Below are 272536 nucleotides of genomic sequence, written 5' to 3'. Positions count from 1 at the left end.
AGCTGATTTTCTCTCTTATGCTTTTTTATGTGGGAGAGTGGACCACCTGTGCCCGCTCTTGACAAGTCCTTCCCTAAACGCACTTTATGACCACAAATGTTGCATATGACAATGTGGGGATCAGATTCATCAACGGTAAAGTACTTCCAAACTGGGGCTTTCTTAGATGATTTTTTAACTGTTTTTTCAGTCTCAGGCACAACAATTTGGGAGAGGGTGCTTTCAGATGCAGGCTCAGCCTGTGGCTGCTGCCTCGTTTGAAAAAGCCTACCAGAGGAGCCACTGCTTCCACTAGGTCTCACGGTATGCTGATGCAGCCTCTGCGGCTCTGAATCATCTGAGCTGGCATCATCATGATGTTCAGGCGGGTCATAGTCCCTATCCAGATCATCGTCACTACATCCCTTATAAGAACCCAGCTCATCATCATCAGGATAATTGGGAGAAAGAAGGTTGGAAGAGCCCTCATCCTGGATGTTATGTTCTCCCATTGAGGACTGAGACTGATCGCGGGCATGGTACAAGTTGTCATCATGATCATCACCCGCCAATCCCTCATCGATAACATTCTGAGGTTCATTAAAAAAATTCTGGGCATCAGACTCTAGGTTTATGTCGGACTGCGAAAGAGCTTTGTCCACAAGGTCTGCAATATGTGCAGTATATGGAAGTGAAGGCTCATTTTGGATGTTGGTGGCAGATCTTTGAGCAGGCATGGGTGTGCTGCTGGTACTGCTGCTACTCTCCAGGGCCTGAAGATTGGGGGACTGAGAACCGCTATCTCTCGTCACAAACTCCACAATATCAGCCGCCTGGCTCTCCCTAATGGGGCGTCGTGGGCCCTTCATCATCATAGAATCGCGCGTAAGGTTGTAGACTTTTTTTGGAGTTACATCTTCACTCCTCACTGTGCCTGTTGAGGATTGGCCACTACCTCGCACTGATTGTCCACTACCAACTGACTGTCCCCTGCCAGTTTTGGACTGACCCCTGCCGGGTACAGTGCATCCCCTGCTTGGTGCAGAGCGTCCCCTTCCTGCTGTGAAATAGGGATGTACTTTTTGGGTTGCTGGTTCTTGATCACTGCCTGTCAAGGTGTCAAACAAACATCTTTTTGCAGTGGGTTCAATTCCTCGGCCACGGGCACGGCCTGCTCCACCTCTGCCAGACATTGTAGGGAATATGTTCAGCAAGTGCCAAACGTTATTGTTTTATTGAAATGTAGGGGAAAGTGACAAATGATAAACGTATAAAATAAAATAAAAATAAATCAAATTAAAATTTCAATGTAATGAGGGAGGAGAGGACTGGAGAGCTAGTCCAAATTATATATCAATTGCTTTTGGACAACGCACTTGAAATAAATCCCCCCACAAAAAAAATGAAAATAAAATTCAATCAAATCAAATAATTAAAATGATTAAAAAAAAACAAAAAAAACAAATACAATTCACTCTCAGCACACGATCCCTGAATCTAACTGATTTCACTCTATTACATATCACAGGCCCTCTCTTGTCTCTACAATCTACACGCTTTCACTGTAAAATCACAAGCCCTATAATCAGTTTTCCCTGCCTCTAACACTAAACAACAGAATTCTAACCCTAAACAAAGCCCTAACTACAATAATCAACTTCCTAACACAGGCTTACAATCACACAGATCAAAGATCTAAGAAAATGCAATAGAATTGCACTTAATATGGATGTGTAAAACTGTATCACTCTCTGTCTCACTCCTTCTCCTCAGAAAGTGAAAGCAACCCACAAAGAACACAGATCATGGCTGACAGCTTATATACTGAAGGGCGGGAGAAGATACTATTGGTTGCTTAGGATGTAGCTCCCAAACAAACTTGATAACTGATTGGCTACTCTTGGAGAAGGGGAGTTGTGCCTACGAAATTACGCGTAAAATTACGCGTAATTCGCCGTAAAATTACGCATACCTACGCTATTACGGTAGGCGGCGTAATTACAATACCGCTTTACGGCTTACGCGTACATACTTACGCGTAAGACGTAAATTACGCGTAGCACTTACACGTAAAATAACGGTAAATTACGGTGCGTAATTACGCGCATGCGTAATTTCGGCCCAGCACTGATTGTTTCTGCTCAGTGGCTGTCTATTAAGTGTCCCAGAGTTAAATACATTAACTATTGGCCTTTTTGTATCTCTCCCTTGCCCTCAGAAGTTGTATTCTGCCAGGAAAACTTTTATGGCTGTAATTTGCTTATCAGTGAGGTTTACTATATTTCTGAGAAGGTACCGACAAGACAGAAATAAAGAGTCCCAGACCTCACTAACATCAAAACTGTGGCCATCACATCTGTCGTCATGAAAACTTTTGAGTGTTCCTGTCCCTTCCTAAGGCCTCCACACTGGACCATCTGGACCCATTCCAGTTTGCATACAGAGCAAACAGGTTCACTGATAATGCCATCAATATTTGCCTGGAGTTCATCACTGACCACCTAGTATCCTAGACAGACTGGACTTGTATGCCAAGCTTCTTCTCCTGGACTTCAGCTCAGCCTTCAATATCATCTGCCCCTGGTTACTGAATGACTATCTAGTGGAGCTAGATAGACATCCAAAGTGTCCCCAATCTGGCGCAGTTGGTGAGCTTAAACGCGTTAAAGCGTAACCAAGAGCCCCTGTCACTGCTTTCCTGTTGTGTGCTGTAGCCCCTCTGTAATTATATAATTCTTATGGAGACTGGGGACCTCCAGGCTGCGTGCATGCTTTCCATAGTATTGCATATAATTTGGTTTGTGCTGCTCACCCCTTTGCATTTATTTATAATTTTCCCCTGTGAGCGTGCATGACCACGCCCACCTCTAGCACAGTTAAGCATATAAATGAGCGGAGCTCATATTTCATTCAGTAGCTAGTAGAAGGTGAGGTGTTTTTAATTTCCTTTCTCCCATTTAGTTGACCATTGGGCTTTTGGTATGGTTCCCACTAGAACGCTGATAAAAAAAACTAGCATTTTTGCCTGGTTAGAGTAGGACTCACCAGATTGGGGACACTTTGGCGCAGTTGGTGAGCTTAAACGCGTTAAAGCGTAACCAAGAGCCCCTGTCACTGCTTTCCTGTTGTGTGCTATAGCCCCTCTGTAATTATATAATTCTTATGGAGACTGGGGACCTCCAGGCTGTGTGCATGCTTTTCATAGTATTGCATATAATTTGGTTTGTGCTGCTCACCCCTTTGCATATATATATATATATATATATATATATATATATATATATATATATATATATATATATATATATATATATATATATATATATATATATAGTGTTTTAGATGTTGAAGCTAGGAAAATTACTGTAAAAGTAGGTATCCTGAATAATTTACTGCATTCTACTATATGTCACTACAGTGCCTCTTTAACCACTTTGAAACCCTTGCTACGCTTATCTACTCCCCACAGAACTTTACCTGGGGCTCAGGGGAGTAGATAGGCGTACTTGTGGTAAACAATGTGCTGTATGCCCAATAAGCTATCTGATTATGTATATAGGGTATCATTTTGACCGTGACAAGTGAGAGAATAGATTTTGTGGTGTTTGACAACTGAGGGATAAGTCATGTGATTTTTTTTACCGTAAAACTGAATGAAAAGCAATAAAACTGTTATTTTCATGTACTCTATACCCCCAAATAAATACTTGTAAAAACAACAAAAGTGACAGCATTGAAAAGAGAATACATAGTTACCCTAGGGACTTAGCTTTTAAAATATGTATGCCATGAGAGTGTATTACTGTTAATCATGAAGAAAAGGGCTTTTAATTACTGATAGAGTACAATGAGAAAACAAAAAACACAAACCAGAAACTAATTTATTTTCGCCATACATTGTACTAGGAACATTATTTAAATGTTGAGATAACCAGGACAAATTAGCAAATACAATGTGTGTGTTTTACCTATGGTAACATTGTTTATTTGAAAACTATAGTGGATGGAAATGGAGAAATAGTGTATTTTTTCTTTTTTTTTCTCATTTTTCCCTTTAAAATGCACAGATAATAACATAATTACTAAAAGCAAATATCCCCCTCACAAAGCATAATTTGTGGCAAAAAAACAAGATATAGATCATTTACATCTGATGAGTAGCAATAAAGTTATTGGTGAATGAATGGGAGGAGAGCTGAAATGTGAAAATTGCTCTGGTTTTTAAGCAAAAAACCCTGTGGTGCTGAAGTGGTTAAAGGGAACCCCAGGTGTGTATTTTAATTAGAAAAAAACAATGCTACCTGATCCAGTCGGGAGGCTGGCCGGATCAGGTAGCCGAAATCGCCGCCACTGTGCACCGCTCTGTGGCCTACTGCACTGAGTTTCATTATCATGACCCCTGGGGTCATGAAGCTGGAAGCGCTGCTCTGTGTGCGTCTCACACAGAGCAGCATGCAGGAAGGCAGGGGAGTGGCCGGGGAGAGGCAGAGCTGTCCAATGGCAGCTGGGGAAGCCTTCCAGGAATGCCCACAATGGGCGTTTAACAGGGAGTGCTTCTCCACCCCTACCCCCTCGAGACGTCGACATGCTGTATATCAACAATTTCGGGGGGGGGGGGGGGGGGGGGGGGGTGATAGCGCGACGCTGGGGGGAAGAGGGGCAAAGAGCAGCACAGGGGGACACAGAGGCATGTCCTGCAACAGGGAACATGCCTCTGTGTCCCATCTGCCCCTCCAGCGCTGCCTAGGGTACACTTTAAGTTTAATTTTTGCCTTTTTGTGTGGAAGCCTTTAGATGTATTTATTATGTTTTTACTACAAATATCATGACATACTGAAATGAGTTAAAATTTACTTTTTTACGTGTCCTTTGTGTGTATCATTGAAGACCTGCTAACATTATTTCCCGTAGGTGAAGCTCATGGTTGCAGTTTTTAATGTTTTCAAATTCGTACAAAATGAAAATGTTTATATTGGTCAGAAAGAAAAGAGAGTGAAATAATATGTGTGTTGTTAGCCAGGAAGTGGTATTTGTAGAGAACTTGCAATGGGAAATAAGCAGTAAGTGCCATAAGAGAATGGAAGGAAGCTAAACATTGCGCTGGAGTGGGACAGAAAGCAATACTCAGTGACAGGAAGTAATACACTGTGACAGGAAGCAATACTCAGTCACAGGAAGTAATACACAGTCACAGGAAGCAATACTCGGTGTCAGTGACAGGAAGTAATACACAGTGACAGGAAGCAATATGCTGTGACATGGAACAATAGACTATGACGGGAAACAATATACAGAGCAGAGAAGGGACAATAGTGGAATTATTATATTATTCAATTAACAATAAAATAAACCTTGCCAGCATGGCCTGGCATATCAATGACACATGCAAATACTCAAAATTCCAACAGGAAAGACTTTGTTATTACTGTACTCCAGTCAGAATGGCTTGTATCTTAAATGATCACTTATAATAATCCTGTTATATTGAAGTGACTCTACAAGTTCCACCCACATCCTGTGAAGTAAAGTAAACTTGTAAAACCGTTGTAAAATAATTGCTCTATATGTCTGGCTTTAATGCCACTTTTCTTTTGTATGAAATATATTTTATATATGACTTCAGTTGGAATTCTTAATAATCGCCCATCCCTTTCTTCCTCACTAAATGGCTCTCATTAGCTGTCAGAGACTCGGTCAGTTCGGTATCTTTATCTATTAAGCTGCCCATTAATGCTACAATTTTTACCGAAGGAACATATTTTCAATAAGATTATTCTGATTAAAAGAAAACATTGGATTTTAAAAAAACAACAACAGTTACTCACCTATGGAGAGGGAATGCTCTGGATCCTATAGAGCCTTCCAGGTCCTCACACGGTCCTCTCGTTCCAGTGTGCAGGGGGCTACTCCCGTTCCAGGTATTCGACCAGCTGGTTGAATGCACCTCCTTGAGCCCTCAGAAGCAGCTGTGTGCATTTGTGCATGAGCAGCATGGAGCCGCCCGTCTTCAGAAGCACTTGGGGACACAAGTGCTTCCGAAGCCTTCCCAGGGCTCCCAGATGCAGCAAATTCAACTGGGGACAGTGCTAGAATCAGGACACTGACAAGGACAGGGAAGGCTCTGTAGCACAGGTTTCAAGTTCCAGTCCTCGAAGGCCATCCATGCCAGTGCTTAGCAAGGACCGAGAAATGGAGAGATGTGTTCTACTTGATGAACCACACCTTTCCTGATTCAGCCCCATCAATAAATTTGAGCTGTGCCAAAAATGTGCGAGGACCTGGGCCCTTGAGGACTGGAGTTTAACATCCCTGCTCTATCTAGCAGTGTTCCCCAACCCTGTCCTCAAGGCCCACCAACAGTGTATGTTTTGTGGAAATCCACAGAGGTAGTTAATCAGCTCTGCTGAGACACTAATTACCTCACCTGTGAATGTTTGTGGTTTTCTGCAAAACATGCACTGTTGGTGGGCCTTGAGGATAGGGTTGGGGAACTCTGATCTATAGGACCCAGAGGCTTCTCTCTCTATAGGCAAGTAGGAGGAACAGAAGGGGATTCACTGGGGACAGAGGGGGACACATGGAGGACACCAATTGGGGGGAAACATCTGCAAGACACTCCTGAAACATGGACGCACCAGGTTAAGTATATATATTGTTTTCCTGGTTTTTGCCCTTGTCTTATAAGGTGGAAAATAGGTTTGTCGGGGAGGTTTGAAAGACTGATCTTTCTAGAGATGCTGTACACATGCAGAAGATCAGTTCCCGCAAAATGCTTTCATAGTCTGATTAACTTCCTTCTTTTTCACACATGCCTGTGCACATGAAAGTAAAGAAATATCTGCAGATCAGATCTCTTCTTCTTCTCTCTCTCTCTAATTCAGTTGTAATTAAGCAGCAGTGGTTTCCCATGATGCATCACTCCAGAATATGCAAATCATCTCTTTATGTCCCAGGAAGCAAGGCTGCACGTTTTACAGAGCCACTTGAATCAAACATACATACAGCTTGTTTCATACTTGTTGTTCCTCATCAGTGCATGGTATGGAGCGATTTGGCTCTATGGGATAGGGTTTAGACGGTGACCAGTACTAAGGAATGCCCAGAAAGCTCATGGTGACCCAGAACCACCTGGAAGCTACCATTTACTAAAATATTCTTCTTGTTAAGGTTGTTTCTGTTTCTCCAGCAGAGATCATAACAACTACAGGCCCGTGTCCCTGACGTCCGTTCTTGTGAAAACCCTGGAACGAGCAGTCCTACCCATCCTTAATTTCTCCACTACACCCCTTCTAGACCCCTACCAGTTTGCCTACAGGGCAAACAGGTCCACTGACGATGCCTTAAACATCTGTGTGGAGCACGTCTACGACCACTTTGACAGACCAGATACATAAGCCAGACTTAGTCTCCTGGACTCCAGCTCAGCTTTTAACACTATCTGCCCACACATTCTCTGGGAAAATCTAGCTGCACTTGGAGTGCACCCCAATCTACACCTCTGGATCATGGACTTTCTCACCAACAGATCCCAAGTCGTCAAGCTGGGAGACATTCACTCACAGGTAATGATAACAAACACAGGTGCACCTCAAGGCTGCATCCTGTCTCCACTGCTGTTCTCCCTTTACAGGAATAACTGCAGATCTGAGGCTGACTGTTAAGGTCATCAAGTTCGCTGACGACACCACCATTGTCAGCCTGATCACTAAGGACAATGTCCAGGAGTACTGTAAGCAGGTGGAGAGAATTTGCTATTGGTGCAAGGAGAACAGGCTGGTGCTTAATGCGGAAAAAAAGCGTCAAGCTCATCGTCGACTTCAGGAAGCCTGTTCCCATCCTACCTCCAATCTACATTGATGGTACGGAAGTGGCTGGAGTACCTTGCGCCCGTCTTCTGGGCACTACCATCTCCAGCGATCTCAGCTGGAAACTCAACATCACTGCCACCCATGCGGAAAGCCCAGCAGAGACTTTACTTCCTTTGCCAACTGAGGAAGTTTGGCATGTGCCAATCCCAATTCCTGGCTTGATTCAGTCACGCTTGGCGAATTAAACTATTCTGATTGTTGATAATATGGCTGTTTATTTCTAACCAGTGATAAGTACCCTCACCTTTGTTACTTACACTATTTTACCAGCAACTTCTTCCCTGGGCAGTGAGCACCTCCTATGCTCCAGAGTTTATATTGTAATTCATTTTATGTCCAGTCTGTAATTGTTTTACTTCAAATTTAAAATTAAAAGAAGATAAGTCATAAGTGATGAAACAACAGCACTGGCTGAAAAATTAAGATTCCTTTTTTTCATGAAGGTATCACTGTATTTACAGATTTATTGGAGTGACTTTTTTGTTGTGTGTCTTTTGCCCATATAAGTTTTCTTTTGGCATGCCAGACATTCATGTGAATGTAATTCTGCCCAAGTTCATACCACTTACATGCTAATTATACGCGGTCACGGTAATTTTTCAGCAATTGTAATTTTACGCAACTAAAATGTTATGGATCATAATAAGTACAAATAATACACCCTGCTGTAAAGCCACAGAAATTGGCCACAGTTATAGATTGTGTGATAATCTGTCCATGAAGCTAGGCATTACAGTATTATTATTTAGTATTTATATCGCTCCAACATTTACCACAGCGCTTTACAGAGTTTATTTGTCTTGTCACTTGAGTCCGGTTTCACACTGATAACTGGCATTAGCGACGAGGTAAAGGCACCTCAGTACATAAATGAAGTGCGGTTGTAGTAGACGAGCTGGAGGCACCTCAGTACATAAATGAAGTGCGGTTGTAGTAGATGAGGTGGAGGCACCTCAGTACATAAATGAAGTGCGGTTGTAGTAGACGAGCTGGAGGCACCTCAGTACATAAATGAAGTGCAGTTGTAGTAGACAAGCTGGAGGCACCTCAGTACATAAATGAAGTGCGGTTGTAGTAGACGAGCTGGAGGCACCTCAGTACATAAATGAAGTGCGGTTGTAGTAGATGAGGTGGAGGCACCTCAGCACATAAATGAAGTGCGGTTGTAGTAGACGAGCTGGAGGCACCTCAGCACATAAATGAAGTGCGGTTGTAGTAGATGAGGTGGAGGCACCTCAGTACATAAATGAAGTGCAGTTGAAGGAGACGAGCTGGAGGTACCTCAGTACATAAATGAAGTGCGGTTGTAGTAGACGAGCTGGAGGCACCTCAGTACATAAATGAAGGGCGGTTGTAGTAGACGAGCTGGAGGCACCTCAGCACATAAATGAAGTGCGGTTGTAGTAGACGAGCTGGAGGCACCTCAGTACATAAATGAAGTGCAGTTGTAGTAGACAAGCTGGAAGCACTTCAGTACATAAATGAAGTGCGGTTGTAGTAGATGAGGTGGAGGCACCTCAGCACATAAATGAAGTGCGTTGTAGTAGATGAGGTGGAGGCACCTCAGTACATAAATGAAGTGCAGTTGTAGTAGACGAGCTGGAGGCACCTCAGTACATAAATGAAGTGCGGTTGTAGTAGACGAGCTGGAGGCACCTCAGTACATAAATGAAGTGCGGTTGTAGTAGATGAGGTGGAGGCACCTCAGCACATAAATGAAGTGCGGTTGTAGTAGATGAGGTGGAGGCACCTCAGTACATAAATGAAGTGCGGTTGCAGTAGACTAGCTGGAGGCACCTCAGCACAGAAATGAAGTGCGGTTGTAGTAGATGAGGTGGAGGCACCTCAATACATAAATGAAGTGTGGTTGTGGTAGAACAGCTGGAAGCACCTCAGTAAATAAACGAAGTGCGGTTGTGGTAGACGAGCTAGAGGCACCTCAGCACAGAAATGAAGTGCAGTTGTAGTAGACGAGCTGGAGGCTCCTCAGCACATAAATGAAGTGTGGTTGTAGTAGACGAGCTGGAGGCACCTCAGCACAGAAATGAAGTGCGGTTGTAGTAGACGAGCTGGAGGCACCTCAGCCCAGAAATGAAGTGTGGTTGTAGTAGACTAGCTGGAGGCACCTCAGCACAGAAATGAAGTGCGGTTGTAGTAGACGAGGTGGAGGCACCTCAATACATAAATGAAGTGTGGTTGTGGTAGACAAGCTAGAGGCACCTCAGCACATAAACAAAGTGCGGTTGTAGTAGACAAGCTGGAGGATCCTCAGCACATAAGTGAATTGCAGTTGTAGTAGATGAGGTAGAGGCACCTCAGTACATAAATGAAGTGCGGTTGTAGTAGACGAGCTGGAGGCACCTCAGCACAGAAATGAAATGCAGTTGTAGTAGATGAGGTAGAGGCACCTCAGCACATAAACGAAGTGCGGTTGTAGTAGACGAGGTGGAGGCACCTCAGCACATAAATGAAGTGCGGTTGTAGTAGACAAGTGTAGTAGACAAGCTAGAGGCACCTCAGTACATAAATGAAGTGCGGTTGTAGTAGACAAGCTAGAGGCACCTCAGTACATAAATGAAGTGCGGTTGTAGTAGACTAGCTGGAGGCACCCCAGCACATAAATAAAGTGTGGTTGTAGTAGACAAGCTGGAGGAACCTCAGCACATAAGTGAAGTGCAGTTGTAGTAGATGAGGTAGAGGCACCTCAGCACATAAATGAAGTGCGGTTGTAGTAGACGAGCTGGAGGTACCTCAGCACAGAAATGAAGTGCAGTTGTAGTAGACGAGCTGGAGGCACCTCAGCACAGAAATGAAGTGCGGTTGTAGTAGACGAGCTGGAGGCACCTCAGCACAGAAATAAAGTGCGGTTGTAGTAGACGAGCTGGAGGCACCTCAGCACATAAATGAAGTGCGGTTGTAGTAGACAAGCTGGAGGAACCTCAGCACATAAACGAAGTGCAGTTGTAGTAGACTAGCTGGAGGCACCCCAGCACATAAATGAAGTGCGGTTGTAGTAGACTAGCTGGAGGCACCCCAGCACATAAATGAAGTGCGGTTGTAGTAGACAAGCTGGAGGAACCTCAGCACATAAACGAAGTGCGGTTGTAGTAGACGAGGTGGAGGCACCTCAGCACATGCATACTGAATACCACCCGTGTGCATGTCTCTAGTACAGAGCAGGACGTATTATTTGTAATCTTCATACCTCTCTGCCTGTCCAACAATGGGAGGCTTATCATATGTTTTTTCCACCCCTCCAGCAGGGACACGTGAGAGCTGATCATTGTTGTAGGGTGATCGCAGGTACACTGAAAAGGTGCTTCAGTTCTGTTTACTTGCATTGTTCCATACTGCATTATGTAGCTGCTTTCAAGGCGATATTATATTCAACTATAATTCATTTCCAAGCAGCAGCTGGTATGCCACTGTATTGTACTTTTACTAGCTAGAAACTGCCTGATACGGTTTACCTCCATTGTTCCATGACACTACTGGCTGGGCTCTAGCCTCCCCCATAAAACTACTTTTCTCGAGGTGGAGAATCTCCCAATGCACACGTAAGAGAACATAGTTCAAAAGACAATAAGATAAACATGTAGATGCTCCATCCAAACCCAAAATAAGATCCAAGGTTGTTCTTCCTGAGGCAACTGAGGAAGTTCGGTATGCTGTGGGCAGAGCCGGATTAAGGCTAAATGGGGCCCTAAGCAAAGTAACTGATTTGGCCCCCCCCATCATGTCGTAATAGAATCAGAAGATGCAGCTGCACAGCAACATGCCGCACACACCGGGGCAGCCGAGCTACTGGTTGCTATGGGCAACAGCCCGCTTTCCTCTGTGGGTGCACAATGCAGGAAATAGCAGCAGCAAAATGCAGAGTGAGATATGAATAGCTGGGACATTTGCACTCAGGGGCTGGGGCACCCCTGTGAAGAGGGCGCCAGATATCACAGCAGCAGCACTTTCCCCCTGCATCTACAGCCTGGCAATAGCAGAAAGCTCTGGAAACCACCAAACCGGAAGCCGTTCCCCAGACAGAATTACATAACCACTCCCACCACCGAACAACCGATTTCCTCCCAAACTAGACAGCCACCATGCAGCCTCCATCCCAGTGAATATGATAGTCCAGCAGAGAAGGGCAGCCGCAGTGGGGGAAAATGACAGCACCAGATGACTCACATTCACCTATTGCGATCCAAGCAATAGAGGTCCCATCATCCGGAGCCCAATTGTCTCCTCTAGAGTGCTGGCGCTCTCTTCCTACTACTATTACTACTTCCTACTTCCTGTCTGATCTGAGGCTGCACTGTAGAAGAGACAGATGGGTTTCAGATGACGGGATCTCTATCGCTTGGATCATGGATAGGTGAGTGTGCGTTTGCCATCTGTTGCTATCATTCTTGCTGCAGCTGTGGTTCTCTGTGGGAAGGGAGGAAGGAGTGGGCAGTGGCAGAGCGCACAGTAGCAGGAGGGGGACCTAGGAGGAGAGCCTGGCTCTGAAGACAATCAGCAGCGCAGGGCATCATTTGACAAGACAAGACAAATAACATTTGTATTGCGCTTTTCTCCTGGCAGACTCAAAGCGCCAGAGCTGCAGCCACTAGGACGCGCCCTATAGGCAGTAGCAGTGTTAGAGAGACTTGCCTAAGGTCTCCTACTGAATAGGTGCTGGCTTACTGAACAGGCAGAGCCGAGATTCAAACCCTGGTCTCCTGTGTCAGAGGCAGAGCCTTTAAAGGGACGCCGAGCAGTGCCTGTGGGTATGCCTTTAAGCATACCCACAACTAATTAATTACATCCTCACACCTACCAGCATGATGTTTGTAATTATATCCCCCTGGGTTCCTTATATTTCATTGCATTGTGCTGAATCGAGCTGCTGACTTTGGAGAAAAGTCGTCCTGTGTAATACAATGTAACTATGGAAAGATGCACATCATTTTGAAGCTCTCTTTCTCCTCTTTCCAATGATAGATAAACAGCCACCCTACGCCGTTTAGTTTTCGCTATTTTCGCAATCGAAATTGCCGCGGCTGTGATTTCAATCGCGGAAATAGCGAAAACTAAAAGGCATAGGGCGGCGATTTATATATCATTGGAAAGAAAAGAAAGAGAGCTTTAAAATGATATGCATCTTTCCATAGTTACTGCACTGCTCAGAGTCCCTTTAACCAGCCACCGCTGACAGGATGGTGAGGGCTGGTTTATGTGCTGATGGGGCCCCTTTGACTCTGAATGGGGGCCCCAAGCGACTGCTTTCGGTAATCCGGCCCTGGCTGTGGGAGCTGCTGGCCAGTTCCTACACGGACACCATCAAATCTATACTTTGCTCCTCCATCATCCTCTTGTATGACCAACAGGTACTAACTCCAAACAGTAACCAGTGCTGAGGAGAGGATTATCGGGTCACCACTGGACCTCCTCCACACGTCTAGACAGAGGACGAGGGCCAACAGGATCACGCACAACCCTACTCACCACAGCAGTCATTTTTTCAACCTCCTACTTCAGGACACCGCTATAGGACCATCCCCACTAAAAAACTTCAGGCACAGATACACCTTCCCCCCCCCCACCCCCCACCCAAGTTGTCCTCCTTAACCCAGGAACCTTTCACAACAAGACCTCCTAGCCTCCATCTCCTGCCCCTCCGGTATCCTTGCTGTACTGATACCTATGTCTCAATATCTGTAGGTCTGTCCTCTATGTTCGTTTTTCACAGTCTGTAAATTTGCACGATATTGAATGCTGGTGTATACCACAAACAATTCTGGGTGTGATAATGGTCATACTTGCAGAATAAATCTGATTGTTTGCATTACATGTTTTTGTGTGGGAACTGGCCCTTAGTATGACTTCTCTAACCACACCTTTCTAGCTAGTGTGGTCTTACCAAGATCCTAAAGAGGAACTCTGAAGGTCGACCTCTCACATCCCCCCCCCCCCCCCCCCCCCCCAAGTACAAATTCACTTCATTTACATGGCCTTAGCTATAAAGACTGCATGGTTTTCTCCCTGCCCCATGTCCATCATTTAGCCATACAGTAAGCCCCACATGACATAATCTTGCCCTGTAGATAGTCACTCATATGTTTAAGTTCACAGCTGGTAGCGGGGACAGGTGGAATCTCTTACTAAAATAAAATCCTACTCCCATAAGTTTAATGCTCTTGCACAATCAGACATAGGGTTAACATCCTGTGTTTACATTAACTGCTCTGCCAAGGCAGCCAACTGACACAGGGGAGAGATCAAATTACAACTTGTGATTAGTCACAGATGAGGGGGAATAAGACAGGCTAAACTCTCGAAAAACAGAAAGGGTACATTCCTATATGTTTTCCTACTGTTCTGTGCACAAGCTCAGGTCCACTTTAAGTGAGTGGAATATGGAGGCTGACATGTATTTTAACAATGCAGATTGTCTGGCTGTCCTGCTGAATAACTGCCTTTAATACTTTTAGCCATAGGCCCTGAACAAACAGAAGTCTGACTAGATTAGCCGAATGCTTGTTTCAGGTGTGTGATTCAGATACTATGGCAGCCGAAGAGCTCATCAAGAATGCCAGGCAATTGGTATTTTTTAACTACTTGCGGTCGACTCCTCGCCAATCGGCAGCCCCAGGACCACTCAATGCCAATCGGCGTGAAGTCCTGGGGCAGGGTTTTGCAGAACGTGCGCATCTCTGCTTGAATGACAGAACTCCGTGTAGCAGAGGCGATCGCCACTAGGAGACTGTTAGAAGGCGAAATAGCAGTCTATTTACAATGTACAGCACTGCGACCTAAGGCTGTGTCACTTGGCTGTCCCCTGGGGAGGCACAGGAGCGATGCCTATGAACGCCGATCGCTGTGATTGGCTGGCGGGGGGAGGGCCGGGAATAAAAATAAATTAAAAATAAGTAATATTTATTACAAAACCCCCCACAAATAAAAAAATAAAATAAAACATGCCGGCAGGGATCAGAGCCCATCAACAGAAAGCTCTGTTGGTGGGCAGAAAAGGTTAGGGGGGGGCGGGGAAATCACTTGTGTGATGAATTGTACAGCCATTAAAGCGGGCAAAGGAGGGAAGGAAATTAATATGGCAATTCAATAAAAATTATCTTTAAAAAAAAAAACATTAATATGGCAGCCTCCATAGCCCTCTCACTTCAGGTGTCCTTTAAGCTTTTATTCATTTGGCTTTGTGACTTTACCAAAAAATGTATCTGATTCACCCTATGCTATAGCCCCTAAACTCAAATAATGTGCTTACAGTAGTGATGGGAATTCCGGCTCTTCTTGGAGAATTGGCTCTTCTGAATCGGCTCCCATTAAAGAGCCGGCTCTTACGGCTCTCAATCGGCTCATTAAATATCACTGGACACCACTCAGAATCGGAGTAAAAGCCCCGCCCCCGTCTCCATGACAACTCCAGACTGCTTCGCTGACTGCCCCAATCCCTCCTGCTACTGCTCTGCCCCATACACACCTACAAGCTGCAACTACAGGACTACATCTCCCAGCATGCCTCAGCGCCCTTTATTACACAGCAAATCAGAGCTGTGTGGGGCGGCTGAGGCATCAGCTCTTTAAAAACTGAGAACCGGCTCTTGTCGTTCACAGCAAAGAGCCGGCTCTTAGAGCCGGCTCGTTCGCGAACGACCCACCACTAGCTTACAGTACAGGTTCAAAAGCACAATTCACTACCTTCATTGTTCCAGCAGGTGGGGCCCACACACAATTTTTACTCAGGTATCTGGCACCTGTTATCCAGGCAGCCCAGGAGAGAGAAGTGGCGCCTTAGTTCATACTGTGTGCTTTGTGCTGCACTGTGGAAAAAGGAATGACAGAGAACAGGTGCTTTCGCGTGTGCCCTTCCTCACAACCCTGCACATATTTCAGCTCAGAACATATGCAAAGGACACAATACAAATGCATGCAGCCTGACTGATGAAGCCCAGAGAGATCTCTATTAACCACTATAGGACTCAGCCTTTACCCCCCCTTAACCACTTGCCGACCGCACGCTTATACCGTGCGTCGGCAAAGTGGCAGCTGCAGGACCTGCAGGCTGATTAATCAGGAAGCAGCCGCTCGTGCGAGCGGATGCTTCCTGTCAATTCACGGCGGGGGGCTCCGTGAATAGCCTGCGGGCCGCCGATGGCGGCTCGCAGGCTAAATGTAAACACGCGGAAATAATCAGCTTTGTTTACATTGTACGGCGCTGCTGCGCAGCAGCGCCGTAAGTCAGATCGGCGATCCCCGGCCAATCAGCGGCCGGGGATCGCCGCCATGTGACAGGAGACAGCCTGTCACTGGCTGCACAGGACGGATAGCGTCCTGTGCATCCCGGCTTACCAGGGGGGGCCAGGTAGGAGAGGGAGGGGGAGGATTTCGCCACGGAGGGGGGCTTTGAGGTTCCCCCCCCCCCCCCCCGCAACACCCGGCAGGCAGGAGCGATCAGACCCCCCCAGCACATCATCCCCCTAGTGGGGAAAAAAGGGGGGCGATCTGGTCGCTCTGCCTGCACGCTGATCTGTGCTGGGGGCTGCAGAGCCCACCCAGCACAGATCAGCTACAACAGCGCTGGTCCTTAAGGGGGGGTAAAGGGTGGGTCCTCAAGTGGTTAAGGACCAGCGCTGAGGGCTCTTTCACATTAGGGCAGATTTTCTGCGTTTCAACGCAAAGGGTAAAGTTTGCGTTACCCAAGGTGAAATGAAAGTCCATAGACTTTCATTTTAGCTTTCACATATAACGCAGCCTTTTTGTGCGTTGCGTTACACTGCACCCAGGCGCAGTTTTTCGGCCGACGCTAGCTTTATGCGTTACAGTGTTAGTCAATGTAAAACGCACACTATGCGTGTTGTTAGGCCTCTTGCACACTGCAAGCAATTCAGATTCAGATTCCGCTTTTTAATCAGTTTTTACCTCCGATTCAGATTCAGATTTGCAGTGTGCAAGGAGCAAACTGCAAATCTGAATCTGAATCGGAAGTAAAAACAGATTAAAAAGCGGAATCTGAATCTGAATTGCTTGCAGTGTGCAAGAGGCCTTAATCCGTTAACGCAGGCAATCAGTCCCAGAATGCAATAGAGGAACAATGTAGAAAGTTGAAAACTAAAAGGAAAAAAAAATTACCTGTTTTTCTATGTGCTGTAACGCATTGAAAACGCACACTCACTGCAGTGCAACGCATATTAAAACGCATACAACAAAACGTAGGCTTTGAGCGTTCTCCAACGCACCCTGTGATGTGAAAGAGCCCTGATTTCTGAGATCTGTGCTGGGTGGGCTCTACAGCCCCCAGCACAGATCAAATCCCAGGCAGAGCGACCTGATCACCCCCCTTTTTTCCCCACTAGGGGGATGATGTGCTGGGGGGGTCTGATCGCTCCTGCATGCGTGTGGGTGGCGGGGGGGGGGCACCTCAAAGCCCCCTCCACCGCAGGATTCCCTCTCTCCCTCTTCTCCCTCCCTGCCCCGGAGATCGGAGGCTGCACAGGAACGGATCTGTCCTGTGCAGCCTCTCACAGGCTCCTGCCTGTCATGTGACAGCGATCCCCGGCCGCTGATTGGCCGGGGATCGCTGATCTAGTACAACGCTGCTACTGTTAACAGCGTTGTAAAAATGTAAACAAAGCGGATTATTTCCGCTTGTGTTTACATTTAGCCTGCGAGCCGCGATCGCAGGCTATTCACGGAGCCCCCCGCCGTGAATCGACAGGAAGCAGCCGCTCACGCGAGCGGCTGTTTCCTGATCAATTAGCCTGCAGCCGGCGACGCAGATGTGCGTCACTGGTCCTGCAGCTTCCACTTTGCCCACGCGCGTTATCAGTGCGCGGTCGGCAAGTGGTTAAAGGGAACCAGAGACGAAGCACCCTCATGTATTTTACCATAGAAATCAGTGGGAACATTAGAGAAAACATTTACTCTGCTCTCTGTTTCATCCTCACTGCTAAAAGTGTATGTTATCTAGCTGAGATAAGAATCCCGGACTGAGCATTGAGTCTGGCTTTGCTATAATGACTCAGCTATAATGATTCCTAAACAGAGCCAGCAGGGGGCAGGCTTGGACTTGAAAAGACACCAAAGAACACAGTCTCAGCTATAATCATTCTGTAGCAAAGCCAGCTGACTGCTCAGTCGGGATTCTTATCAGAGGTGATAACAGGCAAATTAAACAGAGAACAATGAAACAAAGAGCAGATTAGGTGTTTACTGTCATGTTCCCACTGATTTATAAGGTAAAATACAAGAGGATGCTTCATCTCTGGTTCTCTTTAAGGTGAAGAAACAGGATATGTGCTAATAGCTCAGATCCAGGAAACCTAGCTACAGATGCAATATGACCTCCCCAGATAGTAGCATAAGGAAGCTGTGTGTGCCCTCAGATATAAGTATTAGGAAGCCATGTGTGCATCCCGGATAGTAGCATTAGGTAGCTGTGTGTACCCCAAGATCATAGGTAAGTTTAGGAGGGGGAAGGGTGGGGGGAGGGTTACTGGTGCCCAAAATCCTCCCTTAGGCCCAGTTCACATCTGCATTATTTGCGTAACGTATACTGTACAAATGGAACGGATGGTAAAGGATCCAATGTTAACCTATTGGACCGTTCACATGCGTCCATTGGTACGGATACGTTCCGGTCCCTGGATTGAAAAATTGCAGCAGGCCCTAATTTTCTGGACCGTTCTGCCCAGCGGAACGGAACCGGACAAAAAAATGCTGCAGCATTGGGGCAATGGAAAACGGAACGTTTCTTTACACTAGTGAATAAACTGACTTTTCTACGGGGGATGGGGGGTGTGGGGACGCGAACCTGAGTGGCGGAAGGGTGCAGCAACCAGACGGGTCGGTGAGGGAGGGTAAAATACACACCTAATACTCCTTTGAAGCCGGCGGTATAGGCTTTCATCTTCTTCCGTGTCATGTGACTACATGACTTGTCATGTGACTAGTCACATGACGAGCTGTGTAGTCTCAGCGGAAGAAGAGGAAGCCTCTACCGCTGGCTGCAAAAGAGCATTAGGTATGTATTGCTGGCAAACTTGAGTGAAAAGTGATCCGATCGATCACTGATCAGATCCGTTTTCACTTTCTGTTTGCCAGTGTGCACACAGCCATCCAGATCCGGTGAAGCGGACACCATCCGCACGGCTCACAAACGCAGATGTGAACCGGGCCTCAGACCAGGACAGGGCAGTGCAGTGTCTGGGGACAAGCACATGTTAAGACACCAGAATGTCCCTATCTCTTTCTCCCACCCTCCTGTCACCTAAAATAATTCTATATTGGTATGAGATTGATGATATATGAACTGTCTCAGCCACCCTAGCTGAACTTGTGAACTAAGAATTTACGATACCTCTGGGTCAATCCTAATACCAGGCCTGTGAGCAATAAAGTAAACAAGGATCCTTATCTTACCCCATTTAGATGGTCTGTTTGTATTAAGGCATCTTCATGATGTATTTATGCTTAAAAAAAATATCTGTTTTTCCTTTTGATGTTGCATGTATATAAGCTGTCTGTACCGCCAGCTTGCAAACTAACAGGATGTAAACCTGACGAAGGCTGCAAGGCCGAAAGCTTGTTCATTCTTATTCATTTGTAGTTAGCCAATAAATGGTATCATCCTGATTTAAAACTTCTTGCTAAAATAATTCAACATTGTCTCATTTTAAATACTATTATGGCCTCAATTCACGGAGCATTATCAAACGTTTATCAACCGTTTGATAATTTACCTCAGGGGTAAAATCTCATTTTGAATTCGCTAAGGTGTTATAGATTTGTTGAACGTTTTATCGGTAAAACATTCGATAAATATATAACACCTTAGTGAATTTAAAATGAGATTTTACCCATGAGGTAAATTATCAAACGTTTGATAAAGTGTTTGATAATGCTCCGTGAATTGAGGCCTATGTGTTTATACAGCACGGACATCTTCTGCAGCACTTTACAGAGTACATAGTCATGTCACTGACTGTATTTGGAGGAGCTCACAATCTAATCCTAACAGTCAAAGTCTAATCTCATACCATATTATTAGGATGTATTTACAGTGGTTTGCAAAAGTATTCGGCCCCCTTGAAGTTTTCCACATTTTGTCATACTACTGCCACAAACATAAATCAATGTTATTGGAATTCCACGTGAAAGACCAATACAAAGTGGTGTACATGTGAGAAGTGGAACAAAAATCATACATGATTCCAAACATTTTTTACAAATAAATAACTGCAAAGTGGGGTGTGCGTAATTATTCAGCCCCCTTTGGTTTGAGTGCAGTCAGTTGCCCATAGACATTGCCTGATGAGTGCTAATGGCTAAATAGAGTGCACCTGTGTGTAATATAATGTCAGTACAAATACAGCTGCTCTGTGACGGCCTCAAAAGGTTGTCTAAGAGAATATTGGGGAGCAACAACACCATGAAGTCCAAGGAACACACCAGAGAGGTCAGGGATAAAGTTATTGAGAAATTTAACCACTTCCCGACCGCCGTATTGACAATTGGCGGCCGGGAAGTGGACCCCGCAAGGACCGCCGTATAGACAAATGGCGGCGGTCCTTGTAGGGGCATGGGCGGAGCGATCGCGTCATCCGTGACGCGATCCTCCGCTGGCGCCTGTCTCCGCTCACCCGCCGCAACATCTGCCGGCCATACGGAAGCGCCGGCGGGATGTTAACCCGACGATCGCCGCATACAAAGTGTATTATACAGGCTGCCTCCTGCCCTGGTGGTCCCAGTGTCCGAGGGACCACCAGGGCAGGCTGCAGCCACCCTATGTCGCACCCAAGCACACTGATTTCTCCCCCCCTGCCCCCGATCGCCCACAGCACCCCTCAGACCCCCCTGCCCACCCCCCAGACCCCTGTTTGCACCCAATCACCCCCCTAATCACCCATCAATCACTCCCTGTCACTATCTGTCAACGCTATTTTTTTTTACCCCCCCCCCCCCTCAGATTCTCCCCAGACCCCCCCCCCCCTGTGTACTGTATGCATCTATCCCCCCTGATCACCTGTCAATCACCCCCTGTCACTGCCACCCATCAATCAGCCCCTAACCTGCCCCTTGCGGGCAATCTGATCACCCACCCACACCGATAGATCGCCCACAGATCCGACATCAGATCACCACCCAAGCGCAGTGTTTACATCTATTCTCTCCTCTAAACACCCACTAATTACCCATCAATCATCCCCTATCACCACCTGTCACTGTTACCCATCAGATCAGACCCTAATCTGCCCCTTGCGGGCACCCAATCATTCGCCTACACGCTCAGATTGCCCTCAGACCCCCCCTTATCAATTCGCCAGGGCATTATTTACATCTGTCCTTCCCTGTAATAATCCACTGATCACCTGTCAATCACCCATCAATCACCCATCAATCACCCCCTGTCACTGCCACCCATCAATCACCCCCTGTCACTGCCACCCATCAATCAGCCCCTAACCTGCCCCTTGCGGGCAATCTGATCACCCATCCACACCAATAGATCGCCCGCAGATCCGACATCAGATCACCACCCAAGCGCAGTGTTTAGAGGAGAGAATAGATGTAAACACCCACTAATTACCCATGAATCACCCATGAATCACCCATCAATCACCCCCTATCACCACCTGTCACTGTTACCCATTAGATCAGACCCTAATCTGCCCCTTGCGGGCACCCAATCACCCGCCTACACGCTCAGATTGCCCTCAGACCCCCCCTTATCAATTCGCCAGGGCATTATTTACATCTGTCCTTCCCTGTAATAATCCACTGATCACCTGTCAATCACCCATCAATCACCCATCAATCACCCCCTGTCACTGCCACCCATCAATCACCCCCTGTCACTGCCACCCATCAATCAGCCCCTAACCTGCCCCTTGCGGGCAATCTGATCACCCACCCACACCAATAGATTGCCCGCAGATCCGACATCAGATCACCACCCAAGCACAGTGTTTACATCTATTGTCTCCTCTAAACACCCACTAATTACCGATCAATCACGCCCTATCACCACCTGTCACTGTTACCCATCAGATCAGACCCTAATCTGCCCCTTGCGGGCACCTAATCACCCGCCTACACGCTCAGATTGCCCTCAGACCCCCCCTTATCAATTCGCCAGGGCATTATTTACATCTGTCCTTCCCTGTAATAAACCACTGATCACCTATCAATCACCCCCTGTCACTGCCACCCATCAATCACCCCCTGTCACTGCCACCCATCAATCAGCCCCTAACCTGCCCCTTGCCCAATAAATCGCCCGCAGATCCGACATCAGATCACCTCCCAAGTGCAGTGTTTACATCTGTTCTCTCCTCCAAACACCCACTAATTACCCATCAATCACCCCCTGTCACTGCTACCCATCAGATTAGACCCCTATCTGCCCCTAGGGCACTCAATCACCCGCCCATACCCTCAGAACGCCCTCAGACCGCAGCCCTGATCACCTCGCCAGTGCATTGCTTGCATCTATTCCCCCCTCTAATCACACCTTGAGACACCCATCAATCACCTCCTGTCACCCCCTAGCACACCTACCCATCAGATCAGGCCCTAATTTGCCCCGTGTGGGCTCCTGATCACTCGGCCAAACCCTCAGATCCCCCTCAGACCCCCTTCCGATCACCTCCCCAATGCATTGATTGCATCTATTTTCCCCTCTAACCACCCCCTGAGACACCCATCAATCACCTCCTGTCACCCCCTAGCACTCCTATCCATCAGATCAGGCCCAATACAACCTGTCATCTAAAAGGCCACCCTGCTTATGACCGGTTCCACAAAATTCGCCCTGTCATAGACCACCTGTATCAAAATTTTCAGATGCTTATACCCCTGAACAGTCATTTTGAGACATTTGGTTTCCAGACTATTTACGGTTTTGGGCCCGTAAAATGCCAGGGCGGAATAGGAACCCCACAAACTGACCCCATTTTAGAAAAAAGACACCCCAATGTATTCTGTTAGGTGTATGACGAGTTCATAGAAGATTTTATTTTTTGTCAAAAGTTAGCGGAAATTGATTTTTTTTTTTTTTCACAAAGTGTCATTTTTCACTAACTTGTGACAAAAAATAAAATCTTCTATGAACTCGCCATACACCTAACGGAATACCTTGGGGTGTCTTTCTAAAATGGGGTCACTTGTGGGGTTCCTATACTGCCCTGGGATTTTAGGGGCCCTAAACCGTGAGGAGTAGTCTAGAAAACAAATGCCTCAAAATGACCTGTGATTAGGACGTTGGGCCCCTTAGCGCACCTAGGCTGCAAAAAAGTGTCACACATGTGGTATCGCCGTACTCAGGAGAAGTAGTATAATGTGTTTTGGGGTGTATTTTTACACATACCCATGCTGGGTGGGAGAAATCTCTCTGTAAATGGACAATTGTGTGTAAAAAAAATCAAACAATTGTCATTTACAGAGATATTTCTCCCACCCAGCATGGGTATGTGTAAAAATACACCCCAAAACACATTATACTACTTCTCCTGAGTACGGCGGTACCACATGTGGCACTTTTTTTCACCCTAAGTACAAGGGGCCCAAAGTCCAATGAGTACCTTTAGGATTTCACAGGTCATTTTGCGACATTGTTGGTTTCAAGACTACTCCTCACGGTTTAGGGCCCCTAAAATGCCAGGGCAGTATAGAAACCCCACAAATGATCCCATTCTAGAAAGAAGACACCCAAAGGTATTCCGTTAGGAGTATGGTGAGTTCATAGAAGATTTTATTTTTTGTCACAAGTTAGCGGAAAATGACACTTTGTGAAAAAAAAACAATTAAAATCAATTTCCGCTAACTTGTGACAAAAAAATAAAAACTTCTATGAACTCACCATACTCCTAACGGAATACCTTGGGGTGTCTTCTTTCTAAAATGGGGTCATTATTGGGGTTCCCATACTGCCCTGGCATTTTAGGGGCCCTAAACCGTGAGTAGTCTTGAAACAAAAATGACCTGTGAAATCCTAAAGGTACTTATTGGACTTTGGGCCCCTTAGCGCAGTTAGGCTGCAAAAAAGTGCTAATCATGTGGTATCGCCGTACTCGGGAGAAGTAGTATAATGTGTTTTGGGGTGTATTTTTACACATACCCATGCTGGGTGGGAGAAATACCTCTGTAAATGACAATCTTTTGATTTTTTTACACACAATTGTCCATTTACAGAGTTATTTCTCCCACCCAGCATGGGTATGTGTAAAAATACACCCCAAAACACATTGTACTACTTCTCCCGAGTACGGCGATACCACATGTGTGGCACTTTTTTGCACCCTAACTGCGCTAAGGGGCCCAAAGTCCAATGAGTACCTTTAGGATTTCACAGGTCATTTTGAGAAATTTTGTTTCAAGACTACTCCTCACGGTTTAGGGCCCCTAAAATGCCAGGACAGTATAGGAACCCCACAAATGACTCAATTTTAGAAAAAAGACACCCCAAGGTATTCTGTTAGTAGTACGGTGAGTTCATAGAAGATTTTATTTTTTGTCACAAGTTAGCGGAAATTGATTTTTATTGGTTTTTTTCACAAAGTGTCATTTTCCGCTAACTTGTGACAAAAAATAAAATCTTCTATGAACTCACCGTACTACTAACGGAATACCTTGGGGTGTCTTCTTTCTAAAATGGGGTCATTTGTGGGGTTCCTATACTGTCCTGGCATTTTAGGGGCCCTAAACCGTGAGGAGTAGTCTTGAAACGAAATTTCTCAAAATGACCTGTGAAATCCTAAAGGTACTCATTGGACTTTGGGCCCCTTAGCGCAGTTAGGGTGCAAAAAAGTGCCACACATGTGGTATCGCCGTACTCAGGAGAAGTAGTATAATGTGTTTTGGGGTGTATTTTTACACATACCTATGCTGAGTGGGAGAAAGATCTCTGTAAATGGACAATTGTGTGTAAAAAAAGTTAAAAAATTGTCATTTACAGAGATATTTCTCCCACCCAGCATGGGTATGTGTAAAAATACACCCCAAAACACATTATACTACTTCTCCTGAGTACGGCAATACCACATGTGTGGCACTTTTTTGCAGCCTAACTGCGCTAAGGGGCCCAAAGTCCAGTCAGCACCTTTAGGCTTTACATGGGTGCTTACAAATTAGCACCCCCCAAAATGCGAGGACAGTAAACACCCCACAAATGACCCAATTTTGGAAAGTAGACACTTCAAGGTATTCAGAGAGGGGCATGGTGAGTCCGTGGCAGATTTCATTTTTTTTTTGTCGCAAGTTAGAAGAAATGGAAACTTTTTTTTTTTTCGTCACAAAGTGTCATTTTCCGCTTACTTGTGACAAAAATTAATATCTTCTATGAACTCACTATGCCTCTCAGTGAATACTTTGGGATGTCTCCTTTCCAAAATGGGGTCATTTGGGGGGTATTTATACTATCCTGGAATTCTAGCCCCTCATGAAACATGACAGGGGGTCAGAAAAGTCAGAGATGCTTGAAAATGGGAAAATTCACTTTTTGCACCATAGTTTGTAAACGCTATAACTTTTACCCAAACCAATAAATATACACTGAATGTTTTTTTTTTAATCAAAAACATGTTTGTCCACATTTTTCGCGCTGCATGTATACAGAAATTTTACTTTATTTGAAAAATGTCAGCACAGAAAGTTAAAAAAATAATTTTTTTGCCAAAATTCATGGTCTTTTTTGATGAATATAATAAAAAGTAAAAATCGCAGGAGCAATCAAATAGCACCAAAAGAAAGCTTTATTAGTGACAAGAAAAGGAGCCAAAATTCATTTAGGTGGTAGGTTGTATGAGCGAGCAATAAACCGTGAAAGCTGCAGTGGTCTGAATGGAAAAAAAGTAGCCGGTCCTTAAGGGGGGTAAAGCCCACGGTCCTCAAGTGGTTAAAGCAGGCTTAGCCTACAAAAAGATTTCCAAAGCCTTGAACATCCCACGGAGCACTGTTCAAGTGATCATTCAGAAATGGAAGGAGTATGGCACAACTGTAAACCTACTAAGACAAGGCCGTCCACCTAAACTAACAGGCCGAACAAGGAGAGCGCTGATCAGAAATGCAGTCAAGTGGCCCATGGTGACTCTGGACGAGCTGCAGAGATCTACAGCTCAGGTGGGGGAATCTGTCCATAGGACAACTATTAGTTGTGCACTGTGCAAAAGTTGGCCTTTATGGAAGAGTGGCAAGAAGAAAGCCATTGTTAACAGAAAAGCATAAGAAGTCCCGATTGCAGATGGCCACAAGCCATGTGGGGGACAAAGCAAACATGTGGAAGAAGGTGCTCTGATCAGATGAGACCAAAATGCAACTTTTTGGCCAAAATGCATAACGCTATGTGTGGCGGAAAACTAACACTGCACATCACTCTGAACACACCATCTCCACTGTGAAATATGGTGGTGGCAGCATAATGCTCTGGGGGTGCTTCTCTTCAGCAGGGACAGGGAAGCTGGTCCAAGTTGATGGGAAGATGGGTGGAGCCAAATACAGGGCAATCTTGGAAGAAAACCTCTTGGAGTCTGCAAAAGACTTGAGACTGGGGCGGAGGTTCACCTTCCAGCAGGACAAAGACCCTAAACATAAAGCCAGGGCAACAATGGAATGGTTTAAAACAAAACATATCCATGTGTTAGAATGGCCCAGTCAAAGTCCAGATCTAAATCCAATCAAGAATTTGTGGCAAGATCTGAAAACTGCTGTTCACAAACTCTGTCCATCTAATCTGACTGAGCTGGAGCTGTTTTGCAAAGAAGAATGGACAAGGATTTCAGCCTCTAGATGTGCAAAGCTGGTAGAGACATACCCTAAAAGACTGGCAGCTGTAATTGCAGCAAAAGGTGGTTCTACAAAGTATTGACTCAGGGGGCTGAATAATTACGCACACCCCACTTTGCAGTTGTTTATTTGTAAAAATGTTTGGAATCATGTATGATTTTTGTTCCACTTCTCACATGTACAGCACTCTGTATTGGTCTTTCACGTGGAATTCCAATAAAATCGATTCAGATTTGTGGCAGTAATGTGACCAAATGTGGAAACTTTAAGGGGGCCGAATACTTTTGCAAGCCACTGTATATAGCACTGACATATCCTGGGTTTGCCCCTGCAGATATTAGTATTAGGAAGCCATGCGTGCACCCTGAATGGTGGCCAGAGGAGCCCCTAGTAGTAGGTACCCTGATGAGCTCCCCAGATAGCAGTACCGTGTTTCCCCAAATATAACACACTTCCTTCTATTTTCCCCCAAAAACGTGCTAGTGCTTATTCTCGGGCGGGGCTATATTTTCGGGAGGGGTAGACACTCTGTTAGTGTATGGGGAGGTGTGCAGTCTCTTACCGCACCTCCCTTTGTGGCTGCATCCCCCTCCATTCGCCTATAAACAGCTCCGGTATTCACCCTTTGACCCAGTCTCCACGACCGTGCTCACCTCTCTGTCATAATCAATGTGTGCCGGGGACGCATCAGCGCACGTGTGCACATGGATTATGATTGAGGGGAGCGCGGTCACAGAGCCTGTGTCAAAGGGCGGATTCCAGAGCCATTATAGGCGAATAGAGGGGGACGCAGCCACAAGGGAGGTGCGGTAAGAAACTGCACACCTCCCCATACACTAACAGTGTACAATTTACTGTAAGCTAGGGCTTATTTTCAGGGGAGTGCTTATATTTCAAGCATGCTTGAAATATAATCTAGGTCTTATTTTAGTGGAAACATGGTATTTAAGATGCTGTGCATGCTGCCGCCATGGGTGTCCCTAGATATTAGTATTAGGAAGCAAGAGGTGCTGCCATGTAGAGCGGCAAGAGGAGCCCCACCCCACCCACACACTAGCCACATGAATAGATATGCCACCCAAGGAATGAAGAGGGGGTGCTGCAGGAGGATTGGGTAGCTGGTGCATGGACAGGTAAGCTGCCTCTCTGCTCACCACTCTGCAGTTCAGGCAGATTGCCGTTGCTCTCTATGATATAGCGTAGTACGGATACATCTGCGCCAAATGGATAAAAGTATCTAAAAAGTTTAAAGCATGAGGAGGCAGTGGTGGACTTGCCTTATTGAAGCAGACACCAAAAATTACAATGGGTTTATTTACATTCCTCGGGGGACAATGAAACACGCTTCGCAGGTTGAACTCACTTCATAAGGCAATAACAATGGAGTAATAGCATATGTGGTCAGTAGAAGAGCCAGGCACCTCTTTGAATCTCCCCACCTGCCTATACAGTGGTTGCCTTTGAGATAACCCTGCTTTGTGAGTATAGATTATTACTCTATCATATTTCATTTCAATTACCAGTACATACTACTGGGGCTGCTCAAATCCGTATCCGGGAGAAACCTGGATAGTTGCTATCCGGATATCTCCCAGTAAACCTGTGCGAGCTGGGGGAGGGGGTGTCAAGCTTACCTGTCTGACGTCTTCTGCGGTCCATGCGGCGGTCACGTGACTACAAACACTTGTTGAAGGAGGAAGTGTTTGTAATCACGTGACCGCCACGTGGATGGCATCGTGGGAGGCGCCAGGGATGGACAAAGAAGACGTCAGACAGGTAAGCTTGACCCCCCGGGTTTTTCCCGGATCTGGATTTGAGCAGTCCTACATGCTACGCGATATTTGGCTATTTGTGTCCCTATTCTGTGGCTGTCCATGAGGCTGACTGTGGGTCCTCTTATTGCTGGACAAGCCCTCAAGGCCTCAGACAGCTGCTTCTGTTGCCTTGTGGGTAATCCAGCCCTGCATGTTCCCAGTAGTATGTGGAGAGGGGAGTTCTCAACTTGAAAGCAAGCATTGGGTGCTTATGCTTGGCTTGTATGGTCTTAAAGTGGATCCGAGATAAACTTTTACTCATTGCATAATTGTGTTCCTTACATATAGTTTATAGGGCATTCCTATCCTCAAGTCAAATATGGGAACTCAGTCTGGGCAGGAGGAGGTTACTAGACAGAGATTTCAGAGGCAGAGGGGAGGAGGCGAGGGGTGGAGATGCAGAGCAGCTTGCCTGTGTGTAATGTTTACAAGCAGAACATTGGCTGCTGTCATTGTATCACAGGAAGAAGTAATCATATTCTGTTGAAGCTGTTTGCAGCTAGATTTTCTGTGTAAACTATCTAAACTTTAGATAAGATATCGACAAGTTACTTGTTATAGTTGGTTTTTCATCTCAAATCCGCTTTAAGCCAGCTCTGGGAACATGGAACTAAGTTTTTCATAATAGGACAGAGCTCCTTTAAGCATAGTGGTCGCTCCCTGTTGAAACTATTGATTCTACTGCACACATTTAGTAAGATTGTACACTCAAGATTGCATTATTGATGGGCACCTTCAGAGGATGCGCTGGGCCTGCTCTCTTGAGCTGAAAGGAGAAGGCAGAGAAGCACACCACAGATGTACTGAGAGTTTAGGAGGAGCAGCAGAAAGTGTGAAGCCACAAATAGGTGTACACTGCATGTGACCTGATGAGTTCCAAGACAGACTTGTCAGGTAAAAGACAACAGAACTGATTGATTAAAGAGGCACAGTAGTAACAGTAGAATTATTTGAAAAGGAAGGCAGCGCCAGGCACCAGTGTCCAGGATTAGTTCATTATAGCTCTTAAGAGCTCGTTTCCACTTGTGCCGCATGCGTCAGAGACACGCGGCGGCACTTCAGGATCTGCGGTTAAGCATACAAATCCCATCAGCATCATGCATGGCTATGGGATTCGCAGCCTCCCGCACAACTTCGGATGGAAATGCCAGTCGAATCGATAGCGCAAGCAATTCAGCCAGTGGTGCTATTAATCCGTATAGCAGAGTTCCCCATGCAATTTGCCTGCGGGGAAACTGCGGATTCGGCGCAGAAACCGCACAAGTGGAAACGGGCCATGAGGAAACATTACATTGCAATGGGGGTGGGGTTTTAGCCTGGTAGCTGTTTCATGGGGTTCTCCCCACTTCTTCAGAGGCCAGAAGGCCAAACCGACCCACCGGGGAAATGTACTGTTCTCCTAAGAGCTGTAATAAAACTAATCTTGGACACTGGTGCCTGGCACTGCCTTCCTTTGTAAGTGGATCTAATTGTTCCTGCTGAGGAGCACAGCCTGTGGAGGTTTAAAAATCTGCAGGTGACTTTTGCCAGTGTGCACTGAGTGCTGTCCCTATTGCTATTTGTTCTTCCTATTGATGACATAGAAGAAGGCAGTGAAAAAAAAAAAAAGATACTCACTTTTATGGTAATTCTCCTGGTTTCAGCATCAGAAACGCACCCTATAGCTATAGATTGGTATGTAACCTCACCCTGCCAGTGATGCTTAGCCTAAGCAGCTGATAAGCTATGCACCCTTCTTCTCCCAGTGCACACTGAGAGGCTAAGTGTTTTATCTATTCAGCTCAGAACACCCAACCATTCCTCCCACATGTGCACCTTGCCAATTCTAATGATGCCACCACCATTGGTAAATCCTAAAGGATACCTGAAGTGACGTGACATGATGAGATAGACGTGTATGTACAGTGCCTAGCACACAAATAACTATACTGTGTTGTGTTCCTTTTTTTCTTTCTCTGCCTGAAAGAGTTAAATATCAGGTATGTAAGTGGCTGACTCAGACAGGAAGTGACTACAGTGTGACCCTCACTGATAAGAAAATCACATTAGTTGGTTGTCACGATATTCCACACTGTTACGGCCGAGTACCCGAACGATCAGTCTGAACAAGATTTTTAGCTTGCATAATCGATACATTCGACCAATTATTGGCCCCAAATATGTTGAAGCGTCGATTAGGCATGCTTGTTGCGACAGATTTCCATCCGTTTAGATGACATCCAATCGGATGGGCCACAATATTACTAGATGTATGACCAGGATAACACTTCAGGTAACGTCTCTTCACGAACCAGAACTGAACACGTATTTGACTTAACAAGGGTACATCGGAGTCATGGATGTCGCTGACAATTCTTTCTATTCTGCAGGTCATGGGAGTTTTCATCTCTCCTCTCCCCTGTCCACGAGTTTCACAAGTTCATCTAAGAATGATATACACACATATTTGTCCATGTGACAGCGTTTGGAAAAAGGTCTCTTTAAAAAGGCAAGTACTCTACTATAGCCGACTCGTCAGATAGTGTAGAAAAAGAATACTGAAGTGAAAATAAACAGATGAGAAACAATTGTATCAATCCTCCGCCTTCTCAAAATTACTTTTCTACATATCCCAGATATTTATTTGTATTTAAATCTACTTTCCGGTTTCCTTTTCTCTGCACAATGACAAATTCATTGAAGCCAGAGCAAAAATCAATGAACAAATGATCCTTTGCATCTCTTTCCTGCTCCCATAAGCCATTTTCTGCCAGGAAAGTTTTTATGGCTGTGATTCCTCATCTGTGAGGGTTACGCAGTGTTTCAACCAGGTCTGGACAGAAACAGTAATTTGCATACCTGATTAACTCTTTCAAGACAGAGAAAGACAAAAAGGAACACAGCATAGTTATTTGTGTTCTTGGCTCTGTACATATACGTCTATCTCATCATGTCACCTCGTATTCCTTTAAAGAGGAACTGTAACCAAGGATTGAACGTCATCGCCAATCAGTAGCGGATACCCCCTTTCCCATGAGAAATCTATTCCTTTTCCCAAACGGATCATCATGGACTCTGTATGGCTGATATTGTGGTGAAACCCCTCCCACAGTGTGATGTTAGCACCTAGGTACTAACACTACACTGTGGGAGTCTTATTGCATTGTGGCAAATAACAGCTGCTAAAAAAGCAGCATCTCCTTCCCCAGACATCACCTGTCAGCAATGAAGATGTCACCATGTGATAAATGTCAGAATGTAAATCAGGAGGAAAGGTTTTACAATGGGCAATCATTGACTAAATAATTTATAAATAATTATTGCAAAAATAAAGCACTTTTTTTCATTACATTATTTTCAAAGCAGTTCCTATTTAAAGTGAACTTCCAGACTAAAAATCGACTCAGCAGCACTGAAAAGGCTTGGTGTTTCTTTAACAGTTTTACAGCATCAGAACTTGGTTTCTCTTATACAAGCCTCATTTTTAGCTGCACAGTTTTCCCCTTATGCTGTGCAAAGCATGATGGGATTTCTGATGATGTTGTTCTCGTTCTGCTGTTTTGGTGCAATTTTTTTTTACATTTTGAATGTGACATTTGAAGCCTAGTGTGTGCTGCTGGGAGGGGTTATCAGGACACAAGACAGTTGGAACTGTGTCTCCTGCTCCCTGTCACCTCCTTTCAACCAAAAAGATGGCTGCCCCCATGACAAAGATGGCAGCCCCCATGAATCACAAACATTTGCCTGTTCTTTTAAATCAGGGTGGGTAAAAGATTATATTACCTATCTATTCTAATTAACATGACTAATGTAACTTAATGACAGTATGTTTGTTTAGGCTGAAGTTCCCCTTTAAGGATTGGCCATATAAGGAATCAATTTGATGAAGTAGGTCATTTCATCATACACTATAACATATTATGTAGTATTGCTATGTTTTAGTGCACAGCAGTTCATGCACCACATTACACACATTCCAAAAATATCACAAAAACAAAGAAAGTTTCTTTCAGTAACTACATTATTTTCTTTTTATTGAATTAGGCACTTTACATGGAGAATTCTGTACCGTTTATTTACAAAGTATAAAGCTACATGATATTTTTTTTTGTCATTTTATTATTTCTTTAAAAAAAAAAGACATTATGTCAAGAGTAATAAAATATACATAGTCGATTAATAAAAAATATCTAACCTTGTTCTATTTATTAAATGGAAAAACAAATCTGTGTATAAAAAACCCTCAGAAAGAATGTATAGCTTTAAAAAAATGCATTTTGGTCATGAAATATTTAAGACTGAGTGGAGTTGTGTGATAGAAAAACAGGCATCCAGTGGGTACAGAGTTATAGTGGTGGTACCCTATAGTACATACCAGACTATGCATGAATAGGGCTGGCAGTCTCAGCCACTGCGTCTGAATGCTTCTGCCAGGCAGGTATAATGCAGACATATCCTCCACATGACTGCCAGGCCTCCCCACACCTCACAATTACTGCAAACAGAGGCTGGCCCCTCCCATTTTAGTGGTTGCCATTGAAACTGCAGAATAGCACTAAGCTTATTAAATGACAGGCCACTTAAAGGACAACTGAAGTGAGAGGTATATGGAGGCTGCCATATTTATTTTCTTTTAAAGAGAGTCTGAAGGAAAAAAAAAAAGAGAAAAAAAAACATACTCACCTAAGGAGAGGGATGGCTCTGGGTCCTATACAGCCTTCCCGTTCCTCCTACGGTCCCTTCGTTCTAGCGATGTGTCCATGTTAGTCTCCAACCGATGGGTCAGAGACTTCTCCTGCCGCTGCAGAAGGTTTCGGCAATCTTCGGGAGCCCGAGTGTTCCCAGAGGCGGGCTTGCTCCGTACTGCCCATGCACGAGCAGACATTCCTCTCACACATGCGCAGTACAGAGCCGCTCATCTACGGGAGCACTCAGGTTCCCAAAGACTTTCAAAGCCTGGCGCAGCGGGGGATGGGCACAGGGGAGCTGCTGGAATGAGCAGACTGTTTTTGTCAGATCTGACAAGGTTAGTTGCATGCTTGTTTCTGGTGCTATTCCGGTACTCCTGAGCCTAATAGCCCAGCAGGGCTGCCAGGCAACTGGTATTGATTAAAATGAAATAAGTATGGCAACCTCCTTGCACCTCTTACTTCAGTTGCCCTTTAATAAAGTGCACCAGTCCTCCCAGCAAATGTGTTAGTGTGACAGTTTGTACTTGACTCCAGCCTTCAAACAATCTACACCTGGATTTCCAAAGATAAGGTATTCACTACATTAACCCCAGCCTGAACCATGGCAGTAAATGATGGGAGGAGAAAGAGGCCAGGACACTTTTTCAATAAAATCTCATCAATGTAATGCAACTATGGATTTTTAAAAGGACTGGGGGTGTCAGTAAGTATAAACAACATTACAAGAGCAACCTGTCACTAACACACTTCATCAGGTGGACTTGTCTCTACAATCATTATGTGTTAAGTATAGTTATTAATAATGTACCTAATTCATAAGAGGAGGGGTCACCTAAATGTAACCAAATAGCTTCTTATGTGTGTTCTTAGCAAGGGGTGAGCAGCCTATAGGCAAGATACTGGGATGTTACTCCCCAGATCCCCAACAGTAACTCACGGTAAACCTGTAGAACTCTTGTAGCAGAGAGCAGCCAATCACATACTGTGGCCATGACAACGCTGCCGTTAATTCTTCACTACAGGAGAGGCCACGGAGGGACACGAGACACAAATTTCTGTGCATGATTGCTGCACTACTGCTCAATGCTATGTAGCTGTTGAAGTCCTCACTGCTCCCTAACTTGCTCAATGGAATTTTAGGGCCCACTTTAGACTGACTTTAGCATTAACAAGCTGGAAGTACAGAAAACAGTTCAGAGCCTACCTACCATCTCTGTCATGCTGCACATCGACAAACTGATCGACTTTATTGGGCCATAAACTTCAGTGTGGTTTATCGAAAGTGGATTGACTAATAGCCCACACACTACAAGTGATAACCTATGTGACTTTTACAAATCGATCTGACCGATGTTGTGTCTCCATGCTCTGAATGCAAAAATTGATTCAGAGTCGATCGAATGATATGAGAACCATAGCAGATTTCTGTGCAATCGACCAATATCTTCCATCCTGCTCGATTGACTAAGCTGGTCAATTCAACATGATATCAACCACTTCTCATTGATTGGGAATTCTGGAACACTCTGTTCTCTTTCGATTCTATAAGATGATTGAATCGAATGGTCGATCGTACAGCCAAATCGCTAGATGTATAATCACCTCTACTCTACTGCTGTCCAACCCTCACAGCAGGCATTTTGTCATGCTTTAGACAAACTCCTGCTGACAGCCAAACAGCACAGACATGTGAAATCGCAGCCGGGAGACTTGGGCGCAGGGTACAGCCGATATATGGCTTATCCTGCTGCTGCACAAGTTCCCGGCGGCGGTAATTACTATTCTCTCTCCAGGTCCAGGTGGATAGTGAGGAATGATGTAATTCGGCTTTCAGGTATTGCTGGAGGCCAAATTACAGTGTTTTAAAAGTAACTTCAGCTCCATCTTCTGACGGCGACAAAGTTACTCACTAAGCGCCGCTATAGCTGTAATACCAATTACGGTCTATAGTGGCGCCAGGTGCACCCAAATCTCCTGCGCGCATACAGCTGCCCTGCAGTTGTCAGAGGAGGACTAACAGTCCAGTTGGGAAGCTGTAACCATACTAATCCCAAAACATCTAAACAGGACTTCACCATCACACCACCATTAGGCTTTTCATTGACAAACGGTTGAAAGTCAATTCAAGGGTTAATGACCAGGCTTGTGAAGGTTTGAATCTGCCCCCCAAAAAACTGATCAAGAGCATGGCCACCCACACAGACAGATCTAAATGTAGCTCTTCACTGCAGAAGCATTCAGACCCAGGGACTTGGAACGCCACAAGCCCCAAACCGCTTTTCATACCATTCCTATACACACTACAGTGCGTAACAACAAAGTGACATCTAGTGGCCACACTTCATACTGCAGAATCTAAGGGTGTAATGCATTGCTGATTCAAAAAAAAAATAAAAACTTTTTGAAGGGAACAATTCCCCCCGGCGTCTAAGGATGCAGGCAGTTACTAGGCTGTAATTAAGGCAGAAGAAATTATTACATTTGTAAGGCAGTGTTATAATCACACACAAATCATGATTCCGATATGTGCATATATATACGTATTTATACCATAGTATAAATAAGATAGAGTTTTTGTATATTAAAATCCTCCATTCTTGGTTCGGCAAAACGGATTTCCTTTCTTTATCTGTGTAATTGCAGTTGCCAGAAATAATTAAAAAACAAAAAGTTAATTTCTGCTATGTATACCCAGTACACAAAAAATATATATTTAAATATATATATGGCTACAGCCTAAATTATACAGTTTAAGTATTACAAACTTGGTAACACCAATGGTCGTCCCCGATAATCACGGGGTATTGTAAGCTACAACCTCAAGCTTGACCTTCCATCCCAAAATTTGTTGGATCTCTTTTGTTGATTGAAAGGTTGCCCAATTTTCATTTTATTTATTTTACTTACAGTCCCCTCCCGACCCCATTTAGAATTTATTCTCCAATGAGAAATACTACTTACTAACATTAGCAAGAAAGATCAAGGCTAATGTACAAGTTAATCTGAACAAAAAATATTTTTGTCCCCTTGTTTTGGAGAGAAATTGTCTTATATACAGATTATAAAAACTGTAATAAAATATAAAATTTGTCCTCTACAACTGGAGGTTATTTACTGCTAGCTAAGCGATCCATTGAAACAGGTGCATGTTGCCTCTTGAAGACCATTTTCATGGGTTAACAGTATCCATTGCCTTTTAGTGTTCTTTTATTTTTTTACATTTGACTGTCACAGTCATAAGATGGAGATTCTGTCAACCTGCTTACTGAAAAACAGTTAAAGGAACAATCCGTAGCAGTTTCAAGAGACAGTTTAGCTAATCATTTCATAATGCCATAAGGATCCTAATAAGATTAGTTTTTAATTAAAATAACAGCTTGGAATACTGCAAGCAACAATTTTCTTCCAATCCAACAAGGGCAAAAAAAAGGTTTTAAAGATCATTTTCCCCTACAGAGAAGCATTGCTTGATATACTCTCTCCAACACAGTCCAGGGAGATTGTAACTGCTTAAAAGATCATTAAAAAAAATTCTTAACATATTACACAAGTCCATTTTACGGCATATGGGTATCGCCCGAAAGTGAAGCAGCACAGGGCAGTGACGTTAGCTTTAACAAAGCAGGGTGACACCCTTCTCAAAACTGTAACATTTTTTTTCTTTGCAAATAATAGGGTTATAAAAGGAAACTAAATTGCAGTCTCTTTCCTTCAAAACAAAAATAAGGTCTGTACAAAAAGTTCTTAAAAATAAAAGAAATAAATTGGTCCCGTTGTGGATAAAAGTTTTTTTTTCTTCATGGTCCCGTCATAAAAACATTCTTATAAAATCGTTGAAGACTTCATATTTTGCTTTGTAGCGCACCAAACACTATCACTTGAAGAACAGGAAATAGTCATGAAAAAGTGGTAAGGAAAGTCAGAGGGGGAAAAAAGGTGAAGGCACTACAAAGTGATGGCAGGTCTTAAGTTGGTCAAGCAAACACCTGCATGTTGCTGGTTTGCTCTGGTAAGTGGGGCGTCGGCCCATGGGTGCCACCCACTATGACGGGGCTGGGGGTGGCGTCAGACCACTCTGACACAGAGTGGGGAGATGGACTGGACCACTGCTCTGGTGACTCTGGAGAGGGGGTCAGGTAAGGGTGCTCGCTGGGGATGTGAAGATAGTGTTTTGGGGTTTCTTCTTGAGAAGGTGCGAAGGTTTGCTGAGGAGGAGCGGTCACGGGTGGCGATGTCTGCATGTTGCTGTCGTTCGGTACGCTCTGCTGCTTAAAATAGCCTCCTTCTGTGGCGGTGAGAGCCTGAGCTGACCTCTCGCTTACATGTGGCATGCTCTGCTGTCTCAGGTGCACGGTGTTTGGAGCAACTGGACCCATCTGACATTGAGGATCCATGGTTATCTTGACGGGACTCTGCATCGCCATTTGGCTTTGCAGCATCATGACTTGCTGGGCGTGCAACTGGTGTAAATTGGGCACTGAGCCAGCAGGTGCTCCTGCCATCACGTTGCGTGCGGCATGTGAAGCGATAACCTGATTTTGCCATGTAAATGGTATGTTGGTGGAATTCAGCATGCCGAGATTTAACCCATTTACCACACAGCTTGGTGCACGCTGCATTGGTACTCTGCCTTGGAGGGCCATCATGGCATTCCCTTGGGCTTCTCCAATCTCGTTTAGACGAGCCAGTGAAACAGCAAAGGGCCCCTCCATAAGGCCATTCACTAGAGGGGTGGAGGGGACAGACAGGGAGCCAAGATGAAATGTGCCAGGGGCAGCCATGGCTGGAGAGGTGGGGTTATTACTGTAATTTCGTGGTGAATCCAGGCTATCAACAGGTGAAAGGGTAACTGAGCTCTCCAACAGTCCACCACTACCAGTTGGGCAGTCAAGCGACAGCTTCTTGTTTCTGTTTTTCGCTTCCTTTGCTTCTCCTCGGCTCAGGCTTGCTCCACCAGCCTTGGCACCTGCCCGGCGGCTTTTCTTGCCTTGTGGTGTCTGCTTCATGTTGCCCATGAAGCCGTTGGGAGGACAGAGCAGTGGTGACATGGTGTGCCCTCCCATTGTCCCTTGAGTACTTCTAACTGCATTATGCTCTTCCAGGAGCTGGACAATGTCATGGTGAAGCCTTTCCTGAGCTATGTCACGAGGCAGTCGGTCCATATGGTCAGTTATCTCACGGTTGGCATAGTGATCGAGAAGAACTTTGGCTGCCTCATAGCTGCCTTCTCGGGCGGCCAAGAACAATGGGGTCTCCTCCTGCAAGGCGAAGAGCAACAAAGGTTAATACATCTTACGCCTTTCCAGCACAAATGCAGCTCAGTTACGTTTACTAAGATCAACTGTGCCGAAACAAACGTTATAAAATACTGGCCAATCAGAGATTAGCTTTAGCAGCTTTAAAGGAAACCTGCTTCGAGAGGAAAATGGAAGGTGCCATCTGTATTCCCTTTTAAAAATCTTAGGTTACCATGCTGAACTTTTGGTTTCTGAGTAGCAGTATATGCGCTGCACACCTGCAACAAGCATGCAGCCATGGAAGTCATTCTCAGAGTTTTTGAGGCAAAAGATGAGCATGCTAACCAGGCAAGTGGCATTTTAAGGGAATAACTATGGCAACCTCCATATCCCTCATTACTGTAGTCAGGGCTCCCAAGTAAACAAAATAATCATAGTGCCCCCTGCACCCCCCACCCACGCAGGGAAGCTGTATAAGGATATTTACCGCCTCCGTGTCGAGTCTTTTCTTGCTCTCAGCAGCCACTCATTCTATGCTGCATACCTGTCTCCCAGTGCATGTCATGTGATGGGTAGCGGAGGATGGTAGCATAGGCCGTGTGGCTGTTGAGAAGTGGTGACTGGACATAGCATGAAACAGGTAATTATACAGCTCCCTGCTCTACTCTGCAAAGTGGGAGGGAGGAGTGGGACCCTGCTACAGCTTGTCTGACTACATTATCTCCACTGTTCATACTGCAGGAAGGTGGCACAGACCATCTCTCTGAGAAGACAGCAGCCTATAGCACAGACAGTCTGTTGTGCAGGAAGTGGCTTCAGTGGTGCAGGAAGTGGCCAGTGTCTGGGCTCCTGACCGGGTATTTTACAAATCATTTAACTGACATTAGCTAATCAAGGAGCTTAAAGAACAATAAAAACAAGTTCTGAAAGCAAAGTTCTACCTTGATCTAGGAAAACACTTACGTCTGAAGTGGGGCTTTAAACCAAAAAGGAAATATGTTTAAATGATCCCCAGCTGGCCGAGACTTAGGGAACCTTAACTGAGATGGATATGGCTGTTTCCTTTTAAACAATACCAGTTGCCTGGGTACCTAGTGCCCAGCACATACACACCTTGCTGTCTTGCATATCCTTGTTGGCTCCATTCTTCAGCAGAGCCAAGGCAGCCTCAATGTTGTTCACAGCAGCTGCCCAGTGCAGAGCAGATTTGCCTAGGGGACAGAAACAGAAGGAAACAGATGAGGCTTGTGCCAAAATGTTCCATCCGAAATAGATGGAGAACTGCAAGATCAAAGGTCAGAAGAAAGTAGCCATTCAGACTGGCTAGGGAGGACTTCATTGGGAACACTAACCAAGCTCGTCCACAGCATTGACATCAGCATGGCAGGTAATGAGCTCCTCCACCATCCCCTCTACGGCCAGTCTGGCGGCTAAGATGAGCGCAGTAGAGCCGTCACCCATACGAGCATCCAAGTCTGTGGAGCGGTTCCTTATTAGTATCTGTAGGGAAAGGTGGAATTAAATAAGGATATAATAAAGACACAAACTACTCCCAACCAAAAACCATTAAAAAAGATGAAATTCTCAGACAAAGGACATACCTGGAAAACCCCTTGAGCGTCAGAAGCCACGGCGGCGTGTAGCGGGGTACGTCCTGTGTGATCCTGAGCATTGGGATCTGCACCCGCATCTAGAAGTCTCTTGGCCGCATCTGCCCTGGCATATCGTGCAGCAAGATGAAGAGCTGTCTCGCCAGTACGGTCAGTCTGTGCTCCGAGAGATGCTCCTTGGCAGATTAGATCAGTAATCGTGGAGGCTTCCACTTCTTCCTCATCATCCTGAGACTCTGGCTCCAGCCCACCACCCAGGAAGGATGCCAACATGAGCGGGGTGAATCCATCTAGGTTAGCAACGGAATAGGAGAAGACAATTAGATATGTGTCTCTGCCGATAGCCAGGCTCTTAGAGAAAACAGATACCGTCCAAACGTCTGAATGCATTAGTGGCCCAAGACCCCAGCAACAATATAAAACTCTAATGCAGGGAGGCCAAACTGCACATAATAACTTCACAAACAACTGCCTAACTGCAGTTTTACCCACTGGATGTTAGGAATCAAGACACCAAAGAAAATATATACAAAAAACATAACTACGGCTACAAATTTTAATTTTTAACCCTGATGGTATCTTGGATGACTTTTTTCATGCAATAAAGCTTTTTTTTTGTAAACATTCTGCAAAATCAGAACACTGATGAAGGTTTAAGCAAAGATTTCCTTATAGTGTCCCAAAGATGCCAATAAAGAAAGATTTGATACTTACCCGGGGCTTCCTCCAGCCCTATAAGCACAGTTGAGTCCCTCGCCTTCCTCCAGCTATCGGACCTGGTAAGCTAGCTCAGCCACGTCAGTCCGGGTCTTCTGTGCATGTACGGCCCTACGCAGAAGAGCCTGATTGGAGCGGCTGAGCCAGTTACAAGGGCTGATTGCTGCTGAACGGCAGGACCGCAAGGGACTCAGCGGTGCTTATGGGGCTGGAGGAAGCCCCGGGTAAGTAACAAATCTTTCTTTATATGCGCCTCAGGTTTACTTTAAATGCTCACTGTAGGATAATACAAGGAAACATACTATAGTGTAATGGATAGGATCCTGGTTAAGGGCTCTGCCTCTGACACAGGAGACGTGGGTCAAATCTCAGCTCTTCCTGTTCAGCAAGCCAGCACCTATTGAGTGAGGAGTCCTTGGGCAAGACTCCCAAACACTGCCTCTGCCCACTGAGTGTGCCCTAGTGACTGCAGCTGCTTTGAGTCCATTAGGAGAAAAGCGCAATATAAATGTTGTCATCTTATTTTTTTTTTAAATACACCATAAAAAAAAAGTTAGTAAGTATTACTGTGTGCCAGTCATCCCAAAGCTGGTAAGGGTATCCAAGGAGTAGCCAGGCACTGTGGCTGCATGCAGAGTGGGCATCTTGGTACCGGGACAATGAAATCCCCAAGGAAGTGCATGTCTGCCCAGGTCCAAGCTGCACACATTTTCATGCAGGGGCATTGCTAGAATCCCAAGATATCCGGGTTTTTGGGCACTCCAGACAGAAAATGGGTGTGGCCATGCATCAGAATGTGGGTGTGGTCATGGGTGGAGCCAAATCTACATGAACTACATGAATCAAAAACCACCAGACGTAGGAACTCCTTCTTCCCTCAGGCAGTTCTTGTGTTAAATGCCAGCCCCCACTGCCCTTCACCTCCTAGACTGTACAGCTCCTAGCTGCCTACTCTACATGCTTGCCCCAGGTGTTGCTCCTCTCTCCTGCACAGTAGCATACACTATTGCAGTGATGGTAATGTGCTGTTGTCAATGTCTGTGAATGTGCTGTAAATGTTTCATGTCCTACTGTTTATCTGCTAATGTTGAGCACACTTGCCTAAGCCATGTGTATCGAAAGCAATTCCAGGTACGGCCCTGCCATACTTGGAGAATAAACTTTTCTCCTTCTTAACAGCGGTCTAAGTAGGCCTGCTCAGCAAAATGTTGGATGAAGCCCCCTCTCCATTAAAACAAAAGTGCAGCGTATCACATAAATAGGCAGTGTCACTTAAACATAACTAGGCAGAGTTACCTGGCTTCTGTGCTGCCTGGTCTGGATTTCTGCTGGATGGGCTGGCCTGCTGTCAGGTTATCTGGCAGTTCCCCCATAGCATTCCCTGACTGTCTAGTGGTCCCTCTCCCACAGGCGTCCCATTCAGGCACCACAATTCCCAGCACGCCCCTATAAAGGCATCACAGCACCCAGCATGGCACCACAGCACCCAATATGCCCACATAGAAGCACCTCAGCACCCAGCATACCCCCAATTGTTGCACCACAGCTCCCAGCATGCCCGCAATTGAGACACCACAGCTGACTGCCTGGGGAACATCCGGGCACCCCAGAATAGATCCGGGGCATGTGCCACTGATCTTTGGGGCTAGCAACGCCCCTGTTTTCATGCAAGGCAGAGCGAGACTTTGAGCCTCCCCATAGGCATCATTGTTATTGCCTATAGATGGAAATTTGGCACTCCATACATAATTCATATGGAGCACCAAAACCTGCCAGGGTCAGACGCAGTGACAGGGAGGTGTAAGCAGGGGAGGAAAGAGTTTGTTAAGGATTTGCACTAACTAAAGGTCATATAGGTTGATCATTACCAACATAGCACCAAAGATGAGCTAACAGTGGTTGAAGGAGAGCCTTTGGTGGGACTCTCTGGTTGAAAGGCCCCAGTACAGTCACAACCTCTGCATCACTTATTGCTACACCACTGTGTAAGAATTCTAGTTTTGGCTGTTACTTGTTAAAATTAAAAGAAAAAAAGTGTCCCCCTGTTGCTTCCTTACCTGGGCCTCTGGCATTGATGTCCATGCCGTCAGTCTCATAGTCACCCTGGGGTGGTGTGAGTGCCGTAGCTGGGGGAAGTCTAATGTCTGCAGCAGCTAAGTGGTGCTGAGTCCAAGGCCGGGGGTCAACAGGATCCTGGCGGCAGGGTGAAAGGTCCTCTGTCTGGAAAGCATGAAGGAAAAATGGCTTTATGCAGTGCTCAGAACACACTCTTCTGTTTGTATAAAATAGAAAGCATTTCCCCCCAGCTGCACTCTGCTGTGAACCAGTTTGGGGCAAACTAGAGTTTGCAGTGGAGCACTGACAGGAGTCAAAACCTCCTTGAGGGACCAGGTGAGACCAGGCCAATGGGCCATTTCCCACAGTGGACAACAGTGGACCACAAGGCATGCAGAATGGACCCTGTGCATTACTATGGAAAAGCATGGACCTGCTCGTACATGTCCATCTCAAGGTTACAGAGTGCAGCAAGATTATCTAAACAAGGGGTGCCCATTGGTTAGATCACGATCTACCGGTAGATCACAAAGGACTTGGTAGATTCAGACCGCACTACATTTCCCATTCTGTATATACAATTATGCTCATAAAATCGTACATAGGTAGATTATTTTGACTTGCTAATTTTAAAAAGTAGCTCACAAGCCGAAAAAGCGTGGGCACCTCTGATCTAAACACTGCAACAGCCCGCTATTCCAACAGTGTGGCAATGTAGTCAATTAGGGGTCTGTATCTGTTAAACAAATATCTCCCAAGTCAAAAGATATTTTCTTCTGTGAATAAATTACTAAATCTTCACACACACACACACAAAAAAAATATAATGCATGCATAAAGTGATTGGCTTATGAATAAAAAGTTGCCAAAGATCAAGCCATTCATATCTCAACTGTGCATCGTTTAGCACTATGGTGTGAGCTGTATCCACTTTAAGTAAAGTTGAGGTGGGGATAGCATTTGGTCTTTCACCATTTTGACAATTTTGTGTTATTCATACTGCTGTACATTTAGCATCCTACCTTATCTAAGTGAACATATGTGAACGTATTATTGAAGAAATTCCACATTGTGTAGTTATACATGCGATAAAAGACAACAACTCAAAAACTCTGAAGCATTTTGTGATGTAAACCACTTCCTCGGAGGCCCCACAAGCAGTTCAGTTCCTAAGGTAATACAGCAAAGTCCCAGTTATCCAGAACTCGGGAAACCGAAAGCCTCAACTACCCAGGAGATAACGGGGACTTTTTGGGGGGAGGGGAAGTGTTGGCAGCCTTAAAATGCTCCAGTGACATCCTGTAGCTCCTAGCGGCCATGCACAGCTCCCAGCATGTCACGTGACCCAACTCGGATCAGGTGACACCCTGGGAGCCTTACACAGAGTATGCTGGAAAGCCGCCAGGAGCTACAGGACATCGCTGGCGACTCTGTATTTAAGGTTGCTCAAGCAACCAGCAAGCACATGTATCCAGCATCAGGCGATACCCGCCGGTGCCGGAAACTGGGGACTCTGGTGTATTTATAATTTACACTAACCAACAAAGCGGCTTTTTAGTTCAGCTGTGTTTTAAAGGATACCCGAAGTGACATGTGACATGATGAGATAGACATGGGTATGTACAGTGCCTAGCACACAAATAACTATGCTGTGTTCCTTTTTTAATTTCTCTGCCGGAAAGAGTTAAATATCAGGTATGTAAGTGGTTGACTCAGTCCTGACTCAGACAGGAAGTGACTACAGTGTGACCCTCACTGATAAGAAATCCCAACTATAAAACACTTTCCTAGCAGAAAATGGCTTCTGAGAGTAAGAAAGAGGTAAAAAGGAATTTCTTATCAGTGAGGGTCACACTGTAGTCACTTCCTCTCTAAGTCAGGACTGAGTCAGCCACTTATATACCTGATATTTAACTCTTTCAGGCAGAGAAAGAAAAAAAAGGAACACAGCATAGTTATTTGTGTGCTAGGCACTGTACATACTCATGTCTATCTCATGTCACGTTACTTCGGGTATCCTTTAAACACAACCTAAGCGCCCTGGAGGAACACAGTACTAGTACTATAGGTTCCCCTGGATTTATCATGGTCATATAATAACAGTGGCACTTGAATGCATTCTCCAGTATTTACCTTCAGTCTCTTAGTCTCGGGACAGTCTGTCTCGGTCCAGTCTTCAGATGGATCTTCCATGAGACGCTCAGCTTTAGCGATGTTCCTGGAGAGAGAGGGACAGCATGAGCATGGTTACAGCTAAAGGGAAATGGACACACAGTGGTGAGACAACTGCCTTCTTACTTAAGACCGAGTGCATCCTGGCCCACTGGCTCCCGCCTGTCTCTCTCCTTCTTCAGTATGAATCCTTCAGGGAACCATAGAGTGCTATGGGCTCGCTTCCTGCGAGATACCAGGACCCCCAACACTGCCACCACCAACACCAGCAACAAAGCTACACCCACTAGAGGGAGCAGGTGAATCTCAGTGGGAGGTACAATCTTGTCACCTAGAGAGAAGCACAGAAAATATCACGTTGTTTTACTCACATTCACAACAAACTTTGCCTTCTCTTACGGTGAATACAAACAAGGGAACGTACTGCGCACAGACTTCAGTGGGTAAGGAAAATGCAGCCTCTCTACAGCTTCCAGAGCAGCCAGGTAATCCGCAGCGCTCTCCGTATCGGGGAAACACTCCGACGACTCTTTGTCAAGCTGCTTTTTACACAAACGATTGTCTATTTCCAAAGACACCTCAGACCTGCCAAGAGAAAAATCAGTTAATCATACATAGTTAGTTTGGTTGAAAAAAAGACATTTGTCCATATAGTCCAACCAGAATTTTTTTTTTAAAAAAACACCATCCTGAACCTGCAAACATCCCAGTTGATCCAGGGGAAGTTGAAAAACCTTACAAGGCCTGGGCCAATTAGCCTTAGAAGGGAAAAATTCCTTCTCGACTCCAGATGGCAGTCAGATAAATCCCTGGATCAACTCTCCTGGGAATTACCTAATAATTATAGCCATGGATGCCCTTAAATAGGAGCAAAGCATCCAAGCCCTCTTTAAATGCAGATATAGAGTTTGCCATAACTACTTCCTGAGGTAAGATATTCCTCTCACTGTGAAGGACCTCTTTCTAAATAGATGGCAAAAACGTTTTTCCTCCAAGTACCACTTTTTCCCCCTTTGTTTCTAATAGCTATAGGAGCTGCCATGCCCCCCCCCCCCCTTCCCATTTAGCTGCCTATTTGTGATCCACAGGGAAGGTGTGAAGATAGCATCTGTGACTTCTCTAAACTCTTTGAAGAACAGCGTCCTATCTCTCCCTGCTGATGAAAGCTTGTTTGTTTTCTAGTAATGTGTGCAATAAAATAATTATCTTTAGCTGCCTGAAATTTCTGAAGTCAGGCAGGTCTTGGAAGGTGGGTAATAAAGACCTCTGCTAAACCATTAAATGTAAAATAAAAGGTAAAATTGAGTTGTTGTTTTTTTTAAATAAAGAGCTATATTGTTGGCATGCATTTTTAAATGCGCTACTGCGATGCCCTGGGTGCTAAAAATGGTGCTTGGTTTACTTTAATGTGATTCTTTTCTATAGTAATGGTTATCTGGTAAGTTAAGAGTAACAGCTGAAAAACAAGTCACTTCTCCGCCTTATCAGCCACTTGTGTGTGTTCCCTCAGTCATTGCAAAGTGGATCACAGGTGGCTGTGATTCAAGCAATTCAGCCCGTCATCAGCCATAGAGGAATTAACTTAAGCCTTGTAAACACGTACAAGGCACGTCAGGTATGTCGCTAGCCTGCAGGCTAACAACGTGTTCTGTTCCTGTGCTCGGTGTAGAGTGGGAGGGACGTCACGCAAAGTGAAGAGAACAATGCTCTTGGTCGTCAGTTGGCCGAAGCAATCTGCCAGGTGGATCCGTGGCTGGGTAGCCTTCCATATCCCTCTCACCCCTTCCCTTTAACATTTTAAAAATCTGCATAGAGCAAGATGGCCACCCAAGGACATGGAGACAATACATTCTACGGCTCTGGCCAGCACAGTTAAATGGCAGCATACATTAGTGATGCAATGTTTAGGCGGTTAGAACATAGTGATAATAAGATCAAGTGAAGAAAAGTCTGGTAGGCACTTTTTTTTTTTTTATTCTTACGGGTTTCAATGCCTCACTTCCCCTATTTGTATACCCACCCGATGATGTCACTGTCCAGCTCTCTCTTTGCCCTCTGTTCTGCCGCTTGACTTCTCCTGTATGGTTTTATCATGTACTGCCCGTTCTTGTCCACCCGGAAGCGGAGGGAGGTGCGCAGGATGGCGCTGAGCCTCTGTAGGAAGGATTTACTCTCCTTCAGAAGCTGCTCAGGAGGTAGCAGAACCACGATGACCAGAACTCCATCGGCCAGCTGCTCTTTATCCTGACCGGCACAGTCCAGGCCATCCCAGCCACACTCTTCCGTGTTGCATCCTCGGTCGCAGAGGCCGTCTCCGTAGTGGTCCCGGCAGTACTGTTCATAGAATGGGCTGCAGCGAAACAAAAGCAGAGATTAGGACTTGTTGCATTATCCGTTCCTACAATCATCTGCAGGAGGCATCTGCTGCTAAGCGTCATCCTCAGTCCATACTTTTTCCATATTGTGCCTAGTTGCCTGTAAACTGTACCTGAAAATGGATACAGTGTAAAGCCTATCCAAACTCGTGATTTGGATTTTGATGAAAGTATCTAGGATGAGACACTAGGCCAGTTTTGCACTTGAGAATAGCGTAGGATGCGCTGCCCCCCTCATTGCAATGACAAAAAAGGGGTCATATGATTCTATCGGGAAGGGGGTGACTGGGTCATATGCATAGCGCCGCCCCCTCACAACCCCCCCCCCCCCTCCTCTCGCCCAGTGACGTAACCCCTTCTGCACAGGAAGTACGTCACTGGGATTCCCGGCTTCCCAGTGGTTTTTGCATTGTACCGCACCGCCAACCAATATACATTTTTGGTGTGGCATATTGACTTTTTTTCTGCATTTTCTTTTTGCTGGGTTATATCGTTTGAATGACGTTGCACACCACTTATCCTTGTCCCAGGGCTGTGGAGTCGGTACAAAAATCATCCGACTCCAACGTTTATGAAACCATCGACTCCAGGTACCCAAAATGGCTCCGACTCCTTAGTTTAATACTTACTAGGGCTGTGGATTTGGTACAAAAATCATCCGACTCCAACGTTTATGAAACCTCCAACTCCAGGTACCCAAAAAATTACTCCAACTCTGGAGCCCTGGCAGATCCTTTGCCACTGTTCCCTTATTTTATCATGCACCCTTCATCTTTCCATGAATCCATTCCTCTGATATCAACCTCCTCTTTTCAGCTCCACACCCTTTTGCACCAATACTATGCCTGATGCTGTTTTCCCACTTGTCTTACTGCACCACAAAACCGACAGTGAACGGATCCCGTTTTATAAACAGGAGCCGTTCACACTTGTCACGCTGCAACGGAAGCGGACCGCACTTCTGTGCCGCCCACAATAATCCTGGCAAGGCAGATGCATTACCCATATAGCCTATGGTTGAAAGGCATCTAACTCTGGCTTCAGCCAGACCACAGTGGAGCTGGTCTGGCGGCAGATGGTAACAAAGCCTGAGACCTCCCCACTAGTGTTATCACAGGCGCTCCAATTACTTACTTGCAGCCGTCTTCCGATCTCTCCCTGCAGTCGAAGTTGTCGTAGAGGCAGTCAGCCGTAGCACATTCTGGGTCACAGATCGAGTTGTTGAACAGACCACGGCACCATTGCAGGGGACAGCGCTTCCACGGGTCGCTCACGTTTAGGGTACAATCTCCGCCATCCCAGTTGCATTCTTTTGTGGAACATTCACGGTCACATTCCCCATTTCCAATCTTGTTGAGGCATTGCGGTGGGCCACACTCTGGGGCTTGTGTGGGGGCCACGTCACATCGTAGCCCGGTAAAGCCAGGCAGGCAGTCGCACATGTAGTATGGGAATTTGTCAGAGGTCATACAGCGACCTTTGTTATGACATGGCGAGTTGTAACAAGGTGATGGGGGATACATAGTGTCGTTCACAGTGCGACAGACGCCTCCAGGGGGGCAAGCGCAACGTGGGCCGAGTGACGAGAGCATACAGGTGGAGCCGGAGGGGCAAATAAAGTCTCGGCAGGAATTAAGGGGCCGTTCACAGGAAGGTCCGGCAAAACCCTACAAGACAATATAAAGTCTTACAAGATGGGAAATGAACAAGGACTTTGCGCAATTTTAAAGGCATAAGTACTTACGGCAGTGCAGCGGCAGGTGTAACCAAGAGGGGTGTTTACTGTCACGCGACAGACGCCGCCATTTTGACAAGGTCTGGATTCACATGTGTTGACCACACTTTGGCAGCGTCGACCTGAAATAACCAAACCAAAAAATAAAGTAATGCTCACTTACAGATTATCACATAGCCCTGCAAAAAGGCTGCTCCGCTAGCAGAATAGTGTACTGGTTAAGGGCTTTGCCTCTGAAACAGGAGACCAGGGTTCGTATCTCGGCTCTTCCCGACACCTATTCAGTAGGAGACCTTGGGAAAGACTCCCTGAAACAGCTACTGCTTATAGAGCGCATCCTAGTGGCTGCAGCTCTGGCGCTTTGAGTCCGCCAGGAGAAAAGCGCAATATAAATGTTTTGTGTCTTATCTTGTCTACTATGATAGAGAAAGCAGATTGTAAAGGCTTTTACCTAACTGTAACTTGTTTTTCCTGTGAAGAATACATCGGACTTACTGACTTAAAGGACACCTGAACTGAGAGAGCATTGGTTGCTGCCATGTTTATTTCCTTTTAAACCATATCAGTTCCCTGGCTATCATGCTGATCTCTTTGGCTGCAGAAGTATCTGGATCACACACCGGAAATAAGCATGCAGCTTGCAACTGAGGTCTGACGAGATTTAGTCGGAATTCAATCCAAAACTTTTAATCTGCATGTTTGTCCAGGGTCTATGGCTAAAAGAATTAGAGGATCGTCAGGACAGCCATGCAACTGGTATTGCTTGAAATGTAATAAATATGACAGTCTCCATATCCCTTTTAGTTCAGGTGTCCTTTAATAGTTCAGCTTTTAAATTGCTTTCTTGGAACAAGGATGCCGGTCAGTTATCTTGATAGTTTACTGGCTGCAAGCATGATTTAAAATATCCATATTGCTATTCTTAACAAGCTACCTGTAAAATGAACAATGCTTACACTACACACCATTATTGCAAGTTCCTAGTCATTTCTTAAAGTGGAATTTAACTCCCTAAACTCAAATCTAAAAACCTCCTCTTGGGTACATAAAAGATAATTTGAAAGCATCCCATGTGTAAAAACATTTATTTTCAATGCAGAGAACAGTATAAATTTTTACTGCTCTGCTAACTGGCAAATGTAATCATTACCAGCCAGGAGATGCTCTCTGCCAACCCTCCTTCTCTGCTGAAGTGATTTGTCGCTGTTGCCATGGTGCCTTTATTTGGCATTGAAGGAGAGGGAGCATGTTGAAAGAGACCAGACAGAGAGCATCTCCTGGCCGGCAATTATTGCATTTGCCGATTAGCAGAGCAGTACAAACTTGTACTGCTCTCTGTATTTAAAGTGGAACAGTAGAAACATTTTAAACATACTGTTTCACTTACCTGGGGCTTCTGCAAGCCCCCAGCAGCCGTCCTGTCCCAAGCCAGTCCTCCACAGGCCTCCGCTCTCCCGCCGCCGCTCCATTCCTCAACTTGTAAGTCAAGGCCAGCACAGCCCTGCCACGTGCATCTTTTCTTCACGATCCCCGCTGCAATAGCGCTACTGCAGAGTGGAACGCGAAGAAAAGATAGTCATGGCCAGAGAGGCAGGCGCAGTGACCGGCGGCGACACAGAAAGTAGCTGGCGGCGGGAAAACAGAGACTCGTGGAGGATGGGCGCGGGAGAGGACTCCAGAAGCCCCAGGTAAGTGAAACAGTGTGTTTAAAATGTATCTACAGTTCCGCTTTAAAGTAAACATTTTTACATAAGAAAAGCTCTCAAATGTTCATTTATAAACCTAAGAGTAGGTACTTACATTTTAGTTTAGGGAGCTTAATCCAACTTAAATAAATGCATATAATGATCAGAAAGGTTTCCCAGACGTCTGAAATTCTTGTACTGGACTCCTCTCTAAACTTTCACTGCAGTCTGCACCCCTCCGCTCCCTCCCAGTCACCCCTGGACTCACCGGTGTAGCCGTTCTTGCATATGCACTGATAGTCATTGGCCATCTGTATACAGTCGCGGGTATTGTGCTGCACACAAGGTCCAGACAGGCACTCATTGATGTCACCCTCGCACCTCTCACCAGTGTAGCCGGGAGGGCAGTTGCAGCGGTAGCCCCCAACCTTATCCACGCACGTTCCGTTGTTTAAACACTTCGGTTGTCCGGAAGCAGTAAGTGTGGAGCAGTCATCCTCGTTAATCTCACACAGTACTCCTGCATAACGGAAACGCAGGGATGAGAAAGGAGGAAGAGAGCAAAAACATCTCAACTGTTACATACACTAAGCAAAAATATAAACAATTTTGCATGAGCTGAACACAAAGATCTGAATCCTTCTACATACACAAAAGAGCCATTACTCAAATATTGTTCACAAATCTGTCTAAATTTGTGTTAGTGAGCACTTTTCCTTTGCCAAGGTAGTCCATCCCACCTCACGGGTGTGACGTATCAAGGTACTGATTAGACAGCATGAATATTGCACAAGTGTGTACTCACATCTAACTTAAGCCTGATTGTCGTTTAAACTGGTCATTTTAACGACTTGAAGTGCAAACAAGTCTTTCAGACGTCTTGTACACACTGACGAACAAAGCGGCTGATATCCTAATTTACATATTGTTTAACCAACTTGATAATGGACAATCGACTGGATAGAACAATGGACTAGATTAAACGACTGATCAACCCACTGTATTTTGAACGTCTAAGGTCCGTACACACGCCGGACTGCAGGCAACGACGGGTCCGTCGTCACCTCCCGCTGGGTGGGCGTTCCAGCGACAGTCCGGCGTGTGTACAGTCTGTCTGCAGACTGATACGGCTGTTTCTGAGCGATCTGCCTGGCGGATCGCTCAGAAACAGCCGTATCAGTCCGCCGACAGACTGTTCACTGTCTGCTGAAAACCGGTGACGACCCGTCGTTGCCTGCAGTCCAGCGTGTGTACGGACCTTTCGTTGCACAAACGACTAGAAGTCCTTTGTACACACGCACGGACCTGACAGTTGTTTGATCGGGCAAACCGGCTGTTATCAGTCGCTCGACTGCGCGTACTCGCGTCCAACTTGTCGTCCGAACGAAAAATCGAGCGGAAAATCAGGATGTGGGTATGTACCTTTAGATTGGACACAATAAAAGGCCACTCCGCAATGTGCAGTTTGATGTGTAATAAGGCAAACTAAAGGAGGGCAATCTCTCTTAACCTCCGGGCTAAGCTGCCGAGGAGAGTTTCTCAGGCCCTGGTGGGTCGATTTGCATAATCAGCCCCCCCCCACCCCCCTTGCACAGCCTGGCCTATCAGCGCCAGGCAGCGCTAAGGGGTGGGTCGGGACTCCCCCGTGCGCCATGACGTGGATGACATCATCCCGATCATCTCCAAGGCGACGGGGGAAGCCAAACATGAAATCCCGTTCTGAACGGGATTTCCTGTTTGCTCTGATCGCTGGAGGCGATCGGAAGGGGAAGGGGGATGCCGCTGCACAACGGCTATCATGTAGCTAGCGCTAGGCTAGCTACATTTAAAAAAAAAAAATATTTTCATTTGCTGCGCTGCCTCCTGGCGGTTTTAAGAGACCGCCAGGGAGGTTAAAGAGCATATCGGAATCATTGATTAGTTCAGCACAAACTTCATGGGCTCTAGATAGATTTTTATTATTATTTTCATAGCCCCTGATTGGACTGTTAAAGGATACCCGAGGTGACATGTGACATGATGAGATAGACATGGGTATGTACAGTGCCTAGCACACAAATAACTATGCTGTGTTCCGTCTTTCTTTCTCTGCCTAAAAGAGTTAAACATCAGGTATGTAAGTGGCAGTTGCTGTCTGGGTCAAGAATGAGTCAGACTACAGTGTGGCCCTCACTGTAAGAAATTATAACTATAAAACACTTTCCTAGCAGAAAATGGCTTCTGAGAGCAGGAAAGAGATAAAAAGGGTCAACAGTTCACAGATTTTAGCTCTGGCATACTTCAATGAATGTGTCATTGAGCAAAAACAGTAAAAACTTGAAAAGTAGATTTAAATATAAAATAAAACAGTGGAATATCTTAAAAAGTTATTTTTAGGAGAAGGAAGATAGATACAATTTTTTATTTCATTAGTTTATTTTCAACTCGGGTGTCCTTTAAATGGCTGTTGGGTTAATAAATAGTGCATTCTTACCTAGGGTGCCCGGCGGGCAGGAGCAGATGTAACGCCCAATCAGGTCTATGCAAGAGCCTCCATTCTGACATGGGTGAGAGTGGCACTCGTCTACGTTTATTTCACAGTTTGCTCCTTCGAATCCAGTGGGGCACTAAGGAAACAGTGGCAGAGAGGATATTAAACGACCGATCCATCATTACACCAGTTATAAGCACATCCCCATGACAGCAGGAAATTTAGGCGATGCCACATAAGTGACGTCAATGGAGGAAAAATAAATATTGTCCGCTGTGGCCGTCCGAAATGTAAAATACGGGTGTCGAGGACGCCAATTTCCCCCCATTGCTATTATTACTATGGCGCCTAAGGCGGAGCCTGAAAATTGGGGGGGTGCTACGGTGGATTGGTGGCAGTAAAGCTTGGCCCCGGGGTGGGTTGGTTAAGGTTAAGCATTGGTAGAGGGAGGGTTTAGGGTGAGAATAGGGTTGTGTTTAGCTGTGGTAAGATATCGGTATCGATTACCGATATTTTACTATCATCATTTGCACTGTAAGAGTAGAATATTGGTAAATTTACCGATATTCTACTATCAGCTTTTCTGGGTGCCCTTTTTTCATGTGCGCCATGCCCACGGTCTTCAGTCATACCCACCTCACAGACACGGCCACCGAGGTAGCTGTGGCAAGAACCTCCGTTGAGGCAGGGATCAGGTTCACACTGGTTGATGGGGGTCTCACAATAGCTTCCAGTGTAGCCCCCTCTGCAGAAACACTTGTGAGAGTTGCCGGCGTTCATACAGTTGCCGCCTGCATTGCAGAGCTGATCCAAGCGAACACCTAACGGCACAAAACAAGGAGTAAGTGAAGAGCAGAGTCCCAATACCTGGTCAGAACATGAGATACGGCTTGTATTGCACTGACGCACCTTTCCTGCTTGCTGCCACCTCACAAGAAACACGAGGGATGTCACAGTAAGTTCCCGTCCATCCGGACAGACACTCACAGCGGATGGATGGGCCGACCTGAGTACAACGTCCTCCATTCTGGCAGGGGGACCGGCGGCAGAGGTCCAGCAACGTCTGAAATAAAAAGGCAGTTGAGAGAGAACACAAAAAAATACAAAAGTTACCTAGGTTTCTCCAGAGCATTGTGCCTGTGCAGCAGCAAGGAGACTAATCGAAAAAATTTATTGGGGGGGGGGGGGGGGGGGGGGGGATACCCAGACAGAAGGAACCAGAAGAAAAGTTTGTTCAAAGCACTCAAACTTTATTTAAATACAACAAAAAAAAGTTCCATGCTCCCATTTTCAAGGCAGACAAATGTGCTGTATTATTCCAAATATAGTTAAAATTGATGTTCAATGCAAACGACATTAGTCTGTTTCGGACCTCAACAGGTCATTTATCAAGCTTTTAGACACTGGATGATATTGTTGCAAATGTAGTTCAGGATATAACTCTTAATGTGCCAGGAGTGTGGAAGACACCATGCCTGCAAAGGGGAACGGTGTAAGTAAGAGTAGAGTTGTCTAGAGCTGACCTAAAAAGAGAAACAAGCTAAATCTTCCAGCAATGTTCAGCAGGGGTCCCTAACCCCCAGTCCGCGCTGGTCCATGGGCCTGGCCTCTCTCTATTTTCTTCTAGCAGAGTAATGCGCAGCACAGTCTCAGCAGGTGGCGCTGTTCTCTCATTACAGCATCAGCTGTGCTGCTTCTTCCTCTGTAGGGCCCTAACACACATTGGGAGCTGTACATGAAGTACAGTATGTATCAGCACAGCTGATGCTGTAATGACAGTGCCACCTGCTAACACTGTGCGCTGCTCTGCTAGAATAAAATAAAGAGAAAGCGGCCAGTCCCACAGATCGGTGATTCGGCTGACTAGCTGAGGGCACCTCTGGCCATCTAAACTGGGGGGGGGGGGTTTGTACATATAACATTCGGCAATCAATACTGGGGAGGGGGGTTACATAACACTGGGGGCCTCATGTTGCTATCTAAAATGAGGAAGACTGGGAAGGATTACAGGAGAAGGGCGGCAGACTGAGTGGAACGGAAGGAGATGTAAGTATTAGCTCTTACTCCGCTACCCACTGCAGATTTGGTTTTTTTTTTACATCGGATATCCTTTAAATGTGAGCATTAACACTGCTACAAATGGGGAAAAAAAAAAATGAGTGCAGCATCTCTCACCTGGCATTGAGGTCCAATGTATCCACTTGGGCAAAGACAGCGATAGGACTCCACTTTGTCCACACACACTGCCCCATTCTGGCAGGGGCGGGAAGCACACTCGTCCACGTCATGCTGACAGTGAGAGCCTGTAAAGCCGGAGCCACAGAAGCAGCTGTAGGAGTCCACGCCATCCACGCAGGTGCCACCATTAAAACAGGAGCTGTGAGGGAAGATAGGAGTGTGCTGAGTACAGTGATGGCAGGCATGGCAGCCACAACACAGCACCAATATACAACTAGATAAACACGCTTATGTACACACAAGCTACTCAACCCTCATCCACGCTTATGTACACACAAGCTACTCAACCCTCATCCACGCTTATGTACACACAAGCTACTCAACCCTCATCCACGCTTATGTACACACAAGCTACTCAACCCTCATCCACGCTTATGTACACACAAGCTACTCAACCCTCATCCACGCTTATGTACACACAAGCTACTCAACCCTCATCCACGCTTATGTACACACAAGCTACTCAACCCTCATCCACGCTTATGTACACACAAGCTACTCAACCCTCATCCACGCTTATGTACACACAAGCTACTCAACCCTCATCCACGCTTATGTACACACAAGCTACTCAACCCTCATCCACGCTTATGTACACACAAGCTACTCAACCCTCATCCACACTTATGTACACACAAGCTACTCAACCCTCATCCACGCTTATGTACACACAAGCTACCACGTATCGCTAGAGTCTGAGGCTCAACCAGTGTACTAAAAGGTAGCCATACATCTAGCAATGACGGGCAAATTCAACCAAGAGACAAATCTCTCTCTGATCAAATCTGATTAGAGTGAGATCTGTCGGCTGCCCATACACCGCAGACCGATTCCCAATCAATTTCAGAATAAAATCTCTCGGTTATCGGCCAGAGTCCGCCACTTCCTTAATGTATAAGTGTACATGTACATGTGTGCATTTATACATCACCTGTCCTGTGTCACGGTGCCCACCGTCTTCCGAATCCGCCACTCTTCCATTAGCTGTATACACGCTGGCGGCCTGTCTACCGCTAATGGAAGAGCAGCGGATTTGGAAGACGATGCACACATGTATTTATACACTGGGTGAACAACGCCAAGGGTTTCATCACTCGTCCAGATTTCGCTCGCTCACATCTTGCAGTCCAAAAATGGTTGCATCATCGATCGGGCATGCACTTGGCGGCACAGATTTTCATCCGATTCAATAATAGTAATTACGGAATCGGCTGGTCGATCGGCTGCCAAGCCGCTAGATGTATGGCCACCTTAACTGCATAAAGTTCATATCTTTCCCCCATGTTTACACTATGATGGACATAGGACAATAGTCTCAGACAACCGAGAAGAGGCAAAATTACATTCAAACCTCATTTTCTACAAAAACTCTGAATGCGATAGTGATTGGTTTGAATGCGATTGCTCTAATCTTTTTTAGGATGTCTCCTCACAGCAATACGGTATATCATTATAAGGCTAGTTTCCAGCTAACACTTCTACATTGTATAAAAAAAGACAGCAAAGACTGCTAACCGTGAACGTGCAATGGTCAGTTGGGTTGAAAAAAATACATATGTCCATCAAGTAAAACTAGAAATAAGGTACGACATTAGCCCGCACCCTCACATGTATCAGCTGATCCAGAGGAAGGTGAAAAAATCCCTTAAAAGGCTTGGATCAACTAGCCCTAAAAGTGAAAAAACAAAACCCTTCCAGACTCCAGATGGTAATCAGATAAAATCACCGGATCAACACCACCACAGCATTAACCTACGTTCTGTAGCTGCATAGGGTGGTCCTATCTGAGGAAGGTACAGACTAACCAGCAAGCTCATGGTGACCCAGAACTCATTGGAGTGTGTAAGGGACTACAATGGTCCTAAAAGCCCCCTTAGGAAGTGAGGGTCCAGACCGTTTCGTCTCAGTGAAACCTAACCTGGTCCAGACGTTCCTACGCCCTAGGAATATAATAGCTGCTGAATTTATGGCAGCCAATCAGTTACGTTCTAAAGTATGATATAAGCAGAGTGGGGGTTTTACAAAGTAGGTCGACCCATACTTGAGATTTTAGAACTGCAAACTTCAGAAAGTTTCTGTCCACTAATAATCGCCCATAACTAAAATCGGAGTTTCAGTTGAGCTTTGTGTCTTCAGCAAGCCTACCTTTCTGTACAGTCCTGTATGTTTGTCTCACAGATGGGCCCAGTGTACCCCGGGGCACAAACGCACACGTAGCTGTTCACGAAATCTAAGCAGGTGGCGCCATTGCGACATGGGTTGCTCATGCATTCATTAATTTCATTGACACATCTCGGCCCAGTGAAGCCGGGCAGGCAGGTGCAGGAGAAGGAGTTCACGCCATCTTTACAGGAGCCGCCATTCAGGCAGGGATCTATATGGGGGAGAAATAATCCGAAGGAAAAGAAGGGTTATAGACTGGTCACATCGTCAACAGCTTTTGTGTATTTTCACAGTCATGTTCATTGTGTGACTCACTTGGCAAACAGTCATTAATATCCGTCTCACAGTTGTGACCTGTGTATCCTGGTTTACAGGCACAATTGTATCCTCCTGGAAGGTTGCTGCATTGTCCACCGTTCTGGCAAGGGCTCCTGTTACACTCGTTCACATCAATGTCACATGATTCACCTGCAGCAGCAAAAGAGGCTAGATTACCCAGAATCCTCTATAACACCTGCTGATCTTTCAGTATCTCTGTGACATGAACAGAGTATGAAGAAAAAAAAACACAACACGCCTGATCTAGAACATGACATCTTTGCTGCTCTTGAAGTGTTAAGGTCCATACTCACCTTGCGATTTTTCCGTCGATATTCCCGACGACCTGCAATTTTTTAAGCAAGGAATGGTCTTTTCCACGATCTTGTGACATGGGTAAATGCACACAATTACGCGAACGTCGCTAAGCGTTACGTGGCAATAACAGGCACTGCGGATCGGGTCTTTAAGATCCCTGACGACTCCCGCACAAAGTACCTCAATCGCTTGAAATCTCGTTCGGGCCCGACGTGTGACGTCGAGCATGCCCACCGGCTGGAAGATGAATCGGGGGAGTGCTCGTCATCAGGGAGACGTCGCTGGATCCATCTTCCTGCATCGCGAGTATGTAGCTTAATGAGCACAGAAAACATATCTAAATAAGATTTCAGTTTTTGACAGTTACCATCCCAGCCAGGAGGACATTTGCACGTGTAGCTCTCGTAATCTTGGGTCGGGGTGCAGATTCCACGGTTATGACAAGGCTCTGGACTGCAGGGGGCCAGTACGTTTTCACATGTCTCACCTTTAAACAGAAAAGTTATGCTGAAATGTACAACTTTGATAATGTATAGAGAATGCACTGCAAGCAGAAGAAAGCATCATTTTACTTGCCAACACAGCCCATGAGAGTCTAACCATTCCTCACAACCCTATCGTAAACTATAAATGTACCCCCTTACATTCAGAAACTCAAGGATGAGCTAAAGCCTTACCCCAGACATTTTTATTTTTTTTAAAGACACGAGGAAGCAGGAAACAAAAAAACACAAATGCGCACGTAGGAAGAGAGAGGTCTCCAGATCCTCCAGAGGCTTTCCACGTCCTTCTGGACACCAGCTCTACTTAAATGGTGACTGTGCACCTCTTCTTGCACGAGCACGGCCATACAGCACCTGCACAATAATATGGAGCATCTTGTGTACAAGCTGCTTTGGCTTATTGCGCAGGCAAGGTCGCACTTGCGCAGTCATGGAACGGCTGTGCTCGTACATTAAAGGGACCCTGAGCAGGTGATAAAAACCAAATTTACACTTACCTGGGGCTTCCTCCTGCCCACTGTAGGCCGAGAGGTCCCCTGGCGTCCTCCTGACTCCTTCCCTAGTCCCAGCTCCGGTTACAGGACGACTTCGGCCATCGCCAGGACTTCTTCTCGCTTCCGTGTATAGCGCCATTACGCTGGCCGGGTAAGCGTAATCACGCGGGCCTGAGAGTCCTGCTCATGCGCAGTTCTCTAAGATTGAACCGCGCATGCGCAGAACTCACACCAGCTGGCCTAATGGCGCTATACACTGAAGCGGGAAGAAGAATTGATGACTTCAGGCCGAAGTCGTCCTTTAACCAGAGCTGGGACCAGGGAAGGAGCCAGGACGACGCCGGGGGAGCTCACGGGCTAAGGTTGGCTGGAGGAAGCCCCAGGTAAGTGTAAATTTGTTTTTTATCACCTGCTCAGGGTCCCTTTAAGAAGCATAGCAACGATAACATATCCGAAAAGCTCTTGTTGGATGTGTCCCGGGGGTCTGCACATGGCAACCGTGGGTGACAGGAGGTCATGGGAAGTCTGTGGTAGATCCAGAGGCTTCCCTCTTCTTAGGTAAGTACTGTATGTAATTTTTATGAGGTACACTTTAAAATAATGTGTAAATGGAAAGAAATCTTGAGGTATTACTGCATCTGCATCCCCACTGGAAGAGCAGTCAGACTCCTCCCACCTAATCTCCTCTACCTGGAATATCCACAACACTTTCTGGCTTTAATATGAACATCTGTAGTCCAGTGGGCAGGAAATGAAGGGGAACAATACTAACTTGTCAGGGATTTTCATCTTTATTCACTCTACCAACATTATAATAATAATAATAATAATGATGATGATAATAATGATAAATGTGTATCTGTCTATAACCCTAGACGTTTCTTCCCCACTTCCTGTCTGGACAGGAAATGAGGCAAGTTCTCACGAGAATGGGGATGCAGGCCAACATCCTCTAGGGTTGGTATAAAAAAAAGCAGTTTATTCATGGAGATGTAGTTAGAGACACAACAAGCAAACTGGTCAGTGGTTGATTGAAAAAAAAAAAAACCTTGTTCTGAATTTATAGTAGACATTGCTAGAAGTAGTTCCTGCCAGAGCAGCCTTGAAAAATGAATACAAAGCAGCACTGCGACATACCGGTAGCTACAGTGGACTTCAGGAAGCTGTACTGGAATCTAAAGAAGCTTTTCTGAAACAAACAATTGATAGGAAAAGCCAATGTACACAAGTGTATGGTCTTATTGCTTTTCCTGACTGATCAGATACCTTGAGATCCTTTTGTGTGTAGCAGCCTTATATTACATTTATCAAGGTTTCTTATTCTAAAGCCTGACCAGCATGCTAAATGCAGCTGAAGATCTCCTATGGTGGCCTCCTCAGTCCAAACTACACACTATTCTTGGTGATTACCTGTATATGGCAGTGTACACAGGCAGCTGTATCCTGCAATCCCATCCACACATGTTCCTCCATTCAAGCAAGGTGCTGGGGCGCACTCATTAATATTGGTCTGACACAAATTGCCTGTATGAAAAGAAATCATGTGTTACACACCAAGCAGGAAGAGTGTGAGGTAAATATGCACCAGTCAGCTTGATTCCTCACCGCCCCTCCCTCCTTCAGACACACGCATCTTCATATAACTTATACTTAATAAGGCCCATGCAGGGACTTTACCTCTGAATCCCTCCCGACAATGGCAGACAGGTCCTCCAGGGCGGTCATAGCACGATCCACCATTCTGACATGTGCTAGCAGTACAAAGATCGCTGCTCCGTCTGTCACACAGTCTACCGGCCCAGCCCTGGTGACACTCACAAGCGTACCTGCAACAAGGATGTCCACCATTAGTTTGGCGTTAACGTGAACCTAAACCAAGTAAAATTATTTAAAATAAACACATGATGTACCTGCAAATTAATATTACATACTTACCTCACCAATTTCTAACAACAAATCCTTCCAATTTTGACAAGATTTTGTCAGAATCGCAATATCAGTTGCTGTCAGTTATAACTGAAAGGACAACTAATGTGCAAGGTAATGTCCATTTTTCCCTATGACTCAAGTCGCCGATATTACAGTTTAACAGTGTGCTGACCAGGAAGCTACTATGAGCTAATGGCCATTTTCAAAATGAAGGATGAAGAACTCCGTTGATCACATGCAGGATGCAGGAGAGGACGCAGGAGAGAAGGAGATTGATGACCAGACTACACGGGAGGTAAGTATGATGTATGTATGTATGTTTATTTTGACTTTACATTTTCAGTTCACGTTTGCTTTAAGCTACTTACAAACACTTTCAATACCCATTGCCCAGAAAGACCATCCTGGAAATATTCTCAGAATGATCTTTGTACAGACACTACTCAGCAGTCTGTTCTGTTCTAAGGAGAGGGGAGGGAGTATGATGAGCAAGAGGAACCTCGTTGTAGGAACTACACTAGAAGAACAATAGAGGTGAGTCATTTGTGAGTCAATATGAGCAACAACTCATTGTTAGACTATGATGGACATAGGACTATGGTAGGAATTAGATTGTAAGTCCCCACAAGGGACGTTTAGAGACAATACTAAATGTACTTGGCTACATGTACTTGGAATTGGTGCAAAAATAATCCAGCTCCTCAGTTTATGATTCTACTGACTTATGTTGGGGTTACACCATAAAATTTTCTGTTAGATTCTTGTGTTGAATGCATAATTAGATTATTTTCTGTAGATAATTGTCATTATCTCTGGTGCTTTGTCTTCTGTTTATCTCCTGCTGAGTAGAACAATGCCTAATTGCTCGGCAGATAGATCGTAAGATACATTTCCAACATGTTGAACTTCATCTATCTGGCAGGTAAATCTAACAGAAAATTGTATGGTGTAAACCCAGCATAGAGCCGCATCTACACGCGTAGATGCGGCGGCGATGTGGCGGCGATGTGGCTTATCAACCGAGCCGCTGGATAAGATCCGACAGGACGGATCTCCCCACCGCAGATTCCCTGCTCGTTCCCCGCGAGGGTCAATGGCAGGGAATCGAGTGGAAGATAAGCGGCGCCGGCGGGGACGAGCGGGGAATCGAATCCGGCGCACGCGTGGCGAGTGGGGACGCGGCGGGCACGTGCGGGGACGTGGAAGAGGCGATCCGGCGGCTAATCAAGCCGCCGGATCGCAGCCTCATCTACCCGTGTAGATGAGGCTTTAGACTCCTCTAATTTGCATACAACAATATTGTTGAATTGAAAGTATGTAACATAAAAGGCATTTCATCACTGCCAAAGCTTAGAAATTTTAAAGCTATATTAAGATGGCATCTGCCTTTGGGAACAAAAAGCTCATGGCCAAGAAACGGACACTCTACCCATTTCAGTCATCTCGCCTGTCATTACAAACATGAATGCCCCAGCTTGTTGTCTCTATAAAATGATTCACTAGAACCCCATATCAGCCGAGTCCCAGCGTGTAGCCCTGCCTCCTTGCTGAAAAAGGCCTCTACAAAGCAGCGCTATGCACCAGAACCCAGCTCATACGGGGTTCCAGCAAATCTTAACAAACAGGTAATGTTGGGAAATTCTAACTTTTAAGCATTCGTGTCTGTTTTTTACATACAACAGGGATGCATTTCAACTAAACTTAGGATATTGCTGTAGAGTCGCTGTTAAATAGAAATCAAACTAGTCCTTGGTAAGAGTACTTGTAGAAGGTGAAGACAGGAACAAAGAACATTGATCAGGCCCTTAGGTAATCCAACTGTGAATACAGCAAATAGTGATGTGCAGGTAGACAATTCTGCGTTTATTGTAGCAGCACTAATAATTTGTTTTTAGACTGGTTTCATTTTTGTGGACTAAGAGCTGCTATTACTGTATATACAAGTTATTTATGATGATCATTATCTGACAAAATAGAACATTTTATCATATTTTCTCTTCAGACTTCAGACATTATGACTGTAAAACCCCTTTGTATAGGGAAAATGACACCCCTACATGTCACATCAATACAGTATATAAATAGCACTATTAATATTAGTAGCAGTAGAGGTTTATACCGTGTAAGGCTCAGTTCACATGTGTGTTTTTCACGGAACCGGCCATACGGATCCAGCCATCATGATCAGGTAAAAACTATTAGTTTTTACAGCCAGTGTGCTGTAAAATGTCAGTTTTCTATTTGTTCTTATGCAGCTGCAAAACCTTCCGTTTCCGGTCCGCTGGGCAAAACAGTCCGGGAAATTAGGTCCTGCAGCATTTTTTTGTCTGTTGAGCGGAACGGAAAACGGACCCGTGTACAAGCAGATAGATGTGAACGGATCCATTGGTTTAGCATTGTATCCGTTCGCATAACGGTCCGTTTGTACAGTATTCGTTCCGCTCACCGCTAATGTATACCGGGCCTTAGCCATCAGTAAGAAGTTTTGAAGGCTTATTAGCCAAAAGTTTACTGTTTTTATTTTAAGTTATTCAATAAATGGTATCATCCTGATTCAAACGTCTCACTATTAATATTAACTTGCACTTTCTGACTCTGGCTAGAAAATAAGTCAAGTTAAATTAAGTTTGAAGAGTAAGAAAAACAACTAGGAATAACATAACATTAAGAATACCATACCCCATGAATATCCCCTTTTATGGACACTTAAAGTACTCACCCATCCCCGAGTTTGCGGCAGATTCCGTGGACACAGCCAGGAGAGCATAGCTGGATGGGGTTACACAGAGAGTCACGAGGAGCCCCGCCCTCAGGGCAGACACATCGGAAGCCATTCTGTGTCACCTCACACGTTCCTCCGGCTCGGCATGGGTTGGAGGCACATGGTGACACCTCTATATTACACAGAGGACCTGTAAGACAAATCATTAGAAGTCATCAACAAAATCACACTTCCTACTCCTCCAGTTACTCTCACAATACACACTTGAGCAACAGAGTTGGATAAGGAGATTCTAATAATTCTGAGGTGATGCAAATGTTATTCATCTTGAAAATTGACTAATCAAATGTAGCAGCTTTTTTGGGCGATCAACTTTAATGTGGTGGATCAAAATCTTCCATCCTCCTCGATCAACAAAATTTTTTGATTCAACATGATATTGGCTAGTTTTTGCTGGTTTGATCAAGCACACTGGGAAACACTCGACTCTCTTGATTCCATAAAATTGTCGATTGGTCGACTGTACAGCAAAATCGCTAGATGTATGACCATCTTTAGGTATAATCATCTCAGATGCTTCAACGCAAATACCCCAGACTTTATTGAAATTTTTGGGTTGATTACAGGACTGGTAGCCCTAGTTGATATGGAACTACATGTCCCAGCATGCAGTGCCAAGTAATTCTATAATGACAACCAGTGATTTAATATTAGGTATGCTGGAATGTCTAGTCCCACAACTTCTTGTTGCCAGTCTCTGATCCTGACCCCTTTATACTACCGCCTTTCCCTTCATTTCCTGCAAAGTTCTTTATTTTCCAAAACTGCTTCGCCATCTGCTCTCTATTAAAAAGGTCCTTCCTTCAGCCACTTGCTGACCATTTATGGTTCTCAAATCGGAGAGAGATATGTTGTACTTAGAGGAAAAAAAATAGATCATCCTCCGTGGATACAGAAATAGACTTAAGAAAACATAGTTTAGTAAAGTCCAGGAAAAGAGCACATAGTATGGAGGGACACAGAAATAGCCAGGGGAGGGTCAGCCAGCATCAGCTGTGTACACATGACAGCAGTGCACCTGGTGGACTATATGTGGAGACAGCTCCTCCCCAGCTGCTTCAGGAGGAGACCTGAGATTTCATAGGTGGCCTGCTACTGCTTCTGGAGAAAAATCAAGTTGCAACGGAGACCTATGACCATCCATAAACTGTTCTTGTCAGAAAACTCCTCGGTCAAATGGTCTTTGGTGTTAAGGATTGTTCTGTATACTAACAACTTCCTGTATCCAATTCTAGTGATAAGTCCGTTACTATTAACCTGTATATTTATATAGCGCTGACATCTTTCCCAGCACTTTACAAAGTACACAGGCATGTCAATGACGGTTTCTCAGAGAAGCTCACAATCTAATCCAGGCTTTCTCAACCAGGATTCCCTGGAACCCCAGGGTTCCTTGAGAGCTCTGTCTGCAGGGATTCCTTAGCATTTCCCCTATCGTGGGGGAAGTATAACAGAGCACATTATAATAGGTGGTACTTTAACAAGAAGCACTAAATTGGGGGGTCAGGAGATTAGTATGAGTGGCAGTGTAATAGGGGTAGTGAAAAACAGCCACACATACTTTAAAAGACCATGCCTCCTCCAAAATAAATGCAGGGGTTCCTGGAGATCAAAACATTTTTGCAGGGGTTCCTTGAGATCCCAAAGTTATTTGCAGGGTTCCTCCAGGGTAGAAAGGTTGAGAAAGGCTGATCTAATCCCTACCATAGTCAAATGTCCTACCATATTATTATTATTTATTTATATAGCACAGACATTCTTTTATAGCACTTCACAAGAGTAAATAGTCATGTCACTGACATTTCACAGAGGAGCTCACAATCTAATCCCTACCATAGTAATAGTCTAAAGTCCTACCATATTATTATGTATTTATAAAGCGCTGACATCTTCACAGCACCATACAGAGTACATGGTCTGTTTCTCAGAGGAGTTCAATCCCTGTATGTTCATACAGCTTTCTGATGCTCTAGGAATTGTTAAACTTGGTGTTATAGTTACAGCACTGACGTTTTTGTGCCTCTTTAAACTTTTTTCTTTGCAACTTATTTGCACTTGAATCTAAATAGTAGTACGAATTCTATATTGACTGAAATAAGTTTCTGGAATTAAATTTTTACAATCAACTGGCAATTGCTCACTTATCTGCTCCTCTGGATGAAGCTATCCATGCATGTGTGGGAAAACTAAACACAAGAAGAAATGGATCCAGCTGGCTCCTTGGTGTACAGAAGTCAGGTCAGCTCCACCATTTCCACAGACAAACAGGAAGTCTACCCGGGACACATCCTTAGCTTTGGAAAGAGTAGTAAACGCTTGGAGAATCTTCTGTCAAATTCATCACTCGATGTATGGCCATTAGATAGATCCCTCTCTGATCGACTCTGGTCAGAGGGATATATTGCCTGCCCACACACTGCACAGTGATTTCCAACAGATATCAGCCTGCTGGGCTACCCCCTACTGTACCATCCCCCCCATAGTGACCTCACAACATAAGCTAGTGTCACACGGAACAGGCACTCATGGTGACGGTGGACACTGGAGGAGGCCAGGAGTCGCACCGGCGGAGAGGTAAGACTAACACTGGGGTGGGAAAAGGAAACAGGACACTTCTACACTTGGGGGAGCGTGCAGTCTGTCAGTTGCCGCAATATTGTACGCCGTTACGGTTGCGCACTTGATCTAGCCCTCATGACTGAGATTTTGCCAGAATTCCCAATCAAATCCCTTCAACTGAAATGGTTCGAAAGATCGATCTAGTGGAAATGTAGCAGCACCTATTCTCTTCCAATTCAATAAAACTGGAAGGTCGATCGGCCCGCAATATTGAGTTTATAGGCACCTTTACGGTTGTCTTTGCTCCTGTTGGGTCTGGCTGATGGAACTGGAGGAGCAAGAACCAAGCCAAATTCCAAAATTTTACAGCTTAGTGACAAAAAGGAGATGAGGCAGAATCTTATGGAGACGCCTGTTCTAGGGTCAGTAGCCAAAAAGCAAGACTTCCCCTCCTTATTTTGGATAGATTTTGCCTAACACTTTTCCGTTTCTCTTGGACCTATGTGAGGAAGGAGACACAGACAGCTATAAAGAAAAGTCACTGATGTCCAAAACTATCCCCAATGCTAACAGAAACAAGACTTGGCTTGACTCCCTCTTAAATGTACTATTCACATTTGGCTGTGTTGTGTCACCTAAGTATAGACAGTGGCTCTAGTACATCTCTGTAGTGACAAAGTGTCAGCCGCAGTCCATTCTTTCATTGTACTGCCATCTGAATGACTGGCAGAGCTTCATTGGTCTAATTACAGGCACTTCCTGTACAGTGTACACTGGCAGAGGACCGAGGGGCTCAAGGAAGGCCTGATCTGAAACGGGAGAGGGAGGGGATGTGAAACATCATCATCTTCTGTACACTCCATTCTTTTTTTTTTTTTAATTGGAGAATTACCAGCTTAACATAAAAAATTTGACTTGTGCTTCACCAGTTCAACAAACACAGAATTGCAATTGACGTAAAACGTTTCAGGTTCAAAGACGAGACCATCTGCATTATAATTTCAGTCTATGATTGAGGCAAACGACTTAAAAACGAGTGTGGCAGTTAATGTATGTGCCACCATCTGTTTGCAGCTGGAGAGAGGATGACCAGTCCCCTGCTTCTACAAGCCTCTCATTGTGTAGAGATGGTCGTAAAATCAAATTACACCAGTCTGAGCATTCCTCAAATGTTTCAGACAACTTCAAAGTGTCCCTCTGGTCTCCCTAGCATTTAAAAAGAGCATGGACAGAACTGACAGGTCCTCCTTAAGCTGGCCATACAGACACACACAACATTCCACCATGAAAAGCTTATTTTCTGGATGGATGCCTAAATTAAGAATCTAGTGGCCCATACTCACAGGCTACAATTGTCGGCGCAACCACGTTGCACGTGCGTTGCCGTGACAGGTCGCCCGTGAGTATGGCGCGCGCGCGCCCCGAACCGTCGCTGCTGTCGCCAGGCGATTGGCGCGGTCAATTGCCTGGCGACAGTTGCCGCTGCAACTTCGCCGCAACTGTCGCTAGTCCGCGTGTGTATGCGGACTAGCGACAGCAACATAATAGCCGGTGCACTTAGTTTCCGGCGGCGACAGCTTCCGTCGCATCCCTAGTCCCTCTTCCGCGGTGTGTATGCGGAGGGACCTGGCGACGAGCTGTCGCCGAACTGTCGCGCACACGCTCCCGTGTGTTAGCGACAAGCTACAAAAGTAGCTTGTGAGTAGGGGCCATAAGTCTTTTAACAGAAGGGATACAGTGGTTAATTTGCATATATTCAGCAGTGATGCACTGGGAGACATCTCGGAACTCACTCCAACCTGATTTATCGCAAATTCTTTCTGTTTTAAGAAAGCAAACTTTTGTTTTTCAACAGATCATAAGGATATCCTACCGACTGATCACAATCGATTCATTTTCTCAGTGGAAATGAGTTCTGGGTCACCATGAGCTTGCTGGTTAGTCTGTATTTCTCAGTTGAAATGACTGTTGAATCAAATTTTCAGAACTAAAGTAAAATGGTATGATCAACCTTAAATAACACATCAGGGTATTCAAAACGGGAAACTTTAGCATCCCTTCCCTTAAATCGATCCTAAAAACGCTCAACTAGAATTGACCAAACACGATAAGTAAACCATTCACCGACACAATGATGTTCCTTCTCAAGATTGATGTGTTTTATTGATCAAATTTACTTGAGTTGTACTCGATATTTACTTTTGTTTACTTTGAATAAAAGAGAAAAGTAAACATTTAATTTAAAGAATCCAAGGCATTTAGCAATGTGGGAGTATACAGGTAAGCAAATAGGAGTCTATTGTATATATAATTATGCAGAGGGAAGGCTTCCAATGGTATAGGAAGAGAAAGCTGAAGTAAGAGAGAGAGATAAAAGGAAAGAAGGAAAGTAGAAGAGGTGAAGGAGAAATAATGGAGAGAGAAGGGGGAGGTTAAGAGGAAAGAAGGGAGGGGGTCCTACCAGAAGAGCTATGTCAACCAGAATTTGAGGTGTTACAGGTGGTTATGCTTTCACAAGAGGAATACACAGAATAATCATGTTAGACAGAGCCTAGAGTCCCTGTAATCCAACCAGACCGCCCACTGGATGATAAATTTGTCGTGTTATGGGCGGACATGAGCAGTTCCTCCATCCTTATATTTTCGTTAATCGCATCTATCAGCTTGGGGGGACAAGGAACATGCGTACCTTTCCAGTTTTTAGCAACAAAGTAAGGAACAGATGTAAGCAAATAGCGGGGGCGAGTCTTCTTAGCCGAGGCAATAGAGCTAGGTAGTATGGAAAGAAGAGTCATTTTCGGTGTACCCACCAGTTTGCATACAGTAGATACATGTGTTTGAACCAAGTGAAAGCAAGTTGCCATAATGGCTGGAGATCTACACATATCAGATATGGAGGTAGTCCCCAATACATTGACCGCATAGCCAACATAGATTAGACACATTGGGGAACCAGTTATGTACCTAGAGGGGAGTACGGAACCACCTGGTAATGAGCTTGTAATTCCATTCCTGAGCTTGGTTGGATAAAGAGGACTTGTGGGTAAGGATCAGAGACTTTGACCACTCTTGTTCTGTAATCTGTCTATTGAGATCAATTTCCCACTTAGAACATTAGTTTCAAAGGGATCCCCCGAGAGGTCAATTAAGATCTGATATATTAAAGAAAGAGTATGGTCAGGTCTCCGGGTTCCAGAGCACAAGTCCTAATAAGAAGTGAATCATCCATGAACTTGGGTTAGTGTAGGTAGTGATTTGACATAGGTATTTAGCTGTATATGCTGTAGCCAGTATTTTCCCCTTTTCCAGCATTACCAGTTCAGTACCCAACCTTGCCAATTCAGGAAGTGTATGTTTTATATGTCGGAGATGAGGCCACTGGTCACCACAGAACCAAAGGCAGGAAGCAACCTGGGAGGCAGGGGTGAAGGCTAGGTTATCAAAAAAAAGATGATAGCTGTCCAGGTATATAAGAGAGAATGGAAGTGGAGAGCACTGGGCACAGAGACACAGAGAGGGCACAGGGAGACAAAAGGTGCACAAAGACACAAGGGGGCACAGAGAGAGACACAGAGGGGGCACAGAGAGAGATAAAGAGGGCACAAAAAGACACACAGTGGGGACACAGACAAAGGGAGCACAGAGAGACACAAAAGGGGACACAGAGAGAGACACAAAAGGTGCACAAAGAGTTGGGGGACAGAGAGAGAGACACAGAGTGGAAACAAAGCTTGATTTGAAGGAAATTTAAAAAATGATTTCAACTTACCTTGGGCTTCTAGCAGCCCCCTGAAGTCTTCTTGTGCCCACGACGCCGCTCCAAGTTCCTCTGGCCAGCAGCGGCGACCCCTGCTACGCTGGCCTGCCACGTGCCTCCTCATCGTGCTTCTACTGGCTGGGAGCGTTTGCACATGCGCAGTTAGTGGACCTCGCTACTGCGCATGCGTAGAGTGCTCCCGGCCAGGAGAGCGCGATCAGAGTGCACGCGGCTCGAGGCCACACATGCACAGTAGCCCGCGACAGGCCAACTTGGTTTGGGTCACCGCTGCTGGCTGGAGGGACTTGGACAGCATCGTGGGCACCGGAGGACTCTAAGGGGCTGCAAAAAGACCCAGGTAAGTTACAATAATTTTATTGTTTGACTTAAGTGTCCCTTTACAAACAAGAAACATGAGAGACAGGTTGAGATAAGTGCTTCAGAAAACAGCACTGTAGCCGACCAAGCTTGGTGGGGGAGATAAGAGAAGCTCTTTTGCATAGATAAAACTGAAGTTCTTAACTTCTTAACTCTTCCTGTGCTGGAAACGATACGAGATTCAGATCTGTGCTACTAATGTTCCATTTCTTAGCTGTACTACACATACAAATCATTACATCAGAACTTTATTTTCATTTCAGATTCCCTATAAAATCAGATATACAGTATATACACCAACAGTAAGAACGGCACAGACACTAGATGACACTAGAGGACAGCAGGTTGTGCAATACAATAGCAACAGGCCTAAAGAACAAATAAATACACGTGATGACTATTCCCGTGAGCTGCCTCTATAGGATGGGAAATGCCTGTAGATATATGCCTGTCACCGGATCTGACCACAATAGATCAGGTCAAGCAACAGTCCTCTACAGAGCTTTCCGAACTTCATTCACTGGAAGCACCTTTTATGAGCACCATCTGTATTGCTTTCAATAGTGAATCTGATTCAAACTTTCATTCTCCAGCTGTCACTTTCTGCTGATGCCCTCAGCAGTTCAGCCACTGCTGAACAATATAGACACTGCCTGTGAAAGTCATCACTGGAGTAGGCAAGGTTAAATTTAACAGCCCTTTCCTACTGCTCTACATAAGCGCTGTGTGTCACCAGGCAGTAACCAGAGTCAGTTCTCACTGGAGGATGGGGTAGATTTATCAAAACCAGAGAGAGCCAAGGTGGAGCAAATCAGGTGCAAAAGTGGGGCAGATGCTCATCTGACTATACTGGGTGGGGGCATTACCCAATACAGGGGACATATCTGCCTATACTGTGGGGGCAGGGCTGGTGGGAGGGGAGTGCTGGGGGGGATGTTCTACCCAAAACTGGGGGCACATATGGCTATCTATACTTCTTGGCGATAGGGTTGGGTGGTGAGGGGGGGGGACTAATTTTGGGGGAACATCTAGCCATCTATCCTGGAGGGGACGGGGCTGGAGGGATGACCTACCTAATACTGGGTCAATTGCAAGACAGGTATAACAGAGGCGCCAAACAAGAATAAAATAATTAACATTTGTTTAAAAGGGGGAAGTTGGTGGACTCACTTGCCTAGGGTGGACAAGAACCGGACAATGAGAAGTTACTATACATTACAGTAACATTTATTAAAGGGAAGGTCCAAGCAAAAAAAAAAAATGAGTTTCACTTACCTGGGGCTTCTACCAGCCCCATGCAGCCATCCTGTGCCCTCGTAGTCACTCACTGCTGCTCCAGTCCCCCGCTGGCAGCTTTCTGACCTCGGAGGTCAGGGCCGCATTGCATACATTTTTACGCATTCCAGCTAGTGCAGGAACAAAAATGTATGCGTTGCACCACTAACGCGTAAAAATGTATATGTTAATGTTCCTGCACTAGCGGGAATGCGTAAAAATGTACGCAATGCGGCCCTGACCTCCGAGGTCAGAAAGCTGCCAGCGGGGGACTGGAGCAGCAGTGAGTGACTATGAGGGCACAGGATGGCTACATGGGGCTGGTAGAAGCCCCAGGTAAGTTAAACTCATTTTTTTTTTTTTTTTGCTTGGACCTTCCCTTTAAGAAGCTCCAAGTATGCAACGCGTTTCACGGGTCACTAGCCACTTCATCAGGCAATAGGTTTGGAGAACACAGTATTAGGTCTAGAACATGGCCAAGCGCCTCTGTTTGAAATACTACACCATATTGGGCTCTTGGTTTCTTTTTTGTCTTTTTCAAGCCTACCTAATACTGGGGTTACTTCTGGCTATCTATACTCCACTTGATGGATGGGTTGGGAGATGGTGAGGGGAAACCTACCTAATATAATGGGTGCACATCTGGCTATCTATACCAGAAAGCACGACCCTACCTAATAGGGGCAAATTTAGTTATCTATACTGGGCGGGGACGACCTATCTAATACTGGGGGCACGCAGGGAGTGTAATCTACCTAATAATGGGGGTACATCTGGCTACACTCCATCCACCTGCTCTTGGCCTGGTCTCTCTCATCTGTAAAGGGAACATGAAGCAAGAAGTATATGGTTGCTGCCATATTTGTTTCCTTGTATACAATACTAGTTGCCTGGCAGCCCTGCTAATCTATTTGGCTGCAACAGTGCCTAAATCACACCAAAAACAAGCATGCAGCTTAAAGGGATACTGTAGGGGGTCGGGGGAAAATGAGTTGAACATACCCGGGGCTTCTAATGGTCCCCCGCAGAAGTCCTGTGCCCGCGCAGCCAGTCACTGATGCTCTGGCCCCGCCTCTGGTTCACCTCTGGAATTTCAGACTTTAAAGTCTGAAAAACCACTGCGCCTGCGTTGCCGTGTCCTCGCATCTGCTGACCTCACCAGGAGCGTACTGCGCAGGCACAGACCATCCTGGGCCTGTGCAGTACGCTCCTGGTGACATCAGCAGGAGCGAGGACACGGCAACGCAGGCACAGTGGTTTTCAGACTTTAAAGTCTGAAATTCCAGAAGTGAACCGGAGGCGGGGCCGGAGCATCAGTGAACAGCTGCGCGGGCACAGGATGTCTGCGGGGGACCATTAGAAGCCCTGGGTAAGTTCAACTCATTTTCCCCCGACCCCCCTACAGTATCCCTTTAACTTGTTAGATCTGACAATAATGTCAGAAACAGCTGATCTGCTGCATGCTTATTCAGGCTCTATGGCTAAAAGTATTAGAGGCAGAGGATCAGCAGGATAGCCAGGCAACAGTTAATGCTTAAAAGAAAATAAATATGACAGCCTCCACATACTCTTGCTTCAGGTTCCTTTTATAAACCCATTCTAACGCACAAGTGAAAGTTAGCCAACCCCTGCACTATAGTGCGTGCATATAGAAGTGTTGTTAAGGACAATTAGCTGTTAAGATCCATCTGGAGGCAGGGATCAATATGAATGGTTGTACCATATATACTACAAAATATCTCAGCTCTAGAGAATTACTTGAAAACAAATATATCAGTTCGATTAGATACCTGTAAATCCTGGCTTGCAGACACATTCATACTTGTTGATTCCATCCTTACATTCTCCATAGTCACAAGGATTACTGGCACAGTCATCAAAATTGTACTCGCAGTGGGTACCTGAGATACAGGACAGGAAATTAGCAACATGGCATTTACTCTGTTATTCTCTTCATATGGTCTGCTGGCCAGATTCTGCAGTTTGGTCCCCGACTGCACACCTGTGGTAACAGGAAAATCAACTGCCAACTTTATTTTCTGTTCAAAAATTCCAGCTGACTGTCTGTTAGAGCGAGAGGCCCTGCATATCCGGTGGTGAAGCTAGATATTAAGAAGCCATATTATTATCTAACCAGCACCTGCCTGTGGCCATATTTAAAGGGACTCCGAGCAGTGCAGAAACTATGCTCTCTTTCTCCTCTTTCCAATGATATACAAACCGCTGCCCTACGCCTTTTAGTTTTCGCTATTTTCGCGATTGAAATTGCAGCGGCCACGATTTCAATCTTGAAAATAGAGAAAACTAAAAGGTGTAGGGCAACGATTTAGGTGTCGCCAGAAAAAGGAGAAAGAGAGCTTTAAAATGATATCCATCTTTCCAGTTACATTGTATTGCACAGGGCAACTTTTCCCTAAAGTCAGCAGCTCCATTCTGCTGAATGGAGCTGCTGACACTGGGGAAAGTGTCGTCCTGTGTAATACAAGTAACTATGGAAAGATGGATATCATTTTAAAGCTCTCTTTCTCCTCTTTCTGGCGACACCTAAATAGTCACCCTACGCCTTTTAGTTTTCTCTATTTTCGCGATTGAAATCGTGGCCGCTGCAATTTCAATCGCGAAAATAGCAAAAACTAAAAGGCGTAGGGCGGCAGTTTGTATATCATTGGAAAGAGGAGAAAGAGAGCTTTAAAATGATATGCATCTTTCCATAGTTTCTGCACTGCTCGGAGTCCCTTTAAAGATCTGCAGAGCCTCTGAAGGTCCCCATGGCCACATGGAAAGCAGACTATAGACTCAACCATTAACATCGTCCCTGTTCCCATTGGAGATGCTTGTGCTCTGCATTAGCTCAGAGGCCAGGCTATGATGTGAAAAGGAAACCTTGAAGTGATGATGCCAACATCAGAAGGGCGTGTCCGTCTTTATACAAGTGCCCCACGTGGTTGCCGGCGTATACGTGGGCATGTGTGTAACGTCACACAAGCCTTCACATTACCCTGGCAACCACGTGGGGGCGCGTGTATAAAGACGTAGCCAGCGGCGGACATGGACTGGTAAAGTATACTGCAGCGGGCAGGAACATTTTACATTAGTAGGGGGGACAGTGCCGGTGGTTGCGTCGCTCGTCCCAATATCACACACCGTTACAGCCACGCACCAGATCAAGGCCCTACATATTACAGCATGTCTGAAATTGGCCGTATCGTTGAGCAGGCATTCTCTTGTCGGCAGTCATTCGATTCAATAACTATTGAATTGAATGGTCGATCATCCGCCAAGTCGCCTGATGTATACCCACCTTTAGTTTCAAAGATGTATACCCACCTTTAAAGAGAACCCGAGGTGGGTTTGAAGAATCTTATCTGCATACAGAGGCTGGATCTGCCTATACAGCCCAGCCTCTGTTGCTATCCCAAACCCCCCAAAGGTCCCCCTCATAAATCACAGCCATGCTGCTGACAAACAGCTTGTCAGAGCTGGCTGTGTTTATCTCTATAGTGTCAGTCTGCTGCTCTCCCCGCCTCCTGCAGAACTCCAGTCCCCGCCTGCATCCCTTCCCTCCCTGCTGATTGGAGGGAAGGGACGGGGGCAGGGACCGGAGCTATGCAGGAGGCGGTAGAGCAGCTGAGACTGACACTACAGATGTAAACACAGCCTCACAGCACAGCTGTGATTTATGAGAGATTGCAGAGTGCAGGGGGACCTTAGTGGGGTTTGGGATAGCAACAGAGGCTGGGCTGTATAGGCAGATCCAGCCTCTGTATGCAGATAACATTTTTTAAACACACCTCGGGTTCTCTTTAAAAATTAATAACAGGTCCTCTTTAAAATGCAACTCCTTTTTTGTTAAGGGAAAAAAATAAATACACATGACTAATTGCTAAATTCCTCAGCAGAAGTTACTAGTGGATACTCAGACAATAGTAATCTATGCCAGATCTGGCACAATTGGACTTCTGAACATACATCTGGCTGGTTTGTTCTCCACAGGCAATAGAACATATCACTCTCCATAATGCACAGTGCAGAATATAAAAACCAAATCTGGGTCTCACCTGAAGTTCCTGGCTGGCAGTAGCACAGGTATTTGTTGACCAGGTCAATACACTTTCCTCCATGCAGACAGGGGTTACTGTGGCACTCATTTATCTGGTTCTCACATCGATAGCCAGTATAGCCAGGGTCACATGTGCAAGTGAAGCTAGCGATGCCATCACGGCATTTACCATGGTGACAAGGGTCTGGCGAGCATTCATCTATATTACGTTCACAGAGAGGTCCCTCAAAACCTGCAAGAGATGTGAGAATGTGAAAGGAGGAAAGAAGGTAGATAAGTGGTGGAAGAAAGCAGAAATAAGCAGAACATGCCAACAAGGAGGCGCAGAACAGCACAGGATGGCTTTGCATGAGCCAGGAGTTGGAGACAAGGCATGAAGGAGCTGAAGGCCAAGCATGGCGCTACAAGCCAAGTATGGCCGCCAAGGAACTCTGGCCTGGCAAAGCAGAAGATGAGGGAGCATGAAGCACAGCACACTGCACCAGCTAGGCCAGAGGGAGGAAGCGAGCTGCAGGCAGATGGAACAGGTGGAAATCTACAGACAAGACTTACCGCCCTGAATATATAAAGAGACATCCAGAGAGCGTGAGAAAGAACAGGAAACAGCATCAGAGACAGACCCAAGGAGCAAGGTTACCCTCAGCCAGATAACCTGGAGCGAAGAACTCACCCTCTGCACAGCGACACTCGTAGCCATTGGGTCTATCCACACACTTGGCTCCGTTCTTGCAGGGAGTGCTGGCACACTCATCGATGTCAATCTGGCACATGGTGCCCGTGAAACCTGAAGGATACATTATTAAAGCATCAGGCACCCCAACTTTATCTCCTCATGAGGAGTACAGTCACATTAGATCTCAAAACCGCAGCTTATCCCTCCTAGTCAAGCACCTATTCCGCTGCCCTACCTATTATGTCCCTCCTCTTTAGGTGTAAATTATTACTTCCTCAGGCATGTTATTGACCTGAGGAAGTGGGATTGTAGCCCACGAAACGCATTGTCTTTTTGTGCAGTAATTTTTTTCCCTCTTATACAAACCAGACCTTCATGTGAGGATAAGCGAACCTTTCCTCATTTCTCTTATTATCATTTCCTAGTCATCCACATATATTGGGCGCCTCTCACCCCCTGTATTGTGAAATTGCATGATCATGTATCTTATACCGTTTGCGTGTATAACCTTGTGCTATGTTGTATAACCATAGGCTACCTCTGTCTGTTTAACATCGTATGTATCCCTACTTATTGTCCAGTGCTGTATATTATGTTGGCACTTTATACTTACAATAAATAACAAAAAAAGGGCCCGAGCTCACTAGCACACTTCTGTCTGCTTTTCAGCAACACCTCAATGTTAGAGCCGCTGAAAAGCAGACACAAGTATGTTAGATCAATGCTAGCTATATTTTCTCATCGCCTTTTATAGCAAACCTGTTACCTTAGGCAAGGAAAAGTGAGGGCATTAGCTATATTTGGGGATTAATGAGAGATGAACAGGTCTAGACCATAGGGGAGGATCCTGCATATATCATCCAGCTGCAGCTATTCCTGTACTTCATGTGTCACTCATGATGATGACTGAGTGGGGGCACAGCCAGACATAATCTGCCTTCCTGTAACTTCTCTAACAATCAGGGCTGGCAAACACAACTAACGTATGGGTGCCTTATATGGAATTAAAATTAACTAAAAGTTTTTATTTGGACTATTTGGACATTTATACACTGAGGTAGAAGCATGGGGGGGTATCATCGTGTTTGTCACTTGTCCCGATATCGATCACCGTTATCGCCATGCACCGGATCAACCACGGTGGCCCAACATCTTGCAGCATGACCGACCGATATATGCAAACAATTTTAGCATGAAAATTGGTCACCTCTTCGATCGTACATGTTCTTGGCGGCACAGATTTTTATCAGATTTGATAATTATTGAATCGGATGGTCGATTGGCTGTTAAGTGTAGATATATTTGGCCACCTTAAAGAGGAACTCCAGTGAAAATAATGGAATAAAAAAAATGCTTCATTTTTACAATAATTATGTATAAATGATTTAGTCAGTGTTTTCCTGTTATAAAATCTTTCCTTTCCCTGATTTACATTCTGACATGTATTACATGGTGACATTTTTACTGTTGGGAGGGGATATAGCTGCTGCTTGCTTTTTTGGCAGTTGGAAACAGCTGTAAACAGCTATTTCCCACAATGCAACAAGGTTCACAGACAGGAAACTGCCAGAAGTACCACGTTACTCAGAGTTTCTTGTAGGAGGGGTTTCACAACAATATCAGTCATACAGCGGCCCCCTGATGGTCTGTTTGTGAAAAGGAATAGATTTCTCATGTGAAAGGGGGTATCAGCTACTGGTTGGGATAAAGTTCAATTCTTGGACCGAGTTTCTCTTTAAAGCCTCACTGCAAAGAATCCTAAGATTTAATCACATCAGTACTACATCTATGGGGAACTGGGTAACAATAGGTAATATGCAACTATTTACAGACTTATCACCATACATGAGTCCATTGCTTACCAGCGGGACAGCTGCAGGTAAATCCATTCACCATGTCCTTACAGACTCCTCCATTAACACAAGGACTGCTCTCACACTCATTTATGTTCAGCTCACAGAATGTACCAGTGAAGCCTGGGACGGGGAGAAAGCAAAACAATACAGAACATTAGGATGACAGATGCAGTCATAGAGAGAGGCACCATACTTTTTTAGCATAGAGCAACTCACCTGCCATGCAGATACAGGTGAACTCTCCTATTCGGTCCAGGCAGGTGGCATCGTTCTGGCAGGGAGTTGACAAGCACTCATTAACATCTGTTTCACATCGAGGGCCAGTGTAACCACGACCACACTGGCACTGGAAGGATCCCTGAGTGTTCACACAGCGGCCAAAGTGTTCACAGGGGTTGGCACCTGCATAGAAGGAGCAACTAATTAATACAATGATGGATTCTGTGATTTGAGAAGTGAAAAAGCCCCAGTAGTTATAACAGAGAAAAGCGGTTTGGTTTTTACTCAAGATGTATGCCAACTCTGGCACACATCATATCCTAGAGCATTTCCAAAAACTACAAGTCCCCTGGAGTGCTCCCTTCATGAAGTGGTTAGTGCCTACCAAGAGCATCCAAAGGAGGACAACTGGAGAACAAATGCGAGTGTAACCGGATGAGTGGAGAGAGCAAATGCTAGCAGTGTCCTGCAGTTTACTGCACATGGGGCTATGACGCCACAGACCGGTCAGACCACCATTGTTGACCTCTGTCCCTGGTGAAAGTTCCTACAATGAGAATTTGAGTGGAACAACTGGACCCAGGGCCGGTTTTAGACTTCTTGCTGCCAGAGGCAAACTTGTGAGGATGTGCCCCTCCGCCCCCAAATTTAAATGATCGCACAGCACCCGAAAATTTACACTGCATGTTATAGCTGTGGTGAGCCCCCCAAAAAACACTCCGCATAAGTAGGTAGCCAGGTATAGGTGCATCCATATTGGTAGCTAGGTACAGATGCCCCCAGTATAGGTTAGCCAAGTATAGTTGCCCCCAGTATAGGTTGGCAAGGCACTCTTCACTTCCTGTTGCTGCCCCAGACTTCTGCTGCCTGAGGAAGTCGCCTCGCTTGGCATCATGGGCAGACCAGGCATGACTGGACCACAGAGCAATGTAAAAAGGAGTACTGGTTTGATTAATCACTTTTCCTTTTAAAATATTGGGGCACATGCCCACCTACCTAAAGATTGTTGCAGATCATGTACATGAAATACAAACAGCTCACAACATATAAAGAAAAGGGCACCTCACAACTTATATAGAAGAAGAATGTAGCCTTGTTTGATGGAATTACCCAGAGGTCCTTACTGGGGGGCGGGTCTTACACAATATTACGGTAAGTAGTTTTAATGCTTGACTGCAATGTATATCATTTAAGCCACATTCATGCACAGCTTATGAAGGCCAATCCCCGTCTCAGCAGGGTCACTAGGAGGAAAGGTGGGTGGAGCACATTACCTATTGAACACTCATCCACATCCTGGTCGCAGGCACCTCCAGTGAAGCCAGGTGGACATGTGCAGATTGCTCGCCCATTCACTGGGTTGGTGTCGCACATGGCATCCTTGTGGCATGGATTGCTGACACAGGCATCCTCCAAATGACAAAGAAGACCTGGAAAAGAGGAGATGCAAAGAATATTTTAAATCAAGTCATCACAATTAACGGACTTAAACTTAACCTGAAAACTGGAAAGCGGTGGAGAGGCTCCTCTGACAAGTAGGATTTTATGTTTGCACAGCTGTTGCTCCTTGTTAGTGAAATTAACCTTTTACTGTGAAAACCTGCTTTGTCCAAAACTGCCTGAACATGCTGTGTCTCTCTAGTGTAAACATTTGGCAGAGGCAGAGATAACCCTTTGGTGTCTACAGCAGCTTTAACACCTTTCCCTTGAACGTAAGATCAGAAGATGAGGTAATTTCCAAAAAGCATGTGGAGAGAACAGCACATGTGCCAGGTTCTAATTGGTCCAGCTGGAACAATGAACTGGGGCTACAGCTGCAAGATGGGAAGGGGGCAGGAGGAGAGAGTAGGTGTCTGCATAGCTTATATATTATAGAGGTAAGTATACTTTTTCCAATTGTTTCTCCTCAGGTACACCTTAAAGGACAACTGAAGTGAGAAGGATATGGAGGCTGTCATATTTATTTCATTTTAAACAATACCAGTTTCCTGGCTATCCTGCTGATGTTCAGGTTCTAATATTTTAAGCCATAAACCCTGAACAAGCATGCAGGAGATCAGGTGTTTCAGGCACTGACAAGAGTAGCTGCATGCTTGTTTCTGGTGTGCGATTCAGACACTACTGATGCCAAATAGATCAGCAGGGCTGCCAGGCAACTGGTATTGTTTAAAAGGAAATACAAATGGCAGCCTCCATGTCCTTCTCACTACAGTTAAGTATGTAATACTCTATGCAGTTTGTAACCAGGAGGAGCTTAGTTCATGTTTGCTTTCAACTGCTTTTTCCAATTTTTGTGTAAACGTTCCTATGTAGAGGGAGAAACCAAAAAATATCTGAAAACGTTTATAATTTCCCCCCACAGTCTATAGTTTTATCAGAACTATCACTTTCTCTTCTAGCAGTTTACTGAACAGGAAGTCGTCTGCTCACGAAACTTATAACTAATATCACACCTTCTGATGTGTGAAGGTTAACACAAGTTTTATATAAAAACATCTCGTATTGAATGTTCAGTGACCTTTTGCAAAGAGCTCAGCCACACTTGTTAAAAAAAAACCAAAGGCAAACATTCTGAGCCATCTAGAAGCACTGAGAAGGTCCATAGCAGAGCCTGTGATCATTAAGGAAAAAATAGAAAGAATGCATTATTTCTAATTTTTACCAATTCCAGTTTAAAAATAAAAAGTGCTACTGTAGATAAAAAACACAAATTTTGTTTGGCTATTTTTACCACTTATCAAAAAACTTAAAGGGGAACTTCAGCCTAAACAAACATACTGTCATTAGGTTACATTAGTTATGTTAATTAGAATAGATAGGTAATATAATCTCTTACCCACCCTGTTTTAAAAGAACAGGAAAATGTTTGTGATTCATGGGGGCTGCCATCTTTGTCATGGGGGCAGCCATCTTTTTGGTTAAAGGAGGTGACAAGGAGCAGGAGACACAGTTCCAACTGTCCTGTGTCCTGATTACCCCTCCCAGCTGCACACACTAGGCTTCAAATGTCAAATTCAAAATGTAAAAAAAAAAAAAAAAAAATTGCACCAAAACAGCAGAACGAGAACAAAATCATCAAAAATCTCATCATGCTTTGCACAGCATAAGGGGAAAACTGCCCGGGCAGTTTTCTTCTGTGCAGCTAAAAATGAGGCTTGTATAGGAGCAACAAAGTTCTGATGCTGTGAAACTGTTAAATAAACACCAGGCCTTTTCAGTGCTGCTGAGTCGATTTTTAGTCTGGAGGTTCACTTTAAGATTATGTTCCTGTCACAGTTTATGGTGAAGATATTTGATTCTGAAATAATGCTACAAAGCGTATTTTTCACTATGAACTGAAAAAATAAAAGTATTTTTAATGGTAAAACTCAATCTAATTTGCTCAGTAAACATTACAGTATATTCCCGTTCACCAATTAGTGCTGCATCAGGTAGTGCCAGAAATGTGCACAGGAGCAATCCCAATCCTGCACTGCACTGCTTCTGCTACAAGATGTATATCTACTGACTCGTGGCTTAGATGAAGTCACAGAGGACATAGATAAACTGTAGTGGTTAAGGTGCTTGCAAGTAAATTTTTTAACATTTAGAAACCACATTTAATGTTTCCATCTACTCCTGTAGACCTTCGTACAGGCATGAAAAGCTCTTAAGTGCTTTATAACTTCTACTATATATGTGGACAGTTTCCAAGTTTGCTAGCAGATTAGCTCCCAACTTTAAAGCGGACCTGAACTCTTGCACAGCACACAAAAGTCTTCATTCTATAATATATTTATATAGTTGCTGAAGAAATTCACCACTCTGTCTTCTGTGGTTGTTTAGGCAGATAAATCTGTCTAATTAGTTCTTATCAGCAACTGAGAATAGACTGCAGGAGAGCTCTACTGAGGCAGTTCTCTAGATAGTAAACACTGAGGCTTAATGCTCTCAGTGCCTTCTGCAAATGTGAAACCAAGTAAAACTTCAGGATTTCCATACATTGTAATGAAGATATTTTTCCATAAAGGGGATCATGCTGTAAGTAATCTTTTAGAGCAGAGAGGAGGTTCTGGGTTTTGTTCCACTTTAAACCAAAATAAAGTTGTTGTCATGACCTGTGGCCAGTTTCAGTAAACCAGGGTATGTAGTTGCTATAAGTACAGCTCATCCTCCTCTTATTGGGTGGCATGATTCATCCTCCCAGCTGCTGGGTCAGTCCACCTGTGTGGGCATTTTCTGTTGTGACGAAAATACGTTTTCACTGGACAGAAAGCTGTCTGGACAACGTTACCCCTTCTCATCACCCATATGTGGCAGTCAGGGAGGAGCTGTGAGGAAGTGCTACCTAGTTAAAAGCACAAATCTTCTGACCCAGATCCCCACTTCCTTCTGCTGGTATGACAAACTCTTTATGGCCAGCACTGCAGCTGAGTAGATTCTGATAACAACAATTTGCAGTAACTACAGTTCTGGCAACAAAAAGTTATTCTTCTAGAAGCAGAGGGAGGAGCTGGACAGTGAGAACGCCCACTCTGTTGCCAGCTTTCAAGAGGGATCTCTGCGTAGACTTTTTCAAAGTAGTAATAGTATACTGTTCTATTCAGTCTTCCTAGCAAACGATCTGGGAGGGCGATTTGGGAGTTGAAGAATATATAATATTCCAAAGTAATTTCTGACAGATGCCTTCACTTACCAGTCTTGCCCATGGGACACTCGCAGTAGAAGGAGGCCACGCGGTCATGGCAGGTGGCACCATTGAAGCAGACAGCCGTGGCACAGTCATCAATGTTCTCACTGCAGCTCTCTCCTGTCCAGCCGTTAACACAGACGCATGTGTGTCCACCTTGAGTGTTGAAGCAGGTCCCACCATTATGGCAAGCATTGGGCTGGAGCTGGCACTCATCTACGTCTTCTGTACAGAACTGACCTGTAATGAGAAACCGTTGCTTTAATCCAACACATCTGACATGGATTCTTAGCAGTCTGGTTCTATGCACAGGAACCATTCCTCCCTTTAGTATAATGTATACAATAACACTGCTGGAGAGAAGGGCATGGTAGGACACATTCACTTCGGAGTCTACAATACTTCTTCCATCCAAGCAGTCCTCTATTATATCAGGGAGCACTCCCGTGGAGCTGAAACTGTCAATCAACTGAAAATGGGAGGGGGCAGAGGGGGAGTTCTGTCATGGAGAACTTAGTTTGAGCCATGACAACCTCGAACTATGCAGACAACGGCGACTAGAAGGACGAGACACACAGCCATTAAGTTGAAGCAGAACTCCAGCTTGAATACACATGTGAACTGTGTTACCTGACAAATAACTGTCATTTTGGCTCATCCACACTTGTGATTCACACACTTCTGCCGCACAACACAGCCAGAGAGTCAGGTTATTTGATTTTCCAGTTTGATTGGCCACACCCCCCTTTAGCACCTCCGATTTACCTTACTTGAGGGCACTCATCTGGGAGATGAAAGCCCAAAAGTGAGAGAAAACTGATGTCTAAGGTCTGTCTGTACACCATCCCCCAGCCTAGGAAGTAAGAAGTGCAGAGACTCACCTGTCCACTCAGGGGGGCACTGACAGTTGTAAGTGTTGACTCCGTCTACACAGGTGCCACCGTTCATACATTTGTGATCGGGACAATCATCCACATTGATCTCACAGTTTGGTCCTTCAAACCCTGCAAGACACAGAATGGAATGTCACATATGACAAAGCCATAAGCTGACAGGAAGGAACGGAACAGGATTTTACATAAGCAAGCCACAAACTGACAAGAAGGACAAAAGTCTGTTTCCACACAAGTCCATGCTTCTTCTCACCTGGCAGACACACACACTGGTAGGAATGGTCTCCTGTGGGGCGGCAGGTGCCCCCATTCTGGCACTGGGAAGGTGAACATGGCACATAGTTGGCTTCACAGTACTGGCCGGTGAAACTACTTGGACAACGGCAGCGGAAAGATCCAGGCATGTTAAAACATTGTCCTCCATTCTGGCAGAGACCAGGCGTTTTACATTCGTCAATATCCACTCGGCAGCTGCGCCCCTGGTAACCTGGCGGGCAGGTGCAATTGTAGCGACCATTCCAATTAGTACAGCGGGCCCCATTCTCGCACGGGTTGGAGGCACAGGCATCGATGAGAGAGCAATCCCGACCTGAAGAAGGACAAGACAAGCCCCAGATTAGCATGTTCTATCACCAGACCTCAACATTTCCAGATGTAGAAGAACCACCTACCTCTAAAACCTTTGGGACAGCTACAGTCATACTGGACAGTCCCTTCTCTGATAATGGCACTCTGGCAGGCTCCTCCGTTAACACAGGGTGTGGGCACACAAGGATCCTTAAACTGGCAGTAAGCTCCAATCCAGCCATTGGGACATCTGAAGGAAACATGAGAACTCATTGTAGAGGTTCCACATATCGCCATACTGCAATAACAATTCTGCCTCCCTAGAAGGAAACTTACAATTTTCACTTCCTCGCGAGCCAGAAGCAACACCCATAAAGGTGCAAACACATGAAATTTTGATTGGCCGATCACTGACCAACTTCATCACATCCATGTAGTATGAGGGTCCATTATGAATACTTTGAACAGATTGTGTAGGTAAGCTCCCGTCCTACATCAAATTGGTAAAATTGGCCAATCAAAATTTGATGTGTGTACTAGGCTTTTTTATGGTTGTACTAGGCTTAACACATCTCTTCAAGAGAGTGGGCAAAAACACAAATCATTCCTTTATGCGCTTTAGGGGTAGTGTCAGTGGTATGCTAATACCGAGATGCAGTTTTATGCTAAATAGGTGTAAGTTTCTGCATCTTTGAAAATGGTCAGTGAAACTCAGCAGCTGCTACATCTGATTAGTCCATTTTTAAGCTGCATAAAATTAACAAAATACGCATGAACTCGAAAAGATTAGTATCTCATCGACTATTCCTAATGTCCTTAAAGGGGAACTGTCACGAAAATCTTAAAATTTAAAAACACATACAAATAAGGAGTATGTTTCTTCCCGAGCCATAAATTACTTCTCTCCTATGTTGTTGGCATTTACAGTAAGTAGTAGAAATTTGACATAACCAACAGGTTTTGGGTTAGTCCATCTCTCCCATAGAGGAGTCTCAGCATGGCCTTTATTCTTTATAAAGACACTCCCTGAAAAAGATTTATACAAAGATGTTGGTCAGCTTCCCAGCTCACCGTACACTTTCTTGGCAGTTGAACGGAGCAACTGCCATTCACCAAGTGCATTTTGAAGATCAAGAAATCCCTGTGAACCCCCCATGAGGAGATGGGCTAATCCAAAACCTGTCGGTTCTGTCAGATTTCTTTTACCTACTGTAAGTGACAGCAACATAAGAAAAAAGTACCGGTAATTTATGGTTCATTTTACTCTGGAAGAAACATACTTTTTAATTGTATATGTTTACATATATTTTAAATTTTAAGATTTTCGCGACAAGAGGTCCTTTAAAGTGAATGGCAACCACTTAAAAAAATGAACCAGATAATTAACTATGGAAAGGGAGGCTCTGGGTCCTATAGAGCCTTCCAGCTGTGGAGTCGGGAGTCATTTTTGTACCAACTCCACTGGTAAGTATTAGACTGAGAGTCGGAGTAATTTTGGGTACCTGAAGTCGGAGTCGGTGGTTTCATAAACTCGGAGTCGGAGTATGATAATTTTTGTACCGACCCCACAGCCTTGTATGATATAGCAATGAATTGGTTGAGCCCTGTTTATTTTTTTATTTATTTTTTCATCTTTGAGCAACGGTCTGAGCACCTTTCCCACTTAATGGTAATAATGTTATCCAGGCCAAAATATGTGATGCAGCGCCAGTTAATAAGGGCACTATGCAGAAAAATTGTAAAATTTAAAATATGTGCAAACAGACAAATCAGAAGTATGTTTTTTCCAGAGTAAAATAAGCCATAAATTACTTTTCTCCTATGTTGCTGTCACTTACAGTAGGTAGTAGAAATCTGACAGAAGCGACAGGTTTTAGACTAGTCCATCTTTTCATAGGGGATTCTCAGCAAGGCTTTTATTCTTTATAAAGATATTCCCTAAAAAGATTTAAACAATGATACTGGCCAGCTTCTCTGCTCGCTACACAGTTTTTTTTGGCAGGTGGACAGAGCAACTGTCATTCACTAAGTGCTTTTGAAAATAAATAAATCCCTGATAATCCCCTATGAAGAGATAGACTAGTCCAAAACCTGTCACTTCTGTCAGATTTCTACAACCTACCGCAAGCATTATACTGAATACACGGTGCGTTCCCGCACTCTATTTCCCGCTCGATTCCCGTCGATTCGTTTATTTCCAACATGGAAATAAACAAATCGACAGGAATCGAGCTGGAAATAGAGTGCGGGAACGCACCGTGTGTATCCAGCATAAGTGACAGCAGCATGGGAGAAAAGTAATTTATGGCTCATTTTACTCTGGAAAAAACGTACTTATTTGTCTATGTTTGCACATATTTTAAATTTTAAAATTTTTCGGCATAGTGCCCCTTTAAAAAGGAACTGTAGTGAAAATAACATGATGAATAAAATTGTTTATTGTTTACAATACTCATTTATAGATTTAGTCAGTGTTTGCCCATTGTAAAATCTTTCCTTTCCCTGATATACATTCTGAAATGCATCCCTGGTGATGGCATCTTTAGTTCTGCCAGGTGATCTGTACGGAATGTTCCTTACTGAGACTTCTATGCACAGAGGAAGATATTGCTTGCTTGGCAGTTGGAAAAATCAATTTCCCACAATGCAATGAGGTTCACAGACAGCAAACTGTCAGGACTCACCCTGTGGGAGGGGTTTCACCACAGTATAAGCCACACAGAAACCCCTGATGATCTATTCGAGATAAGGTAAAGATTTCCTGTGGGAAAGAGGATATCAGCTACTGATTGGGATGAGGTTCAATCCCGGGTTAAAGTTCCACTTAAAACGTTACAGTGCATGTTTATAAACTGGACAGCACCATGGATTGGCCAGAAAGGTGTAAACCGACAAGACTGTATACTCTGTAAAGCGCAGTTGAAGATGACAGCGCTATATAAATGCTAAATATTAACTTTATACCTTTAAAGCCTTTGATAAGTAGGCCCCTAAGTCTCAGCATGCCCTGGTAAGCATTATGTCACACAGGCAGGTTTATAGGAATCTTGTCACCCGGGTTCCTACACAACAGTCTCAACTTGCTTTTAACACATGGGGAGAGACTTCATGCGGAGAAACTTGTTTTGATCTGCCCCTAACAAAGTGAAAATTATAAATACTAAGTGCTGTTTAGTAGGCAGATCCTAGGATGAGTAAAGGCTGACTAGCAGGGTGCAGTGGGTGGGCCGGCGGCTGCTCATCGTACCTCTTTGCTCACACTGTGGTTCTTGGCTTTCTCCCATTACTTACAGAACGCAACATTTTTTACTCAGCTGGAGAACGCAACATTCCGAGACGAGCAATGAGAAGCAAAACAGAAGGGAAGGAACAATTAAGGGCCAATTCAAAATTGCAACTTTAGGTGGAGGTTGGAATGTCAGCACTTACATAGAGGACTTGCAAAGAGCAAAGCTGCTGCAAAACCAAAAGGGAAACAATCGAGAGCCCCTGATAGTCAGAACCGGCTCGCTCATGAAGCAAGGGGAAACACTTGCATCAGGTGCAGAGATTACAGGGGCGGGATTCCTGTATTGTGTTTACACTTACAGCATGCAGTCAGAGTAGGAGGCGAGAGGAGAGCGAGTGAGGTCAAGAGGTCATCACTGGGGAAAAGCAGCTTGTTGTGCTATGTGAGGAGGGGGAGGCAGAAGAGCAGCAGTGTTTCATTTGACTTGTACAGCAGAAGGGAGGAGGTGGCACTGCTGTCCTGACTGAGGAGGAAAAAATGTACTAAAACTGTTTAAAAATAGTAGGAGCTATTTCTGGTCTAAGCTGATCCTTTTATTGCCTGAAGAAGCGGGTGAAAGCCTGCAAAACGCGTTGCCTTTTTTGGAGCTTTGTGATGGTCTGAATTATACTGAACCTTGACTGTTTAAATCTATATTGTGTGAGGTAAAACTGCTGCAGTTCCATCTCCACTGCAAACTGCCTCATACGAACCATAAGGTGGTAGAACAGATACATTTAAGAGAGGTTCAAAGCAAGCACTAGAGCAAAAAATATTGCTCTACTAGCCAGCACACAATAGTGAAAGGTCCTCAGGATTAGGGCAAGATTGCCTCTTCCTCCAGGGCCACTGAAAACGCTGATGCCTAGCATGGCGCCAACTCAAATCTCAAAGTCCAAGCATTTGTTAGTTTCCCATATAGCAAGCAGTAGAAACACACAAAAAGTACGATTAACTCAGTGTTTTAAACTGGTACCATCTTTCGCATTACAAACAATACAGCCCCAAACTTGGAATTCCTTGTTGGCCTAAACTATCAACAATAATATGCCCAACGTTGCATTCTACAACCACCGATCTATCATGCACTTTTATGGCTCAGTAGCCAAGGTCAGGTACCGTCCTATGAAAAAGGTACAAGAAGAAAAGCCAGAGGCTCCCTCCAACAACCAGGGATGAAGCCATTGGCTAAAATGTTATTTCAGCCATTGAAGCATTTGATAGCTGTATGTTCGGTAATATCGGCGCACAGTGAGTAACTTCGGCACTGTCAGAAGACAGAGCTTAAGTTACTTTTAAAGGGATACCAGTATGGTCCATACCAGGCCCAGTATGGTCTGTGTCTGCGCAGTACACTCCTGGTGACATCAGCGGGAGCGAGGACACGGCAACGCAGACGCAGTGGTTTTCTGACTTTAAAGTCAGAAATTCCAAAAGTGAACCGGAGGCGGGGCCGGAGCATTGGGGAGTGGCTGCGCCAACACAGGATGTCTGCGGGGGACCATTAGAAGCCCCTGGTAAGTTCAGCTCATTTTTCCCCGACCCCCCTACGGTATCCCTTTATCCGTCGTTTTTTGCTTCATGCATCCGAACAATGTTCACCTCCCATTCATTAGCCTATAACTTTATTACTACTTATCACAATGAACTGATCTATATCTTGTTTTTTCCGCCACCAATTAGGCTTTCTTTGGGGGGTACATTTTACTAAGAGCCACTTTACTGTAAATGCATTTTAAAAGGAAGAATAAGAAAAAAACGGAAACAAATTATTTCTCACTTTTCGGCAATTATAGTTTTAAAATAATACATGCCTCCATAATTAAAACCCACGTATTGTATATGCCCATTTGTCCCGGTTATTACACCATTTAAATGATGTCCCTATCACAATGTATGGCGACAATATTTTATTTGGAAATAAAAGTGCATTTTTTCCGTTTTGCATTCATCACTATTTACAAGCTTATAATAATAAAAAAAAAGAAATATTTCATCTTTACATAGATATTTAAAAAGTTTAGACCCTTAGGTAAATATTTGTGTTTTTTTTTTTTTATTGTAATGTTTTTTTGTTTTTTTTAATTAAACATTTTATGTGGGCATTTTTGGGAGGGTGGGATTGAAATTGTATTATTTTTTGGAAATATATGTGTATTTTTATTTTTATTTAACATTTAGATGTAGTTTACTTTTTGGCCACAAGATGGCAGCCATGAGTTGTTTACTGTGACGTCACTCTAAGCGTACCACGTACGCTTAGAGCGACATAGGAAGCAGAAAAAGCGTAGCTTCCGAGAGAAGCTGTCGCTTTTTCTGCGGGGGAGAGGAATCAGTGATCGGGCACCGTTGCCCGATTCACTGATTCACTGGCTAACAAACCGCCGGCCGGGAGTGCGCGTGCACGCGCGCGATCGGCCGCGTGGACGCGCAGGAGCGCACATGGCTTCCTGGACGTGAGTTTCACGTCCAGGAATGTCAAATAGCACACCTAAAATGAGAGGGATGTGGAGGCTGACATTTATTTCCTTTTAAACAATGCAAATGGCCTGGCTGTCCTGCTGAGCCTCTGCTTCTAAAGGAGCTTATACATCTCTCGACTTGGCAGCCAATCAAGCAGTCAATTCCATAATTATCAAACTGGATGAAAAATCGGCACCTCCAAAGAGCATGCCTGATCAACGATGTGACCAATTCTGGGCCGATATTAGTCGCATGTTTTATTAAGACACGCTGGTAAATCTCGGGCCAAAGTAGTTTGTGTGTGGCGTTAAAAGCATGCAATATTGGGGACGAGCGGTGAATGTAACGGAACCCCCAACGTTGCCCTCCCCCCCCCCCCCCAATGTAAATGTGCCCGCCACGTGTGCATTTATATTTTGCCTGTCTGCTGTCCCTGCCTGCGATGCCATCAGTCTTCTGCTTCCTACTACATTTGCACTCGCACGCCTCCGGTGTATAGCGCATGCGTAATCTCACACACGTGCCATGTGCTACAGTATATACTGGCGTGTGAGGTGCAAATGGCGGAAGCGGAAGATGGATGGGAACCGCGGCAGGTGACTGCAGACAGATAAACGGGGGCATCAACAGAGGGAATGGATACGGCCTCACGAGGCCAATTCCTGAGAGATGACATGCTGAAATCTATCAGGAATCTGCCTGCGGTGTATGGGCCTCTGACAGATCTCTCTGATCGGATTCCTGGTCGAATCTACCCATCATTGCTAGATGTACGGCCACCTTTATTCTTTTAGCCACAGACCCTGAACAAGAGATCAGCACGAATGCCAGATAACTGGTATCATTTAAAAGGAAATAAATATGGAAGCCAACATATGCTTTTCACTTCAGGTGTCCTTCAACAGAAATAACAATGACCAGCAGTTCCAGGACTCCGCTCTTCACTCTGTCAATGCACAATCACTGCAACTTTGGAAGTAACCTCAATTTTCTTAATCTAAAGAACTGTGGTACTAAGAATCCTATGTTCCGCAATCTACTGTGGAAAAAAACTCCAACTCCACAGCCCTGGAAAAAAAGCAACAGACGGACTAGCAACACTAACCACTTAACGACGATAGGCGTCGGCAGGTCGAAGTGGTGTTTCCTTGGAAACGTTCCATGTCAGTTCACGGAGGGTGTCTCCATGAATAGCCTTGCGAGCCTCCGATCGCGGCTCGCAGGCTAATTGTAAACACGCGGGGAAGAAATCCCCGCTGTTTACATCAATACGGAGCTGCTGCGTAGCAGCGCCGTAAAGGAGATCGGTGATCGCCGGCCTCTGATTGGCCGGGGATCGCCTGCATCTAATAGGCTAATGCCTATTAGAGGCGGTACAGGACGGATCTCCGTCCTGTGCCGCCCACATTCACTGCGAGAGGAGGAGCCCCCACGCTCGGCCACACAGCGGCGGCGATCAGACCCCCCCCAACAGGACATCCCCCTAGTGGGGAAAAAGGGGGGGGGGGGGGAAGTCTGATCGCCCTGCCTCAATCATGATCTGTGCTGCGGGATAGAGAGCCCACGCAGCACAGATCAAACAAAAATCCCCTGGTCCTTAAGTGGCTAATCTCCTATTCACATATAACCAACACTACACTACATTGATGAAGAGTTAACAATTTGCCTCATTATAAAATTATATTGTTCTCTGTAGTCACCGGTTTACTCTCTGTAAGCAGACAAAGAAAACAAAAAAGTGACTATCAGACATATAGGGCCTGAGGCTCCCAGGTCACAGACGCAAGGAGATTTAGATAACCATCACATTGGATGGATGGACAATTTCCTGCCGGGATGAAACACTAGAGAATAATTGTACAAATCCTGTATCCTGATAACCTGAACACTGGAATGACAAAAATGAGAAAATGAAAAAAGGCCAATACAGTAATCAAAGATGTATAAAGATGAACCACACCGGAACAAGGTCAGAAGGGCACATAAGTGTTCACATTGCGGAACGTAGACAAAGACTAAAGGAGTTCTACAAACAAAGAATCAGAAGTGGGGAAAATGGGTAAGTGTAAAATGTGTGAAAAAAGAAGGATTTGAGTAAACAGGAAAAAAGGAGCCTGGAGGGTGGGGGCGAGGAGAGCTAGACGAGAAACATCTGGGATGCGTTACGAGCTCGCAGTAACCCTTTCCTGGCTTCACGGTCAAGGCTTGGAAAGTTGTCTCATGGATGAATCCCAGGAAGCCCTACTGAATAATGAATTCCAAGAGACGGGATCTGCCAACTCGGTCCACGAAAGCCAAAAGGCCTAAATCTTCCTGCACAATGCCAAGAATTCTATGGGAAATCGGCAGAACGGGCCTGAGGAACACACATATACAGGATAATCTGCTGGTGCGGGAGTTGACATAATTTACTATTAAAATTACTATTCTGTTGAGTTAATATTTTCCTGGTGTTGGGTACTAAAAAAGTTATTGGAACGATTTCTAATATTGAGAGAAAGATTAAGTACTGTCTTATTTTACCAGGCAGGCAGAATCCAGTTTCAATTTCATAAGGACAAGAATAAAGTGTGTGTGTGTCTGTCATTATTTTTCCCCCCAATGGTTATATAGGTTGGCCAGTAAAGACACACAGATGAGTAGATGCCAATGTGGAAAGACTACAGGTCCATACCCACGCTGGACTGAACTCGGCCATGGCATACGATAACGACAGACATGGTCCAGAAGCAGGTGGTCAGACCAGTGTGTGTTGCCACATGACAATCGCTAAAGGTCTGGTATGTCAGATCTTCAGCAATGACCGACTCACGAGCACCGTAAGATGGCACTGTTCTCACCACTCCCCCGTCTGCTGGAAGATGCTCAGTCGCATGCGCTTGTAGTACCTAGCTCGCAGAGCAGCAGGTACGTCGTCAGCCATCTGCACAGTGCCGTTAGTGCTCTGTCCCCTGGCAGGGGTCGGTACATGAACCCTTGGTCAACAGAGTTCCAAAACACATCTGAAGAGTATGTTACTTAAAGTGGTCCAACACCCAGCATTTCAACTTTGCTTTAAAAGATTGCTTACAGCTTAGAAACTATTATGCCGGATTTTTTTTTTTAGCAGAAATTCACTAAGTGGATTAAACATGACATTTTAGTGTTGCGTTTAGCTAGAAATCCTCCTCTGTGCTGAGGTTATTAGATACAAATGTATCTATTTACAATGTAAATAAACAAACCCCTCTCTGAGAGAGCACTGAGGGCTTCCTAGACAGGCTTTTCAGAGGTCTATTTGCATTCCAAACAAAGATACATTTGTACCTAAACCTCAGCACGGATGCGGATTTCTAGCTAAATGCAAAACTAAAATGTCATGTTTAAACCATTCAGTGTATTTCTGCTTAAAAAAAAAATCTGGCATAATAGTTTCTAAGCTGTAAGCAATCTTTTAAAGCAAAGTTGTAATGCTGGGTAGACAGCTTTAAGGGTGTGTACAAATGTGCTGTTTTGATAGGCCAATTTTACCACTTTCATGCAGTATGACAGCTTATGACACAATCTGTTCATAGTATTCAAAATCTGTTGGCCCACATAATACAAGGAAGTGGTAAAACTTGCCAATCAAAACTAAATGATGTGTACGCACCTAGTAAATTCTCATTGGGCAAAAGAGAACTCACTGACTGAACAGAAAGGTGCAAATAAAGAAAATGCAAAAGTGGCGCAATAGTCCAGATGAACGAACCAATCAGGTTTAAGCTGGTTAATAAAACAAGGATTCTGATTGGTTGCTTTGGGAAACTGAATGACCGATGCTTCAATTATCTTTGCACCTGTCGTGTAGTAGTCACTATTCTATACATTAGAGCACACAAAAAACACTGAGGAACATTTATGAAGCCCGAAGGAGTCCCTTCCCTCTGCTATTACCACAGTCTATTGTTCTTTCTCTGGCAAGAATAGAGGCAAGAAATCAGATTGACTGCTACTGGCAAAGCCTTCATCTTTGCTTCTCGATTCCTGTTTACACATACATGCTTAAAACTGGAAGGTAAGAGTTAAAGAGTCATAATTACCAAAGAATGCACCCACTGCTACAAAAGTCTTCTAATTTAAAACTAGTAAGGGAGGGGAAAAAAAAGTGTGTCTGCTGGAGCCAAAGGAACGGCTGCCAAAACACAAAAACTGGAATAAAATGTGTGTGGGATCGAGACAAAGGATTACCCAGAATGCACCGCTAAAACCAAGACCAGAATGTCAGAGTTCCTAAAGAAGGAGCAGCAGAGAAGGAGGCTGGGGCGGGAGACAACAGAATACGCTGTAGGCACAGGCCAGACTGGCAAGGACAGGTGGATGTCAGGCCAGATGAAAACCAGATGTTCCGACTCAATTCCCAATTTCCCACGATCCCCTCTGTGGCCCCCCTTCGTGAGACAGCTGGACTTGAACTTAATCATCCAAAAGGGGGATAAATATTTGAGTTTCACCCCGTTCTCTGCACTTTCCTCTTCCAAAGGAACACAGACATCCGGAACGCTGAAGAGAGGGGAAAAAAAAAGCCTAGATAAATCATAAGTGATCCAGGATGCCTTGAAGCAGCACTGTCACTCTCAGCAAGGTCAGCCTGGGGCCTAGTGATGGCATGGTTGCAGCATAGCGTGGGCTGCTGTAATATGAGACATCCATGACAGTCACCCAGAAGACATCCAAGCTAAGCAAGGAAAATTACCCAATAAAGGCACTGTGAGAATGCGACTGTATCCGAGAGAAATCTTCCGTCTGATTACCAGCCTTTATTAAAGCTCAACTCCATGCAATTAAAGCAGTCCTCGGTGTACAAATACAACCCACACTACCAGCACAGGAAGCAGAAGTTATAATGGTAACAGGGAAAATAAGTACCTAAAAAAATAACAACTTGGGCCATAAAATCCAGATTTTGCTGGCTAGCCACGTCGCCTTTCTGAAAAAATTGCAGTTTCCTGCCTTTGCAAAGACTACTAAAGATGGTCAATGAAATACAAATAATAAGTTGATGCAGGATTATGCAAATTTATGCAGCTTGAAAATGGACCAATCAGATTTTACCTTAGCAGGATATGATTGGTTCATGTTCAAACTGCATAAATATGCATACAAAAATTTGCATAACGCTGCATCAACTCGAAATTATTAGCATCTCATTGACCATCCCCAAAGACTTAAGATTGTGTCATCTGTAGATGGGAGGAGCCTCATTGTGTGGCCCAAGCTGTAGTCTGCTTGTACCTGTGCCACTGAGCCAGCCTCTCACAGAGAGGTGAGGTGAAGATGCATAGTGCAGTGACAGCCACAGTAAGAGGCCAATCAGAGCTGCCATAGTGCTTCCCTGCTGCTTAATACACAAATCAGCTTTTGCTGACTTGAGTAAAAAAATAAATAACAACAACAACAACAAATAACATTTGTAAAGCGCTTTTCTCCCGTGGGACTCAGAGCGCATAAGCATGGCTCCGACCATCGTGGTACAGGGGAAGAATTTGATAAATCTGGAAATGCCAGGCTAAACAGGTGGCTTTTCAGTCTGGATTTGAATAGCTCCAGGGATGGTGCTGTCTTTACTGGGTGTGGTAGGGAGTTCCAAAGAGTAGGGGCAGCATGACAGAAGGCTCTGTCTCCAGATTTTTTGAGGTGCACTCTGGGAGTGACCAAGTTTATAGAACTTGCTGATCTGAGGTTGTGAGAGGTGTGGTGCAGCTTCAGCAAGTCCTTCATGTATCCAGGGCCCAGATTGTGCAGGGATTTGAATGTCAGCAGTCCAATCTTGAAGAGTATTCTCCATTCTACTGGTAGCCAGTGCAGTGAGCGAAGGATCGGTGTAATGTGACAGTGGCGAGGCTGGTTTGTTAGCAATCTGGCAGCAGCATTCTGCACTAATTGCAGGCGACGCAGGTCTTTTTTGGGGAGGCCAGCATAAAGGGCATTGCAGTAGTCCAGCCGTGATGTGATGAAGGCGTGGACTAGGGTTTGAAGATCCTCTGGGGGAATCAGATGTTTAATCTTTGCAATGTTCTTCAGATGAAAGAAGGAAGATTTAACTACAGATGAAATTTGGTTTCTGAAACTCAATTCCCCATCGATTAGTACGCCAAGGCTACGCACAAGGTTGGAGCTGTTTATGTCTGAATTCCCAATCCTGATTGGTGTTGCTTTAGGATAGAGCTGTTTTGATGGCGAGCACTGGCTTTGGACAAACAGGACCTCAGTTTTGTCAGCATTCAGTTTCAACCAGTTATCATTCATCCATGCCTGAAGCTCAGCTAAGCAAGAGTTTATTTTTGGGGTAGGGTCTGTTCCACCAGGTTTGAAGGACAGGTATAGCTGTGTGTCATCGGCGTAGCAGTGGTACGTCAGGCCATGTCGTTGGATAAGTGTACCGAGTGGCAACATGTAGATTGCAAACAGCAGAGGGGATAGGATTGATCCTTGTGGCACTCCGAATTGTAGAGGTGCAGGTTTGGACATTATAGGTCCTAGGGATACTCTCTGTGTTCTGTCAGTCAGGAATGATCTGAACCACTGGAGGACTGATCCACTGATGCCACAGTACTCCTGCAGTCTGTTAAGCAGGATTTCATGGTCAACTGTATCAAAAGCAGCTGAGAGATCCAACAGGATTAGGATGGAGCATTCCCCTCTGTCCCTTGCCATGAGCAGATCGTTGCAGACTTGGATGAGGGCTGTTTCACAGCTGTGGTGTTTCTTAAAGCCAGATTGTAGAGGGTCCAGGATGTTGTTTACTGACAGCCTGGTTTCAAGTTGCAGATAGACAGCCTTTTCAATAACTTTACCTAAGAAGGGGAGGTTGGAGACAGGTCTGTAGCTGCTCATAGCATCTGGATCCATGGAAGGTTTTTTGAGAAGGGGCTTGATGATTCCTTCTTTTAGAGAGGTAGGAAACCTCCCTGCTTGCAGAGAGCAATTTACTATTTTGTGAAATGCTGGACCAAGCAGGTCAGGGCATTTCAGCATATGTTTAGTTGGTCCAGGGTCCAGGTCGCAGGTTGTCTGGCGGAGACGACAGAGGGTGTCTGAGATCTCTTCCTCACTAATACTTTTGAAATCAGTCCAGGGTGTTAGGTTGTTTTTGCAGCTATTTCCATTAGTTGCATGAGTCTTGGGTGCTGTGGACTGAATGAGAGACCGAATAGAAGATACTTTGTCAGCAAAGTAGCAGGCAAATTTCTCACATAGCTCCTTTGAGGGAGTTATAGTGGGTTTTAGACAGGATGGATTACATAGTCTATCAACTGTTAATAAATAAAACTAAAACAGGGGGAATAGTCATAGAAAAGGTCATTCTGGCTCGGTTACACTTTGCAATTCACAGCGGAGGTTCACTTTAAAGAAGGGGAAAAACAATCATTGCACCATACTCCATTCTCAATAGGAATCCATTGGATAACGAAATGTAAAAATAGCCCTATTCACAGTATAGGGACTCATTGGGCATCACCATTTAGAGGCCTCCTCCCAGTCATGGAGAGGAATACCTGCACCACAGGCTACTGGTATAGCACCCATTAATCAGTACTGAGCAGGAGCTTGTCTCAGACCTCCTCATCTCAGTTACATGATACGATAGTGTCAAAGATAAATAATGCCTAAAATTGCTATAAGGAAATCAAACTGCACTCCATGCTGGTATCAGTGCAGGCCCATGTACTCCCCCCCCCCCCCCCCCCCTTTCCTCCCCCAGAGTGTCTAAGCCAACCGGTTCCTCAGGCTCGGAGCAATGAATTGTAAAGGTGTTGAAGTGAAAGGATCTGGTGGTGTCATACGCTGCAGAGATGCAGAGGTGGGGACTGAAATACATTTTTATGTACCAGCATCTTAGGGTGTCAGCTTTCAAGTCTACATATTAATTTCCCTACCCTGCTGTAGCTGCAGGTACGTCTTAAAGTGAAGCGCCACAGAACATGGAGTTAAAATGGCTTCACGGAAGGTATCTAGTATACTTCAGTCACCGCACGTTACATAAGACTGCTGTGTGATCCGTCTACCCAGACATTTCTGTATGCAAGAGAAAGCAGCAAAAGAGCTGTCCTGGCTTCCGCCAGAAGTTGGATATGACTAGCAGGAGGCCACCAAAGCTTGTTATAATCGAGGCTGGGCAAGTAACTACACATACTGTGTACTTACGTGTTCCGTTGCTATGGAGGGGGGAGGCAGTCCGTTGGCACAGTGCACAACAGAGCAGAGGGCGTAAGACGAAAAGGATAGGGTCTGCCTGCACTTGGCCAAGTCGATCCGCCAGTCCGGAGCGCTCTGTGAGGCAAAGGAATCGCCATACACACACTATATTCTCGGCAGGTGTACAAGGCTTAAGGCCACTAACCAATCAGATCGCAAGACACCCACGCTGACACTCATTTTGCAAACAAAATTTGTAATAAAAAATTCAGTTGCAAACCCAAGTTATTTGGCTCCCTTGCCCCTTCGGATTAGGACCCACTTAATGCTCTGTGTCTGGAGATTCTATCGCTGTCCTGTCATTGAGACCACCATACCTTTTGTGGGATACAACACAATATGGGATCAACACATTTTCTTTGTAAAAGATTATTTGGCAGCTGGGCTGTGAGTAGGAAGCGTTTGTTATTTGTTTTAGAATATAAATGGCAAGCTACCCCCCCCCCCCCCCCCCTTCACAGTATTCATAAGCTAAGATTCACTTGCAACTTTGAAATCTCTTATGAATTTTACAAGTGACTCTACAAAAGGTGTAGCAGCATCCCGGGACAGAGGTGCCCTAATTAGTCAGGATACATGATGTGTTTGTCTGAGTTGGCTGCTGTTCAGCTCTCCACCCCATTGTACCTCCCGCACCCTCAGCCACCAACCAGACCCGTCCAACCAGTTGTGGCTGACGCTCATTCCCACGACAGTCTGTTTTTAACTTGTCTCATACGGGTCTTTAAAAAAAGCTTTAAACTCTTGAGATTTGTCTGTAAGCATTTGCAAACATTGACTGTGTACTCAGATCATAGGCTGCTTCATTCAGATATATATACATATACACACACACACATACACAAAAGGGACTTTACTACTCAGTGTATAGACAGACATTAATGGCCCGGCTCCCACGCTCCCTCGCATGCATTGCAGGGAAAGAAACAACAATAGCTCACATGCAAGGGAAGCAGAAGAAAAAAAAAACATTACTTGAGATAAAATGTAGCACATTCACTAAACTGGCAAAAAATAAAATAAAAAGGGAATAATTGAAACTTTATGAATTCTTAGTTTACTGCAAAGGAGATGTTTACAGGAAGTTTTTCATCAAGGACTTGCAGAATCTTAAGGAGGTATAGATGCTAAAGACACTGACACACTATAGAAGGTGATCAGAGGTGTAGGAAGAAGACAACTGCCCATGCTTGCTAAAATTCTATGCAAAACAGACGTTTGCCGTCTTAAAACAGAAGGTATTTGTGATTATTCAGGTTGAAGTGAGCTCTGAGATGTCCCACAATGCATCACTGCTGAATATGCACTTACTCAATGCTCCTACCCTACATAAGGCTAGGCACTTACTCACTGCTCCTTCCCTACAAAGTGCTAGGCACTTACAGCTCCTACCATCATAGTACTAGGCACTTATTGCTCCTTTCCTACATAGTGCTAGGCACTTACAGCTCCTACCATCATAGTACTAGGCACTTATTGCTCCTTTCCTACATAGTGCTAGGCACTTGCTCACTGCATTTTCCCTACATACTGCTAGGCACTTACTCACTGCCCCTTCCATACAGTGCTAGGCACTAAACTCACTGCTCCTTCCTTACATAGTGCTAGCCACTTACAGCTCCTACTCTCATAGTGCTAGCCACTTACAGCTCCTACACTCATAGTGCTAGGCACTAACTTACTGCTCCTTTCCAACTTTCCTTAGGCAGCATAATGTCTAAGCAGCTAGCAATTACACCCTGCAGTGTCAGTTTGTACAATCTCCTCCTGTTTGAATGGGCTTTCTGTAAATCAAAGAGGATCTAGGACTTATTTGTTGTGGGAAAAGACATCCTTACAAGATTTCATTCATTACAAAAAAAAAAAAAAAAAGTCCAAACCGCTGCAAGCAACCCCACTAGCACCACAGCTGGAAATAGGCTGCATCTTACGCTCTTGCGTCTAGCAAAGGAAACGGCTGCTTGGAAGCATCTTGAAAGAAAACAGATGTATTGTAAGTGGGCTGTAACCTGTGTGAGACAATTATAAATTGCTTCCAGTGACCAGCAGGTTGAACACATTGCTGGACTTATGTAACTTGTGGAGTTTCAGAAGTCCACAGATGGATGCTATCCATTCGCTGCTCTACAAAAACTGGATGCAAAGCGAGGCAGATTTATCCCTAACAGGTGCAAGGAAAATTGGAGAAGAGGTTGGACAGTTGCCCAGAGTAGACTGGTTGCCCTGTGAAACTGTTGTATGCCCCTGCTTCGATATAAATCACAGACGAGGGGGGGGGGGGGGGGGGGCACCGCATTCACCACTGTGTAAGGTACTCTGATACCTTCTTTTTTTTTTTTTTTTTTTTCTTCAGAAGAAGAAGAGGTGTACAAGAAAATTCTATGGACCCCTGAAGTGAGGAAGATATGAGGGATGACATATTTTTTCTTTTAAACAATGCAAATTGCATGGCTGTCCTGCTGATCCTCTGCCTCTGATACTTTTAGCCATGGACCCTGAATAAGCATGTAGGATTAGCCATACTATGCCAGGGAGAAAACCGCATATATAAGTAGATAAATACTTGATCTACTTACATAACACATGCATTGTACTGTCCACGTGTTGATTTCAGAGAATTTTATATAGTAAATGAAGAGAATTCTGTTCCTGGTGGGAGCCATGTCTTTTGCCCACAGTTTGAGGCTAAATACTAATTCATTTCTTCCTTTAACTTTTTTTTTCTTTTCTCTTCCAATCTCTGAGTAACCTCAGCCTTGCTTGTAAACACTAGTGAGCAGAGGATCATGTTTCAGCTAAGCAGCTAGGCAGGGAAATAAAGGGAAGAGGAGGAATTTATTAAAGATAAAAAGAACCCCCAGCATGCAACTGAATGGCAATGGCTATTAAAGGGCCAATGCTCCTAAGGTATGTGATAACTCAGAACCATAACAGCTGAAAAAGTTTTGAAAGTTTTGAACGCAAGATTAGCATGTTTATCACTTAATACACTCAGACCAGTTCCTGTTGAAATTTGATTTTTATGGTGACAATCCCAACTTAAGTATGGCTGGACTTGCCACATGCTTGTTTCAGGTGTTTCAGACACTACTGATGCACGAAAAATCAACAGGACTGCCAGGAAACTGGTATTGTTTATTGGGATATAAATATGGCAGCCTCCATATCCATCTTACTTCGAATGTCCTTTGCACATAAGTGAAGTTGCTCAGACCAACCAATCAAATTTTAGTTGCTGAATAAAACATGCATTCTGATTGGATGAACAAATTCCTCAATTCACCTGCAGATCTCTTTCTGCTGGTCTTGCAAAAAATAATTATTAAAAAAAAAATTATTATTCTATTCTATTTCTTAAAGAGAACATGAGGGGAGAGTGATATGGAGGCTGCTATGTTTAGTTCCATTTAAGCAATACCAGTTGCCCGGCAGCCCTGCTGATCCTCTGCCTCTAATACTTTTAACCATAGACCCTGAACACGCATGCAGCATTACTGTCAGATCTGACAAGATTAACTGCATGCTTGTTTCTGGTGAGATTCAGAAACAACTGCAGTCAAATAGATCAGCAGTGCTGCCAGGCAAATAGTATTGCTTAAAAGCAAACAATGATGGCAGCCTCCATATCCCTCTCCCCTCAGGTTCACGTTAACAGTGAGAAAATAGCTTCCCAAAACATTTTAGGGTAAGCCGAGAAGGCCATGTTTACCCAACTCTGTCTCTAACCAATTAAACCTACAAGCAAGCTGTTCCAGTAAAGGTTAATCTTGTGAGCCGCAGAACTAGTCATTCTTATTAAGAAAGAGAGAGAAAAAAAAGCTGTCCTTTTTTTCCCTTTCAAAACACATGCCAGAAATTGTTTAATGCGGCTAGTGTTACAGAGGTGGAGCTCTGTATGGGCAGATAATGGCTGCATTCATGGGACATTGTGCCCAGCTCCACTCCTCCAGAAAAGCATTGTACTTTGGCTTTTGTGAGCCATCTTGTGACACGCTGCCTAGAAGTAGCGACACCATCTTGGTTTCTTGATGGGACGGATGATAAATGAGGGGCTCTGGCATAAAAAAGGGCTGGCGACAAAGGAAGACGTCTGCGCTGTGCTGCCCAAACAAAGTCCAGCTGTGAATTATTCAGCTGGAGGATACAAAGGCGGATATTCCCGTTGCTATGGGTTACTGCATCTTTTTAAAGTGCAGTGAAAATAATGAAAAACAAATGATTTTTATAATGATTATTTATAAATGATTTAGTCAGTGTTTGCCCATTGTAAAATCTTTCCTCTCCCCGATTTACCCATTCTGAAATGTGTCACATGGCGACATCTTTAATGCTGCCAGGTGATCTCTGTGGAAAGAGGATACATCTTTGGCAGTTGGAAACAGCTGTTATTTCCCACAATGCAACAAGGCTCCCACAGTGTGATGTCAGCACAGTGGTCCTGACATCACACTGTGGGAGGGGCTTCACCACTATATCAGCCATACAGAGCCCCCTGATAATCTGTTCGAGAAAAGGTAAACATTTCTCATGGGAAAGGGGGTATCAGCTGCTGATTGGGATGAAGTTCAATGCTTGGTTACAGTTCCTTTTTAACTCTTTTTGTGAATGGCTGCTTCACACTGGACTTGCTAGTGCTTCACACTGGACTTGCTAGTGCTTCACACTGGACTTGCTAGTGCTTCACACTGGACTTGCTAAGCTGTGAAGGTCACACAACGTTCCCAGCGTTAGAATGTTGCATGCAGACCCCTGGCTGTGGCGTTTGCAGTGTGTTTTGAATCACTGCACAGCTGTGGGATACAGAATACTCAGGATATGAAGTGAATACCTGCACTCAGGGCTTTTGTTCCATACACCTGTCAGGCGCTCCCTGGTACTCCATTCTCCTCCCCACACACACCCTAAGAATACAACCTGTTCTTCTCCCTCTCCTGAGCTCTGCCCTGCGGTGTGAGACAGACCAATCAGCAATTCTAAACACGAACAGAAAGAACAATGGGCACCTGTGCCAGCCAGCCACCCCCCTCCTCCTCTCGCTAATACTACCAGACTGTACTGAAAACCGGCACTTTCACTGCTATACAACGGGCCTTCTTAGCTTTATTACAGCACCAGGCAGAAACAACAAAACAGTTCAGCTGCTGATGTCAAAACTGTTCTATCTTTTTGAAGGCTTAAAAAGTCAAAAATAATATTTTCATCAAGGTAATAGCATACTGGTTAAGGGTACCACCTTTGACATGAAAGACCAGGGTTAGAATCCTGGCTAGGGTCAGTACCTTTTTATTCAGTAAGGAGTCAAGACTCTATAAAATTGCAGATGGCCTCTTGAGCGCTTTGAGTTAGAATACAAATGACTTGAAACATAAAGTACATTGTACATACATAGACATATGTATGCAGGGCTGTGGAGTCGGTCCAAAAATCCACTGACTCCGACTCCTCAGTTTAGGATTCCACCGACTCCGACTCCTCGACTTCGACTCCTCTAATTTGCATATTACAATTTTGTTGATTAAAAGTATGTAACATGAAATTCATCTCTTAACTGCCAACGCTTAGGAATTTTACAAGACAACTGAAGTGAGAAGGATATGTAGACTACTATATTTATTCCCTTTAGACTAAAACTAGTCCTTGGTAAGAGTACTTGTAAAAGGTACAAACCGGAACAAAGAACATCTATCAGGCCCTAGGCAATGTAAGTGTGGGTACATGTAAGAATGATGTGCAGGTACTCTGCAGGGGAATGAGGAGATTGTAAACAGACAACACCTCTGTGTTCAATGTGCACAGCATTCTCAGTGGATTCCCTGCAGCTCTGTGGGGAGTGCATATGTAGAGTATAGTACTACTGTGTAACAAAGTAAACCTGAGACAGATGAAATTAAAGTTTTATACATACCTTGGGCTTCCTCCAGCCGCCTTTAGGATAATCAGTCCCTCGTTGTCCTCCTCCACCACCTGGATCTTCTGCTATGAGTCCAGGTACTTGAGCCAGTCAAGCCTAGTGCGCATGCACACACTCCGCCGCCAGGAGCATACTACACCTGTGCAGCACTATTGCGCAGGTGCAGAATGTTCCTGGCTGTGGGAGCGGCATGCGGCCGGACAGCGCTGGCTGGCTGAATTACCAGGACTCATAGCAGAAGATCCGGGTGGTGGTGGACAGCGAGGGACTGATTAGCCTGAAGGGGGCTGGAGGAAGCCCCAGGTATGTATAAAACTTTACTTTTCATCCGTCTCAGTTACCCTTTAATTTGTAGTCACCAAACCAAATTTTAACAACATATCAAATTATTTGATTTCATCAGCAAAGGGAGTGCATACATTTGCATAAATCAGCATCAGTGCAGAATTATTTCCATCTCATTGACCATCTCTATTAGTGACACAGCTACACATCAGGCTTTATTCTTACAGCATAGATGTTATTTAGTATATATGAGATTCCTGTGTACACATCATATATACTGTACAGTCACAATCAGATATGTATATCTGACTTTAAAAATATGGGGACTGCTTTATTGAAGCAGCACAAGTAACTAATTTTGATAGGTTTATTTCATTTTTGTGGACTAAGCACAGCTATTACTGTATATATACTGTATATATACATTCTTTTTAATGACTGTTATCTGAGAAATAGAACATTTTATCATATTTTCTATTTTAATTACAGTTGCAAATTTATTAGGAGTCGGAGTCGGTGCATTTTTTCCCGACTCCGACTCCAGGCACCCAAAATTGCCCGACTCCACAGCCCTGTATGTATGTATAATGTACTTTATGTATCGAGTCTAGGGCCAATTTAGGGGGAAGCCAATTCAATTATCTGTTTTTGTGATGTGGGGGGAAATCGGAGTTCCTGGAGGAAACCCACACAGACACGGGGGAGAACATACAACCATACTCAATGCAGAAAGTGCCCTAGCTGGGATTCAAACCGGGAATCCAGTGCTGCAAGGCGAGAGTTCCCACCACTCCGCAACTGAGCGGTTAAAGTGGACCCAAATTAAAAATGCTAGATTTCAGAAATAAAATCTACAGTATTTTCTAACTTATAATAAATAGCAGCTTTTTTTCAGCTGCATGATGACAAATATACAATATTTTACATTTATTGGAGGAACCCCTCCTTTCCTTTCATATTACCGGGACAGAATTCGGTTGACTGGTGGAGGAGATAAAAACCAAAAACAAAAAACACAGGCTGCTACTGATGATGTCACAGGGGAGGTGAATTAAAAAAAATGTTTGGTTTGAGTCCGCTTTAAGTAAATTACTGGGTAACACTTGATTCCGAAGTACGGAACAGAGCCAGGTGTAAAGGTGTGCATACATTACTCTATTTCCTGTTCAATCAACTGTTGGATTTGATCATTCTATCGAATATATTTAGAATAGATTACATTCCATTCTGCTTAACCAATGTAAATTGGCCAATACCTGCCCAAATCCACAAAGATTTACTCGATTATGCAGGATGGAAAATATTTGTGGTAGATTGTGTAGTAATCGGCTAATGTTTACATGATTTCAATCGACACAGAATCGATTTTTTTATTTCAGAGCTTGGAGGCACAACATCATTCAGATCGACTGGTGAAAAATAATTGTATAGGATCTTACTTGTAGTGTGTGGGTTACTAGTCGATTTGCTTTCAATCGACCACACTGTTTTTGATCACCCAAGAAGACTGCTTAATCTTTCAATGGTAAACAGAGTAATGTATGGAAACCTTTACACTGCAAAACATTACGGTAGCACAGTATCTGGAGAGAAGTGGGTGGACCCTCACGAGCCAGAGTTCAGTTTTATTTTTTTTGTTTGTTTGATTTTTAACAAAAATTATTTTATTGAGGCACATTACAAAAACTGACAATCATCTCCATACAAAATGTCAGATAAATCAATTACGTTAAACATTAACAGAGATTAAAACCTAAGTTTAGTTTAAAGTGTAACCGTCAGGCATAAAATCAATGCTTTATTTTTATCTGGTAAAAAATTAATAAGGAGGCTAACCAGGCAATCCAAAAGTTAAAAATCACTGACTTTTCTTGTTGATAAATGATCATTCCCCAGTTTACTTGACTCTTTATTTGGTACATTGGCGCACAAAGGAAGTTGCAGGGCATGCTGGGTTGTCTTTTTTTTGCTTCTTTATTTCCCCTCAGATTTAACTAATGCAGCTTGATTGGCTGAAGCCCCTCTCCTCCTCGGTTTTCCCCTGCCACACCTCTGTTCCTCTCTGATTGTCCAATATTTCTTATGCTGAGACAATGCACATTATATTGCAGAGGTGGGTGGGAGTGCCTGAAGACTGGGAGGAGGGCAGGAAACGCATACACAGTCAGTCAGAGGCGAGTAAGGGAGGAAATGAAATCAGGATTGGCTTCAAGATAGACAGTTAAAATGGAGAATCCTAAGAAAGATTTTCTCTTTTTTTACTATAGAAAAATCACTTAAATCAAAACGTGGACAGTGCAATACACAGGTTATGTAAGTAGAGCAAGTATTTATCTACTTATAAATGTGTTTTTTTATGAGATAGTATGGCTGACAGCTCCTCTTTATAGGGGAACTTCAGCCTAAACAAACATACTGTCATTAAGTTACATTAGTTATGTTAATTAGAATAGATAGGTAATATAGTCTCTTACCCACCCTGTTTTAAAAGAACAGGCAAATGTTTGTGATTTCATGGGGTAGACATCTTTTTGGTTGAAAGGAGGTGACATGGAGCATGAGACACAGTTCCAACTGTCCTGTATCCTGATCACTCCTCCCAGCTGCGCGCGCTAGGCTTCAAATCTCAAATTGAAAATTAAAAAAAAAAAAAAGCACCAAAACAGCAGAACAAGAACATCAGAAATCCCATCATGCTTTGCACAGCATCAGGGAAAAATGCCAGGGCAGTTTTCTTCTGTGCAGCTAAAAATGAGGCTTGGGTAAGAAAAACAAAGTTCTGATGCTGTGAAACTGTTAAAAACACCAAGCCTTTTCAGTGCTGCAGAGTAGATTTTTAGTCTGGAGGTTCACTTTAAGGCAGGGCTGTGGAGTCAGAGTCGAGGAGTCGGGGCAATTTTGGGCACCCGGAGTCAGAGTCGTGGTTTCACAAACTGAGGAGTCTGAGTAGGGAGTCGGAGTCGCATGATTTTTGTACAAAATCCACAGCCCTGTTAAGTATTAGACTAAGAAATCGAAGTCGAGGAGTCGGAGTCTCATAATTTTGGGTACCCGGAGTCGGAGTCGTGGTTTCACAAACTGAGGAGTCGGAGTTGGAAGATTTTTGTACCGACTCCACAGCCCTGCTTTAAGGACTGACAGTATGCAGCAGCCTAGAGACTAAGCCCGTTCCCAGCCTGAAACAAATACAGGGCTACCTATTGGCTGCACACACAGTGCTGACTTCTAGATGGCATCAACTGAATGAAGAGAAGAAAAGCAGAGACTATGTGATAAGAACAATAATTTGTCAATACAGAAAAGTGGTTCCTTTATTACAATTGACAAGTAAAGGCGCATAAAGTTGTTCTTGCCTCTGTGGCACACCAGCTCACATATTCTATACTGTATATGATTTATTTTCATAACATAAAATGTAAATGCTACTAAATGTACCTTATGGTATTGATGTGGTTGTAGACCAGCTTTGCCATCATCACATGCTGCTATACGATATGTATAGGCATAGTACAAAACTCCCCCAACCAATATGTGTATGGTGCTATAATGTTGTAAACAGTACAGAGCTTGCCCCTCCCACATATGCTGCCACATGGTATAGATACAGTGTAGAAACTGGCCATGCCCTAAGAAGATGATATACGATATGGATACATACCATACCACAACATTGCATGGATACTTTACACAGGCCGTCACTTCCTCACATTCCACTGCCTATAAACTGCATGGACAATTCTTTCCCATCTCCGCTTCTCTCCCACATAATGTAAAAATAAAGCACATTTCACATTATAAACAAAAATAAATCACTTTTTGTTGAGACAGGCAAGAACGGCACGGGGAAATTTGGACGCACCAAGCACCGCCATAGGCCGGAATGTGAATTACGGCTATAGCGGTGCTCAGACAGTAATTTGGTCGCCGGTCAAAAGATGGAGCACGAAAATGGTTATAAAAACAGCTTAATTCGTCCGCCAGCAATAGTGGCCTGGAGGGGGAATAGTAACTAACACCGCTGGGACTTTTGCAGGAGCAGCGTGAACAGGTTTATTTTTTTGGCATTACCCTGCACCCAAATTCCTTAGCGCTGTTTTTGCATGTATGCACTTTTTGTCACTCGTTTTCTGATTTTGGGAAAATTCAGACTGGGAGTGACCTCAGCATTCTTGAGTTATAGTCTCCTGCTTGGTTTGTGGTTTACACAGCTCTGTTCATCAGATTAATCATAGGTAACTAGACACAGAAGATATGCCAAACACACAGGTGATTAAATAAAAAGTATTTAGCTAACCGATTAAGCCAGGTACACACGGTAGATGACACTCAGCTGAGGTGATCGTTCAGAACAGTCATGGGATGAGAGTCTAGCATGTGTACAAGTTTCCCCTAGCTTCACAGAGATTTGGCTGCTCTTTAGCATCAGGAACGCCTGACCGCATTGTTCCCCTCCTCACCCTGCCCACAGGACGCCAATCCACCATCCACGTCTACTCCTGTTTCCATAAAGACGGGCACATCCCTTGTCTGTAGAGCAATCATGCACTGCAGTGTCCCCCAAAACATCAAGCAAATTGCTGACTGGTGACACTGATTGAGTGTGTGTGGCTCAAGAGGTGTCTACTTCTCACCACCTGTGACTTGCTCCAAAAAAGTCTAGAGAAAGTAGAATGCAAGTCAGGCAGGAAGAGAGAGGACAGCTTAAACAATATTATAAAGTCTGGAGACAGTACAAATCTCCCTTCAGAAACTGGGCCAATTCCCTCCCTTCAGAAACTGGGCCACAGGACAGTCCTCCAACATAAGAGACCCCAAACACATCTCCAAGATGACAACTGCCTTGCTACGGAAACTTAGGGTAAAGGTGCTGGACTGGTCAAGCATGTTGCCAGACCTAAACCCTATTGAGCATATGTGGGGCATCCTCAAACAGAAGGTGGAGAGGCACTAGGTTATCAGCATCCGCCAGTTTCGTCATGGATGAGTGGAAGAAGATTACAGTGTGAACTCCAAGCCCGAGAGTTAAGACAGTGCTGGAAAATAATGGTGGGCATCCAAAATACTGAATCTTTGGGCAGAATTCTGACATTGTTCACTAAGGGGTGTGGAGTCGGTACAAAAATCATTCAACTCCATCTCCTCAGTTTATGAAACCACAACGGACTCCAGGTACCCAAAAATTGCTCTGACTCCACAGCCCTGGTTGTCAACGGTTTAGAAGTTAATGGCTGTGTGTTGGGTTACTTTGATGTGACACCAAATTTACAGTTCTGCAAGCTGTACACTGACTACTTTACATTGTATCAAAGTGGCATATCTTCAGTGTTGTCCCATGAAAAGATTTACAGGTAGTTCCCGGTTAATAAACAAAATAGGGACTGTTTGTTGGTTCTTAACCTGAATCTGTTCAGTCCGAACTCTGCGCCCTCCCTCTCCCTTGTACCTTCTTCTGTGCCTCCAGTGTCCCCCTCTGTGTCACCTCATACCTGCTTATAAAAGTTTAAAAGCCATGTTTTCTTTGAATGCTTTAAAATCGATCTTCTCAAAAACTACATGTCCAATCTAAAATTTATTTATTTTGACTTGTTCCCACAGAATCCATGCAGTTCGTATCGGTGGGTTGTTCGTAAGTCGGGGACTACCTGTAAAAGCAACCCAAAAGATGTCATCTCTTATGTTAGTAGAATTGCAAAGGGGAAGAGAAAGGAGTCACCCATATGACCCTTCTCTTCCCCTTTGTAATACTATTACTCAGACCATAGCACACCCCTAGTGTCGGAGTGCGGTGTACAATCAGTTTCTGTCAGTAGGAGGAATGAAAACACCTCTTCTAATGTAAGAAAATATGCTCACACAGGTGTAGCTAACATAATATCAGGTCCTGAAGGACATAATGAGCTAGTGAGAGTCCCCCATGCCATTCACTCACTCATCGCCACATTATAAACATGAATATCAGAGGCACTGCACATCTCTGTTGGTTTCATTTCAGCTGCAGCCTGATTAGGAGCGCCACCAATTTTTTGCTGGGCTTTGTTGATGAATATCAGACTGTCCTCTCCTCTCCTCACAGACTACTCGACACAGGCAGGGATGCACCGCATATCATGCCTAACACAGCCAATCAGAAGCATCCAGACTCCTGCCTGTGTATTGCAAAGTGTACAGACTGGGAAAATGTCATAAAACACTTCTAATTGCTGACAGGGATACAAAGGATTGGCCACTAAAAATTAACCCACTACACAATTAAACGCCACCCAAAGCTGCTATTTCAATGTGCTGCGTATCTGAGCAGCCAGGAGCGCTGCTGATTTTTAAATATTATAGAACAGGGATCCCTCCTCTCTCCACAATCGATATTCGAAACTGGTAAATAATTCCACCATCAGGAATTAAAGAGGAATTTTAACTAAGGATCGTGCTTCATTACAATCAGTAGCCATTACCCCCTTTGCCAGGAGAAATCTTTACCTTTTCTCAAATAGATCAGGGGGATTGTATGGCTTATATTGTGGTGAAACCCCTCCCACAGTGTGATGTCATGACCATGGTCCTGACAGTTTCCTGTATGCGGAGCTTGTTGCACTGTGGGAAAGAACAGATTTGTTTTCAACTGCCAAGCAAGCAATATCTCCCTCTGTGCATAGAACGCTCTGTAACGAACATTCCATACAGATTACCTGGCAGAACTAAAGAGGTCACCACCAGGGATAATTATCAGAATGTAAATCAGGGAGAGGAAAGATCTGACAATGGCCAAACACTGACTAAATATTCTGCAAATGAACATTGTAAAAATAAGCAACTTTCTTATGTTTTTTTTCCCCTACAGTTCCTCTAAGTCAGATCCAGTATTGGTATTGTGCAAACTATGCAGTAATCCCTGAGAGGGAGGAATGCACCTGCCCAGCAAATATGCTGTATTGGGTTTAATCTGGTCAACACAGTTCAGCAGGAAGAAAAAGGCTCTCAGAGGGGTCAAGCTGACAGAAATACATCACTGACTCAACTGGGTCAAAGTCCTGCAATGGGTCAGGCCAGCAGCATGGGGAGGGGACAACAGAATTCTTCTGAAGACAGCTGGATGGGCTGTGGGGCAGTGCAAACTAATGGTTAAAGGGACAGTGTGCTGGATCCATGCACATAAATACACTAATGTATTCTGAAACAAGCGTTTAAAGTACAGAGCCATGGCCCAAATCCAATGCAAGTGTATGAGATCACCTGTCTCCACCACTCCAAAAGGCAGATTTTTCACAAGGTGCACTGTGGGTAATGTGGGTGGTGCTGTGTTGGCATCAGTGGGGCAGTACTAAACCGGGCTGTGGAATCGGAGCAATTTTTGGTTACCTGGAGTCGGTGATTTCATAAACTGAGGCGTCTGAGTTGGATGAGTTTTGTACAGACTCCATAGCCCTTCCAGGGCTGTGGAGTCGGGAGTTGAGGAGTCCAAGTAATTTTGGGTACCTGGACTCCACAGCCCTGATACTGAGCGTATGTTTTGGAGATGTGGGAGGAAACCAATGTACGTAAATGTGCAGAAAATATATCTTCAAGCAAGTAATGTCCTGACTAAGATTTGAGCCTGGGATCCTAGCACAGCAAGGCAAGAGTGCAAGCCACTTATGCTGGGAATACACCATGCAATTTTCAATCATATAGATGGGCCGATCATTTCTGACAGGTCCGATCTTATTTTGAGCGGTTTTCTGATCCATTTTCTCAGGGTCTCGGAGTCTGAGTTGGAGTCAGAGTTTTTTAAAAAAAAGCGGAGTTGGATGATTTTTGTACCGACTCCACAGCCCTGGATTTTCTGACCACTTCTGTACAAATCAATCAAAGAAATCAGATCGGGCTTGTCGGAAAATTATCTATCGACCCATCCATCTGATGGAGAATTGCATGGTTTATTAACAAGCATTAGGTTGGAGCCCTAGCTAGGTTTAAATTGCAGTTTTCACAGTGAGGAGAACTTCACTCCATTCCTAAGGACAGGAACACAGGCCACAATAAACACTTCTATCTACACTGAGGAATGAGTATGAACCACTGTTTTCAAAGAGGACAGGAAGTGAAAGACGACTCTCCGTTTTGCAGTTTGCTCTGACATCTGTAGGAGATGCCACACAAGCATTTTCCTGAGAGGACAGTGTACACTGGCCACTGATTAACAGGCACAAAACTGTCGCTGAACCATTAACAAAAGCTCGGTGTTACCATCCAGACATAGGAAGCTTTGCCCTTCTAATGCTGGGAATACACGTTTAGTTTTTGCCTTCGTTTAAACCTTCGTTTCGATTGTGCCTTTTGTCCTTTTCGATCCCGAAATCGACCGTACGGTTAATATCACCACCCACGGTTTCAGGTTTTTTTTTCGATTCTGATGGTTTCGTTTTTCCAATGATCGAAGGCTGCAAAGAAACGAAACGTAGTACAGGGACGGACGGCATAAACGAATATATAATCGATCTGAACAGCCATCAAGCCTACCAATGGTTCGATGAGATGGATAAAGAGAGATAATATCAAACATGTTCGATCACTAGTCGTTCGTATTTGGGGTCTATTAATCGAAACTATAATGAGATTATGACTATTTTCACATACGTTTTCAACACTCGATTCGTTTACCGAACGAATCGAAGGCTAAAACGAAGGCAAAAACGAAACGTGTATTCCCAGCATAAGAGCTGTTGGAAATAAGACCTAGTAAAGTATGTACAGACCAGGCAACATAACAGATGACTTATTTACCTGGGCACAGAATCTACTGTAACCCATGTTTCTGCATTTCTGTATGTGCTCACCAATCACCTCTAGTATGGGCAGAGCTATCTCACTTTCCCCTTGCCAAGTTTACATTAGTAGCAATGGAAGGGAACATTATAAGCAATCCAAACAGACTAAAAGAATTCTTCAGAAATTCGGATCAATGAAACGATTGATAGAACAATCGTTCGTCATCAATTGGCACCATGAAGGTGCCCATTAATGAGCCAATTTCCCGAATGATTGACCATCCAATCCGATCATTGCGATTGATTTGGAAACAATGTGCACAGTAATGTTTTAGGTGTATTTGCAGTTAGCATTTACTGTGGCCTGCTATTATACAAAATGCACACTGACCTGAATTCATATCCAAATATATAGTACCTGGAGAAACCAGGAGAGACACTTGCAACACTTGCTTAACCACCCTGGCGTTCTGATTAAATCGCCAGGGTGGCTGCGGGAGGGTTTTTTTTAAATTAAAAAAAAACTATTTCATGCAGCCAACTGAAAGTTGGCTGCATGAAAGCCCACTAGAGGGCGCTCCGGAGGCGATCTTCCGATCGCCTCCGGCGCCCAGAATAAACAAGGAAGGCCGCAATGAGCGGCCTTCCTTGTTTTGCTTATATCGTCGCCATAGCGACGAGCGGAGCGACGTCATCGACGTCAGCCGACGTCCTGACGTCAGCCGCCTCCGATCCAGCCCTTAGCGCTGGCCGGAACTTTTTGTTCCGGCTACGCTGGGCTAAGGCGGCTGGGGGGACCCTCTTTCGCCGCTGCTCGCGGCGGATCGCCGCAGAGCGGCGGCGATCAGGCAGCACACGCGGCTGGCAAAGTGCCGGCTGCGTGTGCTGCTTTTTATTTGATGTAAATCGGCCCAGCAGGGCCTGAGCGGCAGCCTCCGGCGGTGTTGGACGAGCTAAGCTCGTCCAGACCGCTCAGGTGGTTAAAGGATATCCGAGGTGAAAATAAACGGATGAGAAAAACAATTGTATTCATCCTCCTACTAAAAATGACTTTTCTAGATACCCCAGAGTTTTATTTTATATATAAATCTATTTTTTACTGTTTCATTGTCTCTGCTCAATGACACCTTCACTGCAGTATGCCAGAGCTCAAATCATGAATTAGTGACCCTTTTTATCTTTCCTGCTCTCAAAAGCCATTTACTGACAGGAAAGTGTTTTATGGCTGTAATTACTTATCAGTGAGGGTTATGCTCTAGTCTGACACAGCCCCGACCCGTGCAGAAACTGTCACTTGCATACCTGATTAACTTTTTCAGGCAGAGAAATAAAAAAAAATAAAAAAAAAAACAGACTGCCTAGTTATTTGTGTGCTTTGCACTGTACATACCCATGTCTATCTCATCATGTCACATGTCACCTCGGGTATCCTTTAAACACACAGTATAAATCTTCTTTGCTCTTAAAAACCAGAGACCTTTCCTACTAAGTTATTTTACTCACACAGGCAATAGAACCTGGAACATCACACTCCCCTACAGACAGCACCTCTAACTTTAAGAGCCCATTTTTTAATATTTTATTTTCATTACTACGTATTTTAGTTTTGCATAGTGTGCTAAGTGGTGAGAAACTTTCAGGGTTTAAGTAATCTGTAACCCCACTGGAGAAATGACTCCCTACTTCCTTCCATGTGTTTTCTATGAAAACTTGCGACTCGAATACTAAAACTGTTGGCCCCTAAAACAGGAAATAGAGGACAGCAATACAAAATAGTGATTCTAAAGCCTGGTACACCCATACAATCCTTATTGGCTAATCTTACCACCTCCTTGTAGTAGATGTGCAGGTAAGCTCTCATACTGCACGGAAGTGGTAAAATTGGCCAATCAAGATTGGATGTGTGTATGTACCTGAACACACAAGTACTGTCCAGATGCATCGCTAGCCTACAGGCTAGCAATGTGCACTGTTGCTACAAAGTGAGGTAAGAACAACGTCCTCGACCGAGATGGCAGTCTTGATCTCTCCGATTTTTATTTGATTCAATGTTTATAGCAAATCTATTAAAACATTGGGCAGTGTATTGCCTTTTATTTCTCTTTTCTCCAGCTTGGACAGTAGCTCTCAACAAGAAGTCCCAGCATGCACTGCAAATACTTGGCGCACTCTGAATCTGTGACACATGTAGTTACTTACACACAAGAAGCTTCTCCATTGGAATACATGGTGCATCTCGCTCCATTCTGACATGGTCTGGAGGAATCCACACACTGGAAGCCTGTGGGTGACAAAATGAACTATACTTAGAACAGTGGCTCAATGCCAAGACACCTGCATACACAGCACTGCTCTCAATGATACCATTTATTTTTACATTTCATTTTACACAATCCACATACAGATCCTAAGACAAATTTGTCTTTAAAGTGTACCCAAGATGGCGGGGATTAAAAAAAAGAAAGAAAAAAAAGTGACATACTTAGGTAGAAGGAAGCCACTGAATAGTCCTCGCCCCCATGGTTGCCCCCCGATGGACCCTCAGAACATAGACAAGAGCTTGTAGGATATGTTATTGTGACCGCGCTCCTCTTCATGCAAGAGCGTTTCTGTACCGCGCCTGTGCAAGTACACCTGTGGCTGCATGAATACGTCCGGGCATGCACAAGCACACCTGTGCCTGCGCGAGTATGCATGTGAGAGTACACTTGTGGCTGTGTGAGTATGTCCGTGCCTGTGTGAGTACACCTGTGCGAGTACCCCCGCGCCTGTGAGAGTACACCTGCGGCTGCACGAGTACACCTGCGGCTGCACGAGTATGCCTGTGCCTGCGCAAGTACGCCCGTGCCTGCGTGGGTACAGCTGAGTGAGTACACCTGCGGCTGCATGAGTATGTCCGTGCCTGTGCGAGTACACCTGTGCGAGTACCCCCCGCGCCTGCACTAGTACACCTGTGCGAGTACCCCCGCGCCTGCACGAGTACCCCCGTGCCTGTGAGAGTACACTTGCGGCTGTGCGAGTATGTCTGTGCCTGCCCGAGTACGCCCGTGCCTGCGCAAGTACACCCGCGCCTGCATGGGTACAGCTGAGCGAGTACACCTGCGGCTGCGCGAGTATGTCTGGGCCTGCACAAGTATGAGTGCGAGTATGGCCGTGTCTGTGCGAATACCATGGTTGTGTGATCTGCTACCTTTTCTTCTTTGAATTGGGTTTCTATCATCTGAAGACTATTTAGCCTGCATATGTGAAAGTTAAAACCTCAGTCAGGATACCATTGCATAGAGTTTGTATATCCTCCCCGTGTTTGTGTGGGGTTCCTCCAACACCCCAAAAACATACTGTTAAATTTAAAAAAAAAAAGTAGCCTTAACCCATCAGATTGTGAAAACAGTGCAGATTAGATTGTGAGCTCCTCTGAGCAGCACTAAGTGACGTGACTATGTTCCTTGTAAAGAGCTCCGGAACATGTCGGCAATACATAAATACACACTAGCAATATGTAATAAATGCCAACTGCCTTCTCCGAAATGTATAAATGCAATCACAAATCACACTTCATACTGTGAACTAATGTTCTAAATATGTTGTATTTAAGAATAACCGAACGCTTTCACATGTATCTAATAACATTGTAAAACTCTACAGAAACGCTTCAAAAATAGATCAGATTACTGGTATAAGACATACAATAAAAAGATAAAACTGTGTCCTAATAATATATCATGAGGACTATCACCTCTGTAGCGTGGATGTACAGCTCTAGTGAACATGCGGTAACCTGTGCTGGGACAGGGTTAATGGGACGATCATATAATAGATGTATGTTTTCTTCCTTGTGTGTTGTTTTAGGGTGGGGAACCGTGGGAACGTCACACCTCCTTGGATTATTTACGGGGATACAAAAATTACGGGTGGGGTTTCGTTTTGTGGTTTGTGTTAACCTGAAATCCAAGACACATACCTGCTATTGAATCGGGACAAAGCCTGCGTCAGGCCTATTGTGATCCTATTAGACGGGGATGGCGTTACTCTATCCATAGGCTTTCTGACAGGGGTTGTGCTTTTCGGACCGACCTCAAAGATGTGCACAACAAAATCGTACTAACCTTACTCTAGCGGACATTCAACACCGCCTGCTCGATAACAACCCGCCAGGAAAACATTCCTGCAACACAACAGGACATTCTAAGCCACACGACAATGAAGCGTGGTAAACAACCTTCTGGTGGAAAGCTGGTTACTGGCCAACCTTTCTAGAGCAAATCCCATCATGAGGAAGATTAAAGCGCAACTCCACCCAGACAAAGAGTGGAAGACAGCTAGATCCTCACTCGGGTTTTTATGGAGGTCTGTGTCCCTATTACAAGATACCTTCCTGTTCTGAGGTAGACCCTTCATAACCATTGCAATAAAAACTGGAGCAACACTGGGGCAGAAATGAAGCAGGTGCCCACAAAGGGACAACTATCTCTCAGAGTAAAGTGCTGGGGAAGTTAACACAGAAATCATAAGGCACGGCATCCAGTTTAAATACCAACAGACAACTTAAAGTGAGAGGGATATGGAGGCTGACATATTTATTTCCATTTAAACAACACAGATTGCCTGGCAGTCCTGTGAGCCTCTGCCTCTAAAACTTTTTAGCCACAGCCTCAGAACAAGCATTCCAATCAGGTTTCTTTGACTTAAGTATGGGCTGGTGCACACCAAGAGCGCTACTGAGCGTTTTTAAAATCGACAGCGCTTCGAAAAGCGCTTGGCTAATGTATTTGAATGGGATGGAGCACACCAGAGCGATGTGCTTTTTCTCAAACGCAAATGCAGGACCTGCAGCATTTCTGCTGATTTCTGAGGTGATTCAGCCTCAATGTTAAGTATAACAAAGTGGAAAATCACTCTGAAAAGCACTAGATCAGAGCGATTTTCCAAGCGGTTTTTTTTTTGGGTACAGAAGATGTTCAGTCACAGCTCTACTGTAACAAAATATAAAAAATGCTACTCCAGAAATCGCTAGGCATGTTTAGAAAATCTCTCTACATATGCCTAGAATGAGAATCGCTCTTAAAAATCACTTCAAAAAGCGTTCAGCGTTTGAGAATACGCTAGGGCTTTTTGGTGTGCACTGAGCCTATGACTGGATTAGCTGCTTGCTTGTAGGTGTGTGATTTAGACACTACTGATGCCTGAAAGAGAAGCAGGACTATCTGGCAACTGGTATTGTTGAAATGGAAAATAATATGGTAGTCGCTATATCTCTCTCAGTTCAGATGTACTTTTAAATGATAAGTGTGCATGAAAAATTGTAATAAATGTGTACATATAATCAAATTATGCATGAACCAGAAAAACACCTAAAAATACAGAAACATTTAGAGCCATGAATACAGAATACCAAGTATAATACCAAAATACAAGACACAAAAAATAACATTTATATTGCGCTTTTCTCCTGGCAGACTCAGAGCGCCAGAGCTGCAGCCACTAGGGCGCGCTCTATAGGCAGTAGCAGTCTTAAGGAGTCTTGCCCAAATTCTCCCTGCTGAAGAGGTGCTGTCTTAGGGCTCTTTCACATTAGGGCAGACTTTGTGCGTTAACGCAAACGGAAGCCGTTTGCGTTAACCAAGATGAAAGTCCATAGACTTTCATTTTACCTTTCACACTCGAGGCTGTGTTTCGATGCGTTGCGGTTCCGACGCACCCGGGAGCAGTTTTTCCTCCAATGCACCCGCGAGCCGGCGTTTTCCGTCGGGTTTAATTACCAGCTACCGCCGCTGATTGCGTCGCACCGCAGATACCCGACGACACGCCGCAGGCAGACAACGCGTGCAGGAGAACGACTCCTGTTCACATTGACTGATGTGAAAGAGCCCTTACGGAACAGGAAGAGCTGAGATTTGAACCCAGGTCTCTCAGAGACTAATGCTTCATACACACTTGAGATAAAAGTCTTTGGAAAAGGCAAGATCACAGACCAATTTTATTCCATGTAGTATGAGAGCCATACTCTACACAGTCTATTCTATGGAGCTGAACTCCCCATCAAATAAAATCTTTGCAAGATGCTGCACACAAAGATGCCCGTACACATTCAAAAGATCATTATCTGCAAAAGATCTGTTCCTGCAAAAGATCCATTCCTGCAAAATGCATTCATAGTCTATGAGATCTGCAGATCATCATACACACCTTGTTTAACAGACTTCATCTGCATATCTGGCAATCATCTGCAGATCTGAAAATCCACTCTGGTGGATCGGATCTGCAGATGATCTGCAGATGATTGTCTGTTAAACAAGGTGTGTATGATGATCTGCAGATATCATAGACTATGAATGCATTTTGCAGGAATGGATCTTTTGCAGAAACAGATCTTTTGCAGATGCTGATCTGTTGCATGTGTGCAGCATCTTTGTGTGCAGCATCTTGCAAAGATTTTATTTGATGGGGAGTTCAGCTCCATAGAATAGACTGTGCAGAGTATGGCTCTCATACTACATGGAAGGGGGTAAAATTGGTCTGTGACCTTGCCTTTTCCAAAGACTTTTATCTCAAGTGTGTATGAAGTCCTTAACCAGTACACTATCCAGACAATGACTGAACAAAATGACTGAATGAATATTGCATCATGCTACCTGAATATAACCCTGAGGTAGGTAATAAAGTGCAGGAATAAGGTGCTAATGAGAGACTGCAAGTGGCATCCAACTGTAAAGGAGGGGACAGAAACTACGACAGCGCTCAGCAGAGAATGTACTATTTTAGAACAATGTCGAAACAATCACATACAATCAGTTTGAGAGACAAAAGTCTAGGGTGTGCACACAGCTTAAAGGGAACCTAAACTGAGAAGGATATGGATTTTTCCTTTTAAAATAATACCAGTTGCCAGACTCTCCTGTTGATCTTACGTCTCTAATACTTTCAGCTACCGCCCCTTAAAGAGACACTGAAGCGAGACTAAATCTCGCTTCAGGTCTTATATATAAAGCAGGGGCACGTGTGCCCCTGCTAAAACGCCGCATTCCCGCAGCTTAACGGGGTTCCCTTCACCCCCAACCCACCCCCCGCAAAAGTTGGTCGTAAAATGGTCGTAGGGAAAACTCTTCCTGGAGGCAGGGCTAACGGCTGCAGCCCTGCCTGCCAGCGCGTCTATCAGACGCGCATCGCCGCCTCTCCCCCGCCCCTCTCAGTGAAGGAAGACTGAGAGGGGCAGGGGAGAGGCGGAGATACGCGTCTGACAGACGCGCATGGGGCAGGGCTGCGGCGGTTAGCCCTGCCCCAACCAGGAAGCGCTTCCCCGCTGCACGGAGGGGGTTTGGGGGGACAGGGACCCCCGTTAAGCCGCGCTATAGCGGCGTTTTAGCAGGGGCACACATGCCCCTGCTAGCTATGAGGTCTGAAGCGAGATCTATTCTCGCTTCAGACTCTCTTTAACAAGCATGCACATCAGGTGCTCTGACTGAAGTCAGACTGGATTAGCTACTACTGCTTCAAAGAGATCAGCAGGAGGAGAGCCAGGCAACTGGTATTGTTTAGAAGGAAACATCCATATCCCTCTCAGGTTAGGTTCCCTTTAAAGGGTACTTGCAAAAATTAGTATTCATCTCCTTCATCCTGTATCAAAATAGCCACATGATATAAATAATCATTTTATCCAAACCAAATACTGTAACTGTTTCATGGTGACTAGAAGTTCAGTGATGTACAATGGATTCTAGAATGATCAGAGAATCTCAATTCACTAGTAGCCCCCATAGATATCTGAAATTATCCATCTCAACAGGTAAACTTGACAGAGTAGTTCTCCCCGCAGTCTCTAATAACATCTCTCCCAGCATGCCTCTGGGAGCTCGAAATATAACCATGTGATCATAATGTCAGCAACACAAACTTCAGTATCGTTTTATTTGTTTTTACTACAAAACATGGAGTTTAGGAGCCAATAGAAAGTTTTCAGGTGATGGTTTCATTGACAATCAAAGGTAAACTCAAAAATTAGGCATTAGCTGAATTTTTGAGCAGGTTGACCATTTGGCTCCTGGGAAGCCCCAGGAGGTAAAAAAAAAGAGCTATACTGGAATCTGATTCCTTTACACGCTTAGAGTTAGTTTTAGGCCCGTTTTAACCAGCCTTTACTGGTATATAGCTGAATGCTGATAACGCTCGACTGTATGTTCATATTTCCATGTATGGTTCCTTTTGCTTACGTGCCAAGAAGTTTTACAGAGTCCCATGGGTTTTCAGTGCCATCTCTTCCAGATGTAGCAACAGTCTGGGGTCTTATGGATCAGATTTTTCTGACTGACTGCAGTTGTGTGCTCTGGGATCGGGTCAGTGCTGGGGGTCTCATTTCCACCCATTCTACCTCCTATAAAGGTAAGCATGCAGGCTTGGGCCATCTGAGAAGACATGTTTATGGCAGGATTCTGCCCGGACATCTAACCAGAAATCTCCTTCCCACACCTAGCAACAGGCAGGAGGTGACCAACAGGATACGGAAACTAAAAACACGGGACTTCAGAATGGGGGTGATGAGGCAATTATTTACCATTTATTTATTTTTGTACTTTCTAGCCATTGTTTGGTGAAGCTTTCAATACAGGACCACTTTAAAAATATATATATTTTGATCCCCCAAAGTAATTTTATGTATAAGAAACTTCAAAATATTGTGCTTATGACAAAACTAAGTACAAGATTTGCCAGCAGGGCTGCTTACAGAGAAAGGGATCACCTATTTCACTTGGTTTCCTCCACCTGATGAGTCAAAATGCCTGTTCACTTTATTGATGGACAGGCCAATAACTGTGCACAGAAGTAATGTCAGTTAGGAGTCTTTATTACTGAGTCGAACCTCGAGTCAAAAGTTAAAGGACCACTACAGCAAAAATAGAACAGGTAAGCAGTTAAAATCTGGCAGAACAGTCAAGTTCTTTTAAAAAAAAAAAAAAAAATGTAAGAGCAGCTCCAGTGTTAAAAATGACCTTTCAGCTGGTTCTAAACGCACCAGAAATGATATCTATTGTGATGTAAAAAGATAAAAAAATCTAAATAAGATCAAATTTCTTTTTGTTAAATTAAAATCCCCTAAACTCCCCAAAGGCATTAAAAGGTTTTTAGGGGATTTTAATGTTGCTAATAAGGAAAGAATTTTGATTCTATTGACCGTTTTATTCTTTTGGCATCATTTACGAAGGCCTCGTTCACAATGCACGCGTTGCCGTCCGGATTTCGGCAACGCGTGCAGGAGGCCGACACGCACGACATCAGAAGTGCATAGACTGCACTGTCTGATGTTCACACTGCATGCGTTCCGCAAACTCATGCTGCACGCATTTTTTCCCCGAAACGTGCGGCTGACCCATTCACTACAGTGAATGGGCATCAGCCACGCAACGCATGCAAACGCAGATGGCGTGCGTTCAAATGCGTTGTGTTACATTCGCACGCGTTACGATCACACGGCCATCTGCGTTTGGTAATATGAACAGGGCCTAAGGAATATTGTGCAGAACACCAACACCTCAAGCAATGACCGCCTTTGACAGATGTGCTCATTCGGTTTCTCTACAGAGCATCTGGATGGGGCTTGCTCCAGGCAATTCGGCATTGCTGTTTGGCCGTCCATGTGAAAGAGCCCTTGGCTGTTAGGGGTGGAGTCAGATGGAGGAGACACCCATCAGAAGCCCTTGCGATACATGAAGAGCTGTCAGATGCTAAAAAGTGCCATTTCTGGCCATTTTGTTACATACAGTACACTGAACAGGTCTACAGAGGTAATAGAATATCAAGCGTATCACTGTAGTGGTCAAAGCATACAACCGGCATTATAGAAAACAGCAGATACATAGAAGTGCAAACTAGGTTTGAAAGCAAAAGCCCAAACTGATCCCAGTTTTGGTAACTTTCCCAATGTTCCTCCTCAGGATGGTTCAGCAATTCAGCTAGGGTCTCTGGGGACTACATCCAGATCATTATTAATGTCCACTCTCACGGCAGAACGGTGGCATAGTGATCAGCACTCTCGCCTTGCTTGGTTCAGATCCCAGCTTGGGCACTACCTGCCTGGAGTTTGTATGTTTTCCTCGTATCTGCGTTGGGAGGAAACTTCCTTTCCTCCCACAATCCAAAAAACATACAGATAAGTTAATTGGTTTTCCCCTAAAATTGGCCCTAGACTACAATGAACATACGACTATGGTGGGGATTAGATTGTAAGCACCTCTGGCAAGACTATATATTCTGTACAGTGATGCAGAAAAGGTCAGGGCTATATAAATGCTAAATAATAACAATAAAACCCAATGGCAAGATTTCATCTGTCAAAATGACAGATAAAGGATTGTTCCAATAAACCGTGTACAACTACCTTCGGCGACAGCTTCCGTCGCATTTGGGCAGAGACGTGTAGACAGCTGTCGCGGGGGCGGAGCTGTCGCGTGCGCGTTCCCTATGCGCTAGCGACCAGCCACTTTTGACCCCCATATGTATGTAATATTACTGCTCTGCTCAGGAGAGTGCCACAAAGCTCATCTGTACACTGTACTCCCAAACTGATCACAGCTTCAGGTGACACACACCTGAGTCCACATAGGTCTTCAATGAATTGTAGATAACAAAAACGAAAAAAGAAATCCCATAAACTGGCATTAAAGTCCCAACACATTATGTCTGAAACAAATGATTTTCTCTAACTTCCTGTGGCACGACTACGCCAGTGACTGAAAGCAGTGCAAGAAAGCATTACAATCTTTGTCAGAAGATTATTGGCCGTCTGTCTGGGTTTGAGGTGCTTCTTCACCATCTTAGGAGTCACCAGCAATCTCCTCTTGAGGTACAGAAAACATTAAAAGCCAAATAGAATAACTTCTCTCCATCTGATTCATTAAAAAAAAAATGGGGCTTTGGATGAGTTTTAAAGCAAGGTGACCCTATGAGGAAACCAACTGAAGAAAAACAAGGAAGTGAGGCCTGTTGAGAAAGTATGAGAGGAGGAAATAAATCTGACCATAAAGGCTGAGGTTTTGTATACATGAGGGGCTGAGAGAAACACAGTGTACACATGAGCTCAGAAACAGAAAGAGCTCAGAAACAGAAAAACAGAATAAACCTCTCCCGATAGGCTTTATTCAAAAACAAACATTTTCTGACTGAAAAAAAAACCCAAAAACGATGAAATGCAATTTTCTCATTATGTGTACAGCTCTCATATGTCTCACAAGTGATACTTTCATTAATCTGCAAAGAGAAAATTAATTCTGTCTCCTATTCTAAACCTCAAGGCCGCCGCCTCAAGATGGAGGGAAGAAAACGGTTAGATAAGAAGTGGTACAAGAAAGCAGAAGGCGGCTTACTGACCAGGACAATGAAGATTTCGAATAAAAATGCGTACACACTTCCAATTTTAATTAGCCAATGATTAGCCAATTTACTTTAACCACTTAACGACCAGCTAACGCCGATAGGAGGCGGCTGGTCGTTTGTGGTTTTACAGTTCCATGTCAGTTCACGGAGGGTGTCTCAGTGAATAGCCTGCGAGCCTCCGATCACGGCTCGCAGGCTAATTTTAAACACGCGGGGAAGAAATCCCCGCTGTTTACATCAATACGGCGCTGCCCGGCCCCTGATTGGCCAGGGATCGCCGCCGTGTGGTAGGCTGAAGCCTATCAGAGGCGGCGCAGGACGCATTGCCGTCCTGTGCCGCCCAGGGAGGGAGGGAAGAGAGGGAGGGAGGAATTGCGCTGCGGAGGGGGGCTTTGAGGAGCCCCCCCTGCCACACGGAGCGGCGACGATCAGACCCCTCCAGGAAGTTCTTCCCTCTAGTGGGGGAAAAAAAGGGGGGGGTAGTCTGATTGCCCTGCCTTGCACACGATCTGTGCTGCGGGCTGGAGAGCCCACGCAGCACAGATCAGAGAGAACAGCCCCGGTCCTTAAGTGGTTACTGTAGTAGGAGAGCTCCCTTGTACAATCTGTTCATAGTATGTTAAATCCGTTGGCCCTTATACTGCATGGAAGTGGTAAAACTGGCCAATCAAAACTGCATGTGTGTACCAGGCTTTAAAATCATCAAGCAGAAGACAGAAAGTGTATAACTTCAGTGGAGAGATTACGTATTATTACAAAAGTATCACAAACCTAAAAAAAAATAACTTGGGTCATAAAGATCTCATATGTTTTATCAAAAACACCAGCAAAAAATATTTAAAAAGCTGGCACTACTTTACAGAGCTCGACCTCAGACTGAAACCGCTATTTGCACCGGCATTCTTTTATTTCCAACGGTCCTTGACTCGGCCGCCCCTCCCTCCCATCCCCCTCCCTTTCTTTCACACCCCACTACAAGCCTCTTGCTTTCGCTTGTTCTTCAGTCCTCTTTCTCTCTCCCTCTTCCTAGTGTCAATTTTTTTTCTCATTTTTATTCTCACGGGTCTATAGCAAATGTCTACAGTTACCATTTTGTTGAGTTTTGTTGTTACCACCCCATTTATCTGACCGCACATTCATACTGATCTATTCATTTTCCCAAGACCTATTTAAGGACTGTTTTAATAATTAATGAACATGGGGTTTTATTTACCAAGGCTGGAAGGCATTTGAGAACTTACATAGATCTGCTAAAACATTAAAACTACCTGCCTAACATTGTTTAGGGCTGTGCTCCCAAACATGAACAAGAGCAGCCACACTGCCTCATAGTTACATAGTTATTTTGGTTGAAAAAAGACATACGTCCATCCAGTTCAACCAGTCATGGGCAGTAGCACAGACCAGTTTGGGCTTTGGTAAGAAAAGCCAAGCCCGAGCAGGTCCGTACTACTGCCCAGGCATGAGCCATTGACAAGAGCTTGTAGACAGTTTTTGGGAGGTCCCATCACTTTAACGGCCAGACGGAGGACGGGATAATCCAGAGGCTTCCTTCTACTGAAGTAACCATCCATTTGGAGCAGTGTGTTTTTGCTACAAGTACACTTTGAAGTCTTGCAAGCTGTGAGGTCTCCATGGATAGGACTGGTTTTCACAGCATATCCCACAAATGCTCGACTAGACTAAGGCCCCATACACACATCAGACCATAGTCTTTTGAAAATGAAAGCTCACAGACCAATCTTACCACCCTTCATGTAGTATGAGAGCCATACTCTACACAGTCTTTTCTATGGAGCTGAACTTCCCATCAGAAAAAACTCATTGCAAGATGCTGCACACACAGATGCTGTACAGACACAAAAGATCAGTATCTGCAAAAGATCTGTTCCTGCCAAAAATCCATTCCTGCAAATTGCAATGATAGTCTATGAGATCTGCAGATCATCATACACACATGATTTAACTGACATTCATCTGCAGATCAGAACCACCAGGATGGATTTTCAGATCTGCAGATGATTGCTTAATCTGCAGATGAATGTCAGTTAAATCATGTGTGTATGATGATCTGCAGATCTCATAGACTATCATTGCAATTTGCAGGAATGGATTTTTGGCAGGAACAGATCTTTTGCAGATACTGATCTTTTGTGTCTGTACAGCATCTGTGTGTGCAGCATCTTGCAAAGATTTTTTTCTGATGTGGAGTTCAGCTCCATAGAATAGACTGTGTAGAGTATGGCTCTCATACTACATGAAGGGTGGTAAGATTGGTCTGTGATCTTTCATTTTCCAAAGACTATAGTCTGATGTGTGTATGAGCCTTAAATCTAGGTAATTTTGGCGGGTTGAATCAATTATCTGACAGGTCCAATCTGATTTCCGGTCGTTTTTCTAATCAATTAGAAAATGGATCACTTCTGTACAAAATCAATCAGAAAAACTATTGGAAATCAGATCGGACCTGTTGGAAATTATTGATTTGACCTAGTGATCTGACTGGAAATTGCATGGTGTGTGCCAAGAATTAATAATTAAATCCAATTCATTATTACTTAGGCTCTCCGGCCTTTGTAAATCAACTTGTGCATATATTTGATTGTCATGGAAAAAAACCTTCAAAATTCAGAGTTAAAATAAAGTAAAGAAAATAAAACCCAACACACACACAAAAGGGGGGGGGACTGAATAGAAGCATGGGAAAATGAGGATGCACCATTCTAAACTTAGACGGCAGAACAAATATTTACCCGAACAAATTAACATCATAATCATACATTTCCGTCTTCGTAATAATCCCATTCACAATTACTATACAACTGCTGCAAATGTAATTATTCTTCTGGATTCAAAATGTTCCTGTAGTTTACAATGACAAGTCTAAACAATGAGAACATTGCTCCTTAAAGAGAATCTGTACTCTAAAATTCTTACAATAAAAAGCATACCATTCTATTCATTATATTCTCCTGGGCCCCTCTGTGCGGTTTCTGCCACTCCCTGCTGCAATCCTGGCTTGTAATTGCCAGTTTTAGGCAGTGTTTACAAACAAAAGACATGGCATGTGATAGGCTGAGAGGAGCTCAGTCTGACTCATACAGAGCCTGCAGGGGGCGTGGAGAGGGTGTGTATAGCTTCTGCCTATAACAAGCAGAGCAGCATGTCCTTGCCTGAGTGCCTGAGCCTGACAAAGCAGTCAGAGGAAAGAAGATTAGATTATATAACAGAGATAATGCAGCCACTGTGGAACTAGGAAAGGCTGCAGTAAGACAGACCACATTAGAACAGGTATAGGAACTTATAGGATAGAAGAAATAAGGCTGAAAATTTTGTTACAGAGTCTCTTTAATTCATGGCAAAAGCAATTTTACTGACCACTCAAAAAAGAAAAAAAATGATTTTGCAGCAGACCCCCAGCAGTTTCAGTCATTTCAAAATGGAAGTAATTAAACCATTAGCAAAAGCAGCTCCGAGGTTTTATTGCAACAGAGAACAGCGACATGAAAAAAGAAGCACAAACAAATCTGGGAAAATTGAGAGCACTACAGAAAATCTGAGGTAAAATAAAGATGGGGGCTACTTGGCAAGATTTTATTTGGGAAAGGGGAACAAAAAAAAAAAAAAAAAAAACATTTGGAGGCAACAGAGGCAGCATGGCCTGCTTTGTGAATTTAAGGGGGCGAAATGAAAGGAATAAAACGACGTGAATAAGACAATTCATGGCACTTTGTGTGGAGTCTGTTCTTCGCTTGCTCCCAGTGAGCTCTGACCTGTGACCTCAGGCTTCACACAAGGGACCGTCTGTGATGGCATTCTGAGACCGCAGTCTTCCACATGCCTTCACAGCTACAGGCTTGGCGGTCCAGTCAGGTAAAGGAGCCAATATCACATTTTTTGGGTGGACACAGTAGGTATAATTACAAAAGCCAGGAGGAAGAAAGAGGGGAGCTGTGGCACAAGCATGGCGAAGTCCAAACAAAAGAGGAGTATTCTGAGAGCGGGCCGAGAACAGAAGGCTGAGGGGGGAAGATTGTGAGAGGCAGTCTGGTGACGGCAAACAAAGGACTGAGTGAGCGCAAGAGGCCTGGAGGACTGAGGGGGAGAGGGATAGAATATGCAGGTGGAAGAGAGTCCACAAAACTGCAGACAACGCAAATAACAGGGCTAAAGAGGGGGAGTTTGAAAGAAAAAAAAGGCGAAATCACTATATCCAAAGATCGAAATAAAAGCTGTAGGCCAAAGTATGTAAAATTCATTTAGAGCACCAAGGAGCTAACTAAATCATGAAGGGCTCATTCACATACACAACGCAAGCAGGAATACGATTTCAAGCATACGTTTTCTGATGCACAGCATGGCGCTTTATGTTGTAGACGCAACACAATAGAACCCAATGGGAAATGGCGTGCGCTGCATGATAAAATGTTCTTGTACGCATTACATCAAAACGCACCAGAATGCTTTCTGTACTGTGAACAGACTCTCGTTACTATGCGTAACCTGGACATTAGTCTCTATTCACAAAACTTCTTATACATGACTTATTTATCACCACATTGATCAAAAATAACCTTTTAGCACATTTACAAGCAAAATAATGACTCAAAGTAAGTTTCTGATTAACTTCGTTTTAATATTACTTTTACATTCTTTGTGAATCATGCCCAGTATGTGGTGCATCAAAACTGACAGAAACTGCCACAAAATGTTGCTGGAAAAAAAAAAAAAAAGTCAACTTCTGATTGGCTACTGTGGGTTACAGCACCTCTCTGCATGAATATATAACATTTTATTGGAAATATTCAGGACCCAATGACAATTCTTGGAAATTAGGGACAGCTCACATGTATAGAGGTACAATCAGGGGCGGAGCCTACCCTGAAGCCACCTGAATCACATGATTCAGACAGCAAAATCTAGGGGTGGAGTTTGGACAAACAGTTTGGCCCACCTGGCGCCTGACTCCTCTCTGCTCTCCCGCCTGCCTTCCTCCAAAGTTTGCTTCAGGCAGCAGAAAGTCTAGAACCGGCCCTGAATACAATATTACTATGTACACATTTATAGGATGGCTGGTGGGGAGCTTACTGTACTCTATAAAACCAGTGCTAAGAAGGGGAATCATGTCCTTCACTGAAATTACTAGAAAGGTATTCAGCTAGCTGTGTGTAGCAAACCGCTCTCACCATAACCACAACTTACTTTCAGTTCTAATTAGCGCTTAAACACCATAACTGTAAATGGTGTCAGCAAGGCTTTAAAGAGGAACTCCAGTGAAAATAATGTAAAAAAAAAAAAAGTGCTTCATCTTTACAATAAATTATGTATAAATGATTTAGTCCTTGTTTGTCCATTGTAAACGTTTTCCTCTTCCTGATTTACATTCTGACATTTATCACAGGGTGACATTTTTACTGCTGGCAGGTGATGTCACTGGAAGAAGCTGCTGCATGCTTTTTTGGCAGTTGGAAACAGCAGTAAACAGTTATTTCCCTCAATGCAACAAGGTTCACAGACAGGAAACTGCCAGGACCATGGGCCTCACACTTTCCTGTGGGAGGGGTTTCGCCACAATATCAGCCATACAGAGCCCCCTGATGATCCGTTTGAGAAAAGGAATAGATATCTCATGTAAAAGGGGGTATCAGCTACTGATTGGGATGAAGTTCAATTCTTGGTCACGGTTTCTCTTTAACATAAACCAACTTTTACCTGACAACATTTACAGGCCTCCGAAGAACCTAGGGGAGGACAGTGACAGGTCCTCTTGCTATTCAGAATTCTACAGATCCCAACAGCAGCCCCATACTGTAACCCTCTACCTCTGGAGCTGGCTCTCCCTCTCTCTGTAAAATATTCCCCCCTCTCCTGGATCAGATTACAGCTGTCCATGAACTGTGCTTTCAGCACTTTTATATAATTGTTTTTTAAGCGCAGAAACGTGTGAGTAATAAAGATGCCTGTGTACAGGATGGAGAGTGCAGGGTGGTGCCCCACACAAAGGGGAAGTCAGGTTGTGCAAGCAGAGGATGATGGCAAAAGAGAAAGAGAACTCAAAGTGAACAAAACAAAAACTGAAACAAGTATGAAGAAACCTAAGCAGAAATGTAGAGATTTCCAGCTGAGGAAACGTAAAAAAATATATATTACAGAAAAAGTGACTCACTATACCACAGAACGTTTCCTCACAGCTCCCATTTTAGAACGTGCCCCAAATGGAGTTCTTGTTAGGGAAAAGCATTTAGTCTGGACGCTGGATCACTACAAGCTTAGAGCGGGAAATATGCACCAAACAAAACGGCTCTTGTTGCCAACGGCAACCTGTCAGTATCCCACTTCCTTCTTTGATATATTGGTGTGAAAATGAAAAATGGAATCTGACTAGTTGCTATAGGCAACAATGCTTGTTTGGAATTCTTACAAGTGTTCCGATTCCCTCTCATATCCCCCAAAATATCCTGACAGGTTGTTTATACTGGATAATGTCATCAGGATATACGGTTGGCTGTTGTGAATGTAGGCTCGATTGGTTGCTGCTCCACTTTTGCATCTGTTTTGCATGAGATTTTCTCCAATTCTGACAGGATATGTCTGGAGAATAGGTTTTGATCATTCTGTCCCAAAGCGTGTCAGGCAGTAGAGCTGATCAATGAAAAGATAATTTTCTATGACTGGATGCATATTTTGCTGCAATTTATATGCAGCAGGGCCACTGAAATGCAGTCTTTTAGACAGGCCACATTCAAAACTGCATACAAATTGCAACACAATTGCTCCTTCATTGATCATCTCTAAAGGTAGACATACATTTAGCAATTCTGATTCAATCTACAAAGCGATCAACTTTATTGGGGTGTCGACTTCAGTATTGGCTGATCAAAAGTTGATCGACTAGTGACCCACATACTACAAGCAATTCCAATAGGATTCACCTTCACTAATCAATCTCACTGATGTTGTGTCTCCAAGCTCTGAATGCAAAAATCGATTCAGAGTCGATCGAATGATGCGTAAACAGTAGCCGATTCCCGTGCGATCGACCAATATCGTGCATCCTGCTCGATCGATTAAGCTGGTCGATTCGACATGAAATCGGCCACTTTTCGTTAATTAGGAATTCTGGAACGCACTCGATTCTTTTTTGATTCGATAAAATGATCAAATCGAATGGTCGATAGTACAGCAAAATCGCTACATGAATGGGCACCTTTAGGGCTGGACCAGTTTTATACTAGTGTGATGCTACTAGGATCCTGATTTTGCCCATCGCAAAAGTCCTGAATGCTGCATTTTTTTTCGGCGTTTTCTCCTTGTGCTCCTAAAATCCAGTGAAAACCGCAGCAAAATCGCATTATAAAATCACAACAAAATCCCAAGACCCATTGGAGTGCTTTAGGTTGAGAGTTACGTTTTCGAGGCATAACTAATGATTCCTAAAGTTCTAGGCTAACAGATACCCAGTGTTCTTCCCAGACTCTTTTAGCTGGGTGCTCCACCTGGCTAGTTTTGGTGAGCACCCGGCTGTCATCAGCTCACCTCCTCCTATGCTGCAAGCAGAGGCCCTGCATTCTCATCTCGCCCAACCTGGCTAATTTTTCAAGCCACCCAGCCGGAAATAATTTCTGGGGAGAACACGGAAAACCTATGGTCGTAATTCCACTACCGCGACTATGACTTGCCAAAATTGGAACAATTTGATTCAGGGAATGCAGGGCTCAAAAACACACTCCCTAATAATCGCTCCAGAAATTGCTCTTAGTAGCAAAAACGCTCAAAAAAAAAAAGAAAAAAAAAAGAAAAAAGAAAAAAAAAAAAAAAAAGGCTAGCGATTTCTAGTGGGCCCAGCCCTTTAGCTTTGCTAAAACTACACAACTACACACATAGGAAGGGGCATATGTACTCAGGGTTTTTTCATACATTTGCTGGTCTTTCAAAAAACAAACTTCATTTATGAATTGCCCCCACACCTCCTACACAAAACCTTATTTGAACACGGTGATGGAGTTCTATCTCCCACACCGGCGATGTTTGCACAGAAAACACAGTCTGAAACTTTACTCAATCAAAACTGAAACATACACTTACACACTTCTATTGACACAGACATAAAAAGCTGTATTTTGTCAATATCATAATGATCGGGAGAACTGAAATCCTGTTACACCGTGGCTTTAAATCAAGCCGCTTCGAATAGCTGTGGTTTTAAAAGAAAAAAAAAAAAATGACATTTCTGCTTTTCTAATGATTTTGTGGGCTTGTGACCTGCAGCCTAAATACACTAAAAGAAAAAAAGTTTCTCTTTTTAAGAATTAACCATTTGAAGCATATTATACTTCTTTGCTGAACTTCCAGTAAAGAAAAAAGCAAGGGGGGGGGGGGGGGGGGTTTGGGGATTCTCATGCAGATTGCAGACCCTTCTGTGGCAGCAATCACTTCTTTAGGGAATTACGTTATAGCGGTCGCCATGGCGTTTGTCTCCTACAGCCTCCCTCTCTCCCTGCTCGACCTCTGCCGCCTCTCCTCTTGTAGATGCAGCATGTTAAAATAGTCCAGGCTCCATCTTGAGGGAACTTTTCTCCCCCTCTCTCCCACATCTCTTTCAATAGTTTCTTTTCTTTCCCCCTATACCCAAGGCCCTCATTAAAATGCCACAAAGGGGGGGAGAAGAGGGGCTTAAAAAAAAAAAAGCCATATATAAAAGCCATCCCCTACTCCCTGAAAATTGGACTCTTTCTCCCCCTCCTCCTGCTTTCCCAGACAAGCTTTTATAGGGGAGGGGGGACATTCCCATAGAAGGGGGACGTGTCTATTGTTCCCCATCAGACTAAGGAGGGCGGGCTGGAATTAATAAGGGAGTAAGCTCTCAGCATTTTAACTCAATGTCTCCCAGACGGATCCTGTCAGGAATGTGTGACTGCTGGGGTGTGGTTTAGGCAAATCAACTTGATGGAAATTTAGCAAATCCTTTCTTAAAAGGACAGCATTTTTTTTTTTTGGGGGGGGGGGTTCTTCCTTCTTGAAAAATGATACTTCTAATTGCAACACAGAGATGGGAAAGATGCACTGGGAAAGCTATTGGGGTCCCAGAGGATGGATGGCAGCAGACTGGCTACTCATTAGCATATGCCACTTTACATACGCATTTCTGAAGGCATTTGTTCTCAGGGATGATGTATATTTGTGCGTGTCGTGTTATGTGAATCGTGTTGGAAGGCGATGTACCGATATAATCCTGACTGTGCCCTGTTCGCTGAACTAAAATGGAATCTGTTCTTAGCTAGAACTCTGCTTCTCTGTACGTAATGAGCAACAATAAAGATTTATGTGCCATACTCATGTACGGCGACAGTTACTTGCTCCGATCAGGACTTGATTTCTCAGGTGGTACTTTGGTGCCGACTTCCGTACAAACATCACTAGCTTAGAGGCTAGCGATGCATCTGTTGCTACAATAGGCTGGTGGGGTGATCGGTGGGGTGGGTCGGTTCCCATGAGGCATTCACACTGTGATCACCACTTGCTCAGCTGTCTGATGACAGCGGAGCTCTGTTTGCTGCTCAGGACCTTATTTCATTGGCTCCTGACCCTGTGATCACCGTGAGCCAATGACAAGGATTGCAGCACAAATTCTGAAAAAAACAAAAAGGCTCTGGTCCTTAAGGGGCCAGAGCCACGCGGTCCCCAAAAAAATGTAACAGAGTATTTTTATTTATTTAAGTATTTATATAGCGCTGACATATTATGCAGCGCTGTACAGAGTATATTGTCTTGTCACTAACTGTCCCTCAGAGGAGCTCACAATCTAGTCCCTACCATAGTCATATGTCTACATCGTGTAGTGTATGTATCATAGTCTAGGGCCAATTTAGGGGGAAGTCAATTAACTTATCGGTATGTTTCGGGGATGTAGGAGGGAACTGGATTGGCCGGAGGAAACCCAGGTAGAATCAGGGAGAACATGCAAACTCCTTGCAGATGTTGACCTGGCTGGGATACGAATCGGGGGCCCAGCGGTGCAAGGCGAGAGCGCTATCCACTATGCACTGCATAGTTATGTATCTTGCTCAACCATTCAACTTTTGCCCTTCTATGCCAACCCTCTGTAAGCTGCCCAGAGGATCTGCTTCAAACCTGTAAATGTGCCTACACAATAACAATGTCATAGGGATCAGGCCTCAATCCCTCAAGCAAACATCAGGGCCACATGCTGAGCAGAAACATTGGGAGGGTACAGCCTGGCAACGCATTCTGTTGCTATCGAGGGGGATTGATTGAGCTGCAGGGCATGATGGGTTGGGCTTTCCCTGGCTAAGGTAAGGTGGTGGAAAAATGGGCTCCAGCACTCCAGATTTTTTGTCGACATAGACACACACTAGGTTCTAGGCTAGTTACATTTTAGCTGGTTGTAAGTTTAAATAATAATAAGTAAAGACTTGTGCAGGGGGCAGTTTGGAACTACCCAGGTAATACTGTACATCAGCTTAACAAAGAGGACCTGAACTCAGAACTTCCTCTCTGCTCTAAAAGATGAGCAACAGAATAAAAAAACTTTAAAGAAAAGTAGAAAACCATTTCTTTTTTTACAGCTGATACAAATCTGCAGTGTGTACTTTCTGTTTCCATGGAAGCAGAAAAAGGGTTAACATCATGTGTTTACAAATTAGCTGCTCTGCTGAGGCAGTCAGCTGACAGATCAAATTACAGTGATGATTAGTTACAGATGAGGGGGGATTAGACAAGCTAAACTCTCTAAATACATACAGGATGCATTTCTCTAGGTTTTCCTTCTGTCCTGAGCAATAGTTCAGGTCCACTTTAAAGTAAATATAGGGACAATCAACTGACTGTGCATCTATGGAAAATAATTACATCTCCAGTGGTAGAAATCCTTGATTCAGAAACATACATAAGCAGCTTGTAAAAAAAAAAAAAAAAAAAAAAAAAAAAAAAAAAAATAAACACCTCTAAGGCCAGAAACCCACTGGGAGCGCTTTGTAAGCGTGAGTGATTTGAAAAAGCTCTTGGTAATGCAATGCTATGGGGGATTTTTATAAAATCACATCACTCAAGTGGGATCACACCCATAGCATTGCATTAGCTAGAGCTTTTCAAATCACAATTGCTCAGAAAAGCGCTCCTAGTGGGTTTCTAGCCTAAAACACAATTCAAAAAATTGTAACCTAAAGGAAATAAAAAAATGCAGAATTCAATAGCCAGCTTTACAGGACTTGTGTGCCTACACTGCAAGATAGGAGCTAAACTAGGAAGAAAAATCCCCACAAACTGTGTACTGGCATCTCACAGCCTTACCACACAGCGAGATCTACAGAACTGTGGCTGTGGGAATGAAGCTGACATGATTTGATTGTGGTCAGGAGGGAGGAGGAGCAGCAGCAGAGGCCTGTGATAGGGGAATGGGGGTCAGTAGGTCACCTCAGGACAGGGACAAGGTACTCCATGGCACAGAAAGGGAGCTGTGAGGTGTAAAAGGTCAGCGGCAGGATAAAGTGAGGAAAGCCAGGACAGCAGCCATGACAGGATGAGGCAGAATGGATGAGGGCTTCACAAACAGAAACACAAATAAAGCATGAAACAAATAAGACACTTAAGATACCATGTCAACAAAAGAGACACAAAGGAGGAGAGCCTGCTCGTAAAACCTGGCAGCCTGCAACGCTGGTGGTAAACTCACCATTACCAGAAGCTCGTAAAAAGGCCACCAAAGTCTCCAAAAAGCTCGGGAGATGCTATGATAAAGAGGAAAGGATGAAAGAGAGCTTTGATCTGTGGCACCAATCAATCAAATGTCTTTATTAAAGCCCAGAATTGATCAAGGCAAATAACGCAATCATGCTGATTAGTACAGAAGGTGCTGAAGCATCTGGCGATGTTTGGGCAGATTCAACCAAGAGACAGCTCTCTCTGATCAAATCTGATGGGAGAGAGATCTGTTGGCTGCCCATTCACCTCAGGGTGATTTTCAATCGATTTCAGCAATCTTTCAGGAATCGACCTTGTGACCAGGGCTGTGGAGTCGGTACAAAAATCACCCGACTAAGACACCTCAGTCTTATGAAACCAACTCCAGGTACCCAAAATTGCTCCAATTTAGAGACGACTCCACAGCCCTGCTCGTGACGCCGCCTGTCCACCCAAAACTTTACCCCTCGTTTACTTTTGCTTTCATATGGACCTTTACAAATTGAAAAAGCCGTTGCGCAGCTTGGCCGGGTACCTAACCATACAGGCTTTAAGAGGCCCTGTAGTGACTTATACTAGAATGTAGTACATTAGGGCTGGTGCAGAGGGACGTCTGCGTGGCGTCGCGTCTGGGGGTGTTGCGGCGGCTGCGCGGTCAGGCTTTCAGTAGCCTTCGGTCGCGTTCCGATGCGGACGCGTTTTTTCCCCCCAGGGGAACATTAGCCGTCGCGGTTGGCCGCTCCCTGGAAGCTACATGTCGCTTCCAGGGGCAGCTCGAACGCTAACGAAAGTTGGGACCCGAACGCCGCGTTCGGGTAAAAGCGCGCAAAAGCTCGGTGTAAACGCTCCCATTCACTTGAATGGGAGCGTTTACCGCGACGTTCCGAACGCTTGCGGTAAACGCTCCGCAAGCGTCCGTCTGAACCAGCCCTAAGTCACAATACTCACTTTTACAGCAAGTTTCAGAGTTTCAGCATTAGAAACAATTTCTATATCTATATTTTGAATGTTGCCCTGCCCACCCAGTGATGCTTGGCCTAGGCTGAATAGCTATGTGGAATTCTCCCCTCCCCCACCCTTTTTATTACCATTTTTCAGGCATTTATTCAATCAAGACCAATTTGCTAATAATAAATAATCTGCCACCGAACTGACTTCTACAGACAGATCTGATTGGTCGGTGCCAGGCTGCTGTACTCTGCACTCATCCCCTGAATCATGCAGTTTCTGTACAGTGCTGTGTGCAATGAGCTGAGCGCACAAGATGGAAGCCCTCAGCTGCCTCGTGTCAGCAGGTGCAGCAGAAATGGAGTGGATCATTTTTTCTGCGCTCATTATGGAGCTCTTGCTCCATTAACAACAATTCAGGGCGGAGAGCTTACTAATGAGCTTCTATCTCTGAGTAAAAACTGTGACTCACTGTTCCATTCGTGCATAAATCAGAGGCTTGGAGTGTCATTAAAAGGGAGGGATTGCACAACTATAAAATGTGCAACGTCTGTGGCAGAACGTGACCTTGAACAAAAGACAGTGGGGCCAGTTTCGTAAGACAGGTGCAAAACAGAACTGGAGCAGAAGTGGAGCAGTTGCCCCAGGCAACCAAACCGATTTCATCTGTCAATGGAAAGTCTCATGAAATGTCGCTGGACTAAAAATTAAATATTGATCACATTGGTAACTTGTACTTCTAAATTTGTTTTTCATTCAAACATTATCAGCAAAAACTTTGAATAACCGTTCAGATTTTGGGTTTGGTCAGAATTCAGATTAATGTCTGCTATACACCAAGCAATTTCCCATCAGATTGAAGGGTCAAATTGATAATGTCCGACAGGGTCTGATCAGGTTTCTGATCAATTTTCCAATCGATTTTATACAGAAGTGGTGAAAAAATTGATCAGAAAATGACCAGAAATCTGATCAGACCTGTCAGAAATGATCTACTTGACAAGTTGATCTGACAGGAAATTGCATGGTTTGTGCCAGGCATAATTCCTAAGAATTAGTCAGAGAGGTAATCAGAAAAACAGATCGCTTGATTGACAGATCCAAAGATAATGGTTACACATTAGAAAACAATAGATTGTGCCAGGGAAAACATTGTTTATCTTTGTTGGCACAGAAAAGGGGTGTTTATTAGATAAGCAAGGGACAAACGCAAGGGACAAACGCATGGTACACACATTTCAAATACCACCTTAAATGACCACTATTACAAAAAAAATTGGCAGTTAAAATCTGACAGAACCGACAGGTTTTGGTCCAATCCATCTCCTCATGGGGGATTCTTCAGGGTTTTCTTTGTTTTCAACAGCATTTCCTGTACAGCAGTTTAACTGCTAAAATATTAAGATGCCAGCCAGCCTCCCTACTCACGTGCACACTATTTTGTCAGTTCGACTTTGCAACTGCTGTTCAGGAAATGCTGTTGAAAACAAAGAAAACCCAGAGAATCCCCCATGAGGAGATGGACTGGCCCAAAACCTGTCGGTTCAGTCAGATTTGAATTGCCTACCTTTTTGCGATAGTGATCCTTTAAAGCGATCCCAAGCTGAAGCTTGAGATCAAAATAAGATACTACCCTGAAAAGAGGGGCGTCTCGGGATCCTATTGAGGCTTCCGTTGGTGGTGCGATGTCCCCCGGTGCTGAGCGCGGCCCCCATTACATCGGGGCTACGCAGCTCCTCTTCCTGGATCATGGCCGCACAGTAGAGCAGAGTCCTCGGCTCCAGCTTACTGCGCATGTGCGGATGGACTCGCGTGGCCATGCTGCAAGACGAGGAGCAGCACAGCCCCGATATAAACGACAATGCCTTGTCGCTAATCTTGTGGGAGGCCACGACCAGTGATGACGGGGGACATCAGAGCACCGAAGGAAGCATCAATAGGATCCTTAAGTTGGCCATACACTGGCCCGATTTGGCGCCATTTCGACAGCAGATTCGATCACTGGGATCGAATCTGCTGCCAATCGTTCGCGCTACACGCCGAATTTCGATCCATTCCGTCCGATCCCGTCGATCGCGCCGTGCGGAAAATAACCGCCGATCGCCCGCGGGTAAAGAGCGCATCGCTAGCGGCGTTCGAGTGCCCGACGACCGACGCAATAGAGCTGCAATACATTACCCGCTCCGCCGGCGCAACTCCCGGGTCTCCGCTCTGGTCTCCGGCATGCTTCCCTTCTTCCTGTCCCGGCAAGAAGTTTAAACAGTAGAGGGTGCTCTACTATTTAAACTTCCCCCAGACAGGAAGAAGGGAAGCATGCCGGAGACCAGACCAGACCAGAGCAGAGAAGAAGAGCGGAGACCCGGGAGTCGCGCCGGCGGAGCAGGTGATGTATGCGGGGCGGGGAGCGGCGGCAGTACCACCACCACCACCACAGATTGTGAACGGTTTCAGGCTGAAATCGGTTCACAATCTGTTTGCAGTGAAGGTAGCCATACGATCCCTCTCTGATCAGATTCGATCAGATAGGGATCTGTCTGTTGGTCGAATCTGATGGCAAATCGACCAGTGTATGGCTACCTTAAGGCTTCCCTCTCTGTAGGCAAGTCCAGTATCTCAATTTGTACCCAAGCTTCAAATTGGGTACACTTTAAATCTGAAATACAGACGTATGGCTAAATATGAGACATACTCAATTGTTGATTGTCTTAATTCTACCAAGCTGAACTGGGGAACATAAAACAAAAAAAATCTGCCTATAGGCAGCAATAACTAAATGGCCAGGCATTTTCCATACACAAGGCCTATATGCATCCTCATCCCTGGCAGTTCAACTTCCCATGCGAGACTGGCCCTGAGGCCTCCTCATAAAGCACTGAACCAGCGCAAAATAAAAGGCCACACGTTTACAGCCTGCTTATCCATCAATCATTGCCAACATTTCTATTATTTCTCTGTGTTTATATGCCTGCGCTGCGATGGACTTTATACTCTCTCAACTAAAAAGTCAGTGCTAATAACGTAAGGGGAAAAAAATGTTTAATTGACAACCTACAAAGGTTCATTGTCTTGACAAATGGAGAATTCAGAGGCCTGTCAGTGGAGTCCGCAGGAATCTCTACAGCTGATGAAATGCAGGCATTCCTGTTTCCACACAGAGAGTGAAGAATCAAGCAAGCAATATTCATAAATACCTCTATGATCCTTAATAGCCGAGGGTCACATGACTGGCCGGAGCTCAGTGACACTGGATTTCCTCGCTGTATAGCGTGTGGGAATATAGCAACAGCCACACATTCTGATTGGTTCCCGGGAAACACATTTCCCATGATCCCCTGGGGTTGTGCTGTCACATGAGAAGGGTTGGAGATGATTGATGACTTGGCAGTGAGTTTTGTGAGCAGATGAAGAGTAAAGGGGCCACTTCTTGAAAACCATGCAGTTTGTGCTACCAATCAGACATGTGTCCTGGGCTTGTGCTGAACCAGACAGTACTAGTTCTGTGAGGGGGAGGGTTTACGGTGCACTGTAAAATATTTCTGTATATAGGACACCCATATTTATCTATTTATTTTTTTTAAGAGCAACTACATTGGCAGTCCTGTTATTCTTTGATAGATGGGGTCAGCCTTTAACCCTTCAGCTGACCAATAATAGCAGGATAATAACATGAATTAAAAGATTCATGGCCAGGCCCTCAGGGATAAAATATAGGTTCAACTAAAGTAAGCGGCAAGTCAGGGACCTGCAATTTCTGCCTGGATAGGTCTTCAGTAAACTTTAAGGAACCAGGACACATGGTGCGCTCCTAAAAGCATCATAATAACACAACGTTTTATTTTTTGATTAGTAGAAAGAACGTGAGCTGTAACAAGAGCAGTCGAGGGCCAAATCAAAAACAACCCTTTTCCGTGACAACCTTTTATTTATTGCCTCAAAAGATGGCAATTGTGTTGCAGTACCTTTTGTACCCGCTGCCTGGAGTGTCTTTTAGCTGGTCTATGCAACAATGGCTGCCCACAGATGGGCAGATGTCTCATCAATAGTAAAGGAAGAGCAGACATCTGCTTGGCACTGCTCAGGGCAGCCAGACCAAATCAACTTCTCTGCCAAACTCAGGAGATGCCGAGAGAACTTCTGCTGCTCTGGAGTCAAGATGAGGTACCGATCCGCCCCATGCCAAACCTAATGTAAGCCAATACTGCAAACATTGTGCTAAACCAAAATAAACAGCAGAACCTAAACATCCCTTCATTAACACTGTGACTTCCCGTCCACCAAAAGAACCTACAGCTGCTAGCTGGATTCCAAAGCATGGTCTGACTACTAACACTTATGTAGAGTCAGAGCGGGCCAGGAGCTTAATTTTTCATGCACTTAATAGAACATTATTTAGGTACATAGAAAAACCAGCTTTGTAAGCCAAAATTGCAGTTTTTGCTAAACAAAAAAAAAAATTTAAGAAAAATATGTGCTACATCACCCTAGCCATCATCCTCTCTCTGTGATCTATTGATGCCTGCTAACTTAGTCTAAAACACTACCTCCCTTTAATCACATGGGCATGTAGGAGGGAGGGTGACTGCTCTGTCAGAGAAAGCCACACCTCCTTGCTAACGGATAGCCTATCACAGGAACGTCGGCGACAGCTTCCGTCGCGCCGCTGGTCCCTCTTCCGCGTGTGTATGCGGAGGGACCTGGCGAGGAGCTGTCGCCGGCCTGTCTCCCACACGCTCACGTGTGCTGGCGACAGGCCCTAAAAGTCGCCCGTGAGTATGGGCCATTAGGAAACAGGCCCTTTTTCATAAAGTCTTCATGCAGACGTGGGTCCCTTGTAATAAGGGCTCAATCTGTGTGGAGGGTGCACACACACCGTTCCTCTGCAGTGCATGTGATAAAACAGTAGTGCATACTGTTGCATATACAAGGGAAAGCTGTGAGTTACTAGAACCAGTTTGGCCTGGAACCCACTAGAAGCGCTTTTGTAAGTGGAAGTGATTTGAAAAGCTCTTGCTAAGGCAATGCTATGGGGAAATTCAATAAAAAAAAAAAATCACATCACTCAAGTGGGATCACACCCACAGCATTACATTAGCAAGAGCTTTTCAAATTACAAAGCGCTTAGAAAAGAGCTTCTAGTGGGATCCGGGCCTTTCCCATTTCCATAGAATATCACTCTTCATTTGCCCTCACATAGCTCCAAACTGTCCCTCTTTCAGAGGCACAGCCCCTCTTTGGGAACCAAATCACTCTTGTTCCTCTTTCTTCCTCATGTGTCCCTCTTTCAGGACTGATGTGCAGGTCTCTGTTAATACATGTACAGTATTTTCTACTGAAAAATGTGTTTAACTGAGTCTAAACTTTATTCCCATCAATTAAACTGATATATTTCATATTTTCAAATGTTACAAATAAAGAAAAACCAATGACGATACATAGGATCAGTGTGCGTTGAATACTAAAACGTCATCTTTGGATTCTGAATTCTTTGTGATATGCCTGACGAGGTTTGTGGCTAGGGGTGTGGCAGAGGCATGTCTTAAAGTGAATGGGAACCGCATTTTAAAAAAAATGATGCAAATGCTTACCTAAGGAGAGGGAAGGCTCTGGATTGTATAGAGCCTTCTGTCTCCTCTATTGGTGCCCTCTATCCTGTGCTGGCTACCCCTCGTTTCAATCCCCCACCGAAAGTGTATTTGGAAGTCTTCGGGAGCCGTGTCCTCCCAAAGACGTGCAGCTCCATACTGCACAGGCGTGAGCGTGCAAGAGAGCGTGCTTGCGCAGGGGCAGTACAGGGCCGCCCTTCTTCAGGAGCACTCGAGCTCCCTGAAGACTTCTGAAGCCTCCTTTGGCCGGGTAAAGCAGTATTTGACTAAATTAGTCAAATACTGCTACCGGGCGAGCCAGCACTGGAACGAGGGGACCAGGAGAGGAGCCGGAAGGCTCTATACTATAGAGCCTATAGGACCCAGAGCCTTCCCTCTCCTTGGGTAAGTATCTGTCATTTTTTTAAATGCAGTTCCCATTCACTTTAAAGAGGAGCTGCCAACCATACTGTCTCAGAAAAGAACCCTACATATATAAGTAGATAAATACTTGCTCTGCTTACATAACATATGTATTGCACTGTCCACATTTTGGTTTTAGTGATTTTTCTGTAGTAAAAAAAAGAGAAAATCCTTCTTAGGATTCTTCATTTTAACTGTGTCTATCTTGAAGCCAATTGTGATGTTATTTCCTCCCTTACTCTCCTCTGCCCAATTGTTTATGCATTGCCCACCCTCCTCCCAGTCTTCAGGCACTCACACCCACCTTTTGCAATAGAAAGTGCATTGTCTCAGCATGAGAATTTTGGCCAGAGAGGAACAGAGGTGTGGGAGGGGAAAGCAAGGGGGAAAGAGGCTTCAGCCAATCAGGCTGCATTAGTCAAGTCTGAGAGCAAAGTAGAGAAGCAAAAAAAAAATAAAAAATAAAAAAAAAATTAAAATAAAAAAATACCCAGCATGCCCTGCAACTTCCTTTGTGTGGCAATGTACCAAATAATGGCCCATACTCATGGGCAACTTTTTGGCCTGTCGCCAGCACACGTGAGCGTGTGCACGACAGGCCGGCGACAGCTCGTCGCCAGGTCCCTCCGCATACACACGGCGGAGGGACCTGGCAACTGATGCAGCGGAAGCTGTCGCTGTTGCGCCTGCCCCCGCCGGAAGCCCAATGTATAACTTATCTTGTTGCTGTCGCTAGTCCGCGTACTCACGTGGACTAGCAAAAGTTGCGGCGGCGACTGTCGCCAGGCGATTGAGCGGTTCAATTGCCCGGCGACATCAGCGACGAGCGACATTTCGGGGTGCGCGCCCGGGCAACGCTGCATACTCACGGGCGACCTGTCGCTGCAACACTAGTGCGCCGCGTGTTGCGGCGACATTTGTAGCCCGTGAGTATGGGCCATAAGAGTCAGGTAAACTGGCGAATGATCATTAACACTTTTGGATTGCCTGATTAGCATCCTTATTACTTGTTTACCAGATAAAAATAAAGAACCGAATTCTGATTTTATTCCCGACAGTTCCAACTTAAGTGTCCACTTTCTTATCTCAAAAGTTGGGAGGTATGCCCTCATGAACCTACTGCCATGGTTTATTGGGCATGACATGGGCCTCTCCTTAGCTGGAGAACATACATGCTTCTGCAGATCTACCCTAGCTCTATTAAAATTCCTGTTTTAGGTAAAAGTCTGCAACCCTCTTCAGAGTCCAAAGAGACCGCAGCAAGGATTGCTGAAAGGATAGTGAATTAGAGCTTTGTGCATGAATGTAGGGGGCACAAAAAACTGACTTTCCCTACATAAGCACGTATTGTCAATATCTTTTGTCTTCTACACAAGAAGGAACACAGGTGACAACCAATCAGCTGGCTCAGGTAGTTCCTTAGTTGACTGCTCAGACCCTCAAATGCTGTAGGAAGTCTTCTGTTTCTCTCTCCCGCCTCCCCAAGACAGTATATGGAGCTTAGTAAAGCATGCATTGTCATTGGCTGGACCAACTGAACTCCAACATTTTCTGGTTCTCAAAAACAAAAAACATGCATTTATTTTTGGCAGGAGTTCAGGAAGGATTGTACAAATCACACTATCAACGAACAAACACTAACGGTCAGGCAAGAGCAATACAACTTGCCCGACCATTGAAGGGGAGTTTAATGACTTCAGGGGACAGACATTCATACCAGGTATATCACAAATAATTTTGGACAAGTAAAATCTAAGCTGTGTATTTAACGTTTTTCGCTGACAAACAAAACAAATTGCTCTAGATCAAAAGATTCAACCCCATGCTTGCAATACACAGATTTTCCTTTGCCATGAAGGAGCAGAGACGGCAATACACTTATAGATTGAGCATCAGATAAATTAGGAACAGATTTTCAACAGATTTTAGAATTAAATCTATTAAAGCGGAAAAATCGCGAAAATCTTAAACTTTAAAACACATACAAATAAGAGGTATGCTTCTTCCTGAGTAAAATGAGCCATTAATTACTTCTCTATGTTGCTGGCATTTACAGTAAGTAGTAGAAATCTGTCATTACTAACAAATTTTGGGCTAGTCCATTTCTTCATGAGGGATTCTCAGCATGGCTTTTATTCTTTATAAAGAAACTCCTTGAAAAGGATTTATACAAAGATGCTGACCAGCCTCCCTGCTCACCGTACACTTTATTGGGCAGTTGGACGGAGCAACTGCCATTTACTAAGTGCATTTTGAAAATAAAGAAATCCCTGGGAACCCCCATGAGGAGATGGACTAGTCCAAAACCTATCGGTTCTGTCAGATTTCTACTACCTATTATAAGTGACAGCAACATAGGAGAAAAGTAATTTATGGCTCATTTTACTCTGGAAGAAACGTACTTTTGAACTGTATACATTTACATATATTTTAAATTCTAAGATTTTCACGACAGAGGTTCTTTAAGGGATCTATCAAACCGTAGCATGCAACGCTATGGGCCATCTATCTGACGCCGCTCTCAACCTGCCTCCAACCGCCCAAGATTATTCTTCTGGTCCATTTACAATAGGCAAAACACTGACTAAATTTATAAATGTTGATCATAAAAAAACGGTTTTATTCATTATTTTAACTACAGCTCTTTAACATATTTCCTCAGTATTGGTTATTTGGGTAAAAGTTCATTTTGCTTCAGTGAGGAGCTCAGGTTGTGTGACAGCAGAGCAGAGGGAACACTTGTTTTGTATTCGCTGGGCACGCTCTGCTCCCAGAATGGGCCTGTATCCCTGTGTGAATGGGAATTGTTCTCTGCTGCTCAGCTGTAAAGCATCTCTCTGGCACCATCCAGGCCCCTGTATCCCGTCTCCTCCTCTGAATGGTGCCCTCGCCTCACAAAGAGCCATGAATGCTGCAGCACAGCTGCTGGGGAGACTACAAGTCTCAGCATAATCTGCCAGGTGTTGGAGGGAAGCACTTTGCCCCGACCTGCTAGCAGCTGTAGTTCTGGGAGAGGAAAGAGACGCCATATTGAGGCCTGCTGCCGGCACACGCGAACTAAAAGCATTTCCTCCGCTTAAAGGGAAACTCCAATTTTCTTGGGAAAGAAGCCACACCTTCACTTCAGAAAATGTTTTAAACTCTCCTCTCCCCCTTTCCATATGAACAGTGTATAGTCAATAAAACGTCTCCATAGCACGAGGTCCGCTCTGGGGCCCTCCGGCCCACACTGTTCATATGGAAAGGGGGAGAGGAGAGTTTAAAAAAAAAAAGTTCTAAGTTGGTTAAATACGAAAAACGAATACAATCTGACATTTGTATGTGAATACAGTGAGAGAGAGGAACTATTTAGACTTGAATATTTTTGTGGAAAACGATTTGGTAAAGACTAGGACATTTTTAAAGACAGTTGATACTAATAGTTACATTTATTTGGATAGCTGTCACCTGCTAAAATGGTTAATCAACATTCCAAAAAAATCAATTTACACGCATTAGAAGGAACTGCACGGAATTGGCAGACTATTAAAACCAGGTGGAAATATCGAAGGATCGATTAATTGAGAAAAAAAATATGATGTACATGAACTGGAGCAGACAGTAGAAGTAGTAAAAAAACGACACACTAAAAGATCTTTTAGTAGAAAAAGCGAAGAGTGTTGAAACTCCGCTCTTGTGTATTAAGCTGCAGTATAATCACCAGACTAAACAAATTAGGAATATAGTAGATAAATACTGGCACATTTTACAGCAGGATAAGACCTTTGATGGTATCCTGATGGATAGACCAAGATTTGTTTTTAAAAGAGCCACAAACATTAAGAATATGATTGCACCTACTGTGTTACATCAAGAAAAAGGAGAAAGAAAAAGGATTTTTTTAAGAGATGCGGATTCTGCAATCCATGTAGGAATACAAAATATGCAGCACCCTTTGTGAACTTTAGATCTTCAGCTGCAGAAGAAGAATTTGACATAATGAGTAGAATGAATTATACAACGACTGGTGTTATAGAATGTGGCTGTAAAAAGCAGTTTGTGGGGATAACTGTGCTATAAAGGATTGGAGAGCATAATAATATTAAGAAGAGAAGCAAAAAACACCCTTTGAGCAAGCACTTCACAGAACATCATGGAGGTAGCTTGCAAACTTTAACATTTTGTGCAATTCAGGCAGTGGAAAAAGAATGGAGAGGAGGAGATTACATTAAGAAAATATCCAGAGCTGAAACATACTGGATAAGGTGTTGAACAGTTTAGCCCCAAAGGGTTTGAACTCTGATGTAGAGCTATGTGCTTTTGAATGAACAAAAGAATGAGGTGAATTGATCTATATTTGAGCAGACAGCGGGTAAAAAATGAATGAATGAACAGTGAGTAGAGCCGTGGGAAGGAACAAGAGGGGAGGGCGGAGTTGAGGCAAAGTGTAAAAGGACGAGAGACCCAATGAGAGCCAGCTCTGATGAAGGTAGGCGGGTCTACTGAAACGCATAAGCGGATTGGATTGGCTTACAGAACACTATACCAAAACTTTTGTGGTAGTGTTCTGTGGACTGATGAAACAAAATTAGAACGGTTTGGGCCCATGGATCAACGCTATGTTTGGAGGAGGAAGAACCAGGCCTATGAAGAAAAGAACACCTTGCCTACTGTGAAGCATGGCGGGGTGTCAATCATGCTTTGGAGCCGTTTTGCTTCTGCAGGTACAGGAAAGCTTCAGCATGTGCAAGGTACCACGAATTCTCTTCAGTACCAGGAGATATTACATGAAAATGTGATGCAGTCCGTCACAAACCTGAGGCTTGGGAGACGTTGGACCTTTCAACAGGACAATGATCCCAAGCATACCTCCAAGTTCACTAGAGCATGGTTGCAGATTAAAGGCTAGAACATTTTGGAGTGACCATCGCAGTCACCAGACTTAAATCCGATTGAGAACCTCTGGTGGGACTAAAGCTACATACACACAAGAGTTACAACTGTCGCTGCAACCGCGTGGCATGCGCATGTTGCAGCGACAGATCCCCCGTGTGTATGCCGTGCGCGCCACGAACCGTCGCTAGTCTGAGCTGTCGCGGGGCGATTGACTTGGTCAATCGCCAGCAACAGCTGTCGCCGCAACTGTCGCTAGTCCGCCGTGTGTATGCGGACTAGCGACAGAAACTCCATACACAATGTATGTAGTTTCCGGCGGGAGTGAGGAACCTTCCGTGACAGCTTCCGCCGCGTCTCTGCCTTTGGGCAGAGACGTGTAGACAGCTGTCGCACAGGCGGAGCTGTCGCCGGGCTGTCGCGCGCGCCACCCCTATGCGCTAGCGACTAGTCACTTTTGTTCCTTGTGTGTATGTAGCTTTAAAGAAAGCAGTTGCAGCACGCAAGCCTAAGGATATGACTGAACTGGAGGCTTTTGCCCATGAAGAATAAGCTAAGATACCCGTAGATGGCTGCAAGACACTTGTGTCAAGCTATGCTTCACGTATAAAAGCTGTTATAACTGGAAGGATGATGTACTAAGTACTAAGTACTAAGAATGAATGTCACTTGGGGGTTGAATAAAACTGATAATGATGTGAGCACAGAAAAGACATTTGTGGTTATTTCATTATAAATGTTATGTTATATTTGTCTGACTTACAAATGCCTCTGATTTAATTGTAAACAAGATGAATGAAATTATCAAAATCAATATCAAACTGACCAAAACACTCAATTTCAGTGGGGGTTGAATAATTTTGAACACACCTGTAGTAAGGTAATTTCAGCTGACTGCAATGACACAAAAAGGCTAGAGTCTCTTTAAAGTGGACCTGCACGGGACAGAAGTAAAACAGAGAATTGCACCATGTATGTATCCAGAGAGTTTAGCCTGTCTGATTCCCCCTCATCTACTTTATCTAATCACAAGTTGCTATTTGATCCCTCAGCTGTGTCAGCTGACTGCCACGGCAGATGAGCTCATTTTAAAGCACAGGATGTTAACAATATGTCTGCTTCCATGATAGCAGGAAATAGACACACTGCAAATGTATTGCAGGATTTGTATCATCTGTAACATCAAAATGATTTCTTTAGAGAGAACCTGAGGAGTAATATAGAAATCTTAATAGGACCTAGAGACATGTCATGTGCACAATGACATACCACTGTGTCCTATCGCCGCTGCCGTCCCCACTGAAAATATCGCCAGGCTAGCGACAATCTGCTTGTTGGTAGCCTGCTTTACTTACCTGAGGCTTGTCAATCAGCCTCCTCCATTACAGGCTTCCCCCGCCCCTCTGCTAGATTCCTCCAATTGGAAGCCCAGCCGCGACCCAGGAGTACTAGCGACAGGCTAGCGACAAGTTGACTGTCGCTAGCCAGGCAATATTTTCAGGGGGGACAGAAGGGCGCGGGGGGGGGGGGGGGGGGGATCTGGCAGCGCCGATAGAATGACACAGAGGCATGTCATTGTGCACATGACATGCCTCTGGATCCTATTAAGATTTCAATATTTCGCCTCAGGTTCTCTCTAAAGATTATTATGCTGTTATTTATCTTTTAGAGCAGAGAAACAGTTCTGAGTTCTAAATAAAGTTGCTCAATTTTCACAGATCCTCTGCTTCTGAGTGACGCAAGTGTGACAGTGACCGTCTTGCATGACAGATGGGGGGGTGGGGGGGTGGAATTGTACAGAATAGTCCCGAAGCTTCAAGACTTTCATGCATTAATCTGATAGTTTGTTCTGATTGAATATTTCCCTTGAATGGAGAAAACAGGATGTAGAGTTTTATAGGAAGCGGCGATAAGTAGCATAAAGGCCTCAAGCCTGTCACACTCCTTGATCACTGATAAGATTTCACCTGCGGACACAGGCAAGCTGAATGAGATAGTTTTACACTGGAGAATTTGCATTACAGCCTGGGGTAGAGAAGGGTCTTGCTTTTACTATTCAGAAAGGGCTCGAATTACCATCAAAGAGCAAGACTGCTCACAGTGTGACATGCTAAGCACTGGAAAACTATCTAGCTTACAGCCACTCTGTTTGGAGACTGAAAAAATAAAACTGTCAATAGGCTGCATGCTAGATTTATCTTGACACATTTCCCAGACTGAACTGTTCACATCACTCAGTGCGTCCCTGAAGGTCAAGTAAGCAAGAACTGACCCCCCACCCCCATGTGATGGTCTCTGCACCAATACAGAGGCCAGAGCAGGGGGTGACCAACTAATATGGAATTCAGCCAATCGGCATTGTTGTAGGAATATCAATTCCACCAACAATGCTGAAAAAAAAAAATCTCAAGTTAGGTTTCAAGTGTGATTTTTATAGGACGCCTGACGTATGAGGGATATGGAGGATTAGATTCTTCTGACTGAAGGCTGCATGCTTGTTTCAAGTGTGTGATTCAGATACTACTGATGCCTGAAAGATTAGCAGGACTTCCAGGCAACTGGTATTGTTTAAAAGGAAAAAAGTATGGGCGTCTCCATATCCCTCTCAGTTCAGGAGTCTACTTGCTACCTGGCTTCTAAGATTTTTTGAGCCGCAGTATCCACAGTGATGCAGTCCCTGGATTAAATCTGGGCCAGGACACTATCTGCACGGAGTTTATGCTGCAATTAAGTATTTTATACACCATTTTGACAGTATAATCCAGGGAATCCCCCATAAGGAGATGAACTAGTCCAAAACCTGTCAGAGTTGTTAAATTTATTGTAAGAGACAACCCCATAGAGGGAGAAAAAAAGAAATATATAATTTATTTTACTCTGGAGAAAATGTACATTTTATACAACTGCAGTTGCAGTTGGTCCTTTAACACCGTTATTTTTTCAGTCTCACTACAGAGTCCCTTTAAATAACTTGTCTTAAAATAACTTACTGTAAATGACACTGATCAATAACAGCAATGTACTGTACTGCTATTACTGATTTTGCTGCGGTTATGAAATACATGCTCATCACTGCCAGCTTTTTATATTTATAGGACCACTCCAGCGGAAAAAATAGTGAATTGACAGGTTTTGAACTAGTCCATCTTCTCATGGGGGATCCTCCTCGTTTTAAAAAAAAAAAAAAAAAAGCATTTTCTGAACAGCAGTTTAACTGCCAAAATAGTAAGGTACCACCAGCCAGCCTCCCTAATCACTTGCATACTCATTTTGTCAGTTTAGACTTAGCAATTGCCATTCAGGTAATATTTTTGAAAACAAATAAACCCCTGAGAATCTTCCATGAGGAGATGGACTAGTCCAAAACTTGTTTGTTCTGTTTTAACTGCTTACTTTTTTTGCTGCAGTGGGCTTTTTTAAATAAAAGGAGTTAATAGCAACTGTTAGTAGCACTTCAATGGAAGCCAAACAGAAGAAAGTGCTGGGAGTTCAGTTACAGGTGCAATGTGGGCAGTATCAAAGCGCATATCAGCACACACTGCAGATTACTATCAGCATACGCAAAGTGTGGTGTAACACAGCACACTGTACATATTGGGGTTGGCCTATCTGTATTTTGTTTAAAGATGTAAAATAAATAAGCCACGTATATTGTCTTGCTGATCAGGAGCCAATTTTGAGCAAACGTGTTAACACGCTAAAGGAACAATAACTTGGAGTTAGATTAGCTTAATTAAAGAGACCATAAAATCTACAACAGACATGGTACGCAGGGAGTTCTTCTAAAAAGTTATGACTTCTGCTGCGGTTTCAGTTTAGCTCATCCTCAGACTCTCCTGCGCTTAGCCCCGCCCCCTTGCAGTGCAGTGGCAATTCTGCGCCGTATCCATTGATACAGAGTGGAATGGCACTTGTCTTCAAGGGGGCGGAGCTAAGTGCAGGAAGTGCACAGGGGGTCTCAGAGTAGGAGTTAGACTGAAAACACTGCCTAAGTCATAACTTTTTAGAAGAAGAACGCTATGCATACCATGTGTCTATTTTAGACTTTTTGGTACCCCCCCCCCCCCCAATGATGCTTTAAAAGAATGGAGGGACAGCCAAGTGAAGCCCAATTCATTCACTATAGCCAATCACCAAGGCCGGAATAAAACACCCAGTGTGACCAAACTGCAAATACGCAATGGCACCTAAAACAAAATTAAAATCGCTGACACCAAAATGAAATACCTTATCTAACAAGACATCAGCTTTAACCCAAGTGAACTCTTGCAAGACATAACACTCCATCTGCGATATCAGAGGGCAGGAAACAAGCCCTGTGCTACAGAAGGTCTCAGCAAATATACTGTGGTCTACTTGACTACTCAGCTGGTTTTTACACAAATAGATGATTTTGCTAAATCTCATATTTAAGATAACTTTTCAACCATCACAGTTCACAAGCAAAATCATAGAAAGAGCAAAAGGTGAGAGGCAGGAGATGGTTAGACAGAGCTAGTATGGCTTAGGTGTCCCACCGGGAAACCTCACAGGGATGTTCTGTTAATGTCTGAAAAGGGTTTTTGGGAGAGTGTTTGAAGGTTTCCAAGCTCAGAGTGTGACGGACAGGCTGTGGGAAAGAGTTCCACAGAAGAGGTGATGCTTGTGCGAAGTCCTGGTTGAGCGTAAGTAAAGGAAGTGACCAAGCAGGTCAGAGCAGGGGGTGGCCAAACTAATATGGAATTCAGCCAAATGGCGAGGAGTCAGCGTGGTGGAGCAGAAAATTGTGGTCAGCCACTGCCCAGCTATCTGGTGGTGGGGGGAGGCTACTTATATTGAAGCCATGGGGAAGGAGGGTACTGGAAAGGCTACCTATTGGCCAATAATAGCAATTTAAATCCTTTCTCCCACCAATGCCTCCTGCTTTTCCCCTCCCATATGCATTTATACTTACCTGGGGCTTTCTCCAGCTCCACCTACTCTGTGGGCTCCCTCGTCACCCTCCCAGTTGGCTCCGTTGTTCTGTAGTCATGGGAAAACATTGCAAATGGTCATCTGCGATCGTTTCACAAACGTTTGTTTGCAGCAGCCGCCGCCAATGCATCTGCCTGGTGTTACTTGAAAAATGTCTTGTGATAAAAGTGGTACCCGTGTCCTTCCCAGGCTCTTTTAGCCGGGTGCTGCACCCGGCTAGTTTTGGTGAGCACCCGGCTGTCATCAGCTCACTTCCTCCTCCTCCTCCTCCTCTGTAAGCAGAATTGTGCAGAAAAGCGCGGACCCTGTATTTTCTTATCTTACCCCAACCGTCTACTTTTCCATGCCCCCTGGCTACTATTATATGCCACCTGGCTGGCAATAATTTCTGGGGAGAACACTGTGGTACAATATGTGAAAAGGATGAAAAGCCCTGAGCTAGAGGACAAGAGGGTCTCCTGAGAGAAGCGAAGGTTCCAGGTGGGATGGTAAACTATGTACGGTATGCCAGAGGTATATAGAAACCAGAACATTCACTTATTACAGCTAGATGACCAAACTGGCCACAACAGCAGTGGATTGAGAAGCACAATTACAAATACATGTTCATCTAAGCCCTGCCACAAATGTGAGCAAAAGTGGCAGAACATACGACAAATACAATTAAATAAAAAGCTTAGGAGGCCACCATTTGTATTAACAAAGCTCTGTTCCTAAAAAGATAAAATGTGAATATTGCTTCATTGGGCTGCATCTCTGGGTCTACTCTTTGCTTTGACATGCCATTATTGTTTCAGATCTAGTTATGCATCTTTTCATTATACGTTCAGGCTCTGTTGCTCAGGTTACAAGCAAGCGTTCAATAAAAAAAAATCCCAGGACAGGGCAAACCATGAATAATCAAAAAATATGGTACAACCCGACAAGTAGACATTGTGCATTAAGAGTCCTCTCAGTCATTACAGCGGGCAGTAAAGACTGATGGGAGACCCTATCGGAGGCCTTGAAGAGTTGCCAGGACAACCAGTGCAGGAGGAGAGCTGTGACTGGACTGAATAAAAGTCTATGCTGGGCGGCCATGCTGCATCAGTGGACTTGGCACTGGGAAACAAGATGGATTCCAGCCAAAGTGCTTGAATACATCAACTTTCTTTCTTTGTGGCTAAAAAGGGAGAACTTCAGCACAATTTCACATAAAACACTTTTTCCTCAGGCATATTGTGATCCATGACAGAGGCGACAGCCCACAGGGGGCTTTTGGGGGGCCCCCACACTCTTGGAGAAATTAGTAATTGAAAGATAGAAAGAGATCGCCTGTTCCCGCCAGCAGCCAGCTTAGGATACAAGCCAGCTGCTCCGTGGCATATTTAAGACCTCTTTTACACAAAAACGTGCTTATATAAAACGAAGATGCTTAACTGGCAAAATACAAATTAATGGCATAGAGTTGCCACTGAACCTCAATTTACAATCACTCTTAAGAGAATATTATAAACACTGTATAACACAGACCGGAGATCTAGCAATTAAAGTCTACAGGGTGGAAATGCTAGTCTGTGAAGCCCAATATAATATCTAGTGACGCAGACACATCACTAAATAAGGGGGTAAGGTGAGTGGCGGTCATAGCCACGCCTCCTCTAAGAGGACACATGATGGGAGGCTGAAGGGTGGAAGCATGTACCACACCCCCTACCTCTTAGGAGGTAGTAAAAGGAGTTTGTCTAGCAACAAGGCACCCAAGTATTACTATTATTCCGGACAGATGTAGTACCAGCATCTTCCCGCAGCACTGTACAACTACCCACATACTGTCTTCATTCAGAACACATACTTATTCAAATTTATCTCCACACAAAGCATGTTTTTTCAGATTTGTACGGTGGGTACCAGTTGGCCTAAATCAGCCAATGATTTCTTGCGCCTCTCAGAAACTCAGATGACACCGGCAAAACTGAAGGTGTCATACATATTTGCTCATAGCTGCTATTTCTTAAAGGTCCACTAGGAAAAAGGAAGCAATTACAATTTGACAGAACCAATAGGTTTTGAACTAATTAATTTCCTCATTGGAGATTTCACAGGGTTTTCTTCGATTTCAAAAGCATTTCTTGAATGGCAGTTTAACAACAAAATATTAAGATACCAGCCACACTCCCTACTCACTTGCACACTATTTTGTCAGTTAAGGTGGCCATACACTGGTCGATTTGCCATCAGATTCGACCGACAGATAGATCCCTATCTGATCGAATCTGATCAGAGAGGGATCGTACGGCCACCTTTACTGCAAACAGATTGTGAACCGATTTCAGCCTGAAACCGTTACAATCTGTTGTGGTGGTGCTGCCGCCGCTCCCCCCGCCCGCATACATTACCTGCTCCGCCGGCGCGACTCCAGTCCCCAGGTCACCGCTGCTCTGTCTCCGCTATGGTCTCCGGCCCCGGCATGCTTTACTTCTTCCTGCCCAGCAGGAAGTTCAAACAGTAGAGCGCCCTCTACTGTTTAAACTTCCTGCCGGGCAGGAGGAACTGAAGCATGCCGGAGACCAGCGCGGACACGGAGCAGCGGTGACCGGAGGTAGTCGCGCCGGCGGAGCAGGTAATGTATTGCCGCTCTATTGCGTCGGTCGCCGGGCACTCGAACGCCGCTAGCGACGCGCTCCCTACCCGCGGGCGACCGACGGTAATTTTCTGCGCGGAGCGATCGGACGAAATGGATCGAAATTCGGCGTGTAGCGCGAACGATTGGCAGCAGATTCGATCCCAGTGCTCGAATCTGCTGTCGAAACGGCGGCAAATCGGGCCAGTGTATGGCCAGCTTAAGACTTCGAAACTGCCATTCTATCTGGCAGGTAAATCTTACAGAAGATTGTATGGTGTGTACTAGGCATAAGTGGCTTATCTCTCCACTCCAATTCCTGAGAACTAAAACAAGCCAAAATGTGTTATCAGTTCACCTTTACTACCAAAAGTGCGAGTGCTGTTTATGATTGCCCATTGCCATTTATTGCATTAGAGCACGCTCACAAGCTGACAAGGGCCGCAAACCTCTGATCTGTTATATTAGACGGATTAATGGAAGGAAGTTCTGCTTTTTTAATGTGCATATTATATACCTGTCAATCAAAGCCCTGTATAGCATATGTATAAAGAGAAAATAAAGTATATTACTCTTTTATTGTGTTTGCTCGTTGAAAGGGGAAGTACCGTTGCACAACCCTGTCATCAACATTTTCCCCTCTTCTCTGTCGCTAAGGTTTTGGCTTCCACAGCACCAATAGTTTTCTCTCCATTTCTGTACTTGAAGGCAGAAGTTCATTACTTTGGATAATTCAAGGATGCCTGAACTGAGAAGGATATGGAGGCTGCCATATTTATTTACTTTAAAGGGAACCTGAACTCTAAAAAGAAAATGAGTTTTACTTACCTGGGGCATCTACCAGCCCCCTGCAGCCATCCTGTGCCCTTGCAGTCACTCATGGCTCCTCTGGTCCCCCGCTGTCAGCTAGTTTTTTGCCGACTGGGAGTTGGACGTTTTTACAAATCCCTGCTGGCGCAGGAAGCTATTGCAGACATCAACAAGTACATTTTTACGCGTTACGGGTGTAATGCGTAAAATTTTACGCATTACACCCGTAGCGCGTAAAAATGTACTTGTTGAGGTCTGCAATAGCTTCCTGCACCAGCGGGAATGCGTAAAAACGTACACATGGCGGCCGACCGACTCCCAGTCGGCAAAAAACAAAACTAGCTGGCAGCCAACAGGATGGCTGCAGAGGGCTGGTAGATGCCCCAGGTAAGTAAAACTCATTTTCTTTTTTGAGTTAAGGTTCCCTTTAAAACAATAGCAGTTGCCTGGCTATCCTGTTGCTCCTCTGTCTCTAATGCTGGGGATACACGGTACGTTTTGTACCGTGTATCGAGCCGCACAATAGATTTCAGCGTGGCCGGATCGATTCCCGCTTTTTCTTTTGTCCTGCCCGCTGGTATCAAGAGTGGAATCGATCCGGCGGGTCATCGGACACGTCGGATATTATCAATCGAGCCATGCGGCTCTGATAATAAAAAAAACTCACCATGTATGCCCAGCATTACATATTTAACCATAGACCCTGAACAAGCAAGCAGTAGATCAGATGTATCTGACCTTGTCAAATCTGTCTGATTAGCCGCATGCTTGTTTCAGGTGTGTGATTCAGACACTACTGCAGTCAAAGAGATCATCAGGACAGCCAGGCAACTGATATTTGAATTATTTCTTCCTCTTCCATAATATTATTGGGATTAGATTGTGAGCTCCCCTGTGGGACAGTAAGTGATAATATGTACTCTGTACTGCGCTGTGGAAGATGTCGGCGCTATATAAATACATAATAGTTTCCGGCTAGCCTGCACCCAAACTTGCTGGAATCCTCAGATGACATCTCTGCAAGCTGTTAAAGGCAAACAATTAATGAGGAGCTCAAACAAAGCATTACAACGCATAAGAAATTCCAACAACCCACAGTGGTGATCTGCGAATTCCTCACTATGCATACATCAACCCTCCTCCAAGAACAGGAAGCTCGCTCACAGAGGCACTTTGTCTGAGGTAACCGCCATTTTGACTTAATGGAGGAACTGAACATGCCTGCTGGGGGGCGGAGGGGTTATGCATGCTTGCATGCTATTTGTTATTATTTAGTATTTATATAGCGCCAACATCTTCCGCAGCGTTGTACAGAGTATACGGTCTTGTCACTTAACTGTCCCTCAGAGCTAACAATCTAATCCTACCATAGTCATATGGCTATGTAGGTATTGTGTAGGACCTAGGTTCTCAGCATGTGGTACGCGTACCACGGTGGGTACTTCTGATGGTTCCAGGGGGTACTCTGCTTCATAAACTTTACCAAGAACAACAAATTTAGAGTTTTAGAAAACTATAAATCTTATTTAAACAATACCAAATTAGTATTTTAGCTAATTCAAAGCAATAGTACATTTTTGGCAATTGTTTAGAACCAAATTACCATGTACTACGATTAAGTACATATTTGTCAAGGGGTACTTGTGATAATGTTTACTATGGCAGCGGGTCCTTGGTGAGTTCAGGGTTTTAAAAAGGGGTACATACCAATAAAATGTTGAGAAACACTGTAGTTCATGTATCCTAGTCTAGGGCCAATTTAGGGGGAAGCCAATTACCTTATCTGTATGGTTTTGGGATGTGGGATGAAACTGGAGTGCCTGGAGGAATCCCACACAGACACGGGGAGAACATACAAACTCCGTAAAGATAGTGCCCTGGCTGGGATTCTAACTGGAAACCCAGCACTGCAAGGCGAGAGTGCTAACCACTATGCCACTGTTCTGCCCATCATTTCTACTAGGCATTGTCCCATCTTCATACTGCCATGCAAGTGCCCAATGTAGAAGTCCAACTTGCCCCTGCCGCTCTCTCTCACGTGACCGCATGCGTTGCCTGCCTCCTCACCACATGACCACTCTGTACATTGCTGCAGAAGGCATAACTGAAGGACCTATAGTTGCTCGTTATTGGTACGATTTTTAGCAAACTATCTTGTGTTTGAAAAGATAATTTAGATTAAAAAGAATAGATAATATTTAATAGATTTTCAGCATTAAAGAATCTAAGCCATTCACAATATTAAAACCAGTTACAATCACATCAATGAAAAAAATATCTGTGATGCCGAACAACTGCTCTTTTACAGAAATAATCAATAATGAGAGCTTTAAAAAAAAAAAAAAAAAAAAAGAAGGACAACTACCGCAAAAACACTGTCCTGTCCAGAGATAGAGCGGTACTGCTCTTCAATAAACACATTTTGAATGTTTAGTAACAGCTGGGAGGTCCTCATACAATACTCACTAATAAACATCAGATAAGAGAACCTCCACTGACTTCCTCTTTACCCAGAAATTCAATGTAAAGCTGGTCATCCTTTTTAAACTATTCAATTAGTAAGGGCTCTTTCACATTAGGGCAGATTTTCTGCGTTTCAACGCAAAGGATAAAGTTTGCGTTACCCAAGGTGAAATGAAAGTCCATAGACTTTCATTTTAGCTTTCACATATAACGCAGCCTTTTTGTGCGTTGCGTTCCACTGCACCCAGGCGCAGTTTTTCGGCCAACGCTAGCTTTATGCGTTACAATGTTAGTCAATGTAAAACGCACACTATGCGCGTTTTTAATCCGTTAACGCAGGCAATCAGTCCCAGAATGCAACAGAGGAACAATGTAGAAAGTTGACAACTAAAAGAAAAAAAAATTACCTGCGTTTTTCTATGTGCAGTAACGCATTGAAAACGGATTAAAAACGCACACTCACTGCAGTGCAACGCATATCAAAACGCAGTAAAAGGCATACAACAAAACGTATGCTTTGAGCGTTCTCCAACGCAAGCTCTGATGTGAAAGAGCCCTTAGTGCAAGCTGGTGAAGAGCAATGCTAGACATTTTTGGGAGGTAATAGATGGAAATAGCTATCAACTATAAAAGGTATTCTAGTTGGCATTTGTGCCCATTTAGAAGATATCCCTGCCTTCTTACAGGGCTGTGGAGTCGGTGCAAAAATCATCCGACTCCAGGTATTAAAAACTGATCCAAGTCCACAGCCCTGCACTTTTATCCACAGTAATCAGGACAGAAAATCTCCTTAAAGTGAGTATTGCTTAAAAGGAAATAAATATAGCAGCCTCCATATCACTCTCATCTCGGGTTCACGTATTTATTTATTGTATTTATAAAGCGCCAACATATTACGCAGCGCTGGTTCACTTAACGAGGCAAAGACAGGAATAGCCCATATACACGCTGGACTGATGTTGCATCGTCCGATGGGAATCTTGACGCAAACCCTCGAGCAACATTGCAGAGCTGAGGCTGTACAGATGTATAGTTAGCCTGCAGGCTAACTACCTGTTCTGTTGCAATGCAGGGGATAGAGGGTTTGTGCAACGTCAATAGTTTGCGTGGCGACTTTAATCTAGTATGTGTACAGACCTTTACCCAAAGTGGACACAGACAGCAATAAAAACAATGTGAAAGAGCTTCAAAAGGATCGCGCCCAGGATGCAATGTTTGCATCAATTTTTCCCACGACAAACGGTTGTTTTCATGAAATCGTGTAACATCGTTTAACTACACTTAGTTAAACGATGTTTAGTGATGTGCGGTGATCGAGACCTTTAAGACGGATCCCATCACGGACTATCGTGCCGAACCCCATAGACTTACGCTAATTAGTGCGATCGTTCAAAATCTTGTTCACGCTCATCATTTGTTCCCATAGTACGCAATTGTGGAAGGTGGATTGGGGAACGCTAATTCGTTGCATCTCTCATCACCGCGGACCCCAGAGAGTAAGCAGCTTAAAGGGAACCCGAGGTGAGTGGGATATGGAGGCTGACATATTTATTTCCTTTTAAACAATGCCAGTTGCCCGACAGCCCTGTTGATCTTCTGGCATAAGTATTGAGTCAAAACCCTGGAACAAGCATATGGCTAATCCATTAAAACCAGTTGAGTCAGAGTCAGCTGAGTCAGAGTACCTGATCTGCTGCATGCTTGTTCAGGGTCTATGCCTAAAAGTATTAGAGAGACATAGGATCAGGAGGATAGCCAGGCATAAAAGGAAATAAATATGGCAGCCACCATATCCCTCTCACCTCAGCTTCCCTGCTCAGTCCAAATAAATGAATAATAGGTTTTAGCTGGAGTACCATCATAAAAAAACTGGCAGATAAGAGAGTCAACACAGCCTCTGCTGCGAAACAAAACTGCTCTCATGTATCTGGCATATGAAATCCATCTATTACTGTGGGAAACAGCTTTTTCAAATATACACACACATGCTAGCATTGCCATGAATTGGCCCAGCTTCAACTATGTGAAATTAGATGCACTGATGTCAGTCGCCTGGGAGCTACAATTCTCCCTCGAACAGTCCACTTCCTGAGTACGTTCCAAGCATCCCTTCCCTCGAGAAACAGATACAGTTAAAGGAGAACTCAGAAACACTGAAAAACTGGGGATTTTTTCTTAAAGCAGTAAATAGATTAACTCTTCCACCTCCCTTCCTTGCAACGGGGAGCAACTAACATGAAATTCAGCAACCAACGCCCTGAGAAAAACTGTGTGTCTGTGCAAGCCCCTCATCTACATCACGCTGACAGCACATTGCGGGTGTGGATCAATGTCATTTTTTTTAACACCTAATTCACACATAATTCACACCGCTTAGCTGTGCTGTGAAGCAGGGACACTGGCCACAAAGCACCAGGGTTTCCTTTTTTTAAATTATTTTACTCAAGGGCTTGATCACACACTGGGAGCCATGCCCAGAGACGCACACCATTCAGCACGGTATACTGAAGACACCAGTTTACATCAGGGCGGTGGGCAAATACATATGCTGGACCTAAGAGGAATCCCTACTGGGAGATTGCCATTTAAAAATGTACCAGACACAATGAGCACTAGTGATTGCTATCACTTGTATGGTGTTGGAACCTTATAGGTAATCACCACAAGGGATCAGCTGAGTTACCGTTCTACCCCACCTAACATTATGCTAAATTAACCTAATACACAGTGACCCTCAAATGACACCAACATGTTTCGCCTCGCAAATGGAGGCTTCGTCATGGGATGAATTGAGTGCAAATGTACAATGCAATAGACACATATTCAATTGATCACAATGGTAACATCTTTGGCCAGAGGTACACCCAATATTAATATTTAAAGAAAAAGTAGTAAATTGCAATCTCCCAGTAGGGATACCTTGTGTGCTTATACAATCATTTAGAATAATTGTATTGACATATGCTAGACCAACAGACCTATTTTGTTTACACTGAATGATTTGTAACCATACAAGGGGCCGTAACGAGGGTTGTGCATTACTTGCTTCTGAGCGGGCTCTAAAGATTGGTTCATAAAATGGGTGTTGCCCATCAGGATCAAGCTGGATCCTGCAGGCGAAACGGAGATGCACAAACGCTGTACAGATGCGTTCCATGGCTACAGCTGAGGGACCAGTCCGTTGCTGAAGAGAAGAGAAGGGATGACAGTGGAGCGGATGAAGGAGTAGATTCCTGAAAGTGGGATGATGCGGGTATGCCCTGCCTCACACGAGTGTCAGCGGCGTATCTCTGCCTCTCCCCGCCCCTCTCAGTGAAGGTAGACTGAGAGGGGCGGGGGAGAGGCTGCGATCCGGGCTGACAGACACGCTGAGAGGCAGAGCTGCGGCTCATAGCTCTGCCTCTCACAGAAGCGATGCCCGGATTGCCCCTTGGGGAGTTTGGGGGGGTGGGGGGGGATTTAGCGGCGGTTTAGTTAGGGCTAAGATATTAAACATATTTGTTAAATAAAAATAATTTTTTTTAAAACTTCAGTCTCTTTAAGCCATCACAAATGATTGTTTAAGTTGTATGTACCCTCAAGTTGACAAACAGGTTGACTGGTCAATAGCTCTAAATATAGCATTCTTTTTAAGGACAACTAAACATCTTCAGCAACATTTTACAAAGCACATTGCCATTGTGGGCAGTACGGTGGTATAGTGGTTAGCGCCTTGCAACGCTGGGTCCCCGGTTCGAATCTCAGCCAGGTCAACATGTGCAAGGAGTTTGTATGTTCTCCCCGTGTCTGCGTGGTTTCCCCCGGTATTCCGATTTCCTCATACACTACTACACAATACATTCATAGACCTATGACAATGGTAGGGACTAGATTGTGAGCTCCTCTGAGGGATAGTTAGTAACTAGACTATATACTCTGTACAGTGCTGCGGAAGATGTCGGTGCTATATAAATACTAAATAATAATAATATTATTAATAATAATAACAATAATAATAATAATCTCATTGGCTGCCACAGCCATTGCCTACGGTCAGCTTTGAGGAGAATCTGTTGGCTTGTCAGTACATTTTCAAGGAAAGGAAGAAACAGGGAGTGTCCAGGGATACCCCCACAAGCACAGAGACAACACACAAACCCCATTCCCCTTGCTCAAGTCTTGGACCCTAGTGCTTCAAGTCTAGCTTGCCAACTACTACACCACAGCAGCAACCATCATTGTTAATACAGCTGGAGGTGTAAATACCTTCCCAAAATAACTTTTTAATGTATCTATGGCAGGACGGAGCTAAAAAATAAATAAAAAGCCCCTTTTCAAAAACAAGGAAAACCAGAAATTCTTATTTAGATTAACTAGAACAATTACGGTAATATTTGTTAAACAACATCGGGATTTGTCTTTTGATAAGATAGAAAATCAACCTACAACCTCCAGACAACTAACATTTATTTTTCTGCGTAGCTGATATGAGTGACTCTGCCCTACCATCATTGTTTGCCTTATTACACAAGTGCGATGGAATCCTGTCTATACAGTCATTCCGTACACAATACTATGTTGTTGTTTCTAAACTGCAGGTCTGCAGACCACTAGAGGCCTACAGGCAAACTTCTGCCACCCCAATGACTCAGACACGGGACAAAATAATTGGTTCATAAATCAACCACTGCGAGTTTCATTTTATAAAAAGGTTTGTTATAACTTTCTGTTATTCCCAAAATAAGATGAACCTTAATGTTATGAACAAAACAATTTTTTAACTATGAAGGCATTGTGTACTTAACCACAAATATTCAACATGGCCTGATGTCCAGAGTTCCATGGATGAGGCGCAGCACGGAAGCAGTCAGGGAAGGGTGAGCATTTATAACTTGGGAAGAGAGAATTCCTGGAATACAGGGCCAGTTTTATATAAAATGGGGCCCTGGCAAGAAAGGATCAGGAGGCCACTTAAGTTAAGTACCCACTGGCAGATCACAGCCAAATGGATTGGGGATCTCTGCTGAACGATCGTTCTCTGATCCATTTGGCCAAATCTGCAAGTGCGTTGGCCACGGATCATGTAAGTGATCATATATAGGATTGTTGCAAAACCAACAAAAGCCAATAAGGATTAGAATGATACTCAACGATTCAATTCAAAATGACGGTGGTTCAAAAACAAACCATCACAGTGTGTGTCGTGAGCCAACGTAAAATGATTTTCCTTTAAACGATGTTGAGCGATATTGCAAAAAAACTGTTCATTGCGCAAAATCGTTTGGAATAAAAATTGCTTAGTAGGTACATTTTAGCCTATGTATTGCAAGTCAGAGCTGTCCAAATGGTGGCCCGGAGCCTTTGCTGTGGCCCGTCTGTTTACTGTGTCACTCCCCCTCCTCGTCACCCAAAAGCCAGGATGTTGCTGCTCTACCCCCTCCAATACTCTTGGGGGTTGGCCCTCCACATCCATGAAGTTGGACAGAACAGGGCTGTGGAGTCGGAACAGAAATCATCTGACTCCAACTCCTCAGTTTATGAAACCACCAACTCCGACTCCAGTTACCCAAAATTACTCAGACTCCTTCATTTCGATTGCACAGCCCTGGACAGAATTCTACTAAGCTGTGAGTTTTGGACTGCTGTAATCCTGGATGTGTGTGCTCTTATAGAGCTCACGTCCTTAGCCAAATGCCCAGCTAACTCCTATGATATATACTAGAGGTGAGAAATAAAATTGGATGTGTGTACCATGCTTTATAAACCTAATTTTTATACTTATGCAGAGCAGAGTCCCAGTATCTTTATACTGAAGACCTGACCAAAAAAAAAAAAAAAAAAGTTTCAAGCTGAAAGTGGTACTGAGAACACGACTGCTCTTCTGAGCCTAAATACAGACCAGTAAATCCACAAAGCAAACGTCCAAAGTTCGATTGCAATGCAACAAATTTAGTGTCATCTGGCAGATTTGACATAAGCATCTAGAAGTTACAGGTGGCTCTCCAAGCCAACAGATAATCATCTGAATATCAAACAACTCGAGCATTTCAGATATAAGGAAGTGTATTATTATTTCTGCTATTATTATGATTGTTTATGGTGCTGACATCTGTGGCCCGTTTTACAAAAGCAGCTAAAGGTGGTGAATTGTATGCCTGTCAGCTGCTGCCATGCACAGGCCGAGTGCATGCTAGTGCTTGACACGGGCAGTGAGCAGGTTCTTTACCGCCATGCAACGCCACCATGTGTCAAACATGACATGCGGTGTTACCAAATGGAGCCAATTGCAGCTTAATTGCGCATGTACCTAGCAGCGATTCTGCCAAGTGTGACCCCGGCCTTACGCAGAGTACATAGTCATATCACTAATTGTGCCAGGGCTGTGGAGTCAGAGTCGAGATGTCAGAGGTGGCGGTTTAATAAAACTGAGGAGTCGGGAGTTGGATGATTTTTGTACCGACTCCAAAGCCCTAGATTGTCCTCAGAGGACATTCCTACTAGAGTTATAATCTAATACTCCTAATCTACAATCCCTGCAATAGTCTACTGCCAATTTCACAAAGAAAAAAAAAAAAAAATCTAACCCATCAATATGTATTTTAACATGCAAACTCCTTGCAGACAGCGTCCTGAGTTGAAGTCAACCCTTAAAACCTAGGACTCAAATGCTGCAAGGCAAGAGTGCTAACCTGTACGCCACGACGATGCCCTCCTTGCATAAGGTCTACCAAGCGACAAAATCTGGAATACGGCTTGGTGAATAGCTGAGGGACATTCTCTGACCCAGCTGTCTAGATATCACAATTTACTCAGACCATTACATTTGCCCATTTTCCCTGCTTTCAACTCATCACTATTAAGAACTTGTTGTCCAATATATCTCTCCCTTTGACAGGTGACAATTTGATAATCACATTTCCTTCACCAGTCGATTGTTTTAAAGTGGATCCAAGATAAATTTTTACTCATTGCATAATTGTGTTCCTTTCATAAAATTTATAGGGCATTCCTCAAGCCAAATACTTTTGTTATGTTTTAATACAGTTTTTCCCTATAAACTAAACAAGCCTCGCCCACAGCTTTTCCAGAGTGCCAAGGCACTCAGTCCCAGGTAGCAAGGGCTTATGGGAGCTCAGTCTGGGCAGGAGGAGGTTACTAGCCAGAGATTTCAGAGGCAGAGGGGAGGAGGGAGGAGGAGAGGGGATTGAATTTGTCACAGGCTGAGGGCTGGAGATGCTATCAGCTTGCCTGTGTGTAATGTGAAAAACAGAACATGGCTGCCCTCATTGTACCACAGAAATAAATGATCAAACTGTCGCAGCTGTTTGCAGCTAGATTTGCTGTGTAAACTATCGAAACTTTAGGTAAGATATATAGACAAGTTACTTGCTATAGTTAGCTTTTCACCTCGGATCCGCTTTAAGGCAAATTATCCATGCTGGTCTGAACTCGGCCGTGGCAGACGATAGCAACTGCCGAGGCCATGAATCGGGGACCAGCGTGTGTACAGCGGCTGCACGATTATCGCTAAATATCAGACATGCCCGATATCCAAGGCTTGCGCAATCGCATTGTTCACGTAGCTCCCCCACACAACAGAAGCCGCTTGTGCTCGTCATCCTTCCGACCCCCTTCCCCTCCATAATAACAGACGCATCTCCTGCCAGAGGCTAATGACACGTCTGCACAGCGTCTTTGGTGCTTAGTCACCCTACAGGTACCGGTACACGATCCCCTGGGTGACAGACATCCAGCAGACTGCACCAGGTAAGTATGGGCCTTAAAAATTGAGGCTTATCGGTGTATTGTCACCCTATAAACCTCTACAAACATACACAGGGTGAGAAATTTAGTAAAATATTAAGCTTTAACCTGAAAGTAAATTTTGGATGCACCTTGGCCAAATCATTTCTCCCTCCCCATTCAATGCAGTTCACTGGCACGCTTCATAGGTCCAGAGGCTTTCAGCAGCATGTTTTCCTCAGACAGACTCTACCGTAGAGCGCAGATAGCAGAACAACCGCTATTTAGGGCCCTTCTACACTCCGTGCGCTTCCATGAAGTAGCTGTAGCGCATGCATTTGCCGATCGCAAGGGCAATGTAATTCTAATACTTGCGGTGGCTTGCAGAGTGTAGCGTGATGTCTTTTTAACCCAGTCGCAAATAGCCTCTGCTGCATTTTTCCTGCGTTTGCGACTGGGAGCGCATGCAAATAAAAAGAGCAAACGGGGAGTGATTTATTTTACATCCTCCCATTTAAAAAACTTCCCACAACTTTTTTTATTTCCCTCGCCGGTAATTGTAGTCACGCCGCAATCACACACTCCGATCAAACCCATAATCGCGTCAAGACGCACATTTTGAAACTAATGAAAATCGCACTGCGATTTTCAGTGTGGGAGGGCTTCAACACCGATTTGTAATAGGCAACACCAAAGGAGCCCCCTAATCATAATATCGATACAGATGTGCCTCCGCCTCAAATGCTGACTGGATTCCTGTCTGCCAATCAGAGGCGTTCACAACGTAACCATTATGAACAATGTCTGCTGACAGGTTGCTATGGCTATATTTTGCATGTTTGAATAAACATCATCCGTTCCGTAAAATGACAATATGTGGGAAAAGCTAACTGAGTGGTAACTTGCAGAGTTCAGTTTACATAGGCAGACCCAGGAGCACAGAGAAGGGGATACCAGTATGTTTTCCTCAGATTACAAATGACTTGTTCAGATATAGGTCTACTTAGGCAAACGCAGGACTGATAAGTGCAATGTATGTAAACAGACCAACAACAGATAAGAACCTCCAAAGGAAAATAATCCTACATGTGAACAGGAGATCTACACGCCATCCTCTCCTAATTGGTATAGAATGAACTTTTTTAATCTAGAGGTATGTACTGTACAGGCGCCAGATTTTCCCCATTGCCGACAACAATCTTTTGTGATAGGTCACACGAAAACCTAGCATTAATATCCGTATCTGTCCCGTGACATCAGCGACGGATCTGCCATGACAGATCTAATGGGCGCTATCTTTACCTCTGTCCCCCCACTCCCCGAGAAGAATAAGCACTATACTCAACACAACAAGGGTGAATTAGAGTTAACTGGCTGCACTAGGTCATTTTTCCCAACACTTTATCAAGGTCCATTAAATCGAATGTTAAAGTGGACCTGAACTCTTGCACAGGATAGAAAGAAAACAGATAAATGCACCCTGTATGTATTTAGAGAGTTTAGCCTGTTTAATTCTCCCTCATCTGTGAGTAATCAGAAGTGTAATTTGATCTCCCCCTGCGTCAGGAACCATTCACACTAGGAAGATTAGTGGGCAATTCCCGCTTATCGCAAATCGATATCGTTTTTAAAGTGCTAGCACAATTGTAACTAAATGGCAGTGCTCTCACTGCTGCGATTGCCGCCGAACCGGGGCATTTTGCGATTAGCGACAATCACAAAACGTGTCACCTGCAGCATTTTTTTTGCGATTCTGGAGCAATCGCGATACAGGGCTTAAAGTGCTGATCGCGATCGTCAGGAATCGCGAGAATGTGCAGTGATTTTACCATGCTAATCGCAGTAAAATCACCTGTGCAAGTGTGAATGGGCCCTCAGGAAATCTCGGCCGTCCTCAGCAGAGCAGATCATTTGTAAACACAGGAGGTTAACCCTATGTCTCCTTCCATGAAAGCAGGAAGTAGACACACTGCAGATTTATTGCGGGATTTGTATCAGCTGAAACAAAGATATTTTTTTCTATAAAGGTTATTATGCTGTTGCTTATCTTTTAGAGATGAGAGGAAGTTCTGGAGTTCAGGTCCGCTTTAATGTCACCGCACTGAACAGTACTAATTATGCCAATTAACTTATCTGTATGTTTTTGGGATGTGGGAGGAAACCGGAGTGTCCGGAGGGAACCCAGACAGACACAGGGAGAGCATAAAAACTCCATGCAGATAGTGCCTGGGCGGGGATACGAACTGGGGCTAACCACTACGCCACCATGCTGTCCAGTTCAGTAAATGCTTTTGAAAATAAAGAAAGCCCTGAGAATTTCCCATGAGGAGATGGACTACTGTCTATTATTAGGCCCCGTTCACACTGCATGTGTTTCCAGCCGTGTTTTGGAAACGCGTGCGGGAGGCCGACACGCACGACATCAGACATTGCATAGAGTGCACTGTCTGATGTTCACACTGCATGCGTTCCGGACCTGTGCGGTTCGGGAACGCATGCTGCACGCATTTTTTGCAAAAACACGTGGCTGTCCCATTCACTTTTCAGTGATGGGATCAGCCACGCAACGCACACAAACGCGGATGGCGTGCGTTCGCATGCGTTGCGTTGCGTATGTAGCCTACTATAACTGACAGTGAAATAGTAAAGGTGGCCATACACTGGTCGATTTGCCATCAGATTCGACCAACAGATAGATCCCTCTCTGATCGAATCTGATCAGAGAGGGATCGTATGGCTGCCTTTACTGCAAACAGATTGTGAATCGATTTCAGCATGAAATCGATTCAATTTGTGAAGCTGCCGCCGCCCCCTGCATACATTACCTGATCCGGCCGGCGCGTATCCACGCTGTCTCTTCTCCGCTGGGTTCCGGACCGGTAGGCTTCACTTCTTTCTGTCCGGGGAAGTTTAAACAGTAAAGGGTGCTCTACTGTTTAAACTTCCTGCCAGGACAGGAAGTTCAGTGAAGCTGCAGCTCTGGAGCCCAGCGGAGAAGAGACAGCGGTGACCGGGAGGACTCGCGCCGGCCGGAGCAGGTAATGTATTATTGCCGCTGTATTGCGTCGGTCGTCGGACATTCGAACGCCTCTATTGACGTACTCTTGACCCGTTGGCGATCGAGCAAAATCTTCTGCACGGACGGCTCGACGGGAATCGACGGGAACGATTGACTGTAGACGGAAATCAATCGTTTGCATTTGCGCAATGATTTCACAGCAGATTCGAGCACAGTGATCGAATCTGCTGTACATCGGTGGGAAATCGTTAGTTGTATGGGCCCCTTAAGAAAGTAATGAATAGCGCGTTTTACTCTGCAACAAATGTACATTCTATCACTTGCATTTAAAATTTCACAATTTTTCACAATAGTGGTCCTTTAACACGCATCAAGGCAGGACAAACTAATGCAAAATTCAAGAGTAAAGCTGGGTACACACCAAATAAAAGGCTTTGAAAAATTAAAGATCATCTGCAGATAATCTTAGTAAAAATGTTTACAAAAGACCTCCAGAGATGGACAAGACACAGAACATTTATATTGCGCCACTAGGATGCGCTAGATAAGCAGTAGCAGTGTTAGGGAGTCTTGCCCAAGATCTCCTCCCTAAATAAGTGCAAACTTACTGAACAGGAAGAGCCGAGATTTGAACCCTGGTCTCCTGTATCTGAAGCAGAGCCCTTTACCAGGACAAGTAGTCCCTCGACTTACGAATGACCCGCCGATACAAAAGGCATGGATTATGTGTTTTTATGGGAACTAGTCAAAAAAAAAAAACATTTCAAATTGAACTTGTAGTTTTTGAAGAAATAGATTTAAAAAAAATTTTAAAGAAAAAATGGCTTTTAAACTTGTACAAAAAGGTACATAAGGGAGAGGTGTCACAGAGAGGGACACTGGAGTCACAGGTGAGCACAGAGGAGGTACAGGGGACAGAGATGGCACAATACTCTGACTTAAGAACAGATTCAGGCTAAGAACGAACCTACAGTCCCTATCTCGTTCGTTAACTGGGGGACTACCTGTACACTATCCAGCCACTTAGCGAAGAACTGATCATTTGCATCTTTAGAACAATCCATCTTTCAAACCTTCCTGACGAACCTCTGCGGTAGATTGGTTTGTAATCTTCCAAAGACTAATCTCATGTGTGTAGCCAGGTTTAGGCAGGGCTGTGGAGTCGGTACAAAAATCCACCGACTCAGACTCCTCAGTTTAGGATTCCACCGACTCAGACTCCTCTAATTTGCATATTACAATCTTGTTGATTGAAAGTATGTAACATGAAATTCGTCTCTTAACTGCCAGGCTTAGGAATTTTAAAAGACAACTGAAGTAAGGATATGGAGACTGCCATATTTATTCCCTTTAGTCATAGACTAAAACTAGTCCTTGGTAAGAGTACTTGTGAAAAGGTACAGACCGGAACAAAGAACATCTATCAGGCCCTAGGCAATGTAACTGTGGGTACATGTAAGAGTGATGTGCTGGTACTCTGCAGGGGAACAGGGAGCTTCTTCCTCTATAATGGCCCATACTCACAGGTCGCCCGTGAGTATGAGGCGTTGCACGGGCGCGTACCCCGAACCGTCGCTGATGTCGCCAGGCGATTGGTGTGGTCAATCGCCTGGCGACAGTTGCTGCCGCAACTAGCAGGAAATACATTGAGCTTCCGGCGGGGGGAGGAACAACAGCGACAGCTTCCGCCGCATCAGTTGCCAGGTCCCTCCGCCGTGTATATGTGGAGGGACCTGGCGACGAGCTGTCGCCGGCCTGTAGCGCACACGCTCCCGTGTGCTAGCGACAGGCCAGAAATGTTGCCCGTGAGTATGGGGCATTACACATTCTTCATGCACAATCTGAACCAGGTTTATGGGTGATAGACAACACCTCTGTGTTCAATGTGCACATCATTCTCAGTGGATTCCCTGCAGCTCTGTGGGGAGTGCATATGTAGAGTATAGTACTACTGCGTAACAAAGTAAGCCTGAGAAAGATGAAATTAAAGTTTTATACATACCTGGGGCTTCCTCCAGCCCCCTTCAGGCTAATCAGTCCCTCGCTGTCCTCCTCCGCCACCTGGATCTTCTGCTATGAGTCCAGGTACTTAAGCCAGTCGAGCGTAGTGCGCATGCACACACTCCGCCGCCGGGAGTGTACTACACCTGTGCAGCACTATTGTGCAGGTGCAGAACGCTCCTGGCTGTGGAAGCGGCATGCGGCCGGACTGCGCTGACTGGCTGAATTACCAGGACTCATAGCAGAAGATCCAGGTGGTGGAGGTGGACAGCGAGGGACGGATTAGCCTGAAGGGGGCTGGAAGAAGCCCCAGGTATGTATAAAACTTTTCTTTTCATCCTTCTCAGGTACCATTTAATTCGTAGTCACCAAACCAAATTTTAACAACATATCAAATTATTTGATTTCATGAGCAAAGAGTACATTTGCATAAATCAGAATCAATGCAGAATTATTTCCATCTCATTGACCATCTCTATTAGTGACACGGCTACACATCAGGCTTTATACTTACAGCATAGATGTTATTTAATATATATAAGATATTGCTGTGTACACATCATATATTCTGTACAGTCACAATCAGATGTGTATATCTGACCTTAAAAATACGGGACCTGCTTTATTGAAGCAGCACAAGTAACTAATTTTGATTGGTTTATTTCATTTTTGTGGACTAAGCACAGCTATTACTGTATGTATAAATTATTTATGATGACTATCATCTGATAAATAGAACATTTTATCATATTTTCTATTTTAATTATAGTTTAAATTCATTAGGAGTCGGAGCGTTTTTTCCCGACTCCAGGCACCCAAAATTGCCCCGACTCCACGACTCCGACTCCACAGCCCTGGGTTTAGGAAGATTTTTTTTTTTATAGAACCAGTGCTCCACTGATAGCTAAAACACTCAATTAGAAGCTAGCTGTAGATTTTAGCCTTGACTGCCTGCACCCAGGGATGGAGCCCAGACATGTATACATCCGATCACACTAAACTGTGTAAAGAGATTAGCAGGGACCTGCAAGACAGAGACTGGAAAAGTGATAGTGACAGCGCGCAAAAGTGTGCAATGTGTGGAGGGGCTGGGAAATAAAAGAGTGGGGGAGGAAAGAGAAAGTGAGAAAGAAAAGTGACAATAAGTAAGAGGGAGGCCAGAGAGAGACAGAGGGGGAGCTGCTGGATGCATACTGATGCAGGCAGGCTGTGTGTACATAGAGGGGGTGTATGAATATACAAGGACCCACAACCACAGACATAGCAAACTCAGCCTAGAAGGTCAGGGGGCCAGGAGACCAGACTGGCCATAGGAAGGATTACACAGAGCCAGTCTGAGCAGACACTGACATTATGTGAGATGAGACCTCAGACACTGCCTGCAGACATTCCAACATTACCCCAGCTAGTGAGACACACACACACACACACACACACACACACACACACACACACACACACACACACACACACACACACACATGCAGTGACACAGCTAGCAGCAAACACAGAGCAGCCACCGCTGGGGACGCGCGCACAGAGCAGCCACCGCTGGGGACGCGCGCACAGAGCAGCCACCGCTGGGGACGCGCGCACAGAGCAGCCACCGCTGGGGACGCGCGCACAGAGCAGCCACCGCTGGGGACGCGCGCACAGAGCAGCCACCGCTGGGGACGCGCGCAGAGTGCCCTACATAATCCAACCCACTGTCACCACACTCCATCACACCATATCCCACAAGGCCTCTGCACTAATGCTAAAGACCGTGACAGGTGAAAACTCGAAATAAAAATAAATATAAATAAAAACACTGGATAATCGTTCGTTTTTCTTAATCAAAAAAAAAAACGGGAAAAATCTAAAGTTTTTATTGTACCGTGTATGGGTACCATTAGTGACTAACCCACTAAGGAGCCACTGCTAATGTTCTCAACTGCAGTTGCTAAGGACTATGGCCCGGTGCACACCAAAACCCGCTAGCAGAGCCGCAAAATGCTAGCAGGTTTTGAAACGCTTTTTCTTATTTTTCTGTAGCGTTTCAGCTAGCATTTTGCGGTTTTGTGTAGCGGTTTTGGTGTAGTAGATTTCATACATTGTTACAGTAAAGCTGTTACTGAACAGCTTCTGTAACAAAAACGCCAGCAAAACCGCTCTGAACTGCCGTTTTTCAGAGCGGTTTGCGTTTTTCCTATACTTTACATTGGAGGCAGAAACGCCTCCGCAATCCAAAAAAATGCCTCACCCCGGGAGTATGCGTTTCAGCAAAACGCCTCCCGCTCTGGTGTGAACCACCCCATTGAAAAACATTGACCAAGCGTATCTGCGGCTGCAAAAACGCCAAAAAACCAGCTCGGTGTGCACCAGCCCTATGACATGCAACAGCAACAAGTTTCTGCAGCTGCGGTGTGCAATACTTGTTCAGCAACTTCACCAGACAACATTAGTAGCTCTGTTTAGACCCATCAACTATGTTTCCTGTGTGACATGGCCCTAAAGGCAAAGCTATTATGAACCTAAGAATGATTGAAATATAAAAATGGCCCACAATGCAGCACACTAATGACTTTTACAGCAAGCTGAGCCTCACAAACATTTCATCCATAACGATTTTCCATATGCCACTGAGAAACTCATTAGACAACCAGACAGCTTCTGTTATTCCTACATTCCATTTAATGCGCAGAGGTCTACCTCTTCTGCCAAGCTCCACCGGAGATCATTTATCAAGACTGGTGCAAAGAAGCCTGGGACAGAAGTAAAGTATGAGCTTTGAGCAATCAATTCTGCTTCTGATGTTAGATGAAAGAAGGATTTTGATTGGTTCTTCTAAAGCAGCTACTCTACTTTTAGTCCAGTCAACCTGAACCTGTCTTATTAAATCACTCCCAAAATATCTAGTGTTCACCTGTCAACCTTGTCCATCTCGAGCTTAGGTCCAACGGAAAATCAATCTTTATGAGAGAAATACAAGGTCTGTCCCATCACACTGCACATATTAGTGGTGTCTGCCAAGAACCTGTAAGCACTAGGTCACCACCAGAACAAGCCACGAATGACCAGACCTGGAAACCACCTCATGACTGTGAATACACATGCACTACTAGTGTCGGCTGTCAGGGACAAGCTCAATCCTGCAGGTGACACTGCTGCACACGTGTGATTCTGGTATAACAGAACAGCGCATACTGTTGCTATGGGGAGGGGGAGGAAAGATGACCGCATACGATGGGGCAGAGGAAAGAAATGGATCACAGAGAGCACTGTTCAGACTGATTGTCAGATCACAGATAGGGGATTTACATTGCAGCAATAAATAATTCTTAGGATCCCACTGGTGTGGTGTTTGGAGGGCAGAGAAAGCGCAGGTCCAGCTGGCACTAGCCACAGCTTGCATCTTTTTCCCCAGCCGGGTGGCATTAAAAAGTAGCCAAGTGGGGCAAGCGCCCGATTGCCAACATGCTAATGGCGTACATTGGGAGAAACCTGTACACTTAGAAAAGGAGACAAAATTGCCCTTCAACTATCATTCTAGGACCTAGAGATCTAGAATCTAGGTGACCCAAGTTGTAAGCATCTCTGGACCTGGATACTAATGTCCAATACACTGCAGGGGGGTTATATACGGGTTTATACCTCTTGAAGACCTGATCACTTTGATTGACACTACCACTGATCCGCCCAGCATATCTGATACAATACACATCTGATTGATTTTTTTTTGCAATTTTAGTATTTTAACCACTTCACCATTGAGGGGTTTTACCCCCTGAGCACCAGAGCAATTTTCACCTTTCAGCGCTCCTTCCATTCATTCGTCTATAACTTTATCATTACTTATCGCAATGAAATGAACTATATCTTGTTTTGTCCGCCACCAATTAGGCTTTCTTTAGGTGGGACATTATGCCAAGAATTATTTTTTTCTAAATGTGTTTTAATGGGAAAATAGGAAAAATGTGGGGGAAAAAATAATTATTTTTCAGTTTTCGGCCATTATAGTTTTTAAATAATGCATGCTACTGTAATTAAAACCCATGAAATGTATTTGCCCTTTTGTCCCGGTTATAAAACCATTTAAATTATGTCCCTATCACAATGTTTGGCGCCAATATTTTATTTGGAAATAAAGGTGCATTTTTTTCATTTTTGCGTCCATCCCTAATTACAAGCCCATAGTTTATAAAGTAACAGTGTTATACCCTCTTGACATAAATATTTAAAAAGTTCAGTCCCTAAGGTAACTTGTTATGTATTTTTTTTAATTGTAAATTTTTTAATTTTTTTTTAATTACAAAAAAAAAAAAAAAAAAAATGGGGAGTGTGGGAGGTAATGAGTTAATTTTATGTGTAAAAGTCATTTATTTGTATGTGAAAAATGTGTAGGGTGTAGTTTACTATTTGGCCACAAGAGGGCCACAGTAACTTTTTGTTTTAATGCGACCTCCAAGCTTCCTTCCGGAAGCTTGGAGGAAGTATAAGGAGGCTGGACACGTGAGTTTTTTCTCACAATGATCGCGCTGCCCATAGGAGAGCAGCGGATCATTGCGGGGCTTAGATCAACGAACGGGAATGGATTTTCCTGTTCATTGATCTCTGGGCGAGCGGGCGGCGGCGTGTTTACTAGCGGCGGGCGGCGTGTTTACGAGCAGGAGCGTGGACAGTGTCGGGAACGCGGAAAGTACGTATTTCTCTGTTCCTCGTTGTTAAAGGATGGAAAAAGGGGCGGAGAAATACGTACGCGCGGGGGTAAAGTGGTTAAGAATGACTGACTGTGGCAGTAAATTTCCAACATGTGATTGGGGGAACAAATGGCTACAGAGCATTGTAGTGCATCAAGCGGTGCAACAGTGGCATCAGTCTCATCAATGCCTGCTCTAATCTGATTTGAGATGGAGTGGATGGAGCAGGCACATTGATTCATATGATAAACTGCTAGTTCGGTTGAATATCAATGGCTAGCCTTATGCTAGGTACACACGATACGTTTTTGCGTTCGATAGATACATTTCCGTCATGTCGGATATTACTTTTGATCGTTTTACCACTCGATTTCTCATAGAAGTGAATGGAAATCGATAAGAAAAGATGAGAATCGAGTGGGAAAACGAATCGAAAATCAATCGAATGGAAAATCGACCAAAAATAAAACGCATTGTGTGTACCTAGCATAAGATCCACAGCCTTCATTCCATTAAGGAGATAATGACATGTACAGCACATAGTCACAGTTATGATTATTTTCAAATAGTAACAGTAGAGCATTGTACCATGTAAGCCATCTGTAAAAGCAAGACGTTTTGAAGAAAATGAGTGAGCTATCCGCTAATAAGCCTTCTTCAAACTATAGAAGGCTTATCACCCAAAAGCTTACTCTTTTTCTTTCAAGTTAGCCAATAAATGGTATCATCCCGATTCAAAACTTCTTGATTCTATTCAAATAGTGCAAGGTGGCACATAACCACCAAATGCACATATACAATGTGCAGAAGGTATCTGCGATAATTCAGCTTTAAGTAGGAAACTGTTCCCATGATGCATCACTCCCAAACATGCAAATCATCTCTATGCCCCTGAAAAAAAGGATGCACATCCATAACTGCTGGTGTCTGTCTAGTGAGCCTAAAAGTAATAATTTTTACAGAGCCACACCAATCCAACATGCATACACCCCGTTACAGACTTTCTGATCCTCATCAGTGCGTGACATGGATTGATAGGGCTCTATGGAATAGCGTACGAGAGGAAACGGCGTGGGAGACTTGGGCACAGGATACAGCCGGTATACGGCTTATCCTGCTGCTGCACAAGTTCACGGCCGCGTTAATTACTATTCCCCTCCAGGACGCCATGGATGGTGGGGAATGAAATAATTTTGCTTCCTGCGATTTCTGGAGGCCGAATTATAGTTTTATAAGTAACTTCAGCTCTGTCTTCTGACGGCGCCGAAGTTACTCACTGTGCGCCGCTATAGCCGTAATTCCTATTACGGTCTCTGCGCCCAAGTCTCCTGCGCTGGATTGGAAGTGTTCGTATGAGATAGGGCTTAAAGCCTCATCTACACACATAGATGAGGCTCGATTAGCCGCCGGATCGCCTCTTCCGCGTCCCCGATCGCCGCGCCGGATTCGATCTCCCGCCATCGCCGCTTATCTTCTGCTCGATTCCCTGCCATTGTCCCCTCGCGGGGAACGAGCAGGGAATCGGCGGTGGGGAGATCCGTCCTGTCGGATCTTATCAATCGAGCAGCATCAGCGGCTCGATTGATAAGCCACATCGCCGCCTCAACTACCCGTGTAGGCTCATCACTGGTAGATGAGGCGGCGATGTGGCTTATCAATCGAGCCGATAATGCGGCTCGATTGATAAGAAATGACAGGACGGATCTCCCCACCGCTGATTCCCTGCTCGTTCCCCGCGAGGGGACAATGGCAGGGAATCGAGCGGAAGATAAGCGGCGCCGGCGGGGAATCAAATCCGGCGAGTACGCGGAAGAGGCGATCCTACGCGTGTAGATGAGGCTTTAGACCAGTACTAATAATACCCAGATAGCTCACGGTGACCCAGAACCACATAACTACTTCTCAATCTGATTGGGGAGCGATCAACTGTAATTCTAATCAAGCCACTATCGATGTAAATCCGGCTTGCTTAATAGCCATCTAAATTTTTAATAAAGTACCAGCAAGAAGGTTAAAAAAAATGCAGGTGTACAGAACTGAGCCAGAACACAGGCAGCACAGTGAGAAGGAGACGGTGGTGAGCTTGAGGTATGCAGGATCCAGAGGGCACTTGGGGGGAGGGGGGGGGGAGGGTCAGAGTTGGCCACTTGGCAATGGAGAGCGCAGCGCGAGTGAGCGCAGGCAAGAGCAGCTGGATAGCGTGGAAAGTGGGGGGTGCAGCGATAATGTGGCACACACAAAATGGGGAGGAACACCAAGGAAAGAAGAAATTTTGAGTCCAGAGAGAAAACAGGGTCAGAAAGAAGGCAGAGACACATGGGCAAGAGAGACAAGTATCAAGCAGCTGAGAGGGAAGACAGAGGGGGGGGTGAAGAGAGCTGCGGGAGGTAGCAGACAGATTTGAGGGGGCAGTTTGAGAAGCGTCTAACCCCCCCCCCCCCTCTTTCCCCCCTTATTGCAATTGTTATCACACAAGAAAAGTTTCTCTCATTCTCTCACTACACTGTGCCCTCCTCCTCCCCCTCTCCTTCCCTGTGCCCTGAGGGAGGGAGCCAGAGAGAGAGAGCAGGGGGAGGAGGGGGCAGAGAGGAGAGGGGGATGGGTGGGAAAATTTGGAAAAAGGGATTATTAGAAAAGGGGGGGGGTGGAGGGGGGAGCAGCACAGCTCCAACTAAGAAGTAACCTCATGCATACTGACACAAAGCAGATCACACACACATAGTAACGGGTTTCTGCTCCCTTGTCACACACACAAGAACCACATCTGAAACTCATGAAAACTGGAAAGACCAGGCACATCTACTAAAAAAAATGATTTCACCCAGGCAGCAATATGCAGCATGCTAATGAATGGATTGCTGTGATTTACACTAGGACGCCTCAAAGAAAGCCCCTAATTGTACGGCCTCAACAAAAGGCAATAAACATCCACTAGAATAAGCATTTAAATTAGTGTACGCAATTACCCAAACAGAATGCATCTTACACGCTCCTTTAATGTTTTTAGCTCCAGTGGATTAGGCATTTGCAGACAAACCTTTGTTTTTAGAAAGCAAGGCAAAAACTCAAGAGTAGTACAGTAAAAAGCTTCCCAAACAGCAGATGAATGTTAACGACCAGTCAATGTATTCTGTAGGTAGCGAAAGTATTAAGGCCCATACACACGTCGGATTTCTGTGAACGACGGGTCGTTTGAACGTCCCATCGTTCGCCCGCTAAATCGGGCGTGCGTACAGACTGTCGTTCGCTTGATAAGAGTGAGTTTGAGCGATCCGCCGGGCGGACAAACAAAAGATCGTTTCAATAGCCTGTAGGACGTCACCGGACTACCAAGTTTATTCCTCAAGGTGCCCATTAACGGGCGATTTGTATTAGCAGAAAATAAAGCTTGGATGTCCCAAATCAACTGTGAACAATTCTAAATGGTGATTTTTCCTTCAACGACAATTCAGTTACCCACAAACTGTTTTTTAGTTTTGTTTGTTTTTTATTATAAAATCGGTTGTTAAGGATAAGGGTCGTACCCATGATGCGATTATCCTCACTTTTTTTTACGATCAGCGATACTTTGAGCCGTGAGCGATCGTTTCCACGATCTTGCTATGTGGGTACAGGCACGCGATCACTTGAACATCGTTTAGCATCATGCAGCAATAACGACAGTCACGGCGGATAAGATCTTTAAAGAGACTCCGTAACAAAAATTGCATCCTGTTTTTTATCATCCTACAAGTTCCAAAAGCTATTCTAATGTGCTCTGGCTTACTGCAGCACGTTCTACTATCACCATCTCTGTAATAAATCAACTTATCTCTCTCTTGTCAGACTTGTCAGACTGTGTCTGGAAGGCTGCCAAGTTCTTCAGTGTTGTGGTTCTGTGATGCATCTCCCCCCTCCAGGCCCCTCTCTGCACACTGCCTGTGTGATATTTAGATTAGGGCAGCTTCTCTCTTATCTTTTACAAGCTGGATAAATCCTCCTCTGAGCTGGCTGGGCTTTCACATACTGAGGAAATACATACAGGCAGAGCTGTCTGCACTCTGCAGGAAGAAACAGCCTGACACTTCAGTGCATGAGAGATGCAGGGGGAAAGAAACACACAAATGATCTCTTGAGATTCAAAAGGAAGGGTGTATACAGCCTGCTTGTGTATGGATGTATTTTCTATGTGTGGACATACTGTACATCAACCTACTTCCTGTTTTGGTGGCCATTTTGTTTGTTTATAAACAAACTTTTTAAAACTGTTTTTAACCACTTTTAATGCGGCGAGGAACGGCGAAATTGTGACAGAGGGTAATAGGAGATGTCCCCTAACGCACTGGTATGTTTACTTTTGTGCGATTTTAACAATACAGATTTTCTTTAAGAGCCTTGACGACGCACAAAGTACTGTGATTTCTTGACTTCCCGTTGTCGTTCGTCATGCAACGTCGCGAGTACTGCCCACAGGAGGATGGATCGTGGAATTGCTCTTCATGAGGGAGCCATCGCTGGATTCATCTTCTTTTGTCGGGTGGCGATTATTGCGCTTAAGAAGTATACAGTAGATTGGCTCGTTGATGGTGAAATAATCAGTGCATTGCGACATTTTATTTCCGATCGCATTTATCTAAACACTATTTTTTTGCTGAAAATTGTACTGTTAGTAGGCACCTTAATGTGCAACACATCGCTGTCGATCAAATTAGTCAATGTCTCTTGAGGTCATTGATTCTAAATGTCTTGCTGTACATCAACAAATTGAACCCCCAGTCAAACAATTCGCAATGGCGCCACAAATTTAGACTCTGCTACTTTTCTGCGGGCAATTGATGATGGAAGCACCACCTCCTCAGCAGTCAGACAATACACACGTCAATAATGGAACGATCGTGGATTCCAAAATGTAACCTTAGATGACCATCCTCTGTGTATGGGCAACTTAACTCACAGCACCCAATCAGATCCCGTTTCAGCAATCTGCAGGAAAGGCGGATACTGATTGGATCCTACAGGGGTTACACCCTGCAATGACTGCATAACACCCTACTGATCCTAAAATTAGATTAGCAATAATTTACATCTGCAATTACCACAACTATGCTGCGTTTCTAGTTTATGAGGCAACTTGCATTGCTCATTCCCTCACAGCGCCTTTCCCATTAGAAAGCTGAGACACAGATTAAATGTACACCAATACAAATTCGTTTTCAGGCTTTGTATTAAAAAAAAACATTTTAAAACACCCTAGCAACCATTAAAAAAAGAAAAAGAAAATCCCTCTCATCTTGCATTCCACGAGTGGCATTAAAACTCAAGTATACAAACCTTTCACCACGTAGCAATAAAAACTGGCCCAAAGAGGATCCTGTGAAAACCCATCAAGTCACTGGCATTCTTAATCTATTAAACTCTTAGCGCTGAATACACAAAGCCAGACAGCTAACTTTAATCTCACAGCCAAGTTTACAAATAAAAAGTGACATGAAACACTGATACGATGTATGCAACTCCGTAATTAAAGAGTGAATAATCACAGAGCAAGAGGAAACTCAGTCTGGAATAGTTTTACACCGAATTTAGATACTGCAATTTTCTCACTCCGGTGCCCCCCCCCCCCCCCCCCCCAATCTGGTTAACCCCAAATATGCCATGGCGATCCCATAAAGCTTAGAGCAAGTGGCTGTCTCTGTCCTAGCAGACTGGGGGGAGGAGGAAAGTCTGTGATTGCTTATTCAGGAGTCAAATACCTTCATAGGTTGCCATGTACAATGATGCCTATAGGTGGGGTTATTCCAGTGACCTCTCTCAGGCTGTAAACCTCCCCCTCTACACTCCATCTTGGTAAGAAGAGACATTTCTTAAACAAAACAAAACCTTATCAGACCCATTTCCTTTTGTTCCCTGAAACTTTTCTACACTCTGCAGTGATCCTGTAACTTTTTTTCCATGAATAAAAAAGTTGTGAACTGAAGATTTCTGAAACAAGAGATATTATCTTTAGATGGTCTGCATGTCTCATGTCAAAGCAATGTGTCACTCCTGACATAGGTGAACAGTGAACATACTAATAAACTGGGTCAGAAAATGAAGAGAAGTAGGAGACTCTCCACTCTTAAGGTACAGCCTTTTGACGGCTGAAATGATAGTGTACAATGTACAATAATTTTAGCTGTCTGTTTAGGCATCTCCCAACTTTGGCATTCAAACTAATTCATGCAATTAGCCGGGTCAAATATTTTCAGCCAATTGTTTTGTCTTTGTGGGGCTGCGGAGTGCCTCCTCCTTCTTCTTCCCCACCCCTCTCCATACAGCAAAACATAATCCATCTGAACAGTGTAGACTGTCACTAGACACCATCACAAGCCATAGTTTTGCACAACAGATAGCCACAGTGCAAACGTACCTAAAGTCTACCACATCTAAGACGAAGAGAACTACAAAGAAGTGTGGGCCTTAGTCTACTTGAGGTGACCCAGTGGGAAACCTCATAGGGAAAATCTGCAAACGTGATTGGTTGGCGTTTCAACAGTTACAGCACCCGCTACAACTTTAAAGTGTTGGATAGGTTGTAATAATAACTACCCCCAAACCATTCGGCCAAATACTACGCTTCAAGTTGTAGAGGGTGCTGCGATTGCTGATTTGTAGAATAGCGCCGAAAACTGAACATTAGCTGCACAGGTTATCATTATGCCCCTGTATCTTGGAAGGGGCACTGTGGTTTGCCAAACAAAAGAACAGAAAAGCTAAGGAAAAATGTATTGTTTCACAAATCTAACTTCACTTTCTTATGTGTTAGAGTGTGAAAGAGATTTAACACTTTTTTTAAGTGCAGTTTTTCTGTGAAATCTGGACCAGAAGTGAAGCAGAGCAGAGCTTCTGACATAAGTGACAATGAACAGGGAACCACATTTAATCCTATACAGATCACCTTGACAAAAATCCCAGTATAAACATGGTTAATATATCTATGAGAAGAGCGGCCCTGTGCAGTCCCTAATGACTTCCTGCACTGCTGGACATCTATACAGAGCTGCCTAATCTCAGCACTTTGTCATGTGTGGGAATTACACACCATCACACACAATGCATGTCTGAGAGATCATCACACACCATCATATATACACAAACACTGTTATGTATGGAAGATCCCACACACTATCTATGGTAGATCATACAGAAACTATAGTATGGCCCATATGCAATTCACTTTTTCTCCTATATGGTATTTTCACATTATAAACAAAAATGCCTTTTAAACCACCAGCAAGCAAGAAAATACACCCAATAAGTTTGATAGTACTTTTTCTACCACTGTTGGTACTTTTTCAGATTGCAAAATACTGGGCGCTACTTTAAGGGACAGCAGCAGGAAACCTCATAGCGGACAGGTCTCCAACCACAGCACCCTCTTACAGCACAAAGCAGTTGTGACTGCCCAAATAGTGTGGGCAAAAGATGAGGAATTACCTCCTAGGAGAAAACTCCACACAATAGTGTGTGGGAGATCACTCAGGCACACAAAAATACAAATCACCTCCTAGGAGAAAAAGGAAATTGCACATGGCATGGGTATATTATATATATATATATATATATATATATATATATATATATATATATATATATATATATATATATATATATATATATATACACACATATATATATATACATACACACACACACATACATACATACATATTATATGGATGGGAGATATACACCAACATATAAACACTATGCATGGGAGATCACACACTCTATAAGGTCCAGCTACAGTCCTGAAGAGTTACACAAGCTAGAGTGACACCAGATAACTTACACTGCCTTCATCACAAGAACAAAACTTTTTGAAAAATTTTTTTTTTGAATTAAGCTATTTTTAAGAAATAACTGCACAATACTTATAAAATAAAGTTAACTAAAGAGTTGAAAGTGATTTATTCCCCCCTTCAGCAGAGTGATCAGGCCAGATTCCATCATGCATGAGACACGCAGGCTAGCCACAGTGAAGCAGCACATGATGTGTATACGTGTATAGCAGCAGAGCCCTCCCGCCTGTGCCAGGCACAGCACTCACCGTGCGCCCCTCCACCGCGGCTCAGCAGTACTGCAGTCACCCAGATAACTCCGCATATCCCCGGCCGCCACATTATTGTATCCTCCACCGGGGAGCCCTCCACACCCGGAGCTCTTCACTATCCGGCAGACTGAGCCACACTGGTCTGCGGGGCGGGCGGAGAATGCGAGCGGGTTTCGGCTACGCCCCCCCACAGATGATACAGCCAGTCAAGGGGTGAAGCTAGAGGGTCTGAACACGCCCCTCCGTCTAGCAGCTCTCTTCTCTCACACACACAGTGGAATAATGCGAGGGGAGGACAGCTCTGTGTACATTGCAATACAATGCTCTGCTATGCTAATGCTTCTCTTCTCTAAATCTGTCTTCCCATCATCACCAAACGCATTGTCCCCGCCTCCAGACATAACTTCTACCTTGTCATCCATATGTTCCTCCCCTACTCAAACATTCCACCTCCTGCATAAAGATGTGCCAGTACTGATTTATTATCTTTTTTTTCATGTATTTTGCAATCATATAGTAATATGCAGAATGCAATGTAGACAACAAGCACAATTCCAGGAAAATATTTTACTTTAAAGAGTAACTGTTAGCCCCCAAATTGAAATTTAAATCTCTATTGCAATGTTTTATTTAGTATTTAAGTGAGCCAAAAAGCCAATGCTGAACTTAAAAATCAATCTAATTTTTTTACTATGTAATCTTTTCCCCCAGCTCCGACGCAAAGCCGCATATCAGATACTGCTTAGCATGCAGAGCATGCCTATGTCTGGCCGACCCCCCTCTCCCCCCCAGGACCAGGTGCCAATATATTCTCCCCACCAAACAGCTGACCGCTCTGACACGGAGAGAGAGCGGGAGCACTTCCAGCGCCGCCACCGCAGAGCAGCCGCCGCCGAGTCACATGTGAGAGAATCACATGTGAGAGAGATGCACGGCGGCGGCTGCTCTGCGGTGGCGGCGCTGGAAGTGCTCCCGCTCTCTCTCCGTGTCAGAGCGGTCAGCTGTTTGTGGTGCGAATATATCGGCACCTGGTCCTGGGGGGGAGAGGGGGGTCGGCCAGACATAGGCATGCTCTGCATGCTAAGCAGTATCTGATATGCGGCTTTGCGTCCGGAGCTGGGGGAAAAGATTACATAGTAAAAAAATTAGATTGATTTTTAAGTTCAGCATTGGCTTTTTGGCTCACTTAAATACTAAATAAAACATTGCAATAGAGATTTAAATTTCAATTTGGGGGCTAACAGTTACTCTTTAATAGTGAAGAGGGTTAATAAACACTTTGGCAAAAACTAAATGTTGAATGTACTGTATACAAAAACAGACAATTGTTTTTTTTAGAGGAACAGCATCCGTCTTTTATTCTTCATCAATATCAGTCTCCTTAATTGCAGTCATATGAATATGGATAAATACAAAGAATCCAATCACAGAACCAAACAATGCCACATGTTTCACGGCCAAGAGCCGCTTCCTCAGAGGCACACAAATATGTTTATATCTGTTAAGAATACATAATGCATACAGAAATATGTCAGTACACATCTATCCTCAATCAGATGCTTGCACATAATAGGAATAGTGGTAATCCCTGGGACAGCGCATGCAGAGTAGCCCGCAACTCATCAGGGTCACGGACTCAGTAGTATAGCTTAGGAGCTCTGGGTCCCAGCGTGAGCTTTACACTGGGCCCCCTCAAGCGCTCTATACATAACAATTGATATTGAGCAGCAAACCTGCCAAGGACAGCTGCAATGTCAGAGAGGTGTAGGCTGGAGAGGTGAACAGCAGGGGCGTAACAATAGGGGCTGCAAGCCTTGCAGATGCGGGGGGTCCGCTCAGGGCCATCTTGGGGGCCAGGAGGGGTCGCAGCATGAGGGGAGAGCACTGGCCACACATCAGCAGGGAGGGGGGTCACTCCCCCCCTACCTCGGGCTCTCCCCTCAGTGCTCCCCCTTCAGCATCAATCAGTGGCAGCAGGTGGCGGGCAAGAAGGAACACATACCTTCATGCGTTCCACGCACCAGAGGTTCCACTCTCTAAGTGTCTAATGCTAGCTACTTCCTGTTTAAACAGGAAGTAGCGTGAGGTAATTCGAGATCGGACCTCTGCGGTGGATGAGGATATGCCTGTGTTCCTGCCCGCCGCCTGCTGCCACTGATTGATGCTGGATGGGAAGCACTGAGGGGAGAGCCCGAGATGAGAGAGGAAGGGGAGTGTCCCTCCTCCCCGCCGATGTGTGGCCAATGCTTTCCCCTCATGCTGCGACCCCTCCTGCCCCCAAAACGGCCCTGAGCGGGCCCCGGGGGGGCATCCAAATTTTTGCAGGGGGGCCCAGTGATTTCTAGTTATGCCCCTGGTGAACAGCCAACTAATTGTTACAACTAATCAAAACTCATACAGAGGTGATCACTAGTGTTGGGCGAACACCTGGATGTTCGGGAAAGTTCGCCGAACATGGCCGCAATGTTCGGCATGTTCGGGCCGAACCCCGAACTCCCCGAACATCCCGCTTTTAGGGGCCCTATGGGGTCGCAGGCATAAGGGGTGAGCATGCCCCGATCGTGGGGGGGGTCGGAAATTCCCCCCACCCCCTCTGCTAGCGCTCCCCCCTCTGCCCGCTTCCCCATACAAAAATTTCAAGAAGTACCTGTGTCCGGTGGTAGTGGGTGGCTGCCTGGCTGGCAGTGGGCGGCACTATGAAGTGACTGACTGAGGAGGAGGAGTCCGGAGAGTGACGCTTTGAGGGAGGCCGGGCAGTGGGCGGATCAGCAGTAGTACGGTACTACTGCTGAACCGCCCGCTGCCCGGCCTCCCTCAACGCGTCACTCTCCGGACTCCTCCTCCTCAGTCAGTCACTTCATAGTGCCGCCCACTGCCAGCCGGGCAGCCACCCACTACCACCGGACACAGGTACTTCTTGAAATTTTTGTATGGGGAAGCGGGCAGAGGGGGGAGCGCTAGCGGAGGGGGTGGGGGGAATTTCCGACCCCCCCCGCGATCGGGGCATGCTCCCCCCTTATGCCTGCGACCCCATAGGGGGGCAGTATTCGGCCGAACAGGGCCCTGTTCGGCCGAACAGGGGCCCTGTTCGGCCCTGTTCGGCGGCCATTAGAAGTTCGGGTCGAACCCGAACTTAAAAGGCCGAACACCATCAGGTGTTCGGCCGAACTCGAACATCACCCGAACAGGGTGATGTTCTGCAGAACCCGAACAGTGGCGAACACTGTTCGCCCAACACTAGTGATCACTACCAGCATAGCACTAATAAAGAGCTATTTAAAGAGAAACTCCAACCTAGAATTGAACTTTATCCCAATCAGTAGCTGATGCCCCCTTTTACATGAGAAATACAATGCTTTTCACAAACAGACCATCAGGGGGCGCTGTATGACTGATTTTGTGCTGAAAACCCCTCCCACAAGAAGCTCTGAGTACCGCGGTACTCTGGGCAAACTGCCACAATGTAACAATGTTCACAGACAGGAATTAGCTGTTTACAGCTGTCTCTAACAGCCAAAACAGCTAGGAGCAGACCATCAGGGGGCGCTGTATGACTGATTTTGTGCTGAAAACCCCTCCCACAAGAAGCTCTGAGTACCGCGGTACCCCCTTCTTTTAGAGGTAAGCCCTTTTTATGTATGTTTTATCCAGCTTACATTATCCATTGCACGCATCACATTTTAGGGCGCCTCCTCCCTCCCAGTAATGATCTTGTATTGCATTTTAGATAAGACGAATAAAGGGTTCAGGGACGTAGCAATAGGGAGTGCAGAGGTAGCGACCGCATCGGGGCCCTTGGCCTAGAGGGGCCCACCCCTCAAACACAGTATTAGCTCTTTATTGCTCCTGTGCTCATAATAATCACTTCTATAGATGCTTTGAATAGTAGTAATCATTAACAAACTGTTCCCCATCCCCTTCTTGCACCTCTGACACTGTAGTTGCCATTGGCAGGTTTAGGTGCACCGTATCAATTGTTATGTATAGAGTGCTTGGGGGGGCCCATTGTAAAACTTGCATCGGGGCCCACAGCTCCTTAGCTACGCCACTGAAAGGGTTGCTTACTACTATGGCTAGGAATAGAAAGATGAATGAATATCTAATAAGCGAAAACAAAAACTAGATCCGGGGATTTTTACAAGGAGCCTATATGGATATAAATACTGATGTGTAATATATACTGTAATAGTAAACTCTGCACCTTTATTTCACAGACAGTAGATGAGAGTTTACAGTGACACTTTAGTGGGTCACCGAATACCTATCTGCCAACTATATCAACTGTATGCTCAACTACCAGTTTCGCTATCCCCTCCCCACTGCCTGGCCTCAGTATTTATATATTTATATAATTGGGAAAGTCCTTTCTAACGGAAAAAAGTGTTTATAGTCCCACAATGGGTGGTCCACCACACTCAGACTTGACAGCAGATACTATGAGGACTTATATTTCTTGTAGAAACCACAAAAACAATTTAATTTACTTTTATTGATACAAAAATACATGATCCTTTTCTGAATAGAATTTCATCCAATAATTCAATTTTCACAGGTATCACAATGGCATAAAAAGTTCTTCATCAGGCCCTTGTGACAAAGCTTCTCATAGGTCCAATCTAGAACAAAGCCACAAAAGTTAAAATGCAAAATATGCACAGAAGAAGGGGCGTACGACCAAACCTTGGAAACACGGTTTTGCCCCTCCTAAAACTATCCACAGAGGCCCTGCTGGACCCGCTCCAGTTTGCATACAGAGCGAATAGGTCCACTGACGACGCCATAAACATCTGCTTGGAGCTCCTCTATAAATTGCAAAATATACTTTTTCTTTTAATATACCAAAAAGTGCAGAAATTTGTATACAGAATATTCACTCACATAGTAAAGTGCATATAATTGATAGAGAAGGCATTTTTGGTTTCCTGAGTTTTTCTGCTCTATAACCTGGATATATAATAGTGCTTGTCGTGGTGATTGTGGTTGACCTACAGGGATTTTTTCTGTTTTTATTCTCCCATATAAAATATAACTGGAGCTCGTCTATGAACACCTGGATAGACCAGACTCATACGCCAGGATCCTCCTACTTGACTTTAGCTCGGCGTTTAACACCATCAGCCCCCAAATTCTACAAGAGAACCTTGCTGCCCTAGGGGTCCACCCTACCTTACGCCAGTGGATTACAGACTTCCTAAGTGGCAGATCCCATACTAGCAAGCTGGACACTATCATCTATCAACCAAGGACCACCAACACAGGGGCCCCTCAATGCTGTGTCCCGTTGCCATTCTTATTCTCCCTATATAAGAACAACTGTAGGTCCACGTTGAACACTGTCAATTTCAAAGTCATCAAGTGACACCACCGTAGTTGGCCTCATCTCTGGAAATTATGAGCAGGCATACCGTGACCAGGTTGACAGAATTTGCCACTGGTGTAGAGAGAACGGCCTGGTTCTCAACACCATAAAAACCGTAGAGATGATTGTTGACTTTAGAAGACATGCTCCCAACCCCCCTCCAATCTGCATTGATGGAATTGAAGTGGAAAGATTTCCCTGTGCACGCCTCCTAGGCACTACAATCTCCAAAGACCTAGCTTGGTAAGCTAACACGATCTCCACCCAGAGAAAAGCCCAACAGAGGCTATTTTTCCTACGCCAATTGAAGAAGTTCGGTATGGTCCGGGTACTTCTGACAAGTTTCTACTCTGCCAGTATTGAATCTGTCCTCTGCTCCTCCATCCTGGTCTGGTTAGGTACACTGGCTCCTCCGACCAGCTATACACACAAACTACAGAGGGTCATAAGATCCACGGGAAAAAATCATTGGGAAATCACTTCCCTCTCTGGACCAAATCTTTAACTCCAGACTGCGCTACAGAGCTCTGAGGATCGCCAATGATCCATCTCACCCAGGCTTCCACTTCTTCAGTAGTCTTCCCTTGGACCAGAGATACTGGTCCATCTACACAAGGACTCAAAAGACACAGCTTCTTCCCCTCAGCTGTCTACTCTTTGAATTCTATGAACTCTGTTTATCTGCTCCGTCTGCCACCTACAAGTGGCAGTCGCTAGCACAAGTGTAAATCGACTGCACTGCTGCACATTTTACATAAACTTTTTTTTAAATTTGCATTTGAACTCTGTGTTAATGTTCTTTTAAAACGTCTCTGTATTTGTATTATTTGTTTTGTATGTCCAGTTCCACACTAGCCCTGTACCTGCCAAACCCAATTCCGTGTACGACCCAGTTGTGCTTGGCGAAATAAAGTTTTCTGATTCTGAGACATCAACTCCAGGCTGGAAGCACCGTGCTGCTACATGAGGAGTGCAAAACGAGTGAGTGTGGCAAGCATGCTGGAAGATATCGGTCTGACGTGGTTAATTGGATTCACGGCTGTAATGGCAGTTAATATCACGACGACTGACAAACCCGACGGATGGCACGTGCCTGGCTACCCTTAAGTGTAAGTATGTGCCCAGTCCCCCCCCCCCCCCTTCCCAATGCCCATGCAATGTAAAATCTCACCTGTCCTGCTGCCGTGACTCTCAACCTCGTCCACCATCTCCCCATGTGGCACCAGCACATGGTGGTGTTCGATGTGACAGCAAACATGAGGGTGACAGGAGGAGGTCAGGAGTAACGGCAGCAGGACAAGTGGGATTTTACACCGTACGGACACCAGGAGGAAATTTACATCTGGGGGGGCGGTCAGGCAGGTGGCGGAGGCCTCGCCGCTAGGCCAGTTCCTGATAGATTTCATGCTGAAATTTATTTTGAATCGGCCTGCGGTGAATGGGCAGCCAACAGACTTTTCTCTGATCAGATTTGATCAGCCAGAGATCTGTCTCTTAATCGATCTGCCCATACATCGCTAGATTATATTGTGAGCTCTTCTGAGGGATGGTTATGCTACATACTCACCTCGCGATGCAGGGAGAGGGATACAGCAACGTCTCACCTAATGACGAGCCAACGGAGTACCTGGCTAATATAGAGCCTATGGAAAACACTGGCGCCCCCTGTCAGAGCCCGTTTCCCCTCTAAAAAGAGCATCCTTTCTCCTCGCATACATGTGTGATGTTTACTTGAAATTATTAGGCTTGTGATATTGCAGAAGTTACTTCTTTGGAAATATCTCTTCGTAATCCCTCTCTGTCCTCTTTACTAACACTAAGCTGAGGGTGCCCTACATATATAAATTAAGTAGTCATGTTCCCCAGATAACACAGAATAAATCTGATTTTAGGTCTGGGTGACGGTGAGGCACGGGGGGCAGGCATGGTGCACAGCCCTGGGGAAGGTATAGCAGCATAGCACAGGAGCAGGCATAGTGCCCACGGCATGAGCCATGCCTGTACTTCTCTAAATACGCCTCTGCAATGAGCACTCCACTGATCCATCTCCCGGCAGGCAGGTATGCGTGATGTTACATGACGGGCGCAACGAGACTTCAAGACATTGTGGTACTTTGTGTGTGAGCTGTCGAGGATCTACCCGATCCGAACAGCCATGTCCGTCGCTTGACCATTACTACCGCTGGGACGTGAGCCTCACGTCCGCAGCAGCAGCTGCTACAGCCACGCTAGTCACGTCCCTGCAGTTTGGGGTGGTGTGCGGGCAATTGTGCGGGCAAATGCCGCGATGATTGCGATGTTGCCGGCAACAGGGGGGGATTGGCTGCAGACAAAAGTCTCCTGAGCTAATCCGTACATGTCCGCCCAAAAACAGTGTTCATTCTGAAATAGAGCCGCCGCGCTTCCTCCCATCACCGATTTTCGCCACTTACCGCTGCCGATCATTAGATTTATGAATGGGAACAAAGTTCCCATTCATTACTCCCCCCGCAGGCCATTGATGCCTGCGTCACTTCCTTAGTTACAATGTAGCATCACATTGCTTCCTATAGCATACTTATTGCACACTATTAGGAAGCGCTCAGCGGGGACATCTTGTGGCCAAATTGTAAAATTACACCTACTGACTTTAGGCAATAAAATTTTTTAATATGTATGTCAAGAGGACATATTATTATTAAATATGGGCTATATATTAGTAATGGATTTAAAATGGTGAAAAATACCCGCGGGCTGAAATGGTTAAGCATGCGCGATCGCCGCGGGGGGGCAACACCATTTAACATGCTTATGTTAAACGATGCCCAGCACTGGGTAACATCACCGCAAGTATCGCCCGGTGGGTACTTGCCGTTAGAGACATGACTGATTTGACGCAGTCGGTGAAGCACTGTGGAAAATGTAAGAACTGTAAATAAACAATAACAAATAACATTATCAGTCAGCGATGGCCCCGGCTCCAGCCACTTCCTGCTGCAGTTATGTTAGAGCTCTCTGGGGTCAGAATAGCGGTTAGGGCTGGTGTGGAGAGCAGGGAGGTTGGATTAATGTTTAAACCGCCTTTAAAGGCTTTGTTTCTGTGGTGTGTATAGCTCTTCAGTCACAGAATAGGTCAGCAATCTGTTTAAACATTAAACTCACAATCTCCACTTTTTAATTGCCAGGCCCACTTGCCAACTGTCCACAGCGTTCAGAGACATTGCTGGGCTTGGAGCATTTTTGCCTGAATTTCAGTACTGTCTGCACTGCAGCGATCAGCATCCCCTTGTGCTGTGTAAGCTGAGTTTTTATGTACTGACGACTGATCTGTGTACTTTGCAGTTGTGTACCTGGAATGTCTTTCCAAATGTTTGTTAAAGTGCTAGACTATCACAGCTGAGCTCTGCAGGGGAAAGGAATACACTGCAGCCAGTCCTTGTTTTCCATCTGGGCTCTCGGGCAGGATAGTACTTTTTTATTTATTTATTTTTTTAATCTCACACAATCAGATAGCACTGATACTTTTTATTGCTAGGAGTTTATTTATGTAAACATTTATACAGCACTGACACATTTTCCACAGTACTTTATAAAATAATACCAATATAATCACATCACTCACTGTTCTTGAAAAGGGCTCTGATTGTCCTGCAAAATTGGGCAACTCAGGAGTTTGCCAGCAGGACTTCCTCCAGCCCCCTATAGCCTGTGAGGCCCTTCGGCATCTTCCGTTTTCCCACTAGTGGGTCCTCTAGCTGCATGACCCGCCTGGGAGTTGTGTGCAACTGCGCATGCATGGCCTGTCTGTGCGCCTATCTCGATCACATGCCCATCACCGTGAGCGCTTTGCGCATGTGCGGCTATTCTTTCGAGAGACGCACATGCGCAGAATGCTCCTGCGACAGGCGCGTGATCGAGACAGGCAAACGGACAGGCTGCGAATTGACAATTGCACACGACTCCTGGCCAGGTTGCGCGGGAACGGGAAAAAAGGGCGCAGGCAGCTAGTGGACAAAAAGGGCGCAGCCATTCACTCCCATAGTAAATAAGGTTTAATGGGCGCCGAGCAGGAAAAAAGGGCGCCGGAGATAAATAACGTTTTATAAACGGCGCCCGGAGCTTTTTAATGTTTTATAACTGTGCTTGTGGTGATTTACGTTTACAAAATGCACCCGTGACAAATAACGTTTATAAAAATACTAAACATATTTATCCTATTTATAACTAAAACTTTATTTAACATTTTATCCTTTACTGTTTGTAAAACATTATTATTCACAAAATAAAGCAATCAGTACGTAACGTAAATTGCAATATATTTTTTACAGTCACTATTTGTAAAACATTACCATCCACATAATAAAGCAAACACTAAGGGGGGTCTTAGGTTTAGGCACCACCAGGGGGGTCTTAGGGTTAGGCACCACCAGGGGGGTGGTTAGGGTTAGGCACCACCAGGGGGGTCTTAGGGTTAGGCACCACCAGGAGGGTCTTAGGGTTAGGCACCACCAGGAGGGTCTTAGGGTTAGGCACCACCAGGGGGGTCTTAGGGTTAGGCACCACCAGGGGGGTCTTAGGTTTAGGCACCACCAGGGGGGTCTTAGGTTTAGGCACCACCAGGGGAGTCTTAGGTTTAGGCACAATCAGGGGGGGGTCTAGGGATTAGGGATAGGTACAGGGAGGGTTCTGTGTGAGAGTAGGGTTAGGTATAGTTACAGTACAATATACACCACCAGGGGGTGGTTAGGGTTAGGCACAACCAGGGGGGTCTTAGGTTTAGGCACCACCAGGGGGGTCTTAGGTTTAGGCACCACCAGGGGAGTGGTTAGGGTTAGGCACCACCAGGGGGGTCTAGGGGTTAGGGATAGGTACAGGGAGGGTTCTGTGTGAGAGTAGGGTTAGGTATAGTTTTATTAACATTTTTGTAATACAAAATAATTTTTTTACAACACTTTTTAGGAACCTACTTATATATATATACTGTATATATATCATCATTATAAACAATATTTTCAGATTTTATTATAAGAAGAAACGATAAATGAAGATTATTCACAATAAGATACAATTATAACGATTAAACTTATATTAATGATTTTTTAACAAACTTAATTATAAGTTTCACTTTTTAAAGTGGGAAGATTAACGATTTAACAATTGCCGATTTCATACACATTATTTAATGATTTATAAATTTGTAAATTGTTAATTGTAAATTTTTCTATAAACGATATTTACACCCCGCACCCTTTTTGTCCAGGTGCCCTTTTTGTACGTACGCGGTTGCGCAGCTAACAGAGCCGCCAGTGGGAGCACGGAGGGGACCAAGAAGACACCAAGGGACCTCACAGGCTACCGGGTGGGAAGGAGGGGGGGGAGGATGCCCCAAGTAAGTTCAGTATTCCATTTTTGACATCTGTTGAGGGTTCCTTTAAGTGACATGTAATAAGGCTGTTTTCTTTTCTTTTTTTTTATTTCCTCTCAATGTAGGTTTAAGAATCCAGGATTGTAAATGACAGTTTCTACCCCCCTTGAAAAACATTGCATGACCCTCCCTCTCAGAAACAGAGGTCCTGCGCCAAAAAGATCGAGATGAGAATACACAGCCAAGTGTGTCATTTTAGATCAGGCCTTTGGGTGCTGCATTTGCTCCTGCTTCCATCTTCTGAGAGTGCTGGGAAGTCCATTCATGAAAATGGTGTGCTCCCAGTGCCTCAATGGGTAAAATAAACATTTCCCATGCTTTTGGACACTGTGTGGAATGTACACAACCATGGGATATTCCTAACTTTCTTATATATATAAATTACTAGCTAGCTATAAGAAGGGGGCTAAAGAAGGGGTTGGTATGTTTTGGTCTTAACAGTGCAGATGTGCATTCATGAGGAAATATTTTCCCATGGTTCTGAATAATGGATGAGAAGTATGCTAATTGGGATATGCCTAAGTAACACATTTTAGTTAATATGGGTAATGGGACAAGGATGAGATATGAGGGGGAACGATCATTGCATGTCCTGCATGTAGAATTTTCAGTTGGATTTTTCCATCACAGGCTGAATGACCAGCCGTTCTGTAAATTTCCTTCTCTCAGTTTTCCTCTCTAAAGTACATCGATACTCACCAAACCAGCCGCCACCCACCCAGTCTGCTGTTATCTTTCTAGCAAATGACATTAATGTTATTATTGTTCATTTATACAGTTTTGACAATTTCCGTGAAGCGTCATAGTTTAACCACTACACTACGGAGGGGTTTTCCCCCTTATGGACCAGAGTGATTTTCACTTTTCAGCGGTCCTCCCCTTCATTTGACAATAACTTTATCACTATTTATCACAACAAAATTATCTATGTCTTGTTTTTTTTCGGTACCAATTAGGCTTTCTTTGGGTGGTACATTTTGCTAAGAATTATTTTATTCTAAATGCATTTTAAGGGGAATAATAGGAAAAAAAAATAGAAAAAAAAACATTATTTCTCAGTTTTCAGCCATTATAGTTTTAAAATAATACATGCTACTGTAATTAAAAGTCACATATTTTATTTGCCCATTTGTCCTGGTTATTACACTATTTAAATTAAGTCCCTATCACGATGTATGGCACCAATATTTTATTTGGAATTAAAAGTGCATTTTTTTAGTTTTGCGTCCATTACTATTTACAAGCCCATATTTTCAAAAATAACAGTAATATACCCTCTTGATATACACATTAATAAGTTCAGTCCCTAAGGTAACTATCTATTTTTTTTATTGTCATTTTTTTTAATACAAAAGTTTTATTTGGGTATTTTGGGAGAGTGTGGAGTTAATTTTAAACTATGTGTTCTTTTTATTAAACTAAATGTATTTAGATGTAATTTTACTATTTGTCCACAAGCTGTCCTCACTAATTTTCTCCCTGCCGCGTACTAACAGTACGCAAACAGGAAGTAGTGCGTTCATGGGTAATTAATCTCATTGATGCCAGCGATCATTGACAAGGGGAATTACAGTAGATCATTGAATGGGATCGGTCTCGGAAGCGAGTGGCAGCGGGAGGCATATATCTACGCCCCCAGGACGGGAACAGTCTTCCCGCAATGCGTAGATATACTGCCGCAATTGCAGCAAGTGGTTAAAGAGTACCCCCTTCCCTGGCCATGGCAGAGTAGTCAAGAGCGGAGCTTGTTGGAGCAGTTGCTCACCTCTCGGTGCAGTGATGTCTCTTCAGCAACATTGCAGTGTATCACCCACCAGCGGCAACTCTCATTACATGACGCAACGCATCTGTAGGGAGATCCTGGCGCCGAGGAGTAACTTCTAGAAATGATGTGTTAGGCCCCTTTCACACTATTAAAATTGTGTTGCGATGCTATGCAATCGCAACACAACATTGTCATAAAAACACATTGTTCGGTATTGTTTTGGTGTGACCATACAGCGAGGCATACAGTACAATGAGACTATGGGCTTGATTCACTAACCAGCGCTAAATATTAGCACCGGAGTGAAAAGCCACTTAGTGCCCCTAAAGTAGCTTTGCGCGCACTAACTGCCGTGCAAAGCTACTTCGCGCATAACTCCGCTCAGTGCGCGCACAGCGCGGTTAGCCAGTAATAGTGCGAGGTGCGACGATAACGTCGCACCCGCTGCCCTGTAAACGTCGCACTTGATGCGCCGAAAACGGCGTATCGGGTGCCCCCCAAACGGCGCATCGATACACTGCTTCAGGTAATACCGACGCGCTGCGCGTGCACTGAGCGGGGCTTTGCGCGATGTATGGGCGCAAACCACTTAACTCCGTGGTTTGTGCCCACGAGCTCTTAGGACTCACTAACCGGCTTATCGCCGGTTAGTGAATCAGGCTATATGCTTCACTGCCACTGTAAACACACTGCCACTGTAAACACGACCTACCACACCGCAATCAGTGTGACAGCCCCATAGGAATATCATCTCACCTTGTAATGCGATGATATTGTCTGTTGCAATGCAACAGATACAGTGTGAAAGGATCCTAAATGGGAACCGTCCATAATGACAATGTATGGGCAGACTGACCAAGAGACAGATCTCTCTCTGATTGAATCTGATTTTGGCATGAAATCTTTTCTGGGAATCGCCCTAGTGACACTGACTCATCGACTTACTGCCCCGGCACTCTCCACCCTAGAGTAAATTGTGCCCCCCCCCACCACCACCACCGGTGCCCCATGCATGAATACTTTACCTGTCGGTGTCTGCCGCCTCTGACCACTTTCTCACATACACACTCCCATGTGCAATATGACGACAGCCATGTGGGGAGCAAGTATGGGAGGACAGCACCGGGGGTTCAGTTTACACTGGTGGACATCACCCGGGGTTCAGTCAAAGCTAGTCCCAATATCGCACGCTGTTGTTGCCATGCACCTGATCGATCATGTCGGCCCCAACATCTTGCAATAGACAATGACCAACTTTGTCATAATTTTTTTTTATTACATTATTTTCACTGGAGTTCCTCTTTAAGACCGCAGTTGCACTACATATGAATAAAGGTACGTTGACAACAGAGGATATTACACTGAAAACAGATATGAAGCAGTTATAAGGCGTACGTTAAAAAAGGGCGCCGGGAAAAAAGGGCGCAGGGTTTTAAAAGATAATCATGAATAACGTTTAAAAAAAATTGTGTTATATTTCGTTTAAAAATAATGTTTTATAAAGTTATAAATCATTAAATAATGTGTATAAAATCGGCAATTTTAAAAACGTTAATCTTCCCTGTTTAAAAATTGAAATTTATAATAACGTTTTATAAAACATTAATAAGAATTTTACTAAAGCTATACCTAACCCTACTCTCACACAGAACCCTCCCTGTACCTATCCCTAACCCCTAGACCCCCCTGTTGGTGCCTAACCCTAAGACCCCCCTGTTGGTGCCTAACCCTAAGACCCCCCTGTTGGTGCCTAACCCTAAGACCCCCCTGGTGGTGCCTAAACCTAAGACCCCCCTGTTGGTGCCTAACCCTAAGACCCCCCTGTTGGTGCCTAACCCTAAGACCCCCCTGTTGGTGCCTAACCCTAAGACCCCCCTGTTGGTGCCTAAACCTAAGGCCCCCCTGTGATAAACATTAATAAAGTTTTAAAAAAATATGGTGCGGTTTTTCGTTTAAAAATGCAAAAAAAAAAAAAATTGTACGGTTTTTCGTTTAAAAGTAATGTTTTAAAAAATATTGTACTGTTTTTCGTTTAAAAATAATGTTTTAAAAATTATAAATCATTAAATAATGTGTAATCATGAGAAACAGTTATAAAACATTAAAAGTCTCCGGGCGCCGCTTTTAAAACGTTATTTTTCTCCGGCGCCCTTTTTTCCTGTTGGGCGCCGATTTAAACGATATTTATTATGGGAGTGAATGGCGGCGCCCTTTTTGTCCACCTGCCTCATGCGCCCAAATTTCCTGCTTCCGTTATAAGATAGCAACATCTATAACACTTTCACCGTTTGGCGAGAGGTTCGCTTAACTGGTTCCATACCAGCAATCTCTGTCGCCTTATGCTGGGAATACACGGTTCGTTTCTGCCATATGTTTCGCCTCTCAATCGTTTTTGCCGCTCAATTCTGCAGTGGATTCTCTTATCTTCCGCTCGTTTTTCTTATCTTTTTCCATTCACTTCTATCAGAAATTGAGCGGCGAAAGAATCGAAAGGGAGATCAGACATGTCAGAAATTATCTATTGAACCATCTAATCACCTAAAAAATGAACCGTGTATTCCCAGCATAAAGGACCAGAGACTGCTAGTACCACATAGCGGGGCTTACAGACGAATCGCCGCACAGACCCGCCGCTTTTGCCGGTTACACCGCTCACCCATCACCGTAGGCCCCTTGCATCCGCTGTCCTTATGACAGTCACATTCATTGGCTTTTCATTGACTTTTGACCCTGTCATCAATGTAAGCCAATGGGATTGGCTCACAGTGATCATGTGGTCAGGAGCCAATGAAATCGGCTACTGACCGGCTCACAGAGCTCTGCCGTCATACTGAGGGCAGGGATAGTGAGCTGCGGTGGAGGCAAAGCGGCGCGATCAGCGGGAGCACCGAGAACAGAACACACGGCGGCAATGTTGAAATCTACATCCTGTCAGAAAGAAGCGGCCACAAACTAAATGTAGATTTCAACTAGCGCAGGCCAGAAAAGGTAAAAGGATACCTCTTTGGTCACATGGGTCTCCTTCCAGCTCCTAGAAGTCTGTTAGATCCGACGTCATAGTTCCGCATGCACATGCACACCTTTTTGTGATCGCGCTTTTTTTGCCAGGAGAGCTCTACTCTTGCGCAGTTCAGAGAGCGAAATCATGAGAGGCCTGCAGCCTGCCCGTGCATGCACAGAAGATCATGTCCTGACAACAGGTTGCAATCTTACGGAGAGGAGACCAGAGGCCTGCCTCTGAGCGGAACCGTACTGTGGAACCTAACAGACTTCTAAGAAGCCCCACTGTGAGTAAAACTTTACTAAATTCCCTGATGTATCATTTCAATATTTCTCACTGGTCCTCTTAGAAGGCGGTCTGAGTAATGATAAAGCTGTTTGCCTGTATGCTGTGTAATAATGATAAAAATAATACTGCCCTGTGCCATCTACTGGCTTTCACGTGCCCTAATCCCCCCATAACGTCCTCCAGGAGCGCCTTATTGCCCCCCTGCCCAGTTCACACAGTGTTTTCTCATCAGCAGACTCGGTTCCCAGGCATCTGCGCATCACTTCCCAAAACAGAATTTTCCATTCCCAAAACATATTGTAAGCGTGTCGCGCTGACTTCCTGCACAATCTATACGCAGCTCCCAGCACACATGGGAGAGAGGCGTATTAATAGCTGTCTGTTAGAGCTGAATGCAAGCTTCACTAAAAAGCAAAATATTGTTCCAGGTCTCATTCATGCTGCATATGTTTTCCACTGTACATTGTATGGCTTCCCTTACATTCATATCAGTGGTGCTGGGGCTCTGTACATCATACATGTCACTGGGGCAGAGCAAAAGATGTGTCCTGCTTCAGCTTGTACAGGCGGTCCGGTCCCCTATTCACAGACAGGTTGCATTCCAGGAGATTGTTTGTAACTGGAGTCCTGTGTTAGGCTCTTTTCCCAATTATTACAAAAAATACATTTTTTGAAGTCCCGCACAGCGCAGAAGGAAGATCCTAATTTAAAAAATTGGATCCGCTTCCATTTAACCTCCCTGGCGGTTTATTTATTTTGCCAGGGAGGCTGCAATGTGGTTTTTTTTAAATTAAAAAAAAAATATTTCATGCAGCCAACTGAAAGTTGGCTGCATGAAAGCCCACTAGAGGGCGCTCCGGAAGCGTACTTTCGATCGCCTCCGGCAATCGAAAGTAACAAGATAGGCCGCAATGAGCGGCCTATCTTGTTTCGCTTTCCTCGTCGCCATGGCGACGAGCGGAGTGACGTCATGGACGTCAGTCGACGTCCTGACGTCAGAGCCGCCCGATCCAGCCCCTAGCGCCGGCCGGAACTGTTTGTTCCGGCTGCGCTGGGCTCGGGCGGCTGGGGGGACCCTCTTTCGCCGCTGCACGCGGCGGATCGCCGCGGAGCGGCGGTGATCGGGCAGCACACGCGGCTGGCAAAGTGCCGGCTGCGTGGGCTGCTTTTTTCAGAATGGAAATCGGCCCAGCAGGGCCTGAGCGGCGACCTCCGGCGGCATACCCCGAGCTCAGCTCGGGATTACCGCCAAGGAGGTTAAAGGAGTCATCAGTCAATGGTCCGGGGTCCTCGCCGGTGCAGTGTACTGCGCAGGCACAGAACTACTGCACCTGCGCAGTACAACATGGACAACATGGACTTGATTGACAGCGGCGCAGGCACACTAGAGGAGTTCAGCTTTTGTGACGCTGACTGCAAGTGGGACTGCGGCGTGGGACATGTCAGCTGCAAGGGGCTGGAGCAGGTATGTAAACCTGGTCCTACGAGGGCCGATATCCTCACACATTTTTGATACAGCTCAAATGAATTGATAGGTCTGAATCAGGAAAGGTGTGGTCCATCAGGTAGAAGACATTCCTCTCTAACTCAGTCCATCCTAAACACTGGCATGGATCTGGCCCTCCAGGCCTGGAGTTCGATACATGTGGGCTGGAGGAAGCCTCGGGTAAGTAGAATGGGGGGGAGGTTTTTTTGACTGATGACTCTGATGACTGATGGATCTGTTTGCTGCGTTGCAGGAAGCAGAGAGCAGGGTCCGAACTTTCTGCATTTTTCTGGAGAGGCTGGATAAACATAAGCAATGAAAGCCTACTAGGTTGGTCGCTGCATCTCTTTTAGTCCACTTCAATTGCCACTGCCACGCAAATACGTGTTCCCTGGTTCCGCTGCTACTGACTCGTCTGCTTGGTCCCGGAAAAGCACAGGGATCTCCCTGCATAGCTCCCAACTATCCCTCTTTTTGGAGGGACAGTCCCTCTTTGGGAGACCTGTGCCTCTGTCCCGCTTTCCTCCATTTGTCCCTTCTTTCTATGTAAATATATATATTTCTCTACTAAAAAATGTGTTTGATTGACTCTAAACTTTACTCCCATCCTTTAAATTGATATATTACTAATTTTAAATTGTTAATATGAAGGAAAATAACCCAGGATAGAAAGAACCAGTGTGGTTTGAATTATAAAACAACATATTTTATATATATTTATATATATTTTATATTTTTCTTATGAAATCTTTATGGTATGTGTGACTAGGGATGTGACGGGGGCGTCATCAGGGGTGTGTCATGGGAGTGGCTTAAGTGTCCCTCTTTCTCATCTCAAAAAGTTGGGAGGTATGCCAATGGGTTGCAAAAGACCAATGGGAATCCTCCAAAACAAGAAGGATTCTCGTCGATTCATAATAATAATAACTCCTGTCAGACTCAAAGTGCTTGCGAGGCAGCCACTCAGTAGGCAGTAAGCAGTGCTAGGGAGTCTTGCTCAAAGAATTCCTTACTGAATAGGTGCTGGCTTACTGAATAGGAAGAGCCGGAATCTGAACCCAGGTCTCCTACATCAGAGGCAGAGCCCTTAACCAGTACACTATCCAGCTGGATTCATGGTGAACCAATGAAAACTCTCCCTGTTGCTAGGGAGAATGGGGATTATCCAGTGGCTTCCCACATCCTCCGTGAGACACAGATCCGGCACTGGTAAACTCTGAAAGTTTACGGCCGCGCTCCCTTCCGTGATGCATTACACCTGCATAATACCACTGAATCACTCAGGTGGAAAAAGCCGAACCAAAATCGGCTCAGTGGTACTGCGCAGTCGTGAGGCGTCCTACACCTGTGCAGCGCGGCCACGCTCATTCACAGATAGGAGTGTGGCCATGTGCACTCTTCCACAAGAGGTTCGGGGGGGGGGGGGGGGTGTTTCCCATAGGTGGATCGGTGGAGGCAAGGGGGACGGGGTGGCCTTTGGATTATCCAGAGTCTTTCCTCTACTGAGGTAAGTACCCATTTGGGGCACTTTTTTCCCTTCAGGTACACTTTAAGAGCCCCCAATCTTATATAGCGCCCATTCAAGGGGGTGTTGCCATTTCTTTGTCAAGCGACATACTTAATAAAGCGCAGCATCCTGTCTGAAATGGCTAAGCTATGTCAGTAGCATTATTGCGTGAAGACTGTCATCCATACGTGGTTCTACTGCCATCCTTGTGTACAGTGGCGTAACTATAACTCATGGGGTCCCTTAGAACAACTTTAATGGGCCCTTTCAATGTTCAAACCCCTTCCCTTGCCTGCCTTGGGTGCCCTTCACTAGAGATGGCCCAGCCTTGGAGAACTCATGGAGAAGCACATGATCAGTTTGATCAGCTGATAGATTTGTAAGCCTCTGATTTGCTGAGATGACTTCCTGGTTTTAACACATGATCATGACCAGCAAATCAGAGGCTTACAAATCTATCAGCTGATCAAACTGATCATGTGCTTCTCCATGAGTTCCCCAAGGCTGGGCAATCTCTACCCTTCACAGCCTTGGGGCCCATCTCAAAAGGGTCATAAAACAAGTGTGGCCATCATGATCTTCACACCCATAACAAGTGTAGCCACAAAAACACCTGACCTGAAGTATAGTCCCCTGTATTAGAGGAAGGGAAGGTTAGTTGTTGGGACCCCCCACAGCTCTGGGCCCCCCTGTGTTAGCAGGTGCTGCTCCCCTCTAGTTACATCCCTGCTTGTGTGCAACCATTGTAGAATACATTAGCATTTACTAGGAAAGTATAATTCTTCAGTTTGTTTGTAAAGTAGACCTGTGTTTGCTTAGTGCTGCTTCAACCATCAGCATGTGTAATAACCAGGCAAGAAGCTGTAGTGCATCCACATAGCTGTAACCAGGGACGGATCTAGGGGGGCAGGCGGGTCTCTTTCCCCAGGCGCAGTTTCTTGAATTCTTAAAAAGGCGGCAAAATGAATGGCAGTTTAGGCGCCAAAACTTGACCTTTAGGCGCGAAAACCTGACCTTGCCCCAGGCGCAACTTGGTCTAGATCCGTCCCTAGCTGTCACAATGCCCTGGATCCAGGGCCGTTTCTTGGGCAGTGCAGGCAGGGCAACCGCAAGTAGAAGAAGGGGGGCGCAGGCAGAAGGACATAACTGCTAGGGAGCTGGTGATGCTCGGTGCAGCCAAATGGAAGAAGAAGATTACAAGCTCAATCACCTACCTTGACTCCTCCTAGGCTGCCTGTGTTCAACGTCAAGTCATCATCACGTCACCACCGTGTGATGACACCTGATGTCCTGTAGCGGTACTGCAGGCTGTCAGTGCGCGGCGCCCATGGAGGAGTCGGTTTTCCGGGCTCTCTTCACCGGTGTGTTTTCCTGGTCCCTGCTTCCTCCTGTATGAGCGGCTGGTCACTAGTAAGTAGGCAGATCTACTTGTGACCTGTGGCTGTGTGACTGTCCCTAAAGAGTAAGGGTTCGCAAGTCCACGGGGGAGGGGGGGGGGCACAATTTTTACAGCCTGGCCCTGGGTGCAATTTAGCCTAGAAACTGCCCTGCCTGGATCCAGTCAGTAAATCCTTGCCACTTTCGACACTAGCCCTGCCTGTTCCCGCATGCATTAAATAGAGGCACAAGGAAAAATGGGAGCGGGCTGAAGCCTATATAAGTCTAATACTGTCATGAATTGGGTGCCAAATGAAAACGAGAAAATATTTACAATGGTAATGTCAATACTAAAACATTAGCGACAAGCAGAATGTTGCTAGCCTGGTGATCTTTTAAAGGGATGCAGAGCGTTGGGGGGGGGGGGGGGGGGGATGGGTGTTGGAGCTGGCAGCAGCGATACAGTGACCCAGAGGCATGTCTTTGTGCACACGACATGCCTCTGGGGCCTATTAGGATTGCAGTTTGCCACCTCAGGTTCTCTTTAAAAAGAAATAAATATGGCAGCCTACATATCTCTCTGACTTTAGGTGTCCTTTAAACTTTCCCCTCTCTTGCATGTGTTTCTCCCTGCTGCTGAGGAGGCAGGAAGCAGGGCAGCGGCTTCCTGTCTATCGCCGTTACTATGGGAACCGCTTTCTCCTGCTTACTGCCTCCTCACAGACAGCAGCCGGGAGACACACTGCTGGGAATCAGTTACACACGCAGGGGAGGGGAATATAAGGAAGCAGCCGCTGGCTAAGGTAATAGAAGCGGCGGCCGTGTGGACGGGCGGGAAGGCAAAAGGACAGTCCTGCGGCCCAATTGCAAATGTCCCACAAACCAGCAGTGGGCCGCGGACCGGTGGTTGGGGACCCCCGCTTCAAAGGATATACGAACTGGAGGAGTGGAAGATGATTTTACTTACCTGGGGCTTTTTCCAGCCCTTAGCAATGTATCAGAACCCTTTCTGCTGTTGTGCTGCCCTCCACAGTGCTGCTGTCCCCTCCGAAAGAACCCCAACCACAGCTGTGGTTGTGAGTTATTACGCATGCATGGCCACATCCATGCGCCTCTCTCGATCGCACTCCCGTGGCCTGTAGCGTTCTAATGAGAGAGGCACATGGACACATGAGCCCGGTCGGAGTTCTTTTGCGATGGAAAGTGTAACCCTGGAAGGCAGCGGAACTACAGCAAGGGAGGGACCAGATTGACTGCTAGAGGCTGGAAGACGCCCTGGGTAAGTCAATGTAATCAGCCCACCCTCAGCTCAGCTATCCTTTAAAATCCAAATCTATGTACATGTACTTGGCTTTGCAGCAGAATAGAAGCAAGAATTTTTCAGGATGATACCATTTATTGGCTAACTAAGATATGCTGTGAGTTTTAATATCTTGATAATATACAGGAATAAAGTCTGAAGAAGACTTATAAGCCGAAAGCTTACTTTTTATTTACCTCTAAGTTAGCCAACAAATGATATCATCCTGCTTCAAAACTTCTTGCTTTTACACAGTACAACACTCTACTGCTTCTACCAGCATAATAAAAACAATTAACTTTTTAAAGCAGGAATTACATTCTCTCAGGTAACCCTGCAATAGGATTATGTTCGTGGCCAGGTCTGAGTACGAGTGACGGCTCCTGCCGTGGCGGTTTAGCTGCGGACCTTTCTCTGTGGCGAGAGGACACTGGCTCCCCACACCTCCATGCCGGTTCCTGGACACTGGAGAGATTCCAGGATGTGAGAGCTTCCCTGTACCGAACAAATCAACACGGAAACCAGTGGGATAGAGATAGGATTATTTGCTATGCACTCATGCCCTGTGTAAATATGAAGTAGTAGCACTTTTCAGGCTGGACAGCCAGGGGTGTAGGCAAACTATTCAATGCCCTACTTCAGGCAGGAATGTCTCCCTGGCCCTCTTCTTCACACACTCCTGGCAGAGCTTGTTTTATTCATCAGGCATTTTCTGCTGCACAGGTTTTTCCAGAGCTTCAAGATTTCATCTTTTAAAAAAAATCTCTGTTTGAGCTCCACCCCTTCGCACTGTGAGCAGCACCATGATGCCAGCCAAGCAGCAGTAGCCTACTGCTAACTCCTTTAACTGGGCTGCCTCAGGTCATGAGGGCAAGTTTTTGAAATAGACTTCTCCAGGCACAGATTTACCTCACAGCAGCCTATAGCCACAGATGTCCTGGAACCTTAGACTTTGCCCTCCAGGAACCTACAAACACCCACCCAACCACACCGCAAGTGTGCTGGCTGTCACTTTTCCCTTACTTTCTTTGCCCATCATAGGTAGCTACAGGTGCCCCTTAGTATTAGGTAGCCAGACGTACCCTCAACAGAGTTGCCCCCAAGTATTAAGTAGCTAAAGCAACCTCAATATTAAGGAGCTGACTGAAGGGAGCTCTTGTCAGTTGAATGCCAAGAGCAGGTTGAGTAATCTCTTATTTACTATCTCATCAGGACTCTGCATAGGGAAGGATAAAGGGAGACACTCGGGGATGGGAGTGGAGCTCCTTTCCATCATCAGGCACCTGTAGGCACGTGCCTACAGTGCCTTATGGTAAATCTGGCACTGCCGAGGATGAGTGCATCCCTACTGGACATGTGCGAGTCTGGACATGAGTAGTTCCTACAAGTGTCCCTTAGGATTAGGTAGCTAGAGGAATCTCAGTACTAAATAGCTAGAGATGCTCCCAAGTATTGGGTAGCTAGAGGAATCTCAGTATTAAGTAGCTAGAGGTGCCCCTGACTGAAGGGAGATCTTGTCAGTGGAATGCCGAGAGCTGTGTGAGTAACGTCTCATTTACACTCTCATCAGGACTGCATAGGGAAGGAGGGAGAGAGGCACTCAGGGAGGGGAGTGAGCCACCTTCCCATCATCAGGCGCCTGTAGGCTCGGGCCTACAGTGTCTTATGGAAAATCCAGCCCTGGATTTCTCAGCTGTAGAATACTCGTTTGACTGTGGAGATCAGATGTCCGCCAGCTTCAGGGATGTGTGACTATAGATAGCGGGGAGTCCTAGTGGAACAAGGGGTCTATCAAACCTCTGATTCAAAAGTCCAAAACATGTAGATAATTCCCATACAGGACTCTACCCTCAAAGGATATATATCCAACAGGGTCACCATCAGGAATTTTGGAGCCCCTCACACATCATCAGGCCTGGTCCCTCCCCTCCCTGGCCCACCCACTGGCTACTGTTCCCGCCATCTTCCAGGTTAGCCAGTATAGGTGTGGTAGTACAGGTTAGCCAGTATAGGTGTCGCAGTACAGGTTAGCCAGTATAGGTGCCGCAGTACAGGTTAGCCAGTATAGGTGCCGCAGTACAGGTTAGCCAGTTTAGGTGCCGCAGTACAGGTTAGCCAGTATAGGTGCCGCAGTACAGGTTAGCCAGTATAGGTGCCGCAGTACAGGTTAGCCAGTATAGGTGCCGCAGTATAGGTTAGCCAGTATAGGTGCCGCAGTACAGGTTAGCCAGTATAGGTACCGCAGTACAGGTTAGCCAGTATAGGTGTCACAGTACAGGTTAGCCAGTATAGGTACCGCCGTACAGGTTAGCCAGTATAGGTGTCGCAGTACAGGTTAGCCAGTATAGGTGCCGCAGTACAGGTTAGCCAGTATAGCTGTTGCAGTACAGGTTAGCCAGTATAGGTGCCGCAGTACAGGTTAGCCAGTATAGGTGTCGCAGTACAGGTTAGCCAGTATAGGTGTGGTAGTACAGGTTAGCCAGTATAGGTGCCGCAGTACAGGTTAGCCAGTATAGGTGCCGCAGTACAGGTTAGCCAGTATAGGTGCCGCAGTATAGGTGCCGCAGTACAGGTTAGCCAGTATAGGTGCCGCAGTATAGATTAGCCAGTATAGGTGCCGCAGTACAGGTTAGCCAGTATAGGTTCCGCAGTACAGGTTAGCCAGTATAGGTGCCGCAGTACAGGTTAGCCAGTATAGTTACCGCAGTACAGGTTAGCCAGTATAGGTGTCGCAGTACAGGTTAGCCAGTATAGGTACCGCCGTACAGGTTAGCCAGTATAGGTGTCGCAGTACAGGTTAGCCAGTATAGGTGCCGCAGTACAGGTTAGCCAGTATAGCTGTTGCAGTACAGGTTAGCCAGTATAGGTGCCGCAGTACAGGTTAGCCAGTATAGGTGTCGCAGTACAGGTTAGCCAGTATAGGTGCCCCGTACAGGTTAGCCAGTATAGGTGCCGCAGTACAGGTTAGCCAGTATAGGTACCGCCATACAGGTTAGCCAGTATAGGTGTCGCAGTACAGGTTAGCCAGTATAGGTGCCGCAGTACAGGTTAGTCAGTATAGGTGTTGCAGTACAGGTTAGCCAGTATAGGTACCGCCGTACAGGTTAGCCAGTATAGGTGTCGCAGTACAGGTTAGCCAGTATAGGTGCCGCAGTACAGGTTAGCCAGTATAGGTGTCGCAGTACAGGTTAGCCAGTATAGGTGCCCCGTACAGGTTAGCCAGTATAGGTGCCCCGTACAGGTTAGCCAGTATAGGTGTCACAGTACAAGTTAGCCAGTTTAGGTTCCACAGTACAGGATTAAACCCCCTACCCCCACAGCGGTGCCCCCCTCCCCATTCACAGCGATTACTCATCGTGCCTTTTGCCCTCGCAGATCACACTACCAGTTCCGGTCCTCTCTGTCTACAGTACCAGGGTGCAGCTTGATGACATCATCAAGCCGTGCGCCCTGGTACCGTGGGCAGAGGAGACCGGAACTGGTGGTGCAATCTGCATGGCTGAGAGGCACGGTGAGTAACAGCACCGGCTACCCTCTATCGCTGTGAAGGGAGGGAAGGGGGGGCGCTGCAGGAGGGAGGAGGTTAATAAAAGTAGTTTTGATGAGCACTTGATTGTCAAAGCTGGAATCGTAATTTTGATTTTTAAAGTGGACCCAAACTCAGAACCTCCTCTCTGCTCTAAAAGATACACAACAGCATAATAACCTTTAAACAAAAAACATTTCTTTGTTACACCTGATACAAATCCTAAAATAAATCTGTAGTGTGTCTTCTTCCTGATTCAGGGAAGCAGACATATCGTTAACCTCCAGTGGTTTCAAATGACCTTATCTGCCATCTCTGCCATAGGCAGTCATGTGATGTGACACAGGGGAGAGATCAGATTACAACTTGTGATTAGACACAAATGAGGGGGTATTAAACAGGCTAAACTCTCAAAATACATACAGCGTGCATTTTTCTATGTATTTCTTCAGTCCTGTGCAAGAGTTCAGGTCCACTTTAAACGCGTTGTTGGGGGGGTTCACTCTACTGTTAGTTATCCCTGATATTCAACTTCTTTCTATTGCTATGCATTCAATAGCGGTGATACAGAATAAAAAACAGCTGTTTTTGTATCCGCTCTGATAAAATATTTCAATTTTGGTCTCATCTGACCAAAACTTCTTTTTCCAGTCTTCAAGATGAGACTTATATCAATGTTGCCAATCTTGTGAAGTGGCTTTTTTCTTGCAACCTTCCCATCCATACTACATTTCTGAAGCACTTGTGATACCGTTGCTATGTACACACTATGAACACTCTTTGCCTTAAAGTCCTGTAGCTGCCTAAAGGTGCCCATACACTCGTCAGATTGGCAGCAGATAGATAAGAAATGCATCTGATGATCTATCTGATGCGTTTTTAGATCATTTTTTACCAGGATAGAATTCCAATAGATTTCAGTTTTAAATCTATTGAAATTCGATCTGATGGCATTTTTTTGCCATCAGATTTCCATTAAGGCCAATGCAAACTGATAAGCAATCTCATTAGATCGACCTAAATTTTCCATCCTGCCAGTTCGATGGAAATCCATCGAAATCGATCAAAATCGGCCATCGATCGGTCGATTGGCCAACCGATTTGCAAACGATCAATCGATCGATCAATCGGGATCGATCGGTCGGCCAGAAAATCGGCTGAGTGTATGGGCCCCTTAAGAGTTGCCATAGGTGTTTGGTAGCTTCTCTGACCACTGTCCTCCTTGCTCTTCCTTCCAGTTTGAAGAAAGGGCTTTATTTAGGAAAGGGTCCAGTAGTACCACCAAACATTTTCCACTTTTTTAGTATACACTTTACTGTGTCCTTAGGGATTAATAAAGCCTTGGGTATTTTTTTTTTCCTTGACTAGTGCCTATCCATAACTTAATCACGGCACCTATTCACAGTACTTTGCCACCCATAGTTGATTGTTTACTTTCAGTTGTACTACCAAAAGTGCCAGAAATAGCTGCTTTCATATTAAATTGACCAAAATGATTACAGCTGATCACAGGTGGAAGCCAATCAGCTTGATGTGCAGTTGAGAAAGTGATTAGTTATGTCTGACTTTATTATTATTATAAGTATTATAAGTATTTTAGGAATCAGTGATCCGTTATCCCTCTCAGTGATTCGGTTTTGCTTCTGTTCTACAGTATGTACTGTTGCTAATATATCTTTCACTCAGCTGTTTTACGTTGCATTGAATAAATACATCTGAACGTTGTGTGTGTGTGTGTGTGTGTGTGTGTGTGTGTGTGTGTGTGTGTGTGTCTTCATTTCAAGCTGAAAAGCAACAAAATGTAAATACTTTGAAGGGGTTGATTCTTGTCTTTACCCATGTATGGCACCTACAAGCATGAGTTGATAATTGCAGCAAGAACCAATTTCATGACCAAGTGAGAAGACAGTCGCTGGTTTTTCATAGTTATTAATTATTATTCATGGATTTATAAATATAAGGTTATAGACAAGGATAATAGGGGTGACAGACAACACAATACAGGTAAGCACCAAGCACTCTTAATAAGCAGTAAGATACACAATGCCAGATCATACACTGGAGTAGTAGTCTCAATTAGAGATGGGCCGAACCTCCGATTTTAGGTTCGCAAACCCCGTTCGCGAACCTTCGCGGAAGGTTCGGTTCGCGGAAAAGTTCGCAAACCGCAATAGACTTTAATGGGGATGCGAACTTTGAAAAATAGAAAAAATTATGCTGGCCACAAAAGTGATGGAAAACATGTTTCAAGGGGTCTAACACCTGGAGGGGGGCATGGCGGAGTGGGATACATGCCCAAAGTCCCGGGGAAAAATCTGGATGTGACGCAAAGCAGCGTTTTAAAGGGAAGGTTCGGGGAGGGCTGTAAAAAAATAAAAATAAAAATCCACTTACCTGGGGCTTCCTCCAGCCCGTGGCAGGCAGGAGGTGCCCTCGCCGCCGCTCCGCAGGCTCCCGGTGGCCTCCGGTGGCCGACCCGACCTGGCCAGGCCGGCTGCCAGGTCGGGCTCTTCTGCGCTCCAAATGCCGGCACTTCTGCGTCCCACGTGGACGCGCTGACGTCATCGGACGTCCGCCGGGCTGTACTGCGCAGGCGCAGTAGTTCTGCGCCTGCGCAGTACAGCCCGGCGGACGTCCGATGACGTCAGCGCGTCCGCGTGGGACGCAGAAGTGCCGGCATTTGGAGCGCAGAAGAGCCCGACCTGGCAGCCGGCCTGGCCAGGTCGGGTCGGCCACCGGAGGCCACCGGGAGCCTGCGGAGCGGCGGCGAGGGCACCTCCTGCCTGCCACGGGCTGGAGGAAGCCCCAGGTAAGTGGATTTTTATTTTTATTTTTTTACAGCCCTCCCCGAACCTTCCCTTTAAGGGCAGAAATCACATTGAATGCTAAATTGCAGGCCTAATGTGCTTTCAAACATCTTGCATGTGTATACATCAATCAGGGAGTGTAATTAGAGTTCTGCTTCACACTGACACACCAAACTCACTGTGTAACGCACCGCAAACAGCTGTTTGCGTAGTGACGGCCGTGCTGGACTGGTGCGCACCGTGGCGAGAGTGTAGGGGGTGGCGGTTTTTAAGCCTATATGGTCGCCGGGCTGTGGTAGCTCAATGATAGAACAACAGTGACTGTCCAGCTGATCAAATTTGGTCTGACCACAATGAAGCAATGACCTTATTATCTTCTTGTATGTAGGTAAGTATAGATAGGAGTCCCAGTATAGGTAGGTAGGCATAGGTAGGTGTCCCAGTAGTTAGCTAGGCATATGTAGGAGTCCCAGTATAGGTAGGTAGGCATAGGTAGGAGTCCCAGTATAGGTAGGTAGGCATAGGTAGGTGCCTCAGTAGTTAGCTAGGCATAAGTAGGAGACCCAGTATAGGTAGGTAGGCATAGGTAGGTGTCCCAGTAGTTAGCTAGGCATAGGTAGGAGACCCAGTATAGGTAGGTAGGCATAGGTAGGAGTCCCAGTATAGGTAGGTAGGCATAGGTAGGTGTCTCAGTAGTTAGCTAGGCATAGGTAGGAGACCCAGTATAGGTAGGTAGGCATAGGTAGGAGTCCCAGTATAGGTAGGTAGGCATAGGTAGGTGTCTCAGTAGTTAGCTAGGCATAGGTAGGAGACCCAGTATAGGTAGGTAGGCATAGGTAGGTGTCCCAGTAGTTAGCTAGGCATAGGTAGGAGACCCAGTATAGGTAGGTAGGCATAGGTAGGTGTCCCAGTAGTTAGCTTGGCATAGGTAGGAGACCCAGTATAGGTATATAGGCATAAGTAGGAGTCCCAGTATAGTTAGGTAGGCATAGGTAGGTCCCCTAGTATAGGTAGGTGTCCCCGTATAGGTAAGTAGGTGCCCCAGTAGTTAGGTAGGCATAGGTAGGTGTCCCAGTATAGATAGTTAGGCAGGGCCTGGCTGGCACAGTAATAACAATTACCAAGGTCCAGCTGCAACAGATAGGGCTGTATAATGTCAGTGTCAGTGAGCAACACACACAAAAAAAAAACATATCAGGAAAACATTAGCTCTCAAAAGAGCTGTTGAGGGGTGCTATTTTAGCAATAACAATCAGCCAGGAGCAAGCCAAGAGCCTAACTAATCTTTCCCTAGGAGAAAAAATCTGCAGCAGCTCTCCCTAGTCTGTCTAGCAGGCACACGAGTGAGTGTCATGGCCAGCGAGCCTGCCTTATATAAGGGGTGGGGTGGGGCTCCAGGGCTTAGTGTAGCCTGAATGGCTACAATGTGCCTGCTGACTGTGATGTAGAGGGTCAAAGTTGATCCTCATAGTGCATTATGGGGCGAATCGAACTTTCGCAAAAGTTTGCCTGGTCCAGGCGAACGCGAACCACCAAAGTTCGCCTGGAACCGTTCGCCGGCGAACCGTTCGGCCCATCTCTAGTCTCAATAATACAAGTTCATGTTATTCTGTGAGCAGGGTGCATGATCAGGTTCGATACACAAGGAGGGAGGGCGCTGCAAAAAGCGTACAATCTAAGGGGGAGGGGGACCGCATCGAGAGGTTCTCAGCAGAGAGAGTTAGGGCAGCATCGAGGTGGGGTAGGCCTTCTTTAAGAGGCAAGTTCTGAGGACCTGTATATTTCCAAAGCTTAACCTCTTGAGGACTGCAGGGCTAAACCCCCCTAGTGACCAGGCAATTTTTAGTTTAAAAGGCCACTGCAGCTTTAAGGCCAAGCTGCAGGGCCGCACAACATAGCACACGAGTGATTCCCCCCCCCCCTTTTCTCCCCACCAACAGAGCTCTCTGTTGGTGGGGTCTGATCGCTCCCCCCCTGTTTATTTTTTTTTTAATAAATATTTATGTTGCTGCTTTTTTTTCAAAAAACCCTCTTCCTTTAAATCCCCTCCCTCCCTCCGTCCCTCCCTCCCCCCCAGCCGGCCAATCACGCAATCGGCTGTCATAGGCTTCTGCCTATGAGAGCCGATCGCTCTCTTGTCCCCCATGGGGACAGCCGTGTCACACGGCTGTCCCCAGTGCAGCGCTGCTGCTCATCGCAGCGCTGCACGTAGTATATAGACGGCGTGATCGCCGTCTAACAGTCTCCCGAGCGGCAGTAGCCGCTCGGAGACTGAAGGCGGAGCTCCGCTCCGCCCACCAAGCAGGAGATGCGCGCGCATCCTGCGCGCGATCTCCTGCAAATGCAAGCCCCAGGACTTTCCGCCAATCGGCGTTAGGCGGTCCTGGGGCTGCCGCCGCGGCCACGCCTACTGGCGTGTAGCCGTCGGCAAGTGGTTAAAGAGACACTGAAGCCAGGCTAAATTCCCTTTTTTAACTTGTATTTATGTTCATCACTATAACCCAAGCTAATACGCCACTATCCCGCTGCAAAACGAGGGGTAAATATCCCCCAAATCCCCTCTGTTCAGTCTGGGGAGCGCTTCCTGAATGAGGCAGAGCTAATGGCTGTAGTTCTGCCTCTCAGTGCGTCAATTCCGGCTGATCGCCGCCTCTCCCCGCCCCTCTCAATCTGCCTTCACAGAGAGGGGCGGGGAGAGGCGGAGATCCGTACGCCGATTGACGCGCATGGAGGCAGAACTGCAGCCGTAAGCTCTGCCTCCATGAACAGCAAAATCCAAGACCAAGAAAGTCGTGGATTTTGCAGGGAGGATTTGGGGGGTATTAACCCTTGGTTTTGCTGCGGGATAGCGGCGATTTAGCTTGGGTTATAGTTATGAACATAAATACAAGTTTAAAAAGGGAATTTAGCCTGGCTTCAGTGTCTCTTTAAGTTGGCCACCAACGCAAAGCTCCCAATTGTCCCTCTTTTGGAGGGACAATACCTCTTTAGGAGCCCTGTCCCTCTTTCCTCCTCATTTGTCCCTCTTTCAGGACTTTGTCCTTCTTTCTATGTAAATATTTACTGTATATATTTCTACCAAAAAATGTGTTTGATCGACTCTAAACTTTATTCCCGTCCTTTAAATTGATATATTACTAATTTTAAAATCTTAATATGAAGGAAAATGAACCAAGATAAAATGGACCAATGTGGTTTGAATTATACAGAGAACATATTTTTCGTATGACATCTTTACGCTATGCGTGTGTCGTGTGTGTGATTATGGGTGTGGCAGGGGCGTGGCTTAAGTGTCCCTTTTTCTCATCTCAAAAAGTTGGGAGGTATGACTAACAATATAAATCCCGCAGATGATCGATCGTTTCTGATCAGAAATGAATGCTCATGCCCACTAATGGCCAAAAATCAGTTTTTTGGATCAATCCCATCAATCTGATCGGATTGGTTAGTGGGTACTCTCTGTACTAAAGCACTGTCTACGGTGTTTTTTTAGTTGATGTGTGTGAACAGATGGGCATTCCATAGCAACAATGCATGTGTTTTTACGTATGCAGCAGGCGTTGCGTTATGCTAATGTTATGGCTTGCGCGTAATTCAATAAGGTATAGCACGACAGTGTCCCAAAGACCCACTCTGATCATTTGTGTAATTGCGCCGCTAATGACCTCTGTATGGCACTTGTGTAATGCTGTGCAAAATGGAAGGTGCATTTTTGTCACTATGTGATGCTTTTTAGGCAGAGGAAGCTCAAGTTTGTCCACCACACCTATAATTCCATGAAATGGCTGAGGAGCAAGCTAGCAAATCTTGTTCCCCTCTGGGTGGGAAATATGAACGTCCTAGAAAAAGTAAAAACACTGATAAACTGTTTACTCTCTGCAATTTCAATATTTATAGATGACAGAGGAATTTGGCATCTGACTCGTATACCTCAATACATTTAGGTATTCAGTAGAACAGTTTCCCACCATCCCAGCACAATGTCTATTCTTGAGACTGGTAGAGCTCGAGTTGAAGCACAAACACACCTACACAGAGCAGTCATTAGTCTTTTAATACTCCTGACAGGAGCTAGATTGTGTTATTTGCCAGGGAGGTGGTCAAACAACTGAAAGCAATTTACAGGCACTTACTACAATGGATGGAGACTTTCATTGTATGCTCAAATATCATTAAACACTAGCCTTTAAAGTCAAATTCCAATCTAGTCAAAGAAAAAAATAGCAAACTCCCCTTAAAGAAAACCTGAAGTTAGAAAATTCACTTCAGGTTTGATGCTTCCAGTGATGTCCTCCAGTGTAGCTATTTGACTCACTGGCTCTCTGGAACTACTCGTGTTTCTGAGTTTTTCAGAGGAATCAAGGATGAGTGCATCCCTACTGGACATGTGCGAGTCTGGACATTAGTAGCTCCTGAAGAGCTCTTCAACCCCAAAGGACTATCATTGCATTTGTGTGTCACAATGGACAAAGTGTGAAAGGACCCTAACGTTGTACCTACTCACCTTTCTGAAAGGAATCTGATACCATCCAGAGGCAAAAACACAATGGACATTGACAGCCTAATATAGTGCAGTACTTAGTGGGTATTCGGTCAAGGAGTTAGAAGTAAAGGATGCACTCACAAAGCCTGGTTGCCCCAGTTGACAACCACTGTAAGTGCACGTCGCGAAAAGCTGTCCCCACTTAAGTATGTAGATAGGTGTGGAGTTGGTTGCTCTCCAAAGAACAAAACAGATTCTGTATACAAGGTTAAAGAGTACCTCCGGTAAAAAGACAGAGCCTGTCCAAATTATTATTATTATTGTATTTATAAAACACCAACATATGATTCAGTGCTGGACAATAAAGAGGGATACATACAATGTTAACATGGGGTGTCAGACGAGGTTATACAACATACAACATAACACAAGGTTAAAGATATAAACAGGGCGTGATCATGCGATTTTAGAATTCAAGTCCATGTAAGTCCATGGGAAGGGTGCCATTGGTGGGGTTGCAAGATCAAGAAGGACACACCTATCAAAGGCTTACAATCTAAAGGATGGGGGGGGGGTTATCAGGATAAAATACCTACCTATTCAGAGGTCATCCCTCCAGGCAGGTGATCGCTGTGCCCCCTCAATAATGCGTACATGGCAATTAAAAAAAAATCCGCAGAGGCTCTGGCCATGGCCATCTGTGTATCCGCAGCCTGCCCAGTCTCGGAAGTCACAACATAATTGGTGGCTGCTGAGCTGGGGTTGGGCAGTGGCAATGCAGGCAGAGGTTTCTGAAGAGCTTCGTCAGTCTTCAGAAACATGGCTGCTACTGCTTTCCCAAGGAGGAAGGTGGACCGTCACCTGAGACCCGATGACTTTGGAACTAGGGCCGGTTCTAGCTACAATAAGGCCCTGGGGTGAAAGTAACTTATGGGGCCCCCCTAGCAATGCTCCCCCCTTCTTCCCCCCCCCTCACAGCGTCCGAGCTGACTCCCGGGACCCATCCCACCGCATTCCCAGTCACATAAAATCATTAGGTGTCCATCGTATGTCCCCAAGAGCATTGTTGGGTACCCCATTATTCCCCTCCTCCTTTACCTTACAAATCCAGAGTGTACACACATTTAGGTCCTATCATATCCAAGCAGGACACAGGAGGTAGCACCTTGCTCTACACTCTGGACTTCTCCTCACACTGCCTCTCTTCCTCCTTCCCTGCAGGCATGTATGGGGTCATGGTAGCTGGAGGGGAAGGGACACACACCTTGGGAGCCCCTACAGGTTCTGGGGCCCTGGGGCAATTTTCCCCTTTGCCTCTATGGAAGCCCTGGTTAGATCAGGTAAATATTTAAGACTGAGACCCTCCCCCCCCCCCCGTGTGTCATCATTAAGATAGAGCGTGTCATGACAGGCTGCTTAGTTTTTACCGGAGGTGCTCTATAACAATCAGAAAATTCTGTCCTCCTAAAAGAGGTAGACAAAGAACTGTACATGCCAGAAGAGCCCAAAAGTAATAAAACATCTAAAACAAAGTTTGAAAAGTATTGAAAGTAATTGCTTACCTCCAAAGCAACTACTGGCATAAGTCAAAATAATGGTATTTAGTACATGGTCAACTCGTTCACTTACTCGGGTCAATAAGGTGTCTGGAGGCCAGTTGGTAGTAGCGTGTGATAAAATGGAGAATTATTACAATAATAATACAATACAATAATAATACAATAACATTTCTATAGCACTTTTCTAGCGCTTAGCAGAAATGAGATGTAATGTCTGGAGCAGCCTTAGAGAGCAGCAGCACCAGTCTGGGCGTGCTTAGTTTTTCAGTATTATTAGATATACAGAATGATGTGTCTATGCAAGACAACCACTGAGAGTTGTAGACAGTAGCAAACAAAATGTACAGTATTATGTCCTTCTAGAGAGATTATTAGTAGATCCTCACTCTAGGCTGCTAGAAATCTCTTGGTTATGTGGGTTATTACATAGAACATAAAAAGAACAAAGGATGAGGGTTTTACAGGTCAGGGCCGGGACAAGTTCCACACCAACAGAGGCTCAGCTGCCCAAGTGTGCCCCTCCCCCCACCAACGGCCACAACTATTCGTGCCCCCAGTATAGGTAGCCAGGTATAGATGCCCCCAGTATAGGTAGCTACTAGCTAGGTATAGGTTCCCCAAGTTTAGGTAGCCAGGTATGGGTGCCCCCCAGTATAAGTAGCCAAGTATAGGTTTCCCCAGTATAGCTAGCCAGGTATACGTCCCCCCAGTATAAGTAGCCAAGTAAAGGTGCCCCCAGTATAGATAGTAAGGTTTAGGCTTCCCCAGTATAGCTAGTAAGGTTTGAGTGCCCCCAATATAGGTAGCCAGGTATTGGTACCCTCAGTATACAAAGCCAGATATAAGTGCCCCTGGAAAAGCTAGCCAATTATAGCTGCCCCTAGTATAGGTAGCCAGGTATGGGTGCCTCCAGTAAAGCTAATCAGTTATGGGTGCCTCTAGTATAAAAAGCCAAGTATAGGTACCCCCTGTATAGGTAGCCAGGTATGGTGGGCACACATTAGCCATCCTGACTTGTGCTCAGAGGCTGGAGCCTCCCCAGCCTCTGTGTCGGCCCAGCCCTGTTAAAGGTCCAAAGTGAAACTGCAACAGCAGGATTAGTAAAAATTAGCCTTTGTTTTGCGGCCTTAGAACAGACAACATGTTGAGATTTCAGTAGTTGTACTGTTGGTGGGCCTTCAGGAAAGGGTTGGGAACTCTGTTGTACATCACTGTAAAGTAAACCTGTATGGATAAAAAGAATAAATGTTTAATAGAAGTATGCCTCCTGGACCCCCTCCCCCACCATTCCCGCACAGGCTCTCTCTGAACATATCTGACAAGAACTTCTTGTATATATTATCATGGTTGCACTCCCCTCCATGAAAGAGCACATCCGTGCTCCACATGCTAAAATACAGCATCTATTTTTCTTCCTACTTTGAGTGTCACATGGTCACACCTGATTGACCTGCCTACCAGCTAAATTTGGCAAGGAGAGGAAGCAAGCTGTACTACTCTGGCCAGCACATTTGGTCTAAGAACAAGACATTCTGTCCAGTTCTTTGCTTCCATACATTGTTTATATTCACTTGTCATCCTGACCATTAAAATGTACTTGCTTCAGTTTTTGGTTTAGTTGTGCTTTAAACCACGAGGATTAGCCATACTATGCCAGAGAAGAAAACGCATATATACGTAGATAAATACAGTATATTCTGGCATATAAGACTACTTTTTAACCCTTGAAAATCATCTGAAAAGTCAGGGGTTGTCTTATACACCGGGTGTCATTGATGCCGGGTGATACACCCTATCCTGTTACTGACAAGCGCACATGTGTGAGATCTGAGAGGCAGAGAAGGAGGTAAATTGGATACAAAGGTGGGCCAGAAGGGTGAAAGAGGCGTGTTTTATGGGCACAGCGCAATCTATTCTTCCATACCGCTCTGATAAACAGGGAGACAGGGAGAGCTGACCAATCCAGCCAGTCAATCGCCTATATACTGGGTACCACATACAGGACAGCACCAGTATCTGTTCATACATAGAACCAGTATATGATTTTTAAAAAATTTTTATTTAGTGTGCGTGGGAAGAGGGGTAGTCTTATACGACGAGTATATCCCAAACTCTGTATTTTAACTGGAAAAGTTGGCGGGTTGTCTTATACGCCAGAATATACGGTACTTGATCTACTTACATAACACATGTATTGTACTGTCCACGTTTTGATTTCAGTTTATATTATACAGTAAATGAAGAGAATTCTGTTCCTGATGGGAACCTTGTTTTTTGCCCACAGTAGGCTAAATCCTGATGTCATTTCTGCCCTTTACTTTTTTTCTTTTCTCCTCCAATCGCTGAATCACCTTAGCCTTGCTTGTAAACACAAGTGAGCAGAGGATCATGTTTCAGATAGGAAGCTAGGCAGGGAAATACATGGAAGAGGAGGAATATATTATAGACTAGCTGGACGCCCGGCGTTGCCTGGGTATGTATTTGGTTGGTGTTTGCCCCTCCCCCTTTTCCAAACCCTAACACACAATTACTTAATTACTTAATGACCAAGTTTTTGAGCTTTGCGGTCTTTGGCATCAATAATTTGCATTGAAATAAAATAAATCTGATTGGCTGTGGCTCCACCCCTTTTCTGAATTTGAAGCCACATCACCCAATGGCCAAGTGTACCAGGTACAGGTGATTAACAGTGCAAGAGGCTTGTGCCATTAACAGTGCAAGAATGGCAGCAATTAAATATTCCCCTTCAAAATCAATAGGTGGATTTTGATTGGCTTTTGTACGCTCCACCCACCTTTCTGAATATTAATCCCAGTCACCCAGTGACCAACTGTGCAAAGTTTGAGAACCCTACCATTAACAGTGTAAGAATGGCTGCAGTTTACATTTTCCCAATGAAATTTGTATTTTTCTCCACCCACCGATTTCCTGACATTGTTCGGGTATGTATTTGGCTGGTGTTGGTGCGCTTTGCAGTCTTTGGCATCAATAATTTGCATTGAGATTAAACAAATCTGATTGGCTGTTTGTGGCTCCACCCCTTTGTCTAAATTTGAACCCCAATCACCCAATGACCAACTGTTCGGATATGTACCAGGTTTAAGGTTTGTGCCATTAACAGTGCAAGAATGGCAGCAATTACATATTCCCCTTGAAAATCAATAGGTGAATTTTGATTGTCTTTTGTAGGCTCCACCCACTTTTCTGCATATGAATCCCAGTCACCCAGTGACCAATTGTGCAAAGTTTGAGAACCCTACCATTAACAGTGTAAGAATGGCTGCAGTTTACATTTTCTCAGTGAAATGTGTATTTGTCTCCGCCCACTGATGACCCGGTATTGCCCGATTATGTATTTGGCTGGTGTTGGCTGCGCCCACTTTTCCTAACCCTAAGGCCACATACACACATCAGACCATGGTCTTTTGAAAATGAAAGATCACAAACCAATTTTACCCCCTTCCATGTAGTATGAGAGCCATACCTTCACAGTCTTTTCTATGGAGCTGAACTCCCCATCAGAAAAAAATCTTTGCAGGATGCTGCACACCCAGATGCTGTACAGACACAAAAGATCAGTATCTGCAAAATATCTGTTCCTGCCAAAGATCCGTTCCTGCAAATTGCATTCATAATCTATGAGATCTGCAGATCATCATACACACCTCGTTTAACTGACATTCATCTGCAGATCTGAAAATCCATCCTGGTGGATCTGATCTGCAGATGAATGTCTGTTAAACAAGGTGTGTATGATGTCTACAGCATCTTTGTGTGCAGCATCTTGCAAAGATTTCTGTCTGATGGGGAGTTCAGCTCCATAGAATAGACTGTGTAGGTATGGCTCTCATACTACATGGAAGGGGGTAAAATTGGTCTGTGATCTTTCATTTTTCAAAAACCATGGTCTGATGTGTGTATGAGCCTTTACACACAATTACTCAATTACTCAATGACCAAGTTTGTGAGCTTTGCGGTTTTTAGCATCCATAACCTGCATTAAAATGAAACAAATAAGATTGTCTGTTTGTGGCTCCACCCCCTTTTATCAATTTAAACCCCAGTCACCCAATGATCAACTGTACCAGGTTTAAGGCTTGTGCCATTAACAGTGCAAGAATGGCAGCAATTAAATATTCCCCTGAAAAATCAATAGGCTCATTTTGATTGGCTTTTATAGACTCCACCCACCTTTCTGAATATTAATCCCAGTCACCCAGTGACCAACTGTGCAAAGTTTGAGAACCCTACCATTAACAGTGTAAGAATGGCTGCAGTTTACATTTTCTCAGTGAAATTTGTATTTGTCTCCGCCCCCTTTTTGGTTATGGGGATAAAAAGTATCCTATACTTTATTCCAGGTAATGTGCTATGTGTGTGCCAAATTTCATTCACATCCATTCAGCCATTTTTGCGTGATCGAGTAACAAACATCCAAACATACGACTTTCCCATTTATTATATTAGTAGGATAAAAAAGAACCCCCAGCATGCAACAGTTTGGCAGTGGCACTGACTACTAAAGGGCCAATGCTCCTTAAAGGGGAACTGACGTAAGAGGTATACAGAGGCTGCCATATTTATTTCCTTTTAATCAATACCAGTTGCCTGGCAGCCCTGCTGGTCTATTTCTCTGCAGTAGTATCTGAATGAAACCAGAAACAAGCATGCAGCTAGTCTTGTCAGAGTCTGAACCACTGAAACACCTGATCTGCTGCATGCTTGTTCAGGGGCTATGGCTAATAGTATTAGAGGCAGAGGATCAGCAGGGCTGCCAGGCAACTGGTATTGCTTAAAAGGAAATAAACATGACAGCCTCCATATACCTCTCTCTTCAGTCCCCCTTTAAATATCTGATAACTCCAAACCATAACAGCAGAAAATGTTTTGAAAGTTTTGAATGCAGGATTAGCATCTTTATCACTTAATACAATCAGACCAGTTGCTGTTGAAATTTGATTTTTATGGGGACAATCCCGCTTTAAAGCAACAGGGACAGCCAGATTATCCAAGGAAAAATACACATACATAAGTAGATAAATACTTCTTCTACTCTTCTACCACTGAATTTTATATAGTAAATAAAGAAGAAAAAACTGTTCCAGGCATTTTCCATCCTTACTGCCTCTGACTGAAGCCAATCCTGATGTAATTTCCTCCCTTACTCTTTTTTCTCTCCTAGAAACAGCACTGTCATATCTAGCTTACTTTGTAAACACATGTGAGCTGAGCATAGATCATATTTTAGCAGCTTCTGCAGAGCGGTGAGGTGTATTACCCTCCCCAGCTTCAGCCTGTCACACTGAACTGCCCTCAGCCAATAAGTAAGGAACAGGAATGTGGGAGGGGAGATAACAAGCTTCCCTCTCCCCAACAATGTACCACAATGGAGCCAGGCTGACTGAGATAAGATTTATTACAGCAGAAACATTTCTGATTATATTGGAATGCTTGCAATGCATATTGCATGTAGACTATATAATAAACACTGAGCAGTGGGTAAATGGAATTTGATTTTGTGGCTAACAATCCCCCTTTAAAGTGGACCTGAACTCTTGCACAGCACACGATAAAAAGTCTTTATTCCACAAATAGTTGCTGAAGAGTTCACTTTTCTGCCTTCTGTGTTTCAAAGATTAGATCAACTTGTCTAATTAACTCTTATCAGCAACTGTGAATAGACTGCAGGAGAGTTCCGCCTAGGCAGCTCTGGCATACAGTGAACACTGAGGCTTAACTCTTTTTGTGCTCCCTGCATAAGTGAAGCCTAGTACAACTTCAGGCTTTTCTAGGATTTCCATCAACTCTAATAAAGATTTTTTTCCCATAAAGGTTATCATGCTGTGGCTGATCTTTTAGAGCAGAGAGGAGGTTCTGGGTTTAGTTCCACTTTAAGTGCAGTTACCCCCTTATAACATATCTCCGTCGCTAATCATTATTGGGGTCCTCCCCATGCTGGGATTACTTCTGCTGCTCTCCTTTTTGAAGTGTAATAATAGGTGCGTTATCATAAAAATGTCAGATGTAGAGAATGGTGCTGGGTAACATAAATTATTACAATACTTGTATGTTTAGACAGTGCTTCTGCAAATATCCAGCAGTAAAATTGAAGTCTTTGGCCTGACTTTCAGTCTGGTTAGGACTGGAATAAGCCCTCGGGCATATCACATGCTGCATAAATCTATTTTTCTGACAGTGCAGATTGGAACCTTGCCAAGTCATTACTCTCTGTCTCGCTCCCCCTGTCACCTTAAAAATATCATTACCTGGAAAGACAGGACCTACCTGGTCATTTAATACATTTTTACATTTCTAAACTGGAAGTTGCAAGTTGCCCATTTGAGAAAAGTATAATTTATAGAGACTCTGTAACAAAATTTTCAGCCTTATTTCTTCTATCCTATAATTTCCTATACCTGTTCTAATGTGGTCTGTCTTACTGCAGCCTTTCCTAGTCGCACAGTGGCTGTATTATCTCTGTTATATAATCTAATCTTCTTTCCTCTGACAGCTTTGTCGGCTCAGGCACTCAGGCAGGAATCTGCTGCTCTGCTGTGATAGGATATAAGCTATACACACCCTCTCCACTCCCCCTGCAGGCTCTGTGTGAGTCACAGACAGAGCTTCTCTGAGCCCATCACAAGCTTTTAGCAGCCATGGCTTTGTTTGTAAACACTGCCTAAAAGTGGCAGTTACAAGCCAGGATCGTAGCAGGGAGTGGCAGAAACAGCACAGAGGGGCCCAGGAGAACATAATGAATAGAATGGTATGCTTTTTATTGTAAGATTTTTAGAGTACAGATTCTCTTTAATAACAGAGTTAGGCGACAGGCAGCCTAATGGGCCAATCAAAGTGCTGGGATCACGTCGTAGAAAGCCCCTGGACCCAACAGGGCTCATGGCTGGATTAAAGGAGCAGTCAAACCATCAATAAATACAAGAGCACCAGTTCCATTGGCAGCCGTACATGCCCACGTCATGACACGACCACCGCCATGGTTCAGTGATGAGGTGGTATGCTTAGGATCATGAGCAGTTCCTTTCCTTCTCCATACTCTTCTCTTCCCATCACTCTGGGATTAGTTGATCTTGGTCTCATCTGTCCATAAGATGTTGTTCCAGAACTGTGAAGGTTTTTTAGATGTCGTTTGGCAAACTCTAATTTGGCCTTCCTATCTTTGAGGCTCACCAACGGTTTACATCTTGTAGTGAACCGTCTGTATTCACTCTGGTGAAGGCTTCTCTTGATTGTTGACTTTGAAAGAAGAAGCAGAATGAATTTAGAAGTGTTTTGGGAAATATTATCTGCTCATATTCAGCCAAATGCTTCAGAACTCATTGGACGGCTCTTCACAGTGCAGATGGACAATGAATGGACCCAAAGCATACTGCAAAAGCAACCAAAGCGTTTTTGAAGGGAAAGAAGTGGAATGTTATGCAATAGCCAAGACAATCGCCTGACCTAAATCTGATCAAGCATTGATTTCACTTGCTGAAGACAAAACTGAAGGGAGAATGCCCTAAGAACAAACAGGAACTGAAGACAGTTGCAGTGGAGGCCTGGCAGAGCATCACCGGGGATGAAACCCAGCTTCTGGTGATGTCTATGCGTTCCAGACTTCAGGCTGTACTTGTCTGCAAAGGATTTGCAACCAAGTATTAAAAAGTGAAAGTTTGATTTATGATTATTATTCTGTCTCATTCAACAAGTGGGAGGCACATACACAAACTGTGGTAATTCCTACACCGTTCACCCGATTTGGATGTAAATCAAATTAAAGCAGACAGCCTGCAGTTAAAGCACATCATGTTTGTTTCATTTCAAATCCATTGTGGTTGTGTATAGAGCCAAATATTTATTGACCTGACAGTATAAGTGCTTCAGAAAATAGCATAGTCAGAGAGCTCAGAGAAGCTTTTTTTGCATAAATAGAAACCAAAGTTCCTTAAAGTGGATCCGAGGTGAACTTTTACACATTGCATAATTGTGTTCCTTTCCTATTGTTTATAGGGCATTCCTCAAGCCAAATACTTTTTTGTTTTTGTTTTAATACTCTAATTTCCCTATAAACTAAAGAAGCCATGCCCACAGGTTTTTAGAGAGCCAAGGCACTTTCAGACAGTAGCAAGGGCTCATGGGAGCTCAGTCTGGGCAGGAGGAGGGGGAGGTGTTACCAGGGCCGGGCCGAGGCATAGGCTGGAGAGGCTCCAGCCTCAGGGCGCAGCTGTCATTCCTAATTGTGTATGAAGCAGAAAGAAATAAGAAAAGGGGATACATAGCAGTGACTGCAAGCCAGATAACTAGATATTAAGGTGTTGGGGAGGTTGTGGGCCCTGTGGCCCTCTTAGTCTAATAGCAATCCGTGTGTGACAGCTGAGGTGGGAGGGATGGAGGGGCGCACTTTGGTGTCTCAGCCTTGGGTGCTAGAGGACCTTGTCCCTGCTCTGGGTGTTACTAGCCATTGATTTCAGAGGAGAGGGGATTAGGCTGATGGCTCAAGATACAGATAAGCCTGCCTCTGTGTAATGTTTACAAACAACATGGCTGCTGTCATTGTATCACAGGAATAAATAATCATGTTCTATTAAAACTGTTTGCAGCTAGATTTGCTGTGTAAACTATCTAAACTTTAGATAAGATATATAGACAAGTTACTTGTTATAGTTAGTTTTTCATCTCGGATCCGCTTTAACTCATGTGCTTCACATAAACTTATGATATACAGGTAGTCCTGTTAACGAACGAGATAGGGACTGTAGGCTCGTTCTTAACCTGAATCTGTCCTTAAGTCGAGACAGTGTCCGGATTGCGGTGCTTTAAATGTTTTTAAGTACTTTTACATTGATATAAAGACGCCATATGTGTGTGGGGAGGTGAGCAGATACATACCGCACACCTCCCATACCCTGGCGTCACCCTCTGCCTCTACAAAACACCTCCGTATCATTACACAGATCCGCGTCTGACCCGGATACTGTACTGCGCTGCGCATGCGCAGTATGCCGTGTCACCTCCCGGCCTGCGTCAGAGGACACGGATCTAAATCACCGCAATCCGGCGCTCGCGGTGACGTCATTGACGGGGCAGAGCTATCGGCGGGCTATTCGTATCGGCGGGGCGTTCGTAAAGCGGGCGTCCATAATCTGAGGACTACCTGTAATTAATTGTATTTTCACTTCAGATTCCCTTCTAAGAGGAACTTTAACCAAGGATTAAAGAGAGCCCAAGGTGGGCTAAAAATATAAAAGTAAAAAAAAGTAGGGCTAAGCAGATCAGGTAGCCTCAAAAACCGCCTGCTCCCGTGGGCCGCAATAGCCCACTTACACTTGAGTGACCCCTGGGTTACGACGCTGCACTGAGAGACTGTGTTGTCTCTCATAGCGCGCAGGGAGGTGGGGGAGTGGCAGGTTGCGTGGCCAGGGGAGAGAGCTGCCCAATGGCAGCTCAGGAAACCCTGTAGGAACAGGGAATTCCTCCTCACTCTGTTTACTTCCGAGTTAGCGACAAATCGTGTCGCTAAACTCGGGAGGCTATAGCGCGGCGGTGGGGAGGCAGAGAGCGGAGGTTGAGGGACAAAGAGCCATGTCATTAGGCAGAGAACATGGCTTGTGTCCCATCTGCCCCCTGAAGATCCACCTCGGATTCTCTTTAACCACTTGCCGACCAGTGGATTTTACACTGATCGGTGCTGCGTGGGCTCTACAGCCCGCAGCACCGATCAGGAGTCCAGCAGGGCGATCAGACTACCCCCCTTTTTTCCCCACTAGGGGGATGTCCTGCTGGGGGGGTCTGATCGCCGCCGGCCATCTGCGTTTTGCGGGGGGGGGGCTTCTCAAAGCCCCCCTCCGCAGCCATTTCTGCCCTCACGCTCCTTACCTCCCTCCCTCCCTCTCTCCGTAATGCGCAGGACGGAGTTCCGTCCTGCGCATTGAAGGATAGGCTTCAGCCTATCATATGCCGGCGATCCCCGGCCACTCAGAGGCCGGGGATCGCCGATCTGCCTTAAGGCGCTGCTGCGCAGCAGCGCCGTATGATGTAAACAGCGGGGATTTCTTCCCCGCCTGTTTACATTTTGCCGGAGAGCTGCGATCGGCGGCTCTCCAGCTGTTCACGGAGACACCCTCCGTGAACTGACATGGAAAGGCCGCTCGATCGAGCGGCCGTTTCCATGGTAACCCGCAGACGACCAGTTTACGCCAATCGGCGTTAGCTGGTCGTCAAGAGGTTAAAGAGAACCCGAGGTGGTTTCTAAGAATGATATCCGCACACAGAGGCTGTGTCTGCCTATACAGCCCAGCCTCTGTTGCTATGTAGTGTCCCCCCAGGCCTCCCCTGCGCTCTGCTATGCCCCCATAAATTACAGACGCGATGTCGACACGCAGCGGGCTGTGTTTACCGTTGTAGTGTCACTATCGCCGATCCCCCCGCCTCTTACATAGCTCCGGTCCCCGCCCGCGTCCCTTCCCTCCAATCAGCGGGGAGGGAAGGGACGCAGGTGGGGACCGGAGCTATGTAGGAGGCGGGAGGAGCGGCGAGAGTGACATTGCATAGGTAAACACAGCCCGCTGCGTGTCGACATTGCGGCTGTGATTTATGGGGGCATAGCAGAGCGCAGGGGAGGCCTGGGGGGACACTACATAGCAACAGAGGCTGGGCTGTATAGGCAGACACAGCCTCTGTGTGCGGATATCATTCTCAGAAACCACCTCGGGTTCTCTTTAAACTTCATCCCAATCAGTAGCTGATAACCCCTTTCACATGAGAAATCTTTACCTTTTCTCAAATATATCATCAGGTGGGGTCTGTATGGCTGATATTGTAGTAAAACCCCTCCCACAGTGTGATGTCAGTTTCCTGTCTGTGAACCTCCTTGCATAGTTGGAAATGACAACTTTTTCCATCTTCCAAGCAAGCAATTTCTCTGTGAATAGAACTCTCAGTTATGAACATTCCGTACAAATCACTGTGCAGAACTAAAGATGTCACCACCAGTGATACATTTCAGAATGTAAGCCTGGCCCGGATGGCATGCATCCTCGGGTCCTAAGGGAATTAAGTTCAGTTATAGATAAACCCCTTTATCTTATCTTTTGTGACTCTCTTTCAACTGGCAGAGTCCCAGTGGATTGGCGTACAGCCCACGTTTTCCCATTATTTAAAAAGGGCAAAAAATCAGATCCTGGAAATTATAGACCTGTAAGCTTAACATCAGTTGTATGCAAACTATTTGAGGGGTTACTAAGAGATACTATACATGACTTCATAGTAGAAAATAATCTGATTTCTCAGCATCAACATGGGTTTACTAAAGTCAGGTCCTGTTTGACTAACATGCTCAGCTTTTATGAGGTAGTGAATGCTAATATGGATATTGGGAATGCTGTAGATGTGATATACTTGGACTTTGCAAAGGCCTTCGACACTGTTCCCCACAAAAGTCTGGTGCAAAATTTGAGGATGCAAGGACTGGGGAAGAGTCTGTGTGCATGGATAGGGAACTGGCTAATGGACAGAAAACAAAGAGTTGTGGTCAATGGATCATACTCAAAATGGGAGACTGTTAGCAGTGGGGTACCACAGGGGTCTGTTCTGGGTCCAGAGCTCTTCAATTTATTTATTAATGACCTAGTAGATGCAGTAGTGAGCAATGTTGCTATTTTTGCAGATGATACAAAATTGTGCAGAATCATCAACTCTCAGGAAGATAGTGTCATATTGCAACAGGATCTGGATAAGATGGCTATATAGGCACATACATGGCAGATAAAATTCAATGTTGAAAAATGTAAAGTCATGCATTTTGGTCGTACCAATGGTCTAGCACCATACAAATTAAATGGGATACAGTTGGGGACATCAAACTTGGAGAAGGACTTAGGAGTACTCATCGACAACAAGTTAAATAATCGTACTGAATGCCAAGCCGCTGCAGCTAAAGCTAACAAACTTTTGGGATGTATTAAAAGGAAAATAAAAACTTGAGATGCTAGCATAATATTGCCTCTGTTCAACTCTCTAGTAAGGCCACATCTGGAATATGGAATTCAGTTCTGGGCACCACATTACAAAAAAGATATTGCAGTTTTAGAGCAGGTGCAGAGACGAGCAACAAATTTGATACGTGGGATGGAAGGTCTCGCTTACCAAGAAAGGTTAGATAAACTGGGTTTATTTAGTCTAGAGAAAAGACGCCTTAGAGGGGATCTAATTAACATGTATAAATACATCAGAGGGCAATATAATAGCTTGGCGGATGCACTTTTTGTCCCTAGGCCTTCTCAAAGGACTAGAGGACATGATCTGCGCATGGAGGAAAAACGTTTTAGCCATTTATTTAGGAAAGGGTTCTTTACAGTAAGAGTGATTAAGATGTGGAATGCATTGAAGTCGTTATGGCAAACTCTATACCTGCATTTAAAGGGGGCTTAGGTGCTTTCCTTGCGTTGAAAGACATCCATGGCTACAATTACTAGGTAATGCCTAATGATGTTGATCCAGGGATTTTATCTGAATGCCATCTGGAGTCGGGAAGGAATTTTTCCCTTTTGGGGCTAATTGGACCATGCCTTGTAAGGGTTTTTTCGGCTTCCTCTGGATCAACAGGGATATGTGAGGGAGCAGGCTGGTGTTGTACTTTATACTGGTTGAACTAGATGGACGTATGTCTTTTTTCAACCAAAATAACTAGGTAACTATGTAAGGTAAAGGAAAGTTTTTACAATGGGCAAAAATAATCTATACAATTTCGCTACAGCTCCTCTTGTGGGAGAACGCTGCATATGTGCGATGGGAGGTAGAGTGGACACATGCTAGGTCATGACACCTGGAGGTAGATGGTGGCCCAAATGTTTAGGGGAAAACTAATATGGCTGCAGCCCAATGGAGGAATCACTAAAGTAAACAACTTGTTTTGTTACTTCAAGACTCATTAGGGGTTATTTCACAAGACAGTTTGTTTACTTTGAGCGGGCTTTTTGGATGAATTTTAAGTCTCCCGGAGACAATACAGGTACACTTTGTTATGCATTGTGCTGCAAATCTGCACAATGCCTTCCCTGCAACAGAGGCAGCTTGGAGCACTTTTACTCTAAATTATGTCATTCAATTAAGTATTGTTTTTAGGCGCTCAGCATTGTGCTCCCCATCATTAGCGCAGAATATGGATAATTAAGGCCCCCATTGTATGTAAACTGCGCGGTTCACTCCCACATTATTCCACTGACGGCTCCCGGCCCCCATTGTTTTGTGTTGTCTTGTTGTTAACATTCAAATTGAGACAGGCCAGGGAAAGGCTTACAAATGAAGGCTGAACCCTGCATAGGTCAGTGGAGGAGATGCATAATTAGCAGCTGCCTCTGATTTCCCAGCTTTCAAGGACCAGGCTGACAAAGCTGAATAGGCCATGTTTCAGGCTAGTAACTCCTTCAGCGCCAGGCTGCTGACCTAGATGAGTTTGTAGAAGTCCTGAGTAGTGGCTGAAAGTGTGAGGCTGGGAGCACACTTGTCTGTGCGGGAAAACCAGGAGGTTAATGCCATGTCAGCAGAATATCCAAGCAGCTCACAGTGACCCAGAACCACTACGAAAATATAGGGGACTGACAGAGAGCGAAAAACCCTCCTACTAAAAAGTCCTTTATACTTTCCTAGTGGTTTTGGGTCATCCCAAGCTGCTTGGTTACTCTGTTGTACAGGTCCAAGCCCTATCCCATAGAGCCATATCAATCCCTGCCATGCACTGATGAGAACTAAAAGTACGAAACAGGCTGCCTGCATGTTGGGTTGGTTTGGCTCTGTAAAATTTAAAGCTATAGGCTTGCTATACACCAGCGGTTCTGGATGCTAGCCTGGCTATAGGGGCATAAAGCCTGGCTATAGGGGCATATAGAGATAATTTGCCAATTCAGTAGTGGTGCATTGTGGGTAACCGCAGAGGCTCACTTAAAGCTGAATTCCTTCTGTTTTAAGAAGGTAAACCACTCTAAGCATTGCTTTTTAGTAGGAGGGCTTTTCAGTCCCTTTTGGCCCCCTATACTTTCCTAGTTGTTTTAGGTCACCCAAGCCTCTTGGGTATTCTGTTCTACTATTTGTCTTCTTCAAACAGAAGGTATTTGTGATAATTCAGGTGTAAATGAGCAACTTGGGCAGCACAGTGACATAGAAGTCAGCACTCTTGCCTTGCACAGCTCGGTCCCCAGTTTCAAATCCTGTTTGTATGTTCTTCCTGTGTCAGCGTGTTTCCTCCAGGCACTCTGTTTTCCACATCCCCAAAATATGCAGATAAGGTAAATGACTTCTCCATAAATTTGCCCTAGACTAGAATACATACACTACACGATACATACATAGACATAGGACTATGGTAGGGATTAGATTTTGAGCCCCTCTGAAGGAAAGTTAAGTGACGGTATAATCTGTACAGCGCTGCAGAAGATTTCAGCGCTATATAAATACTAAAACAATAATAATAACGTTGGCTTCCCATGATGCTCCTGAATACAGCCCCGGGCCGCCCATGAGGCGGGGTGAGGTGGGTTTCTCAGGTGGCGGAAGTGGGGGGGGGTGCCCACCTGGCCAAGGGGGGGCGCCACGCTGGATGGGGTAGCAGCCAGGAAGGGGAGAAGTGGGCACAGTGGTGAGGAGGGGGGTCAGACTCCCCCCCTCACCTGGGTCCCTTTCCAGCTATGAGCGCAGCGTGTGTCAGGCAGCAGGCCTGTCAGGATCTGGGTCACTTCCTGTACTTGCGTAAGTACAGTGGGAGGCATTGCAGGAAGTGACAAGCGGTGGTATGTAGCCCTGGAACACGGAAGGAATAGATGAGTAATTACTTTCTCGCCTGCTGTCTGACACACGCTGTGCTCATAGCTGGAGGGGGAGAGCGGACGGGGGCGCAGGTGAACGGGGGTCCGATCCCCCTCCCCACCGTTGTGCCCGCTGCCCCCCTTCCTGGCTGCTACCCCCTCTAGGCTACCTATACGGGGGGCAATTATACTACCGATCGGGAAGGGGGGGGGGTGTCATCCTCACAAGTTTTCCTCAGGTGGCAAAAGGTCTAGAACCGGCCCTGTCTGAATATACAGTTGCAAATTAATTTTTATGCCCTTGAAACCAGGCACATGCCCAGAACTGCTGGTGTATAGCAAGCCTATAGCTTGCACGTTATACAGAGCCACACTAATCCAACATGTAGACAGCCTGTTTCAGACTTTCTGGTCCTCTCCTCATCAGTGCATGGCAGAGATTGATATGGCTCTATGGGATGGGGTTTGGACCAGTACAACAAAATACGTTTTTGCATTTTCTATGCGGCATGCATTTTTGGTTTTGCGTTTTTTGTGTGCATTTGCATCTCTCATGAGTTTTACATGCTGGTAAAATGCTGGAAAAAGATAGAAATATAAGAAGAAGATGACATAACAAAATACAGAGGAGAAGGAAGAAGTATACAGAACAAGAAAGAGGAGTTCAGATGAAACTAGAAGAGTAAAGAAGAGAAAAAATACTAAATGTGTTACTTTTAGTTAATTTAACCCTCCTGGCGGTCTATTAAAAACCGCCAGGGGGCAGCGCAGCCGTTTTTTGATTTTTTTTTTAATCATGTAGCGAGCCCAGGGCTCGCTACATGATAGCCGCTGTGCAGCGGCATCCCCCTACCCTCTTCGATCGCCTCAGGCGATCAGCGATCAGGAAATCCCGTTCAAAGAACGGAATTTCCGGGAGGGCTTCCCCCGTCGCTATGGACGTTGTGACGTCTAAGGGAGTCGCCATCCACCCCTCAGTGCTGCCTGGCGCTGATAGGCCAGGCAGCGCACGGGGTCTAGGGGGGGGGGGTGTCTGTGGCGCGGCGGATAGCGGCGAATCGGCGCAGGGCAGCGGCGATCGGAGTGCTCACACAGCTAGCAAAGTGCTAGCTGCGTGCAGCAAAAAAAAATTGCGCAAATCGGCCCAGCAGGGCCTGAGAAAACCTCCTGCGCGGCTTACCCCGAACCGCCAGGAAGGTTAAAGATGAACCCTTTCCAAGTATTGGACAATCAGTAGCTGATAATCCCTTTCCCACAAGAAATCTTTACCTTTTCTCGAATAGATCATCAGGGATGTCTGTATTGCTGATATTAAACCCCTCCCACAGTGTGATGTCAGGACCCAGGCCCTGACAGTTTCCTGCCTGTGAACAGGGCCGGCGCTACCATAGGAAAAAATAGGCCATTGCCAAAGGGCCCCAGAGCCTGTAGGGGCCCCCAAGGTGTCCCTCCCCATCTTAACTGTTGCTCCCCAGGGACTCTGCAGAGTCTGTTAAGTTGGGAGGAGATTGGGGGAGGGTCAGCAGCCAGCTCAGGGGCCCAGGAGGGAAATTTGGCTGCAACAAAGGGCCTCTAATGATGCTTTTTGGTCAGGGGTGTCTGTTGGGGGGCCCCCAGGCTAATTTTTCCCTAGGGCCCAATTGTTACTTGAACCGGCCATACCTGTGAACCTCGTTGCTGGTGGAAAAATGGCTTCTTCTAACTGCTAAGCGAGCAGTAGCTCCCTCTGTGCATATGTATATCTACTTTTTACAATTTGCATATCACATCACTTGTGATAAGAATTCTTCAATAAAGTTGGCAATACTACATCCAGATTGTTTTCTTTTAACATTATCATGGTTTCTCCTTGTTTTAATTCAACCTATGTTTTCCATTTCGAGGTGAATTGGGCATTTTTTTGCTGTCTGAAGTGAAAATAAGAATGTAAATGTAAACTTTTGACCTGATAAGCCCTGGAAATGGGGAGAAAATACAAAGCAGTTCATCAAAATGCATGTAAAATGCCCATAAAATGGGTGGGTTATTAAATGCTCAGGCATGAATGGGAGGCCAGTGCCCCCTTTCCAGAGACTCGATCAGCAGGTGTTCAGCAGTCATTTCAGAGCAGCCAACTAGTAGTTCTACCACTTTTTTTTTTTATAGATTGACTCTTTTTTAACGTACAGTATGTTTTTTGCTTTAGTTAGGTTTACTTTACAGCTGCTTTTTAGATATTGTTTTCAATGGCATTTTAACACATTTGCTCTGTTCTCATTGGTAAAAACAGAGCAGAGGATCCAACTTCCATGTAAGCACACCTGAAAATACATTGAAAAGCACAGATACCCATTGGGGGTAAAACCTATATTTGAGTTTACCTAAAGGGTGAAGCGATGGCCATACACTTACCTAAATTCTTCTTCGATAACTGTCCGATTTGATCATTTGATCGAATGTGCTAGAAATCGATTCCACAAATGATTTTCAATTGACTAATTTGGTCAGTCCCACGGGATGGAAAATGTTGGTCGATCAGCGGCAGGTTAGGAGCGCTTTACTAGCGGTGTCCGATTCGACACCCAACGAAGCTACTCTTACTTGACCACAGCACCATTCCGGTCTCTTCTTTCCCCGCTGGCTGTATCTTCCTCTCTTCACTTCTGAGTCCCGGGGTGCCTGTGGGACATAACATATTCTAGAGGCCAAATACTAGAAGCCTATAGTGGTCATGTGAGGTATGTGCCACGGTGCCCCTAGTGTTTGACCTCTGCATTACGTCACACGTGTGCAATGATGGATTCATACTGTATAAAAAGAGGACATAGGGAAAGCCTGGTCCTTTTGGTAGGTGAGAGATGGTACAGCGAAAGCGAGAGACGGGACAGACAGAGAAAGGGGGTCTGTATGGCTGATATTGTGGTGAAACCCCTCCCACAGTGTGATGTCATGACTATGGTCCTGACAGTTTGCGGTCTGTGAGCCGTGTTGCATTGTGGGAAATAACTGCTTTTTTTCAACTGCCAAGCAAGCAATATCTGTGCATAGAAATCTCAGTAATGAACATCCCATACAGATCACCTGGCAGAAATAAAGATCACATTCTGAAATTTATCACTGATGGTGACCATCAGTGATACATTTCAGAATGTGATTTAGAGGAAACATTTTACAATGGGCAACAATGGGCAAACACTAACTAAATAATTTATAAATTAGTATTGTAAACAATAAGCAATTTTATTAATTGTTATTTTCAAAATACAGCTGCACACAGATAATCCTATGATCCAAAAGCTTTTCTTCCCCCACAGGAAGTGCAAATTAGACAGGAAGCAACTCCAAATATATTTCCTTCAACTAGAGGTCGTCCAATTCTCTCCTCTGTGAGAAAGCACCACCACACCCCAAGCAGTGGGCACTCACTGTTAAGTAATGACCCTCAGCTTAATGGGTCTACAGTGCCTAGAAGAGGGCCTGCCATGCTGAGTTACTCCTCAGTGGTCAAGTCACACTGGGAGGTGCAATGTGCAATATGTACATGGGTATGTCATGCTTAAAGCAAGCATCTAGTAAATCGTGCCTCCTCATAATATACTTACATGTCCCACACTAACAGCGCCACTCACTACCGCCGGCCTGGGGTCTCTGTCGGTGCAGAGGCCGACCTCGAGGTCATCCTCACTGTGCCTGCATGAAGCATCGCTGTCAATCAATTCTACGTTGTCTGCGGTATACTGCACAGTACGCTGCGGACATCATGGGCATGATTGACAGCGGCGCTTCACGCAGCCGCAGTAAGGAGGACCTCGAGGTCGGCCTCTGCACCGGCAGGGAACCCGGGCCGCGCCTTTAAATTGTTTTAGACCATTATATATTCCATGATATATTTCAGAGCTTGGTAAAGTGTTCTTCTGGTGATAAAAGTATTTAAATTGCCAATTACTTGCAAGATTGCCTCCAGCAGGGAAGAATCCAAAGCTCCATAAAGACCTCTAGGCATGTCAGTAATTGTACCTCTCCTTGCAGCCACTCATTACAGTGAGCTGAAGTGAACTGGGGATAGAGGAGGCGCGACAAATAAACAAGATTAAGGACACATTTCCAGCAGGTAGCTCTTCCTGTGCCTCCAGGCCAGGGCCTCAGATAAGAAGCTGACAGATCCAAGTGAGAATCCTCTTCAGGGAATCAATAATTTCAACACAGAAGTGAGGATAAATGTATCCTGTGGGCACAAAATAGAGAGGTTAGCGTGAGGCAGCAAAGATGGAAGCCGTGTCCAGAGGCCATCACCAGAAACTGTGGGGAATGGGAAGATGAAAGGCAAGCTACAAATAGTTATAAACAAGAACAGATAAATCAAATTAAGCACGGAGTCCTGCCCAGAATCTGTTTCTGTCAAAACTGACAATTGCCTTATTCTTGTATGTTTGTTCTGAAGGGCAGGTTGGGAATTTTATCAGGGATTACAGATAATGATAGTACATCATTGGGGTAAAGTAGGTCATGAATCGGGTAATTTTTTATAATTAATAAGTCAATGGACAACTGTAAGGAGAAGGATATGAAGGCTTCCATATTTATTTCCTTTAAAACAATACCAGTTGCCTGGCTATACTTCTGATCCTCTGCCTCTAATACTGTTAGCCATAGCCCCTGAACATGCATGCAGCAGATCAGGTGTTTCTGACATTATTGTCAGATCTAACAAGATTAGCTAAAAGTTTGTTTCTACAGTTATTCAAACACTACTGCAGCCAATGAGATCAGTAGGGCTGCCAGGCAACTGGTATTGTTTAACAGGAAATAAATATGGCAGCCTCCATATTCTTTTCACTTCAGTTGTCCTTTTAAGTTTATTCACAAAGACAACACATGAACATCATAAAACTGGTGAAACAACGAACATTGCCATCAACAATAATCATTTCATATCAGGGGCGGCGCCAGGGGGGTGCAAGGGGGTGCTCGAGCACCCCCTAGAATTGTCCAAGCACCCCCAAAGCACCCCCTGGAGTGAACTGACTTCAGGCGTCTAAAAGACGCCAAGTCAGTTCACAGCGGCAGCCCGAAGCAGCAGAGCAGGGCTACGGTAAGATGGCCGCCCGGAGCCCTGTTCTGCAGACTTCGAGTCTGCAGTGCATGGCTTCGGGCGGCCATTTTCCCGTAGCCCTGCTCTCTGCATGCAGGCAGGAAGTCTCGTCGTGACGTCGGGAAGGAAGAGGATCGTGGGCGCGCGGGCGCTGCGCGCCACAATGAGGTCGGGACTCGGGACAGGAGGTCGGGAAAGAAGGTCTTCTGGCTGTAGGTGAGTAAATGGGTTTTTCTTTTCTTTTTCAGGTGATGCTGATTGTGCATATTGGGGTCATATCTGCTACGGATTGTGCATATTGGGGTCATATCTGCTACGGATTGTGCATATTGGGGTCATATCTGCTACGGATTGTGCATATTGGGGTCATATCTGCTACGGATTGTGCATATTGGGGTCATATCTGCTACGGATTGTGCATATTGGGGTCATATCTGCTACGGATTGTGCATATTGGGGTCATATCTGCTACGGATTATGCATATTGGGGTCATTTCTGCTACCGATTGTGCATATTGGGGTCATTTCTGCTACCGATTGTGCATATTGGGGTCATTTCTGCTACCGATTGTGCATATTGGGGTCATTTCTGCTACCGATTGTGCATATTGGGGTCATTTCTGCTACCGATTGTGCATATTGGGGTCATATCTGCTACGGATTGTGCATATTGGGGTCATATCTGCTACGGATTGTGCATATTGGGGTCATATCTGCTACCGATTGTGCATATTGGGGTCATATCTGCTACCGATTGTGCATATTGGGGTCATATCTGCTACCGATTGTGCATATTGGGGTCATATCTGCTACCGATTGTGCATATTGGGGTCATATCTGCTACCGATTGTGCATATTGGGGTCATATCTGCTACCGATTGTGTATATTGGGGTCATATCTGCTACCGATTGTGCATATTGGGGTCATATCTGCTACCGATTGTGCATATTGGGGTCATATCTGCTACCGATTGTGCATATTGGGGTCATATCTGCTACCGATTGTGCATATTGGAGCCATATCTGATAACGATTGTGCATATTGGGGTCATTGGACGTTTTTTGTTAAAATCTGCTCACATTACGTGTATTTTCTTGAGAAAACCTGCACAATTATGTGAATTTTCTGGGAAAAGGGTCACCAAAACTTGGGCCCTCTGTCTTTGCGTTGCACTTTTAAAGAGAACCCGAGGTGAGAATAATATTGAGGCTGCCATATTTATCTCCCTTTAAGTAATACCAGTTGCCTGGCTGCCGTGCTGGTCCTCTGCCTCTTATTCTTTCAACCATAGACCCTGAACAAGCATGCAGCAGGTCAGGGGTTTCTGACAATATTGTCAGAACTGACAAGATTAGCTGCATGGCTTGTTTCTGGTGTAATTCAGTTCACTACTACAGCCAAATAGATCAGCAGGGCTGCCAGGCAACTAGTATTGTTTAAAAGGAAATAAATATGGCAGCCACCATATCACTCTCACCCTGGGTTCACTTTAAATTACAGTTAGCCCCGCCCTCATCCGGTCATGACCACGCCCATTTTTTCGCCGCGGCGCGCTTCGCGCGCCGCAGGTTGTAGCCACACCCATTTTTTGCCGCAGGTCGTCAGCTCCCCCGCAAATTGGTCCAGCACCTGATAGCACCCCCTAAAAAAATTTCCTGGAGCCGCCACTGTTTCATATGAACGTATGTCAAGATAGAAGATAGACTAGAACCTCAATTTTTGAGTGCTTCAGCTCTCAGTTGCTTCAGTCACTCCTAGTGGAGGAATATACCCCTAGATATCGATAAATTATCACAATATTAGTAACATTAATGATAGTTTGCAGCCGAGGTAGGAGCATTACTCAACGGGTTTCGTGAACCCAAACACAGATATTGTTCACTTCCTCTGGATCAGAATGCTAGCTTAAAGTAAACCTGAGATGGACAATTAAAAAGATTTTATAGAGGAGGGGCCGCGCATGCGCAGAAGAGATGACTGGCATCACTGAGCCAGATTACCAGGACCGATACCAGGCGAGCAGAGACACTTGGGAGGATGACGAGGGACGCATCGGTGCTCATGGGGTTGGAGGAAGCCCCGGGCAAGCATAAAATCTTTTTATTTGCCCATCTCAGGTACACTTTAACAGGACCCTGAGCAGTCAAAGAAAAAAAATGAAACTGGTATTTACCTGGGGCTTCCGACAGCCAACAGTAGGCCGCGAGGTCCCCCGGCATCCTCCTGGCTCCTCTCCCAGTCCCGGCGGCTCGGTTACCGGCGACTTTCCTGCTGAAGGGTGTCTGGTTCTACCTGATTAGGGACGCTCCACGTCATCACACCGTGACAGTTGGGCGCCTGTGCGGTTTTCTAACTGTGAACCGAGCATGTGCAGGACTTTCACGCCAGCCGGCGTGATGACTTGGAGCGTCCCCATTCAGGAAGAACCGGCCGACCTCCTGCACGAAAGTCGCAGGTAACAGCGCCGCCAGCAGGACTGGGAGAGGAGCCAGGAGGACGGCGGGGGACCTCGCGGCCTACGGTGGGCTGGTAAGTACCAGTTTCATTTTTTTTAACAGGTCAGGGTCCCTTTAAGGAACTCATTAGGCAAACTTGTTTCCAGAATTGGGGGAGGTGTACTGAAGGAACAGCTGCGGTCATAGGGGGCATTTAAACCCCAGGAAATAGATGTTGGATGAGGGTAAGAAAGAAAAAAAGTAATTGATTTATTCTTGAAATGGCATATATTACATACAGTATTTCTAAATTAGCATCAGGGAGTTTTTCTGTTTAGGAGATCTTTTCCATTGATAGCATTGGATAAAACGTAATTTTCCAGCACTGAAGAAATTGCATGGGCATCGTGATTATCAAAGAAGAAGGAGAAGGTCCGGACTTGTCCAATAAAACTGTTTATTGCTGGAGGTATCCAGAAGTCCACAAAGTCACAGCTGACATGTTTTGGACATCTAGTCCAGACCTTAATCATAGCTGACTGCTATGACTAAGGACTAGATGAGCAAAACATGTCAGCTGTGACTTTGTGGACTTCTGGATACCTCCAGCAATAAACAGTTTTATTGGACAAGTCCGGACCTTCTCCTTCTTCTTTGATGTCAAGTGGGTTTGCTGCCCCTACCAGCAATGTTCAGAGACTGTGTGAGGAAGAGCGGTACCCACATCTTTCTCACAGATCCATGATTATCTCTGTAATCTTGGACACCTTTCCCACTGCAGCAATCAGAGGTGATGCGATTTTTCTCACTGCCCAGTTGACGAGTTAGATGCAGTTTTCCTAAGTTTACATAAGGTTGTAGTCTATGGGAGGGCACAAAAATCGCAAAGCAGATGCTGGACAATGTGATTTGCCTGTGATTTACCTATGCTGCACAAAGCCCCGCCCCTCATTTCCAGAAAATTGCAACCATGCCAAACATACCGACAACTGCACGAAAAACATATTTGGGTGGATTTTTTTTGTATTTCAAACATATAAGGCCTGATGCACAAAATGACTGTAAAGCTGCCATGCGTGACATGACGTATCTTGTTCTCCTTAAGTTATAATGACATCACCAGTATTTTATGCCTCGCTGTCTGAGACCATGTGTGCGCTGACTTTTGGCACTTAGCCCCACCCCCTACAGACGAGTGCCGTGGGGCTTCTATAGCACTCTCTATCTCTGATACAGAGAGCACCACTCATCTTGGAGGGGGTAGGGCTAAGTGGCAGGCGTCATTACACATGACGTCTCACAGGGTGACAAAAAACACTGGTAAAGTCATAACTTTTTAGGAGAACAAGATACATGCCATGTTTATTTTAGACTTTATAGTACACATTTTACTGAAGTCCTTTTATGTATCAATTTACATAATTTGTTTTACCTTCGTACTCTTGAAAAATAATATATTATATATTCATTGAAGGGTATTATTTATATGAATTTTTGTGCTAAAGTAATCAAGAAAAAGATTTGCTGCAAGAGTTTTTTGGCCTTTTTTTTTTGTTGCCTTCCCCTCTCATTCCCATAGCTAGTGCACCATTAAAGGGGAACTGAAGTAAGAAGTATACGGAGGCTGCCATATTTATTTTCTTTTAATCTATACCAGTTGCCTGGCAGCCCTGCTGGTCGATTTCTCTGCAGTAGTATCTGAATAACATCAGAAACAAGCATGCAGCTAGTCTTGTCAGATCTGACTTTAAAGTCTGAAACACCTGATCTGCTGCATGCTTGTTCACGGGCTATGGCTGAAAGTATTAGAGGCAGAGGATCAGCAGGGCTGCCAGGCAACTGGTATTGCTTCAAAGGAAATAAACATGGCAGCCTCCATATACCTCTCTTCAGTTGTCCTTTAACATTATATTACAGGTTCAATGGGCAAAAGCCCAAAGAGCTAACACCAACATCCCATATGAAATACAGTCACAGGCCATGTGCATTCTAACCCTAACTACCGTAAGTCAAAATTGTCCAAACCAAGATAATCTAGAGATCTGCTTCACAGTTTTTATTTTTTTGCTTTTCTTTGATAAATGATATATGTAATGGTTAAAGCGGACCCAAACCAAACATTTTCTTATTTCAAAATATTTAGTTGCAGCACTCTGACACATACAAAGATAAATAAACACTCCTTCAAGCCTATGAGCATTTCAGTGCATGCTTTTCACCCTTCTCTTTTCATAACTAGGGTTATATAGGTGGCAGCCATTAGCAATTCTCTCCTTTGACAGACACCACCTACTCCACCAGTTTGTCGGATTCTGTCCAGGCAATATGAAAGGAAGGGAAGGGGTTCCTCCAATAAATGTAAAAATATTTAATATTTGTCATCATGCAGCTGAAAAAATGCTTCTATTTATTATTATAATTTAGAAAATAGATTTTATTTCTGAAATCTTGTATTTTTAATTTGGGTCCACTTTAAGGGCTTTGTTTCTGACACAGGAGTCCTGGGTTCGAATCTCGGCTCTGCCTGTTCAGTAAGCCAGCACCTATTCAGTAGGAGACCTTAGGCAAGTCTCCCTAACACTGCTACTGCCTATAGAGCGCGTCCTAGTGGCTGCAGCTCTGGCGCTTTGAGTCCGCCAGGAGAAAAGCGCGATATAAGTGTTCTGTGTTTGTTTGTCTGTGTTTAAAATGAATTACGCTATCTCAGACACAGACCGTGCAAAGAGAGTTACCGCAAATCTAAAGCTACTTTGAAGGAATAGTGCATGGGCCATACCATTGGTTAGAAAACAAGTGGTAGCAAGGATGGCATTGTGTGTGGGCAACAGTTGTCAGTTTAGCTAGCATTGCCGGTGTTGTTCCTCTCCATTTGCTGGTAGTTTGTTGTCCAGCAGTGCTTTAAAAGTGTACTGGTTAAGGGCTCTGCCTCTGACACAGGATACTTGGGTACCAGCACCTATTCATCAAGGTGTCCTTGGGCTGGCTAGACTCCCTAACACTGCTATAGCCAATAGAGCACACCCTAGTGGTTGCAGCTCTGGTGCTTTGAGTCCACCATGAGAAAGGGTGATATAAATGTTATTTATCTTGTCTTGTTTATATTACTAGAAGTTACTCAGGGCCCGTTCACACTGCACGCGTTTCCAGCCGCGTTTTGGAAACGCGTGCAGGTGGCCAAAACGCACGACATCAGACATTGCATAGAGTGCAATGTCTGATGTTCACACTGCATGCGTTCCGGACCTGTGCGGTCCGGGGACGCATGCTGCACGCAGATTTTGCAAAAACGCGTGGCTGTCCCATTCACTTTCAGTGATGGGGTCAGCCACGCAACGCACACAAACGCGGATGGCCATGCGTTCGTACGCGTTGCGGTCCGCACGCGTTTCCGCACGCATGGCCATCCGCATTTCTGATCTGAACGGGCCCTAAGAGAGCAGTCTGTCACAGTACCTAGTTTCCCTTCTGGGATGTGCTTCTGGCTGCACCTTCAAGGTCATTGTATTCTTCCTAGACAGGATGTATCATACAGCTCATTACTGTAAGCAGTGTAATTGTTTTATGTAGTCAAATATAAAATAGCATTTACTTTATGACTTTGTAACCAGCTTCGCACTCTGTATTGCCAAGAAAGCATTTGCTGCAACTGTAAGTATGGTTTTAAAGCCCTTTGTGTTATATAAAATGCTACATACCGAAGAGGGGGCTGCACACCGAAGGGGAGGGGTGCCTAGCGGCAGAAAAATGATAAATACGGTCTTGTACACTACTCTAACATGTGGTGCCCATAATGCTTTGAAGGAATTTGTATTGTTCATTGCATTTTTGTTATGTTCAAAAAATAAGCTATTCTAATTGAGAAAAAAAGAAAAGGAAAAAAAACTCTCCTTTTTTCCCCACTTTAAAAAAAAACAACACTCTGGGGAGGGTGTGTGAAGATTAAATGGTTTATACAGTACAATAGTGAGCGGGGAATAACTAGACAGTAAGGCCCGGTTCACATTAGCGTGAAAAAGCGGACCGATGCAAACGGATCCAATGTTAACCCATGGAACCGTTCACATGCGTCTGTTCGTATGGATCCATTGTGTACATTACGCTGAACACAACTTTGTTGCAACACCAATGTTTCCCACCAATGAGCCCAGCGGACTGTAAACAGAAGATGAAGCCCTGTATTGGGACACACTAGTGAAGAAACAGACCGTTCTAAGGGCTAAACCACTGGGGGGTGGGGGTCTGGGGGGATGTGGGGACGCTCCACTGGGAGTGGGGTTCGGGGGGGGGGATGTGGGGACTGGGGACGCTAAACTGTACCTGAGCAGCACAATAAGTTTAAAGAGGCGTCCTGGTGTTATAAAATCGTTTAAAAACAGTTTAAAATCGAAAGGAAATTGAGGTAGCTTACCAACGTAATGAAAAATCCTTGTAATGACAAAATATTTTATTAGCAGTAGCACAGGCAGCGTGTTTCACGGGTCTGTGCCCGCTTCCTCAGGTCAATGACAGCGCCAAACTAATATGAAAGTTCACCGTAGAGAGGCTCCCTCCCAGTCTACGGGGTGGAGACAGGACACACGTGGCTTGTACCATGGCGGAAGACTGTCCCCTTTCTTCTTCAAGGAGAGGGACCACTTCCAGGTCCACAGTGACCACCCCGAGTGGAGTCGGTTTATTGTCTCCACCTGCTTCCTGTGGTCGATTGCCCCCCTGCAACCCACCTTTGAGAGTAGTATTGTACTATTTTTCATAATCACATTTGATTTCAACATATTGCACTATTGGGCTCCCGTTTTTGTCTCCTGTGCCTTTCTTCTAGAGGGTGCCCAGACACCCACACCCCACCATGTAGGCAGGTGAGGGAGGGAGGGTTTCTTACCAGGCTTCTGTCTTCTTCCCCTATTGTGTCCCACGTTGCGTCATGTGACTATTAAACTTCCTCTTTCAGGTTGAAGGAGGAATTGTGGTAGTCATGTGACGCGACGTGAGACGCAAGGAGGAAGGCAGAAGCCTGGCAAGTCAACCCTGGCGGATCTGGTGAAGCTGAAAACTGGATCCGCATTACCGGATCCGTTTAGCTTTAAAATCCAATGTGAACCAGGCCTAAATAATAAAGAGTCTTGACAACAGAGCTGTAGTGTTGCAGTGTTGGCCACGAAGAGTTAATGTCTCACAGCAGCACAGAAGAGGTAGGCCGGTGTAGCTCTCCACTCCCAGCAGCTCCCTAACTACTTTATGCAGGTGTGGGTGGGATAAGGGAGGAGTTTGTACAGTTCACAGGCTGCAATCAAGACCGGATTTATATTTTTGCACTCCTAGGCCAACATTGTTTTTGCTTTCAATTCATTCACAGCAGCGCCTCTCCCACTCCACATGTAGCGCCCTCATCCATGTGTGGTATCCATGTACAGAAGGTTCCTGCTTTCAGGAGAGCTCCTCTTTTCTATACTGTATGTTTCTATATGCTCCCCTTTTTCATTTGCAAGCCTTCTCTTCCATTTTTAGCAACACTTTTTCTATGTCTAGCCGCCCCCTGGGAAGCAGCCGCCCAGGGCTCGGGGCTTCGCGGTCTTTCCAGAAATCCAGCCCTGGCTGGGATTCAAAAGACACAAATGCAGAGCCATATAAATAAGTAGCAGCCCATGACCATGGAAGTAAAAAGTAGAACTATTCAAAAACACAGACATCTATGGTCTTTCAAAACATAAATGCCATATACACGCAAAAAATGGTATGCAAAAACAGTACAAATTTATTAGGGACGTATCCCTTTCAAACAATTAAAACTGGCTGCGGCAGGTGGACAATAGGTGCAGTCAAAAAATGATATTGAATCAAACAAAACATAAATGAATATACCACACTGACAGTGTCTGAGTGATAAGTTATCGTTTCAAGATGGGTGGTGACCATGGCGGCCATTGTGAAGTCAGCCATTTTGAATCCAACTTTTGGGTTTTTTTAATTGGAAGAGGGTCCTGTGTGACATCAAACTTATTGGGAATCTCACAAGAAAAACAATGGTGTGCTTGGTTTTAACGTAACTTTATTATTTCTTAAAGAGAATCTGTATTGTTAAAATCGCACAAAAGTAAACATACCAGTGCGTTAGGGGACATCTCCTATTACCCTCTGTCACAATTTCGCCGCTCCTCGCCGCATTAAAAGTGGTTAAAAACAGTTTTATAAAGTTTGTTTATAAACAAACAAAATGGCCACCAAAACAGGAAGTAGGTTGATGTACAGTATGTCCACACATAGAAAATACATTCATACACAAGCAGGCTGTATACACCCTTCCTTTTGAATCTCAAGAGATCATTTGTGTGTTTCTTTCCCCCTGCAGATATCTTCCACTGAAGTGTCAGGCTGTTTCTTCCTGCAGAGTGCAGACAGCTCTGCCTGTATGTAATTCCTCAGTATGTGAAAGCCCAGCCAGCTCAGAGGAGGATTTATCCAGCTTGTAAAAGATAAGAGAGAAGAGAGAAGCTGCCCTAATCTAAGTAATACACAGGCAGTGTGCAGAGAGGGGCCTGGAGGGGGGAGATACATCACAGAACCACAACACTGAAGAACTTGGCAGCCTTCCAGACACAGGCTGACAAGTCTGACAAGAGAGAGATAAGTTGATTTATTACAGAGATGGTGATAGTAGAACGTGCTGCAGTAAGCCAGAACACATTAGAATAGCTTTTGGAACTTGTAGGATGATAAAAAACAGGATGCAATTTTTGTTACGGAGTCTCTTTAAGTTATTTACAAGTCTCTAACCACTTATAAAATGTGTTCAATGTGCTGCCCATTGTGTTGGATTGTCAATGCAACCCTCTTCTCCCACTCTTCACACTCTGATAGCAACACCGCAGGAGAAATGCTAGCACAGGCTTCCAGTATCCGTAGTTTCAGGTGCTGCACGTCTCGTATCTTCACAGCATAGACAATTGCCTTCAGATGTCCCCAAAGAAAAAAGTCTAAGGGGGTTAGATTGGGAGACCTTGTGGTCTAACAGCAACCGTACATTAATCTAAAGGCTGGCCACAGAGTAGTCCTAGCAAAAAAAGATCACTGCGATACGTGTGAGCCAGGGCGCTGCGGTGGGCGGGCAGTGTGTGGTCTTGACCTCGGTAAGTGGTGGCTGTGATCTTTCTTGCTAGGACTACTCTGTGGTTGATATTATTATGTCATGAGCGATCTTGTATCATTTATGTGAGTAGCCAGCATTTAGATTCATGTACGGTTGCTGTTATTGATAACTTATCAGTCAGACACTGCCAGTGTGGTATACTGTATTCATTTGTGTTTTGTTTGATTCAAAATCATTTTTTGACTGCACCTATTGTCCACCTGCCGCAGCAGGGTTTAATTGTTTTTAAAGGGATACGTCCCTAATAAATTTGTACTGTTTTTGCATACCATTTGCATGTATCTGGCAATTTTTGTTTTGAAGGATCATGGATGTCTGTGTTTTTGAATAGTACTGGCTGCGATTTAGTCTAACCAAGCAGCATCTGGAATTCTCACAGGAAGCCAGTTTTGCAATCCCAACCAGTCAGGTGATGAAAATAATAATAATCCTGCAGAAAGAGTTTATGTGCCAGGCATAAAACTCTGCGCATTGCAAATGATTTATTCCACACAACTCCCACTGAGAAAAATCATGAGCCTGAAGCATCTTTCTGGATTAAATGCCTTTGCTCAGATGCCATAATCCAAACAAAAGGCCCATTGTTTTAGGGTGAACCTGCCCTCAGAGAAATATGCCATTGCCTCTCTCTGAAAGTACCAGTTATTTGGATTCCATAGTGATTCGTTCTGTGCAACATACACAAGTCGCTTACCTGGAACAAGTATAACGATTAGGAAACTCAGAGGAAAAACCTGCTCTGCGTATTTGTTCCAGGCCAGTGAGTAAGAAAGCATTGCGGGCAGATGATAGGCCTTGCAGCCAGGAACCAGCATCTTTTAGGAGGCCTCTATTATTTTCTCACGCCAGGTTAGACATGAGACAGGCTTAACCTTTGTCGCTTGCTGCCTCAGGCTGCCTGCTGTTTAGAGCTCATCCTCCTACAATGGGGACATTTCAGCTCTCTGAACTGGCCCTGCGGTGATGACACAACCAGCAGTTGAGGAGGAGATTGCACTGGAAGTGTTGTTGATAGTTATGCAACAATGCAGGTGCAGCACTAGAACTAAAAATGTAAATGGTTAGCAGTGTAAAAGATGTCAGGAATACGTGTTCAATAGAATCTGGACTTGTTAGCCTTCTGGCTGTGAATCAAAATCAGGGCAATTACCAAAGGAATGCGTGAGCCTCCCAATATTACTATCAATGTTGTTTCATATATAAAGTGACAACAAATGGCAGAGCACTGAACATTTAAAGGATACCCGAAGTGTCATGTGACAGCATGCGCTAGACATGGGTATGTACAGTGCCTAGCACACAAATAACTATGATGTGTTCCTTTTTTTCTTTCTCTGTCTGAAAGAGTTAAATATCAGGTATGTAAGTGGCTGACTCAGTCCTGACTCAGGCAGGAAGTGACTACAGTGTGACCCTCACTGATAAGAAATTCCAACTATAAAACACTTTCCTAGCAGAAAATGGCTTCTGAGAGTAAGAAGGAGATAAAAAGTGGAATTTCTTATCAGTGAGGGTCACACTGTAGTCACTTCCTGTCTGAGTCAGGACTGAGTCAGCCACTTACATACCTGATATTTAACTCTTTCAGGCAGAGAAAGAAAAAAAGGAACACAGCATAGTTATTTGTGTGCTAGGCACTGTGCATACCCATGTCTATCTCATCATGTCACTTCGGGTATCCTTTAACCACTTAAGGACTGCAGTCATAAAACCCCACACTTTTCTTCCATTCAGACCACTGCAGCTTTAACGGTTTATTGCTCGGTCATACAACCTATCACCTAAATGAATTTTACCTCCTTTTTTTTATCCCTAATACAGCTTTCTTTTGGTGCTATTTGATTGCTGCTGCGATTCTTAGTTTTTATTATATTCATCAAAAAAGACGAATTTTGTAAAAAAAATGACTTTTTTAACTTTCTGTGATAAAATTTGTCAAATAAAGTAAAATTTCTGTATACATTTTTGTCCAAATGTATTGTGCTACATGTCTTTGATAAAAAAAAAAAAACCCATTCAGTGTATATTTATTGGTTTGGGTAAAAGTTATAGCGTTTAAAAACTATGGTGCAAAAAGTGAATTTTTTCCATTTTGAAGCATCTCTGACTTTTCTGAGCACCTGTCAGGTTTCATGAGGTGCTAGAATTCCAGGATAGTATAAATACCCCCCAAATGACCCCATTTTGGAAAGAAGACATCCCAAAGTATTCACTAAGAGGCATGGTGAGTCCGTGTTACCGACACGCTCTTGATCGACCACAACGGCCCGACATCTTGCAGCATGTCCAATCGATACATGCAACCAATTTTGGCCTAAAATTAGTTGCATCGCCGATCGGGAATGCACTTGGCGGCACCGATTTTCATCCGATTCAATAATAATTATGGAATGGGATGGTCGATCGGCTGCCAAGTCGAGAGATGTATGGCCACCTTAAATGTCCATCCCAGAAGCTCACAGTCTAATTGTGAGAAAACGCGGAGAAGCCGCCGCGTGTACTGACAGCAAGGAGGCTGATTCCGCGTCCAACATGGCGGTCTGCACGCGGAAGCGTGCATCTAGTGACATGGCAGAACGCAGCAGCATGTACTGACAGAAAGGCGGCTGGTTCCGCGTCCAGCGCGGCGGTTTGCACGCAGCAGCGTGCAGCTAGTGTGGCTGAGCCTGTTAGTTCACACAGGTTTAGGAATACGTGCGCGGGCGCTGAAAGGCAGAACTTTTATGATGGCCAAGGAGGGATCAGCTGACCAGGCCGGTCAGCTGACCTCAGAGCTGGTAACGATTGGTTGATCACTTCAGGGTGGTGCCAGAGAGCACTGCTCTATATATGGTTACTGCTGGCCACTCTCAAATTGTCTGCCGTTGCGATCACTACGTGGAAGCACTCAGACCTTAGTCAGATCCAACAGTGTGTTTGAACCAGGAGGACCTGGGAATTCACACTGAGCCAGATTACTTGTGTTATCATTCTGTTATACTTCAGACTAGTTCCAGGGTGTAGAGACCACGGACCTCACACCCAAGACTAGGGAACTTGTATTATCATTCTGTTATACTTCAGACTCGTTCCAGGGTGTAGAGACCACGGACCTTACACCCAAGACTAGGGAACTTGTATCATCATTCTGTTATACATCAGACTAGTTCCAGGGTGTAGAGACCACGGACCTCACACCCAAGACTAGGCATTGTTTGATATTTGTTATGACCTGTTGCTTTCCTGACTATCCCTCTGCTTTCTGATCCGGTACCTCGCATATTTGATATCACGTTGCCAAACCCTGCCTGACTTGGATACCGAATCAGCCTTCTGTCTTTATACTTTGTCTGTGTGTTGCCGACCTGGCTTGCCCGACCACGAGAGCTATCTCTCTCCACTTAAGAGATAGTCTCCAAGAACAGTCAGGGACATCCACCTTCAGGTGTCACTCACTCTCTGGTCCTTCCTACCTTCAGCCTGACTCCACCCCTTGGAGAGTCTCAGGCTGCTGGAAGGTTTCTGTACTCTCCATAGCAGTGTCTTCTGTACTGCTTAGGGTCACCTGTTCATCAGGTGGGTTGCTCAAAGTTATACTGTTACACCAAACACTCAATATATATATCTAGAGGTGTCCAGAGGTTAGCACTATATCTGTATTATTGGTGATTCTGCAGATCATCCATAATCAGGTATAGATCTGTATTCTTGGTGATACTGCAGATCACCAAAAATCAGATTCTCTCTGCGTGCAGACACCGATCGTTACACTAATGTCATAGATGATGACTACCATAGCTATATGTCCATCATAGTCTGGGGCCAGTTTTAGGTGGAAGCCAATTGACTTGTCTAGCAATTGGTAGATGGAGGCGCCAAAAAGTATAAAACAATCAAAAACAGTTTAATAAGGAGATGTAGAGTTGGCTTACAAAGCAGCCGAAAACAGCCAAGATTGAAGAGTCATTACACAGACCCTACTTTGTGCAATAAACTCTTGCATCCCAATCCATTTTTATTGGCTGTTTTTGGCTGGTTTGAGATCCACGGGAGAGGAAAGCCAAGTATACCTCTCCCTTTTAAACTGTTTTTAATTGTTTTATACGTTTTGGACGCCTCCATCTACCAACTGTTACTTATTACACCTCTGGAGGTTGTATTTTTAGCATATCTCTTGTTCCTGGGACCTACCTATCTATCGGGAGTGCGACCTTTGAGGATCCTAGCAAGCCCGAACATGGCCGGGAATTCCTTCATAAGCCTTATTGGTGGTTGCAGTTCTTTTGCAAACTGAAATTTGTGAGTCCCTATCCTTACATTAATTATTATGGTTTTAATATAATGTATTATTGGCTCCTGGTATTCTGTCACCCTTGTGTTTTCTCACTCCACAGATTGCCTTGCCCCACCCCTCTACAATTAACTGATGTGTATGTTATTGGGATGCAGGAGGAAACCAGAGTGCCCTGAAGAAACCCATGACCAGCATATTGAGGAAATAAGGTTCTGCCAATATTATGAATTGTATTGCCATTATTAGGACGTTTCTTTATGGTAAGAGTTGTTATAATGTGGAATATTTTACAGCAGGATGTAACGTATGTTTCAGAATATAAGACGCATTTCTCTTCCCCATAAAAGGGGGGGGGGGAAGTGGGTGTGTCGTATATTCCGGTAAAATGTTGTGCAGAGTGCTCAGGAAAGTTCTTACCTGATCCTGCCACCATGCTCCTCTCCCCCTCACTCCGGTCCTGCTGATAGATAAACCAGGTATGTGCTATGCTCCAAGTCTACTCGCATACTCTGTACATGGCAGGGCAAGGGGTGGCACTCTAGAAGGCACAGGCATGCCTTCTGGGGAATATGCCCAGACGCTGGTGCCTCTCAGGCCTTTGCCTCTGCCTGGGCCTGCTTCTGGAAAGTCCACTTTTGTTGAGAAAAACTCAGTAATTTCATTTCAACTTTCTATATTGCAAGGATTAACAATAAACCCTATTTCATCTTTATTTGTTTTTGTATGCGTGTAAAAGTCCGTCATTCCTCTATGCTTCTACAGTAACAGAAACTAGCAGATAGAATAGAGTTTCCTGACAGTCAGTGGACTAGTACAGGTGTTATATGCCGCAAAAGCTTCTGCTCTGTGTAACTAATTACTCCTGCAGCATGCAGGGAATTTCTGGGCCGTCTCACAGACAGACTACGCCTTCCATGGTGACAAGAAGTGCAGTGTGACCTTATTGTCATGTACTATATATTTCAAGATAATATTTAATATTGAATTGCAAAAACAAAAACAACAACAACAACAACAAAAAACATGGCGGTTTTATAATAAAAGTGCAATTTCCTTATAAGTGTGAAAAGACAAATCTGCAGGAATTCCTGAGCGGCAGCCAAAGAGTTAAGCAGCACCTGCAGTGTATTTGTAAGTGTAGCCGCCCCTGTCAGATAGCAAACACACAAAGCACCTAATAGTAAGTAAATAATCCTGGAAGTATGAACCAACTGAGATTACACAAAGCAGGTGAAACAGCATAATAGACTTCAATTACTTAGTGAATAGACTTATACAACAGGCATCTATGTGAAGCAATGTACAACGATCAATGAACAGTAAAGCCTAATGCTGGGAATACACGGTTCGTTTTTGCCTTCGTTTAAACCTTCGTTTCGATTGTGCCTTTTGTCCTTTTCGATCCCGAAATAATCAGTCATACGGTTAATATCACCACCCACGGTTTCGTTTTTTTTTCCGATTCTGATGGTTTCGTTTTTCCAATGATCGAAGGCTGCAAAGAAACAAAACGAAAATCCCTTTTTACAGGGACGGACTAGCATAAACGAATATATAATCGATCTGAAGAGCCATCAAGCCTACCAATGGCTCGATTAGATGGATAAAGAGAGATAATATCAAACATGTTCGATCACTAGTCGTTCGTTTTTGGGGTCTATTAATCGAAACTATAATGAGATTATGACTATTTTCACATACGTTTTCAACACTCGATTCGTTTACCGAACGAATCGAAGGTTTAAACGAAGGCAAAAACGAACCGTGTATTCCCAGCATTAGACTGCAAGCAATTTGGCGGGGGTGTAACTAGAAATTACTGGGCCCCCCTGCACAACTTTGGGTAGGTGTTTTATAGAAGAGCCTGCTGCACACTGAATAGGGACCGTCTACAAATCTTTGTCTGCAAAACTTTGTATGATTCCTTATCAGTGGCTGAACAGATGCAGTTATTAGGACAATTGTGCAGAAAGTTCTTTCTCTCCTTGCCCTTAGTTTTGAGTCTATCAGGATGGGGCCTCCTGTGGCATCTGCCCCCCCCCCCCCCCCCCCCACATGGCTGTATCTCTTGCAGGGTCTATTGTCAACTTGGTCTAAGGGCTCTTTGCAAGACAAGCAAAAGCGTATTTTAAATTTTGACTTGATAAGCAAGCAACGTCTTGATATACAAGCAGTTGTGATGATGTGATGACATGACGCACGCAGGCGTTGCTAGGATCCTAAGAGATCCGGGGCACTAATGGGAACGCCAGCCGAAAAATGGGTGTGACCATGAACCAGAATGTGGGTGTGGTCATGAGTGGAGCCAAATTTATATGAACTTAACAGTGGTCTAAGTAGACCTGCCCAGTGAAATGCTGGATGAAGCCCCCTCTCCATTAATACAAAAAAACAAAACAAAATGCAGCATATCACATAAATAGGCAGTGTCACTAATAACAGAACTAATAACTAGGCAGTGTTATCTGGCTTCTGTGCTGGCTGGTCTGGCTTTCTGCTGGGCGGGCTGACCTGCTGCCAGGATATCTGGCAGTCCTCCCATAGCACTCACTGATTTCTAGTGGACCCCATTTCCATGCTCCCCCGGGCCTCCTATTGAGGCACCACAACTCCCAGCATGCCCCCATAGAATAACCACAACTCCTAGCATGCCCCCATAGAATACCCACAGCTCCCTGCATGCCCCCATAAAGGCACCACAGCACCCAGCATGACACCACAGCACCCAACATGCCCCCATAGAGGCACCACAGCACCCAGTATACCCCCCATTGATGCATCACATCTCTAAGCGTGCATGCCATTGAGGCATCACAGCTCCCAGCATGCACTTATAGAGTCTCCGCAGCTCTGACTCTGCCTGGAGGAAATCCTGGGCACCCCAGAATAGATCCGTGGCACGTGCTAACAACGTCCCTGCATGCACATATACATTCTGTACATTCTGTAAATATGCATGATAGTAGCGATAGCCTAGCCTTCCCAGATTTTAACCATCCCATGTCAACCCTGAAATAACACGATGAACACTTGTTGGATTTTAATAGGCCAGAGCAGCCCGTTTATTTACCAATTACAGAATTGAATCAATAACGTTTTAGAGAGCTGAGGTAAAGGGTCCGATATCATCATCACGTTGAAGACTCCTGGGTAAATGGCAAGCAGCCTGTAACCGGCCCCCGCCGCGGTCACCGGCTCAGGGACAGCTGCACGCCCCCCAACTCACTCTCACTTGCTGAGAACACCTGAGGCAAATTCCCCCCAAACCAACAACCTTCAGAGCCCTTACCCCTCCAGCTGCAATGACGAAAACAAACAATTTACGAGAAGATACACAGATCTATTTCACTAGACAAACAACCAAATAGGGAGGGAGCTTCTTTCCCAATGCTTGTCTGACTGACTCCACCCCCACCCCGCCTAGCTCAACTTGAACTAAGCCCCCTCCTACTTCTAACCCAACCTCCTCCTAAGTTCCTTAATAGAGATGGGAAGTTCGGATCTTTTCAATGATCCGGATGATTCGAATCGGATCATTGAAGAGATCCGGATCTTTGATCCGAATCTCGGATCATTTTGCTACCGAAGCATTCGGGGGTGAAAATGAATAGCAGGACAGGAGAAGGGGAGGGGGGTGGACACACAGAGAAGGGGAGAAGATGGACAGAGGGTAGGGAGTGGACAGAGAAGGGAGGAGGGAAGAGCAGAGAGCAGAAATGTTTGTTTGCACACAATACCCACATGCTGCAATCATGCTTTAAAGCAAACGTCGCAGTGAAAGAAAGCTTTCCAAAGCATTCCCAGAAGATAAGTGCAGCTGTTTAGTGCCGAGTGCAGGAGGAGCATATTGCCTTTCAATTACAGTGCCTGCAAAGTTACTGAGCTGTGCTGAGCTGAGCCAAAAGTTTCCAATGTGATCACTGTGCACAACTACGGAACAGACAGCCTGTAATGAGCAGCACATTATAGCCAGTATGTGTGCTCTACACATATCTGGCAGTGGCACCCATGTCCCCTCTCTCTCCTCTACCTGTCCCTGCAAGGCTGGCTCCCATCCAACAGAGCGATCCATCTCTGCTCTGCTTCCAAGACCCGGCTGCCCGCTGAGAGGGGGCGTGTCGCTCCTGGCCCCGCCCCTTTTTCGATCCGAATCACTCATTTTGATGATTCGGATGATTCGAATCACAAAATAGATTCGGATCAAAGATCCGGATCGTTCATGATCCGGACAACACTATTCCTTAACCCCCCTCTTCCCAGGCAGGCCACACTATCATATGTAGGCCTTTCAGACTACGCTACGCTGCGCTTGCATGGCTTTTCTTTACGTGATCACAACTCAGCCAATGGTTTCTTCTCCCTTTGATACTTCAGGATGGTACCTACTGTAATTGTACTTAATCTGAGAGTAGGGACTGTACAATGTCACATTTCCATGAAATCCTCTAAAATAAGCTAAAGAGGTACTTTAACCCAGTGTTGAGCTTCATCCCAAGCAGTTGCTGATACTCCCTTTCCCATGAAAAAGGGGAATAATGGTCACTCTGCACTGTATAATGATGCTGAGTATCTCTATACACTGATAATGGTCACACTGCACTGTATAATGATGGGAGTATCTCTATACACTGATAATGGTCACTCTGCACTGTATAATGATGCCAGGTATCTCTATACACTGATAATGGTCACTCTGCACTGTATAATGATGCCAGGTATCTCTATACACTGATAATGGTCACTCTGCACTGTATAATGATGCCTGGTATCTGTATACACTGATAATGGTCACTCTGCACTGTATAATGATGGGAGTATCTCTATACACTGATAATGGTCACTCTGCACTGTATAATGATGCCTGGTATCTGTATACACTGATAATGGTCACTCTGCACTGTATAATGATGGGAGTATCTCTATACACTGATAATGGTCACTCTGCACTGTATAATGATGCCAGGTATCTCTATACACTGATAATGGTCACACCGCACTGTATAATGATGATGAGTATCTCTATACACTGATAATGGTCACACTGCACTGTATAATGATGGGAGTATCTCTATACACTGATAATGGTCACTCTGCACTGTATAATGATGCCAGGTATCTCTATACACTGATAATGGTCACTCTGCACTGTATAATGATGCCTGGTATCTGTATACACTGATAATGGTCACTCTGCACTGTATAATGATGCCTGGTATCTGTATACACTGATAATGGTCACTCTGCACTGTATAATGATGGGAGTATCTCTATACACTGATAATGGTCACTCTGCACTGCATAATGATGCCAGGTATCTCTATACACTGATAATGGTCACTTTGCACTGTATAATGATGCCAGGTATCTCTATACACTGATAATGGTCACTCTGCACTGTATAATGATACCTGGTATCTGTATACACTGATAATGGTCACTCTGCACTGTATAATGATGGGAGTATCTCTATACACTGATAATGGTCACTCTGCACTGTATAATGATGCCAGGTATCTCTATACACTGATAATGGTCACTCTGCACTGTATAATGATGCCAGGTATCTCTATACACTGATAATGGTCACTCTGCACTGTATAATGATGCCTGGTATCTGTATACACTGATAATGGTCACTCTGCACTGTATAATGATGGGAGTATCTCTATACACTGATAATGGTCACTCTGCACTGTATAATGATGCCAGGTATCTCTATACACTGATAATGGCCACTCTGCACTGTATAATGATGTCGGGTATCTCTATACACTGATAATGGTCACTCTGCACTGTATAATGATGCTGGTTATCTCTATACACTGATAATGGCCACTCTGCACTGTATAATGATGCCGGGTATCTCTATACACTGATAATGGTCACACTGCGCTGTATGATGATGCTGGGTATCTCTATACACTGATAATGGTCACTCTGCACTGTATAATGATGCTGAGTATCTCTATACACTGAGAATGGTCACTCTGCACTGTATAATGATGCCGAGTATCTCTATTCACTGATAATGGTCACACTGCACTGTATAATGATGCTGAGTATCTCTATACACTGATAATGGTCACTCTGCACTGTATAATGATGCCAGGTATCTCTATACACTGATAATGGTCACACTGCACTGTATAATGATGCCTGGTATCTGTATACACTGATAATGGTCACCCTGCACTGTATAATGATGCTGGGTATCTCTATACACTGATAATGGCCACTCTGCACTGTATAATGTCGGGTATCTCTATACACTGATAATGGTCACTCTGCACTGTATAATGATGCTGAGTATCTCTATACACTGATAATGGTCACTCTGCACTGTATAATGATGCTGAGTATCTCTATACACTGATAATGGTCACACTGCGCTGTATGATGATGGAGTATCTCTATACACGGATAACGGTCACACTGCACTGTATAATGATGCTGAGTATCTCTATACACTGATAATGGTCACACTGCACTGTATAATGATGCAGAGTATCTTTATACACTGATAATGGTCACTCTGCACTGTATAATGATGCAGAGTATCTCTATACACTGATAATGGTCACACTGCACTGTATAATGATGCTAAGTATCTCTAAATACTGATAATGGTCACTCTGCACTGTATAATGATGCCGGGTATCTCTATACACTGATAATGGTCACACTGCATTGTATAATGAGGCTGAGTATCTCTATACACGGATAATGGTCACTCTGCACTGTATAATGATGCCGAGTATCTCTATACACTGATAATGGTCACTCTGCACTGTATAATGATGGGAGTATCTCTATACACTGATAATGGTGGTCACTCTGCACTGTATAATGATGCTGGGTATCTCTATACACTGATAATGGTCACACTGCACTGTATAATGATGCCGAGTATCTCTATACACTGATAATGGTCACACTGCACTGTATAATGATGGGGAGTATCTCTATACACTGATAATGGTCACTCTGCACTGTATAATGGTGCTGAGTATCTCTATACACTGATAATGGTCACACTGCACTGTATAATGATGGGGGTATCTCTATACACTGATAATGGTCACACTGCACTGTATAATGATGCCAGGTATCTCTATACACTGATAATGGTCACTCTGCACTGTATAATGATGCTGAGTATCTCTATACACTGATAATGGTCACTCTGCACTGTATAATGATGGGGGTATCTCTATACACTGATAATGGTCACTCTGCACTGTATAATGATGCTGAGTATCTCTATACACTGATAATGGTCACTCTGCACTGTATAATGATGGGGGTATCTCTATACACTGATAATGGTCACACTGCACTGTATAATGATGCTGAGTATCTCTATACACTGATAATGGTCACTCTGCACTGTGTAATGATGCTGAGTATCTCTATACACTGATAATGGTCAGGGCCGGCGCTACCATTAAGGCAAAGGAGGCAGCTGCCCAAGGGCCCCAGAGCTTGTAGGGGCCCCCAGTGGCTACAAGAGAAAAAAAATCAAATCGACCTTATAGTTCTTGAGAAAATCGATTTTAACGTTTCAAAGGAAAAAAAATACACATTTAAAAATTAGCCGACTTTAATGGTTAATAGCAAATCCACCTTAAACTCTAGAAACCCTACATTTGCAGGATATGTTAAAGAGATCTTTGGGAATAAGAGGAAAAAACAATTTTTCAGAAAGACCTTATAGTTTTTGAGAAAATCGATTTTAAAGAGAATCTGTATTGTTAAAATCGCACAAAAGTAAACATACCAGTGCGTTAGGGGACATCTCCTATTACCCTCCGTCACAATTTCGCCGCTCCTCGCCGCATTAAAAGTGGTTAAAAACAGTTTTAAAAAGTTTGTTTATAAACAAACAAAATGGCCACCAAAACAGGAAGTAGGTGGTTGATGTACAGTATGTCCACACATAGAAAATACATTCATACACAAGCAGGCTGTATACACCCTTCCTTTTGAATCTCAAGAGATCATTTGTGTGTTTCTTTCCCCCTGCAGCTATCTTCCACTGAAGTGTCAGGCTGTTTCTTCCTGCAGAGTGCAGACAGCTCTGCCTGTATGCAATTCCTCAGTATGTGAAAGCCCAGCCAGCTCAGAGGAGGATTTATCCAGCTTGTAAAAGATAAGAGAGAAGAGAGAAGCTGCCCTAATCTAAATAATACACATGCAGTGTGCAGAGAGGGGCCTGGAGGGGGGAGATGCATCACAGAACCACAACACTGAACAACTTGGCAGCCTTCCAGACACAGGCTGACTAGTCTGACAAGAGAGAGATAAGTTGATTTATTACAGAGATGGTGATAGTAGAACCTGCTGCAGTAAGCCAGAACACATTAGAATAGCTTTTGGAACTTGTAGGATGATAAAAAACAGGATGCAATTTTTGTTACGGAGTCTCTTTAAAGTTTCGAAGGAAAAAAGTATACTTTTAAATGCGGTAAATGTCACTTTTAGTAGCAAACCTAACGGTAGTGTAATTTTACATGCATCAAAAGAAAGAGCAATACATTTCCTGACGGGGTTTCCAGGGGGTCCATACGCAGCCACAGCGTTTTGGCCAGGGATCGCTATACAGCCGCAATATGGCTGTATGAAGATCCCTCGCATTTTTTTCCTATTTTCCCAATTTGTTTTTTTATGTTTAGAGTGTGGGAATTTAAAAAAAAAAATTATGTGGGGTCCCCCCTCCTGAAACTTTTTAACCCCCTGTCCCCCATGCAGGCTGGGATAGCCAGAATGTGGAGCTCCGACCGATAGGGGCTTCAAACCCTGACTATAGGCCCCATTGTTGCTTAAACCGGCCCTGATAATGGTCACTCTGCACTGTATAAGGATGGGAGTATCTCTATACACTGATAATGGTCACACTGCACTGTATAATGATGCTGAGTATCTCTATACACTGATAATGGTCACACCGCACTGTATAATGATGCTGAGTACCTACACTGATAATGGTCACACTGCACTGTATAATGATGCTGGGTATCTCTATACACTAATAATGGTCACACCGCACTGTATAATGATGCTGAGTATCTCTATACACTTATAATGGTCACACTGCGCTGTATAATGATGTCGAGTATCTCTATACACTGATAATGGTCACACTGCACTGTATAATGATGCTGTAATGATCCGCTCAGCTGGCTGCACAGGCAGCCAGCTGTTTGACCATTCCTTATGTCTGAGAGATGCAGGTCTCTGGAATAGAGACCTGGCTTCATCTTGCAACTTTCAGAGTTACTTTGCTGAGGGATTTGCATACATGCAAATTTCTCAGCTGTCTCGTTTGAGGGCTGGCAGTATAAAAGCCTGCTGCTGACCAGAAGGCGTCGCTGGTCATAACGGTTTGTAAACACACTCCGGGAGTGTCAGCCTTCTCTGTTGGATTGTTAGCTAACTTAGAGTAATTCGGGGGGCTGTATTAGACACCCCTCTAGTTCAGTCAGGTTGTATATTTGTATTGCCTGTTCTGTCTGTCTGTTGGGTGCTAACCAGAGCAGCGGTTGCTACTGGTAGCTCCTTCTGTTTCTATACTTGGATCACACTCGCTCTGGCGGAAAGAGCAGTGGATCCTGCTAGCTCTGTTGCTTTACTTGGATCACACTCGCTCTGGCGGAAAGAGCAGTGGATCCTGCTAACTCTGTTTCCCTATTTAGATCGCACTCGCTCTGGTGGAAGAGTGGTGGATCGTATCTCTCACTTATTCCTGTTTTCGTTTATCTGTCTTGTCTGATACGAACGCTTGCTGGAGGCTCGGTGAGGTAACCGTTAAGCAAGCGCTCGCGTCCTCTGTTTCGTGTTTGTCTGTTGATGGTTAGTTAGGCGTGCTTGTCTCTGTTGTGCTTAACATGCGAAGATCGCGCTGTAAACGTGTTCGCTGTTGCGATTGAGTGCGGTGTTCGCGTTAGCGTTTGTTATTTTCCTTATATTCTCATTGTATGATTTGCTGTGCCTTTGCTACTCTCGTGCCCTGTCTTGCTTTAGCCTTGTGTCACCTCTGGCTATCGCCTCTCTCGCGATTGCGTTCCTACTTCGTATCTGCTGTTGTGTGTGCACCGTCGCGGGTTGGCGACTAGATTGGTGCACACACATACATTCTGTCCCTGTGCTCATTCTCATTCGCAATCGCTTCTCTTGGGATTACGTTCTCACTTGGTTTCCTCTGTTGTGTGTCCACCGTCGCAGGTTGACGACAAGATTGGTGGACATACATACAATCCTCCTCTGTGCTTATTCAGTCTTGTGTCGCTCTTAGCAATCGTCATCCCTTGCGATTGCCTTCTCACCTGATTTTCATGGTTGTGTGTTCATCGTCGCTGGGTGGCGACTAGATTGGTGGAAACACATACACTCTGTCGCTTTACTCTCTCTCTTCAAAGGCTATCTTTGCCCTGCGTTCTTCCCTTCGTACAATTCCTGTCTGGCGTCTGTGGCAGGGCAGAGGATCTGTTCCTCTGCACTCCACAGCTCCATCTGCCGACAGGAATCTCCCTCTACAGGTGCATTGCACCTTTTGCTGGGTTCTCTCAAATTATACGCTTGTGGAGGATTTCCGCAGTGTAAGCGCGCATCCTGTGCGCTGACCATGGAGAGAATTCCATAATCGTTACAGATGCCAGGTATCTCTATACACTGATAATGGTCACTCTGCACTGTATAATGATTCTGGGTATCTCTATACACTGATAATGGTCACTCTGCACTGTATAATGATGCCAGGTATCTCTATACACTGATAATGGTCACTCTGCACTGTATAATGATGCTGGGTATCTCTATACACTGATAATGGTCACTCTGCACTGTATAATGATGCCGGGTATCTCTATACACTGATAATGGTCACACTGCACTGTATAATGATGGGAGTATCTCTATACACTGATAATGGTCACACTGCACTGTATAATGATGGGGAGTATCTCTATACACTGATAATGGTCAGTCTGCACTGTATAATGATGCTGAGTATCTCTATACACTGATAATGGTCATTCTGCACTGTATAATGATGGGAGTATCTCTATACATTGATAATGGTCACTCTGCACTGTATAATGATGCTGAGTATCTCTATACACTGATAATAGTCACACTGCGCTGTATAATGATGCCAGGTATCTCTATACACTGATAATGGTCACTCTGCACTGTATAATGATGCCGAGTATCTCTATACACTGATAATGGTCACTCTGCACTGTATAATGATGCTGAGTATCTCTATACACTGATAATGGTCACTCTGCACTGTAAAATGATGCTGAGTATCTCTATACACTGATAATGGTCACTCTGCACTGTATAATGATGCTGAGTATCTCTATATACTGATAATGGTCACACTGCACTGTATAATGATGCTGATGATCTCTATACACTGATAATGGTCACTCTGCACTGTATAATGATGCTGAGTATCTCTATATACTGATAATGGTCACACTGCACTGTATAATGATGCTGAGTATCTCTATACACTGATAATGGTCACTCTGCACTGTATAATGATGCGGAGTATCTCTATACACTGATAATAGTCACACTGTGCTGTATAACGATGCCGGGTATCTCTATACACTGATAATGGTCACACTGCACTGTATAGTGATGCTGGGTATCTCTGTACACTGATAATGGTCACTCTGCACTGTATACTGATGCTGAGTATCTCTATACACTGATAATGGTCACTCTGCACTGTATAATGATGCTGAGTATCTCTATACACTGATAATAGTCACACTGCACTGTATAATGATGGGGAGTATCTCTATACACCGATAATGGTCACACTGCACTGTATAATGATGCAGACTCAGTATCTCTATACACTGATAATGGTCACTCTGCATTGTATAATGATGCTGAGTATCTCTATACACTGATAATGGTCACTCTGCACTGTATAACGATGCTGGGTATCTCTATACACTGATAATAGTCACTATGCACTGTATAATGATGCCAGGTATCTCTATACACTGATAATGGTCACTCTGCACTGTATAATGATGCCAGGTATCTCTATACACTGATAATGGTCACTCTGCACTGTATAATGATGCTGAGTATCTCTATACACTGATGATGGTCACACTGCACTGTATAATGATTCTGGGTATCTCTATACACTGATAATGGTCACTCTGCACTGTATAATGATGCCAGGTATCTCTATACACTGATTATGGTCACTCTGACTAGATTGGTGGAAACACATACACTCTGTCGCTTTACTCTCTCTCTTCAAAGGCTATCTTTGCCCTGCGTTCTTCCCTTCGTACAATTCCTGTCTGGCGTCTGTGGCAGGGCAGAGGATCTGTTCCTCTGCACTCCACAGCTCCATCTGCCGACAGGAATCTCCCTCTACAGGTGCATTGCACCTTTTGCTGGGTTCTCTCAAATTATACGCTTGTGGAGGATTTCCGCAGTGTCAGCGCGCATCCTGTGCGCTGACCATGGAGAGAATTCCATAATCGTTACAGATGCCAGGTATCTCTATACACTGATAATGGTCACTCTGCACTGTATAATGATGCTGGGTATCTCTATACACTGATAATGGTCACTCTGCACTGTATAATGATGCCGGGTATCTCTATACACTGATAATGGTCACACTGCACTGTATAATGATGGGAGTATCTCTATACACTGATAATGGTCACACTGCACTGTATAATGATGGGGAGTATCTCTATACACTGATAATGGTCAGTCTGCACTGTATAATGATGCTGAGTATCTCTATACACTGATAATGGTCATTCTGCACTGTATAATGATGAGAGTATCTCTATACATTGATAATGGTCACTCTGCACTGTATAATGATGCTGAGTATCTCTATACACTGATAATAGTCACACTGCGCTGTATAATGATGCCAGGTATCTCTATACACTGATAATGGTCACTCTGCACTGTATAATGATGCCGAGTATCTCTATACACTGATAATGGTCACACTGCACTGTATAATGATGCCGGGTATCTCTATACACTGATAATGGTCACCAGGGGCGTTCTTAGGGTCATTGGAGATCGGTGGCACCTGGGGGCACTAGGTGGGGGGCTATGTGCGGCGCGCGCAGTGCACCACGGCAAAAATGGGCGTGGTCATGCAGTGAGTGGGCGTGGCCATGGGTGGGGCCAATCCTACATTAGATTAGGACAGTGGTGGCGAACTTTTTGGAGGCCCAAACTGCAACCCACAAGTCACTTATCGCAAAGTGGCAACAGCAATTTAAACTAAATACTATACAAACGTTTTAGCACATACATGAACATTATGGAAAATCCAAGTTGAAAAACTGAAAAGATAAACAATTTCATCCATCCTACTCCTGAAAAAATATATTCATTTTTTTAGAACCTCCCAGTTTTATTTTCTGCTTTAAAAAGCTAAAAAAGTAGGTTTAATGCTATTGTCTCATATGATGATGATTCAGCTTTTCCCATAGTCTCGCAGTTAGCAATCATGTGACCCCCAACAAGACAAATTCAGCAATCATGAGGCCCCTATCAAGACAAATTCAGCAATCATGAGGCCCCCAACATGACAAAGTCAGCAAGCGGGAGGCCCCCAACAAGACAAATTCAGCAATCATGAGGCCCCCAACAAATCATGAGGCACCCAACAAGACAAATTCAGCAATCTTGAGGCCCTCAACAAGACAAATTCAGCAATCACGAGGCCCCCAACAAGACAAATTCAGCAGTCATGAGGCACATAAATAGACAGCAATTCACATAAATAGGCAGAATGCCCCCTTAATATGGTAGACACCTCTCACCTGGCTTCTGAATTCTCCTCTACTGGCTGCTGTACCTGGCAATACTGTTTTTGGCTGGATTGGGGATGATGTGTGAGCTGAAAGCCTGGCAGTGATGCCGTGGCCTGGCTGGCGGTGATGCTGTAGCCGATGTTGTGGCTGGGTTGGCTGGCAGTGATGCTGGGCCTGGGCTGTGCTTGGCTGGTTGAAGTAAATGCTAGCCTGACTGGTGGTGATGCTGTGGCCTTTTTGATAGTGATTCTGGGCTGGTTGGCTGGTGGTGATGCTGGGCTGGCTGGCCTGGATAGTTTAGGTAGCGACAGGTGCCCCCTAGTTAAGGTAGCACCAGGAGTACCCCAGTTTAGGTAGTGACAGGAGCCCCCCAGTTCAGTTAGTGACAGGAGCCCCCCAGTGTAGGCAGTGACAGGAGCCCCCAGTTTAGGTAGTGACAGGCACCCCCCAGTTAGGTAGTGACAGGGACCCCCAGTTGGGTAGTGAGTGACAGCAGGGACCCCCAGTTGGGTAGTGAGTGACAGCAGGGACCCCAGTTAGATAGTGAGTGACAGCAGGGACCTCCAGTTTAATAGTGAGTGACAGCAGGGACCCCCAGTTAAATAGTGAGTGACAGCAGGGATCCCCGTTTAGATAGTGAGTGACAGCAGGGACCCCCGTTTAGATAGTGAGTGACAGCAGGGACCCCCGTTTAGAAAGTGAGTGACAGCAGGGACCCCCGTTAGGTAGTGAGTGACAGCAGGGACCCCCGTTAGGTAGTGAGTGACAGCAGGGACCCCCAGTTAGATAGTGAGTGACAGCAGGGACCCCCGTTTAGATAGTGAGTGACAGCAGGGACCCCCGTTTAGATAGTGAGTGACAGCAGGGACCCCCGTTAGGTAGTGAGTGACAGCAGGGACCCCCGTTAGGTAGTGAGTGACAGCAAGGACCCCCGTTAGGTAGTGAGTGACAGCAGGGACCCCCATTAGGTAGTGAGTGACAGCAGGGACACCCATTAGGTAGTGAGTGACAGCAGGGACCCCCGTTAGGTAGTGAGTGACAGCAGGGACCCCCGTTAGGTAGTGAGTGACAGCAGGGACCCCCGTTAGGTAGTGAGTGACAGCAGGGACCCCCGTTAGGTAGTAGTGAGTGACAGCAGGGACCCCCATTAGATAGTAAGTGACAGCAGGGACCCCCGTTAGGTAGTGAGTGAGTGACAGGGACCCCCGTTAGGTAGTGAGTGACAGGCGTGCTCCCCTCCCCACCCAACCTACCTTGCCGCGTCAGACCTCTCACAGACCTCTTTCAGCGGGCGACCCGACCAGATAGAGAAGGCGCCGGGCACAAATATGCGGAAGTGATGTCACTTTCGCATATCAGCGGTGTCCGCTAGGTCCTAGCGCCAATCGAGGTCTGAATGGCAGCGAAGCAGAGCGGGGCAGCGGCAGCCGGGAGATCCGTGGCACCCCAGGACAGATTGGGGGCACGGCCCCCCCCCAAAACAGGGCTAGCGACGTCCCTGATGGTCACTCTGCATTGTATAATGAGGCTGAGTATCTCTATACACTGATAATGGTCACTCTGCACTGTATAATGATGCTGAGTATCTCTATACACTGATAATGGTCACTCTGCACTGTATAATGATGCTGAGTATCTCTATACACTGATAATGGTCACTCTGCACTGTATAATGATGCTGAGTATCTCTATATACTGATAATGGTCACACTGCACTGTATAATGATGCTGAGTATCTCTATACACTGATAATGGTCACTCTGCACTGTATAATGATGCTGAGTATCTCTATATACTGATAATGGTCACACTGCACTGTATAATGATGCTGAGTATCTCTATACACTGATAATGGTCACTCTGCACTGTATAATGATGCTGAGTATCTCTATACACTGATAATAGTCACACTGTGCTGTATAACGATGCCGGGTATCTCTATACACTGATAATGGTCACACTGCACTGTATAGTGATGCTGGGTATCTCTGTACACTGATAATGGTCACTCTGCACTGTATAATGATGCTGAGTATCTCTATACACTGATAATGGTCATTCTGCACTGTATAATGATGCTGAGTATCTCTATACACTGATAATAGTCACACTGCACTGTATAATGATGGGGAGTATCTCTATACACCGATAATGGTCACACTGCACTGTATAATGATGCAGACTCAGTATCTCTATACACTGATAATGGTCACTCTGCATTGTATAATGATGCTGAGTATCTCTATACACTGATAATGGTCACTCTGCACTGTATAACGATGCTGGGTATCTCTATACACTGATAATAGTCACTCTGCACTGTATAATGATGCCAGGTATCTCTATACACTGATAATGGTCACTCTGCACTGTATAATGATGCCAGGTATCTCTATACACTGATAATGGTCACTCTGCACTGTATAATGATGCTGAGTATCTCTATACACTGATAATGGTCACTCTGCACTGTATAATGATGCTGAGTATCTCTATACACTGATGATGGTCACACTGCACTGTATAATGATGCTGAGTATCTCTATACACTGATAATGGTCACTCTGCACTGTATGATGATGGGAGTATCTCTATACACTGATAATGGTCACACTGCACTGTATAATGATGCCAGATATCTCTATACAGTGATAATGGTCATTCTGCACTGTATAATGATTCTGGGTACAGCCCTTGCTTATTTTGAATGAAACTCCAGCACCATTTATGCATACAGTATTTCCAAACTTTATGAGATAAGAAAGAGGGACTCTTAAGCCACACCCCTTATCATGCCCCCAACATACCCCTAGTCTTGCAAACCATAAAGATTTCATTAGAAAAATACATTATTATCATTTAAATCACACTAGTCCGTTCTATCCTAGTCCATTATCCTTCATATTAAAATTTTAAAAATTAAATATATCAATTTAAAGGATAAGAATAAAGTTTAGAATCAATTAAGCACATTTTTCAGTAGAAAAATGCATTTATTTACATAGATCTGTACATGAATCCAGAAAAAGGGACAAATGAGGAAGAAAGAGGGACAGAGGGATCTGGCTCCCAAAGAGGGACTGTCTCTCTGAAAGAGGGACAGTTAGGAGCTATGCAGTTGTATTTCCAGTCTGATAGGCAGATTGTGTCTGCAGTCGCCACAGAACACTGCACTTTCTGTTGTGCTTTGTCTGTCAGTCTGTTGTGATTCCTGCTGTCTCTCCTCCTGTCTCTCTATACCTGTCATATCTCTAGACTGTTCCCTTTGCTTTCTTTATTCATTGCTGCATTTACATATTTCCCAGCGCCTGACCCCTTCCCTCCTTCTGCCGCTATTGTGCCTCTCACCCCTCTCACCGCTCACTCAGTGACATTAATCACCGGGCTTAACTCTAACAGTGGGAAAAATAAACAGTTCAATATATTAATCCTTTCAATCAACAGAAGTGACAGTCCCTGGGGGAGAGAGAGAGAAAAATGGAGGGAAATGGAACCAAGACACAGAGGAGTGCTGTATTACACCTGTATCTACAGGAATCCAGATCCATAATGCGTTATTACACCCGTCTATGTACTGGAATCTCAAAGACAAATGCCTTACTACTACAGGTGTGTATAGACAGGAATCCAGAATACATTATGTGTGTTATGTACAGGAATCTAGAAGCCAAATCAGGACCATTGTGCCCTCCATCCAAGAGCATAGCAATAACTATAGCAGCTGCTGTGGGGAATGGAGCAGAAGGGGCCCAGGTGGTACTTGATGTGTTCACCATTACATTTCTTGTGTTCCTCCACCCTATGATTTTGTCTAAGTACCTATGGATAATATGCACATTATACCTCCCAACTTTTTGAGATGAGAAAGAGGGACACTTAAGCCACACCCCTGAGCACGCCCCTAGTCACGCATACCATAAATATGTTGTTTTATAATTCAAACCACACTGGTCCTTTCTCTCCTGGTTCATTTTCATTCATATTAACATTTTAAAATTAGCAATATATCAATTTAAAGGATGGGAATAAAGTTTAGAGTCAATTAAACTCGTTTTTTTTAGTTGAAAAATATATATATATTTGCATATGGAGAGGGACAAAGTCCTGAAAGAGGGACAAATGAAGAGGAAAGAGAAACAGAGGGACAGGGCTCCCAAAGAGGGACTGTCTCTCCAAAATAGGGACAGTTGGGAGCTATCCCTCTTTTGGAGGGACAGTCCCTATTTGGGAGTATATGTAAACATATATATTTCTCTACTAAAAATGTGTTTGATTGACTCTAAACTTTATTCCCATCCTTTAAATTGATATATAACTAATTTTAAAATGTTAATATGAAGGAAAATGAACAAGGATAGACAGAAACAGCGTGGTTTGAATTATAAAACAACATATTTTTCTTGAAATCTTTATGGTATGCGTGACTAGGGGGCGTGGTGAGAGTGTGATCAGGGGTGTGGCAGGGGTGTGGCTTAAGTGTCCCTCTTTCTCATGTCCCCCTATACAGAGCACGGACAATGTCCTCCAGCACTACTACAGAGAACGACTCTCATTCAGCTCAGCGGATCGTTTAGAAACAGCCTTATCAGTCTGCCTGACAGACTGTACACCAGGGGTGTTCTTAGGGTCATTGGAGATCGGTGGCACCTGGGGGCACTAGGTGGCGGCAAAAAATGGGCGTGGACATGCAGTGAGTGGGCGTGGCCATGGGTGGGGCCAATCCTACATTAGATTAGGACAGTGGTGGCGAACTTTTTGGAGGCCCAAACTGCAACCCACAAGTCACTTATCGCAAAGTGGCAACAGCAATTTAAACTAAATACTATACAAACGTTTTAACACATACATTAACATTATGGAAAATCCAAGTTGAAAAACTGAAAAGATAAACAATTTCATCCATCCTACTCCTGAAAAAATATATTCATTTTTTTAGAACCTCCCAGTTTTATTTTCTGCTTTAAAAAGCTAAAAAAGTAGGTTTAATGCTATTGTCTCATATGATGATGATTCAGCTTTTCCCATAGTCTCGCAGTTAGCAATCATGTGACCCCCAACAAGACAAATTCAGCAATCATGAGGCCCCTATCAAGACAAATTCAGCAAGCGTGAGGCCCCCAACATGACAAAGTCAGCAAGCGGGAGGCCCCCAACAAGACAAATTCAGCAATCATGAGGCCCCCAACAAGACAAATTCAGCAATCTTGAGGCCCTCAACAAGACAAATTCAGCAATCATGAGGCCCCCAACAAGACAAATTCAGCAGTCATGAGGCACATAAATAGACAGCATTTCACATAAATAGGCAGAATGCCCCCTTAATATGGTAGACACCTCTCACCTGGCTTCTGAATTCTCCTCTACTGGCTGCTGTACCTGGCAATACTGTTTTTGGCTGGATTGGGGATGATGTGTGAGCTGAAAGCCTGGCAGTGATGCCGTGGCCTGGAGGGCGGTGATGCTGTAACCGATGTTGTGGCTGGCAGGGGCGGCGCCAGGGGGGTGCTTGGGGGTGCTCGAGCACCCCCTAGAATTGTCCAAGCACCCCCAAAGCACCCCCTGGAGTGAACTGACTTCAGGCGTCTAAAAGACGCCAAGTCAGTTCACACACCGGCAGCACGGAGCAGCAGGCAGGGCTACGGTAAGATGGCCGCCCGGAGCCCTGTTCTGCAGACTTCGGGCGGCCATTTTCCCGTAGCCCTGCTCTCTGCATGCAGGCAGGAAGTCTCGTGGTGACGTCGGGAAGGAAGAGGATCGTGGGCGCGCGGGCGCTGCGCGCCACAATGAGGTCGGGACTCGGGACAGGAGGTCGGGAAAGAAGGTCTTCTGGCTGTAGGTGAGTAAATGGGTTTTTCTTTTCTTTTTCAGGTGATGCGGATTGTGCATATTGGGGTCATATCTGCTACGGATTGTGCATATTGGGGTCATATCTGCTACGGATTGTGCATATTGGGGTCATATCTGCTACGGATTGTGCATATTGGGGCGATATCTGCTACCGATTGTGCATATTGGGGTCATTTCTGCTACCGATTGTGCATATTGGGGTCATTTCTGCTACCGATTGTGCATATTGGGGTCATTTCTGCTACCGATTGTGCATATTGGGGTCATATCTGCTACCGATTGTGCATATTGGGGTCATATCTGCTACCGATTGTGCATATTGGGGTCATATCTGCTACCGATTGTGCATATTGGGGTCATATCTGCTACCGAT

General features: G+C 44.8%; 1 protein-coding gene across 2 annotated transcripts; it reads right to left on the bottom strand.

The window, feature by feature from the left end:
- Positions 1–32417: 32417 nt before the first annotated feature.
- On the bottom strand, positions 32418–185034 carry NOTCH3 (notch receptor 3). 2 transcript variants are annotated; one of them, XM_068274581.1, is made up of 34 exons: positions 184904–185034; positions 115897–115978; positions 84917–85062; positions 84499–84834; positions 84234–84356; positions 83359–83592; positions 79958–80113; positions 78681–78866; positions 78471–78584; positions 76606–76719; positions 75934–76167; positions 73666–73776; positions 63844–64036; positions 60873–61021; positions 60606–60719; positions 58566–58685; positions 57878–58030; positions 57545–57773; positions 55337–55538; positions 54071–54224; positions 53798–53982; positions 53165–53297; positions 50960–51211; positions 49016–49128; positions 48406–48938; positions 46917–47246; positions 45321–45481; positions 45023–45227; positions 44858–44942; positions 42727–42889; positions 39944–40242; positions 39695–39842; positions 39456–39553; positions 32418–38363 (listed from the first exon to the last, which is right to left on the bottom strand). In XM_068274581.1, the coding sequence occupies exons 1-34, from the start codon at positions 184974–184976 to the stop codon at positions 37080–37082; spliced, it is 7212 nt and encodes a 2403-aa protein (XP_068130682.1). In that variant the 5' UTR covers positions 184977–185034; the 3' UTR covers positions 32418–37079. The 2 variants fall into 2 exon arrangements, with proteins under 2 accessions (XP_068130682.1, XP_068130683.1); XM_068274582.1 differs by lacking the exon at positions 184904–185034 and adding an exon at positions 117434–117449.
- Positions 185035–272536: the final 87502 nt, after the last annotated feature.

Source organism: Hyperolius riggenbachi, chromosome 3 (assembly GCF_040937935.1).
Source record: "Hyperolius riggenbachi isolate aHypRig1 chromosome 3, aHypRig1.pri, whole genome shotgun sequence".
In the NCBI taxonomy this organism is placed as follows: Eukaryota; Metazoa; Chordata; class Amphibia; order Anura; family Hyperoliidae; genus Hyperolius; species Hyperolius riggenbachi.
Note: the sequence above shows the minus strand (reverse complement) of the source record. Positions and strands in the feature narration are given on the sequence as shown.

Coding starts and splice junctions, on each gene's coding strand:
- NOTCH3 (XM_068274581.1), bottom strand. CDS start 184,976: ATGTGGCGGCCGGGGATATGCGGAGTTATCTGGGTGACTGCAGTACTG. Junction 58,031..58,565: donor ATGTCCTCCTGGCTGGGATG/GTAACTGTCAAA, acceptor TTGCTGCTGCAG/GTGAATCATGTGACATTGAT. Junction 53,298..53,797: donor TCGGTGGCCGTGTCTGTGAG/GTGGGTATGACT, acceptor CTGTTTCCTTAG/TGCCCCACTGGATTCGAAGG.